Source organism: Bos indicus x Bos taurus, chromosome 18, assembly GCF_003369695.1.
Source record: "Bos indicus x Bos taurus breed Angus x Brahman F1 hybrid chromosome 18, Bos_hybrid_MaternalHap_v2.0, whole genome shotgun sequence".
Lineage (NCBI taxonomy): Eukaryota > Metazoa > Chordata > Mammalia > Artiodactyla > Bovidae > Bos > Bos indicus x Bos taurus.
Genome location: NC_040093.1, coordinates 61,037,925 through 61,319,505, shown reverse-complemented (window position 1 = coordinate 61,319,505; position 281,581 = coordinate 61,037,925). Strand labels below are relative to the sequence as shown.

The 281,581-nt window shown below is 43.8% G+C and overlaps 1 protein-coding gene across 1 annotated transcript; it reads right to left on the bottom strand.

Moving 5' to 3' along the window:
- Positions 1–68,595: 68,595 nt before the first annotated feature.
- ADAMTS18 (ADAM metallopeptidase with thrombospondin type 1 motif 18) lies at positions 68,596–217,607 on the bottom strand. The gene is made up of 25 exons (XM_027513673.1): positions 217,547–217,607; positions 214,538–214,835; positions 213,739–214,305; positions 213,470–213,651; positions 210,235–210,551; positions 144,063–144,345; positions 141,309–141,502; positions 140,969–141,052; positions 139,293–139,452; positions 138,336–138,441; positions 136,000–136,137; positions 133,762–133,915; positions 126,245–126,340; positions 123,120–123,268; positions 115,708–115,880; positions 112,643–112,773; positions 111,676–111,799; positions 109,385–109,629; positions 91,018–91,159; positions 88,451–88,577; positions 84,622–84,826; positions 82,976–83,161; positions 78,434–78,646; positions 73,748–73,895; positions 68,596–70,585 (listed from the first exon to the last, which is right to left on the bottom strand). The coding sequence occupies exons 1-25, from the start codon at positions 217,605–217,607 to the stop codon at positions 70,470–70,472; spliced, it is 4,599 nt and encodes a 1,532-aa protein (XP_027369474.1). The 3' UTR covers positions 68,596–70,469.
- Positions 217,608–281,581: the final 63,974 nt, after the last annotated feature.

The window sequence follows — 281,581 nt, the reverse complement described above, 5'->3', positions numbered from 1 at the left end:
TCCACCTGCCAACGCAGGATACATAGGAGATGTGGGTTCAATTCCTGGGTGAGGAAGCTCCCCTGGAGGAGGAAATGGCAACCCACTCCAGTATTCTTGCCTGGGAATTTCCATGAACAGTGGAGCCTGGTGGGCTACAGTCCATGGGGTCACAAAGAGTCCGACACAACTGAGCACCCATACTAACCTCGGGGTAGATGAATTTAATTTTCACTGTTTCTTCTCTAAGCTCACATCAGCTACAGGCAATTGGTTTGAGGATTCCCTTTATTAAATATTGTGATTGTATTTTGCTTACTCTGTTGGGAGGGCAGGTGGCTGTATATTGCAGTCACATACACTCAGGGGCACTGCAGATTTCTATTTCCCTTTTTGGAAGAATTTATTGTCTTCAGGATGTTTTATCTTGTTGTCAGAGTTTTCCCAGGTTAAACGTGTGTGAGTCATGTTTCTCTTGCCTTCACTGCGTCTTGGGCTCTTGGCTCCTTATTTATGAGAGCGTCCCAGCCTTTGCCGCCCCCTCCACACCATGGCCCCTGCCCATCATCTAACAGCGCAGGTGCTCTTGTCCTCCTCCTGCCCCCTAGGGTGAGTGCTGGCATCTGGAAGGACCCCCATGTCACCGCTGGATGGAGACATGGAAGTTCCAGCAGGCGGTCTCACCCCCCCACCCACCCCTGCCACAATGGAGCCCCTGAGGCTGATTCCTCCCGTCACTTCTGGGCACAAATGCAGTGCTGTGGTCCAGAGTGTGCCCTGTGGCTTCACCTGGGAACGTCTGAAATGCTCAGGGGACACCAGCTGGCACTGAGGAGTCAGATCCTACTGGGCCGGACTTTGACCAGTGAGACAGGAGATGAGCGGGAGCTGGGGGTCTGTGGCCCCTCTTGTCCTCTGATGCTGGACACAGTCCAGAGGCGGCCGCTGGCTGGGCCACCAGCTGTGTCTTTTTGTGAAGCAGTGGCCCTGAGTGATGCAAGACTTGCTCTCTGCTTCCAGACATTGCCTGCCTCTCTCCTCCCTCCCCTCACTTTTTCACCCAGGGAATTACATCTCCTCTTGAAACCTTAGCTTTATCTTACTTTTTTTTAAAAATTCTTGAGCCTTTGTTTGTGTATTATAAGGCATCTGAGCAAAGACAACAGAGGGTCATTGGCAAATAATCTTGCAGTTTTCCTTGTGAACATGGCACAAATGAAAAATAAGTCCATCCTCATGTGATTTCAGTTTGATTTATAATGTGTTGACATTAAGTAGGAATCCACATAAGCTAAAGCTAAAGCTAAGTCGCTTCAGTAGTGTCTGACTCTGTGCGACCCCATAGACGGCAGCCCACCAGGCTCCCCCGTCCCTGGGATTCTCCAGGCAAGAACACTGGAGTGGGTTGCCATTTCCTTCTCCAATGCATGAAAATGAAAAGTGAAAGTGAAGTCACTCAGTCGTGTCTGACTTCGCGACCCCGTGGACTGCAGCCCACCAGGCTCCTCCATCCATGGGATTTTCCAGGAATCTACATGGAAGAGCAGAAATAACAAGTCAGTGGTTCTTACCAAGGCCTCAGAGACCCTGCCACATACGGCCCCTTGCTACCTCCTGGACTCACTTTTCAACCCCTCTCCCTCTGTCCACTCAGCTCCAGTTTCCTCCTCAAGGCTGACAATACTTGTGCCTCAGTGCCTTTGCACTTGCTCTTCCCACTTCTTGATGACTAATGACCTCTGTGTCAGCTTTAACCCTTAAGTATTTCATATGTTTGATTTTATTATAAAGAATACTGTTTTTATGTTTAATTTTGATGTCATAGGTATGTGGGTTTATTTCTGGGCTCTCTGTTCTGTTCTTTTAACCATTGTGTTTGTTTTTGTACCAGAACTGTACTGTTTTGGTTACTTTGTAGTATAGTCTAAAGTCAGGGCACCTGATTCTCCCAGTTCAGTAGTTGCTTTATCAAGATTATTTTGGCTATTCAGGCTCTTTTGTGTTTCTTTACACATTTTAAAATTATTCAATCTCTATCTGTGAAAAAATGCCCTTAGTATTTTGATAGGGATTGCTTTGAATCTGTAAATTGCCTTAGGTAGCATTGTTAGTTCCTAGAGACAAAGAAATATAACTTATTTCAGTATATTGATCTTGTATCAACTTTGCCAAACAGAGTTCTCAGAGATTTGTGTGTGTGTGTGTATTTTGTAGAATTCTCTGTGTAGAAGTGAATTTGAGATAATGTGTATTGTGCTATTTTTGGTGCAATGTTCTATAATTGTCAGGGTGATTAATAACATTGCTTGTCTTTTACATTTTTCTGATTTTCTGTGTACTTTTTCTTTACTGAGAAAGGATTGTTTAAATATTTGACTAACTTGAGTTTGTTTCCTTTGTGGTTCTATTATCTTTGTGCATTTTCAAGGTCTTTTATCAAGTGAGATTTAGGGTTACTTACTCTCCGTGAGTTTTTCATTATGACTGCTTTTTGATTACAAAATGACCCTCTTTGTTCCCAGTGTATTCTTTTCTCTAAGACTTACATTGTCTGATATCTTCTTCTGTACTTTCAATTTCAAATTATCTCTGGCTTTATATTTACTGTGAGCTCCTTGTAGGCACCCTACAGGTGAATGTTGATTCTTTGTCCAGTTCCCTAGTCTGTCTTAAATAGCATGTTCAGACTGTCTCCATTTAGTGTTATTATTTTTATGGTTGGGTTTAAATTCACCATATTGCTCTTTTTAAAAATCAGTATCATTTGCTTATGTTTCCCTTTTTTTGTAATTTCTTTGGGAAATGGCATATTTCTTTATTCCTGGTTATCTTTATTAGTCACATGGTTTGTTTTGTTATTTTAAGGGTTGTTTAGGTAAATAATCCTAAACAAATCCTAAAAGATGATGCTGTGAAAGTGCTGCACTCAATATGCTAGCAGATTTGGAAAACTCAGCAGTGGCCACAGGACTGGAAAAGGTCAGTTTTCATTCCAATCCCAAAAAAAGGCAATGCCAAAGAATGCTCAAACTACTGCACAATTGCACTCATCTCACACACTAGTAAAGTAATGCTCAAAATTCTCCAAGCCAGGCTTCAGCAATATGTGAACCGTGAACTTCCTGATATTCAAGCTGGTTTTAGAAAAGGCAGAGGAACCAGAGATCAAATTGCCAACATCTGCTGGATCATAGAAAAAGCAAGAGAGTTCCAGAAAAGCATCCATTGCCAAAGCCTTTGACTGTGTGGATCACAATAAACTGTGGAGAGTTCTGAAAGAGATGGGAATACTAGACCACCTGACCTGCCTCTTAAGAAACCTGTATGCAGGTCAGGAAGCAACAGCTAGAACTGGACATGGAACAACAGACTGGTTCCAAATAGGAAAAGGAGTACATCAAGGCTGTATATTGTCACCCTGCTTATTTAACTTATATGCAGAGTACATCATGAGAAATGCTGGGCTGGATGAAGCACAAGCTGGAATCAAGAGTGCCAGGAGAAATATCAGTAACCTCAGATATGCAGATGACACCACCCTTATGGCAGAAAGTGAAGAGGAACTAAAGAGCCTCTTGGTGAAAGTGAAAGAGAAGAGTGAAAAAGTTGGCTTAAAGCCCAACATTCAGAAAACTAAGATCATGGCATCCGGTCCATCACTTCATAGGCTCCAAAATCACTGCATATGGTGACTGCAGCCATGAAATTAAAAGATGCTTGCTCCTTGGAAAGTCATGACCAACCTAGACAGCATGATAAAAAGCAGAGACATTACTTTGCCAACAAAGGTCCATCTAGTCAAGGCTGTGTTTTTCCAGTAATCGTGTATGGATGTGAGAGTTGGACTGTGAAGAAAGCTGAGTGCCGAAGAATTGATGCTTTTGAACTGTGGTGTTGGAGAAGACTCTCAAGAGTCCCTTGGACTGCAAGGAGATCCAACCATTAATTGTTCATTGGAAGGACTGATGTTGAAGCTGAAACTCCAATACTTTGTCTACCTGATGTGAAAAACTGACTCACTGGGAAAGACCCTGATGCTGGGAAAGATTGAAGGCAAGAGGAGAAGGGACGACAGGATGAGATGGTTGGATGGCATCACTGACTCAATTGATATGAGTTTGAGTAAACTCTGAGAGTTGCTGATGGACTGGGAGGCCTGGTGTGCTGCAGTCCATGGGGTCATAAAGAGTCAGACATGACTGAGAGATTGAACTGAACTAGGGTAAATAATAAAGCTTTTCAAGTTATCTCTATCCAAGTGATGTTATACTTCTTTGCATAACAGATGGTTATACTGGAGTTCTACCATTTTAGAGATAAAGCTGAAATTCCAGAGAAGTGATGTGATTTGACTGTGGCTAGAAACCTCAGTTAGGGGCTAAAATAGGAATTCTAGTTTACTGACTTCAGACTCGGTGCAACACTAGGGTGAGTGTTCGTGCATTTTCTTTGGAGAATACCAAGTCACCACAGTTACAAATTATACTCATAAGTACCAATGTGGAAAATTTGGGAATTATTCTTTATTAGGAAAATACATATTTTAAACATCCAATAGAAAAGCCCTAACATTTCCCTTCAGACCACTTGGATAGGTGTCACACAGAACCACTAGGTAAATACTTAGAGATAAAACAAGCCAGCTTTTAGTTGAGACCCTGGAGCAGAATTTGGTTCCCTTTGGCTCTTCACATTAGTCACTCTGGGAGAGTGATTCACATCCCATAAATCACGTTCTGACTGTGACTGGGAGGGTTGTCTGAAATTGTATTTACTCATCTTATTCTCTGTGCCAGGACTGAGGAACATCTGAGACTGTCATCATGATAGGTACCTCTCTCTAGGCCTGGTTATGTAAAAACTGAATTTCTCACATTTATAACATTAGAATTACACAGTTCATCTGTTAATATATTTGATTTGGGAAGATCAGATTTTACGTTCCATTGAGCCTCAAAGGAGCAAAGAAAGAGTCTATTAATAATACAAATGAGGCTTCCCTTGTGGTTCAGATGGTTAAGGATCCACCTACAATGAGGGAAACCTGGGTTCGATCCCTGGGTTGGGAAGATCCCCTGGAGGGGGGCATGGCAACCCACTCCAGTATTCTTGCCAGGAGAATCCTCATGAACAGAGGAGCCAGGCAGGCTATGGTCACAAAGAGTTGGTCATGGCTAAGCAACTAAACAGCACAACAATAATATGAATATGTCAATGTTACTTTTAAACACAAATGTGACATAAACAAGAACCAATATTTACTAAAATTCAAAATAAATTTTTGGATTCCCACAATTATGTCAGCTATGTTTTCCTTAGTATAATTGGATTTATGGGCAGCTTTATTCCAAGTGTTATATACTTAGACAAGATTCAAATGAATTCCTCTTTTGGTATTTATACACCATTATTTTTTGTTACTATTCATGAGCTCTAAATAGCAGATACTTACTTTTTGAAACTAGAAGACAGGTCATAAATATAATCCGTTGTTATAACTAGTTTGACTTCTGCTTTTTCTCTGGTTGAAGAAATAAAGAGTAGAATTCTTAGGATGAAACAAAGTTTATCAGACTAGGAATTTATGTAGGGGTGTGTGTGTGTGTACATGCATTTATTCATTTTCCAGAACTTGTTTTTTTAAAGAATATCAGTGATGCCAAATGCCTGGATCTCACACATATAAGAATTTATCTATATATTTCTTATATACATATGTCTATATATTTCTTAAAATAAAACTTTTAGACTAAATTTACATAACCAGAAGAATTCTTAGGCTTAGTAAGGCATTTGACAGTCTCCATTCAGCTTCTGCAGAGGTTCACACTGTACTGGGGGGAAGAAAGAGGAATAACCGGGGTCCAGTGGTTTCCCAAGCCCACAACAACAGCTGTGCATGCACAAGCAGATGATCATCACGAACACAGGCCTCTGAGGACAACGTAAAGAAGGGTTTCTGTGCTGGGGGTGTGAGAGCAGAGAGTGGAGAGGTGAACAGTGACAATTCGAGGACTGAAAACCAGAAGGCACTTAGCCTGTTCCAGTCACTCTTGTACAGCTGTGCCACTTGCAGACCAAATGCAGCTCTTTTCAGGCTTTCCCATATGATTTAATAAAAACAAGTTTCTCAGCATTCTGCGGTGCAGTCATCTATTGGAAGAGATGTTTAGCTGGCAGTTTCACTCTCTCATTTCTTTAAAAGAGACATGTTCTTAGTGCTCCTTTCATCTCAGTTACAGGAAATCACTTTATTTCCTACTCTCTACCACCCTCGACTTGGCGATGGCAGGTTATTGCCCTGCACGTCCACTGCACGTGACCATGATGAGTCCCATCCTGGACACGGCTTGACTTCATTTCCTAAAATGTGCTTGAGACAGGCTGATCACTGGGGTGAATAATAACACAAAAATTCTGTAAAGCTGAATTAAATGGTTTACTCAGGAGAATCAAGATTGTAGGATGAAGTTTTGTAAAGGATTAGTATAAAAAGATTGGGTTTGATTAATGAGATGTTCATTTATTTATTTGGAAATATTTCTGAATGCCCTCCTAGTCCCAGGCACTGTATTATGCTTGGTAAATTGAAAAACAAAAATGACACTGCCCTTGGAATTCAAAATTTAATCTGGGAGGGAATCAGTAAACAAATGGACAAATAAAAATTAAAATTCTGTGTCATAATACAATTATATTTGGTATGTGCTATGACAGAGAATAATTTAGTTTGGCTCCTATTTGGAAGTCCCTCAAGACTTAGTATTTAAACCAAGACTCAGTGATGGATATCCCTGGTGGTTCAGTGGTAAAGAATCCACCTGCCCATGCAGGAGGACCAGCTTTGCCCTCTGGGTTGGAAAGATATCCTGGAGAAGGAATTGGCAGCCCACTCCAGTATTCTCACCTGGAAAATCCCATGGATAGAGGAGCCTGGCAGGCTACAGCCGATGGGGTCTCATAGATACGCCCAGTCCACCCTGTGAAAATTTGGTGACGTCATTTTGGAGAAATGAAGTAACATGAGCAGAAGTCTGAAGACGGATAAAATGGAGCATATTTGAGAAAGGGCAAAGGGAGCCAATGTGCTGGGGAGAAGGCAGAACTGAAGTCAGGGAAAATGTACTGAGTTGACCAAACAGTTCACCTGCCTATTGGCTTTTCCATAATGTCTATGGAAAACCCAAATGAACTTTTTGGCCAGTCCAGTAGTTCGGGTTACTTAAGACCTTGTAAATCATATTAAGGTGTTCAGAGTTTAGATAAAAATAGTTCAATATTTTAGTTCCATTTCTTCTGTTAATTAGTATAAATTCTTGAAGAAACATAAATTACTTAAAAATATATGAACTACTTTATACCTACTTTAACCCTGAAAACAAATAATCTGAGATCATCCAATAGAAAAGTATGGGTATTGGGATAGGCTGATGTGCTAAAAGAAATGATAATGACTTTAAAATGACATAGACTAAGGTTAGCTGGTAGAAGCAGATTTAGAACCCAATTCATGTCCAATCTTTAACACGATTCTGTCAAGCATCAATGGACTGAAAAATGAATCCTGGATGTACAGATGTATCATGATAAAATGTGACAAAATGTACCGTATGACAAAGAGGATTCAGGAATGGATAATGTAATGGAGATGGAACAGTTTCTAGTTTGGATGTCTATACTTCCTAAAGAAGATAGAAATGAGTGGAAACTTAAAATATCATAAATGCTGTAACCTACTTATGTGTCAATAATGTTAAAATTAAGAGCTGGACCAAAACTCTCTGCCATTATGTGGAGCATCTTCCTTACAACCGTAGTTGGGAAAAGCAGGAAGGGCAGGTCGGTCTTGTGCACAGAGCTGTCATCTAAAGCATTTTTTCTGTAATATTTTGTCTGCCCTACTAACTCAAAATGTATTTTTTCTCTTTTTGAGCTGCCTTTTCATGTCTTCCAGTCCCTCGGGCCCTTCCGGCTTTTGAGTTCTTTCAGTAGGGTGCTGTATAATAAATCCTTCACACAGTAATTCACCATTTAAAAAATAATTGCTAGAATACCTGCCATGCAAGACATATAGTAAGATACTGCCTTTTCTCTACAAATGATGAAACTGGATCAGTAGAAAGAAGTATTTACATTAGTAACCAAATGCAGGAAGAGAGCTGTAGTTGGTGCTAGAGAAATTAAAAACATCTGAGGAGGGAATTCAGAAGAGAAAGTGACAACATTTAGCTGGGAGGGAGGATGAATACAACTACGAGGGCGGCAGAAGCTGAAATGATACTTTGAAGAGTGGGCGTTACCGCGCAGGTCCGGAAACGGGTCCTGGTGGAGGAGAGGCGCGCATGCGCACTTCCTGAAACCCGTGTGATGACGCCAACTAATGTTTTGGTCAAAGGCCTGTGTTTCCCAGCTTGATCACTTACTTTGGTTCATCCTATTGGCTTGGCCAAAAGGTTCATTTGAGTTATCCCATAACATCTTATGGAAACTTACTGGCCAATCCAAAACTTAGTACCAAATGACCATTGGTTATTATCGGAAATAAACCCACCTAGTAAGATAAAAGTATATATTCAGATAAGGCTCATTCGTGTTCGTTTTACTGTGGGAGCCAGGTTCCCTGTGATACCCTTGTGTAGTTCACTCCACGTTGCACCAAGGTTGGTCTCCAGGACAAACATGATGCAGAAGAGAGGATGGAAAGCAGCTTCTGAGATGAGGTTATGAGATACTGCTGCTTCTGGTCTGGTTGTTTTCTTGCTCCTTCTTGGGTCGCTCACTCAAGGTAAAGTCAGCTGCTATGTGATGAGTAGCCCTGTGGAGGGGCCTCCTAGTGAGGATCTGAGGCCTCCAGCCAGCAAGAGATGCTGAAACCCCAGGGAAGCTGAGCAGGGAGGGCCTGGTCGCCATCTTGATGGTGACCCCAAGGGAGTTAATACATCTGGTGGCTCAGATGGTAAAGAATCCACCTGCAGTGCAGGAGACCTGGGTTCAATCCCTGGGTTGGGAAGATTCCCCTGGAGAAGGGAATGGGAACCCACACCAGTATTCTTGCCTGGAGAATTCCATGGACAGGAGCCTGGCTGGCTACAGTCCAGGAGGTCCCAAAGAGTTGGAAACGACTGAGCGACTCACACTTTTACTTTGTTTCTTTCCATGGGAGACCCTGAACCAGAGCCAGCTAAAGTGCTTCTGGATTCTCAACTTCAGGAAATGTTAGTGAATGGTGTTAAGCTATTAGTGAATGGTTTTAATGGTTTCCCTCCTGGCTCAGTCCTTAAAGAATGTGCCTGCGAGGCAGAAGACCTGGGTTCCATCCCTGGGTCAGGAAGATCCTCTCAAGAAGTAATCGGGCTTCCCTGGTGACTCAAGTGGTAAAGAATCTTCCTGCAATGCAGGAGACCTGGGTTTGATCCTTGGATTGGGAAGATGCCCTGGAGAAGGGAATGGCTACATATTCCAGCATTCTTGCTGCAGAATTCCATGGACAGAGGAGCCTGGCGGGCTACAGTCCTTGGGGTTGCAAGAGTCGGACACTACTGAGCCAGTTCCACTTTACACTTTAAACTGCTGAGTTTGAAGGTAATTTGGCTAAGCATGACTAGGCAGCTAATACAATTCCCACCACATAGAATAATACCTGATATATATGAAAGATTTTCAATAAAGGAGACTTAATATATTTAATATATAAATAAATGGAGTGTTACTTTTTATACTAGGGACTTTAAAACTTAAACAAATATATAAGCCTTTATTTAGAACTCAAATTAGGGTTTTTTTATGTTTCAGCTAATTTTTAAAATTAATTTTTATTGGTATATGGCTGCATTACAATGTGTATTAGTTTCTACTGTTCAGCAAATTGAATCAGCTATGTGTATTCATATATCTGCTCTTTTTTGGATTTATTTCCCATTTCGGTCACTACAGAGACCTGAGTAGTGTTCTCTGTGCTATAAAGTATGGTCTCCTTTGTTGTCAATTTTATACATATTTTCAACAGTGTATACATGGCAATCGTGATCTCCCAATTCTTGTCCCCTGTCTGCCTTGATATCCATGTTTATTTTCCATGTCTGTGTCTGTCTTTGCAGATAAGTTCATTTATACCATGTTTTTAGAGTCCGCATTTATATGATCTTTGTTTTTTCTGACTCACATCGCTCTGTATGACAGTCTCTAGGTCCATCCACAGCTCTGCAGATGACCCAATTTCTTTTTATGGCTGAATAATAATCCGTTATATGCATGTACCACATCTTGTTTAGCCATTCCTCTGTTGAGAAATGGTTGCTTCCATGTCTATGTCCTGGCTAGTGTTAAGTAATGCTGCAGTGAACATTGGGGTGCATGTGTCTTTTTGATTATGGTTTTCTCTGGGTCTATGTCCATTAGTGGGGTTGCTAGGTTATATGGTAGTTCTATTTTTAGTTTTTTAAGGTACCTCTATACTGTTCTTCAAAGTGATTGTGTCAGTTTACATTCCTACCAACAGTGTGGAAGGGTTCCCTTTTCTCCAAACCCTGTCTGGCATTCTCTACAAACCCTACTTGTTTGTAGATTTTTTGATGACAGCCATTCTGGCTGGTGTGAGGTGATGCCTTATTATAGTTTTGATCTGAATTTGTCTAATAGTAATGTTGAGCATCTTTTCACGTGTTTGGCCATTGTATGTCTTCTTTGAGAAATGTCTATTAATCTTCCACCCATTTTTTGATTGAATTGTTTTGTTTTGTTTTTTTATTGAACTGCATGAGCTGTTTGTTTATTTGGAGTTTTGTCTGTTGCTTCATTTGCAAATATTTTCTCCATTTCCAAGGGTTGTCTTTTCATCTCGTTTATGGTTTCTTTTGCTGTGCAGAAGCTTTGAAGTTTAATTAGGTCCCATTTGTTTATTTTTGTTTTTATTTTCATTACCTAGGTCAGGAAGATCCCCTGAAGTAGGAAATATTGGCAACCCACTTCAGTATTCTTGCCTGGAAAATTCCATGGACAGAGGAACCTGGCAGGCTACAGTCCATGGGGTTGCAAAGAGTAAGACAAGGCTGAACATGCATGCACAGGCAAAAAGTTCTTGCTGTGATTTATGTCAGAGTGTCTTTTCCTATATTTTTCTCTTAAGTTTTATAGTGTCTGATCTTACATTTAGGTCTTTAATCCATTTTGAGTTTATTTTTGTGTATGGTGTTAGAGCGGAGAAGGCAATGGCACCCCACTCCAGTACTCTTGCCTGGAAAATCCCATGGATGAAGGAGCCTGGAAGGCTGCAGTCCATGGGGTCGCTGAGAGTCGGACATGACTGAGCGACTTCCCTTTCACTTTTCACTTTCATGCATTGGAGGAGGAAATGGCAACCACTCCAGTGTTCTTGTCTGGAGAATCCCAGGGACGGGGGAGCCTGGTGGGCTGCTGTCTCTGGGGTTGCACAGAGTCGGACATGACTGAAATAACTTAGTAGTAGTAGTATGGTGTTAGAGAGTATGTTTTAATTTTATTCTTTTACTTGTATTTGTCCAGTTTTCACAACACCAATTATTGAAGAGACTGTCTTTTCTCCATTGTTAGTTCTTGCCTCCTTTGTCATAGATGAGGTGACCATAGGTGCTTTGGTTTATCTCTAGGTTTTCTATCCTGTTTCATTGATCTGTATTTCTGTTTTTATGCCAATACTATACTGTCTTGTTTACTGTAGTTTTGTAGTTTAGCCCGAAGTCAAGGAGCCTGATTCCTCCATCCAGCTCCATTTTTCTTTCTGAAGATGGCTTTGACTATTCTGGGTCTTTTGTGTTTCCATACAAATGGTAGAATGTTTTGTTCTAAGTCTGTGAAAAGTGCCATTGGTAATTTGATAGGGATTGCATTGACTCTGTAGATTGCCATGGGTAATGTAGTCATTTTCACAATATTGATTCTTCCCATCCAATAATATGATATATCTCTCTGCTTGATTTCTTTCATCAATAGCTTATAGTTTTCTGAGTACAAGTTTTTTCCCTCCTTAGGTACCTTTATTCGTAGGTATTTTATTCTTTTTGTTGCTATGGTAAATGGGATATTTGTGTATCAATTTTGTATCCTGCAGCTTTACTAAATCCATTGATTAGCTACAGTAATTTTCTGGTGGCATCTTTAGGATTTTCTATATATCAAAGGAGGTTTAAATAATTTTAAAATATGAATTTGGCATTATCAGTACACTAGTTACTTACTCAGAAGTAAGTCCCTGACATATCAATGTTGGCTGCAGGTTAAGATTTAATTTTGGCAGTTGGTCCATTTTATATAAAGGCTATGATTTTTGTTTGTTCTATTCTCCAGAAACAAAATTAGGAAAAAGTACAGGAATGTAGATTTTTTAAAGCAAAATTCCTACATAAACATGTAAAAATAATCAGGAAACTTAATTTTTAAAAAGCTCTCTCTAAAGTTTTATTCATATGCAAAAGCTGCTTGTTATGAGGATATATAGGATTACAGTGGATAAGTATTGATGAACCCTTTAATTTTTTAAAAGGTATTATTTTCTTAGACCAGTTCAAGGCTCACAGTGAAACTGAGGAGAAAATATAGAAATGTTCCCTATAACTCCCACCCTCCCCCTGCATAGCATCCCCCATAGTCAACATCCCCCACTAGGATGGTCCACTTGATGGTTCATATGATGGTTCATCATATTCATGATGAAATCTATTGACATCATCATTGTTTAAAGCATATAGTTTACATTAGGGTTCATTCTTGGTATTGTACGTTCTATGGATTTGGTCAAATGTATGAAGACATGTGTCCATCATTATGGTAACGTGTAGAGTATTTTCACTGCCTGAGAATCTTCTGTGCTCTGCCTGTTCATTCCTCTCTGGTGCTCAACCCCTGCCCATCATTGATTTTTATACCATCTCCATAAGTTGTGCCTTTTCCAGAATGCCATCTAGTGGGAATCACATAGTAACTAAGTCTTTTCATACCAGCTTCTTTCACTTAGAAATATGCATTTAAGATTCCCCCATGTCAGATAGATATAAAGAATATCACGTTCATTGAACACATCAAATAAAGATGAATATATGTGGGATCTAAAAATAATACAAATGAATCTATATACGAAACAGAAACAGACTCACAGACATGGGAAACAAATTTAAGGTTACCAAAGGGTAGAGGGAGATGAGGAGGGACAAATAAGGGCTGTGGGAGTAACAGATACAAACTACTATACATAAAATAAACAATAAGGATCTACTATATAGCACAGCGGTGCTACAGGACTCAGCAGTGGCTACAGGACTGGAAAAGGTCAGTTTTCATTCCAGTCCCAAAGAAAGGCAATGCCAAAGAATGCTCAAACTACTGCACAATTGCACTCATCTCACACACTAGCAAAGTAATGCTCAAAATTCTGCAAGCCAGGCTTCAGCAATACATGAACCGTGAACTTCCAGATGTTCAAGCTGGTTTTAGAAAAGACAGAGGAACCAGAGATCAAATTGCCAACATCTGCTGGGATCATGGAAAAAGCAAGAGAGTTCCAGAAAAACATCTATTTCTGCTTTATTGACTATGCCAAAGCCTTTGACTGTGTGGATCACAATAAACTGTGGAAAATTCTTCAAGAGATGGGAATACTAGACCACCTGACCTGCCTCTTGAGAAACCTATATGCAGGTCAGGAAGCAACAGTTAGAACTGGACATGGAAAAACAGACTGGTTCCAAATAGGAAATAGAGTACATCAAGGCTGCATATTGTCACCCTGTTTATTTAATTTATATGCAGAGTACATCATGAGAAACCCTGAGCTGGAAGAACCACAAGCTGGAATCAAGATTGCCAGGAGAAATATCAATAACCTCAGATATGCAGATGACACCACCCTTATGGCAGAAAGTGAAGAGGAACTAAAGACCCTCTTGATGAAAGTGAAAGAGGAGAGTGAAAAAACTGGCTTAAAGCTCAACATTCAGAAAACGAAGATCATGGTATCTGGTCCCATCACTTCATGTCAAATAGATGGGGAAACAGTGGAAACCGTGTCAGACTATTTTTTTGGGCTCCAAAATCACTGCAGATGGTGACTGCAGCCATGAAATTAAAAGACTCTTACTCCTTGGGAGAAAAGTTGTGACCAACCTAGATGGTATATTCAAAAGCAGAGACATTACTTTGCCAACAAAGGTCCGTCTAGTCAAGGCTATGGTTTTTCCTGTGGTCATGTATGGATGTGATTTGGACTGTGAAGAAGGCTGAGTGCCGAAGAATTGATGCTTTTGAACTGTGGTGTTGGAGAAGACTCTTGAGAGTCCCTTGGACTGCAAGGAGATCCAACCAGTCCATCCTAAAGGAGACCAGTCCTGGGTGTTCTTCGTAAGGACTGATGCTGAAGCTGAAACTCCAATACTTTGGCTACCTCATGTGAAGAGTTGACTCACTAGAAAAGACCCTGATGCTGGGAGGGATTGGGGGCAGGAGGAGAAGGGAACGACAGAGGATGAGATGGCTGGATGGCGTCACCGACTCAATGAACATGACTTTGGGTAAACTCTGGGAGTTGGTGATGGACAGGGAGGCCTGGCGTGCTGCGATTCATGGGGTCGCAAAGAGTCGGACACGACTGAGTGACTGAACTGAATTTGCATAGCTTGATAGCTCATTTCTTTTTAGTGCTGAATAGTAGTTCATTGCTTATTTATCCACTATTAAAGGATGTCTTAGTTACTTCCAAGTTGATGTGGTTATGGATGAAGTTGTTGTAAACATCCATGTGAAAAGTTTTGAGTGAACATATGTTTTTACTTCCTTCAGGAAAATATCAAGAAGTGTGATTGCTGGATCATGTTTTAAGAGTATGTTTAGTTTTTTATTTAATTTTTATTTTATATTGGAATATAGATGGTTTACAATACTGTATTAATTTTAGGTGTACAGCAAGGTAACTTAGTTATGCATATGCATATATCCATTCTTTCAGTTTCTTTTTTCCCACATAGGTTATTATTGAATACTGAGTAGAATTCTCTATGCTATACAGTAGGTCCTTGTTGGTTATTTACTTTATATATAATAATGTATATATGTAAATTCCAAGCTCCTAATTTGTCCCTCCTTTCCCCTTTGGTAACCTAGTTTGGTTTCTAAGTCTGTGAGTCTATTTCTGTTTTTATAAATAAGTTCATTTGTATCAGGTTTTTTTAGATTCCATATATAAGTGGTGTCATATATGTCTTTCTCTGTATGACTTACTTCACTCAGTATGCCAGTCTTGAGGTTTGTCCATGTTGCTGCAAATGGCATTCTTTCACTCTTATATGGCTGAGTAATATTCTATTGTATATATCTACCACATCTTCTTTATCCATCCCTCTGTAGGTGGATATTTAGGTTGCTTCCACGTCTTGGCTACTGTAAATAGTGCTGCAATGAACACTGGAGTGCCTGTATCTTTTTGAAGTATGGTTTTCTCCAGATAAATGCCCAGGAGTGGGATTAATGGATCATTTGGTAGTTCTGTGCTTTTTGAAGGAGGCTCCATACTGTCCACAGTGGTTTTACCAATTTATATTCCCACCAACAGTATAGGAGGGTTCCCTTTTCTCCGCATCCTCTCCCTCATTTATTGTTAGTAATTTTTTTTTGTTGTTATCTTTTCCTTTTTTTTTTGTTAGTAGACTTTTTGATGTTGACATTCTGACTGGTGTGAAGTGGTATCTCACTGTAGTTTTGATTTGCATTTCTCTAATATTTGGTGATGTTGAGCATCTTTTCACGTGCTTCTTGGCCATCTGTATGTCTTCTCTGGAGAAACGCCTAGGTCTTCCCAGTTTTTGACTGTCTTTTTAGTGGGTTTTTTTTTTTTTTTTTTATTGAGCTGCTTGAGCTCTTTGTATAGTTTGGAGATTAATTCTTTGTCCACTGCTTTGTTTGCAAATATTTTCTTCCATTCTGAGGGTTGTCTTTTCATCTTGTTTATGGTTTCCTTTGCTATGCAAAAGCTTTCAAGTTTAATTAGGTCCCATTTATTTTTGTATTTATTTTCATTACTCTAGGAGGTGTGTTAAAAATGATCTTGCTGTCAAAGAATGTTTTTTTGATTTATGTCAAAGAATGTTTTTCCTGTGTTTTCCTCTTAAGAATTTTACAGTGTCTTTCATCTTACATTTAGGGCTTTAATCCATTTTGAGTTTATTTTCATGTATGGTGTTAGAGAGTGTGTTGTAATTTCATAGGTGCATTGGTTTCTGTCTGGGTTTTTCACCCTGTTCCATTGATCTATATTTCTGCTTTTGTGCCAATATTATACTGTCTTGTTTATGTAGCTTTGTAGTATAGCCTGAAGTTGGTGAGCCTGATTCCCCATTTCCATTTTTCTTTCCCAAGATTGCTTTGGCTATTTGAGATCTTTTGTATTTCTATATGAATTGTAAAATTTTTTGTTCTAATCCTGTGAAAAATGCCATTGGTAAATTGATACGGATTGCATTGAATCTGTGGGAGAAGGCAGTGGCACCCCACTCCAGTACTCTTGCCTGGAAAATCCCATGGACGGAGAAGCCTGGTGGGCTGCAGTCCATGGGGTCACTAAGAGTCGGACACGACTGAGCGACTTCACTTTCACTTTTCACTTTCATGCATTGGAGGAGGAAATGGCAACCCACTCCAGTGTTCTTGCCTGGAGAATCCCAGGGACGGGAGAGCCTGGTGGGCTGCCATCTATGGGGTCACACAGAGTCAGACACGACTGAAGCGACTTAGCAGCAGCAGCAGCATTGAATCTGTAGATTGCTTTGGGTTGTATAAGTCATTTTTAGGATACTGATTCCTCCCATCCAAGAACATGGTATATCTTCATCTGTTTGTATCATCTTTGATTTCTTTTGTTAATATTTTATAGTTTTCTGAGTTTAGTTTTTTGCCTCCTTAGATAGGTTTATTTGTAGTATTTTTTTTTTTTTTTTGCAACGGTAAATGGTCTTTTTTCCTTAATTTCTCTTTGTGATCTTTTGTTTTTCGTGTATAGGAATGTAAGAGATTCTGTGTATTGACTTTGTATCCTGCAAATTTACCAAATTCTGATTACTTTCTGATGAAACTAATAAGATTCTAATAGTTTCCTGGTGACATCTTTAGGATTTTCTGTGTATAGTATCATGTCATCTGCAAATAGTGACAGTTTCACTTCTTTTCCAATTAGTATTCCTTTTATTTCTTTTTCTTCCCTGATTGCCATGGCTAGGACTTCCAAAAACTTTGTTGATTAATAGTGATGAGAGTGAATATCCTTATCTTGCTCCTTATATTAGAGAAAATGCTTTCAGTTTTTTTGCCATTGAGAGTGATGTTTGCTCTGGGTTTTTCATGTATGGGCTTTATTATATTCAAGTAGGTTCCTCTATGCCCACTTTCTGGAGAGTTCTTTTTTGAAATTGTAAATGGATGTTGAATTTTGTCAAGAGCTTTTTTTGCATTATTGAGATGCTATGGTTTTTATTCTTTAATTAGCTAAAATGATACGTGATATTGACTTTGTAGATATTGAAGAATCCTGGTATCCCTGGGATAAATCCCTCTTGATTATGGTATAATCCTTTTAATGTGTTGTTGGATTCTAGTTGCTAGTATTTTGCTGAGAATTTTTGTGTCTATGTTTATCAGTGATATTAGCCTGTAATTTTTTTTTTTATATCTTTGTCTGGTTTTGGTATCAGGATGATGGTGGCCTCATAGAATGAGTGTGGGGTGTTTCTCCCTATGCAATTTTTTTGGAAGAGTTTGAGAAGGATGGGTGTTAGCTCTTCTTTAAATGTTTGATAGAATTCTCATGTGAAGCCATCTGTTCTTGGATCTTTGTTTGTTGGAAGACTTTTAATTACAGCTTCAATTTGATTAATTGTGATTGGCTTGTTTATATTTTCTAATTCTTCCTGATTCAGTCTTGAAAAGTATCTTTCTGAGAATTTGGCTGTTTCTTTCAGGCTGTCTATTGTCATATATTTGTTTGGAGTAGTCTCTTGTGATCCTTTGTATTTCTGCATTGTCAGCTGTAAATTCTCCTTTTTCATTTCTAATTTTACTTATTTCAGTCATCTCCCTTTTTTTCTTGATTATTCTGTCTAAAGGTTTATCAATTTTATCTTCTCAAAGAACCCACTTTTATTGATCTTTGCTATTTGCTTCATTTCAGTTCCAATGATTTCTGCTCTGATTTTTATGATTTCTTCCCTTCAACTAACTTTGTTTGTTCCTTTATTTAGTAGCTTTAGGTGTGAGGTTAGATTTTAAAAAATCTGTTTTAAATTATTTACCTGGCTGCACTGGGTCTTAGTTTGGCACACGGAGTCTTTGGTCTTCAGTTGTGGCATGCAGGGTCTTTAGTTGCGGTGTGCAGGGTCTTTGTGTGTGTGTGTGTGTTTACAGTTTTTTCCTTTTCAATTTTCTAATCTCATAGCATTGTGGTTGGCAAAGATGCTTGATACGATTTGAATTGTCTTGAATTTTCCAAGGCTCGATTTGTGACCCAAGATGTGATCTATCCTGGAGAATGTTCTGTGTGCACTTGAAGAAAGTATATTGTGCTGCTTCCAGGTGGCATGTCCTCTAAACACCAATTAAACCTAACTGGCCTATTGTGTCATTTAAAGCTTGTGTTCTCTTCTTTATTTTCTTTCCAGATGGTTTGTCCATTGGTAGAAGTGGGGCGTTAAATTCCCTATTATTGCGTTACTGTTGATTTCGCCTTTCATGGGTAGTGATTACCTTATGCATCAGGTGCATAAATATTTATAATTGTTACATCTTCTTCTTGGACTGATCCCTTGATCATTATATAGTGTCCATCCTTATCTCTTAATAACAGTTTTTTAAGTCTATTTCATCGGATATGAGTATTTGCTGTGCCTGTTTATGTTGGCATCTATTTATTTCCTTATTTGGTTGTGCCAAGCCTCAGTTGTGGCATGCAGGGTCTTTAGTTGCAACATGTGGGATCTAGTTCCCTTACCAGAGGTTGAACCCAAGCCCCATATATTGGAGTGTGGAGTCTTAGCCACCAGACCAGCAGGAAAGTCCTGGAAAATATTTTTGAAAACAGATAAACAAAAAGAAAATGAAATAGAAATTGTTTTTTAAGAGGAAGAGTAAAGACAGAAATACGATGACAGGAGAATTTTGAGGTGAAAATAATCAATGAACAAAACATGTTTAGGTCCCTGACTTATGCTCTGACGAGATTACAAAGCATGTGTTGATTAAAGAAGCACATTGCTTCCCCACATACCCCGTAATGACAGAATTGTGGACTGTGGGCAACAGTGCGAACGGCTGGACTCATAGAAAGAACAGCCTTTAACAGTGACAAGGTCACATGTTGAGCTTTGATAGGTTAGTATAATGTGTTAGCCACTCTGTCGTGTCTCTTTGCAACCCCATGGACTGTAGCCCACCAGGATCCTCTGTTCATGGGATTTTCCAGGCAAGGATACTGGAGTGGGTTGCCATTTCTTCTCCAGGGGATCTTCCCAACCCAGGGATTGAACCTGGATCTCCTGCATTGCAGGCAGATTCTTCACCATCTGAGCCACCAGAGAAGCCCAGGCTAGTATAATAATATCATATGTTTTTGACTAGGAGGAGAGTGAGAAAAAAATTCTTCTAGACAGGAAAACTGGATGACCAAGAGTGGGAAAATGAGAACATATATTGGGGCATATTTCAGAAATGTGAAACATTAAAATAAATGCAGCGGTGAAGGCAGAACAGAGGAGGCACTCCCTGTGCCCGCCTGTCTCTCCTCTTGAAAGTCAACAACATGACTCTAGTCTCCTGAAACCTCTGTCACACCAAGCAGGTTCATTTGCTTTAATTGTAGAGACAACTAAATAGCTGAGGTTAAGTACAGACTTCCTAACTGAGTGAGACCAAATCTGTAAAGTTCTTCTCATCCTTCCAGGACATTGTATTTTAGTGAGCTATATGGTTCATCTGGCTGCTAAATATCCAGGGAAGGGTTTATATTTGCACTTATCAAAGTGCTCAGCACAGACCACTTAGCACAGCAAAATCTTAGTAAGTCATGTTAAGAGTCCTGGGGCTGAGGTTGTGGGAGGGGATTTAGGTGGAAATGGCTGAATTGGTGGCTTGTTCTTAGAGGGAGCAGGATGGGCATTTGGAGCACGATTGGGAAGCACAGCACAGGAGTCCTGGTTGTGTGTCTTTTATCGCTTTGTCTCGAGCAGCCGCTGGAAGTGCTCTTGAGCAGTGCTGTGGTCATGAGTGGAACCACTCTTTGAAAAATTCAGCTGAATAGCTCAATAGGAGATTGAAGGAGGAAAAATGTATTGGAATCTAATCTAATAGTTCAGGAGGAATCAGAGGCCTAACCCAGGCAGCAGGAATAGCAAGAAAGAGATGTCAATGAAACATTAAGGTGTTTTTTCAGGGGCTCTGAAGAGCTCCTGGGCCATAGTCCTTTATGCCTCAGTGCAGAAAGAGCTCAGTGAGAGGCAAAGTGGTAGATAAGAAGTGACTCATTAGAATAGGACACTTGAGAGGCTTACGAGCAAGCCGGTAAGAAATGCCACACCCTGAGATCTTACTGGGGCTACACTTTTATAATCAAAGGAAAAGTAGAGAGTCGGGGGAGAACATCTTTGTCTTTCTTGAGTAGATGTCAAGCTTCCATCATGAGCTCCTCCTACAGGTTAAGCAGGGGAGTTTTCTTGTCCTGACATAGTCCAGCGAGGTCCACAGATTATTGTTTTTTTTTAATGTGTGCAGTGAGTGTGTCCTAGGGATAAGGAACTTACTGAGCTCACTGGGCAGGATGTGGGTCTCATGCCACCATTGTCTGGGGACATGTCTTGCGCCTCTGTGGCATGGTTTTGTTGCTAAGCAAGCTTGCTTGGTTTTGTGATTAAGCCAACCTGCTCTCTTGACTAATCATTAACGTAGAGGGGTTTCCCACATTTTTTCTACTTACAGTTTCCTAGTGGGATTAGCTATTTAATCATCTGCTTTGTCCCTTTTGTCTGTCTCTGTCATTGATACTGAGATCTAAAGAACAAGGGGCAGAAGTTCAATTCTAATTCCTTAATGCTCTGAAGTGTGAAAACCCAGTCCTTCCGTTCCTGTGATGGATTAATTTATCTGGCTGTGTCCGGTCTTAGTTGTGGCACGGGGGATCCTTCGTTGTGCACAGACTCTCTAGTTGTGGCACAGGCTCACTAGTTGTACTGAGTTGCTCCTAGGCATGTGGGATCTTAGTTCCCTGGCCAGGGGTCATACCCACGTCCCCTGCATTGCAAAGCAGATTCTTAACCACTGGACCACAAGGAGATCTCGGTTGTTGTGTTCTTTGCTTGGTGACTTCCCAAAGTAATGTCCTATTACTCTCTCTGGATGGAAGCCATGTTGAGTTGGCTGTTGGTGTCCTGCCATTGGCCTGGTGGAGCTTTCCCATCACCTGATCCCTGCCCATCTTAGGGAGAGGGTGGCACACACAGAGGGACATGCTGAAGTTCTGCTCGGACCACCTGGGCTCAGATCCTTGCCTTCCCACCTGTACCTGCGAGTTCATTGCTGACCCTCCCTGCTCCCCACTGATTTGGATGTTAGCAGGACTGTTGAGTGCAGTGTGGCCTCTGTGGGGATTAAGGGATTTCCATGATGCACAGTATCTGACCCACAGGAAGTATTAATGCTCACTCACTAGTGTGCAAATTTCTCAAGGCACATGATTCCTAAATGGATCATCGCATTTTGTAAACAAACCAAGGGGTGTGTGTCCCGCTTGATAGGGTCTGCCCATGTATATCACATTCTTAAATATTAGGCTCACAGTTATTTTTACAAAGGCACCTATTTAAACTTATTTTCTTAAGAACAAAATTGGTATGCATTGCTCCTTTTCAATGAACAAAATAGAAGATTCATTTTTGAACAGTCTTTTGAATAAAAGGAAAATCGCCACACAAAGGAACTATAAATTTAAGTGATAGAATACACTCTGGAATTTACAATAGACGGCAGGCATGTTCTTGCTCTTTCTGAATGTGTGAAATTTGTATTTAATTGCTTTGTTCTCAATTTTAAAGAGCAAAGAGTTCATAAGTAATGTGCTCAAGTGGCAGTTTGCAAAGGCTCTAAATCCTCCCAACATAGTTCGCATTGCCAAAGATGTAATTCTTCTGAATGTTGATTATTCCCATGAATTTTAAAATGTTTTAAAATACCTTACAGACACTAAACAGATGAAAATGATCTCTGAAATTTCCTTTTTCAGTGAGAAGTCTCCTATCTTTGGCTTCCTATGACACGTGCATCCTTTATCTAGACACATTTCTTTAAAATGTAGGGTTTTATAAAGAAATGTAAAATGTGAAATTACTACATCTTAACTGTAAGTAATCAGTACATTTTCAAAATTTGGGGGTTACACACTATATGTGTGTGTGTATGTTATTATGTATGCATGTGTATACACACTTAAGAGAGTATTTTCTTCCTATCTGGCAGCTATTTCTTCATTGGAAATATCGAGCATTATGTGACAACATGATCTACTTAGCATCTGAAATACTTCTGGATTACAAATTTCACCGACCATTAAAAAATGCTTACATGTGTGTTTAGTACTCTGTTGTCATTCAGGTAAAGATCCAATAAACATACATCACTTTGGGCCCCTTCCTATAACTGAGATCTAGCCTCTGTACCAAACTGAATCTTGGAGACGGTTTTTGGTGAAGTAGAAAAGAAGAGCATTGCTTCTTTGCCTGACACAAGGGGCCATATTGGGGTCAGTCAGTCAGTTCAGTCGCTCAGTCGTGTCTGATCCCATTAGACTGCAGCTTGCCAGGCTGCCTGTCCATCACCAGTTCCTGGAGCTTGCTCAAACTCATGTCCATCGAGTTGGTGATGCCATACAACCAGCTCATCCTCTATCGTCCCCTTCTCCTCCTGCCCTCAATCTTTCCCAGCGTCAGGGTCTTTTCAAATGAGTCAGCTCTTCGCATCAGGTGGCCAAAGTATTGGAGTTTCAGCTTCAACATCAGTCCTTCCAATGATATTCAGGACTAATTTCCTTTAGGAAACAGGACTGATTTCCTTTGACTGGTTGGATCTCCTTGCAGTCCAAGGGATTCTCAAGAGTCTTCTCCAACACCATAGTTCAAAAGCATCAATTCTTCAGCTCTCAGCTTTCTTTATAGTCCAACTCTCACATCCATACATGACTACTGGAAAAACCATAGCTTTGACTAGATAGACCTTTGTTGGTAAAGTAATGTCTCTGCTTTTTAACATACTGTCTAGGTTGGTCATAGCTTTTCTTCCAAGGAGCAAGCATCTTTTAATTTCATGGCTGCAGTCACCATCTGCAGTGATTTTGGAGCCCAAGAAAATAAAATCTGTCACTATTTCCATTGTTTCCCCATCTATTTGCCATGAAGTGATGGCACCAGATGCCATGATCTTAGTTTTATAAATGTTGAGCTTTAAGCCAACTTTTTCACTCTTCTCTTTCACTTTCGTCAAGAGGCTCTTTAGTTCTTCTTCACTTTCTGCCATAAGGGTGGTGTCATCTGCATATCTGAAGTTATTGATATTTTTCCCAGCAATCTTGATTCCAGCTTATGCTTCATTCAGCCTGGCATTTCTCATGATGTACTCTGCATATAAATTAAATAAGCAGGGTGACAATATACACCCTTGAAGTACTCCTTTCCCAATTTGGAACCAGTCTGTTGTTCCATGTCTGGTTCTAACTGTTTCTTCTTGACCTGCATACAGATTTCTCAGGAAACAGGTCAGATGGTCTGGTATTCCCGTCTCTTTAAGAATTTTCCACAGTTTGTTGTGGTCCACACAGTCAAAGGCTTTGGCATAGTCAACAAAGCAGAAGTAGATGTTTTTGTGGAACTCTCTTGCTTTTTTGATCATCCAGCAGATGTTGGCAATTTGATCTCTGGTTCCTCTGCCTTTCCTAAAACCAGCTTGAGCATCTGGAAGTTCACCAATCACATACTGTTGAAGCCTGGCTTGGAGGATTTTGAGCATTGCTTTGTTAGGATGTGAGATGAGTGCAATTGTGCAGTAGCTTGAACACTCTTTGGCATTGGACTTTCTTTGGGATTGGAATGAAAACTGACCTTTTCCAGTCCTGTGGCCACTGCTGAGTTTTCCAAATTTGCTGGCATATTGAGTGAAGCACTTTCACAGCATCATCTTTTAGGATTTGAAATAGCTTAATTGGAATTCCATCACCTCCACTAGCTTTGTCTGTAGTGATGCTTCTTAAGGCCCACTTGATTTCACATTCCAGGATGTCTGGCTCTAGGTGAGTGATCACACGATCGTGGTTATCTGGGTCATGATCTTTTTTCTATAGTTCTTCTGTGTATTCTTGCCACCTCTTCTTAATATCTTTTGCTTCTGTTAGGTCCATACCATTTCTGTCCTTTATCGAGCCCATCTTCACATGAAATGTTCCCTTGGTATCTCCAATTTTCTTGAAGAGATCTCTAGTCTTTCCCCTTCTTTTGTTTTCCTCTGTTTCTTTGCATTGATCACTGAGGAAGGCTTTCTTATCTCTCCTTGCTATTCTTTGGAACTTTGCTTTCAAATGGGTATATCTTTCCTTTTCTCCTTTGTCTTTTTCTTCTCCTTTTTTCACAGGTATTTGTAAGGCCTCCTCAGACAGCCATCTTGCCTTTTTGCATTTCTTTTTCTTGGGGACGGTCTTGATCACTGCCTCCTGTACAATGTCACAAACCTCCATCCATAGTTCTTCAGGCACTCTGAGTATCAGATCTAAACCCTTGAATCTATTTGTCACTTCCACTGTAAGGGATTTGATTTAGGTCATACCTGAATGGTCTAGTGTTTTTCCCTACTTACTTATTGGGGTAACGTCCTCACAACGGTGTGTCCTGCCCTAGAGAGGCTAGTGAGGAGTTTGATAGTAATGCCTGAAGGAGGAGCGTGTGATCGGCTCATGGACATTCTTCTGAGTGGTTGGTGGTGAGGCACTGGGAATCAGCATCATCAAACTTCTGGTTCCAACTGGTCTGCTGTGGGCAGCATATAGTTAACTTCTCCCACCTGGTGCGGGTTTTAATATCTGCAAAACAGCTCAAAGATACTGTGATGTCCCTTGAGGGGTAGCCAGTACCCCGCCCAAGGCTGCACTCTTGTTTCTCGACTCTCCTCCTTTGTTTCTGTATTTCCTCTCTTCCTTGATTAGCAACTGTTTGAATCTGACCTTTGGAACTCAGGGAAGGTCAAGGAGCTGAATCCTTTATCTGCAAATTAGAACCAGGGGACATAGAAAGGATTTGTACCAGGGAGGGCCCCACAGGGCCTGGCTCCATTTCAGTTCCCTTTATTTAACTTTTAGTAAACCTTGGTAGAATGAAAGTATCATATTTAATGCTGATAATTCTAAAGACATGCATGTTTTAATTAAATCAACAAACTTAAACTAGCTTTTATTTACTGAATATCATCCTGGATCATGTGAACTTCTGAAACATTTGGGTTAGTTTTGTATTTCTGAGCATATACTTGACTTACACAAATACTTTTTTGTCTTTCAGGCAATTAAATTGAGCTACTTACAAATTAATTTTAGTAATACCATCCAGAGGTACAAAAAAAAAAATCACACATTTTATAACATACATATAGAAACCAACAGATGAAAACAGATATTTTATAGATTTTGTCTTAAAATTTTAGCCATGAGACAGGTACAGTAATGCAAAATCCACTTGTTTATTTTTTAAAAGTTGATTCTAAATGGATTCTGGCAAAGAGAATGAGTTAAGGTTATCTGCTTAGGTGGCTAAATCTTTTTACTAGTATGTGTGGGACAGAAACTTTATTTTTCACTTTCTTAATTTCCAAATAGCCTCCTCCCACTTTTTCCTCTTAGAATTACCTTCCTGAAGTTTGCATTTCAGAGATGGCCTAGATCGGAGTGCTTGGAGACAATTGGTAGAACATTTCCAACTCTAAGGGGCATGGAGTAGTAATACAATTCTTCAAAGAAGGACTTTTCCTCCCTAAGGCCAGAATTTTTACAATATCTACAAGACTTTAGGGAGGACAGAGGAGCCTGGGGTGCTGCTGTCCATGGGTTCACAAAGAGTTGGGCATGATTTAGTGACTGAACAAGCCTTTGAGATGAATAGGGGAGATTGGCAGATTGTAGCGCTAGTGTTAAAGAACCCTCCTGCCAAGGCAGGAGACATAAGAGATGCTGGTTTGATCCCTGAGTCAGGAAGATCCCCCAGAGAAGGGCATGGCAACCCACTCCAGTATTCTTGGTTGGAGAATCCCATGGACAGAGGAGTCTGAAGGGCTACAGTCCATGGGGTCACTAAGAGTTGTTCATGGCTGAAGCAACTTAGCACGCACGCACAGACAACTGGATAGATGGACATTGAATTGCTTTCAGGGCTGCATTTCTTTTATTTTAAAGACTCAGTCTTTAAGACAAGGACAGTTGTTTTTAATTCCTCAAAGGACATGGAGGACTTCAAAAGCTCCCTCTCCTTCCCATTCTAACTACTTCAGGTTGCTTCTTTATATCAAGCAGAAGATCTTCAACTAAAATGGAAATCAAAAGATTGCCATGTTCTAGATTTAAAGTTTTGTCTTTGAAATGCTTTCCCTCCCCCTTCATACAGTTAGCTTAGGAGAAAAACTTAAAAAATTTCCTATCAGGCTCTCCTGCCGATTTCCCAGGATCATGTCTGCAGGCTCCAGAGTGAGTAGAGTTTAAAGTAGAAGATAGCTCTGATATCTTCTAGAATTTGGCAAGGTTTTCCATTAATTTTAATTTTAGTTTCCCCTCTGCCAGCAGTTTACCGGAGGATCCCTTGGTGTTCCATCATCTCTGAGCAGCCCTTTGGAGCTCTCCCATAAGGGTAGATAGGGGCTTGTCTGTAAGGCCACTAGCTTGGTGGATCTTTTTTAATGGTCTTGTAGTTTCTTCAAAGTGTAAAAGCAATTCAGGGAGAGGATTCATGGACTCTGAATATTCAGGTAAAGGAGACTAGAGGAGTATAATAGGAGTCCTGTAAATCTGAGTCTTTTAAATACCTCTTCTGTCTTCAGTTTTTTATTAGCATTTGCAATGAATCTTTCAATGAAGCTACTTTGGAATATTGAAGGCTTTTGCCTGCCAATTAAAATAGGTATCTCATGCTATTTGTTTGATTTGGGAGCCCTTACCTTTCAAGAGCACTTTTAAAATTGTCAACTTAAAAATATTCACAACCTAAAAGAAAGTTATGACCAACCTAGACAGCATATTGAAAAGCAGAGATATTACTTTGTCAACAAAGGTCCGTCTAGTCAGGGCTATGGTTTTTCCAGTGGTCATGTATGGATGTGAGAGTTGGACTATAAAGAAAGCTGAGAGCTGAAGAATTGATTCTTTTGAACTCTGGTGTTGGAGAAGACTCTTGAGAGTCCCTTGGACAGCAAGGAGATCCAACCAGTCCATCCTAAAGGAAATCAGTCCTGAATATTCACTGGAAGGACTGATGTTGAAGCTGAAACTCCAATACTTTGGCCATCTGATATGAAGAGCTGACTCACTTGAAAAGACCCTGACACTGGGAAAGATTGAAGGCAGGAGGAGAAGGGGACTACAGAGGATGAGATAGTTGGATGGCATCACAGATTCAATGGACATGAATTTAGGTGGACTCCAGAAGTTGGTGATGGACAGGGAGGCCTGGCGAGCTGCAGTCCTTGGAATCACAAAGAGTCAGATGTGACTGAGTGACTGAACTGAACTGAACTGAAAGGTTGAGAGTTATGTTTTATATGGTGGGGATTTTTAGAACTTTTTAGGATTTTTAGGACTTTTTAGGATTTTTAGCCCGAAAGTAGCAGGAGTAACCCTGAGAGAATTGCTCTGAGGAGGTGTAGTGGAGGGGAGACAGGTTATATAGAAGTTTACAACAAAGGGCAGGTAGTCTGAACATCAAAAGATTATTGCTAATTAATGGAAACCAGATATCTCAAGTTATGGAATTTAGCACTTTTCTCTATATGGAAAGATGCAAGAGTCTGGGCTCACTGAAGTCATCCCTTTGATAGGCACCTCACCAGCATCCTGTGTTTTCACATCCTGAGTTCCCTCAAGGCTCATCATAGGGAGTGGCTGCAATTTGGTGGCTGCTAGACAGCAGGAACTCTTTCCTCCCTGAGTTCCCTCAGGACTCACTGTAGGAGTGGCTGCAGTCTGGTGGCTGCTAGAGGACAGGAACTCTTTCCTCCCTGAGTTCCCCCAGGGCTCACCAGCTCACCATCTGTGGTGGCTGCAGTCTCTGATGACTCTGACGTCCTTTATTTACTGATAACTCACTGTAGTTCTAGGTTGTTTCAGTAAGATTTTGTCATTGTTATAGATATCTAAGCTTCTAGGGCCACAGTTCTTAGACATAAAAGAAGCAATTGTGCCAGATGAGGCCCTGCTCAATTCTTTGAAACTTGAGGATTCTGTTTCTGTAGGTAAGTTTTAAGTCTCTCCTAAGACAAACTGTTACCCAAGAGGGATGTGCCACTGAGCTGGGGATTGTTTTGGTGTTTTACACTGTAGCTCATGGCATGGATGTTTTCATGAGGCAGTAACCAAGTGTCAACCCAACCTATCCCATGACTGACTGACTCTAGCATGGGAGTAAGAGTCTGGTGGCAGGTGCTACAACAGCTTTTACCTGTTCAATCCACGCCCACCAATGTTGTGGCTTTGGCTTCTGAGACTTCTACTAACAATCAATGTGTTATTTATGCACCTCTTGTGCCCATGAACAGAAATCAAGAGTAACCAAGGAAATGGAACTGTGGACCCCAGAAGTAGCTGAGGAGATGGCACTGTGGACTGGTCAAGAGAAGCCCTTACGTGCTCACCACCAATAGTTCCCAAAGTGGGACTACGGACTGAACCAGCAGAACCCAACAAATGGGAGCTGTGGACCAGCCAAAGGTGGGGGACTCAGGTTCTGGGCGGAACAGTCTGCTAGCTCAAGCTGCCCCACTGAGCCCTGGACTAGGATGGTGACCTAACTCAGCACTAAAGACTGGTGCTGGATTGGAGCCGCCTGTCAGTCTAGACTGACTGGTTAACCCTGGACTGGAAAGCCAGGCCAGCCAGGAGCTCAATACACAGACAGCTGAGCTCAGCTCTAAGAGGAATTTACCCTCAGCCCTTAGAGACAGCAAAAATACAGGAAGCTCAGAAGGCCCACTGATACCAGTGCCTGCATTTCTTGTTGTCCTCAAAGCTATCGCAAGTGTCCAGATCCCATCACTGCCACTGAACTGTTAAAAAAAAAAAAAAAATCAGCCGATTACATTTGAAGATTAGCTTTATTCAATGATTCTTGAGTCAGGTAGCATCTGATCTAGCAGACAGAAAGGAACTTCAAGGAGCTATAAAAAATGAAAGACTTTCATGGGCAGAAGGGAGTGGGAACAAGAAAGTTCCACAAGATAAAATTGCTGGTTATCGGAGGGTCACTTTCCTTTGGTTACCTAACTAGTGCCTATCTATCAGGGTGGCCCCTAACAGACTGCTTTAGGAGTCCAATTCTGGGAGAGCCAAAACTGTAGTTAAGTCTCAGTTTGGTGCTGTGGGGCTTAGCACAAACAGCTGTGTTTGAGCTCGTCTTGTTGTCACAATCTTGTGAGTAAAGATCACAATCCAGTTGACTTAATTCTTCCAAGTTCAGTGGTTCAGCTTGTACTTGTTGAGTCTCTGCCACATCCCTGGCCCATTGTGAGTCATTGGGAAAACAACAGAACATGTATTAGTCACAAGTTCTGCTCTCAAGGAACTTACAGACTCACTGGAGGGAGCAAAGACTTATACAGTCAACAGTAGCAAACCCCTGTGGGGCAGAAAGGATTATTTTTCCTCTTCCCTTCTAGGTTCTTGGCTGAGACACCCCTTGAAAAAAAGATCAACAGGAGAGAAAGAAGAAGTTTAATAACACGTATGCCTCCTGTATACATGGGAGATAAACTGAGTAACTCCTGTAAATGGCCCATCACCACCATAGCATCTCCAACTAAAGACAAAGAAAGGAGACAAAGATTTTGTCTCTTATGAAAGGATAAGATCTACTCAGTTTTCAGAGCATCTCCTATTGATGATGAAGCTGGGTCTCTGGGTGCTGAATCAAATCTTAGAGTTTTGGGTGAAAGTAGAAAATAATAGCTTTATTGCTTTGCCAAGCAAAGGGCAACACAGCGGGCTTGTGCCCTCAAAAACTGTGTGTCCCAACCTGCAGGGGGCGATTTGGTGAGGAGTTTTATAGTAATGGTTCAAGGGTGGGGTTGCTGATAAACACCAGGGTGTGTGCAGGGCCTGTACTCCTTTAATCTGGCCTCAAGTGGTTTCTGATGAGCTTCTGTGGTTCTTGAGGTTATCAAACTGTGACTTTCTCTGGAATGAGGAGCAGACAGAAAGCAGATAAACAGTAACTCATCCTCAAATGGCAGGCTTGGCAGCATCATTTGTCCCACGTTCAGATCGGTTCAGTCGCTCAGTCGTGTCCGACTCTTTGCGGCCCCATGAATCGCAGCACGCCAGGCCTCCCTGTCCATCACCAACTCCCGGAGTTTACCCAGACTGACGTCCATCGAGTCAGTGATGCCATCCAGCCATCTCATCCTCTGTTGTCTCCTTCTCCTCCCACCCCCAATCCCTCCCACCATCAGAGTCTTTTCCAATGAGTCAACTCTTTGCATGAGGTGGCCAAAGTACTGGAGTTTCAGCTTTAGCATCAGTCCTTCCAAAGAAATCCCAGGGCTGATCTCCTTCAGAATGGACTGGTTGGATCTCCTTGCAGTCCAAGGGACTCAAGAGTCTTCTCCAACACCACAGTTCAAAAGCATCAATTCTTCAGTGCTCAGCCTTCTTCACAGTCCAACTCTCACATCCATACATGACCACAGGAAAAACCATAGCCCTGACTAGACAAACCTTTGTTGGCAAAGTAATGTCTCTGCTTTTGAATATGCTATCTAGGTTGGTCATAACTTTCCTTCCAAGGAGCAAGCGTCTTTTAATTTCATGGCTGCAGTCACCATCTGCAGTGATTTTGGAGCCCCAAAAAATAAAGCCTGACACTGTTTCCACTGTTTCCCCATCTATTTGCCATGAAGTGATGGGACCAGATGCCATGATCTTCGTTTTCTGAATGTTGAACTTTAAGCCAACTTTTTCACTCTCCACTTTCACTTTCATCAAGAGGCTTTTTAGTTCCTCTTCACTTTGTGCCATAAGGGTGGTGTCATCTGCATATCTGAGGTTATTGATATTTCTCCCGGCAATCTTGATTCCAGCTTGTGTTTCTCCCAGTTCAGCGTTTCTCATGATGTACTCTGCATAGAAGTTAAATAAGCAGGGTGACAATATACAGCCTTGACGTACTCCTTTTCCTATTTGGAACCAGTCTGTTGTTCCATGTCCAGTTCTAACTGTTGCTTCCTGACCTGCATATAGGTTTCTCAAGAGGCAGGTCACATGTAGGTCGACCTAAATTCATTTGGTGGTTGGAGTGACCCTCTGTGTTAGCTAACAGGATTTATCCAAAGGGAAATCAAGTGACCGTAGGTTGTTTTGGAACAAGGCGCCTGCTGAAGTCAGGCTTTAACCTTCTCACAGAAAACGGGAGCTAGAGGTGCTCTCTTCCTTAATGGTGACATTTCAAAGAGATGGTTCCTAGGTTCTTGAGAAAGACATTCCTGGGTCATAAAGGTGGTAAGAGTCTAATTTAGCTTTCAGTCAGATATATATGCATTGCAAAGAAACAGAGTTAGAATGGACAAGTTTGCTAAAGTAGATGCTGAAAGAAGAGGCAAGTGAAGTCTCTTTTATTCTCAACAGGAAGAACTGAGCCTCTTATTTATTTTTTTATAATGACTTTCATGTTTATTGTCTAGAAGGATTAAGAAATAAAAGCAAATATTAAAAATAGGCTTCTGGAGGCTGGTGCAGCCCAGAGAAAGTGGCTTGTTCCAACACCGCAGGAAGGCCATGTTCTCTTCGAGAAGCCCTTGTGTGTTATTGTCTGAAGCGTTTACCGTGAAAATTTACAGTCCAAACTGAACTGCGACGATGACTGGAATTCTGCAAATACGTTTGCTCTGAAATGGTTGGAGCTATGCATTTACTCATATGCTGACGGTATCAACTTAAATTTTTTAAAATTGTCGTCCTTCCTGAGTCATGTGTCTTCTCCAAGGCAGGAAAGGCCTAGGGGGAATAATAACTGAATCTGTCTCCGCCTTCGAGCTTCATACATTATTGACAGTGCCTCCTGATAGGGAACATCTGGATGAAAGTGGACAGTTAGGCATCGAGCTAGATTTGCAGTTACTTCCCTGTAGGTCTGACTTTCCTTTAACGGAGCCCTCCATTGGCAGACACGTGATTGGCTGTTGGCTTGAGCGACACACCCAGCTTCAGGCTCCCAGGTGTGGAGCTGCCGGGTCTCCTTCTATCTGCGCTGTGGGCCACCACGGGCTTAGCTATCTGGGTGACGAGCAAATACCCATCTCCTCTGTTAGAGCCTCTGGTTTTTAATGCATATTTTCCCTTACAACCTTTCATCAATCACTTCATTTTTGTCCACTTTTTCCTCCCATGTAGGAAAAAGGGAGGGATACATATCAGCCTCTATAAACCACTTGCCCACCAAGTTTGAGAACTAGTGTATTACCACAGAAAGAACTTCTGAATCCTTGTTGTTCATGTATGTTTTGTGGTAGAATTAATCATGATAATAATGATAGTGATATTAATAATGATGGCAGCCTTTGAAGGCAGAACATTTCAAGTCCCAACCTGGAATCCTCAAAACTAAAAATGTGACCCAGGAAAAAGTATTTTCCTAATTTCTGATGGCCTCACCTATAAATTGAGATAGTGGTTTGAATAAAGTTCTTGCAAGGATGAAGTAGTGTCAGTTAACCTCCCTTCCTTATGAAGCGGATCACTATTTCATGCAGGTAGATACGTAGTCTGTGTATTAATGGGAATGATAAGCATTTCTGCATTGCAGCTGTGAATGCTAAACACATTGGTTAGAATGTAATACATTTATTTTTTATGTTTTGGATAGCTCTTTTATTTTTGATTTTTAATTGAAGTATAGTTGATATACAATATTGTGTAAGTTTCAGGTGTACAGCACCTGAATATATACATATATATATATATTTTCAGTTATATTTATATATATTTCAAGTTGTCTTCCCTTATAGGTCAGAGTATAATACTCTTTATTCATGGCTGAGGTCGTGCTTCATCGACACGTGGGACTTATATTACCTGTGATCTGTATGGCCCAGGTGCCCCATTTAATAGCATTGAGTCACAGGGTGGGGATGTTATTCCTTGCTTAGAAGTGTTCAGAAGAGTTAAATACATTAAAAAAAAAAAAAAAAAAACACCTCTTACTTTGGTTTAAAATGCCTAAAATACATCTCTAAAATGTCTAATGCTCCCTTCTTCAATCAAGCCTTTGAAAGCAACTATACATTTTTCTAGAACTTAGTATTTGTTTAGTTTCCCCTCTATTTATTTTTGTACTTTGTTTCTAAAAACCAATAGTGCTAGGTTTTCATTCATGATAGTATTAAAAAAGAGGTTCTTTTAAAGAACATTTGGGCTTCAAATTATATTTTGAAGTATATTTAAGATGTATATATCAAGGTATATTTAAGTTAAAAAATGAATTAAAAATATTTAGAATAATTTGAGTGGGTTCTACACTCATTTTTATGAGTTATGACCAATGAAGCCATGCCTGAAAGTTGATATTTTCCATACTTCAGGGATGAGAAACGGAAACCACAGCCTTTAACTTACAATCACAGAAGAAGATGAGTAGATGGGAACTCTGAAAACAGAAGCCAGAATCAACCCCATTGTGGCATAATTGTGAATAATTTATATTCTGGCTGAAAGACCAGGATCAGAATATAGAAAATTTAGTAGAAGTTCCTATGAAAGAGATCTAGATTGCATAATAATGTTTATTAACCCTTTCAAGCCACACTTTTGCTTCTTGAAATACATTGATACAACTCTGGTGTACAGAAAAAGGAGATCGTGCTTATGCAGGTTTAGCCCTGCTCAGGGCAGTTTCTAAAATTCTGATAAACTCAGCCGGAGATGTTATTAACAAATAACAAAATTAAGCACATCCAAATAAGGAGAAGTATGATAAAGATTTGAAATCTATATCATGAGGGTTGAGACTGGAGATCTTAAGAAAATTTACTCTGAAGAACATGGAAATGGAAATCCTCTTTATACTTCTCAACACGTGATACATGAAAAAGGAGCCAGCTAGGCAAATGAGGACTTGATAACAAATCATGTCCAACGGTGATAAAGAACCCACTTGTCAATGCAGGAGTTATAAGAGATGCGGCTTTGATCCCTGGGTTGGGAAGATCCCCTGGAGGAGGGCATGACAAACCACTCCTGGAGTATCCTGGTATTCTTGCCTGGAGAATCCCCATGGACAGAGGAGCCTGGCAGCCTACAATCCATAGGGTTGCACAGAGTCGGACACAACTGAAGTGACTTAGCACCACCACACCAATGTCCAGCAGAAGAATCAACATACACCTTGGGTGTGAGAGCTCCATCGCAGAGGTAATGAAACAGGTTAGGCAGCAGCTGATGAGTTTGCAGTCACAGATGTGTGCAGTTGGGGGATGTTAAGGTAAAATGCCTGTTTGGGATATGTTGTGTTGAGGGTGGGGGCTAGAAAGGGAGTTTTTAAGTGAAAAAGAACAGCTATGTTACAAGTTACCAACCAGTATTTTGGATCATCTGTTTTAGTGTATGAAGAAGGTTTCAAATTTACTTTTACACATGTAGAACCCCTTAATTCCCACCCCCAACAGCAACAACAAAATATTCATGTAATATCAAAGCTTCAGAATCATGCCTCTTATACTGGGTCTTCAAAGATCAGTAGAAAAGCTAGGAGCCCCAGCCAGTTTGCAAAGTGAAAGGGCAGAGGTTTGGGAAGGGGTAGGTCAACAAAGATCCATCTAGTCAAGGCTATGGTTTTTCCAGTGGTCATGTATGGATATGAGAGTTGGACTATAAAGAAAGCTGAGTGCCAAAGAATTGATGCTTTTGAACTGTGGTGTCGGAGAAGACTCTTGAGAGTCCCTTGGACTGCAAGGAGAGCCAACCAGTCCATCGTAAAAGAGATCAGTCCTGAATATTCACTGGAAGGACTAATGCTGAAGCTGAAATGGCAATACTTTGGCCACCTGACGTGAAGAACTGACTCATTTGAAAAGACCCTGATGCAGGGAAAGATTGAGGGCAGGAGGAGAAGGGGACGACAGAGGATGAGACGGTTGGATGGCATCACCAACTCAATGGACATGAGTTTGGGTGAACTCTGGGAGTTGGTGATGGACAGGGAGGCCTGGCGAGCTGCGATTCATGGGGTCGCAAAGAGTCGGACACGACTGAGTGACGGAACTGAACTGAGATGGGCCCGGAGTATATTTGGAGGTAGTCCTGGGCCCTCTCAACAGCCAGCTTGCTTTTCCTTTGTGTTTTCACGCCTTCCAAAAGCCGACTTAGAGGCTTGAGATGAAACAGGCCCAGCCCTTGTCCTGATGGCCTCCAGCCTGACTTGAAACATTTGAGAGTTGCAAATTGTGATTTTAACCAGCAGATGGCAGCATCTGCATAGAGATGCACCATCCCGCGGGGCCCGCCTCACTACACCATGCAAGGCGTTTACGGAACACTAGAGGGCGCTGCGCCCCCACCTCTGGTCAGAGACTGGGCTGGTTCAGAGCATCTCCTGTAGGGAACAGTCTATACCCAAGTCTCTACCTTCCTGTCCTTTCCCCCACTTACACCTGTTCACAAAGAGGGCTCTGTGGCTGTCTGCTCAGGAGTGATTATTACACACACACACACACACACACACACACACTCACAATTTCCAACAGGACCAGAAAAGAAAAGAAAGAAAGAATGTGAAGTCACTCAGTCGTGTCCGACTCTGCTACTCCATGGACTGTAGCCTAGCACGCTCCTCCGTCCATGGGATTTTCCGGGCAAGAGTACTGTGGTGGGGTGCCATTGCCTTCTCCAGGGGATCTTCCTGACCCAGGGATCAAACCTGGGTCTCCCGCATTGTAAGCTTTACCGTCTGAGCCACCAGGGAAGTCCCAATAGGACCAGTGAGCCACCAAATCTGATCGTTCAGAGGAAGCTGGCTTATCTTCTTTTACATTCTGGCAATCACAGGAAGTTCTACATTAAATACCTGTTTCAGTGATAGGATTTATTAGAGTCCAAGGTCAATCAGGGCACCAGATGGGCAGAACTTGCACCCCAGTAGGAAATAACAGCAAATAAGGAGCTCGACTCACAGGTGCTTCCGTGTTGTGACGGTATATACATCTAAAGCGTCATTTAATACCTACAGTTTAATTCTGTGAGAGAGGTAACTCTATCCCCACTTTAAACCCTGGGCAGCTGGTTCTCAGTTACCTCTTAGTCCTCAGTTGTTTCTTAGTCACTTCTGCATTGTCATAAGCTCCCTAGTGGTGGAAAAGGGATTAAACCCCACATTTATCTGCCGGCAAACACTCCGTTCTTTCTGCAGCCTCTTTCTACAGTTTCCCCCTGCAACACAGGGACGGCAAGAAATATTCAGTTCCCTGAAAGGAATTTAGTATCACTTCATTTGTTTTCCCTTTTCCAAATAGAATGCAGGTGAATTAAACAAAGCCTTCTGCCAAGTGCTAAATAGAAACTTTTCTACCAGAGGCGTGTTCTCCTTCAATGGAATGTAATATAGGATTCTGCTTCGTTTGAATTCACAGGAACGTTGCATAATATGCAATTTTCTGTGATCACAGTAGCATCTGAAAAACCCAGTTACCAAACAAATGTTAAAACGGGGCTAAATGAAAATTGCTCTACTTGTGTCAAATGTTAATCAGTGAAATCAACTGTTTGCTCTCAAGTCAAGGTGAGATGTGAATGAAACCTCCTCCAACCGTCTTTTTCACACAGGCTGCTGAACGTGGCAGAGCTGCCATGATCTCCACAGTGCATCCACCCAGTAAGTCAGTAGGGGCCTAACCTGGCATTAACAACAGAATAAGGGTCTGAGGGACTTCCCTGGTGGTCCAGTGATTACGACACCGCACCTCCACTGCAGGGGGCACAGGTTGGATCCTTGGTGGGGGAATTAACATCCTGCATGCCTTTGAGTGGCATAAGGTTCTAAATAATAGATGTGGTAATTCTCTTCTATTCTGCCTTGGTCAGACCACTCCTGGTGGTGCTAAGTTCTTGTTGCAATATTTTGGCAAGAGGGAAAATGTCAAGGGAGGAGAGATGGAGTGGTCAGGTGCTACCCTGGCCGAGACCTTTGCAGGGCTCTCAGCTGTTTCTTAGTCTGTGGGCTGGAGAAAAGATGGTTAAAGAGAGCAGAGAACTCATATTCAAATATGCACACATGCAGGAGAAGGCAATGGCACCCCACTCCAGTACTCTTGCCTGGAAAATCCCATGGATGGAGGACCCTGGTGGGCCGCAGTCCATGGGGTCGCCCAGAGTCGGACACGACTGAAGCGACTTAGCAGCAGCAGCAGCAGGGGATGTTGGGGGCTCGAGCTCTCAGTGATCACAGGTAAGCCTGTAAACAGAAGACAGGCGTAGAGGCAGAGCGTGTCCCATTTAAAGAAAAACCTTATCACACAGACCGCTGTCCTGAGTGGAACGTGTGGCCGGGTGAGGGCCTCGGTAAACACTGGTGAGCTGACGAGACACACAAGCAGAAAATCCCACGCTTGGCACGCGCTAAACCGAAGCTGGTGGTGCAGTAGTGGCTGAGACAGGCTCTGCACTTGCCTCGTTGAGCCTTTAGCTGGGTGGGCAAACAGGCACTGCCACCTTAGGGTGTGAAAGGTACTCAGCAGGATGCCAAGGAGCCCAGCAGAGAAGCACCTGGCCCCATCTCAAGGGAGCTGGAAAGAATCCCCACAGAAGTGTTGTCTAATTTGAGACCTGAATAGTGAATAGGAGTTAGTTGGATAGAGAGAGTGGGAGAGAGAGAAACTTCCTATGAAATAACTCACCTTCCCCAAAACAAAGTTGCCTATGACTTCCTGTAGGTATGTGAACCTTTCCGAAACACCTAGAAAAAATATTTTATCTGTTATCTACTGCTGCCTAATAAACTACTGTAAAATGTTGTGTCTTGAAACCATGACTATTTTTTTTTCTTAACCTTTTAATTTTGTTTTGGGTTTTTGTTGATTAGCAAACAATGTTGTGATAGTTTCGGGTGAACAGCAAAGGGTCTCGGCCATATGTACACGTGTGTTCATTCTCCCCCAAAGCCCCCTCCCATCCAGGCTGCCACATAACTGAGCAGAGTCCCCTGGGCTGCACAGTAGGCCCTCGTTGGTTCCCCGTTTTAAATATAGCACTGTGTACATGCCCATCCCAAACTCCGTAACTATCCCTTCCCCCATTCTTCCCACCAGCAACCATAAGCTGGTTCTCAAAGTCTCTTTCTGTTTTGTAAGTTCATTGGTATCATTTCTTTTCAGATTCCACATATAAGGCATGTCATACGATGTCTCTCCTTCTCTGTCTGACTTCCTTCCTTCAGTATGGCACTCTCGAGGTCCATCATGTTGCTGCAAATGACATTATTTCACTCTTTCTAATGTCTAAGTAATGTTCCATTGTATGTAGGCACCATATCTTCTTCATCCACTTCTCTGTCGAGGGACACTTAGATTTCTTCCATGTCCTGGCTATTGTAAACAGTGCTGCAACGAATAAAAAAATGCATCTGTTGGGATTGTGTTTTTCTCTGGCTATATGTCCAGGAGTGGGCTTACAGGGTCACATGGTAGCTCTATTTCTAGTTTTTAAAGGAACCTCCATCCCGTTCTCCGTAGTGGCTGTACCAATCTGCATTCCCACCAACAGTGCAGGAGGGTTCCCTTCTCTCTACACCCTTTCCAGCACTTGTTGTTCATGGATTTTTTGGTGATAGCCTTACGTGAGGTGATATCTCACTGTCATTTTGATTTGCACTTCCCTAATAATTAGCAGTGTCTAACATCTTTTCATGTGCCTGCTGGTCACTGGTATGTCTTCTGCCCAGTTTTCAAGTGGGAAGCCTTGAGTGTTTACGCGCTCGTGTTTCTGCAGCCTAGGCTGGGTTCAGCTGGGTGGTTCTTCTCTCGTCTTCCCTGGGGTGCCTCGTGGGGCTTCTGTCGCTTGGTTCAGGTGGGGTGGGGGGGCCAGATGGCAGTTGATGTTAGCATTCTCTGGGCATACTTTGGATCTCCTCAACATCGATTTACAACCTCCAGTAGGAAAGACTGATTTTTTTTTTTTTTTTTGCTATGGTGAGCTCAGGCCAGTATTTCCAGAGACCAAGAGAGGACATTTCAAGGCATCTTGAGAACTGGGTGGCAGAATTTACATAGCGTCACTTCCACCACATCCTATTGTACAAAGCAAATTTGAGGCTAAAGCATGAGGAACTAGAATCCTACTTTTGATGCGAAGCATTGCAAGATACTGTGGCCATGCTTTCCCACTCACCGCTAACATGCTGGGCAGACCCAAAGTAGAGTGAGTTAAAAGTGAGTCCAGAAAGGTGAAGTTTGAGCTCAGTCTTTAAGGATAAGATTTTATTAAGCAGAGCAGAGGTGAGCAGTGCATGGCAGGGAGAGGCTGGAGCACATGCCTGGACTGTCTGGAGGAATTCACAGGATGGGGTGCCAGAGTCAGGGGGGCCACTGTGGGGAAGGCCCCTCAGGAGGGGAGCATCCTCAGGTCTCAGCAATGCCCCACAATGCACTGGGACGCCTGTGGAGTGATCCATCAATATCCATCCTATTTGGAGAAGCATCAGACCGTGAAGGACCTTGCATGATTCAGGTAGGAGCTCAGCAAGGTAACATTTTCACCAGGAGACTTAGACCATAATTCTTGTTTGGGCTTCGCTAGTGACTCAGTTTGTAAAGAATCTGCCTGCCATGCAGGAGACCCCAGTTCAATTTTCTGGGTCGGGAACATCTCCTGGAGAAGGGATAGGATACCCACTCCAGTATTCATGGGCTTCCCTGGTGGTTCAGAAGGTAAAGGATCTGCCTGCCATGTGGGAGACCTGGGTTCGATCCCTGGGTTGGGAAGATCCCCTGGAGGAGGGCATGGCAACCCACTCCAGTATTCTTGCCTGGAGAATCCCCAAGGACAGAGGAACCTGGCAGGCTACAGTCTACGGGGTCGGATGCAAAGTGTTGGACACAGCTGAGCGACTAAGTGTGAACCAGCCTCAGAATCATTTCATTCCTATCCATTTGGTCAGAACTGTAATTACTGGTACTAGCTGTGTCTCCTAGTTCAACTGTGTCTTTGACTTCTGTTTCCTTGTCTTGGTCATGTTATCTCGCCTGAAGTAGAGGACAGATGCTGTTTTCTTAGCTGGCTGTAAAAGCTCCATTTGGCTTTCTCGTGGACACTGACTCTGAGGGCCGTTGCGAGAGCACAGGGACTTTAGCACGTGAAGAGAGAAGCCATCTACAGCAACACATACCTACTTGCAGTTGTTTCTCCACAGGATCTGCCCCACCCCTCACCATTTTTCTTTAATCGGTGGGGAGAAAGCATTGCTGAACCGGCAGTGAGACAGGGAGAATGGAACAGCAATCAACTTTTTTAGCAAAGCCGAGAGAGGTGACTCAGATCACCGAAGGTCATATGATAGCCAGATGATCTAAACCACTGGGGGTGGATTGCAAACAATTCCCTCACATTTTTGGTTGCGCTGTGAGCAGGAACGAAAGCATGGTTTAAAATTAAAGCGCAAGCTCTTTGTTTTGAGTGAATCCTTCCGTCATTTGGAGGTGCGCTGGCAGTCAGCTAGCCTTTATGCTCAGAAAGCCTTGTGAAAATCAAGCAGAGACAAGTTCTAGAAGCAATGGCAGGCACAACAAATGTCTTCCGGTTCCTACACATCTGCCTTTGTTCTTTCCAACCCGAAAGGTGCATCTTTTGAAACAGAAACCAAGACTCCAGCCTAAACCAGGACTCCAGACTTTCTTAACAGTTATCAGTTGGAATTTAAGTTGTTCGGTCAACCTGCAGGCTGGCAAAAAACTTTTCCTTTGTTTTGCTTTGGGGAGAAACAGAGGCTCTTAGAGGTGGCAGGAATAAAAACTTGATGATTCAAGGCATTTTGTGTTGGATTAGCTAGACTCTATAAAGTGACGTGCCCTGAGCCTCGGGTTGCCTATGTTTTGCTAAGATAGGAAGGATTCCCTCAGGGACAGACAGGCCTGGGGTTAATTATGCTGCAGGGTGAATTCATCCTAAATCTTTTTTTTTTTTTTTTTCCTTTCTTTTTTAACCAACAAAGACAAATTGCCTCATATGTTTTAAAAGGCCCTAAAAAAATTAGGTGAGTGAATCTAACATCCAGCCAACACATGAACCCCGAGTCAGCACGTGGCAGCCTGCCAGCGAGACTCCTCGGTGTTGGTTTGTGTAGACGGGGGTGAGAAGGGGGCAGTCATCGCTGGGCATACTGCTCACATGAACTTCCACGTCCCCGTATCTGCGCTGCAGTCATGCAGGGGGGCTTGCACGTTACCCTCGTGTGTAAGCCAGGAAACTGTGGGCAACAGAATCACGGATGCAAAAGGGCTTGGGTCTTGGCAGCAATAGAGACTCAGACGTAAATAACAGACCGGTGGACACATGGGGGGAGGAGAGGGCGGGAAACTGAGAGAAGCTTGGAAACATACGCATTCAGTTCAGTTCAGTTCAGTCGCGTCTGACTCTTTGCGACCCCATGAATCGCAGCATGCCAGGCCTCCCTGTCCATCGCCATCTCCCATACGCATTACCATACGTGAAACAGACGGCCAGCGGGGATTACTGTATGATGCAGAGCGCTCAGCCTGGTGCTCTGTGACTACCTAGAGGGCTGGGAGAGGGTTGGGGGGAGGCTCAGGAGGGAGGGGACATGTGCATCCTTATGACTGATTCATGCTGATGTGTGGCAGAAACCAATACAACATTGTAAAGCAATTATCCTCCAGTTAGAAATAAATAAATAAAAAGAGCTTGGGTCTTGCCAGCCATACAGCTCCGAGCCCCAGTTCTGTTTCCACCAGTCATTTGCTGCAAGCTTGACATTGAACAGAGTTTAAAATCTCTCTGATCCTCAGTCTCCTCATCTTTATAATATAATGGAGACAATAATACTGACCTCCCAGGCTTGTGCCAGCAAAACATCATTCACCTTACACACTCAGACACAACACGTGCAACTCAAAGGTGTTTCCTCTGCCAAATGGTTGATAAGCAGTGGATCCTGGGATCAAATTCTTTGTGTTCAAACTCTAGATCTGCTGTCTACCAAAGGTCATAAATTGAAGAACTGGTTTAACCTTTCTGTGCTATGTTTTTCTATGTGGAAAATGTGGGCGACTCTAACAGCTGTCCCAGTGGTTTGCTGTTGACACCTAAAGCCCTTAATGGTAGGGAGAGCCTGGAATCAGCACTTAGCTGATGCAGATGATAGTAGCGATCATGATTCGGATGATCTGTCCAGGGTCACACAGCGTGTAAGGTCCAGAGCCTGGGTCCAATCGCAGGAATTCTAGCTTTAGCTGTAAGGTTTTGCTAATGAGAGACAGGAGCACAGAATTAAGGGCAAAGAAGGGAAACAATTTGAAATCCCACAGGATGAGGTTTCTGTGGTGGTAGAAAAGACTTGAGCAACTTTCAAGAGACAATGGAAGTGTGGGAGGGCTGGGCTAATGCCTTCCTTATGGGCAGAACGGGACCTCTTGGGCTTTGATTAGGGAGGCTCAGAAATGAGGTCATCCTGCAAGACCTATGCCACCTCTGTAGTCTGTGCACAAACTGTGTTATTGGTCATGGGCTGAGTTGTGGAGCTCTTGGATCTGGGATGTGATCTTCAGCTCAAGGTTGGGAGAGGGGTCTCTGCTACGGTCAGAGGGAAACGGTCTTTGCTTTATTTTTCCTCCCTTTGTCCCTATGACTTCCTTTTGCGGAAGAGTATCTGGGGGTGGTCATTTATAGCTGTGGTGAGAAAGCGTCTTACCCTGTATCACTCAGTCACTCACTCACTGTCTGTGCTACTTCATGTGTTACTCGCTCAGTCGTGTCCGCCTCTTTGCGACCTTGTGGACTGTAGCCTGCCAGGCTCCTCTGTCCATGGAATTCTCCCGGTAAAGATGCTGTCGTGGGTTGCCATTTCCTTCTCCAGGGGATCTTCCCAACCCAGGGACTGAACTCCAGTCGCTTGCATTGGAAGCAGATTCTTTGCTGTTTGAGCCACCAGGGAGCCCTCTGCCTGAAGTCAAATGGCCAATAGAGTAGGTTTCAATGTCGTTACCTGTAAAATTTGTATTAACAGTACTTTAAGATCATGTTCAAGACCATCCACATAAGATAATGTAGATAAAACATTTAGCTCTTATTGATTAGTCATTGACTTTCTACTAATTTTTTAAAATATATATATATTTTTTGGTGTGGATCATTTTAAAAGTCTTCATTGAATTGGCTACAAAATTGCTTCTGTTTTGTGTTTTGGTTTTTTGGCCACAAGGCACGTGGGAGCTTAGCTCCTCAACCAGGGGCCTGCACCTCCGGCTTTGGAAGGTAAAGTCTTAGCCACTAGACCACCAGGGAAGTTCCAGCTTACTACTCAGTGAAAACCCTGTTAAAATGCATTACGGATACAGCAGCAGGAACAGATTTGGTCTCTCTGGTTATCGTCTGAAGGTTCAGGTTTGAGTCCTGACTATTGTTGTTGCTGTTCAGTCGCTAAGTTGTGTCTGACTCTTTGTGGCCAAGGACTGCGGCACACCAGGCCTCCCTGTCCTTCACTGTCTCCCAGAGTTTACTCAAATTCATGTCCACTGAGTCGGTGATGCCATCCCACCATCTCATCCTCTGTTGTCCCGTTCACCTCCCGCCCTCAATCTTTCTCAGCATCAGGGTCCTTTCCAATGAGCTGGCTCTTGGCATCAGGTGGCCAAAGTATTAGAGTTTCAGCTTCAGCATGAGTCCTTCCAATGAATATTCAGGACTGATTTCCTTCAGGATTGACTGGTTGGATCTCCTTGCAGTCCAAGAGACTCTCAAGAGTCTTCTCTGGCACCACAGTTTGAAAGCATCAGTGCTCAGCCTTCTTTACGGTCCAACTCTCACATCCGTACATGACTACTGGAAAAACCATAGCTTTGACTAGGTGGACCTTTGTCAGCAAAGTGATGTCTCTGCTTTTTAATACACTGTCGAGGTTTGTCATAGCTTTTCTTCCAAGGAGCAAGCGCCTTTTAATTTCATGGCTGTAGTTACTGTCCTCATTGATTTTGAAGCCCAAGAAATAAAGTCTGTCACTATTTCCATCTTTCCCCATCTATTTGCTATGAAGTGATGGGACAAGATGCCATGATCTTAGTTTTTTGAATGTTGAGTTTTAAGCCAGCTTTTTCACTCTCTTCTTTTACCTTCATCAAGAGGCTCTTTAGTTCCTCTTTGCTTTCTGCCATTAGAGCTGTATCATCCGCCTCTCTGAGGTTATTGATACTTCTCTCGGCAATCTTGATCCCAGCTTGTGATTCTGACTAGTGTGACCTGTTCCAAGTCACTTTTCTTTTCTGTTTTTTTTTTTCTCATCTGTAAAATTACGATATTGGAAAAGGTCAACATTGAAAGGTTATTTTCTAAGAAACATTAGTCTCATGAGATTGTCCTTAGAATGAACAGGGGTTTGGTGGACATATAAGATTGAGGAGGTTTATTCTAAAACTTTTTGTTTTGTATTGGGATGTAGCTGATTAACACTGTTTTGATAGTTTCAGGTGAACGGTGCAGGGACTCAGCCATTCATATACATGTATCTCTCCTCGAGCATTTGGGGGAGTCTGTACCCCAAATGAAACCATCAGTATACACTGCCAGAGTAAAGCCCTTGCAGCGAAGGAGTCCTGTAATAAAGAATCCTGTCGGACTGGAAGCAAACTAAGGTTCCCCCGAGCCACGTGATCACAGGACCCCTCTATATAAAAGCAGATCACTTTCCTGTGGATTATTTTGGGACCTACTGAACTGGGTAGTCTCCTAAGAGCCTTATCAACTTTGACCATCTTTTCCCTCTACCAGCATCACTTACATCTGGTGTTTCTTTCTTGAGTTTCAGCATCAGGGACAAGGGAGATGCTCTCCTTGTTGCTAGAGGTCTCATCTGTCAATCCCAGACCATGTGGCATGGATGACTGACAGGTCTATATTCACACAGAGCTGCACAGGTAAAGCACGCACCCATCAGTGCGTGTACAAAGATGATGAAAATACGAGGAACCTAAAAATGTGTTTCACAGCATTCTATTGCTGCCAGCACTGTTTGGTTTTTATTTTAAAAAATTCTTTGCACTGTTCCTGGGGCAGCCTTTTCTTTTGAATTGTGTCTAGTTTTCTCACCCACATGGAAGGAAAAGCTTGGACCTGGGAGTCTTTCACTGCTTTCTGAATAGCTGAGACCAGACCAGTGATGGTCTGGAAACTGGAAGGCTCAGATTCCAATTCTACCATCCCATGAACTGGACCTTGCTTTGGAGCAAGTCACCTGTCCAGTCAAAGCTGGCAGCTCTCTGTTTACAAGACGGAGGGAGCTGAGCTTGACTGGTCCATGTGTTCTTGCATGAGATGGGGTTTCTTCTAGAGAAATGTCATCTGAAGGCAACTTTTGGGTCCAGTTTGTCCCATCTGATCCTGTGTGGGTTGCAATAACCTCCCTGCACCAATAAGGAATAGCAGGGAATAGGAGTGGCTCAAGTCCCTCTGGCCCTGTTATTTATTTTTTATTTTAGAGTTTTTATTGAAGAATAGTTGATCCACAATGTTGTGTTAGTTTCAGGCGTACAGCAAGGTGAATCAGTTAAAAGATACCTGCTGTGTGCTCTGTCACTTCAGTCGTGTCTGACTCTTTGTGATCCTGTGGACTGTAGCCCGTCAGGCTCCTCTGTCCATGGGATTTTTCTGGCAAGAATACTGGAGTGGGTTGTCACGCCCTTCTCCAGGGGATATTCCCAACCCAGGGATGGAACCCACGTCTCCTGTGTCTCCTGCACTGCAGGCAGATTCTTTACTGCTGAGCCACCAGGGATGCCCATACAGATATATATATCCACTTTTTAAAAGATTTTTTCCCCAATGTAGGTCATTCCTCCAGCTCTTTGAAAAGGGGCTTCACTTCACCCACTTGTGTCGATGCCAGCATGATGTCATCTTCATTCTTGGGGAAAATGTCCTTTCTATTAGGACAGCCTGTGTCCACTAGATCAATGGCCCAGATGGTAGTAGGGCTTTGGGTGGTTCTTCTGCCTTTTTATATTGTAACAAAAGAAATCCTAATGCAAACCCTAATTTAAGTTATGGGAAGGATTTTGTTTAATCCAGAAAAGCAATGAGAACCAGACCGGGGCCTGCAAGGAGGGCCAGACACAAAGGCTTAGGTTAAGGCAGGGAGATCAGCTTCAGTTCTGAGGTTAAAGATTGCTCTCTCTTTTGTGGCTCGGGCAGGCTCTTGACATCACTTAGGCATAGCGGACGTGGGGGTAACTGAATCCTGTGAATGTGCACGCTGGCTTCTGTTTCCCCTAAACTGTGCTTTCAAACAGTGGGCTCAAATTCCCTGCACTACAGCACAGAGCTCCTCTCCCCAGAAAAGGCCTGAAGTGTTGATTCTGAGGTTGATTGGTTGACACACTGGAAGAGACCCTGATGCTGGGGAAGACAGAAGGCAGGAGGAGAAGGGGGCAACAGACGGTGAGATGGCTGGATGGCATCACCAACTCCATGGACATGAATCTGAGCAAACCTCGGGAGATGGTGGCAGATGGGGGAGCCTGGCGTGCTGCAGTCCATGGGGTCGCAAGGAGTCGGACACTACTGAGCCACTGGATGACAGCAACAACTGTGTCCCTCTCTCTGCTCCACTGGCAATCAGCTAACTAAGCCCTCGTTGGGGCTTGTCTGGATCACCGCAGTAACTTCCGGTGGTGGTGGGGTCTTCATGCATTTGCCAGTGGAGGAGCATCAAAGATCTGGGCTGCCTCTGGGTGGTTGGTGACTTCACCACCCAGGGACCGTGGACCAGACACTTAACCCCTCCTGGCCCTGCTCACCATCCTTTCCTGGGCAGCGGGTACAGAACCCCTGCCGAGAGCCCCCACGGGTGGGACAGCTCTGCTGGGGCCTCCTCCTCCCCTCACCTGCTCTATAATATCTGCAGAGCCTTGTGACTCTGTCTCACTCCGCCTTGCTCTCTGGCATCTTGGAGACGTGGCAAGAGCCTCCCTCTCTTCTGACAACATCCTTCCTCTCTTGCTCCCTGAAATGTACTCTTTCTTCCAGGCTCAAATCAGGTATTTTCACCCTAGTAGTTTTTCTTGATGTTCCAGGCTAGATTTCCCTCCTCTGTGTCCCCCTTGGACACCCCGGATTTACATCTCTCATAGCACTTAGGAAACCCCAAGTTTCCACCCCCAAGATGCCCATAGACCTGTGATTTTTCTACAGTCATTTCCAGGATTCATTCTCCTTAGGATGGTTAATGTTAGTCTATGACATGGCAACCCACTCCAGGATGCTTGCCTGGAAAATTCCATGGACAGGGGAGCCTGGCTGGCTACAATCCATGGGGTCGCAAAGAGCTGGGCACGACTGAACTCTCACACATGCATATTATAGTTGGTGAATGGACAGGGTGAAGAATGCATCTTGTTTTTTAAATTTGATTATATTTAACACCAAAAACATTTTGTATTGGGGTAGAGCTGATGAACAATGTTGTGAGAGCTGCAGGGGAACAGTGAAGGGACTCAGCTGTAAAATAAGAATACGTCTTGTTTTTATACACCAGTGGTAGAGAAGTTCTTTCTAGTGAGAGAAGGAAAAAGTCTTGGTCTCTCATGAGCCAGGATAATTTACATATTCTACTTCATTTCACCTCTTCATTCTGATGATGTCTATGGTAACGATGTGATCTTTTGGTTTGATTATTGTTGGAGTATAGTTGCTTTACAATCTTGTGTTAGGTTCTGCTGTACAGCAAGTGAGCCAGCGACATGTGCACACACATCCCTTCCCCAGCAGCCCTCCGACGAGCACCGAGCTCGGCCCCCGGTTCTGCACTGCAGGCTCCGCCAGCGATCCATTTCACACATGCTGGTGCCGACAGGTCAAACCTGACCTCCCAACTGTGTAATCTGAAAGAGGGGAAAATGGAGTCGCAGAGAGCTTAACTGATGCTGTCAGTTGCATCCTTTGGGAAGGAGACACTGAGAGGGAATTAGCAGTGCAAGTGCTTTTGTGTGTGTGTTTGTTTATGTGTATGGTCTGGGGGGTGGGGCAGAGGCTTTGACAAAGCACGGCCCGATTCACCAGGGAGCCACACAGCAACGATTGCCCGTGAGGGATGTCCCACGTTGAGCAGAAACGGTCCTCCCCCCGCCTCCCTGCTGTGCTCAGAGGCTGATGTGAGGAATGAGGGTCATCCCACTGAACGTTCTCTCCCATCTGTGCTCCCACCATGTTGAACCCAGATGTCCGAACAAAGCCACAATTTGAAACTGGGTCATTCTGACTTTAAAGTCCATTTTTTTTTTTTTACTACACTATACTTCTGAAATTTAAGGGGCCTCTTAAATATTCTGAAACAAAGTTTCAAAAATCTATTGGTTGACCAACATCCGCAAAATACCAGCAACAAACACGACACTCGAGTTTAAGCACCCATGTAAAAGAGCAGGGTGACCTGCTTGCTCACAATCTTGCTCCCACTGCTTTGTTTCTTCTGTCTTGAAACTGTGTCTTGGCAGGACCTACAGGGATCATATAATACACTGAATGGTTAAAAGTTATTAAAACTCCAGATGACTGAACTTACTGATTAAGCAACTGTATGGACATCCAAAGCACTTAGCAGGCCTCTCTTGGTGGCCAAGTGTTGTAACCCGGGGCGGGGAAGCAGGGGACTGAACAAGAGCTGGGATGCTTCAAGTCCTGATTATCCATGACCTCATCTTCATCACAGGCATCCCGGGACTGAGGCCTTCCCGCCGCCTCTTTGCAGGCCCACGGGGGCCATCAGAGTGAGAGGCACGCGAACTGTTACAGCGTGAGCTCTCGGGAGCACTTAGAAAACCACACATCGATTCAAAGCCTCATCTTTCAATCCAGTGCTTCAAAACAACTGCAGTGAGATGTGGACTTAGAGTGAAATGGGTTCTGCTTTCCCTCAGAGGGTTCTATGGCTCAGTCTGGGGAAGTCAGGTCTAGAAAGGGTAGGCGTGGCCAAGTCTCCATCACTCTGCTTCTCAGACCCCAACCTAGAGTTACTGAGTCCCTCTGGGGTCGGAGGCCATTACTTTTATTACTCATCTGTTTCAGCTCATCTCAAGCTTCGCAGGTGGCCTTAGTGGTAAAGAACCTGCCTGCCAATGCAGGAGACATAAGAGATGTGGGTTCTATCCCTGGGTCAGGAAGATCCCCTGGAAGAGAGCATGGCACCCACTCCAGAATTCTTGCCTGGAGAATCCCCAGGGACAGTGGAGCCTGGCAGGCTACAGTCGCAAAGAGTCAGACATGGCTGAAGCGACTTAGCATGCACACACGCAAGAGAAGGAGCAGGCTGATGGCAGGTCCTAGAGTCTTGAACACCATCCAAGTCTACATTGATCTTAAGAGTTCTAGTCCCCAGGTCACCAGCTGTTCAGTGGGAGAGACAAGCCTAAATCCCAGCCCAGTAGTCCACTAGAACTGGACTCTTCAAGTAGGCGGTCAGAGCTCTTCAAAACATGTTGGCAGCTGACCCAACTGGTGGTGAGCTTCCCATCACTGGAGGTAATAAAACAGATACAAGAGGTTATCAACAAAGTAGGCTATAGATAAGAGTTGTGAAGAGGGAAGGAGGTGGGAATCTGTAAGTTTGCTTGCAACTCCTCTGGAAATCGAACTCTCATAAAGGTAGACACAGACAATCCAGTAGGAAAAAATCATCGCAATAATTCAAGACTAATATCATATGTGCTATCACATTTCTTCAGTTCATGCTCGGGTGCCTAAGCATTCATTTGTTTTCTTTTATTTTTATCATCTTTGGCTACACTGCAAAGCGTGTGAGATCTTAGTTCCTTAACCAGGGATGGAACCCACGTGCCCTGCATTAGAAGTGCAGTCTTTTTTTAAAAAACTTTATTGGGGTGTAGTTGATTTACAGTGTTGTAATAGTTTTCCTGGTGGCCCAGTTGGTGAAGAATCCGCCTGCAATGTGGGAGACCTGGGTTCAATCCCTGGGTTGGGAAGATCCCCTGGAGCAGGGCATGGCAACCCACTCCAGTATTCTTGCCCGGAGAACCCCATGGACAGAGGAGTCTGGCGGGCTGCAGTCCATGGGGTCGTAAAGAGTCGGACACGACTGAGCAAGCAAACAGAATGGTTTCAGGTGTACAGAAAAGTGATTCCGTTATGCACACACATATATCCACTCTTCTTAAGATTCTTTTCCCATTACAGAGTATGGAGTAGAGTTCTCTCTGCTATACAGTAGACACTTATTTATTTACTTATGGCTGTGCTGGGTCTTCATTGCTACACAAACTTTCCTCCAGTTGCGGTGCACGGGCTTCTCATTGCGGTGGCTCTCATGCTGTGGAACACAGGCTTAGTTGCCCGAGACATGTGAGATCTTCCCAGAGCAGGGGTCGAACTGGTGTCCCTTGCCTTGCAAGGGTGACTCTTAACCACTGGGCCACCAGGGAAGTCCCTAGGCATTTACTTTCTAACTCACAAATCCAGTTGCATCACTTCATTGCTAAAATCAACAACAGTCCCCTCTTAAATTTCCCTGTGCTCCACCCCGACTATAAAATCTTTCCAATCAGATCATCCCTTCACGTTTGGACTCCATCCCTCACCATTTTCCGTCTTATCTTAGAGGATGACATAAACTTGGATGCCACCTAAATGAACTATCTATTACAGTGAAGCAAATTACACCCAAATAAAGCGACTCTCAGCAATAAACACATATTATCTCATAGGAATTCAGAAGTGGTCAGCAGTGCGGTTCTGGTTTGAGATCTCTCATGAGGTTGTGGGAAAGAGGTCAGGCCGTCTCAGTAATCTGAAGGCTGGGCTGGGGAATCAGCCTCCCAGATGGCTCACTCACATGGTTTGGGTTATTAACAGGAAGCCTCAGGCTCTTCATATCTTCATGGGGTCTTCTCTACAGGCTGCTTGAGCATCCTTACAACATGGGTACAGACTTCCCTCAGAGTGGGATCTCCAGGAGGGACCAAGACAGACGAGACCATAGTTCACATGGTCTTGGAAATAGGGCTTCCCTGGTGGCTCAGCAGCAAAGAACCTGCCTGCTGCTTCAGGAGATGGAGGTTTGAACCCGGGGTCGGGAAGATCCCCTGGAGAAAGAAATGGCAACCCACTCCAGTATTCTTGCCTGGAGAACCCCATGGACAGAGGAATCTGGCAATTTACAGTCCATGGGGTTGCAAAAGAGTTGGATGTGACTTAGCCATTAAACAACAATAACAACAAGCCTTGGAAACACGCATCATTTTGGCAATAACTTATAGGCTACACAGGTTGCGTTTTCTCGATGGAGCGGGAACTATAGAAAAGCAGGGCACTGGGGGCTTTCCTGGAGGCGGCCACCTCGCCCACAGCACTGATTCGCTGGTCTTCTCAGCTTACTTCCTTTGCCTCTTCTCCACCTATTTCTCTTCCAGCCATCCTTCTGGAAAGATCTCAGCTCTCATCACCTTCGTGGACTCTCTTCTGAATCCATTAAACAAAACCCCCAGTTTTTCTTTTCTGTTTTCCCTTAACTGCTGTGTTACCTCTTATAAAAAGATGCAATTTACTGTAAAGTATTGTTTTCTCTCTCCACCAAGAGATATATAAAAGACAGAACCAAAAGGTATGTAAAAGAAAGGACCATTTCCTATCTAGTGTTTCTAATATTGAGTTACATTTTGGCAAGTAATGGATATTTATGGAATATGTCAATGAATTAGTAGTGTTTCCTTCATCTTATCATCTCTAACTTACTTTTGGGGGACCAAATCAATACTAATGAAGGAAAGTACAAAATAGCACCTAATACACAGTAAAAGGCACCAAGTATAATTTTTAAAATGTAAACCCTAAACCTAAGTGAAAGTAAGAGTCGCTCCGTCGTGTCCAACTCTGCGACCCCATGGACTACATAGTCCTTGGAATTCTCCAAACCAGAATGCTGGAGTGGGTAGCCCTTCCCTTCTCCAGGGGATCTTCCCAACCCAGGGATTGAACCCAGGTCTCCCACATTGCAGGCAGATTCTTTACCAGCTGAGCCCCAAGGGAAGCCCAAACCTAAGGGTAGTTTTAATAGGAAACAACTTTCTATAGGGAGAAGTTGAGGTAAAATGAAAACTAACTGTTACAGCAGGAAAAAGCCCTTTAAGTTATAGTGTCCAAGTTTGTCCTTTTGCATATGGGAAAAGTTGAGGCCAGATTTTTCATGGCAGGAACTAGAGAAGAGGGTTAACTAACCTCGATAAAAAGAGAATTAGATCACTTGAGTAGATTTTTATTCCTTCATTCTTTTCATATCCAAAAATCTCTAATTTCATCCCCATAAGTTATACTTAAAGAAGAGAAACATAGAGTGAATTAAACTGAGTGAGTCAAAAGGGACAGGTAAAACAGATATGAACTCCAAAGCATTAAGAGAAGACTCAAGGGTTTGGTACTCACCTTAGGTAGAGAAAAGCTCTTAAAAAAAAGAGAGGAAAAAAAGCTTGGAGTTGTCCTCATTTGCCTCTCCTTTGAGCCCCAGTGTTCTCTGTTCTCAATGCAAAATCCTAACTTCCAGAGTGGGGTGGTTTTTCTCTGGAGAAAGAAAAATAAATGCAATGGCAGAGGCTTGCTAACTAAGTACTGAAGATCCATATTCAACAGTAAAACTGACTTTTTGAAGTAGGGCATCAAGGGAATTGGAAAGAGGACAGAGAGAGAACACTAACTTTTCAAATTCAATCCTAAATTTAAGCTGTATTTCCCCCCCTCATTTATGCCCCTGTCTCATTCCTCTGCGATTTTCACTATCCAAGAGTGGTTTCAATAGTTCTCATTGTCAAAAGAGTTTTGCCAATATCGATGTGAGTTTTCAGATGTTCCTGAGTGAGAAGGGAAGTAGGTGTTTGTGGAGCTAGCGAACTCCAGTACTCTTGCCTGGCAAATTCCATGGATGGAGGAGCCTGGTGGGTTGCAGTCCATGGGGTCGCTAGGAGTCAGACACGACTGAGTGACTTCACTTTCACTTTTCACTTTCCTGCACTGGAGAAGGAAATGGCAACCCACTTCAGTGTTCTTGCCTGGAGAATCCCAGGGACGGGGGAGCCTGGTGGGCTGCCGTCTATGAGGTTGCACAGAGCTGGACATGACTGAAGTGACTTGGCAGCAGCAGCAGCAGCAGCAGCAAACTCTAGTGCCCTGTGATATCAAATGTACAAATGGTGTGCAGGCAGGGTGTTTGCTGCTGGCTTCCTAGCAACAGTGACATACCTCTGAAGAGGCTTTGACATTGTTTTCCAGCAAGCTCCCTGAGGACCTCTTTCTCCCATCCTCACTGTGTCCCATGTCACCACAGCGACTAATACTCAGCTCAGATGTTTCCAATCTTTGCTTGCTGAACCCACCCGGGGCAGATAAATAAATTTCTTCACCAGTTGCACTTTCAGGCCATTTACACAACAGGCTGAAGTCATTCTTAGATTTTCAGTGAGAATGGAAACCATCGTAAAATTAGGGAAGATTCAAGGGCTTGGAAGAGCCCTTAAATGACCCATCTACAGTGTTGTCGGAATTGCATCAATGGTTCCAAGTCCCACCAAATATAAAAATAACCTGGGGAACTTGCAGCTCTATCCCAAATCAGTGGAATCAGAATCTCTGGAGGTGAGGCATGGGCATCACCTTTTTTACATTCTCTCCACCTTACTGCAATGTACATCCAGGGTTGGGAATCATAAGAGCTAATGATATCCTGGGTTCCAGAGGGTATGAAAATAAGTTCATGGAGAGAATTAATGCAGAGTAAAACCTAAACCCTAGATTCTCTGGCTTCCAATGTGGTCTTCCTTTCAATGCACTATTGTAATATACTTAGTAATTAATGCATTTATTAATGTCTGTTTAATTCAGGGCATTGAGACAGTAAATATTAAGAACTCTTTCTTAAAGCAGTGAAACTCAGGGCTTCAGAATCCTCAGTCACTAGAATATTGGATTCCATTATTTATAGTTGAGAATTGGACTGAATTTATTATTTTTTCAGAGGCAGCAGAGCACTTAGGAAGCATGTTGGACTGCAAGTCGGGTAAACCAGTTTCTAGTGTTGGTCTTGCTATTCTCCGGTTTTCCGGTGACAATTGCTGCATGTGTAGATGTGCTTTTGATGTTTTTGTGTGGGGAGGTGGACTCTGTGTCCACCAACTTTGCCACCTTGATCTCTTTTCACAGGTCAAATTTGTTGTGTCTCTCTACTGTCAACAAACTATCTGAAAAAGAAATTAAAAAAAAATTCTATTCACAATACTGTCAAAAGCAATGAAATACTTCAGTCAGTTCAGTTCAATCACTCAGTCATGTCTGACTCTTTACAACCCCATGGACTACAGCATGCCAGGCCTCCCTGTCCATCACCAACTCCAGGAGCTTATCCACACTCATGTGCATTGAGTTGGTGATGCCATCCAACCATCTCATCCTCTGTCGTCCCCTTCGCCTCCTGCCTTCAATCTTTCTGAGCATCAAGGTCTTTTCTAATGAGTTAGTTCTTTACATCAGGTGGCCAAAGTATTGGAGTTTCAGCTTTAATATCAGTCCTTCCAATGAACACCCAGGACTGATTTCCTTTAGGATGGACTGGTTGGATCTCCTTGCAGTCCAAGGGACTCTCAAGAGTCTTCTCCAATACCGCAGTTCAAAAGAATTAATTCTTCTGTGTTCAGCTTTCTTTATAGTCCAACTCTCACATCCATACATGACTACTGGAAAAACCATAGCTTTGACTAGATAGACCTTTTTTGGCAAAGCAATGTCTCTGCTTTTTAATATGCTGTCTAGGTTGGTCATAACTTTTCTTCCAAGGAGCAAGGGTCTTTTGATTTCATTGCTGCAGTCACCATCTGCAGTGATTTTGGAGCCCCCTAAAATGAAGTCTGTCACTGTTTCCACTGTTTCCCCATCTATTTGCTATGAAGTGATGGGACCGGATGCCATGATCTTAGTTTTCTGAATGCTGAGTTTTAAGCCAACTTTTTCACTCTCCTCTTTCAGCTTCATCAAGAGGCTCTTTAGTTCACTTTCTGCCATAAGGGTGGTGTCATCTGCATATCTGAGATTATTGATATTTCTCCTGGCAATCTTGATTCCAGCTTGTGCTTCATCCAGTCCAGCATTTCTCATGATGTACTCTGCATATAAGTTAAATAAGCAGGGTGACAATATACAGCCTTGACATATTTCTTTCACAATTTGGAACCAGTCTGTTATTTCGTGTCCAGTTCTAACTGTTGCTTTTTGACCTGCATACAGTGATCAAGACCATCCACAAGGAAAAGAAATGCAAAAAGGCAAAATGGTTGTCTGAGGAGGTCTTACAAACAGCTGTGAAAAGAAGAGAAGTGACAGGCAAAGGAGAAAAGGAAAGATATACCCATTTGAAGGCAGAGTTCCAAAGACTAGCAGGAAGAGATAAGAAAGGCTTCCTCAGCGATCAGTGCAAAGAAAGAGGAAAACAATAGAATGGGAAATACTAGAGATCTCTTCAAGAAAATTAGAGATACCAAGGGAACTTTTCATGCAAAGATGGGCTCAGTAAAGGACAGAAATGGTATGGACCTAACAGAAGCAGAAGATATTAAGAAGAGGTAGCGAGAATACATGGAAGAACTATACAAAAAAAGATCTTCATGGCCCAGATAATCACGATGGTGTGATCACCATCCTAGAGCCAGACATCCTGGAATGTGAAGTCAAGTGGGCCTTAGAAAGCATCACTACGAACAAAGCTAGTGGAGGTGAATAAAATACTTAGGAATAAATTAAACCAAGGATGTAAAAGACCCATGTATTGAAAACTGTAAGACATTGATCAAAGAAATTGCAGATACAAATAGAAAGATATCCCATGTTCATGGATTAGAAGAATTAATATTGTTAAACATGTTTATTCTACACAGAGTAATCTATGGATTCATTGCAATCCCTATCCAAACTCCAATGGCATGTTTTCCCCTACAGAAATAGAAAAAAAATTTAATATTCATATGGAACCAAAACCCCCTAAAGAGTCAAACCAATCGAGGAAAAAAGCACAAAGCTGGAGTCATCAGTTTCTGACTTAAGTGTATCACAAACTACAGTCATCTCAATTGGTTCAAGTTTGTTGCTTCTTCCTTTTGCCTTCTCAGATTTGCTTCTTAGCCCCTCTAGTAAATTGCTTTTCATTTTGGTTAATGGACTATTAAAATTCCAGAATTTGATTCTTTTTTGGTAATTTCTATATCTTTATTGACAGTCTCTATTTGGAAATTGTTCTCTTAACCATCAGTCTTACGGTTTTCTTTAGTGCTTTCGGCATAATCTTCTTTGATTTTTAAAAACACTTGAAATAGCTAATTTATAGCTTTTGCTTACTAAAGTGAATATCTGCATTTCTTCACAGAAAGGAAAGGAAAGGAAGAGAAAAGAAACTTACGCCTTGGCTATTGGCTTCTTCGTGCTTATCTCTCCATGACACTGCCTGTGTGTGTTTACTCTCAAGATTGTCAGGCAACTGATTTTCCTATTTCATCCAAAATTTGTCTGATTGAGAGTTAGTCTTGAGGAGACAGATCATCATCTTATAAGTGGAAACCATAGGGCAATTTTAAAACAAGTATTATTGGCTTGTTTGTTTGTTTTTTTTAAACAACACTCCTTTCTTTTCTTCCCAGGTGGCACCAGTGGTAAAGAACCCACCTGCCAGTGCTCGAGACATGAGAGGCAGGTTCGATCCCTGGGTTGGGAAGACCCCCTGGTGGAGGGCATGGCAACCCACTCCAGTGTCCTTGACTGCAGAATCCCATGGACAGAGGAGCCTGGCGGGCTACAGTCCATAGGGTTGCAAGGAGTCAGACACGACTGAAGCGATTTAGCACACATGCACCTCTCTTTCCTAAGTGGAAAGATTTTTATTACCTGAGACAGACTTGTATTCTAAACCCAAGTAATATCATGTTTTGCTCTGTGACCTTAAGAGAATTATTTACCTTTATCAAACCTCAATTTCCTCATCCTTAAAAGGGAGGAAGTGATAATAAGGGATTTGCTGTGAGAATTAAAGGAGAGAATGCAGATACAGAGCCTGGGACAATATCTGGCACATGGTTGGGGCTTGGTAATTATCAACCCACTTTTCTCTGTGCAGCAGTAAAGGCTTTGGAAGGGAACTGAGCTGGTTGGTGATGATTATCTGGCTACTGCATTTGAAGGCTGTAAAACCAACATCTGAGTTGATAAGATTAACTTGATCACTGCTAAATCTCCCTGCCACTTGGTACCAGGGAAACTGAGACGCCTAACTCCTGAACACCATCTTCCAAAAAGCAGGTTTTCACAGGGTAACTCTGAGAGACGCTTTGTGCTGGGAAACAATACCTGGAGTGTGCCTTCCAGACAGAGAGTACAGTAAAGGAACACATTAATCTGCCCCCAAATCCTATTTCATGTCTTCCGGACCTTGCACAGGGGAGATGGGTGGAAACAATTGATCCATTGAGGATCGCAGGCTCACCTCCAACTCAGCTCTCTACCTGGGTGAGTGGATTTGGATGGGGAACAAGTGCTTTGGCCTCAGCCAAAGGTGGTTTCCTGCTCCTTGGCTAAGGCTGGCAGTTCAGTGACGAGATCTCGTTAGCAAGGCTGCCGCTGGAAAAGACGTTAGCAGTGCCCACCCGGTCAGGATTTAATTAATAATCACACAGGAACTGACTTCCTCCCACTCTGGGAGAAGGAGGAGTTGGGCAGCCGGCCATCCGCAGGCTGCCAGCTCTCAGCATTTGAGGGCCTCAGCTGTGCACTTGTGCCAGGAGGCGGGCAGCTGAGGGTCAAACGACCCTGGGCCTCACGAAATCTCAGTTACGAATAAACGTGGTTCTCAGGTTGTTTCCTGGAGAGCTTCAAAAACCATAAACCTGCCTTTTACCCTTCAAATCTCCTTTGCTCTGGCAAGAAGCATCTGTTGCCTTCTTTATACTGATTCTGTCTTCTTTTTCTTTTTTTAAGTTTTACTGAAATATAGTTGATTTATAATGTGTTAATTTCTGCAGTACAGCAAAGGGATTCAGATATATACATATATATTCTTTTCCTAAATGTTCCTTTCCATAATGGTTTATCACAGAATACTGAGTATAGTTCCCTGTGCTATACAGTTGCTGTTCAGCCGCTAAGTCGTGTCCGACTCTTTGTGACCCCACGGACTGTGTAGTCAGCGTGGCTCCTCTGTCCATGGGGTCTTCTGGCCTATCTGGCAAGGATACTGTGTGGGTTACCATGTCTTCTTTTTCTTGATTGTCATTTGTTTAGGTACCAATTTGTTGAGTATTAGGGTCCAGGCACTCCCATTTGTATTGTGGGAGTATTGAGGGCACAATGCTTAACTGAGCATTCAAACAATTCCAGTTGCTATAGTTACTCCTGATTAGGTCAGTCACCAATAAATGAATGACATGTGGGTTGAGAGTCTGTGTGGGGTTGAATTGGGGAGGAAATTTCCAGTGGTTTTCTGTACTTGCAGGCAAGGTGGGTGCAGACTGTGAGAGCATGACCTTAAAAGCAAGAATGCAGGTGCTGGCTTTGGGAACAAAATCCCACCACAGACTGGTGTGGGAAGAAGCGACTCAGGATTTCAAGCACGTGGCTAGAACAGCATGTCGTCTCTGCTGCAGCTCTATGCCTCTTTTGCTGAGCACTCATCCTGGTTGTAATTTTTTGGGTTGGTCTGTGGGATGTCTTGGTTAATAGCTGTCCTTATCCATGAATATAAACCCAAAGAGAGCAGAACACTGTTTCTCTTCAACCTTGCAGGATCCAGCGCAAGTGGTACCAACTTTCACTGAATACATGATTCAATGCCTATTCCTAGATATGGAAATGAAAGCACAAAAGAAATCAAGTGATGCTGCCTGTAAGCAGATGGGTACTCAGAGGGAATTTAAGATTTGAATCTGAGGTGTGTGTGAATGCAAATTCTTTGTTCTTAATCAACATAAGGGTGTCCTTGTGAATATAATGCTTCTGTACAAAATGTCTGTGAGCCTTGGCTCTTAAGAAAACCTAGAAGAGTTAATAATAATTATCTTACATTGTTGTTTTACGATTCAGATAACTACAGAAATTGAGATTAATATATGGAAAATACCGAGCACGCCCCTTGCACGTAGCAGCTGTGTGTTAATGTTCATTACCATCATCATCATCGCCGCTTCATCATTGCCTCTCCCTGCTGTTCCCACTTGATCATCTTATTACATTGTTGTTTTTGGTTTTCCAAGTAGGTCCTAGGAAAATTTTATGAAAATAAGCAAAACATTTACTTTTCATCAATCACTCTTAATACATTATGGACCAGAGATGTATTACAGCTATAGGCATTAACTTCTGCAAAAATCCTCCAGTCAGTAATATGTTAAAACATTTTCAAAGATCTGTTTCATGGAAAGCACATGATATGAAAGAATACTGTGTCCAAAATACCTTCCCTGGGGTATACCTCTTTTTCTCTTTTAATGTGTGGGACAGAAGGGAGTAACGTTAAATTCTTTTTTTGTCTTCCTTCCACTCTCTCCAACTCCAGCCTTATCATAATTTCGGGGGGAATGGCTGGAAGTGTCAGATGTAGCCACGCCTGCCAGACTCTTAGAGAGTTGATCGAATGAGTGAGGCAAAATGCCATGCGCAGCCTCCATCTCCCTGTTTCTACAACTAGATTTCATAACTTAAAAAAAAAATATGTATTTATTTGGTGGTGCCAGGTCTTAGTTGCTGCATGTGGGATCTAGTTCCCTGACCAGGGGTTGAAAACTGGGCCCTGCATTGGGAGCGTGGAGTCTCAGCCAGGGGACCACCAGGGAGCCCCAGACTTCAGAACTTCAGCAATGCTTCCCACCCTACTCTTGCCCAGCAGAAACAGACTAGCTCCTGATAGGCCCTTATCCTTGAGTGACATCCCACCAAAAATGAAGGGCTGACTTCCAGTCTGCTTAATTTCCTCACACAATCCAAGCAGGGACAGGGGGGTTTAACTATGGTTACTTCAGTTCTTTGTTTATCAACAGGTCAAACACTCTTTCAGCATATACGTCCATTTTAAACATATTGATTCATGATATTTCTTGGGTGCAAACATGCTTACTATCTGTGTTCTAAATATTGATACTGTGAATGTTTCTCCTTTTGGATAGAGCGTAGGGAATCCATTTAGAAAATGTTTAAAATAAACATTAACATTGAGCTTATCCTTTTCATCTCAGTCATCAAGGTAAACAATCACAAAAAAATTAGAAACAATCTGATTTAGTTCTCTTTTTCTGGCTCCACAGAGTTCTCAGTCATAGATTATTTCAATCCTATAGTAAAAGTCCTATTGAATTTTCTGAATCCCTAAAAAAAAAAAAAACAAAAAACCCTAGACTACAAGGGTGAAGAGGCAAGAGACTATGTCTGTCATGTTCCCCCATATATCATCCACTCAAGAAATGGTAGGTAAAGACAATACCACACTAAACAAGACAGAAAAATCCCCTACCCTCATGGACCTTCCATTCTAATTGTGAGTTCAGTACCAAGGACAGTGGCTGAAGATTCCCGTTCTCTGGTTGAGTGAAATAGCAGACGCGTGAATGAAGTTGCCCCTTGTGTACACAACATTTGTTTGGGGCACTCTTGAACCAGGGAAATGGGGGCGTGAACAGTACAGGAACAGTTAGTGCTACATAGCAAAGTTCCTAGGTGATCACAGGTGTGATCAAAGACAGTCCTCAATTCAAGCATATCATTATTCAAAGAGATTTTTATATCTCAACAAAGAGGTATAATCTACACGCCATAACACCCACCCATTTAAAGAGTTCTATATAAGGTATTTTAGTGTATTTATAATACAAGGTTTTGTCACATTCAACACCTTTCCTAATTTATGACTCAAAGCAAAGTCCCTGAAGATAGCAGCCTTTGGAAAGGAAAGTGGTCAGATATTTTAAAGAACTGGCTCTTTCATGAGGTCGCCTTTGCCCTGTGTGCAGAAAGCATGACAACATTTTTCTGTTGCTTATGGTCCCAGAGTATTTCTTTTGAGGAAGGGGAACTTAATATCATATGAACTTGGCAGTGTTTCTTATTAGGCTTCTATTTGAAACACTACTCATTAGAATTACTTCTTCCCAGGTGGCGCTAGTGGTAAAGAACCCACCTGCCAATGCAGGCAACATTAGAAACGCGGGTTCCATCCCTGGGTTGGGAAGATCCCCTGAGGAGGGCATGGCAACCCACTCCAGTATTCTTGCCTGGAGAATCCCCTGGACAGAGGAGCCTGGCAGGCTACAGTCCACGGGGTCGCAAAGAGTCAGACACGACTGAGTGACTGAGCACAGCACAGCACTCATTAAAATTCTCGGATGTCTCCAGAGTACTTGTTGATAAAAGCATTTGCTTACCAAGTGAAAAATCAAATATAATACAGTTAAGAGAATACTTGCCAGAAAATGATCATATCTGACTGTACACTTGGACTTACCATTAACTCTGGGTAATTTTAGGAAAGGCCCAGGACTATTTGGGTCTCAGTTTCTACATTTGTAAGGGAGAGAGAATGAAACGATAACTACTTTCTCTTCCAGGTCATAACTTTTATACATTTATTTGAAAGCAGAGTACTCTGCTTAATTAAAATTGGGCGATTTTATTATTTTAGGACCCCCCCTTCACATTCACATGATCCTGATTCGCATTATGTGATATTGGCAACAATACAGGGAAAACAAGCATTTTCAAAGGTTGAGTGGGGTGAATGTAAAAGTGAAGACGTTTTTAAAACAATCTTAGGACTCTATGACTTTGGACTATCGCCAGATTGCTTCATGAATGAACATCTCATATTTTTTAAGAATCAGTCCCTTTGGGGTAAAGAACAGGATCTGTTTCCATTCTCAGCCCTTGAAATGCAGTAAATGCTCAATAAATGCTTGTTGAAGAATGAATATATTTTAGATAGCAAAAATGCAGGAAATAATGTTAGTTTAGGCAGAGCGAACTATATAAGAGGGTCCATATGATTATATGTTAGAAACTTAGTGAGACCACAAATGCTAACTCCCACGACAGTGTGAAAAGTTTGCCTCCTCACCAGACTTCTCTGCTTGTAATAAAAACTCTGCACCGTGTGGGCATCATAACAAAGGGATTTACTGAATACAATTATTCCTTTACTGCTTTAAAAAATGCCGATATATAAATAGACATTCATTTTAAATATCTGGAACCAATCTTAAAAACCCTTAATTTAATAAAATTAGACATTGAACCAGAGAAATCAGAGGCCCAGAACAGCACAAACCATGGAATTAACCTGTTTATTCTCTAGCATAGCCCCAAAGCATCTTCTGGCGGGTCTTCCCTATATTACAAAAGATGTTTCTTTTGTCTTCTGTTGGACAAAGCTTAAGCTTCTCCTATTTTCACTCAGTCGAGTCAGCCAGTGGATTTCTGGCAAACTGTCAGGAAGTGACAGTTGGCCTAATTCATAAAAATGATTGATTTACCTTCTGGCACCTAATGACCGGGCAGGAAACCGGAGGAAAGGCTTCCTTCTGCCTTGACTCTGGCTCTCAGGAGTACCACTGTCTCCACTGCGGGTTTCTTCACTCACACACAAGAAGCCCGGGGAGTGATTCCCAGAAGACACTTTCCGTTGGGGATTCAATGGCTTCTGTCTTTTAGGCACCCTCCCACCCATTTTTAAGAAAATAGATGGCAGTACCCTAGCTCTTGCATAAGGGTGCTTGGCTGAGAGAAATGGCCGATTTCCCTCAATCCTGAGGTTCTATTGCCCTCTGAACCCCTCTGTAGACTACTGACATGCTCGGGAGCGGGAAGAGAGAGGAGGTGAGCATGGACCTTGTCCCTTCCTATAAATCCTTTTCTTTCTTTCTTCCTTTTTCTCTCTGTGCTGGGTCTTAGTCGAGGCATATGAACTTTTACTTGTGGCATGCTAACTCTGAGTTGTGGGCTTTCCTGGTGGCTCCGATGGTAAAGATTCTGCCTGCAATGCAGAAGACCTGGGTTCGATCCCTGGGAAGATCCCCTGCAGAAGGGAACAGCTACCCACTCCAGTATTCTGGCCTGGAGAATTGCATGGACAGAAGAGCCTGGTGGGCTACAATCCACGAGGTCACAGAGTAGGACACGACTGAGTGACGCACACACACACACACACAACACATGTCAGATCTAGTTCCCCGACCAGGGATCGAACCCATGGCCCCTGGATTGGGAGTGCCGAGTCTTAGCTACTGCACCATTAGGGAAGTCCCCCAAGATATCTTTGCTTGACCCAGCACTTACCAACACAAGAGTTTCCCAGTTGAAACATACACTCTGAGAATACACCAGAGCCCTTCATTCTGAGTTGACTGTGGGCCACACACTGCAGAGTTGCATTGGAGGGCGTGGTGCCCAGGGGCCTCCTTTGCCTGCACAGGGCAGACGGACCCAGGGCACCTCTTTATTTGCCCTAGACTTAAACTAGCTCTTTCTTGAAGAAACATGAATGCCTTTAAAAACATAAATGCCCAGGTCTTACCCCAAGCTTACTTAAGTTTCTGGAATGAGGCCTGGGAAGTTTCTGTATAAAACACATCCTTAGGTGATGGTAACATAGCTAGTTATTTAGAAATCCTTGTCCTGAGACTTATTTCTAGACACAACTTGACTTTCAAAGGAAGTGGGGTAGGGGAGAATGGACCATCTTTCCAAGAAATAGGAGACACTAGGCCCCGTGGTATATGAAATGGAAGTCTGCAAGAATGGGAGACTTCCTAGACCTTCTGCCAAGGGCTGGCGGTGGGGGCTGCTCCATCCTTCCTCTGCTCCAGCCACATGAAAGGAGAGGAGGGGTCAGAGACAGAAACGTGTCTGGGCCTTGTCTCCACCGGAGCAGCTCCTGGCCCTGTTTTATCTTCAAAGGCCATCTCCCCCAGGGCTCTGATCAGTAACAGAGAAAGGCCACTCTTTGTGCTGGATACCACACTTAGCAAGTCTGCTGGCCGAGAGGATGGAGGAGTCAGAGCACCGGGTGTTTATTTAGACCATTCTGAGCCAGGGTTTGGGCGCTGCGGTGCTAACACTTGGTAACGCCAGCTGATGTCCTAACCTGTTTGGGGCATAGGGAGCCGAAATTGGGAGGCCAAGGTGATAGAAGAAAAGAGAGCTAAAAAGAATCTGGGCTTCTGGGGAGAAATGACCTACAGGATTTCCTTTTCCTAGACCTTGATGCCTCTTTCTCATCCCAGTTAGCATGCTGGGAACAATTCTTGAACATCATTCATTTGTTCCACCAGTCAACAATTGTATAAATTACTAATTATGAACTCAACCGTCCCTTATGAAACAGAGATTAGGAAAACAAATAGTTTGCAAGTATCTCATCATAATGTTCAAAGAGGATGCTGGTTTTGTGCATGGGTAAGGCCTTTACTATGACCAGTGCGTTCTCTTGGCAAAACTCTATTAGTCTTTGCCCTGCTTCATTCCGTATTCTGAGGCCAAATTTGCCTGTTACTCCAGGTGTTTCTTGGCTTCCTATTTTTGCATTCCAGTCCCCTATAATGAAAAGGACATCTTTTTTTGGGTGTTAGTTCTAAAAGGTCTTGTAGGTCTTCATAGACCCGTTCAACTTAATTCACCCATTCCAGTCCATTTTAGTTCGCTGATTCCTAGAATGTCAACGTTCCCTCTTGCCATCTCCTGTTTGACCACTTCCAATTTGCCTTGATTCATGGACCTGACATTCCAGGTTCCTATGCAATATTGCTCTTTACAGCATCGGACCTTGCTTCTATCACCAGTCACATCCACAACTGGGTATTGTTTTTGCTTTAGCTCCATCCCTTCATTCTTTCTGGAGTTATTTCTCCACTGATCTCCAGTAGCATATTGGGCACCTACTGACCTTGGGAGTTCCTCTTTCAGTATCCTATCATTTTGCCTATTCATACTGTTCATGGGGTTCTCAAGGCAATAATACTGAAGTGGTTTGCCATTCCCTTCTCCAGTGGACCACATTCTGTCAGACCTCTCCACAACTGCAGATGGTGACTGCAGACATGAAATTAAAAGACGCTTACTCCTTGAAAGAAAAGTTATGACGAACCTAGATAGTACATTCAAAAGCACAGACATCACCTTGCCAACAAAGGTCTAGTCAAGGCTATGGTTTTTCCAGTGGTCACGTATGGATGTGAGCGTTGGACTGTGAAGAAAGCTGAGCGCCAAAGAATTGATGCTTTTGAACTGTGGTGTTGGAGAAGGAGAGTCCCTTGAGAGTCCCTTGGACTGCAAGGAGATCTAACCAGTCCATTCTGAAGGATATGAGCCCTGGGATTTCTTTGGAGGGAATGATGCTAAAGCTGAAACTCCAGTACTTTGGCCACCTCATTGGAAAAGACTCTGATGCTGGGAGGGATTGGGGGCAGGAGGAGAAGGGGATGACAGAGGATGAGATGGCTGGATGGCATCACTGACTCGATGGACGTGAGTCTGAGTGAACTCTGGGAGTTGGTGAGGGACAGGGAGGCCTGGCATGCTGTGATTCATGGGGTCGCAAAGAGTTGGATGCGACTGAACTGAACTGAACTGAACTGAACTGAAGGCCTTTACTGTTGCTTTGCAGAAACTAACAAATAACTGGATACATTTAGAAAAATGCATTCTGGATATTGCTCCTGATGGTCTCTCTGTGCACAAAAACTTGTTGAACAATTCTAAATGTCTAACTATCACCGTCAGTTCAGTTCAGTTCAGTCGCTTAGTCATGTCCGACTCTTTGCAACCCCATGAATCGCAGCACGCCAGGCCTCCCTGTTCATCACCAACCCCCGAAGTTCACTCAAACTCATGTCCATTGAGTCAGTGATGCCATCCAACCATCTCATCCTCTGTAGTCCCCTTCTCCTCCTGCCCCCAATCCCTCCCAGCATCAGAGTCTTTTCCAATGAGTCAATTCTGCATGAGGTGGCTAAAGTATTGGAGTTTCAGCTTTAGCATCAGTCCTTCCAATGAACAACAAGGACTGATCTCCTTTAGAATGGACTGGTTGGATTTCTTTGCAGTCCAAGGGACTCTAAAGAGTCTTCTCCAACACCACAGTTCAAAAGCATCAATTCTTTGGCGCTCAGCTTTCTTCACAGTCCAACTCTCACATCCATACATGATCACTGGAAAAACCATAGCCTTGACTATCACCATAGGTACAATCAAATGGGTATAATTTGCCTTTTCTATGTACAAATATGAATTGGTATTCAAGGCCAAAATCATCAGAATTTTATCTTAAGCCTACTGATACTAAACTGAATATTCCAGAGGGACTAGGTGCAGTTCACTTACTGAGAAATGTTTCTTAGGTATGAATTCTGTGCAGCAGTTATAGTGACTGTATTTTATTTTTAATTAAAATTAAATGTGAATACTATTCAATGGGCTTTTATTTGCCTTCTATTTATGGGAAATAATATGGATTTTCCATTTACAAGAATTATAAAAAGTTACTTTTTAAACCGTATTTTCTTTAGTTCACATCATTTTAAGTTAAATAGATACAGTTAAATAAAAAAATTTAGTAGAGGTATTTTGGGTTTCCAGGGAAATTCAGGATTATAGTAAATGGATGACAGTAGTTCATGAATCAATTTATTCTTGGTCCCTTCTGGAGGGGTAAGGTACAGCCACCCAGGTTGTACTGGTGACGTCACTTCAGATGTTCCGAGCCTCAGCATCAGTGGTGACCACGCAGGAATTGAGGACTTAAGATCGTCGGGAAAGGTAAGGTGAAACAGATGAAACATGGAATCTGCATACAGATTTTTATAGGTTCTAAAATAAACCCATGTGGGACATAAGTAAGTGGCCTCTCCTACATCGCATTACCATTCATGGGTTCTGTGCTGTTAATTCTATAAACTGTCTCCTGCATGATACACGCTGCTGTAAGATCAGCCTTCCCATGGCTGACATACAGAATCCACGCTGAGACCACTGTTCCTCTCTCTCTCCATTCTAACGGACTTCACGTTGCAGGCTCCCATACTCAGGTCCTGTTGCCCAGGAGATACTACCATCCCACAGAGAAACGGTTATTAGAGAACAGCAGTCATCTCTGTGTGTCCTTTATTGAGAATGCAGGCTAAGACGGAGCGTGTTGCCTCCATCCTCAACTCCCCACCTCGGGTCATCCCCGCTCTGCCCAGAATTCTTCTGCTCAGAATTGCTGGATCATTTTTTGTCACACCCTCTTCACGTGTGTCTCAGGGGCCATAATAGAATTCTAAGGCTCAAATGGCCTTCTCTGTCTTTTTAAAAAGGACACCATCCTGTGGTTGTTCCTGACTCCTTCTACTCCTGATGTGGGCATTAAATGAGATAACATGATTGCTTTTATTAATAATATGACCAAAAGGTAGAAGGTAGGAAGGTATACCTTTTTTGCCATCTATTCTACTTTTCATTATTAACAATAATTTTTATGTTTGTAAAATAGTGACCATTCACTTTAAAATCCTCTTAAATATATTTTTAAAATATGCATGCATTATACATATATATATAAAATCTCAGATATGCAGAAAAAAATAGTTTATTCAGGTCATTTGGACTTACTTTGCTGAGAGAGTTTTTTATTTCCCTCTGGTCTGAAGACGTGAAATTTAGAAAACTTGAATAACTTGCTTTTTAATTTATTACTTAGGTTTTTTTTCCCTTTCCTTGCTCCTTTCCCTCCCCCTTTCTTTCTGCAAAGATTTTCAAGTAGGGGGAAAAAAAAAAGATAGAAAACCCACTACATTTATGGTTTATCTAACTTGGATGATTTCCATAAATAAATGATTACATGACTAGTAAGAGTAGAAAAAAAATAATTTAGTATTTGCATGAGATGGTAAACGTCATGTGTTTCATCCCAGTATTTAATGGTTTCTAATTTCCTCAAGCACAAACAAACAAGAAAAATGATTAATGTCTTCCCTCCAACCTTTTCTCAGCTTTTCAAGAAATTACTGAGATTCTTAATCAACATTTATACACTTAAATCACCTTGGTAATGACCAGCTTCTTGCTAACTTATTCAAGAACTTAACGAGTTTCAAAGGCAAAGAAACAGAACACTTTATTATAAAACTTATAAAATAATTAAATATTACACATATATTTTGACTTTTCTCTATAACCCATGTTTATTTATTCAACACTTTTCCTCAGAATTAATTCACTTCCTCAAAGAAGCAAGTGAGAACACATAAGAATAGGCTATTAATAAATTAATTTTCCATAAAATAATAAAAATGATAATTATATAAAGAAACAAGTTGAAATTTTTTTCAGAGGGTAAGAGGGTAGTGATATGGAGGCCTATATTTATTTTTATGATAAAATGGCCACTATTCTAGGCCAAGTCCAGGAGACAGAATATTCTAATCATTATTTCTCTGAGATTTGAGAATGTATGATTTTAATTAGAATGGAATAAAGGACGCTCTAAATTTAACAAACCACTGTCTGGTTGGTTATGCTGAGCGGGCAAATCCCTGTTTGAATTGGGACTTTTAAAAGCAGTAAAATTGGGTTACATTCATCAAAGACATTGAGGAACAGAGTAGAATTATATAAATATGCCCTTTATAACCACATCTCAAAAAACTACAGAAGGACACTGTCTTGTAAGTTACTTTGGTTTTGGCAAAATGATGTGGTGTTTTTCCCATGGAGAACAGTTGTAAGCTCATTAGTGCCTACCAACAGCTGGCTTCTGAAGACTGAAAATATCATCTGAAAGATTACGAAACACTCGTTTGTTGAAGTGTCCTGGCATATTACAATTTATTAATATTCACATAGTGAGAAGATGGATGGATTTCTCAATTGCCACCGTGACTTTCCCCTTGTTAACCAAATCCTAGGGCAAATTTAAATATGTCAGTTGCTAAGGAAAAACCCACAAGTGGCCTCTAATCTTCCAAGCATCTCTGATAATACGTGGGGAGCACCATGAGTGGCGTTTTCCTGTCCTTCCAAACGGGACTGTTTTGCTCTTTGTCTCCTCTTAGGTTTCTACCAGAAACACACGTGCTGATTCCCCAAGAGCAGACCTGAGGCTCCCAAGGACTTGTTCGGCTAGCACCAAAAATGACGAGGTTGACAGAGTGTGTAGGGCAACAAGGTTTTGTGGTTATTTTTTTTTTCTTTTCTTTTTTTTTTTCCACAGTGTGAAGTCCAATTAAGTGGAAATCTTAACTTGTCCACGTTGCCCTGTTTTCAGAATATTCCTCAGAATACTTTTCAAGTTGTGAATTTTAGTCTTGGAGACTCTCTATATAAGCAGAATATACTTTAAACGAAATAAGAAACACCACCACACACACACACACACACACACACACCAGAGAAACAGGACATGAAGCTTGCTAGTCCAGCAGCAAGCACCATCGTGAGCACCATTCGGTGTTTGTACAACTCCTGGTCCAGGGCGTCCACAGTTCCGGTCAAACTCTGAGCTCTGAGCAACAGTTAGGCAGCGTGTTCCCCACATCGGATTACTCCAAGTCTCAGCCCGTGACTTGAAGTCCGAAAGGACATTTCCAAAACCCACCTTCTGAGGTTCCCTGGGGTGGGGTCTGTCCCCAAAGTTCACAAGCATCTCCCTTGGTCAAAATTCAAACCTGTTCTCTCTCATGGCAAGCCATCACCTCCTTCCTGTAACAGTGCAAAGCAAAGCCGGTCTGTTTTTGTTCTATGCTTCTGTGAGTCCGATTTGTCATTGCTTCCCATTTTCAAGTGCTTCTGAGTACCATGTGTGTTAGGGAAATGAACAAGCAGGCTATTCTCAAGAGCAACCCCTCCAACACGGCGGTCGGCTCACACGGGGTTTGCAGTGTTCAGCTTTCGATGGGAAGGGGGCAGGTCTCTCCGGAGGTTGCGAGGTAAGACCCTGGCCCTGCCAGGAGGGAGGGCGTCGAGATCAGCTCTTTCTGCTGCATGACCTGCAGCACTGCTTGCCATAGAATTTGTGGTTGCAGACGCCGTGCTGAGGAACAAGACGACACCAGCCGAAAAAGTCTACACAGGATGGATCCTCTACGGTGAGAAGAGACGTTCGGCACATTAGGACAGGTTCTCAGCCTTTTCCTTAAGGTGAGGGCTTACGGACAGAGACTTGGGGTCAACTTGCCTATGGCCCCCCGGGGTTCTTACATGAGACATGAGGACTTTGTTGGGGGAAAAGCAGGATGAAGGCACCCAGAGGCACTCTGAAAGTGAAAGTGTTATTCGCTCAGCAGGATCTGACTCTTTGCGAGCCCATGGACTGTAGCCTGCCGGGCTCCTAAGGCTCTGTAACCACTAACAAAATATAAACAGGTTAGTGTTACTGGCTTGCAAGTGGATGTTTTAAAAAAAAAAGTCATCTCCAGCCTGAGCTTAATGTCTGATCCCCCTAAATAAGCTGGAGACTACTGTTGTGCCTCCAAGGCATGTCCCCTAAAAACAACATCCCCGAGGATGTTGTTAAAACACTGGTTCTGTTTCAGAAGGCCTGGGGTGAGGACCCAGACGTTTTTTTTTATTTCTAACAAACACCCTAGGGTTTCTGCCACTACTCCAGGCTCACTACTTTGGGGAGCAACGAACCTCATATACTGGGGGTTCGAAACCTAGATTGAAGGCCCAACTGTGACATTCTGTGCAGGTTTAAATCAAATCTCATGGCCAATTTGTGAAGATGTGAACTGAAGCCAGCACCAGTCTTTTTCAACTTCCTTCCTTGTGTAGGATAACAGGTGTGATTATCTACTGGAAGCAGAACAGGGGCATCAGAGGCTTTGACCCCAAAGGCCCTCAGGAGTTACAGAACACACGTGGAAGTGTACATCCATTTTTCCTTCTGTAAGCATAAATGTGTGTTTTAGGAGTTAGGGCTCAGTCCTTTGACTGGATTTGCAAGGAATTTTTCTTTAACTTTAGAACTATTTAGGGTCTACCCCTATACGTGAGTAAATGCTGTCATTCAGAGCTGGAATTTCCTCCTCTATGCAAGTCTTAAAGTCACCCTCAAGTCCCCGCAAACTGCACACCACCCACGGGTATCCAGTCACATCCCTCCTGAATCCACCCTCACCATTCGCCTCTGAGCCCCGGGACATGGCTCACAAGGCTCTTTTTTTTTCTGTTGCTTTGCCTGTTGCCCTCAATTTGTATCTGGTCTTCCTATGAACTGCTGACAGCTCCTTCCTTAAGCCTTGGTTCTTCTGCCTAAAGCTCCCTTTCACGCAGACACTTCACTCCTCCCACCCCCAAAAGGATTAGCCTCGTAATCCTTTTGAAACGGGTGCACATCCCTGGCACATCCCTGCCCCTAACCCTCCCCCTGGATCCCGTTCACCTGGAGTCAGAGGTACAGTCTCTACAGTGACTCACAGGATCTGGTCCCCAGGACGGCAGAGCCACCTCATCCTTTCGTTTCCCTGAAGCCTCTGCTCAGAGGTGCCCGCTTGGTTCTGCCTTCTCTGACCTCCCTATGAGAACAGCACGCCCCGTGGCCCCCAGGAAGGACCACCTCTCCCAGCTTTGTTTCCCTACGTCCGATTTACTGGCATTTATCACATCACGTGTGTTTACCTATGGCCGCCTCCTCTCCAGAGCGCGGCAGCCTTGAGCAGACATCTGACTTTCTCTCACTGCTCTGCTCCCAACACCTGCCACAGCGCGGCTGCTCAAGAAGCACTTGTTGAAAAAAATAAATTCCTCCACCTGACGGCCAAAACAACCAGTTCAAGCCATACTGACTCTCCGCTTGGGTAGCAGGATGAGATGGAGTTGTTCTTTTCTTTCCTACTAGTAAGTCCTGGTTATATTCTGAAGGTGGAGTCTAGAGGATTAGCTGACAGGTGGGTAAAGAGTGTGAGAGAAAAAGGAGAATCAAGAATGACTACGGGATTTTGGCCTGGGCATCTAGAAGAACGGGGTCATGTTTACTGAGATGGGGGCGGGGTGGAGGCAGGCCCCAGGAGACTAGTTTAGGCTATATCAACAGAGATACAAGCGTGACATGAGAGGAAGACTTTGCCTATGTGTCTATATGTATATAATCTTCAAGTTCAGTTATTTTTTAATACAGTGTCTTATACCCCAGTGCATCAGCATATACCCTAATCAATCAGAATGTACATGTGGATCAGCTTCTATTTAGACTGGAGAGATGACCCTGTTGATGCAGTGGAAATACTGGAGGACAAAAAGCACTATCACCACTTGCCCCTCCTGAGATAAGCATGGAATTGCAACATAGCTTCTGCTGGAAGCTAGATACAAGTCAGGAGTCAGACGTGAGGTGTCTCACAACGCTGTCAAAGTATTGCATGGGGTTATAGTTGTAATAATGATTACTAATAGCTGATTACTGAGTGTAATAGAGGATGAGGTGGTTGGATGGCATCACCGACTCAATGGACATGAGTCTGAGTAAACTCCGGGAGTTGGTGATGGACAGAGAGGCTGGTGTGCTGCAGTCCGTGGGGTCGCAAAGAGTCGGACACAACTGAGCGATTGAACTGAACTGAATAGCTGATTATTTGCACCTCTGTTATGAGTCTGGTATTTTGTTTACACTATTAAGGACAACCCCAGAGCGAGCTTTACATCCTACATGCAAACAATTGGCAAGTATCATTGGCTGGATCTCAAACACATCCAGCGACTCCCACCGCCATTACCCTTGTGGGACCTCGTCCCCTCACTGGACGTGGGACCTGCCTCCTGCAGAGAGGAGATAAGTCCTCGTTCTGTTCTAGGCCCCCTCCTCAGTGTAACTTCCAGGGATCCTCCTGTGCGATGGGGATGGGAGAACTGGGAGGAATCCCCACCTGAGGAAAACTAGAGGCCCCGTATTTGGCCAGGAAGAAACGCCTGGGCTGTGTCCTGCGTGTCTGTCTTCTCATTTTACTCCTCTTGATACAAGGAGACCTGCCTCAGGCAGGAGGCCTGAGACAAGGCCCTCTCTTGGAAAGCCTTCCCGAGTCTCCCTCGCATCATCCCTGGCACCAGCTAGAGCTCACCACCATTGGGGACTGCCCTGGATGTATGTGCCTTGCACAACTCTCAGGAGGGCTCCTCTAATGTCGACTGTGATGTGAATGGCACCCCCGAGAGTTTGGGCAGGAGCTGCATAACTGAATATAGCAGGTGTTGGACAAATACTCCAGACAGGAGGAAAACCGACTTGTGCGAGGCGGGGTCCTTTACCTCTCTTGGCAGGAGCTGGACAGAAGTTGGTGTTACAGGCCCGCAGCACTGGAGGCTTCTGCCGCAGCAGACAGCTCGAGGAAGGCCGGCCCTGCTGGACACAGTGGACGGAGCGTGTCTGCACCCCTCCGCCACAGCTAACGGTGCACTGCAGGAGAGGGAGGAAGCGGTCAGGAACGGGCCATTCCCCATGCCACTCACAGCAGGGAAAGAAACCTCCGTGCCTCGTGACATTGCCAAGGCGCCTGTCGATGAAACAGGGACTGTCCAGAGCTGGGCACATGAATCCACTCTCCTAACACGTTTTGGGAGCCGTTTGATCTGATTAGAAGGCTCTGAAGCAAATGCCATCTGCTTCCCCCAAGACTCTGTGTCTCCCAGTCAAGTAACTCAGGCAGAAGAGAGGTTCCAGGCATACAGAAGCTGCCACAGGAATGCAGAAGCAAATACAGACACTTCCAGCCAGTTCATCACAGTATTTAAAGAATTCCAGGCAACCTCTGCAGATACAATAGTGGAGGGGATGGTTCAGAACTTGGACAGCCGAAGAAATATAACGCTCTGAGACAGCTTAGGAATTATGGCCTCCCCGCCCAGCCAAATTCTGAGATAGCGTGGTGGATATTGTGTTTTGAATTCAATTATCTCACTGTCCAACTGAAGGTAAAAAAAAAAGACTAAAAAGGACTGACCAGTAATTTTTTTTCCAGGCATACACACAAATATATTTCCTAACAAAAGAACAAATAAGAAAATATTATCAGAGAAAAGATAGCCCTTTAAATTAATGTTTACATGTATTTTGCTTTAAAAGAAGTCCGCTACCAGTTCATTATCCTTATTATTTTTTCCTATTTTATTGTGGACAGGTGAGGATGTCCACTTGGGACAAGCATCACTATGCAGATGGCTTTTGAGAGGGAAAAATATGTTGTGGTAAAAAGAGTATGAGTTTTGGAATTATCCCTAAATTCAAAGATAGCTGTATCCCCGTTACCAAATCATCTCAGTCAAGATGGCTAACTATTTTTGTGAAGAACAAGACAGTAACTATTTTAATTTGTTAATTGAGGTATAGTTGATGTACAATATTATGTTAGTCTCCGGTATACAACAGAGTGATTCAAAATTTGTATAGATAATATTCCATCTATGGTTATTATAAAATATTGGTTAATCCTATGCCTTTGTAGATTATATATACACACATACACAGATACACACATATACATATCATATATAATAGTGTGTACCCCTTAATGCCACTCCCCCTCCAGTAATCACTGGTTTGTTCGCTACATTTTTTCTATTCCACATAAGTGATAAACGGTATTTGATTTTCTCTGACTAATTTCACTAGGCATAAAACCCTCCTGGTCGATTGATGTTGTTGCAGATGACAAAATTTCATTCTTTCTTCTGGTTGAGTTCTTCATCCACTCATCTGCTGATGGGCACTTAGTCTGCTTCCATATCTTGGTCATCGTAAACAATGCTACTATGAACGCTGGGGTGCGTGTGTCTTTTTTAATTAGTGCTTCCGTTTTCTCTGGATACATACGACATAGGAGTTGAACTGCTGGGTCATAAGGCAGTTCTAGTTTTGTGAGGAACGTCCATACAGTTTTCCCCAGAGTACCAGTTCACACTCTCACCAGCAGTACACAGAGGCTGGCTTTCCCCCACATCCTCACCAACATGTGTCATGTTCTTTGCGACGATAAGCACACTGAGCAGTGTCCGGCGATGTTTCCCTGTGGGTGTGATTTCTCTGATGATTAGCAAGGCTGAGCATCTTTTTGTGTGCTTTTTGGCCATCTGCATCTCATTGGGAAAAATGTTTATTCAATTCTTCTGCCCACCTCCCTTTTGACTGGGTTGTTTTGTTTTTTTGACACCGAGTTGTTTATATGTTTTGGATATTATCCCCTTATTTTTCACAAACATTTGCAAATATGTTCTCCCAGTCAGTAGGTTGTCATTTCATTTTGTCCATAGATTTCTTTGCTGTGAACAAGCCTTTAAGTTTAGTTACACACCCTTTATTTAGTTTTGCTCTAGTTTCTCTTGCCAGAGGAGGCAGATCCAAAGAAAATATTGCTCCACTTTATATCCACGGATGTTCTGTTTTCTTCTAGGAGTTTTATAGTTTCTGGTCTGACAGCTCAGTCTTTAATCCGTTTCGAGTTTACGCCGTATATGGTGTGAGAAAATGCACTCATTTCTTTCCTTTACGGGCTGTGGTCGTTTCCCCAGTGCCACTAACTGCCGATACTATTTTCTCCACTGTCTACAACGGCCTCCTCTGTTGTGGATTAACCACCCCTAAGTGCATGGGTTTAATTGCGGTAGGGTCAGGGTCGGGGAGATGCCGCCTCCTGAAGCACTCAGCCAGGTCCTGGAGTGAGTGCCAGCCCGGGATAGGCAAGGCCGGGTCCTGGGGTCCGGCGGCAGAGCCCAGAGAAGGTGGCCGGCCCTGGAGGTGGTGGCCAGGGAGCTGTTTTCTGACACAGCCGCTGCGGGGTCCAGCATGTCTCGGAGCTTGTGCAGGGCTGGATCCCTGGGCGGCAGGAAGCCAAGGTGCCTCCAAGCTGGTGCGGGCCACGGTTGTCCTGAGGCTGGGGTCCGTCTGCTGGTGGGCAGGCTGTGTCCCACCGCGGAAGGCTGGGGTCCCTCTGCTGGCGGGAGAGGCTGGGTCTGCAGCTACAGCCGCTCACTGGGAGGCTGGGCTTGGCCTGGGGACTCCAGGCTAACAAGCTGGAGCGGGGATTACAGAATGGTGCTTGTGGCAGGACAGGCCCCCAGAGGGTCTGATGCCACTGTCTCTGCCCCAGGGTGTGTTCCAGCTGACATCTTCTCCAGAAGACTGCAGGATCGGCGGTAGGTCTGCACCTTTCTCAGCGTTGCTTTGCCCGAGACCTCAAAGCACATCCTGTAAGAGCGGTGTGTCTGTTTCCCACAGCACTCTGGGACGCCTGAACGTGAGCTCCACTGGCCTGCAAGCCCAAACCTTCTGAGGGCTCATCTTCCTCGTGCAGACCCCTGCTCTGCAACTGTGCTTTTTCTCTGAAATGTGCCCTGCGGCTTTGTCTCTCCCACCCATCTCATCGTGGTTCCTTCTTATATCTTTAGTTGTAGAAACTCTTTTCTGGTGAATGTGTTAAGTCACTACTCAGTCATGTCTGACTCTTTGCAACCCCACAGACTGTAGCCCGCCAGGCTCCTCTGTCCATGGGATTCTCCAGGCAAGAGTACTGGAGTAGGTTGCCATGCCCTCCCCCAGGGGACTTGTGTCTCCTGCATGGCAGGCAGATTCTTTACCATCTGAGCCACCAGGGTAGGTTCTGCTCTTGGTCCTCAATGGCTGTTCTGTAAATAGCCATTATTTCGGCATGCCCGCAAACCCCTACTCTGCCATGTGGGCAACTCTCATCTCACAGCGCTAAGTATTTTATGCTTTATGGGCCATACGACCTTTGTTGTAGTCACTCACCTCTGCACCAAAGCAGCCATGGACCACACACACAAATGAGGACGGCTGTTGTCTAATGAAAGTTTATCCACAAAAACGGGCGGCAGCAGGCGGGGGGTGGGGGGGGTAGATTTGCCACTGGTAATCATTTGCTTATATCTGATCTAAATAATTCTGCACGAATCAATTTCCAAGTCTGTTAAATGAGTAAAATAATGGTAGAAAATTTTTAAAGAAATCCAATTTCATGGTGAGGCTGGCAGCACCTCTCAAGCCAGAGTTGTTTTTTCTGAAGAGCTATGTAACACCTGTTAGCTATAACAATGCAAGGGCCAACCAAACCATAGCTTTGGATTCCTGAGGACACGTTGTTCTCTCAGACTCAGCATCCCAAACCAGTCCCAGCTCATAAGCATCAAACCAACGCATCTAAAGTTTCTTCCAAGTCTTCTGAGGAAAAGGACACCTGTAACATCTGAATTTAGAAGTTGTGTGTCCTTGGCTGATCAACTGCCTAACTCTGAGCTTTACCAGCCTCATCCACAAAACAGGGACAATAATACCCACAAATAAGACCACTTTCCCAATGTCTCAGCTGGTAAAGAATCCACCTGCAGTGCATGAGATACAAGACACGTGTGTTCCATCCCTGGGTCAAAAAGATCCCCTGGAGGAGGAAATGGCAAACACACTCCAGTATTCTTGCCTAAAAAATCCCTTGAACAGAGGAGCCTGGTGGGCTACAGTTCATGGGGTCACAAAGCACAACTGAGTGACTAAGCTCACAACATCACCTCCAGGATGAAGGCAGGAGATAGACAGGTGTACAGGATGTAACACAGTGCATAGAAATGGCTGGACAAATGCTAGCCATCATTGATATTACTCAGAAACACGAGAACCGAGTCAGTCAAGACTCATGAGCAGACTAAAACACAGAAGACTCTAGTGGTGGTTTTAATAGCAGCAACAACTATGAACATTAGCAATACCTTGGGACTAACTGCTTTGTATTACTTATTCATTGAAACAAAACAGAAAAGAAAAAACCTAACTCTGCACAATATTATCATCTCAGTTTTATAGATGTGAAAATGGAGGCTCACCGATGCTGGAACCTGCCCAGGGACTCAGGTCGTTCGGACAGGTCCCTAACAGCAGTTGTAAACGGAATCTTGCTTAACTTTAACCCCCCTCAGTCTCTGTGTGCTCACCTGTTGCCATGGCGATGAATACCACCCAGCGGCCAGACTGTACACTGGATGGGCGGGACACGCCCCCCGGCTGCAGGTTTCCTCCAAGTCCACGTTTGGTTTCTTAATATTGCGGCACCGTCGCTCGGGGAGAGTTATCAGCTTGCCTTGGAAGGCCTTCTCGCTGCATTTCATCTCCCTCTTCCTCACTCCCAGACCACAGCTCACGGAACACTATGGGGCAAGAAAGGAGGCGTCAGGGTGCGGGCTCCACCATCCACGTGTAATCAGAGGGATGGGGCTAGGGCAGGTCAGCCACAGCCCACCAGGCTCCTGAAGGCAGGGCCTCAAGTCCCGCAGGCTACAGAAGCCAGAGGACTGGAGTTACTTTCCCAAGGGCACAGCATGGCTCAGCACCACAAAATAAAGGCAGGCGCTGCCATGACACGGCACACAAGGTGAGCGAGACAGAGCCCGAGAGAAAGATGAGACCAGCAGAGGATGAGGTCAGGGTCACTGTGTCGTGGCCGGATGTCCAGGGCAGGAGGCAGGGCGCAGGGACTGGGCTTACAGGCAGTTCAGGGGAAGAACCACAGATAACAAGCAACTGTCCTTCATCTTTACCTGCCTCTCTCTTCAGCTGGGATATACACTGAGGCTGTGTTATGGCAGGAGAAAAACAAAAAGAGGATGGAGGCTGATGAAATAAGTCTGAGAAAACCTGTTTTTTTTTTAATGTGACTGACTGCTATTTTATTTAAATATTTCCTTACTCCCACTATACAAATTTTCTTTTTCAAAAACTTTAAATTTTGTATTGGGGTACAGCTGATAAGCAACGTTGTGATAGTTTCAGGTGAATAGCAAAGGGACTCAGCCATATAAACACGTGTATCCATATGTATACATGTATCCCGAACTCCCCTCCCACCCAGGCTGCCACGTAACACCGAGCAGAGTTCCCTGTGCTCTACAGTACGTTCTTGTTGGTCATCGGTTCTCAATACAGCAGTGTGTACAGGTCGGTCCCCAACCCCCTAACTATCACTTCTCCCTAGGCACCCATAAGCTCCTTCTCTAAGTCTGTGAGTCTGTTTCGTAAGTTCATTTGACTTTAGATTCCACATAGAAGGGATGTCACAGGATATTCTTCTCTGACTTACTCAGGACTACAGTCTCTCGGTTCATCCATGTGGCTGCAAATGCATTAGAGAAAACCTGTTTTTAAGTATTTTAAACAGTATAATGGAATACTGTACAGGGCCTTGATGAACTGCATAAAGCAGTAAGAAATGACATCAGCATAACCATCATCAATCATGAAGGCTGGGGATCAGATCAGGACGGCAGAGAGGCAGGACGTGGTGCTCCCCTTCTCCCCCGAGACGTCAAAACTAGAGTTATGTAGAGAACGAGTCTCACGGAGCATCTAGCAAATGCTGGCAAAAGACCTCAGACCTCCGAAAGGGTAAGAAAATCTGCACAAAACCAGGTGGGACAAAAGGGGGGGGAAAAAAGAGGAACTGGGCCAGGACCTGCTCCTGGGGAGGGCGCTGTGAAAGGGGAAAGCTTTCTGTACCCCGGTTCGCCCCACACCGGCAGGGAGGTCAACCAGGACCCAGGGGAGCTCTGAAGGGGGCCCAGCAAGCAGGGTGTAGAGGGCAGAGCGTAGAGAGACCTCCGGGTGCTGCCGGCCTCAGACGCTCCCCCGCGGGGCTGAGGCTCGGCTCCCGAGGGCAGACCCGGGGGAGGACGGGGGCTGGTGATGGGCAGCCGGTAAGGGGACCGCAGCCAAGGGAGAATGGAAGAAGTGTGGCTCACCGCCACCTTACACCAGAGAGGCGAGGCACCACCGCGGGCAAGCGCGGAAGGGGGCGGGCTGCCGTCGGAGAGTCCTCCGCCCCTGTGTTCTCAGGCCCCAAAGTCCTAGGATCCCACAAGGCTACCATTTCAAGTGGAAGGAGATAAAGAATTTCTCAGACAAGCAAAAAGCTAAAAGGATACTGCAATACTAACCCTCTCATAAAGGAAATTCTGAAAGGTCGACTCCAAACAGAAAAGCAGCAAGAAGATACAGGAAGAAAGAAATCACAAACGGAAAATAAATCCGCCTAAATTAGCCAGTACGCAGATCAAAAGGAAAAACTATCTGTGAGAGCAGCGACACATGCACGAGCAACAAAGGACACACAAGAAAATGGAAACAAAGGGACATCCAAATCATAACATGTGGGGAAGGAGAGGAAGAAGATGATTTTTTTTTTTTTTTGGAATGTGTTGGAGCCTATATGACTACCTGTCTAAAGCAAGCAGATATAGGGAGGGGTTAACATACTTGAAAAACAGGGCAACCACAAATCAAAACCATAGAATAATTCACAGAAACCAAAAAGAACACAAGCATAAACTAAAAGGAAATCATTAAACCACCAGAAGGAAAGGAAAGGAAAGGAACAAAGAAAGGATAAAGCAGATGTGGTCCATCTATATAATGGAATACCACCCAGCCATAAACAAGAATGAAATCATGCCATTGGGGGCAACATGGATGAACACAGAGATCACCCTACTAAGTGCAGTCAGTCAGAAAGACAGAAGCAACCACCATACAACATCATTCATGTGTGCAATCTAAAATGTGGCACAAAAGAATATCCACAAAGCAGAAACGGATTCACAGACACAGACCTGTGGTTGCAAAAGGAAGGGGGGGAGGAAGAGGGATGGATTGAGAGTTTGGGGTTCACAGATGCAACCTATTACATTTAGAATGGATGAACAAGGGCCTACTGTATACAGCACAGAAAACTAGACCAAATTCCTGGGATAATGGAGAAGAACACAGAAAAGAGTGTGTGTACGTGTTTATAGCCGAGTCACTTTGCTGTACAGCAGAACTTAGCACAACACTGTAAACCAACTATACTTCAATAAGAATAAATAAAGAAGGATAACACTGAGCTTCGCACTTGCAGCAGCGCTGTGAGGGAGCTGCAAGCATGTGCTCCACTGTGCAGACGAGGAAAGGGAGATTTAACTCGAGGTCGGATCTGTAGTCATCACTGAAGGCTGCCTGTGAGTGGGCTGCCTCTGACTCAAGCCCAGGCCTTTAGCCATTTGGTTATAACGTCTCAACGAAACTGAGAGAGGAGGGGAGAGACAGGCGCCCTGCTCTGCCCTTAACCACACAGAAGGGAAGGGCACTGATGGGAGAAACCAAAGCTGCCGGGACAGCAGCCCCTCCTCCCTGGACCCCCGCCCCTAGGCCCCACCAGTGATCTTTTCCTTCCTTGGCCACTGTCTTGCTCACTAGGCTGTGGACTCCGTAAGAGCAGAGACCTCGCCTTAGGGGTTACTGATGTGTACTTCCGGTTTGATCTCTGCTCAGGTTTCCTCTGCCTGAGAGCTCAAATGAGTGTCCCAAGTTGGGAGTCTAGGAGGCATCTTCAAGACTTCCTTCTCCCTGCCCAACAGATGCCTGAAGGTGCCCGCAGGCCTCTTTAAGAACTCTCAGAAAAGACAAACACTGTATATTAATGCATATATACGGAATAGAAAGGTGGTAATGACCATCCTACGTGCAGGGCAGCAAAGCAGACACAGACGTAAAGAACAGACTTCTGGACTCGGTGGGAGGAGGAGAGGGTGGATGATTTGAGAGAACAGCACTGAAACATGAATATTACCATATGTAAAAGATAACCAGTGCGAGTTTGACAGATGACGCAGGGCACCCAAAGCCGGTGCCGTGACAACCTGGAGGGGTCGGGTGGGCAGGGAGGCGGAAAGGGGTTTCAGGATGGAAGTGACACATGTAACCGATGGCAGATTCATATTGATGTATGGCAAAAACCATCACAATACTGTAATTATCCTTCAAAGAAGGAGAGAAAGAAAGCACTCTCCAGACCCTCCTTTCCTCCATCCCTGAAACATTTCATCTTTAGTTTGCATCCCTGCAATATCCATGCGGGCGCCTTTTCCCGGCTCTGGGCTTGGGATCCTCTCTCTCTGAAATGAAACCCTGATTGTTCCACTGCTTTATTTAAACTTTTAATTAGCTCCCCCAACGTTAACAGGATATATTTCTAGTCTGCCACCCCACACGATCACGATCTGTGCTTGATGAAGCTTCCACCTTCTACCCATCCCCATTCATTCCTCCTGTGTCATACTCCTCAGCTCTGCCCATATAGGGCGCACCCTCTGTCTGAACAGCCCCGACTCCATCTTTGCCGGATTCCTGCTCATCCCTCAGGCTCAGTATCCCTGGGAAATCTCTTCTGCCAAGCTTAAGCTCTCCGAGGCAATCACAGACCCCATCACAGCACTCCACTCGCCTTACCTGTATTTTTATACACAGGCTTTCTGCAGTTTGGTACCTCCACCGTCCATGCATCGCCTCATCACTGAGATGGGTGTTTTACAATCGGGATTTCACGGAGAAATCAGTGGGGAAGGATGAACAGTAAGTAGCTACCTGGTGTATATGTGCAAGCCTCCAGATGCTGGTGGATGAGCTGAGCATTTCAGAAACCCCCAGGAGTGCATCTGACCTCCTACCTCACTCCACGAAGAGATGAGCCACTGGAGCCGGCTGTTCTTGGGACAGCGTCCGAGCACGCAGCCCTCCTGCGAGTCCGGTCTCGGGGCGCCGGCGCATGCGCTCTCGGGCACGGCCTCTGCCACGGCAGCGCGTCTACACGTGACTTCACGCTTCCGCACTCCTCGCCCACAGGTCTTCGAACACTCGAGATTAAAAAGGAAAAAGCCATTAAATGCCAGTCTCCAGTGACCGTGTTGCAGGTGAATGCTTGGAAAAGCATTGATGCAGGGTTTACAAAGCTATTTTTAAGCACCAGGACCAAATGCCCAGTAAAATTCCTTGTAGTCAGCAGGAGAAATCTTTCCTCAATCCAGAGACTCTGAGTCCAGGTTAGATCTCCTTCAACAATCTGAACACTCAGGGGCTGCTGTGTTGTCCCAGGTCTGAACACATGTTTTAGTCTTCATGGAGAAGAAGAGAGGGTTTCTGTGCAGAGCACACGTAACAACCTGGAAAACGGCGCAAGGCCTATAACACAGTTTGTTGCTGTCACTGTGTCCCTCTCTGGCACAAAGCAGAGTCAGTTTGGGCATTTGGCTAAAGAGGATTTTCAGTGATTTGGAGAAGGGGAATCACAGAAGTATAATACGTCTGACAGCAATGGCCACAGACTATGGCACTCATAAAAATGGGTTGGGGGTGTCCAACTCTTGCCCTTCTGTCTGTCTTGTCTGTCTGTCTTGTCCTCTGCTATCTCTAGGCTGGGCACTGTGCTAACTCTCAGGGGAAATTAAGTCAACACTCATCAAATGTTTGGGAATAACTTTGCATGGCCAGCTAATGCTCTTCTATTCCTACCATCTTGACCTTCATAAGACCTGTGAAATAAGGAAGGCAGCAAATTATTCCCTGGTTTTCAGATTTGTGGTTCAAAAGTCTTCTAAGTGATCCCAACAGCTTTTGAACCACAGCTCTGAAAGCCAGGACAGAAATTATCTCATGGGGTGGTTAGAGGGTCATGTGATATAGGCTCTGGTATATACTTATGTGTAGCATCACGCAGAAGGCATTAAATGACTGTTTGTGGTTGCCTAAGTCTGATAATATCAGTGTCCTGTCTCCATCTCCCTTACAAATACGAAGGATGAGACTTCCCAGTGGTCCTCTTGCTATTACCCCATTTTTAAAGGGGAAGCGTCTGAGGGTCACGTGATGAGTCAGCCACCTGTCAAGTTGCGGAGATGAGCAAATATGTCTGACGTCAGACCATGGCTCCGCACCACGGAACATCATTCATTCATGGTGCTGACATCTAGGTGGTTAATTCTTATTCAATAGAATTCTTATTTATATTTGTGACTTTCTTTTTCCAGAATGGTAAAAATTTTCATCTGCTTCTGAAATGGGTTTCCAGGGCCATGGTCTCTAATGGCAGGTGGGTCCTTTACCACTAGCGCTGCCTATCCGGCTGCATGACCATCACCAAAAAGGCTAAAAATCACAAAAGATGCTAATTAAAATGCCCATTCACATGACTGTGTGATTCCCATGAAGGTATAAACAGCTGAGATCCTCTGAGGGGAAGCAGAGACACCACCTGTATTTTCGCCTCCCTCCTTTTTCCCGGGGAACGGGACTCACGACTCCAGTAATTCCCACTTACCTGAGACCAGGGCCCAGGGCTCCATTCCGGAGGGCAGGCATGGCTGTTGCAGGCTTGAACCTGAGTGGGTGTGCTCACCGGGCAGAGAGAGTGCAGGACCGCCTCCTCCTTCTGGAAGGGCTTCTTCTGGACGCACTGCACCTTCCGGCTCTGCTGGCCTCCCGCACACGACCTGCTGCAGGCGCTCCACTCGCCCGGCTTCCAGCTTTCAGGGAGAGATGGGATTACTTCCGGGGAAGCTAAGACTCTGCATCATCAATGCCAAAGCAGTTACTGTGAAAGATTAGCCACCTGCTGGAGGCCTTTGCTCCACTGCAGAACCAACAACCAATAACTGATTCTTCTTCTATAGATTTGCAAGCCTACACAGTCTGTTACCCCATAGTTCTGGGGAAAAATACATTCCTGCCATCTACAGGTGAAGAAATGTGTGCTGTTTGGAATTCTGAGTGATTCAGTCTAATTTCCTGGGATCTTAAACCCTGTGCCAGAGACTCTCCCAGGCTTTAGGGTTGGAAAAAATGAATGAAGCCAGGCTCTTCCCATGAAGTTGCCTGTGGAAGTGGTGGCTGTGTGAACACATCAAGGCAATACTCTCTGATCATTTCTATAATAGAAGTTAATACAAAGTAAATTAATGAGACTGTTGACACAAGATCAGTGAAGAAGGGAGAGGTGTGTGCGTGTGCGTTCACACATGCAAAAGAGAGACACATTGAGAGAGGGTCTCACGAAGAATGTTTCTAAATAGGCCGTTCCCCCAACCTCTTTTTCTGATTAGCCTTAAACTCTACAGTTGCATTGGAGGAATAACCTCAAGTTCCTTATTTTAAGATTTTGAGCTCACTTTTTTCACAGCTGTTGTATCTGAGACTTGGTGTACACTAAAGAGTAATCATCTGAAACCGTGAATCCTTTTCAACAACCACCTTGGATTAATTGAAATTGTCTGATTCGAAGGCCTAGCATTAAAAAGATCTACCAGATAAGATGGTGACACATTTCAAAGCAGCAGAGTCCAAAAACTGTTCACAAATGTTCCAAGTTTTATTTGAAAACATAAAACATCATGAAGACCAAATATGTTTTTGATATACCTCTGCGTTACTGCATTTGCCTAGTCCTGTGATTTTTGCTCTGGCTCCCCAACCCCCAAGCCCGAGTTGTGAGGTTAAACACCTTTCTGTTGGTCTAGAGAACTTGGAAAATCCCAAGGACGGCAGAGCCTTGTGGGCTGACGTCTATGGGGTTGCACAGAGTAGGACACGACTGAAGCGACTTAGCAGCAGCAGCAGCAGAGAACTTGCCTGGAGAAGGCAGTGGCACCCCACTCCAGTACTCTCGCCTGGAAAATCCCATGGACAGAGGAGCCTGGTGGGCTGCAGTCCATGGGGCCGCTAAGAGTCAGACATGACTAAGCGACTTCACTTTCACTTTTCCTTTCACACATTGGAGAAGGAAATGGCAACCCACTCCAGTGTTCTTGTCTGGAGAATCCCAGGGACAGGGGAGCCTGGTGGGCTGCCATCTATGGGGTCGCACAGAGTCGGACACAACTGAAGTGACTTAGCAGCAGCAGCAGCAGAGAACTTGCCATACAAGTTCTAGGATTACAGGTATTCTAAAACATTGCATAATCCATGTTATCTAATTCAGTGAAAGAAAGATGATAGCAAATGGTTCCTTATATTTGTACAACACTTTATCTTCCAGTAAGAGGCAAAGAAAAGATATCTATGATCATGAAAGTATGGGTTTTAACATTTGCCCATACGGGTGGCATTTTTGTCTGCCAGATTCAAGTTTCTTTTCTTACATGGCAAATATGATAAATTTGGAAAAGTACTAGAAAGAGCATAACAAACTTTTTTTGTGACACGCTTGGTTCTCCACACGCGGGCCCCAGGCTCACTCTCCATTTCAGGATCTTAGTTTCCCCAACCAGGGATCAAACTGTGATGCCTCCTGCCATGGAAGCATGGAGTCCTGACCGCTGGACCACCAGGGGAGCCCCCTTACTGCTTTTCTCATGTGTCGTTCTTACAGCACGTGTCTCACGGCATCTCAGTTATTTGTTTGCACATCCACCTCTTCCCTTAGATGGTGGGTTCACTGATGGCAGCAACTACTAATTACTCATCTTCCAGTCCTGAACTGAGGACCTGGCATGCTCTCAGGGCATAGCACATGGTTGTTACAGGGAAAATAATGGGCTTAGATCAGATGAACGCCTCTGTCCTTAGAATTCTAATGGTCTAAGGCCTGATACCTAGTATATCCCTGCTGAAGAACAGTCCCTAAAAGATCCCATTACTCGACAGGAAATACTGTGATAAGTAAGAGGTGTCAAAAAGGGAAACAGCGAAAGAGCCCGTCCACTCCACCACTCCAGCTCTGTAGTCATTGCAGGGGAAGCTTTGCTTTCAAATAGCCAGAGAACCTTGTCACTGCACAGAATACTGTTTCTGTTAATACATGGGGTCATCAGGAAAGTTCTAGGAGGTAAGCATTACCGATGCTGTCTCCCTCTTCATGGATGTACATATGAACGGGGTCCCTGTCTTTCCTTGGGCTTCCCTTGTGGCTCAGCTGATAAAGAATCTGCCTGCAATGTGGGAGACCTGGGTTCGATCCCTGGGTTGGGAAGATCCCCTGGAGAAGGGAACAGCTACCCACTCCAGTATCCTGGCCTGGAGAATTCCATGGACTGTGTAGTCCATGGGGTTGGTCAACAATGGTGGAAAGGAGGCTTTAAATAAGAAGACAGCAGCTTGCCATTCAAGTGTTTTGACAATCCCTACATGTACATAAACATATACAAACCCATCTAAAGGACAGATTATTCCACAAGGGTCGATAACACTGGTTATTAGGGCCACTGGATATGTTTAGAGCCAGACATTTCTTGGCAAGAGAGATAAATCCACAGAAGCCCCTCAAATTTCTTCTTTTTGTGTTCAGGATAGAGCTAGTTCCAAATTCTAAGAGAAAACCCAAGTTGACAGTTGGGTGTAGGGGATCGGTGGGTAGCTGAAGCCCCAAACAATTATGACATACACTCTTGACAAGGAAAAATAGATTACACAATATAACTTCATCACCACAAAGCAAACACTGCTTATTAAGATGATCAGGGAGATCAGGGAGTGCAGCTCTGCTTCTGAAGAAACTCTGTCAACTCTATATAAATACATTTGGCAGAAGGTAACTCAAACCAGAAGAGACTCCATTTGCCTTGGGAACATTACTTAAAATTAGTGTTCAAACAATAGCGTGGCTAAAATCAATCCCGCTGCAAACCCACTGAGATCCCCACAGAGTGTCCTCATCAAAAACGGGGTTACCACTCGGGCTGCAGTCCTGCCTTTTGACTTTATGTCTTGCTACTGTGTAATTTGCATGTGAGGTTTCACGGGTTGCACAGTAATACGATTTTTAAATTCTTGGATGACTCTATAAAAGTTGAGTGCACAACCGCAGGGAAATTTAGGTTTCTGTGTTATTTAAATATCTGTTTGATTTAGTTCAGAGAAGAGGGGTCTCTAAAGGTTAAAAAAAGATGCCTTTATGCCTTTTTTTTTTTAACCCCAGGATTACACTGGCATAGACAGGGTCTGAACATCTAAAGTAAATTTGTGTTTTTCAAGTTACATATTTTAATGCCAAATACCATCTCTTTCTTCTATTGACTTTTAGAGGGTGAGGGTTATACTTTCTATCTTTGAATCACTTTTGATCAGAGGCATTGACAGTGGCTTCAATCATCTCATATCAACAATAAAGTACCCAAGTACAAGTGCAACCAGAGAGACAGTCCCAGATGACTTACTAGGCAGGGCAGGAGAAGGCATTGCACATTTTGGGTTCAGTTGCTGGCCTGGCTCTTGCATTGCAGAACGAGGAATTGACTTGAGTGTTCTGATCTCGTAAGCAAACGGCCTTGACACTTATGTAACCTAATAAGACATCAAAAGTTACCAAGTGAAAACTACAGATAACCAATGCCATTTAGTTTCCAAGTTTAGCTTCCCATGTACCAGGGTTCTGATATTTTACTGAAGACAGAATCCAAATAGTGTGTGAAAACACTTTAAAAACATCTACAATACATGTGAATCCCACTTCTATCTCCACCTCCCCTGAGATAACTGCTTCCATAGTTTAATATTTTTAACATGCAGCTTCTTGGTATTCGAGACCACCATGGATTCTAGAATCATACAGTGATAAAAACGACCTTTTGAAAACAGGGCCGCTGTAAAGGGAAATGTCTCACAAGCTTTAATTTACATTGCACATATCTAATGAAAAAATGGTCTTCAAAGAACAGTCACGGGGGAATTAATTGTGGAAACTCTAAGATTCTGCGTTTTCATGAGGCAACTTTTATTTCCATAAGACTGTGGAGCATATATAAATGGAAACTTGCACTCACCGACCATGTATTCAAACCTGTTCACACAACTCTGTTTTTTGTTTCTGTCTGTTAACCCTACTGCCTGGCTTTCAATGTTCATTTTTGGACCTCTCATCGGAGATGTACAGTTTTCTGTGAATAACTGTATTTGACAGCTCCCCGTATAGGAAGCCTGCCTCCTCTTTTAATTGTTTTTATTCACATGGACTTTTCCTTAAAATGGAATCTGAGCATCAATGAAAAGTCACCCCTGCTAGAATGATTAGGTTGAAGTGGGTTTATATTCAGGGAAAGGAAAGTGAAGTCGCTCATCGTGTCCAACTCTTTGCAACGCTATGGACTGTAACCTACCAGGCTCCTCTGTCCAAGGGATTTTCCAGGCAAGAGCACTGGAGTGGGTTGCCATTTCCTTCTCCATTATGTTCAGGAGGAACTGATCAAAACATCAGGACTCTCTACAGTTAAGAGTTTGCTTCTGGATAATGTATTCATTTGGACTCCTCTTATGCCTCAGACCCACCATGGTCTGTGAGTCACAGGAAGGGGATGCTAATTCAAGGCAAGGCAGAACCCCACAGTGCATCTGCCCAACGTCATCCCTTTGATTGTCTTTATTCCCTGTAAGTGGAAAATGGACTCTCTCTCCTTTCCAAGAAAGTCTGCATTCCCTGGATACCAAAAAATTACTGAAAATGATCTTAAAGACCATTCAATGTATGAACAACCGATTACACTCAAACACTACATCAAAAAGAGCATAAAGATATGGCTATAGCATGGTTTCTGTTCCTTATAAAAAGATCAAATGATATGTGTGGCATGTGTCTGAGTATGTTAAAACACATGCATTTTTTATGTTTGCTTGAGGAAAAGAATAGAATGATACAGACCAAAGTATTAACATTGGCTACTGCTGATTAAAGGATTATGGGAGATTATTTTCTTCTTTATAGCATATTGCTTTTAAAATGTGTATTAATAAAAGTATATAATAATTAAAATATTAATCATTTATATTAAACATATTTATATAATATGCATATGAGATATATATTTATATTAAAATTATTCTATCTTTTTTAAAAAAGAAGTAATCCTCCTACTTTGTTAACTAGCACGGGCAGCCAAAGCCCAGGCCTCAGAGACATAAGAATTTCTTCATTTTCTCTATTTCTGCTGTCTCTGGTCCCAAGATGCCCCATTTCGCCCAGTGGAAAGGACACAGTAGGAAGCCCTGCTGTCACCAGGCACTCTGAGCATGAGGAAGTGAGAGACCAACCTTCACGCTTTGGTTTCATGTCATGGACGTATTTACGGACTTTCAGCCTTCTTCCCAAAGGGGCAAGTGCAACAAAGACTGACTTACCAACAAATATGTGATATTCTTAGGTCTAAATAAAATGCCTCCCTTCTACTCACTGAGGGGATGGCTGTGACTCTTCCTTCCTTACGAGGGTTATTTCTCAGATTGAATCCACTTGCCTGCAGAGATTCTGCTGACATCACCCCTGGGGGATAGACTACCCCTCCTTCACGTGTTAGCTCGCAGCCTTAAGCCCGTCTGGCGTGTGTTTTCACTGTCTATCGCTTACCTTCTCTAACTCCCCCTGGAAAGTTAACAACAGAAAAGCCAGGACAGAAAGAAAGAAAGCTCTCGGCAGACATATCAACCCATCAATCCTCATATTTATAATAAAGGGACACGTGTTTATATTTTTCCCCCCTGGAAGTTTCAGATGCATCACTTTCAAGTCCTGGTTGTAGTTGACTTGAGATTTGCTTGAGCTGGTTCCTTTCTATTAATACATAGGAAAATCCCCAAAGAGTACAAATAATATTTGATTTTTTCCCTCTAAATAGTGACAGTTCTCATAAAGATAGTTCTTTTGTTGCGTATTTCAACCAGACAATTGAAAGAGGTCTGGAGTGGGAGAACCTGTTTTAAGAAAAGACATGGAAGACAGAATTGGGAAACCTACCTCCCCCACAGGAGACGGAGCAATCTGTCTGCACTGTGCTCCAGGCGTAGCTGTGTCTTTTTGAGGCTGGCAGAGTTCCATTCGTGACCTTGGGAAGTGCATACTTCCAAGCTATTCCTGGGTTTTTGCCTTGCATGAGAATCTGGACAGTATAAGATACAAATCAGAGATCAAGACGCAGGTCAGATCCTGGAATTCCAGAAACCTCACTGAACATTTTAAAGCTATTTATACAACATTTTGGAATCAAGAGTGCTGGGAGAAATATCAATAATGTCAGATATGCCGATGACACCACCCTTAGGGCAGAAAGTGAAGAAGAACTAAAGAGCCTCTTCATGAAAGTGAAAGAGGAGAGTGAAAAAGTTGGCTTAAAACTCAACATTCAGGAAACCAAGATCATGACATCTTGTCCCATCACTTCATGGCAAATAGATGGGGAAACAATGGAAACAGTGAGAGACTTTATTTTCTTGGGCTCCAAAATCACTGCAGATGGTGACTAACAGCCATGAAATGAAAAGATGCTTGCTCCTTGGAAGAAAAGTTATGACCAACCTAGACAGCATATTAAAAAGCAGAGACATTACTTTGCCAACAAAGGTCTGTCTAGTCAAAGCCATGGTTTTTCCAGTAGTCATGTATGGATGTGAGAGTTGGACAATAAAGAAAGCTGAATGCCGAATAATTGATGGTTTTGAACTGTGGTGTTGGAGAAGACTCTTGAGAGTCTCTTGGACTGTAAGGAGATCCAATCAGTCCATCCTATGGGAAATCAGTCCTGAATAGTCATTGGAAGGACTGATGCTGAAGCTGAAACTCCGATGATTTGACCACCTGATGCAAAGAACTGACTCCCTGGAAAAGACCCTGATGCTGGGAATGATTGAAGGTGGGAGGAGAAGGGGACGACAGAGGATGAGATGGTTGGATGGCATCACCGCCTCGATGGACATGAGTTTGAGTAAGCTCCGGGAGTTGATGGTGGACAGGGAGGCCTGGAGTGCTGCAGTCCATGGGGTCGCAGAGTTGGACACGACTGAGAGACTGCACTGAATGACATTTTGATCCCAGAGCTGGTTCATGTCATTGTTCCCAAGTACATTTTATGTTGACTGGAAGTCTGCCCATGACACTTTAAATGTGTAGCTCCAGACAGTCAAAGCTGTGATGTGGAAAGCTAGTAGGGGACAAGGACATTTGCTATAAGCCCATGACCCTCAATTCTGGGTAAAACCAATTAAGAAAGCAAGAAAATAGATCTTTACATTATGTTGAAGGGAGGCCAAACTATAAAGTGTTAACCCTCACATTAAACTTGAAAGCCTAGCATGGTTCTCACACACACTGGTGCCCCACAAATAATGAAAGTGTTTTTCATTCAGTCACGTCTGACTCTTTGCGACCCCATGGACTGTAAGCCCACCAGGCTCCTTTGTCCATGGGGTTTTCCAGGCAAGAATACTAGAGTGTGTAACCAACCCTTTCTCCAGGGTATCTTCCCGGCCCAAGGATCAAACCTGGGTTTCCTGCACTGCAGCTAGATTATCATCTGAGCCACCAGGGGTTGAAACTCAATCTACATATATAAGTTTTTAGGATTGATTCTGGCCCACAACTTATAACCTGTCTCCAGGATGCCAGCAGGTGTTAGGCACAAAAGAAGCACACATAAAACCTAAGAATAAACACCCCACTTAGAATCACCTATCACTAACTCCAGAATCCAAGCAGATGGCCAATAGGACTTCCAAAGAGAATTTGCCCAAGAGTCTATGTCTGTTAACTGTACTGGGATGAGCAGATAAGACAAAAAGAAACATGATCAGAAGTAGGGGTTGGTACTGGAATGGATTTGACCTCAAAGGGGCAAGGACCCTGGATAAATCTGACCCTAACAGGTGTGGCCACTAAAAGAGCCATCATTTATAGGCACTTTGCGGATGTCAGACACTCTGTTGGGCTTTTGCACTGCATTATCTTAAAAGAGTCCTCTAACAACTCTGCTGCTGCTGCTAAGTCGCTTCAGTCATGTCCAACTCTGTGTGACCCCATAGACGGCAGCCCACCAGGCTCCCCCGTCCCTGGGATTCTCCAGGCAAGAACACTGGAGAGGGTTGCCATTTCCTTCTCCAGTGCATGACTCTTAGCGACCCCATAGACTCCTCTGTCCATGGGATTTTCCAGGCAAGAGTACTAGAATGGGGTGCCATTGCCTTCTCCAACTCTAGAATGTAGCTAATTTTTCACAGAAAAAAAAAAAAAACCTGAGAAGAAAGAAGTTGTGCAAGATCACACAGGTGACTGGTAAATGAGTTTAAAATAGAACTTAGACACTCCAACAAACTGTGCCTAAAGAATGCAAGATATCATCTTGTTTTGTATTTACTTTTCATTGAAGTATAGTTGAGTTACAATGTTGTATTCATTTCAGATGTACAGAAAAGTGATTTAGCCATACACATACAATACACACACACATATATATATCTATAACTCTCTCTGTCTATATATATATATATATATATATATATTCTTTTTCAGATTCTTTTCCATTATAGGTTATTATAAGATAATGCAGTTTCTGGTGCCATAAGTAGGTCCTTGTTGTTTATTTTATATATAGTAGTGTCTATGTATTAATCCCAAACTCCCAACTTATCCCTCCCCCCTTTCCCCTTTGGTAACCATAAATTTGTTCTCTGTGTCTGGAGATCACTTTCTTTTTGGTGTGGGCAAACACGTTATTGGCCTCCTTTGCTGATCCTCTCTTTTCCTAACTATGTCTCTTTTTTCCTTCAAATTCAAAGCATGGGTAAAAATAGCTGGTTCTCTCCATCCCATGAGTCTTGCGGAAAATCTGTTACCACCAGAGCTGGGCATTCATGCCCCCAAAGCAAAGCAGATTTCCAGTTAAAAATAGGAACCCCTGGCTCTATCTCTGTCTGGTGGGACCCCACCTCAATTAAAGCTGGGTGGGTGGCCACAGTTCAAGGACCTCCATCGTGCCAGACCACTCCTTGGGCTGCTATGAAATGGCTTCCACTCTACTATCAGCTTAAATGTCTCCAGAAGTATCATGGCTTACTCTGAAGATTCCATGGTGTAGTCATCCTTTGTCAGCTAACAAAACAAAATCTTGGTGCCTCCCAGAAAAAAACCAAACTGTTAACAGACGGGTCTTTGTTTCCCTCACCCCCATCCAAAGCAGAAACCAAACAAAACACAACAGGCAGAACCATTAAAATTGACAAATGCCAAATTCTCATTAGTCACCAAGGAAAACCTTCTCAGAATCAAGGTCTTAGGAGGATGCCAGCAGGTGTTAGGCATAAAAGAAGCACACATAAAACCTTAGAATAAATACCCCACTTAGAATCACCTATTACTAACACCAGAATCCAATACAGTGGAGTTGCGTCACACACGCATCTCAGACAGACATTTCAAGTCCAGGTGCTCTGGGTAAAGAAATCCGCTCACTTATCTCCACTTTCTAGGACCACCAATTCCCTGCTGCATTCAAACTGGTTCCTGGCTTCCACTCCCATAGGGAAAAGGATCCCCAATAGAAATGCAAAGAAAATGAAAAATAACAAATGTATTACTATTACAGTTTTACAGCCAATGGCCTATAGGACATACAGTTTATATTTGTTGGTGGGATGTGTTAATGCATTCATTGAATGCACAAGTGAATATGACTCTCAACTTTAAAAAAAAAATCAGGGACTTCCCTGGTGGTCCAGTGGTTAAGAATCTGCCTTGCAATACAAGGAACACAGGTTCGATTCCTGGTTGGGGAACTAAAATCCCGCATGCCTTGGAGCAACTTGGTCCTGGCGCTACAGCTACTAAAGCCCACACATCACAACTAGAGTCCATGTGCCGCATGAAAGGTCCCGGGTGCCACAGCCAAGACCCGAGACAGCCAAAAAAACCCAAATCCAGTGGCTCACAGCATCATTATAATGTCTCTGCATCTGGAAGGTCGGGCTTCTCAGGCGTAGTGGTGAAGAATCTGCCTGCCAAGCAGGAGACTCAGGTTCCATCTCTTCTTTGGGAAGATCCTCTCCTAGAAAAGGAAATGGCAATCCACTCCATCCCATGGACAGGAGAGCCTGGTGGGCTACAGTCCATAGCGTTGCAAAGAGTCAGACATGACCGAGCGACTAAACAATAATCTGGAAGGTCACAGGAGAACTGTGTGTGTAATCATGTAGGCTAAAAGACAATATTTGTATAAACCCGCAGAAAGCTGACTGTAGAATTTATTTTAACATCAGCTCATAAAGGCTTCTTAAAGAAAGTAATTATTTAAACAAATAAATGCCAAGATTAAATACATAAAAGATGAGTATTTGCCAATCACATTATTTGCTTCTCAACGATAGTTAAAGCATTCTCTGCCCTTTTCTTTATCCTGTATGAGGATCAAAGTAACCAAGAATGAAATACACAGCAGCCATCTTATCTTTTACCGTCTTATGCCTGTACTAGCCAATCCTTTAGAAACAGACTGTCTGGCTAAAACAATCTCTGTGAGTCTGTCCTTCACCCCATTCTAAAAAAAGACTAGACTTTGTTTTTAAAAAGTCAATTCCACCCTCAGGAATGGCTACATAATTTGTGTGTGTGTATGGTGGGGGGCGTGTGCCCAGGGCAAAATGGAAATGAAAGGCCCCTTGTTTAAAAAAGTGATTAAGGATTTCAAGTTGGTGACAACAGAGCATTAAACCAATCACAGGGCACTTCTGAGCCCAAGGTCCCAGTGACTGCGGAGTCCACATCCACGAAGCCACCTCAGCCCGACCTTAAGGCCGAGGTTTTCTCATCTGCATCAGTTTAAGACACAATTAAAAAGGTTCCAAGTTCTAAATGGCCCCGTGGTCTAATGCCGGCTTTGACCACTCTTCTCAGATGGAGAATGAATTTGGCAGGTCTGTCTACACCTGAGTGACCACGACCATCGCCTTGACCGCAGACAGCCTGTCCCACCCAAAGCTCTGCAGCAAGGGGACCTCAGGACGACGTGCAATAACCACACAGCCCAGATTCTAGGCGCCTCTGAAACAACACGTCATCTGGAATTGCTCATCCGCGTCACTGACATCTATTTTAAAATATTTTCAGCAGTCCTGTCAAGCGCCGTCAGTAACTTTCTTCAGCAGTACTGGAGAACACGGAGACCCCCCAGGTCCTGTGGACGCCACTCCCCAGCACCGCCGCCCCCCACACTGGCGGCCTCACAGCACACCATCCCAACGTGGCCCAGAGAACTGTGTGGCCCGGCTGTGAAGTGCACACATTCGGAAAGATCGCCAGCAATTCAGTCTACTTAACTGGACTCAGGCCACAGAATTTTTCAGCCAACTGGCATTGAGTCTCTTAATTTACAGCTGGCAAGCAACCTCCTTAAATGCTTCCAGGTCCACAGTAGAACTGTTTAATGTCTACCTTGAACACACAAACCACCTGACTTCAGACACAACACTCCGGCAGCTCTGACCACGGGGTGCGGAGTGATAAAATTTACAGCTTAAGCTGGAAAACCACAGACGGGGCTGGACTCGACCAGTTCCCCTCCAAAGGAGGGCATGCAGGTTCTGTTTGGGGTGCATACAGGTTAAAATAAAGGACACACTGAGTAATCTCGGGTAAATGGCTTGCTTTCACTCCCACTTTTAATTTTTAACATGCAAACTATAAAATGCCGTCAACCAGCTTCATCTCTGTTTCATCATTGAAGGCCTATGTTTTTCTTTTAAAGAAGTTGTCCTAATCCCATGAAATTAAAAGATGCTTGCTCCTTGGAAGAAAACCTGTGACAAACCTAGACAGCATATTAAAAAGCAGAGACATCACTTTGCTGACAAAGGTCCATCTAGTCAAAGCTATGGTTTTTCCAGTAGTCATGTATGGATGTGAGAGTTGGACCATAAAGAAGGCTGAGTGCCAAAGAATTGATGCTTTCAAACCATGGTGCTGGAGAAGATTCTTGAGAGTCCCTTGGACTACAAGGAGATCCAACCAGTCAATTCTAAAGGAGATCAGTCCTGAATATTCATTGGAAGGACTAATGCTGAAGCTGAAGCTCCATTACTTTGGCCAGCTGATGGAAAGAGCTGACTCACTGGAAAAGACCCCGACGCTGGGAAAGATCGAGGGCAGGAGGAGAAGGGGATGACAGAGGATGAGATGGTTTGATGGCATCACCAACTTGATGGACATGAGTTTGAGAAAACTCCAGGAGATAGTGAAACTCCTGTTGTGCTACAGTCCATGGGGTCGCAAAGAGTTGGACATGACTTAGTGACTGAACAACAAACCCTCCCGTGGAAACTAAAGAGTTATAATTAGGTTCTAAAGACCAGCTTTTTATTTAGTGCAGGCTTGGAAGCTTATTTCTCATCTTCAATAATGTAATAATGCACCTGATAGCTTTAAAAAATAATAATAGCCATACTATGGTGTTTATGCCAGGTAAAGCATTGTACAGCATTATCTCTTTTACAGTTAATAATGACACCATGAGGAAGGCACAGTGCTATTAATACCCTAGTCTTGTAGATGAACACAGCTAGTAAGTAGAAAGTGGAAAAGGCAATGGCAACCCACTCCAGTACTCTTGCCTGGAAAATCCCATGGATGGAGGAGCCTGGTAGGCTGCAGTCCATGGGGTCGCTAGAGGTTGGACGCGACTGAAGCGACTTAGCAGCAGCAGCAGCAAGTAGCAACACGGGGAACTCAAGTTTCTGATACTGCATGACTCGCAAACTTGACCTCTTAACTCTCAAGACACTGCACCTCCAGCTCTGAAATGTCATGTCTAGGATTCTAATTTAAAATTCTCAAGACTGAAGGAACACTGAAAAGATATTGTCACTGGGATCCAATAACATGCTCTAACATATACATTTCGCTATCGGGTTCCAACCTGAAAATGTCCCTTCTTGAACATGCTGCTGCTGCTGCTGCTAAGTCACTTCAGTCGTGTCTGACTCTGTACGACCCCATGACGGCAGCCCATCAGGCTCCCCCGTCCCTGGGATTCTCCAGGCAAGAACATTGGAGTGGGTTGCCATTTCCTTCTCCAATGCATGAAAGTGAAAAGTGAAAGTGAAGTCGCTCTGTCGTGTCTGACTCTTAGCGACCCCATGGACTGCAGCCTACCAGGCTCCTCTTGATTTAAGGATTTGTGATTTTTAATATCCTCAATCCATTTCCCCCTTCATTTACAGAAATGTTTGTTTTAAATACCATTTTAACAGCTGAAATTCAACCCACTTTACAGATGGACCCCTTCTGATAAAGGATGGATTTTACAGTACGTTACACGTTGACTAAGTCAGAGGAGGAATCGTTTTTGTGTTGTGAGTTCAATGATTCTGTATGATCCTGTGATTTTCTGGGAAGCCTCATGATGTGAAAAATCAGCCAGTTGTCCCCAGCTTCTTGTTTGCTTCAAAGCCCGAAGAACATGAGCAGGTATCATCTCTGGGATTAGGTGTGAGTGAGTCGGATTTGACAGGACGCAGCACCACAAAGACCCCGACTGGGGCCTTGGAAGTCCATCTACGAGGCGGCTTCAAAGGTGTGGGCTGACACATTGAACCGAGACTACAATTCTAATTCAACTCATCCACATTCCTAGGAGTTTAGGGGAGAGAAAGAGCGCGCTCCAACCTGTCACAGAAGTATTTGCCGCAAATTAACTGGAGGCCCACACTTCAAACAGCGAATGGCAACCTGGGGAGAAGTGATGCGGCATCTCGGGAGCACGTCTGACTCGTCCTCCAGAGCCTGGGGTTCCCCGTCATCTGGTCTCAATTAGTCCTCCACTGCTTCTTGGCCTCTTTCGTGAGCCGTGTCTTCACTCTGTCCCCGCTCCTTGGCTAATCTCTCTCCCCGACACTGATTCTATCCTGAGGCACATCTTTGCTCATCTCGGCCCCTGCCCCGTGGGGGAAGGGGTGCAGACAGCAGGGTCATGAGGAAGGAGCTTTATGAGAAGGGGACTGACCATGATGCCCCACACCGTCAACTCGGTGATCAATGAGTCCGTCCACCTGGTCTCCCCCCCAACCCACCCATCATCGCCTCTGGCCAAAGAGTGGAGGAAGTTGTTTATGATAGTAATTTTCTTGAGATGTCTTTTTCTGCCTTGAATCTGGCCTGTGGCTAACCTATTTCTCACTTGCTGTCGTTACAAGCGCTGCTGTAGGGGTCAGCGGCACTCTCCCTTGGTACATGATTAATTGGGAATGGGCTTTCAAAGAGTTAAACACTCCCTTCTGGCCTCTTAACAGAGAGGGGAATAAAAAACCTTTAACGTGAAGGAGAGCTGTTATTTTTAAGACTTTTTTTTCCTCAAAAAAAAGGAATGCTGTAAAAACACAGATGATCATATTTCAGTCTTAGACTAGCAACCTGTGTTATCATGTCAGCCTAAATCACTGTTTATCAGACGGGGATGAAGTTACTTTATAATGAAACACTCATGATGAATTTCCTCACCTACCCTCCAACTTCACGACAGTTTGATGGAGAATGTGACTCATTTGTTGTTGTGTGTGCTTGTGTGTGACTGCGTGTGAGAGAGAAGCAGAGACAGAGAAACAGAATAAAGGAGAGGAAGAAGAGAAGGGAGAGGCAGCTGGGAGGGGAGAGAGGGGGCAGAGGAGACGCAGGGGCAGGGTTGGGGGAGACAGCCAGCACGCAACAGCTAACGAAACAGCTGATGTTCAGTCGCTTCTACAGAGCGTTATCATCTCTAAGTAGACAGCTTCATTAATCATGAAAACAAAGAGAATGTATGTTTTAATTCTCATTGCCAAGGCCCTTTAAAATTATATACTAAATGGGCCTTTTGCATTGTACTTAAACAAAGGACAAAATTACTGACTTTATGTTACCTATATCTCAGTCTCGAAGCGGAAAAACATTAAGTTTTCAGCCATACTCCAAATGCCCAGCACACATATATATACATAAAATATATACATATACACACACATATATATAATATAAACATACATACATATACACAGATATATATATACACACACACACACATGCTGCTGCTGCTGCTAAGTCGCTTCAGTTGTGTCTGACTCTGTGCGACCCCATAGACGGCAGCCCACCAGGCTCCCCCGTCCCTGGGTTTCTCCAGGCAAGAACACTGGAGTGGGTTGCCATTTCCTTCTCCAATGCATGAAAGTGAAAAGTGAAAGTGAAGTCGCTCAGTCGTCTCCGACTCTTAGTGACCCCATGGATTGCAGCCTACCAGGCTCCTCCATCCATGGGATTTTCTGGGCAAGAGTACTGGAGTGGGGTGCCATGGCCTTCTTCAATATATATATAATATATACATACATACATATACACACACATATACATACAAATATATAAAAATATATATAATTTGTGTACATATGTATATATGGGCTTCCCTAGTGGCTCAGATGGTAAAGAATCTGCCTGCAATGCAGGAGATCTGGGTTCAATCCCTGAGTCAAGAATATCCCCTGGAGAAGGGGATGGCAATCCACTCCACTATTCTTGCCTAGAGAATCCCATGGACAGAAGACCCTGGTGGGCTACAGTCTGAGGGGTTGCAAAGAGTCAGACATGACTGAGCAACTAACATTTTCACTTTTCACATATATATGTATACACACACACACACACACACACTCTTCAGATTAAATGATTATTTTTCAACAAAGGGAGGAGTAAATTTCAACTCTGACCTTCGGTTTTCACATTTCTACCATGTCAGAAATGGTAAGGACCTAATAGAAGCAGAAGATATTAACAAGATGTGGCAAGAATACACAGAAGAACTATACAAAAAATATCTTCACGACCCAGATAATCACAATGGTGTGATTACCTAGAGCCAGACATCCTGGAATGTGAAGTCAAGTGGGCCTTAGGAAGCATCACTACGAACAAAGCTAGTGGAGGTGATGGAATTCCAGTTGAGCTAGCTCAAATCCTAAAAGATGATGCTGTGAAAGTGCTGCACTCAATATGCCAGCAAATTTGGAAAACTCAGCTGTGGCCACAGGACTGGAAAAGGTCTAATCCCAAAGAAAGGCAATGCCAAAGAATGCTCAAACTACCGCACAATTGCACTCATCTCACATGCTAGCAAAGTAATGCTCAAAATTCTCCAAGCCAGGCTTCAACAGTATGTGAACAGAGAACTCCAGATGTTCAAGCTGGATTTAGAAAAGGCAGAGGAACTTTTGCCAACATCTGTTGGATCATCAAAAAAGCAAGAGACTGTGTGGATCACAACAAATTGTGGAAAATTCTTAAAGAGATGGGAATAGCAGACCATCTGACGTGCCTGCTCAGAATACTCCTTTCTCAGATTACTCCTGAGAAATCTGTATGTAGGTCAGGAAGCAACAGTTAGAACTGGACATGAACAACACACTGGTTTCAAATTGAGAAAGGAGTACATCAAGGCTGCATATTGTCACCATTTAACTTATATGTACAGTACATGATGAGAAATGCTGGGCTGGATGAAGCACAAGCTGGAATCAAGATTGCCGGGAGAAATATCAATAACCTCAGATATGCAAATGACACCACCCTTATGGCAGAAGGCAAAACAGCCTCTTCATGAAAGTGAAATAGGAGAGTGAAAAAGTTGGCTTAAAACTCAACATTCAGAAAACTAGGATCATGGCATCTGGTCCTATCACTTCATGGTAAATAGATGGGGAAACAGTGGAAACAGTGACAGACTTTATTATTGGGGGCTCCAAAATCACTGTAGATGGTGACTGCAGCCATGAAATTAAAAGATACTTGCTCCTTGGAAGAAAAGTTATGACCAACCTAGACAGCATATTAGAAAGCAGAAACATTACTTTGCCAACAAAAGTCCGTCTAGTCAAACTATGGTTTTCCCAGTAGTCATGTGGATGTGAGAGTTGGACTATAAAGAAAGCTGAGTGCTGAAGAGTTGATGCTTTTGAACTGTGGTGTTGGAGAAGCCTCTTGAGAGTCCCTTGGACTGCAAGGAGATCCAACCAGTCCATGCTAAAGGAAATCAGTCCTGAATATTCATTGGAAGGACTCATGCTGAAACTGAAACTCCAATACTTTGGCCACCTGATGTGAAGAACTGACTCACTGTAAAAAACCCTGATGCTGGAAAAGATTGAAGGTGGGAGAAGAAGGGGACAACAGAGGATGAGATGGTTGGATGGCGTCACCGACTCAATGGACATGAGTTTGAGTAAACTCTGGGAGTTTATGAAGGACAGGGAGGCCTGGTGTGCTGCAGTCCATGGGGTCGCAAAAAGTGGGACATGACTGAGCGACTGAACTGAACTGAACCACTTCAAAATTTCATTCCTTATACAAGACACACACACACACAGAATTTAGCTGTGTGGGGTGCACAAGCAACAAAGATCCAGTTTTCCTTGTGTTCTCAAACCCAGTCAAAAAATATGGTAGGTCCATATATAATATACTGAAAACTACTGAAACATAAGCTGAGTTTTCTATCTTTGAGATGACTAATGAGTGCACTGGTTCAATAAGAAATTCCTTAGACTCTCTGCCAGACTCATGCTGTGGGGGACAAGCCGACACACAGAAAGACGTGGAAATTATCTAGTTTATAATAGCTGTGTCTGTAGTGATCTCAGAAAGCGTGCAGTTGCCAAATCAATATTGATTTCTTTCTGATCTGGGGTGTGCATGTGTATGAGCTGTCTTCCCCTGGCTGAGGCAGAAATAGGATACAGGATCATGAAAATGAACTCCGTTTCTCCAAGTCATTTACATGTAATACATGTATATTTGTACTTTGAAATAAAAATTTGATTGATGGACTTAAATAATGCCTAAAATATTTAAGAACTCAATCATATAAATCCTTAATTTCCCTTAGGAATCTCCTCTTGGCCACCGAGGAAATCAAGAAGGCCAGCACAGCCTAAACTGACATCCACCTGTTGCAAATTGTGGACCCTGTGGGATCCAGGTTCCAAGGAGAATGAAGATTCTTTCCAAGAGACCATCTGAAAACGGGGCAGGCACGTGATTCAATGAGAAAAGTGAAAGTCTGTTTTCCATTTAAACTGAGCTTCCCTATGAAAGCATTCCATAAAGTTCTGACATATAAAGATAACCAGAAGCAGAGGACACTTCTATTTGATGTCAGGCCATGCACTTATTTCTTGGGGTTCACTCTTTCCCAGGACTATATTATCCTGCTGTGTACCAGGTAACACCCAGAAATAAGTGAAAAGATCTGGTTAATCCCCTACCCTGAACGGACAAGCTGCTGTTCCCCCAGATCAAGGTGAGTCAACTGTGAGCTAACTGGTCAGCAAGTTCTTATGTGTAAATTATTCACTTTGGGAAAGGCAAGCCTTTTAGAAAGCAGACTGATTCCTCAAATGCAACTGAGGGGATCAAATTTCAATACTTTGAATGCCTTTCACTGTACTTACCTTTTAACGGTACAGTTCTAAGACTAGTCCTAAAAGATGAGGAAATCCAGTGGTTTTAAAATGTGTATTGCAGAAGCATTTCAGAGAACTTCAGATTATGATGGTGGTTTGGGACAGAAATAGGGAAGAGAGGCTGGCCCTGTCACTCTTGACTTGGGTCAGAGAAAGTCACTTGTCACTTGATTTATTTGTTGTCTCCATGGATGGTTTTTCAACTTGGAAAGAAGATTCTACTCTTTAAATGAATGAATGAATTTTCTCATCAGATGTCATTCATTCACTATTTTTTTTTTTGAGTGCCTATGATGTTCTAGATACTATGCTGACTATGGAAGCTACAACGATCTCTCAGCAATAGAGGGTTTCAGGCGCTTAGAAGTGCTTCAGGATAATGCTACAGGACACAGCAGAGGATATGAGTTTAGCCTGGGGAAGTTATTCCCCAAATTATCGTAAACTATCATCAGACAGTTTAAGTGCCTCATGCAGAGTGTCACAGTAGTGTTAGAGAGACCTGTATCACCAACAGTTTAAAGAGGTGCTTCCTGTTCAAACTCATGTTGCTTCAAAAAGAATGGGATCCACATACCAAAACTCACTCCACATTCCTTAAAGACCTGCAACTATAATGATTTGGTGACATGTTCCATTCAGTTCAGTCGCTCAGTCGTGTCCAACTCTGCGACCCCATGGACTGCAGCATGCCAGGCCTCCCTGTCCATGACCAACTCCCAGAGTTTACTCAAAGTCATGTCCATTGAGTCGGTGATGTCATCCAACCATCTCACCCTCTGTCGTCCCCTTCTCCTCCTGCCTTCAATCTTTCCCAGCATCAGGGTCTTTTCCAATGACTCAGCTCTTTGCATCATATGGCCAAAGTACTGGAGTTTCAGCTACAGCATCAGTCCTTCCAATGAATATTCAGGACTGATTTCCTTTAGGATGGACTGGTTGGATCTCCTTGCAGTCCAAGGGACTCTCAAGAGGCTTTGTCAACACCACAGTTCAAAAGCATCAATTCTTCAGCACTCAGCTTTCTTTATGGTCCAACTCTCACATCCACACATGACTACTGGAAAAACCATAGCTTTGACTAGACATGATTTATGTCTTAACCATTTATGTATCTCCAATGTCTATATAGGGCTGGGCAGTAAGTAGGCACTCAACAGAAAGTTTAGTTTTTTGTTTTTTGTTTTTAAGTCAGACATTGAGAGGAAATAAACAGAGGAATATTGCTTTGAAGGTAGCTACCTAAATCAATACATGTCAAGGTAGTTGAAGACAGGAGTTAGCTAAGATATTTGGAGGATCTGACTAACATAAATGAATGAGCTATAAAGAGGGACCTTATCCTTACACTGTCATCTTGTTTTTTGGCAAACACACCCTTCTGCTGAATTTTACACTAAGAGCTTAGTGAACATGCAGTCATTTTAAGAGGCCAAGAGAGAAAGCGCTTTCTTTCACAGACATGTACTTTCTGTGGGTAGAACAGCATTTTCCATTTTGTTAGGTTCCCACACTTCGATTTCAGCATCCCATGGGATTGTAAAACACATTCAACATTTCATATTGGAGTGAACATATTTTTGGCTCCAGAAGTATTCATTTTGATTCAATTCGTAGTTGCATGGAAAGGCATATGAACTTTAACTTCCTTTCTTTAAAGGAGATGGCCGTGGATGGATGACTTGGATACTGATACATAGTCTAGTTTTTAGAAAATGTAATTTATTGCTTATTGTGATTTTTCAGTTTTTAGAATCACTGTGTTCTATCAATTTTGGAAAGGCATGAGCATGTGATAAAAACTGACCTGAAATTTGATCATATTCTTCTGAGAGCAATAATGTACAATTTAAATATTAAAGTCATTAACCCAAATTCTTTTAAAAGATAAAATAGATATAATACTAGGTTACTGAGTTGGATTTTTAAAAATAGTTGCTAGTTTTGAATGAAACCATGCCTCCTTTAAAAAATACAAGCAAAGCATGACCAATTAATCATACAAGTTTCTCTGTGGATTATTTTCAGACAAGCCACATTCCAAGGACATCAACTGGATCTTTCATTGAATCTATGAGCAGAATGTGTACATAAAGCTGTTGCAAAAACAATAGCTAAGCAAATGTGACCTTACTGCATTGTGGTGAAACTACAATTTTGTGTTAATAGAGATCTGTAGTTTTAATCGCATTTATATAGTAATGAAATTTTAGAAAACCATACATACCCAATTGAGTCTGGGAAAAGCTTTATGTTTTTATAATTGTATTAGATCTACCCAATTTTTCCCCTTACATTTTGATTTCTGCCCACACCCAAGGATCTGTCTGTATTTGCGAGGACAATCCAGCTGTTTCTGTTGGTTTGTTTTTTAGCCATGCCCTGAGGCTTCTAGGATCTCAGTTCCCCAACCAGGGATTGAACGTGGGCTCTCAGCAGTGAGAACATGGAATTCTAACCCCTGGATGACCTGGAATTCTATGTATTTGCAAGGAGATAGATGATGTACCTGACTGATTTTGTAGAACTCCATCACCAATGAAGACCATTCTTTTCATTTCTCAAAAATAGCCAGTAATCATTAGGAAAATGTTTAGACCCGGTGAACAGTCCAAAGATTTAGTTTTAATCAGAATTAAATAACATAGATAAATGAGATAAGAAGGGATGCTTAAATTAAGCAAAGCACAAATAAAAATTCTCAGCTTGAGGCTGGCATAGTGTTCAGTGACAATGTGTCCATTATCTGTTTAATTTGATCAAGACAGACAATGACAGGGGACATTCAGGTTCTAAAGATGAAAGTCAGAAGGAGCTCTGTGATTCGGCTTTGCACTTTCCATCACTTCTTGTCTCATTCTTTGTTGTGGTTTTCCTGCAGATAACTTATGTTTAACAGCAAACCTTAAATTACAGACAGAACTGTGAAAACCTACCGGAAGGGCTTTGTAATTATGAAGAAAATTGGACAGAGAAACAACAACAAAAAATGGTTGCTTGTCATTAAGCAGGAAAACACGTGTTTCTCATGAGGAATCATCTGGACTCGGTTCCGGTCGCCGGTGGCAGAAGCTGTGAGAGGTACCCATCTTCTGATTCAGTAATTTTCTAGCCACAGAACTTGGTTTGTGTACATTTGCTTAGAGATGGATCAAAGGCCTCATGGTAAAACTTAGGAGGAAGCCATGTTTCTTGAAAACTGATTCCCTGCAAGCTAAATATATCTTTAAAGAAAATATACCTTTTCTAAAGAAAAGACATTTGCTGCTCAGATGCTTGATAGAAAAGAAAACAAACATATCCATCTAAAAAATTAGGACTGAAAAACAAGTCTCAAATTCTTTAACCAGAAAGTTCAATTCCTATGCCTTCCATGTAATTACAGGCTGATTTCAGGGGCTGGATTCATTGTTGAGCTCCAAACTACCCTAAGATAAAATCAGTTTGATTTGGGGTTCCTAATTTCATCTTCTGAAATAAAAGAGCTGAAAGCTCTATGTCAAAAACACCAAAAAACCCTATCAAAAAATGGAGAGATCTAAAGCGATGTTTCTCCATAGAAAACATACAGATCGTCAAAAGCACAAGAAAAAATGCTCAACATTTAATCATCAGAGAAATGCAAACCAAAAGTACAATGAGGTATCACATTACGCCAGTCAGAAAGGCCGTCATCAAAAAAATCTACAAAAAATAAATGCTGGAGAGTGTGTGGAGAAATGAGACTGCCCCTACACTGTTGGTGGGCACGGAAATTGGTACAACCACTGTGGAGAACAGCACGGACTTCACTTTAAACACTACAAACAGAGCTACCATCTGACGCAGCAGTCCCACTCCTGGGCATTTATCTGGAGAAAACCATTACTTCAAAAAGACACATGCACCCCAGCCTTCTCTGCAGCACTACTTACAATAGCAAGGCACGAAACAATCTCAATGTCCACTGACAGAGGAATGGTACATATAAACAATGGAATATTAGTCATAAAAAAAATGAAATAATGCCACTCGCAGCAACAGCAACATGGGTTGACCAAGAGATGATCATGTAAGTGAGGCAGGTCAGGCTGAGAAAGGCAAATATCGTATGATATCACTTTTATGTGGAACCTTTAAAAAATGATGTGAGTGAACTTATTTACATAACAGGAACAGATTTACAGATTTAGAGAATGAACTTACAGTCATCAGGGGGGAATGTGGTGGGGAAGGTTGGTCTGTATGTTTGGGAGTTTGGGATTAACATGTACATACTGCTATATTTAAAATATTCATAGATAACCAATAAGGACCTACTGTGTAGCACAGGGGCTTCCCTGATAGCTCAGCTGGTAAAGAATCTGCCTGCATTGCAGGAGATCCCAGTTTGATTCCTGGGTCGGGAGGATCCCCTGGAGAAGGGATAGGCTACCCACTTCAGTATTCTTGGGCTTCCCTTGTGGCTCAGCTGGTAAAGAAAATTATAGCACAGGGAACTCCACTCAATACTCTGTAATAACCTAAATGGGAACAGAATCCAAAAAAAACAACGATAGATACATGTATATGTATAACTGAATCGCTTTGCTGTACACCTCAAATTAACACATTGATAATCAACTATACTCCAATATAAAGTAAAGAAATTAAAAATGTATCACATAGCAAAAGCAATAAAAATAAGATAAAATAGGTCCTTCCGGGGGGTGGGGGGGGGGGAGTTACATGTAGTCATACTTTTAAACTCTTTTTTAAATTCATCTTTCTTAGTAAATGTTTGATTAGTACCTTAAATAATAATAGTAATAGTTGAATTAGACTTGTTTCTTTGATTTGAAAAGAGCAGAGCAATATGACTAGCCTGAGAGCAGATATCATACTCATAGATGGAAAAGATTTGGACTCCAATTCAACTCTGCTTTTTTCCTAGCTACGTGAGCTAGGCAAATCTTTTAACATTTCTTCATCACACTTCATTGCTTATTTTTCTGGCAAGTCAGTGAGGCAGGGTTTCTGTCCCAGTTTTGCAAGTGAGAGATTGAAGCTGAATGTGACTAACGGGAGTGCTTGGTTACCTAAGTCCTCGGTACGCGGTGGCCACAGGGACTTCTAACACCTGAGACATACCACATGCCTCTGAAAGCACACGATTGGCCCCATTTTATAAACTGGAGGAAGCAAACCCTGAGATGTGACGCGGACCAGAGACAAAGTCTCCGTGACAATTCTGTTACAGCGTCATTCGCAGATATGGTGGCTGTTTTCACTCTCCTCGTCGTTAACCATTTATTTTTTTCTCTTCTCACCTCTAAAGAAAACGGCAGCCAAAAAAGTGAGTTGGCTTGCTCTATAAAACTGTCTTGCTGCTGCTAAGTCGCTTCAGTTGTGTCCAACTGTGTGTGACCCCATAGATGGCAGCCCACCAGGCTCCTCTGTCCACAGGGTTCTCCAGGCAAGAACACCGGAGTGGGTTGCCATTTCCTTCTCCAAAACTGTCTAGCCATCAAGCAAGTGTTCTTTCCACTACGTCGCTCTGCCTCCAAGGCTGGCAAATCCCTGTAATGAATAACTATGAACAGACTATCCAAACGGCAGAGGCAGACAAACCGGAATCATGTAAAAAATGATCCCTGGGATCCCTCAGCAAACTGAACAGCCAGGTGGGCTGGTGGAAGGCTGGCATCTAAACGTGAAAGTTGGCACATTCTCCCGGGGACCCACTGGATCCCTCTTTCCCCCAGATGAAGGGGCTGTCTTTGCCCTTTGAGCTTTAGCCTGTTAGGACACAGGTATGAACTAGTGGCTCTTTAAGCTAGCTTAAATGGGGGTCGTCACTAGACACGCAGCAAGAGGCAGTGAGAGCTGAATAAAGAGAAGGGGCTTACTTCAAAGACCAGCGTCTCATTGATGGGGCCCGGGGCAGACAGGCATTCGGGGCGGTTGAAGGCACGCTGGTACTCAAACACGGTCCCCGCAAAGGCAAACTCCCCTGGCCAGTCGACGCTCCAGCCCCCTGTGAGGTAATACTTGTGACCGAGGCTTCGGACCGCGAGGTAGCTGGAGGATACCTGCAGCTCCTGGACCTCGACGCTGCGGGCGCCCGCCGGGATGGTGACCACCGGGTAATACTCTAAGTGGAGAGAGCAGAACATTTTTGTCACCCATGTCAGACACGGGGGACCCCGTCAGAGAGCCGCAGCGGCCCTCCTTACAGAGCGGGGCTCATTTCTACTCTTACGCAGTGAAAACACTCAGTTATTCCATTTTTCAAGTGGTAGGAACACCCGAGAGAGAAAATGATGTACTTTCCCCAAGTACATGCATGTGGACAGAAAACACGCTTCTCTTTTCCTTCATGGCTTTTCCCAAAAGCCATGAAACTCAAAGATGCTTTTTATTTTTAATCAATCTGGAAAAAAACTTGGAGCCACCTAGTCTCAACTGTGGTGTGCAGAAGACAGGGCTCAAAGCTCAATTCTACTCAAGACGGTGAGATAACTGCTTCAAGTACGCGTCTTATGTTTTAAGTGTGGACCATCTAAGTTCCATAATACAGGGACTTCCCTGTGGTCCAGTGGCTAACACTCTGCACTCCCAACGCAGGGGGCCCAAGTTTGATCCCTGGTCAGGGAACTAGATCTCACATGCCACAACTGAGACTGGTACAACCAAATAAATAAATACATATATTTTTAAAAAGTTCCACAATACGTTCTTTAACAAATACAGGTGGCACAGCATATTGAAATTGCTCAGCAGAAAGGCGTTTGTTGAACACACCTCTGGATGTTTGTGTTGCTAAAACTACTCATCCTCCTCTGCTCTTGCATAAGTAACAGTACGTGAACCAACAACTTCCAGATGTTCAAGACGGATTTAGAAAAGGCAGAGGAACCAGAGATCAAATTGCCAATATCCAATGGATCATAGAGAAAGCAAGAGAATTCCAGAAAAACATCTGCTTCATTGACTATGCTAAAGCCTCTGACTGTGTGGATCACAACAAACTGTGGAAAATTCTTAGAGAGATGGGAATAGCAGACCACCTGACCTGCCTCCTGAGAAATCTGTATGCAGGTCAAGAAACAACAGTTACAACTGGGCATGGAACCATGGACTGGTTCAAAATTGGGAAAGGAGTACATCAAGGCTGTATATTGTTACCCTGCTTATTTAACTTATATGCAGAGTACATAATGTGGAATGCTGGGCTGGATGAAGCACAAGCTGGAATCAAGACTGCCGGGAGAAATACCAATAACCTCAGATATGCAGATGACACCACCCTTATGGCAGAAAGTGAAGAGGAACTAAAGAGCTTCTTAATGAAGGTGAAAGAGGAGAGTGAAAAAGCTGGCTTAAAACTCAATATTCAAAAAACAAAGATCATGGCATCCGGTCCCATCACTTCATGGCAAATAGATGGGAAAAAATGGAAACAGTGACAGACTTTATTTTCTTGGGTTCCAAAATCACTGCAGATGGTGACTGAAGACATGAAATTAAAAGACACTTGCCTCTTGGAAGAAAAGTTATGGCCAACCTAGACAGCATATTAAAAAGCAGAGACATTGCCAACAAAGGTCCATCTAGTCAAAGCTATAGTTTTTCCAGTGGTCATGTATGGATGTGAGAGTTGGACTATAAAGAAAGCTGAGCGCTAAAGAATTGATTCTTTTAAACTGTGGTGTTGAAGAAGACTCTTGAGAGTCCCTTGGACTGCAAGGAGATCCAGCCAGTCCATCCTAAAGGAGATCAGTCCTGGGTGTTCATTGGAAGAACTGATGCTGAAGCTGAAGCTCCAATACTTTGGCCACCTGATGTGAAGAACTGACTCATTAGAAAAGACCCTGATGCTGGGAAAGATCGAAGGCCGGAGGAGAAGGGGACAACAGAGGATGAGATGGTTGGATGGCATCATTTACTCAATGGATATGAGTTTGAGCAATCTCCAGGAGATGGTGAAGGACAGGGAAGATCAGCGTGCTGCAGTCCATGGTGTCAAGAGTCGGACACGTCTGAGTGACTGAGCAATAACAAAGCATCAAAAGCCATCATCTTCCATGCCTCATATGAGCTAGTGAAAAGCTGGATCGAATTTAGCAAGTCTCAGATTCATTTGGCAGCAAAGGACATGTCCCACCACTCACAGCACCGAATCTGCAGCATTTCTTACCATTTGCTTTGTGCTGGTTGAGGTACAGGCCTTTGTAAAACTTGCAAGTTGAGTTATCACCTTTGCAAACACCACAGGCATCTGAAACTGCTTTAGAGCCAAGTTCATGATCACATCCCACTGGCTGTGACCAAAAAAAAAAAGAGTGAGAAAATCAAACATTTGAGAAGCCACTGGCTTAGAATAACCAAAAGGTATACATGGTTTTCTGTATTTACTGAATATTAGGAAGGTGGTGCAGCTTTAGGATTAAAAGCAGAGTCTCAAGTTTGACTAGGGATTTAAATCCTTCCTCTGCTATTACTGGACATATGATTAGGGAAGTCACAAAACTTCTCTAAGGCTTACAGCCTTCATCTGTAAAACTGTGAAAAGCCACTACTGCTGTTAATGGGAGGGGAATTTATTCAGGCCAGTTCTACCAGTGAAACATAAAAATGCTGGGACCCCCCCAACCCTGACACCAACCCAAGGACACTCACACTCCCTTAAAAGATCACGGAGCTCACAATCAAATTGAAAAGAGAAAGTAGATACCGGAAGAAAAAGAAAAACTAACCCACAATAAACAGAAATGCTATTTCCAAGCACATTTACGAGGTTCTAAGCATGTACTGCATGTTCTTAGTGAACACGCAAGAAAAGTCTCCTGCTACTGTTATCTCCATTCTTATTTAATTTTTACAACTTTCATGTAAAGTAGGATACACCAGCACCTCCGTATGTGGAAAGGGAGTGAAAGAGAAACTCAAATCACAGGACAGGGGTCATGAAAGAAAGGGGTCAAGAAAGTGAGCAGGGACTTGGAGATAAAAACTCACGTCCAGCTTGAAAATGTTACCCTTTTCCCTTCACCAGCTGCTCTTATCCAGACATAAGAATCTCCCGCAACACTTCTCCTGCTATGCATTTAATAGGAGGCAGCACAAGCATGACCACGTGTTCCAAAGCAGAAATGTTCTCTTACTTCACAGATCCCGTCAATGCAAACGTCGTTCTTGTTTGGGGAACAAGGAGTCCCGTCTTTCACCTTGCTGGACATGGCGAAAAAGAATTCAAAGTTCTCAGCCTTGCAGTACAGTTTACATCGGTCTTCCTCTAGAAGCAAAGACATCAAACGAGGTCACGGTCAAGAGGAAATCCTAGGACAATGATGTGATTACTGAAAAGATGAGTTAAATTTATTTAGAAAGCTACTATGGTCAAGGTGGAAAGTGTTACAGTTTTCCATGTCGGTGTGTGCATGCATGGATGCCTGAGAGCAGATGTGTGTGGCTTTTAAAAACATGAACTCCTTTTAGTAATCCATATAATACTTTAACATTAATACATGAGAACTTTATTTTCCTAATCCTAAGAGCCACAATACAAGTGATTGGTGGCTTGTGTCCCTACCCTCCTTGGATAGTAAATATTTAAGACTTCACAGACCCTGAGGTCAGCTATTAATAGCATGTAAATGAAAGAGCATTGCTGTGTCCCAATAAAACAATATTTAAAAAGACGGGTCAGGGACTTCCCTGGCGGTCCAGTGGTTGAGACTTTGCCTTCCAGTGCAGGGGGTATGGGTTGCTTCCCTGGTCGGGGAGCTAAGATCACATGTGCCTTGGAGCCAAAAAAATCAAGTCATAAAGCAGAAACAGTATTGTAACAAACTCAGTAAAGACTTCAAAAGTGGTCCACTTAAAAAAAAAAAAAATGCTTTAAAAAAGGGTCACAATTGACCCATAGGTCATAATTTTCTGATTGCGATTTAGGACAGGCACAATGATTTTAGATATTTATTCAGTCTCTTAAGAGGGAACGTTTTAGGCACTTTGGAAAAAAAGGCATATGGCCAATAATGTTTACAAAACATATAGAAGAGAGTCAAATCGTGAAAAGGCAGAGGAAGTAAACAAACTCAGCATTAAGACTAAAGCAATGTTAGGTCTCTGAGAAGTTTTTGGTATCACACGCAAAAATAAAGTATTATCTTTATAGAGCTCTTGTTATCAGAAAGGCATTTTCGTGCCAATTTCTCCCATAGAAAGAGCCCTTTCCGGCCAGGAATTCCACATGACGCTGTTCACATGAGACTTGATGTGGGCGATGTTGTGTGAAATCCTTGACAACAGTCTTACAACAAACGTGTGAGCAGTTCGCAACTGGACACATTTCCCAAACCACTCCATAAAAGACAGGGTCAAAGACAGGAGCGAAGGGAAGTTACTATGGCCCAAATGTGCAGCCATAGGGATGGATTCCATTTTTTTTCTCACCTAGGAATTTTTTCTAATAGCATTTTTATTTCACGAGTCCTCCTCAGTGCATGTGAGATTAGGGAGCTAGAAAACATAGATACCCTCTCTTTTCTCCATCATTGCCAAGAATTAACAAGTTATAGAAAGTTCAGTGTTTCCACACAGGTTCCTGAGAAAGTTTAGGAACTAGTCTATTAGAAACACAGAAATTGGGGTGGGGGATAAATTAAGATAAATTAATTTAATAAATTAAATTTGGGATTAACAGATATGCACTGATACATATAAAATAAACAGCAAGGTCCTACTGTATAGCATAGACAGCTATACTCAATATCTTGCAATAACCTATAAGCGGAAACAATCTGAAAAAGAATATATACTATATATAACTGAATCATTTTCCTGTACACTTAAAACTAACAGACATTGCAAATCAACTATACTTCAATTTAAAAAAAGGAATACAGAAGAAAAAGCTAATCAGTGTAAGACAAGGACTGTCTAGATTTATGAAAAGTCTTTCCCTGATTCTTCCCAAGCAGCATGAATGTCACAGACCTTCAAATCATGGTCTGTCTTCTATGATTTTAGGTAAGTATTAAAGAGAGAAGAGGAAAGGATGCGAAAGCCTTAACTTTTGTGTCTCCTGCGGTAGGATGAGACCCTATGCCTGGGGTCTCTGTTTTATTCAATGTCCTCGCCTCTGCACGGAGCAGAGAGTCTCCCAGGAGGAGGTCCTCAGTCAGTATTTGTTGAATGAATGAATGAAATGGCAAGTTCCCTACCTAGTAAAGCTGCAATAATATTAGTGACAGAAATTTGAAACCAGAAAATATTTTGTAACATTTGCTGATGTTGAGCAAAGCTGTAGTATCACCTGATTTGTACAAGCTACTTAATACTTATTATAATGAGGTCTGATTACATCAGTTCTTTTTGGTTATTGATAATATAGGTTCATTTTGAGCTTTTGTACAGAAGCAGCCTTCTGTCTTATTTCCAATGAATTATCATTAAATCTGGTCTCTTCCCATTCTGCATATGTCTGACTGGGATTCACATTTATCCTTTTCCAAGGGAGGGTAGATGAGTTTTGATAAAGCGAATGAATGGAAAAAAATTGATAGGAAACAGAATGGTCTCAGCTTATTTTGCACAGAATTATTCTGTTTCTGTAACAGAAAGTACATTAAATCTGGTACTTATACACATGGTAACTAAATTTTGATATTGAGCCAAAATCAAAACAAATCAATGTAAAAGTTCAAATACAAGCTATTACTTTGCTATAGTCCCAAGAATTTAATATAGAGATATTTCTTATTCATGATGTGTGCGTGTGTGTGAGTGTGCATACACTCTGAAAATAGGTCTTCCCATGTCTGTTATCATCTATCATGTCAGTTACTGAGAATGGTGTCTCCATGGGGCAGATATGGTTTCATGAGTTTTTGGTCTGGACAGTTCATACCAATTGCAATTAACATCCCCGGGAGACTTAATCGCTGAAATGTCAAAAGTAAGTTTAGAAACATAAGTACATTCCAAACACATGACCTCTTCAACTTGTACATGTGGGAGGCAAGGGATGTCTTGTGAAAAAAAAAAATGTGGAAAAATAAACAAACCCACAGAACTGAATGAAAACCTGGGCCAGGACGGGCCCGGGGAATGAAAGGTAAACACTGAAACTCTTTATACAGGCAGCAATTTTTTCTGTGCTGTTCATTCACATTACTGTTCACATGGAGATATGTTTGTTTGAGGTTCATAGAGACCAAATTACCTTCCACTTTCATATAGGGTTTCCACTGGTAGAACCATCCACGGAAAGGCTTGCTGTTATACTCTGCACACTGCTGGGCTCGGAAATCCAAGCTGTTTTTATCACAAGGGTTAATATTGCACAGCTGATAAACACGGCTAGAGCCAGGACAGAACTTGCCGCCATACTGAGGCCTGACAAGAAAATTACAGCTCTTTAAATACCAGCAAGCAAAGGGCTCACTATTAGTCACAGGCAATATTATAGGGAGGGGCCATCATTATGGTCATGGTCACAGTGATGGCAGTGGGAACAGTCTCTTACAACAGTGGAAATATGTAGCCCACAACCCTTCTTGTACCCACGGCAGACATAACTAATCAACCAACGATTTTTCTTTTTCTCTGATTTCTTTTCTCTGCATGGCCCTAGGGTAGATACAACCAGTGTTCATCAATTGCCATGTTAGGTGAAATGTATTTGCCACCTCTGAATCCAATCTGTACATTCTGGCGACTTCCATAAAGACTGACGGAGGCATATTCTTGACACTCATCCTATTACCTCGTGTGTTAGGGAAATCTGCAAACACACCTAAATGTTCGTGTTCAGTGTGTGACACACGCAAACACACGTGCCCCATTTGTTGGCACCAAAGCTCTTCCAGTGCAGATCCAGCCTCCTCCCCAGCTTCGCTCCCATCTCTGACCCCTCTCCTCTCCCTACAGTTTGCAGAGCACCTCCTGGGATGTAGAGATCACTGAGCTCCTTTGTAGAAGGTCACCAAAGCCCTTCCAGTGCAGATCCAGCCTCCTCCCAGCTTGGCTCCCATCTCTGACCCCTCTCCTCTCCCTACGGTTTGCAGAGCACCTCCTGGGATGTAGAAGGTCCATTAGGACACTGAGCGTATGACTTGCCATATCTTCCAGTCTAGGGTTGTCAGACTCATAAGTGCTTTATTCCTAGGATTCTAAACTCGGGGGTGGGGGAACATGCCCTTGTTTGTATCTGCGTAATTCCTTTTTAACATTGCAGGTGGCCTGCTCCTTTCCTGCCAAGCACAATGGGAAATGGGTTTCCAGAGTAAGGAATCCCGATCTTGCTAGGTAGACTGCAAAAACCAGAAAGCAAAATAAAAAAGGAGTGTCAACCCCACTGAAAAAAGTTACCAATAATGTCTTCTCCAGCATACTCCAGGCACAAAGAAATTACCTCTTTTCATTTCCATGAAATGGATTAAAAACCATCTATAGATCATCTCTTACAAAAGCTCAATGCAAACATGTAACACAGAAGAAGGATCCAAGTTAATAAATATATGTGATTAAAATTCCTTGTCTCTTTAGGAAGCACAGAAATGCTATAAAACACCTCTGGATTTGCTTCAGCACATTTGATCAAATCCTCCTATGCGAAAATGGATTCAACAGAACGGGGAAGTGTCACATCGCCAGAATGAGATTTTTAAGCTATTTCAAAACACTCTGGAACAGCTACTAAAGCATTTAGCAGTTATTGTGCTAGATCGAATCCCCCAAGAATTCTTAAACATTATCCAAAAAAGCATTTAGAAAAATCTTCAAGTGCCACATGAGAGCCTTCCTCTATTCCTGGTCATCTTTACAAGTCGTGCATAATTAAAATTGCCTCAGCGTAAGCCTTTCTAGTCTGAGATTTTACAAATAAGCTTCATTTAGACTATTCAAATTCAACAAAGTGAAAGAGGACCACCTGTGAATTCTTCAATTCAGAAAGTGGAAAAGACCTCATAACTCATACAGGGACTTCCCTGGTGGTCCAGGGGTTAAGAATCTGCCTGCCAATGCAGGGGTGTGGGTTGGATCCCTGGTCAGGGAACGAAGATCCCACATGCGTGGGGCAACCAAGCCCATGTACCACAACTACCGAGCCTGCGTGCCACAGCTAAGATCTCGCGTGCTGCAACTAAGGCCCAGGGTAGTCAAATAAAAACCCAGCAAAAAACCTCACATAGCCATCCCCTCAGTGTACAGATGAAGTGAAAGATGGCCGACAGCGCTTCTCAGATGTGCTGAATGGAGGTCACATGGCTAGAAAGAGCCAGAGCAGAGCTCCACCTCATGCCTTTGGGCTCCCCAGGATGCGGGTCCTGCTCAGCTGTGCCTGCACGGAACTGCGGTCAGCAGGCGGGGCCGGGCACAGGAAGACAAAGAGGGAGACGGGACGCCCAGCGCTTCGGGGGCGGGCTGCGGGCAGCGGAGCAGATCTGAAGGGAAGCACACTCTGCTCCTTGCCAGCTTTTCCGCAGGCAATTTCAGCCAGCCTCCCGATGTGTCGAGTGAGGACGGCTGTGATGATTACCTGAGAGACCGCCGGTAGAGCTTTGGGCAGAGGACCAATCAATTGTAACTATTTTAAAGTGCTTTCTACTTTTAATGACTAGCAAGAATTTGGAATTTGCCATCAAATCTTCAAATACGTTTTTTCCCTGCAACTTGGAACATGAGTATTAGGATAAATTAACAGAAAATTCTACCATGATGTCCCTTGGTACAATGAGTTCTGTATGATTAAAAACAAAAAACCCCCAAATATCTAGGTGCATGATTTTGTCTTTATATGAGACTACTATGAAGTATATCCATATTTGCTTCTGCATAATTTAGTCAGTCCTGACTACAAATGGTTATATTGTTGGTTGATCATTATATTTTGCAATGGCTGAGCATTACAAGCAGTTGGGAAGCTGTTTTTAAGAAGTATTTATATATGTAACTCTCCCTCCATATATACACATACACACATATACATTTATATAACATATATTTACATATGTGTATATATATACACATATACAGAGAAGGCAATGGCACCCCACTCCAGTACTCTTTTGCCTGGAAAATCCCATGGACGGAGGAGCCTGGTAGGCTGCAGTCCATGGGGTCGCTAAGAGTCAGACAGGACTGAGCAACTTCACTTTCACTTTTCACTTTCATGCACTGGAGAAGGAAATGGCAACCCACTCCAGTGTTCTTGCCTGGAGAATCCCAGGGACAGGGAAGCCTGGTGGGCTGCCGTCTATGGGGTCCCACAGAGTCGGACACGACTGAAGCGACTTAGCAGCAGCAGCATATGTATATTTATATACAATCAATCACACATGTGTAAATATACACAGACACAGATACACACACACATACATATAAATATTCCTGGACTTCTTCAAAGGCTTTCTCAATAAAAATACACGATGAGGAATATGAAGAAATCAGTGTTTTTTAAAAGCACAGTTGGTGATTCTGATAATCAGCTGAGTCTGGAATTTACTGGTTGGAAAATGGGCCAGAGATATGATTCAATGATTCTTCTGTTAGTCTTTCTCAAATGGATTCATAGTTTAGGAGTGTTCAAGAATGTTCTAGAGAGTTCTAGAATGCCTTCCCTGGTAGCTCAGCTGGTTAAGAATCTGCCTGCAATGGAGGAGACCCAGGTTTGATTCCTGGGTCAGGAAGATCCCCTGGAGGAGAGATAGGCTACTCATTTCAGTATTCATGGGCTTCCCTGATGGCTCAGATGGTAAAGAATACACCTGCAATGTGGGATACCTGGGTTGGATCCCTGGGTTGGAGAGATACCCTGGAAGAGGGCATGGCAAGCCCACTCCAGTATTCTGGCCTGGAGAATCCCATGGACAGAGGAGCCTGGGGGGCTACAGTCCATGGGGTGCAGTCAGACACAACTGAGCGACTAAGCACACACAGAATGCTTTAGCAAGTTTACTTATCAGGATTTGAATTGTTCCATTTGAATTTTCATTATTCATTTTCTTGAACAGAGTGTATAGGAATTTCACTAGGCTCTTTTCCAGGGAACCAGAAAAAAATGTTCCCAGTAAGGATGAAGACAGTGGGATCTTGGTTCGACTCCCCCACATCCAGCCTGGTGACCTGAACAAGGGCTGCCACTCTGAATGGGAGCCTCCGTCTCCTCTGGCTACCCATTTGCAAAATCATCAGATGAAACAACAGGTTTCAGCTCATGCATCTGTTCCACCCTGATTGACAGCAAATGCCTGGAAAAGTCTTTTGAGAAAGTTCCCGAGGCAGAGTAGAGATCAGCAAAACACAGGGGCTTTGGTGAATGGGTCTGTCACAGACATGGGGCAAAGACGAAGGGCCACATGTGCTGGGTCTGGCCATTCCAGGACCAGATAACCTTTCAGTCCTTTTGAAGCTGAAAAGTTTGATAAATCCATGAATCAACCAGAAATAATTCATTTTTTTATGAAACAAAATATGCTCTGGGAAAACCATCATTATGTGAAATAAAAAGCTCACATTGCTTTTCACATGAAGAAATGAAAGTACTCAAGCTGAGTGATCTGAACAGACCAAATGTTTCAACTGAATCAAGAAAGAAATCAGTAACTTGAAAGAGGAAAAAACCAGCCTTAGGACGACAACATGAACTAAGAATGGAGAACTGATTCAATTGTTTCCAAACAGCCAATCATTTACTTGCTTTATTTGTGACTTTGTGCATAATTAACCAAAATCCTGATTAGCCTCAATCTTGTTTGAGATGATAAAATTGCACCAAACTGAACCACTCGAATGATTAATTCTTGTATTAGGTGTTTCTAAAATTACAGTATGCTATTTCCAAGAACAATGTCTTGTTATAATAAGAGCTCTCAATCCCACAGATATGAGAGAGGCTTTAATTTAAATCTCAGGGGCGTCATTCATGCACTTCACCAGCAGAGCTATTGAATTAGGTAATCTCTTTCGTTCTTGGGAAAATATCGAGATTGTAAAATGTTGCGATGTATGAAAACCAGATCCACGAAATACGCTGCAAAAATGAAAAGTAATAGAATGATTCTAAAAATTCTATCCAAGACACGGGCTATACTCAGTGTATGTGGAGGGTGGTTTTAATGATCTGGTCTAAACTGTAAATGCATCACAAGTCTTCCTTTCATTATAGTGAGTTACTGGGTCTGATTAGAGCAGAATGACTTAACAAGGGAATGACTGTGCCCCCTCAGGATGCTGGGCCACGTCTGGAGATATTTTCATTGCCATGACTTGGAAGTTGAGTAGGGAGGGGGAGTCGTCTTACTGGCATGGAGTGGGTAGAGCTCAGAACTATTACTAAACACCTTGCCATGTATAGGACAAACCTTCACAACAGAAAAATTTTCAGCCTAAACGTTAAGAGTGCCGAAGCTTAGAGATCCTACATCAGCCTCTGAGATATTCCAAATGCCACCTAACAAACGCTGGTCAAAGAATCTCCAAACCCTCCCTTATATTAGGGAACAAACTGGCCTCTTGATCCAGCTCAGATGCTGACTCAGGTGACTATTTGTCTTTTCAAAAATTTCCCTTTGCTGTAGTTTCATTATTTATTTACATTCTCAACCTACTAAACATCAGTGCTTACAATGTGCCAGGCACTTTATAAATACCAGCACTTATAAACACCAGCTCATATGAGGTAGATCCTGTCATTATCTCATTTTTTACAAACGAGGGACGTAGGGCAGGGCAGGGAGAGTCAGTTGTCCAAGGCCACCCAGCTAGGCAGGGGCGGAGTAGGAGGCAAACTCAGGTACTGGGCCTAAGAGCCTCTGTTCTCAACATCCATACCAAGTCATGCTGGAAAATTAAATCCACTGTTTTCCAAGGTCCCATCACTTTCTTCTCACTCCATCGCCTTCTCTCATGTCTGATTTCATCAGGAAGCCCTCTCCCCACTGCTTCTGAGGGCTGACCCTCTGTTACCCGTATTCCTGGTGAGTTTAGGACATGTGTGTGTTTGTGCCTAATCATGTCCAACTCTTTGTGACCCCATGGACTGTAGCCCACCAGGTTTCTCTGTCCATAGGATTCTCAAGGCAAGAATACTGGAGTGGGTTGCCATTTCCTCCTCCAGGGGATCTTCCCAACCCAGGGATCGAACCCAGGTTTCTTATATCTCCTGCATTGGCAGGTAGGTTCTTTACCATAGTGCCATCTGGGAAGCCCACAGGTTTAGGATGAAGATAATTAAAAACCACGTGGACCTCCGAACTTTCGCTGAATGTCCCCTGGATGCTCCCCAGTGTACCAGAAACTCTACAGACACAATTTCCAATCTCCTCAAACCATCTGAAGTGGGTGTTCTCATCTCCATCTTATATGTCAACCCAACCTCCAAATTCAAGCAACCTTCCCAGAGCGACGCCATTAATACGTGGCGGACCCAGAATCTGGAGTCACATCTTTCTGTTTCCAAGTCCTGAGCTCTCTTGACATCACGCCACCCATCAGGAAACATATATCTCACACGCGCTGCATGGGGGAATTAGGGCGGAGGAAAGTAACATGACACCACCTTCTCTGCACAGAGACAGACAGCTCAGAATCTCAAGGCCACCAGATCAGAGGGTGCCCATGAGCCAGTTTCACCCCAGAGGTATTTGATGAGTCCTCCCAGCCTTTTATTTTTCTAAAGAAAATTGAATGTGTGGTCGATATTTTACAAATTAGGAAATTTCACAACATTTTTTTCAGATTTCTGGTTTCTCTTTAAAAATCAGGCATATCTGTCAACACGTGCTGATGTACATTCCTGCAGGGCAAAAATCCACATGCTTTCTCCAGGTCATCAGTTTCTCACACACACACGCATGCACTCACACACCGTCCACCAGCCAAGCTTCTATGTTCTACAGTATCCCAGGCACGCAGCTCTAATTTAGATGCCGAAAGTAATCCACCCCATTACTGGAATCTGTGATCAGCAGTCAGAGAATAAACTCCTTTGCTCTTTTCAGGTTTCTGCCCAGCTCACCTCCCCCAGCCCACTTGTTGCTGTTTAGTCGATAAGCTGTGTCCGACTCTTTTGCGACCCCATGGACTATAGCCCCCAGGTGGCTCAGTGGGTAAAGAATTCGCCTACAATGCAGGAGACACAAGAGCCATGGGTTTGATCCCTGGGTTGGGACGATCCCCTGGAATAGGAAATGGCAAGCCACTCCAGTATTCTTGCCTGGAGAATCCCATGGACAGGGAAGCCTGGCAGGCTGCAGTCCATGGGGCTGCAAAGAGTTGGACACAACTGAGCGACTAAGCAGCAGGGACTGTAGCCCAGCAGGCTCCTCTGTCCATGAGATTCTCCAGGCAGGAATACTGGAGTGGGTTGCCATTTCTTCCTCTAGGGGATCTCCCCAACCCAGGGATTGAACTTGAGTCTCCTGCAGGGGCAGGTGGGTTCTTTACCACTGAGCCACCAGGGAAGTGCACACAGTGTTTATATACAAACAGTAAAACCCTCGTTGATTGCTATTAACCAGACAGAAGAAAACCACCCTTAAAAACAGGCATAAGCAAGATAAACAAATAGGCAAGATGGAGCAGGCTGAAAGTTCGCGTCTTACAAACACGGACTTTCTGTTGGAGCCTTACTTGGGGTTGTTGCAATGTCTCTCCTGATACCTGACACCTCCGCCACACGTTCGGGAACACTCTGACCACTTCGACCAGGCGGACCACTGGCCGTGGATGGGCCGGGGCCCCAGGTCCCCCAGCTTGACACACTGGCCTTGCCGACACCACTGTGAAAACAATGTGTGACATTCAGAGACCAGCTGGGAAAGTGGGCAGAAGTTAGACACCTGCGGGACAACGGGAAAAACCCGTCTGGCAGCAAACAGGAGGCTGCAGATGCTCTCAAGGCATTGCTAGCCACACCTGCCGGTACCCCGTGTTCAGCGCGTGCATTCTGAACGGCTGACATCTACGGGAAAAGGCATCTGTCACCAGCGGGCTGAGTAGGGCAGGCTTTGTGAGCCATCCGGGTGACATGTGCAGATAAGGGTCCACCCAAGAGCCCAGGGAGGCAGCGCAGATGTGCCCATGGAGCCTGCCTTGACATTTGCAAACAATGGGGTGCAGAGAACCCCAGGCTCATGCCTTCCAAGGGAATCTGTTTTTCAGACAGGAACATAGAATTTATCATGATGATTATCACATGAGATAGACAGGTATAATTATGCATACATTTTTATTTCAAACCATCCCCATAAGAGCATTTCTGATGACACCGAGTAGCTTTCAGGCCACACAAACTGTGCCTCTAGGTAACCCTTTGCCCCCGTCTGCATGAAAGGTCCGGCTGATGACTTTGGGCAGAGTGTCCCTTCCAAACTAGCTCTGGGTCTCTCCTGGGCTGGTGATCTGCTCAAGTTCAAGAGCTGTTTTCTGTGCAGATCTTTCCATCTGTATTCTCCTTTGTCCTTCAGTCCAGTTATGCGGGTTCCCTCTGTCCCTTGGGGCCCCCAAGGAGTGGTTTTCTTCCCCCTGTGGTGCTTTTATTATGAGCAAGTTCTGCATGACTTAGCATGACTGCACACTTGCCTAAAAGCCGCTGCAATGAGATCCAAAGAGTTGGGGTTTGGATCATGCCAGGTTCTACCGAGGAGTGGGGGTTCAGTTACAGAATTAAGGGGAGGGGGTTTTCACTTTCAAATCTCCACTTTTCCCCTGTGACACCCTTGGCTTCGTGGCTGTTTGCTATTTGCAAGGCTTGGTTGCGAGTGTATTGGGACGAGGTCAAAAGAGGACTTCCTCTCAATTCCTTGCCATGTGCTTATGAGCTCCCCCAGTTCTCTTTCCCCAGATTCCTTGCCACTTCAGAGTTTACACGAAATCATACCGCATGCCTCAGAACTTTGAAGGGGGGATGATGGGTCATTTGAGGATTTTGTCAACCATAAGCATGAATCTGAACCTTCCCCACCAGGAATATGATTTTCCTGGGCTAAGCTCAGTGGTTGTGACAAAGTAACAACAGCCAACAACAATAACAGAAGCAGCTACAGTTTATGAAGTTGCTTATAGGTCCACAAGGATGCCACAGAAGGGTGGGGGAAACTTGATACAGTAACTAATACAACTCTCACAAAGCATGAAGCAGTGAATAACTGAGTGAGAGAAATTTAGCAAAGAAATACTAACTTGCTCAAACTACCCAACTAGCAACACAATTAGCAGAGACTGGGATTAAACTCAGTGGCCTAAGCTCCAATGGCAGAAAGTAAAGAGGAACTAAAGAGCCTCTTGATGAGTGTGAAGGAAGTAAGTGAAAAAGCTGGTTTAAAACTCAACATTCAAAAAACTAAGATCATGGCATCCAGTCCCATCACTTCATGGCAAATAAATACATGGGGAAAAAGTGGAATCAGTGACAGATTTTATTTTCTTGGGCTCCAAAATCACTGCAGACAGTGACTACAGCCATGAAGTTAAAAGACCACTTGCTCCTTGGAAGGAGTTATGACAAACCTAGACAGCATATTAAAAAGCTGAGACATCACTCTGCTGACAAAGGCCCATATAGTGAAAGCTATGGTTTTTCCAGTAGTCATGTACTGATGTGAGAGTTGGACCATTAAGAAGGCTGAGTGCCAAAGAATTGATGCTTTTGAATTGTGGTGCTCGAAGAGTCCCTTGGACAGCAAGGAGCTCAAACCAGCCAATCCTAAAGGAAATAAACTCTGAATATTCACCGGAAGGACTGATGCTGAAGCTCCAATACTTTGGTCACTTGATGGAAAGAGCCAGCTCAATAGAAAAGACCCTGATGCAGGGAAAGATTGAAGACAGGAAGGGAAGGGGATGACAGAGGATGAGATGGTTGGATGGCATCAACGACTCAATGCACATGAGTTTGACCAAGCTCTGGGAGATGGTGAAGGTCAGGGAGGCCTGGTGTGCTGCAGTCCATGTGGTCACAAAGAGTTGAACACAACTTAGTAACTGAACAACAACTATTAGAACATTTAGGTATTTCTAATCTAAGAGAATTTACTATAAGGGACAGAATGCCTCTATTGGGCATGTCAGAAGCTCATTGATGGCCCTGGGAGGGGAGTCTCAGATGTGCTGTATGGAGGGGCAGTCCTTTCTTTGTTACTGAAGGAAATACCTGCTTCCTGAGACTTGTCTATACTGAATCAAGTTTAAAAAGCAAACAGTCAAGGGGCTCCCCCAGCGGTCCAGTGGTTAAGAATCCGCCTTGCAATGCAGGGGGGCATGGGTTCAATCCTTGACTGGGGAACTAAGATCCCACATGCTGTGGAGCAACTAAGCCCATGTGTTGCAACTGCAGAGTCTGAGCACCACCACTAGAGAGTCCGTGTGCTGCGATGAAGAGCCCACACGGCCCAGAGGTGGTTCTGTGGGCCACAGCGAAGAGCTGACATAGCCAAATAAATATAAATTGTTAAAACAGCAAACAGACAATGAAACCCTCCAGCTCACTGAAAGAGAAACACTTAAGCCCAAGCCTCCATCTAAAAACGGAAAACAAAGGCAGAAGGAAAAAACCCTTCTTAAAAAAAAATGGAGCCAACTCGGCTATATTAGCTATGAGTTTTAGAAGAGCTGCTAAAGAATAGCTAGTTAATTGAAAGCGAAGTCAGAAAATAGATGCAGCCAAAGCATTCCGTTCTGAGGTCACGGTACACATAGTTTGGGTCCACTGCATTATTAAGTCTCTAGAACTAAAAACCAGCAAGTATGCAGTTTACCATACTTAAGCCACAAACGGTCCCTTCCGCGGCAGGCATGAACTTGGTCTCACACCTGTGGCCCACTCGGTGGCACCAAAGGGATTTGCAAATGTCCTGAAAGGAAAGAAGGAGCTGGTAAGTGTGATGATACAATAAAAATGAAAATATCCAAAGCTGTTGTACACCACATTCTGTTTTGAGGTGGCTGAAATGGGATGTTATCTGGAAAGGAGAGGCAAGTGAAGTTAGCGGTGGCAAAGTAACTGGTAAAACGTCCTAGCAAACGTAGAAGCAGGAAATTTCTACATTATCTGTATATTCGTATGTGTTTAGTAATGACTAGGAGGTAACGATAGTTAACTTAGACACTTTTAACTAAGAGATTCAGCATAGCACCATCACCACCACTATTATCATCAAAGTAGAATAGATCAAGACCGGATTAATGCAACTCTGATTCAAAGCCTTGTTCTGCATTTCCCAGGTTGCATGACCTATGGACAAACTATAGAAGCCCTTTAAATGGCAGTTTCCTCATCTATGAATAAGTGATAAAATCAGCACTTGCCTCAGAAGGGTTATTCCCAAGGATGAAAGTGTAATGACCATTGCCTTCTTGACCTTTATAACTTTCAAGCATCTGGACAACTTCATTCTTACACCAGACCGATGAAATAAATTAACTCTCAAGCTAATTTATTTGCTTGAGAAGGAAATGGCAGAAGATGGGAGAAGGACATGGCAACCCACTCCAGTATTCTTGGCTGGGAAATCCCATGGACCGAGGAGCCTGGCGGGCTACAGTTCATGCGGTCGCAGAGTCGGACACAACTGAGTGACTAAATAACAACAAGCTGGATTGTACTCGGCAGAATGATGCCCTCTCCCCATGCAAACAACCACATCCGAGCTCTAGGAACCTGTGACTGTCCTAGGTGATAACAGCAAAGGAGAATTAAAGTTGCAAATAAAATTGATGGTGTTAATCCATTGCCTTTGAGATGGAGATGGTCTTAGATTTTCCAGATGGACCCCAGGTAATCACATGGGTCCTTAAACAGAGAAGAGGGTGCCAGAAGAGAACCAGAGAGATGGCACTGTGGGGAGGACTCAGGGAGGTGTTGCTGGCTTTTGAAGAGGGAGGAGGCGGCCATGAATCAAGGGATACAAGCAGCTTTGGGAGGCTGGAGAAGGCAAGAAAATGCCAGCTCTTCTAGAGTTTCCAGAAGGAGCACAACCTCACCAACTCTTGACTGTAGACCAGTGTGATGCATTTCAGAAGTCTACCTCCAGAACTGCAAGAAAATACATTTGAGCTGTTTTAACTCAGTCAGTTCATGGAAACTGATTCCAGCAGCCACAGGTAATGAATACTGTCATTAACATCATTTAGTGGTGGACACTATTCCTTTACATTGGGATCCCCAAGCCCCAGGGCATGGACCAGTACAGGCCTGTTAGGAGCTGGGATGCACAGCAGGAGGTGAGCTGCAGGTGAGTGAGCGAAGCCTCATCTGTGTTTACAGCTGCTCCCATCGTGCTCATTACGGCTTGATCTCTGCCTCCCGTCAGGTCATTGGTGACATTAGATTCTCACAGGAGCACAATAAGTGCAATGTGCTTGAATTATCCTGAAACCACTCCGTTGCCGTTGCCATTGCCACTGCTCTGCTCCATGGAAAGATTGTCTTCCAAGAAACGAGTCCCTGGTGGCGTGAAAGACTGGGGGCCATTGCCTTATATCACCTCATTTAGATGAGGGAACTGAGCAAGATGCTGGCACTCCCAAGCTGTCAAGTCACCAAGCTGGTAAGTGCCAAAGGGGCCGGATTCCAGAGTCTGGGTCCTTGACCACAGCACTGGATCTGCTTTCATTACCAACGGTTATCAAAAAGCTCTCAACTTCTCTACCCCTTGACTGTCTATTTATAAAGTAAAGTGACTGAACCAGATTCCTTCCAGTTCAAAAGGTAAACTTGCTTTTCAGAATGACATCATAAATGGAAGGTCAAAATCACGAATCATCAGTCATTCTGTTTCATTTGCCACATTCTAGTGACCAAGGTCCATTTTGGGGAAAATTAACAATGAGGGAGAAAACAACATGATTTTTATGGTCACTTGTTGGAGCCCTGAAAATTCAATGAACCAGGCACCCAATTCTCCAAGCATTCCAGTTAACAGAGATTCCATGGTTAGAAACACATGGCAAGAACATACTTAGAAATCTTTGACAACAAAAGTGTTCCATTAGACAGAAAACATAGGGAAACAGGAGGTGCAGGCAGTGAGTCTTGTCTTGTGGGTTGTATAGTGTGTCTCTTAAAAAGAGAAGGGAAGGACCTCTTGATCCCTGGGTTGAGAAGATCTCCTGGAGGAGGGCATGGCAAACCATTCCAGTACTCTTGCCTGAAGAATCCCATGGACAGATGAGCCTGGCGGGCTACAGTCTGTGGGGTCACAAAGAGTCGGACACGACTGAAGTGATATAGCACGCTTGCACAAAGTATTTCCAAATCTCAACACAGCTCATAAGACACTACATGGAAACGTTTCCCATGGAAATGGACCTGTCACTGACATTAGTAGAAAGCGTGAGGCAGCCTTCCAACTAGACGAATGAAGTTTACCATCTCCGTGCATTCCCATCTGGGTCACCCTGAATCCAAGAGGGACCAGTTAAGGTGGAAAAAACCCGTCTCTATCAAAACGAAACAGAGGGATGGGAGGTCACCATGGAAACAAAGCTGCAGCGAGAAAGGCTTTCAGAATTAAACTGCTTTCTCTCTTACAGCCCAGGTCAAGCCATAACACACACCCAGAGCCAATGTGGCAGCCACCAAAATGGCCCCAGAGTGGACCAAAGCAACGGAGGCCCCAATCCGTGGCCAACGCCAAGCCACAGGGCCAAGGAAAAGGGGCAGCTGGAGGAGACCAGGAAAATCAAGCAAAACACAGAAACACAGGGATTCCAGAGTGAAATACGACTGGCTGTGCAAACATGTTATTTCTTTTGTGGTGGAGCACAGAAGTCAAGTGTAATTATAGCCAACGATGTGTTCTGACGACCCCAGAGCCTTCAGAGCAAGCTTTCTTTCAAAAGAAACAGAAATCAGAGTTTGCACTTTTTTCTTTCTTGTTCTTACCTCTTTTTATTTTTTCAGCCTATTCTTCTAACTTTTCCTTATCTATAATTCCTTAGTCTTAAGTCATAATTTAAGGGAAAAAGAAAATAAGCATGGAGACCCCAAAGGCCTTGTGTTGCCTGGATGTGATTTTTAAGGAGTCTCAGCGCTGTCCATTGTTCCATCTGGTCCCTGGGTGCCCACCTTCTCCTACTGTTTCTAATGATTGGATGCCCCTTTAAGGGAAGTATGAGATGCACAAAGGTTAAAGGTCTCTGCCAATCCAACTTTATCAAGCATCTCAAATTTAATACAACCAAAACACAATTCCCCAGCTGTCCCCCCAAATCTGTTCCATGTTCCACAGCTCACTTATGACACCCCCATCGTATCAGCTGCACAAGCCCCAAGCCCCAGAGTCATCTTTGGCTCCTCAAGAGAAGCTACTCCTGCTTCCTTGAGGAATGATGAGAAAGAGATAGAGGCAAAATTGTCCATGTTCTGAAAACGGGAGTGCTAACAGTATGTGGGCTTTGATCAGATGTCCTTGGTGGCCCAGGGGTTAAGACTTCGTGCTCCCAATAAAGAGGACACAGGTTCGATCCCTGTTCAGGGAACGAAGATCCCACATGCTATGTGGAACAGCCACAAGAAATATGTGGCCTTTGATTATCATTGTAAATCCAATAAGCAGTTACTGAGTATCTGTTAATACGTCAGGTATATGCCAGGCATTGCAGATACTCTATCTACTGAGGCAAGAGACATACACAGACAGTTAAAATATTAGTATCACAAGTCTGTGAAGGTGGCATAAAGGGTGAAAACAGAGCTCAGGGAAAGCGAAGTTTAAGTTTCCTTGGGGGGAAAACGGAGGTAATATTTGAGCTGAATCTTTAACAACAGTAATAATAAAAAAGAGAAATACTTGTCCTCATGGCCACGCAGCATTTCAGGATGGAAAGCACACAAAGACCTGTGGACACGGAACCAGGAAATGCCTGAAAAACTTACAAGCTCATCAACACAGCTGGACTCTAAGTCCCTGCGAGAGTTGCTAGAAATTGAAATGTGATGTAGTAAATTTAGCAGATTATAAAGTAGCTGTGATTTAGATACTAGAAAGTTTCTCTTTATTCCTCCCAATGTCAAATTCTTTTTAAAATAATTTTTACTGGGGGTATAACTTCATGGTATATACCACTTCATGGCAAGTAGATGGGGAAACAATGGAAACAGTGACAAATTTTATTTTCTTGGGTCCCCAAATCACTGCAGATGGTGACTGCAGCCATGAAATTAAAAGATGCTTGCTCCTTGGAAGAAAAGCTATGACAAACCCAGACCAGCATATTAAAAAGCAGAGACATTACTTTGCCAACAAAGGTCTGCCTAGTCAAATCTATGGTTTTTCCAGTAGTCATGTATGGATGTGAGAGTTGGACTATAAAGAAAGCTGAGTGCTGAAGAATTGATGCTTTTGAACTGTGGTGTTGGAGAAGACTCTTGAGAGTCCCTTGGACTGCAAGGAGATCAACCCAGTGAATCCTAAGGGAAGTAAATCCTGAATATTCATTAGAAGGACTGATGCTGAAGCTGAAGCTCCAGTACTTTGGCCACCTGATGCGAAGAGCTAACTCACCAGGAAAGACCCTGATGGTAGGAAAGACTGAAAGCAGGAGGAAAAGGGACGACAGAGGATGAGATGGTTAGATGGCATCACCAACTCAATGGACATGAGTTTGAGCAAACTCCAGGAGATGGTGAAGGACAGGGATGCCTGGCGTGCCGCAGTTCACGAGGTCACAAAGAGTCGGACAGGACTGAGTGACTGAACAACAACAAAATAACAGACATATGGGATTCCCAGGTAGAGCTAGTGATAAGGAATCTGCCTGCCATTGCAGGAGACACAAGAGACGTGGTATTTGATCCCTGGGTTGAGAAGATCCCCTGGAGAAGGCAATGGCACCCCACTCCAGTACTCTTGCCTGGAAAATTCCATGGATGGAGGAGCCTGGTAGGCTGCAGTCCATGGGGTCGTGAAGAGTCGGACACGACTGAGTGACTTCACTTTGACTTTTCACTTTCATGCATTGGCGAAGGAAATGGCAACCCACTCCAGTGTTCTTGCCTAGAGAATCCCAGGGATGGGGAAGCCTGGTGGGCCGCCATCTCTGGGGTCGCACAGAGTCGGACACGACTGAAGCGACTGAGCAGCAGTAGCAGCAATAAAAGTAGTTTTTAAGGACTGAGTGTGAATGCTGAAGTTTAGGAAACACTGGTATTACCTAACAAGGAGGAAGCACCCATGCTCATCAGTATGGGTGAGGAGATTTGTTTAACCTCTACTATTTAGAAGTTGGGTGGCTTTGGGCAAATGGAATTCTCTGAGCCCCAGTTAAAAAGCAGGTGATGATTCTCCCTTCAAAAGGCTTTTGTGAAGGTTGAGAAACAGTGAAATATGTCTCTAAGCAGAACGCAGTGTGTGGAGCAGAGGCTTGCTTAGCAGTTACTACAGGGTGATGGGCGGTGGTGGTGCTGCAATGGTGGGAATGGTGGTAGAGAAAAGGAAGAGACAGGAGAGAGGAGGGGAGGGAAGAGACACAGAGATGGGAAGAGCGGCTGCCAATCTCCATAATTTCCAGGTCTCCAGACACTCAGGATTCCCATATTTCTCTTTGGATACCAGGAAGCAACCAGCTTAAAAATGATTCTACTTTTTAGTGATGTTGAGATGATCAGTGGCATGGTTGTTGACCAATTAGAAGGATGTTTCTCCCATTTCTACCTCCTGGACTTTTGCTTTTTCCCATGTATCTTTTTCATAAAAAGATACGTCTTCCTTTTTTTAATTTTAAATTTTATATTGGTGTATAGTTGATTAACACCCTGATTCAATTCCTGGGTCAGGAAGGGCCCCTGGAGAAGGGATAGACGACCCACTCTAGTATTCTTGGGCTTCCCTGGTGGCTCAGCTGGTAAAGAATCCACCTGCAACATAGGAGACCTGGGTTCGATCTCTGGGTTGGGAAGATCCCCTGGAGAAGGGAACGGCTACCCACTCCAGTATTCTGGCCTGGAGAACTGCATGGACAGAGGTGCATCCCATTGACTGTATCGTCCATGGGGACGCAGAGTCGGACATGACCGAGCGACTTTCACTTTCGCAGTTGACTAACAATGTTGTGTTAGTTTCAGGTGTGCAGCAAAGATGAATGGATAAAGAAGATGTGGTATATGGATACACAATGGAATATTACTTAGCCATAAAAAAGAATGAAACAGTGCCATTTGCAACAACACAGACCGACCTAGAGATGATCATGTACTGTGCTGTGCTTAGCCACTAAGTCGTGTCTGGCTCTTTGTGGTCCCATGGACCGTAGCCTACCAGGCTCCTCTGTCCGTGGGGATTCTCCAGGCAAGAATACTAGAGTGGATTGCCATTTCCTACGCCAGGGGATCTTTCCAACCCAGGGATCGAATGCGTGTCTCTTGGGTCTCCTGCATTTGGTAGGCAGATTCTTTAACACTGTACCACCTGGGAAGTTTATCATACTAAGTGAAGTAAGTCAGAGAAAGACAAATATCATATCATATCACTTATATGCAGAATCTAAAAAAAATGATACAAACTTATTTACAAAACAGGTAAGTGTTCCTTGAAAGAAAGACTTCACACAAAAATCTTGTTAAAATTACTCAAGAGAGACCTTGAATTTTTACATACCAAAAGAAGTTAGCTGCCAAAGATTGTGTTCATATTACTGTAAAAGGTATATGTATGCATTTTGAAGGGGTGATGGTCTTATATGAATTACATTGAAGGTGAGGGTAGGATGATTTAAGAGAATAACACTGAAACATGTACATTACCATACATAAAATACATGACCAGAGCAAGTTCTGTGCGTGAAGTAAGGCAGCCAAAGCTGGTCCTCTGGGACAACCCAGAGGGATAGGGTAGGGAGGGAGGTGGGAGGAGGGGTTCAGGATGGGGGGACACATGTATACCTGTGGCTGATTCATGATGATGTATGGTAAAAACCATCACAATACTGTAAAGTAATTATCCTCCAATTAAATTAATTAATTTAAAAAAAAGAGTATGAAACACAATGAAATGAACAAAAACAGTTACGAGCATTAGGTGAAAGCCATTGTATCTAGATTTACTACTTGTGATAAAATCGTTGTCTACAGAGGAGGAATTTGGTATTTAAACCAGGCACGGTCTACGGGGGATAAGTCTGGATAATTCATCGACAGTAAAATTGCCACTTAATTATCACGTCAAACAAATGACATTTTAGAGGTAACCCAGACTCTAACCCTTGGCCTTAGCAAACCAAATGTTTATACTTCTGTTAGACTCTTAATGTAGGTTTGGAATCACAAGAAACATACCTTCACAAGACCAAGGCCGCATAACTTGGCTTTGGCCCCAAACTGCCACTTGCACTGCGTGTCGGCGTCGTACATCTGTCCTGGCAGTTTGTCTGGGTATTTATACTGTCCTGTTTGCTTGGGCTCATCCACCAGACACCCAGCCTGAGGTGTGCTGCAATAACACATCCTTATTAGTTCCCATGTTTATCTGTGATCTCGCCACACAGAACACTACACCTCTGAATGCATTCACGCAAAGGAAAATGTAACATGGCAAAGCAATAGGCACGTGCTTAAAATTAAGAGTGAGTCCTGTCCTGTCTAAGAAAACGAAATTTATAGGACCACAAAGTGTTTATGTGGGACCGGAAGTTACAGTTATCTGACTGGTTAAGCTTGGCCTGCGAGGAGATGGGGAACGTCAACTTTCCCCAACAGTCTCATTCAACAATATTCAACAAATTTTTACTGCGTGCCTGCTCTGTGGTGAGTACTAAATTCATAAAATAAACTAGAGACAATTACTTGTCTCCACAAAGTTGAAAGTCATGCTGTGTGTATGTTTGTTTTAAACAGATAATGGGGTGTGGTCAAAGATGTATTTTACCTCCAGTAATCTCTATGAGCAACAAATGAATAAGGTTTTTGAAAGAAATCAGGAGAAAGGATACAAGGGGAACAAAGCAGAACAATCTCCCCGAAGTATACTGAACTGGGATGTGTTGGAAAAAAGCACAGTCCAAATGGGGTGGATTTTCATGCACCTTATCTCCACTTACTTGAATTAATTAAACTAGGGCATCAGTGAGAGATAAAACAGCATGGTGGTTACACATGACTTTGGAGTCAGACAGATGGAGGTCTAGTCAACCAAGCCAATACAACCAACTCCTGTGTATCTGATTACTAACAGAATCTGACTTCTGTAAGAGCTGTTCACAGATCAAGCAAGACAAAGTAACACACTCAACAGAGCACAGGAAGCATTCAAAGTTAGCTTTTCTTGTTCTTATTGTCATCATCAGCCGAAAGAATTTAACTATATCATATTCAACTTATAGTAAGAAATTCAATTTATACTAAGTTGACCTTGATTTATCATATTTATTGATTTTATTCTCACATGAGATAGGAAAGGTAACTTTAGGCCCCAGACCGTAAATTGAAAATTAGTAAGAATTTCTCCTATGTGACAAAGTCACATAGCAAAAGCATTGTTAATATTTCACTGTCCTTTGAGGCATCATTTGGTTTGACATCCTTCCACTGAATCATCCTTGCCTGTGTGTATGGCTAATTCTGTAAACATCTGCAAATAATATGCAATGGTACAAGTTAAAGAAAAAGTATTAAGAGAATTAATTCCCAAAGAAACTTGGTTAGTTTCCCTAATACCTGGTCAAGAGGAGATGCCTTTAGAACCTGAGTGTTCTTGTGCGTCAACATAGATTAACAAGATACATCTGCACACATGTAAAAAATGAGATACATGCATACATGTCTAATGCCTCTAGTGTTGCATAATGTCCAAATGGTTAAATATGTATTATATTTAATAAAATCAAAGGAAACTTCAAATAGTGTCAAGCTGGTGCTCATTATTTAATACAAATCAAACAGTGCTACCTTCCTAACTCCCATTTTACTAATGTAATAAATCTAGGAGTTCTGAGTTACTGAAGGAATTTTACATAGCTATCATGCCCTTTGGATGTCTTTTGGACACCAAGTTAGCTCCTGGCCATTTCAAACAAAATAGCCAATCGCCACAATGCTCCATTCATTGTCAAACAAACACTCTATTTTAGTACTTTTAATACTCTTATGACCGAGTTGATTGACTAGATTAAAATAATCAGTCACAATAGAAAGATAATATACCCAGCAACCTCTGGATGTCTTAGAGGAGACAGTTCTAAGCACAGCTTTTGGAGTCATAACAGATCTAAGTGTGTGTCTTTTGTCCTCAACTGACCAGCTGTAGAACCTTCAGTAACACTATTAACCACCCGAAGACTCAATTTCCTCAACTCTAAAATGAGGATAATAACAGGATTGACGTGAGGACTGACTGAGGCATTACGTGGAGAACATGTAACACGGTATTAGGCCTTCCGTGTATTTTTTTCAGCCACAGTCATGACAATATCATCATCATCATCAACCCTCCAAGTATTTGTTTTCAGTCTACTGAGCACCATTCACAGTCACTCCTCCAAACCTGGGAATGCCCTTGGCCCCGGTTTGTCTTCTTACCTAAGGAATTTCTTGAGGTACTGCCGGCTGCATGAAGACCATGAAAACACACCATTGTTTCCGGTCAGCGTGGGTGACATGATATTGCCTTCCGTTTTCCTGCAGGGGTTGCCTTCTCCATCATGAACCATGCCGAAACTAAAACAGAAAGCAAACAGAAAGGCTTCTGTGAACCCATTTTCCAAACTATAAGCAGAGGACGAAAAAGATGTACTGAGAATCAGGGAACCCAAGGGAGGGACAGAGTTACTGAATTGTAAGAAAAGAGAAGTGAAGTGAAGTGAAGTTTCTCAGTCGTGTCCGACTCTTTGCAACCCCATGGACTGTAGCCTACCAGGCTCCTCTGTCCATGGGATTTTCCAGGCAATAGTACTGGAGTGGATTGCCATTTCCTTCTCCAAAGAAAAGAGAGCTGGACCATAAAGAAGACTGAGCGCTGAAGAAGTGATGCTTTTAAACTGTGGTGCTGGAGAAGACTCTTGAGAGTCCCTTGGACTGCAAGGAGATCCAACCAGTCCATCCTAAAGGAAATCAACCCTGAATATTCATTGGAAGGACTGATGCTGAAGCTGAAGCTCCAATACTTTTGGCTACCTGAAGCAAAGAGCCTCCTCTTTGGAAAAGACCCTGATGCTGGGAAAGATTGAAGGCGCGAGGAGAAGGAGCTGACAGAGGATGAGATGGTTGGATGGCATCACCGACTCAATAGACATGGGTTTGAGTAGACTCCAGGAGGTTAGTGAGGGACAGGGAAGCCTGATGTGCTGCAGTCCATGGGGTTGCAAAGAGTTGGATATGACTGAACAACAACAACGATTCTGTTGTGACTCTCGTCTACAAACCAGCCACTTACCCATTATTCCTCTCAATTTATCAGGTTAGTAATGGCAGGATGGCTGTATACTGTGAGCTGATCAGTGAGGGACCCGGGGATTAAAAAAAAATTTTTAATTAATTTTTACTGGTTGCTTCACAATACTGTGTTAGTATTTACTGTATAGCAAACTGAACCAGCTATATGTATACACATGTCCCCTCTTTTTCAGATTTCCTTCCCTTTTAGGTCACCATAGAGCACGGAGTAGAGGTCCCCTAGTTATGTTTTATCCACAGTGGTGTGTAAACATCAATTCAGTCTCCCAGTTCATCCCACTGCCTCCTCCCCCTTGGTGTCCACACATTTGTTCTCTACATCACCTATGTCTATTTCGGCTTTGTGAAAAATAAGATCTATGCTACTTTTCTAGATTCAACATACACGTGTGAATACACGGTATTAGAGGTGATGGATCCACACATAGGTATTTATTAACCTCAACATACACTCAGGGAAAGCATTTTCCCAAGCTCCACTCTGCCCAGTTCAGTTCTTTGTACCTAACCAAGAAGCTAAGGGGTTTGTTTGGGAGACAGTCTTTCTAAATATATTTGTGAAAGTCCAAAGCAGAGGGAAATTTATGTATAAAGCATCAAAGGAAAGAGTAAGAGTCACAGAAATGGGAATAAGGTGGGGAGAGAGCAAAGCCATTCCTCTAAGAGGAAAAGGTCATTAAACCAGCACCTTAGTGTAGTTTTCCGGATATAAGAAATCCAATTGAACTGGATTTTGAACTTAAATTTTTTTAATTTTCTAACTTTGATTTGACAGCCTATCAGAAGATAATATGCATTTTCTTTGGTACATGTCAAAAGTTTTATCAAAATCTTATGACTTGTCTCCTTCATAATTTAACTATTAGGCCATGTTACTTACAGTCTGAACAACAACAGCAAAGTCCACTTACACACACAATGGAATACTAAGGAGTTATCACATGTTGTTCACAAGAGCCTTGACAATGACTGGCCTCTGTTTGGGCCCTTCTTTCAGTCAAGTGTGATCTTCCCTGGTAGCTCAGCAGATAAAGAATCTGCCTGCATTGCAGGAGACCCTGGTTTGAATCCTGGGTTGGGAAGATCCCTGGAGAAGAGATAGGCTACTCACTCCAGTATTCATGGGCTTCCCTGGTGGCTCAGATGGTAAAGAATCCGCCTGCAATGTGGGAGACCTGGGTCTGGAAGATCCCAAGGAGAAGGGAATGGCTACCCACTCCAGTATTCTGGCCTGGAGAACTGCATGGACAGAGGAGCCTGATGGGCTACAGTCCAAGGGGTCTCAAAGAGTCAGGCACGACTGAACAACTTCCACAAATGAAACAAACAGTCAAGTACTATCGTAAACCTTATATAAGATGTGTCATATTTATTCTACCCAGATCGATAATAATCATTAGAGCAAAGCCAATGAACCACCCAGCTGGCTTTCATATAAAGCAGTGCATCGAGGGGTCACTTACTTGTGGCCTGACTCGTGAGCAATGGTGAAGGCCAGGCCAAGCCCTGTGTCCTCATTGATGGTACAGCTTCGGTACTTGCTGCACATCCCACTGATGGGGGCAAACCCTGTTGAGACAGCAATTTCAAACCCAAAGGAAACACTCCTGATCATTTCCGATGCCCAAATGCTGTGCACACTTTTAGTTTAAAAGATGATTGTACATATATGAAATGGGTCGCCAGTGCAGGTTCGATGCACGATACAGGATGCTTGGGGCTGGTGCACTGGGACAACCCAGAGGGATGGTATGGGGAAGGAGGAGGGAGGAGGGTTCAGGATGGGGAACACCTGTATACCTGTGGCAGATTCATTTTGATATATGGCAAAACTAATACAATATTGTAAAGTTAAATAAAATAAAATAAAAAAAAAAAGAGGAAAAAAAAAGATGATTGTATTTTTTTTTTTTTTTTTTTTGCAGAAAAACACTAAAGGTATACGTCTCTCTGTCCCCTCTAAATAGATAAGAGTAGAACTTAACACTTTCTTTTTAAAGATACTTTCAGCTGAGTCATTCAAAGTTCAAATAACTTTTTTAAAAAAGCATGCTTACTTAGGGGCACAGTTGAGTGCCACAGAGACTAGGCAGGCTCTTTTCAGCTATCCAGCTCTGCACTCAAGATGCTTAGGGAATAACCTACAACTTGCATAGTTAAACAATAATTGATCTCATGCCTGCAGGATCATCACAAAGTTTATTAAAGAAAAACACAACAGGAATAAAGCAAAGGGGCCCCCATTCCACACTGAGTTCAATTAAACAGAACAATATTCAGAGAGGGTACAATGAGGCTACTCCACAATTTAAAGATTGTTTCCTTAATAAGAATCCCAAGAGCCAGTCACCCAACAGAAAGTTTCCAGCCTGTGTTTTTAGCTGACATGGATGTGCATGAAGCATGTGTTCATATCATACCTAGAGTGTCACATGGTTCATTTTTCCAGGAACAGATATCAAATCCCGTGAGTAAGATAGCATGGTCATGCCTCTTGCCGTTCTTTCCAATGAGGGCAGACTGCCACTGACAGAAACTATTCAGAGACTGGTCCGCATGATGGTTGATCAGTAATCCTCCCTACGGGAAACCCGCATAAACCAAAGTGTGAATGTGTGACAGACGTGAGAATGTTGCGTCACTCCATTTGTATAGGCAAACACAGAAGCATCACGTTTCTGGGGGAAGGGTCAACAGGGGAAAACACTTGAGCTAAGGTTGGACATAACTGGTGTTTAAAACTGTTGCAGGTAAATGTTCACAATATCGGAAGTAACCACAGAGCACTGGTAGTGTGCTTTGTGGCCAGTTGTATTTCTATAACAAATACACTGGCGTCAGTTAGAAACACCTTTGTCCGTTTCACACTGGTACCATCTTTATAGAACTGTTACTACTTTTACAATATAATTATTACTTAGTGGGGTAAAGTTCAGTGGATCCTTCAGTTGAGCATGAGGACAGAACTGATCATGGCTTGCCTACTCCTATGTCCAAATTTCCAGGAAAGGGCTCAGCACATCATAGCTACAGTCCCTCAATCAATAAACTGAAAGCTTGCTGAATGGATGAAGAAACAAACAATTACAATATTCTAAAGGGTAAGCAAGGATCTACTTTTAAAATAATTTTTTAATCAAATTTTTCCTAAGAACTATTAACTTGGGTCAAGTTGAGAGTTTTTAGACAAAACCCTTAATCATCAGTGAATTAGGATGCTGCTGACTTTGAGTCCTTGGGGACAGTATAAGCGGTAAATTAGAAGTACCTCCCAAACAACATACACCTTTTCTTCTTTTCTAAAATTCTAAGAATAATTTGATACCTTGTTAACCTCAGGAGCACTAGAGACCTGGCAATTATATTCATTTTTGCCTCATCTCTGACTCTCTGCTTTGTCCATTCATTACAGATGAAGAGGAAAAGCCTTAGGGGACTTAAAAAATAGTCAGATTGGTAATGCCCACCTCAGAAAATACAGTTGTAACATCAAAACACCACAAAGCAGGAGGTGCTGTACAAGTTAACCCTTGATGATATGTTCTGCTTGCATCTCCCTGTAACTAAGCCAAGGCCAGTTAAATATCCCTTGTTTATTTTCTGTAGCTAAGGTGGTGCTGGAAGACAGTAAGCTTTTTACCAGAATTTTCGGATGACTTATTTTCAGTATATTTTCAAAATAGCCTTTTGTAATTACCCAGAATCTCCAACTTGCCAAATCCAGCTAACATTTAAATCTCCTACCAAATGTACTTTCCTTGTGAAGCCTGCATAATATTTTATAATATCTATCTTCTACTTTTTGTATTCATTTTACATTTTTGTAGTCATGTTACAGATGCACTTTTAATCATATTTTATATCACTGTGTATCTACACATATATTGTATGTTTAGATATAAATTATCATTTTGTGAGGTTTTAGTATTTAAATAGACAACCCTATTGGATTGTACTTTCCTTGAGGGTAATTAGAAATTTTCAAAGTTGAATTTTTAATGACAGTTCCATGGGGTGGCAACACAGCAGGTGTTCGCTAAGTGTATCCTGAATGGCAGAATGAATGAAGAAAAAAGAAACACAGTGTGGCACCTACCGGTTCTTGTTCCAGAAGAATGAGGCTAACCACGACAATGTTTATATCACTTCCAATGGTCCCATCTTTAAAGAGGCTGGAAACCTGTTGAAACAAATTGAAATCAGAGAAAAGCAAAAAAAAAAAAAAAAATTTTTAATTTCCAAAACTGCAAGGGAATATGAGCAAGTATGCATTGATTTGACCAAATATATTTATGTAGGAAGGCAATTTCCTTCCAACTTAATTTCTTTCAATACAATCACGTGGCTGCATCTGCTGTTTAACTCACGCACGGGAACTCCACGACTCTGAGCTGTCTCAGGGAGGCAGAGGGCTGGGGTCCTGACTGTCTCCGTACCATGTTCATGACCGTGAGAATGTACGTGGTGACATTGGCCTTGCCATGCTTCTCCACCATCTTCTTGTCTGCTACCACAAGGGTTTCCACGTTGAGGCCCTTCTGTGACTTGCCAGCTGACCTTCTGGGCCGTCCCGAGCTCCCATATTCATCAAACCTGAGATAGGTGTCCTCTGTGGGAGGCTTAGGGGCGTCTACAGGGAACAGAAGAGCATTTGGAAGGGCCGTCAGCAGAGCTCAGCGGGGAGACAGACAGACATCTCAACAAGGGGAGGAGGGAGACCACGCAACAAGCACTTCACTCATCTCCTGACAGATGATGCCACTGCACCTGTTCTGGGACTTTGGACCTAATCTGTGGTCAAGAGAGACTCTCAGTAGAAGGTGCAACGGATGGACAGACAAATGGATTGAGTAACTCAAAAGTGCTCTCCAAAGAGTCAAAGGAAAGAAGCTACAATTCTAGCTGGAAGAGTGGGTCAAGAAAAATCAGTATTGTGGGAAGAATCTTTAAAAACATAAAATGCTCATTTTATTTTATTGCTTAGAAACTGCAGACACAGACATTTTCCTTTGCTTCTGAATTCATTATCACACTTTGTATTGCTGCTGTTCTTGTTCAGTCGCTAAGTCATGTCTGACTCTTGGCAACTCCATAGGTTACAGCAGGCCAGGCTTCCCTGTCCTTCACTATCTCCCAGAATTTGCTCAATGTCATGCCCATTGAGTTGGTGATGCTATCCAACCATCTCATCCTCTGCTGCCCCCTTCTCCTTTTTTTCTATATACAGGTTGTATATTATTTTTTAACTAAAGTTTACAAATATGTATCCTGTAGAATGCTGCCCACGTTCCTGTTTCATCAACACCAACTTTAATATAGTACAAAATAAGTGGTCAATAGGACTCTTTGACCCAATATTAATTTAGTTGCTGTGGAAACAAAATAGTCAGAAGTGATATTTAAAATTCTATTAAATGCTTTGTAATAGATAAGTTGCTGGCATGGATATTGGCCAGTGTCTGAGCAGAGACCTCAAAGTACCTGTTAGATTAGGCACCATCCCTTTAGTTAATGGACAGTGACAGATTCAAGGGTTGCTGGGAAGGAAAAACACATTTGGAAAGCTCAGGACTGTATGTACTACAGATCCATTTAATACTATAACAACTGGTACAGTCATTATAGTGAAGTCAGCACTCCACAGAGAAAAATGAAATGATCAAATCATTTAGAGCTCAATTTAAAACCTCAATTGGCCATTTTGATAAATGACTCTGAGTTTCAGTTTCCTTATCCATGAAATGAGGATCATATCTAATCATAAAGCTGCTTTAAAGATTAGCTTTTATATTTCATATCAAGTATGTGTCATGGCCACTACGAATATCATCACTATCCTTAATACCACTAGTATTACAAATTCACGCCAAATAGATGTTCCTTAAAAAGGATATTTCAGTAATACCAAATCCCCGAAACCAATTCAAGTGCTAGACACTGTCTTTCACGACTGCTAGTGATCACCCACTTCCTCTGCTCCTGGGTACCACCCAGCTGCCCTGCCCAACTACGTAGTCACACGCTGCTCACGGCTCTGGAGACTGTGAAATGCGGCTGGTGCCACGGAAGGAATGGGATTTTTAATTTTGTTTCATTTTTATTAATTTTACTTTATATTTAAAAGACAGTATTTGATTCAGCTATTTAAAAACTTTATATAGGGAACAATTTGACTGTGTAAGTCTACTTCTCACCTTTAAGTTTTATAAAATCTAGATACAGATTAAGCATTTCTGGTGAGAATTTACTGTCTGATTTGGAATTGTTCTCTAAGTGTAAAATAAATGGATTTCTAAAATTTAATATGAAAAAATAATATAAAATACATCATTTAAATTGGTACTTCATTGGTTATATTGATGACATACTGAGATGATATTTTGTATATACTGGGTTAATAAAATATATCATTCATGCTAATTTACCTATTTAAGCATTTTTTAATGTGGCTACTAGAAAATTTTAAATTACATATGGGGCTGATGTTATATTTCTGTCGGACACTGCTGGTATGGAAAATGCAGTGTGCCCAGGTCACAAGCCAAGTCCAAGGCTTCTTATGTTCCATCACCACCTCCAATCAGGTGCCAGTGTTCTCATTAACTGGGAAGTCTGTTGAATTAGTTGCTCAGTCATGCCTGACTCTCTGCAACCCCATGGACTGTAGCCCACCAGGCTCCTCTGTCCATGGAATTCTCCAGGCAAGAATCCTGGAGTGGGCTGCCAATCCCTTCTCCAGGGGATCTTCCCGACCCAGGGACTGAACCTGTGTGTCTTGCATTGCAGGCAGATTCTTCACCATCTGAGCCACCAGGGAAGATTCAAATCTTCAAAAGGAATACCTAACCATACCTGGGAATTCACCTCTGATCTCTCTCATCATTTGGAAGACTAGGTCCTTTTCTCATACAGAAAAGATACAGAAACTAAAATAATATTGGGACATACAATTAAAAAGATATTAAAAGAGGGAAAAAAATCTTTCCAGTTTAACTGAAAAAAAAAAAAAAAACAGGATCCCCTAGTTTTTGTCTGACAGGGGTGATTTCTGGCTCATCTCCAAGATTAACTTCAGTGGGGGCTGAGCATAGCCCAGTTTTAACCTGCAAAGTCAGCACACCCAGTGATGCTTGGGAAAACCCATCGAGGGCCCAGAGAGGAAGAGAACAAGAAAAGGTTTCCTTACATACATTTCTTGCGTCGTCCACAAAAATGCTGCTTTTGCAACCTTCCATGATGCTGTTCTCTCTCTGGACTCCAAGAGGTGTGGGGAGTGTGACTTGGGGGGTGACCCGCGGGGTTCCGGCCAGAGCTCAGGTAGCCGTGGCAACGCCGGATCTTCTCCTCCGCAGTCCTTTTGTACAGCACGTGAGGATGGTGGCCTGCGGGGGAGCTGTAGTTGTGTTCCTGGGCCAGGAGTTGAGGTAATGGCGAGATGAGGAATTCATTTTTTTGTGTCCTTATGAGGCCTGACTAAAAAGCCAAACACAAAGGAAACATTAGGGATTCCTTGCATCCCTGTTTTGCGTGTGTAGATTTTCAGCAACTTCCTGTGTGCAGGCACCGCCCTAAGTACTGGGCACGGGCAGTATCATTTTATCTGCACCATGAGCAGCTGCCACTGTTATTACCCCCGTTTCACAGGTGTGAAAACTGAGGCTAAGACAGTAAGTAGGAAAGCTAGTATTGGTACCTAGAATTCTCTACTTAGTGGGGCAGTGCTGTTAACTTCTATTCTAGGCATCTAATCTCGATGTTTGGGACTGAAGGGCTGAGTCACGTGACATTCTGGGATTCTCCATACTTAGGACAGGGCAGATACCATAGTCAACACTGGACATGGTGGTGTATTTAAAAACAGCCCCACCCTCCAAGAGCTTATGGTATAGACAGTAAAAACAAAGACATTCCATCTTGACTTCATAAGTGCTCAATAAAAGAACTAGCAAGGATGGGAGAGAGAGGAGTGAGTAAATCTTGGTTATCTTCAAGTGAGGGTCTGGAGAATCCAAAGGGTTACACCAACATGAACAGACAGATGAGCTCAATCAGGAAGAAAGAGGAGACCAGGACAAGCCCATCCAATCACAATGTCACTTTCAAGTTCACGGCACAATATGTTTTTGTACCTGAAATTTCAGACACAATACACCCCTGCCTTCCCCCAACATGCATTGTACTCTCTCTTCTCTGCATTTGTTCAGGATTTCCCTGATCCCCAGGCACTCCTGCGAAAAGTGTGGTCTATGGACCAGCAGCCTCAGCCTCACCAGCATGCTGGTTAGAAATGTGGACTCGCAGGTCTCTCCCCAGACCTGCTGACTCAGAATGTATGTAGATCCCTGGGTGATTTGTCTGCCCATTGACACTTGAGAAGCACTGATACAGGCCAGCAGGGCTTCCCAGGTGGCACTAGCTGTAAAGAACCCGCCTGCCGATGCAGGAGACATAAGAGACGTGGGTTTGATCCCTGGGTGAGGAAGATCCCCTGGAGGAGGGCATGGCAACCCACTCCAGTACTCTTGCCTGGAGAATACCATGGACAGAGGAGCCTGGCAGGCTGCAGTCATGGGGTCGCAAAGAGTCAGACACGACTGAAGCGACTTAGCACGTATGCACACACGCATAACACAGGCCAGGAGCTCTTAAACTCTGTTGAATGTAGGAATGCCTGCAGATCTTAAATATGTGCACACACACACATACAGGGTCACTCACTCCCAGGCGGAATTCCATCCTATCCAAGAGTGACTCTTGTGATTCATGCGTCAGAATTTTTTCAACTGCCTCAATGGTTATCCCAACGTACAAATGAGTTTATGACCTAGGTCCTACCTTCCTCAGGTGCAAAACAGAGAGAAATTTTCCTCCCCAGACACCTAATAAGGAGAGATAAAGTAACCACTGCAGAAACCCTTTACACACTTTCAGTCCCAGTTTAGATGACTGACGATGACGCATGATTGAATCAACCCACATTCACTGAGCGCCAGCGAGGTGCTACGCTCTTGGGTAAGGGCTAACACACACCTGGGCAGGAAACACACACGCACACATACGCAGGGCATGCGGCCTACTGGGGAGCCAGACGTGAATAGTCAAGAATGTAAGGGGGTGAGGCCAGGTTACCAAGGGAACAGAGAGAGGTGTGGGGGCATCACCAGGGGTGTCCCTAGGCCTAACTGTAACCCTCTGTTAGGATTCAGCTTCTCCCTCCTAAAAGGAGCCCCGGGATGTATGTGTGATCCTGATTTTCCTTTCGGTTTAGGAGTCTGCTGCCTTCCTAAAGACTGTCTCGTGGGGACTTCCCTGGTGGTCCAGTGGCTAAGAGTCTGTACTTCCACTGCAGGGGGCACAGGCTCGATCCCCGGTCGGAGACTAAGATCCCACCTGCCATGCAGTGCTGCCAAAAAAAGAAAAAAATCCTCAAACAAAACAAAACAAAAAGCCCCACCAACAAACAAAGAAAGACTGCCTTGTGGTCTGTAGTGCCAGCATGACGCTTGCCTTTGTTCAGCAGATACACACTGAGTATCTAACTCATAGCCCAGATTCAGGCCTTGGCACAAAGAGAAGCAGAAAGTCAGGAGACAGTCCACATTCATGCTCTCGTGGAGATGATGGGACAAGTAATCGGCAACAAAAATTTGAGGAGGTAAAATCTCACAACCCCAGAAATCTTGCCCATCTGCTGTACCTTCACTCAGGCTGGATCTCAGCGCAGTTCGCCCTCTCTGCCCAGCCCAGTGCCAAGCTGCAGCCATGCTCATCCCTCGTTTGGGCACTCTACCACGTCTTCCAAATCCCCCTCGTCTTCTCCACTACAATCCCCCGACACCGGCCAGCATCCTCGGCCAAGAGCATCAGCTCACACGTGCTGACATCCCTCTCAGACCTGATTCCCTTTCCCCGGGTCACAGACCCCTCCATCATCTGCCCCCGCTGGAGCCTGGCAGCTGGGTCTGCCCTCCTCTCCTTCCTACCGTTCTGAACGGACACTTCTGTGGCTTCTTGAATCAACAAATCCTTCACCTGAAGGGGTGAAAGCAGCATTTGCCACCCCAAATGCACCTCCTGGGCATGAGGATTAGCCTGAGCTGGTTAAACAGCAGGCACCAGAGGAGCTCTGGGCAGCCAGCAGATGGGAGCCTTTTCTGAGAGCATTTCCCCTCAAAGGGAAATCTCCATGTGTCAGGCCAGGGGTGGGGGCTCCCTGTTCTACCAGCAAGGAGAGGTTGAGTGCGACTCCAGAAACTTTTATCTACTGAGAAGTTTCCACTTTAAATGTGTGTGACAACCGTACCCTTACTTACTGGGCTTTGCCTGACAGGCTCACGTAACTGCCACCTACTCGGTTCTTTCTTTGGTTTTTAGGTGTTTAAGGGGGGTGGCTTCGGTCTTCTGGGGGAATTATTCAGCTTTCCTGGGTCTCTCTCATGTACACAGGAGGTATGTGAAGTGTTGGTCGCTCAGTAGTGTCTGATGCTTTATGACCTCATGGACTGTAGCCTGCCAGACACCTCTGTCCATGGGATTCTCCAGGCAAATACTGGAGTGGGTTGCCATGCCCTTCTCCAGGGGATCTTCCCAACCCAGGGATCGAACCTGCGTCTCCTGCATTGCAGGCAGATTCTTTACTGTCTGAGCTACCAGGGAATAACATGTATATAATAATATACATGTTATTAAACATCTATCTGCTTTTTTCCTGTTAATCTGTCCTTTATTACAATGAGGACGGGGTCCAGGAGGAGGGGTTTGTTGGTCACAGCCAAGAACCTAGAGGGTAAAGGGAAAATTCTTTTCGTTGTCTACACACTCTTAATCAATTTTGCACATCCTTTTCCTATGCCCGGCCACCTTCTTCCCCCAGAGACTCACTGGTGTGGCCTTCTGGTGCTTTTTGCTTTTGTCTCAGATTAAACAACATCTTCCCAGACAGACAGGAGTCAGCACCCTATTGAAAACTACCCTTCCTCACTTCCAGCTACAGTTTATGTGCTGTGCATCCATCTTCAATGAAGGAAACAAAGAAGATGCAACCTTCCTATCACCTCTGACAGAGTTTGAACATCCACACTGTATATGGGCATCCCTGGCGTACGCCACACATCATCAGTCAATAAATAGATGGCTATCAGCCCACAGACATGTGTCGGATAAGCAAACAAGTCACCTGAAAAATCTCAGAATGGAGCGGATGCTGAAGCTGGGCATGCCAACATCCTCCTCCCTTTCCAGTCAGGGAAACCAGAGCTAGGAAGTGACATGCTCAAATGCATAAACACCATGAACTCTTTCTCTCTTACAGATGTTGTAAGCAGACTGATTACAGGTTTCCCAGAGAAATAGAACCAGGCGTGGCTTTCTTGGCATAAGAGAAGCCATTTTGGCCTAAGGCGTTCTGTGATCTAAGCCCAGTCACCGTGCTTGCCCTTGAACAGGTCTTGGGAGTCAGTGATCTTACAGGAATAAGGAAATGCAGGCGGTCAAACAACAGTGCAGTGACAAAGCAGGGTCTCAGTTCCTCCTCAAGGGGTTGTATAATTTTTATCTTTGAGGCCTACGGGATTGAAGGCCCCCACCCAGGTGCAGGATGGAATGATGACGTTGACCCTCTTGACTTCAATCAACTAAAGCATGGACCTTGGCCTCAGTTCTATACTGAATTCTTCTCTGCCCAAGCTCCCTAATGAATATGCATGTACTATTAGCTTCAAATTCTCCAGTTTTGCTGTTCAGGGAAAGATCCCTGCAGAGAAGGCAATGGCACTCCACTCCAGTACTCTTGCCTGGAAAATCCCATGGACAGAAGAGCCTGGTAGGCTGCAGTCCATGGGGTCGCACAGAGTCAGACATGACTGAAGCGACTTAGCAGCAGCAGCAGCAGAAAAATCCCTGATGCTTTGGGAAAGATCCCTAGTGCGCTGCTTACTTGCTGCAAATAATAATAAATCCTTTCTCCCCATCTTCTCCCAGCGTGGCTGGGACTATTGGCTCGATATCCACCAAGAGGCAAACCCAGTTTTGGGGGAACAGTGTGAAGCCAGGAGCCCCCCTGTAACCCCTATTTAAACCTCAGGGCCACCTATGGGGCTCTCAGCTGGAAGTCCAGGTAGAATTCAGGCCCCCCTGTTTCTGAGCAGGGCCCTCACACCTCAGCCCTGGGGCCCAGTGCCCTCACTTCTCCAAGCTGCGTGAAGACAAAAGACCCCATTTACAGCCCAGAGGACAGAGTGAACAGTTAAAGGGGAAAAAAAAAATAGTGAACTATCCATGAAGGCCCTCCAGCCTTACTAACTTCCTGACTTGGTTCAACTCATATCAAAGGCTTAAGCCACTCAACTGCCTTAACTGGAGGAACCGGTTTGGAAGCTTTCTCTTTACTCCTTATTTCTTGAGAACTATAGGCATCTGAAATGCAGAGTGACTTCTGCACTAAGAAAGCAATTTTTAAAAAATGGCCTCTTATGTTGGGACCAACGCACGAGGCCCAAACAGCCCTCCATATTTAATCCAGTTTTGGGCGACGAGGACAAAACTCCAGAACGATTCTTTATAACAAAACGAGGATTTTACAGAGCTGCATGTTAAGGAAGAAAAATGTTCCTTTTTGGGAGTTCAGTCTGATGGAAAATAATGGAGTCTAACCCAAAATACTTTTTATGGTTTAAAACATAAACCTAGCACCTCTAAGAGGAGCCAGCTATTAACTACAGAATGTGTGAAGCATTTTGAGTGACTGAACACATGCGATGTTTTAGACAAAATGTGGCCTGGAAGACAAGACCTCTGGTCCCAACAGGCTTCCAATTAAGTGGGCAAAGCAGGGCTGAAACAAGTGAGATCACGAGCAAACGTTCCGTTGTGTCCAGTGTGGAGGGAAAAAAGCAGGACTCTGTGAGCGAAAGTGAAGGTCGCTCAGTCGTGTCCGACTCTTTGCAACCCCGTGGACTATACAGTCCATGGAATTCTCCAGGCCAGAATACTGGAGTGGGGAGCCTTTCCCTTTTCCAGGGGATCTTCCCAACCCAGGGATCGAGCTCGGGTCTCCTGCATTGCAGGTGGATTCTTTACCAGCTGGGTGACAAGGGAAGCCCATGATTCTATGAGAGAGAGAAGATCAAAGAGTGAGAGGAGAGGAGAGACTGATTTTGGAAGTTTTTAAATATTTTTTAAATTGAAATACAGTTGATTTACAATGCTTTGGGTGCATAGCAAAGTGATTCAGTAATATACACATGCATACACACACATATATGCACATATGTATGTGTGTGTGTTCAGTTGCTCAGTCACGTCCAGCACTTTGTGACCCTATGGACTGTAGCCTGCCAGACTCCTCTGTCTATGGAATTTCCCAGGCAAGAATACTGCAGTGGCTGGATGTTCAGTCCTTGGAGGAGGCATGGCAACCCACTCCAGTACTTTTGCCTGGAGAATCCTGTGGACAGAGGAGCCTGGAGTACTACAGTCCTTGGGTTGCAAAGAGTCGGACAGGACTGAAGTGAAAGCATGCACCCACAGTAAATGTAAACATAAAATAATAGAGTCATGGCTTTTGAAAAAGAAAATTAGAGACTTGAGCATATATGAGGAATAGAGAGACAGACTCCAGGTGAAAAGCCGTGGAACTATTTCTGGTCTCATGGCCAGAGATGAGTCAAAGTCTGGTGACACTATGCTAGAGCATATGGCCCCTAATCACTTCCTCAGTTCTCTGTAAAGTGCGTCATGCTAAGAAACTGAAATAGAATTTTCTGCCATCTGCATCTACACACGCGGAGCTGGTTTAACAGACAACCGGGACAGGCCCTCACATGTGGACACATTTTGGAAAAAGAATGTGTGTTCAGGATTCCACAGTACTGTCAAAGGGGAAAAAAGTCTCCTATACTTTGGGACAAAAAAAAAAAACCCAAAATAGTTATGTCAACAAAAATCTAGCATTTCTCATCCATTCATTCATATTAATATGAACATCAGCATGACTCCAATACAAAAACAATGTGGAAGGGGATTTATGCTTTCCAGATTCATATACACAGCAATCTTTCTTAAAAATCTGTGAAGCCCAGTCCAGCAACATTTAATCAGATGCCATCAGTATGCTCACACTGCTCACAGCCTGGTGACTGGGGTATGAAGCTAACAAGAGCCACAACACACAGTATCTTCAACCCAGTGAAGTGCCCTTTCCAGCTTTTATCTCCTGAGGAAGTTTACATACCTCTCAAGAACAAACCTCTCATTTCCCGAGTCCCAGATTTATAGAAGGAGAGTAATAGCATCTCCCTTGGCAGGTTTTTAGAGAATTAAGTGAGTTAACACTTTTAAAGTGCTAAAAGCAGTGCCTGGCACAGAAAACACTCAAAGTGTGTTTATTGTTACAATGATTATATTTGATCAGATGAGGGACGAGAGCCTTTTTCTAAGTGTGTATTATAACTGTCCCCTTCAATGGGACCTGCAACCCTGGGAAGTGGTATCAGTGTTCCGTTATTGATAAAAACAATGAAAGGATTAAATGCACACATGCTCAAAAACGCACTCAGTTTGAGTAAGTAGCCACGATCTGTGTTTCAGCATTTATAAATTAATCCAAGTGGTTTAACCACGATCCCCGCCAACCTGTCTTCCTTTCTGGCCCCATCTGGAGGACTGTTTCACTGTTTCCTGCATACCAGACCCTCTGCAGAGCATTCTACCTGCAACATCTCATCGGACTCTCACAACAGTTCTGTCTGATGGGTGCTTTACCTCTCGTATTCCAGGGCCGTCTGAGCACTCAACCTTTCCTCAGCCTTAAACACTCTTCCTATTTGTTGTTCTTTAGTCGCTTCCGTCGTGTCCAACTCTTTGCAACTCTATGGACTGTAGGCCGCCAGGCTGCTCTGTCCATGGGGTTTTCCAGCAAGAGTACTGGACTGGGTTGCCGTGTGCTCCTCCAGGGGATCTTTAGGACCCAGGGGTTGAAGCCATGTCTCCTGCATTGGCAGGGGGTTTTATTTACCGCAGAGCCACCAAGGAAGCACACACATCCTATTAGGAGTCAGGAAAAGTTCCAGAAACACTGAATTGAAATGTACTAAGAGAGTACAACTTAAATGTTCACACACACACACACACACAGGTAAACAGGTAAAGTGACGGACATATAAACTAATGGGGGGAACAACTATGTCACAGCTGTGGATGTCAGGGTATGTAGTGCTCAACTCTTTGGGAGAGGTAGACACAGATTAATACGGAAGAGAAACCACATCTTCCCAGCCCTCAGACAGCTAATTATGCTCAGTCGTGTCTGACTCTTTGTGACCCTTTGGACTGTAGCCTGCCAGACTCCTCCATCGATGGGATTTTCAGGCAAGAATACTGGACTGGGTTGCCACTTCCTCCTCCAGAGGATCTTTCTGACCCAGGAATCAAGCCCACGTCTCCTTCATCTCCTGCACTGCAGGCAGATCCTCTACCCCTGAGCCATCGGGCAAGCCTATACGTTGACAACCGACAGGAAGGACAGATGACGAAGCCGCATAGCCCTTACAGGCAGTGCAATCATGAAGATCAAGGCAGGAGCCATCTGATAGCCTCGCATCATGGGATCCTCTGTTGTGGCCCGCCCTCAAGAATCAGATCATTTCAAAGGAAGCTTAAGGAAGGATGCCATTTGGCAAGCACGTGACTGCTGTAACGGCTGTTGGGTAATTGTGAGGGTCCAAGTGGAGAGAGCTGGCATGTCTGGGTTTCACAGAAACCAGACTGGCAGCAAACTTCACGTGGGACCATGCGGCCAGCCCTTCCCCCACATCACCAGAGGCTTTGGTGCAGTGTCTGTTAGTAACAGTCCTCCTCCTTCACACATCACGTCAGCATCCTCTGGAAGATGAGGGAGGAGCGTAGGCTAAATGTCTGGGATGAGATGCTCAGAACTAACATCCAAGTTGTGTTTTTAATGGCAATTTCAGAATCCAAATCTGTGTTCCCAAGCTCAATACTCCATCTTCTTCGAACAGCACCCTACTGGCATTCACATTTCGGTTGCATTACAATTTTCACAACATTGACCTTAGAGTTCCAGCTCAGTCCTGTTTCACCCCAGGTGGAGAGTTAAAGGAGTGGTCTCCTATTTCACCGCTCTGTTGGCAATCCCTATCCTCTGCTGCTCTGAAAACACTTTTCTCAAGCATCAGTTTGAAGAGGTTCACATTCAAGTTGTGTTATCACAAGATAAGTGCTGGAACAAGGAATGTGGGATTCACACCACTTTAGTCTAGGCCACTCTAAAGACCAAAGATGGATGGGTCATGGTGGAAAGCTCTGACAAAACGTGGTCCACTGGAGAAGGGAATGGCAAACCACTTCTGTATTCTTGCCTGGAGAACCCCATGAACAGTATGAAAAGGCCAAAAGATAGGACACTGAAAGATGAACTCCCCAGGTTGGTAGGTGCCCAATATGCTACTGGACATCAGTGGAGAAATAACTCCAGAAAGAATGAAGGGATGGAGCTAAAGCAAATCAACACCCAGTTGTGGATGTGACTGGTGATGGAAGTAAAGTCCAATGCTGTAAAGAGCAATATTGCATAATAACCTGGAATGTTAGGTCCATGAATCAAGGCAAATTGGAAGTGGCCAAATAGGAGATGGCAAGCGTAAACATCGACATTTTAGGAATCAGCAAACTAAAATGGACTGGAACGGGTGAATTTGACTCAGATGACCATTATATCTACTACTGTGGGCAGGAATCACTTAGAAGAAATGGAGTAGCCATCATGGTCAACAAAAGAGTTCGAAATGCAGTACTTGGATGCAAACTCAAAAACGACAGAATGATCTCTGTTTGTTTCCAAGGCAAACCATTCAATATCATGGTAATCCAAGTCTATGCCCTGACCAGTAATGCTGAAGAAGCTGAAGTTGAACAGTTCTATGAAGACCTAAAGACCTTCTAGAACTAACACCCAAAATATATGTCCTTTTCACTATAGGGGCCTGGAATGCAAAAGTGGGAAGTCAAGAGATACCTGGAGTAACAGGCAAATTTGGCCTTGGAATATGGAACGAAGCAGAGCAAAGGCTAATAAAGTTTCGCAAAGAGAAAGGACTGGTCAGAGCAAACATCATCTTCCAACAACACAAGAGAAGACTCTACACATGGACATTACCAGATGGCCAATACCAAAATCAGACTGATTATATTCTTTGCAGCCAAAGATGGAGAAGCTCTATACAGTCAGCAAAAACAAGACTGGGAGCTGACTGTGGCTCAAATCATGGATTCCTTATTGCCAAATACAGACTTAAAGAAAGAAGGGAAAAGCACTAGACCATTCAGGTATGACCTAAATCAAACAAACACCTTACAATTATACAGTGGAAGTGAGAAATAGATTCAAGGGATTAGATCTGATAGATAGAGTGCCTGAAGAACTATGGACAGAGATTCATGACATTGTACAGGAGACGGGGATCAAGACCATCCCCAAGAAAAAGAAATGCAAAAAGGCAAAATGGCTGTCTGAGGAGGCCTTACAAATAGCTGAGAAAAGAAGAGAAGTGAAAGGCAAAGAAGAAAGGAAAGATATACCCATTTGAATGCAGAGTTCCAAAGAATAGCAAGAAGAGACAAGAAAGCCTTCCTCAGTGATCAGTGCAAAGAAATAGAGGAAAACAATAGAATGGGAAAGACTAGAGATCTCTTCAAGAAAATTAGAGATACCAAGGGAATATTTCATGCAAAGATGGGCACAATAAAGGACAGAAGTGGTATGGACCTAACAGAAGCAGAAGATATTAAGAAGAGGCGGCAAGAATACACAGAAGAACTGTACAAAAAAGATCTTCATGACCCAGATAATCACGATGGTGTGATCATTCACGTAGAGCCAGACATCCTGGAATGTGAGGTCAAGTGGGTCTTATGAACAAAGCTAGTAGAGGTGATGGAATTCCAGGTAAGCTGTTTCAAATAAAAGATGATGCTGTGAAAGTGCTGCACTCAAGATGCCAACAAATTTGGAAAACTCAGCAGTGGCCACAGGACTGGAAAAGGTCCATTTTCATCCCAATTCCAAAGAAAGGCAATGCCAAAGAATGTTCAAACAATTGCACTCATCTCAAACACTAGCAAGGTAATGCTCAAAATTCTCCAAGCCAGGCTTCAACAGTATGTGAACCAAGAGCTTCCAGATGTTGAAGCTGGATTTAGAAAAGGCAGAGGAACCAGAGATGAAATTGCCAACATCCACTGGATCATCGAAAAAGCAGAGTTCCAGAAAAACATCTACTTCTGCTTTACTGACTACGCCAAAGCCTTTGACTGTGTGGATCACAAAAAACTGTGGAAAATTCTTAATAGATGGGAATACCAGACCACCTGACTTGCTTCCTGAGAAATCTGTATGCAGGTCAAGAAGCAACAGTTAGAACTGGACATGGAACAACAGACTGGTTCCAAATCAGGAAAGGAGTACGTGAAGGCTGTAAATTGTCACCATGCTTATTTAACTTATATGCACAGTACATCATGAGCAATACTGGGCTGGATGAAGCACAAGCTGGACTCAAGATTGCCGGGAGAAATATGAATAACCTCAGACACCACACTTACGGCAGAAAGCGAAGAAGAACTAAAGAGCCTCTTGATAAAAGTGAAAGAGGAGAGTGAAAAAGTTGGCTTAAAACTCAACATTCAGAAAACTAAGATGATGGCATCTGGTCCCATCATTTCATGGCAAATAAATGGGGAAACAATGGAAACAGTGAGAGACTTTATTTTCTTGGGCTCCAAAATCACTGCAGATGGTGACTGAAGACATGAAATTAAAAGAGTGTGCTCCTTGGAAGAAAAGTTATGACCAACCTAGACAGAATATTAAACAACAGAGACATTACTTTGCCAACAAAGGTCCATCTAGTCAAAGCTATGGTTTTTCCAGTAGTCACATATGGATGTGAGAGTTGGACCATAAAGAAAACTGAGCACTGAAGAATTAATGCTTTTCAACTGTGGTGTCTGAGAGTCCCTTGGACTGCAAGGAGATCCAACCAGTCCATCCTAAAGGAAATCAGTCCTGAATATTCATTGGAAGGACTGATGCTGAAGCTGAAACTCCAATACTTTGGCCACCTGATGCGAAGAACTGACTCATTAGAAAAGACTGATGCTGGGAAAGATTGAAGGTGGGAGGAGAAGGGGACGACAAAGGATGAGATGCTTGGATGGCATCACCTACTCAATGGACATGAGTTTGAGTAAGCTCCGGGAGTTGGTGATGGACAGGGAAGCCTGGAGTGCTACAGTTTATGGGGTTGTGAAGCTCAGTCCATGAGTGAGCAACTAAATTGAACTGAACTCTAAAGCCATCCCTCGGTAGCCTGTCTATTCATCGGCCACCCTCTTCTACTGAACGGCAGGTACGATGGCTCCGATGCTAGTCCATCAACAAGACAGCCAACCCTTCCCAGGGCTGTGGTGAGTGCTGTCTGGTTGTTTCAAATGATCTCTTCTCAGTTACTTCACTGTATTTAGTGTTTTTTGCCTAAGGGTGATCTCTTCAAACTATTCTATAAAAACAAAGCCGACCTTGTCATTCTTCATTTAGTTTCATTTTTTTGTACAGTTCTGATCCCTACTTGATGGTCTATCGTGTAGCTGTTTGGGTATCTGTTTATTGTCTGTTATTCTTATTAGCTTCCTAAAGCCTAAGTCTTGTCTCTCTTGCTAATTTTCATGTGACCAGTGTTTACCACACAATTGTAAAAGTGAAAGTGTTAGTCACTCAGTCGTGTCTGACTCTTTGTGACCCCATGAACTGTAGCCCACCAGGCCCCTCTGTCCGTGGGATTCTCCAGGCAAGAATACTGGAATGGGTTGCCATTTCCTTCCTCAGCGGATCTTCCTGACCCAGGGATCAAACTCGGTCTCCCACACTGCAGGCAGATTCTTTACCATCTGAGCCAGCAGTGCTCAGTAAATACTGGCCAAAAAGTTCATCTGGTTTTCCAGTCCAATGTTACCAAAATCTGAATGAACTTTTTGGACAAGCCAATGGTGGCATTAGTGGTATAGAACCCACCTGCCAGTGCTGCTGCTGCTGCTGCTGCTGCTAAGTCGCTTCAGTCGTGTCCGACTCTGTGGGACCCCGTAGACGGCAGCCCACCAGGCTCCCTCGTCCCTGGGATTCTCCAGGCAAGAACACTGGAGTGGGTTGCCATTTCCTTCTCCAACCTGCCGATGCAGGAGACATAAAAGACACAGCTTCTACTCCTCGGTCAGGAAAATCCTCCGGAGGAGGAAATGGCAACCTGCTCCTCTATTCTTGCCTGGAGAATTGCATTGACAGAGGAGCCTGGTGGGCTACAGTCCATGAGACAGCAAAAAGTGGGACAAGACTGAGTACACACACAATATGGAATTGTGGAATTAAGTAATGAGTTAGAAACAAGGCAACATGCTTGGTACTATGAGAGACAAAAAAAAAAAAAAAAACCCAAGCAAGACACTGATGCCTGCACTTCAGGATGCTGCTGTAACAGGAGACAAACATGTCACCAATTAACTAGATGTATCCTTTTCCTTATTTACCTTCTGGCTTGCCTCTCAAGTAGGCTTCTCACCATTCTGCAATGAATGAGATAACATAAAAAATTCTGTGGGAATAGAAAGTCTGGGGACACCACCTCTGAGGATAATATTCCAACTCTTGTATTGGACAGTGAGGGATGGTTGAAGATTCAGAAGGAAAAAGCTCTAAGGACTGATCGGTGGAATAGAAAACTGGTTGGACCCAAGATGTCAGGATTCTTGGCCTCCTGTAACAGTGGATAAACTGACTTGAACCTTTATATTCTGCCTGGCATTATTGTGAAATATCCCAAAAATTTAGACAAGAAAAGAAAATGACATAATGAGCCTACATTAGCTGACATCTATCTAGTTTGTCAATTCTTGTTATAAACCATCTTTGGCTTTGGATTTCTTTTTCATTTTTTAAAGAGCCTAAATATTATAGCTAGAGGTATTCCAGTATTGAAACCTAAACTCTCAGGATCAATTAATATGAATATTTTCATATAAGGTTAGTATCCCAGGCTATCAAAAATCTAATTCCTCACTATTTGAAAATAACAAATATATTATTGGTATCTTTTGCTACTTAAATTATTACTATCCAAATTTATTTGGTTTCTGAGTTTGTAGAGTAATGCATTTATGTGGTGGTGGTGGTGGTTTAGTCACTAAGTCGTGGCCGACTCTTGCAACCCCATGGATTGTAGCTTGCCAGGCTCCTCTGTCCATGGGATTCTCCAGGCAAGAATACTGGAGTGGGTTGCCATTTCCTTTCCCAGGGGATCATCCCGACCCAGGAATCAAACCCGGGTCTCCTGCATGGCAGGCAGATTCTTTACCAACTGGACTTAATACATGTTTGCTGTAAAACAGTGATTTTCCTACAAGGAACACTTGACAGGGGTCTCATGACTCAGCTGGAGCTGTATAAATAATGTCCACTGTATTGCAAGACAGCAGAGCAATCATTTCTGGAATAAGTGATGCTCCTCCATTCCCAAGGCTGCTGCCTATTGATGCACAGCATCAGGAAGACACATATTTTTACTTGTTTCTGTAGTGGTGATCATTACTGTCAAGCTCTCGGCCCCACCTTTCCTTGCCTCTGACAGCATCCTTTTGTTACAAAGACAGCTGGAACTGGAAGCCATGCCAGTAACCAGCTGTTAGCGACAGTGATGAAGTCTGCACGTGGCAGCATCCCATTGGACAGCTGCACAGAGGAGCCAGATGATTGACAGGACTTCCCAAGGTCTCCTGGCGGTGGGGTGTAAGAGCCAGGGATGGACACCATATTGGAAACGCCTGGTCCCAATTTTCCTCCACTATTTATTTTCTCCTTTCCCTCCTCACCCCCTACCTTAAGGTAAAACCAAAGAAAATAACCACAGGATTACGGGATGTTAGCGATCATGTACTTCATCCCCCTGGATTTACAGGGAAAGGAAATGAGATCAAGGGAGGACAAAGGGAATACCCCAAATCTCACCACTTAGGAGAAGCATGTTGTTCTGCTTCTCGTCACCTTCACGAAGAGATGAGACTTAAGGGCCCTTCCACATCTGAAAGTCTATTCTTTTGATCAGTTGGTATGACATGCAGGGGGCTTCCCTGGTGGCTCAGCAGTAAAGGATGAGCCTGCCAATGAAGGAGATGTGTGTTTGAAACCTGAGTCGGGAAGATCCCCTGGAGGAGGAAATGGCAACCCACTCCAGTACTCTTCCCTGGGAAATCCCATGGACAGAGAAGCCCGGCAGGATACTGTCCACAGGATCACAAAAGTGTCAGACATGACTGAGCAACTAAACAACATGAATGGCATGCGGTAACTTACTGTCTTGCTGAAAACAATTTCTGCGTAAGATCGCATAAGCTGGCTTGGGAGCCTGGCACACACATGACAATCAACGTGCTTACTGATAGTAGTAATAGTTGAGTCACTAAGTCATGTCCGACTCTTGTGACCCCATGGACAGTAGCCCACCAGGCTCCTCTGTCCATGGGATTCTCCAGGCAAGAATACTGGCGTGGATTGCCATTTCCTTCTCCAGGGGACCTTCCTGACCCAGGAAGTGAACCCAGGTCTCCTGCACTGCAGGCAGATTCTTTACCAACTGAGCTACAAGGGAAGCCCATTTACTGATGGCGCTGCCTAATATCAGAGCCCATTCACAGCCCTGAGATCTGATCTTCAACCTGGCTGAACACTCAGCTTAAAGATGCAGACACCTGTACCCAACTTGGCCCTTCTAGAGTCTAAATTTCTAGAGTTTGAAAAGCAATCTTCTAGAACACTTTTTCCAGTTTATTACAGTCTCCACCATCCCCACTGTCCCATGTCTCTCATGATACCAACAGTCTGGCTCCTGCGGGCATCTGGCTTTGTGACCTCTGCTCTAATTCAATTTACACTTGACGTGCAGCTTATGTAAAGAGTTGTGCCTTGTTTTCCAAGGCGCTTCTTTTTCCTTCTTTCATATCTGCCCAATCCCCTAGCACAATGCTAACTCCCCATACAAGCCTATTAAGGAAAACACCTGCTTATAAAGAGTCTGTGAGTAAAAGTCGGTCAGTCGTGTCTGACTCTTTGAGACCCCATGGTCTATACAGTCCATGGAATTCTCCAGGCCAGAATACTGGAGTGGGGAGCCTTTCCCTTCTCCAGGGGATCTTCCCAACCCAGGGATGGAACCCAGGTCTCCTGCATTGCAGGCGGATTCTTTACCAGCTGAGCCACAAGGAAAACCCAATACAGAGTCTATATCGAGGAGAAAAGAAAAAGATCTGGGATTCTGAGTCTGTGCTGGTTACAGAGTTCTGAATCTTATCTGGTTACAGATATTTCATCTGTGACCTTGGACCATTCGCATGACTTACCTTAGTCTTAGTCTCCTCATCTGTAAAATGCGAACCACAGAATTGTATTTTTCAGCATTACGTGGGGTGCTCCTAGGAAACGCCTGGAGAGCACGCTGCATGGTGACAGACATCCGTGAAGAGACCGACGCACGGTCCCTCTTCACACGAGGCCGGTAGGCAAACACAGCCTTCTTAGAAAACTGGAATAGAAGCCTCGTTTATTTACCCCGTGAGGTCTGGGAGTTTGCAAATACTTGGTGCCTTCATGCAGAAACAAACTACAGAAGCCGGCAACTGGGTAAACATTTCTGCTCTGTGAACCTAACTTGCCTTCCATAGCATCCAAATTCCTACTCTAAACACATGCTGGGGAATGGAGGAGGGAGCCTGGGGCAAAAATAGCAAAGGACTGTTTGCCTTCAATTAAACGAATACTCTCCATCCAGATTGAGCTTCAGAGAGACATAAACAAGACAGAATGGAAGGCAAACACATACGCCGTTAGCTCATTAATATAGCCCGGGGATTAACTGAGTGTGTGCTGTGACTCCCAAGCTTTCCTCATGCTCTTGCAGATCCCCTTGGCTCATCCAACCATTATGTAACTTCTCTTCCAGTTACAAGCACAAGAGTGGCAGGAAACCTGAAGGGGTTTTCTTGTCAAAGGTTGGGTCACTTCCATCTACTGTCAGGAGTCACAGATTAGTCTGTCATGGGGCAAGGATCAGTTTACAAAGTTATTCAAATTGTCAGGTGGCACAGGCCACCCTTGAACTAAGATAAGCTGTATTTCAATAAACCAAGTATGTACGGGCTTCCAGACACCTGATCAAAACAGGTAACTAGGTTAGCCGATGCAAACTATTATGTATAGAATGGACAACAATGCTATACAATCCTACTGTATAGCACAGGGAACTATATTCAATATCCTGTGATTAAACCACAGTGGAAAAGAACATGAAAAACAATGTACATGTATGCCTAACTGAGTCTCTTCACTGCATGGCAGAAATGAACACAGTGTCATTCAACCACGTGTGCGTGCTAAGTCACTTTAGTTGTGTCTGACTCTGTGTGACCCTGTGGACTGTAGCCCGCCAGGCTCCTTTGTCTCAGTTTCCCGCGGACAAATGAAGGACACAGACTCGCTCTGAGCATCAAAGACGACAAAATAGGGAAACCATTTAGGACAGTGGCTGACACAGGGAGGGCTGGCTGGCTCATTTCAGATGCCGCTTCACTGCCTCAAAGTCCTGGGCTTCCCAGTGGCTGGTTGGTTGTCTTTCCCACTAGCATGGGGGTAGCAAAGTCGAGGGGCCTTGTATGTTCTTGCTGGTTTTCATTCCCTAGGCTTCCCAGCACCGAGAGTATCTGATGTATAAAGGCAAGCTAGGTGTCCACCAACAGATGAATGGATTGAGACAATGTGGTGCACACGGATACTCAACAAACCCGTGACTGTAACAAAAGAGCAGACTCACAGATATCGAGAACAAATTAGCGCTTACCCATAGGGAGAGGGCTTCCCTAGTGGCTCGGATAGTAAAGAATCCGCCTGCAATGTGGGGGACCTGGGTTCCATCCCTGGGTTGGGAAGATCCCCTGAAGGGAATGGCTGCCCACTCCAGTATTCTGGCCTGGAGAATTCCAAGGACTGTATAGTCCGTGGGGTTGCAAAGAGTCGGACACAATTGAGCGACTTGCACTTTCACTTTCGGTAGGAGAAGAAAGGAGAGGGGAAATATAGGGATTTAGAGGTACAAACTGTGAAGTACAAAATAAGCTACAAGGATATATTGTATAATACAGGGAATATAGCCAACATTTTATAATAACCTTAAACAAAATATAACCTTTATACTGTATATCTATAACATAGAATACTGTACAGCAACCACGCTTCAATAAACCAAGAGCAGCGTTGGACACGTGGCAGATTATAAGTATTTGTTGACTGAATGAGTAACGTCCAAACGATGCTTCTGCGGCGTCCACTAAGGCAGCTGGCAGCAGTCAGCTGAGCAGGCATTAGGTGGGGAGCCAGGGCTGTGACTCGGTGATAAATAAAAACAAACGTATCCCAAACTTTGTATTAGCTAGTTCCCCAAAACGTATATGAGATTATAGCCTGTATGAGGAGCTGGGCTTTACTGTGCTACTTTTGTTGAGAGGTCACCGGGTGGGGTCTGGATAACTCCCCACAGGACAGCATGTGACGGTCAGATGAAGTCATTCAACATATACTGAGTTTTTACAATGGGTGCGATGCTGACCGAGGCCCTGGGGATAAGGAATGAAACAGTTCTGGCCTCTGACTCGGGTGCTCTTCACCAGGGAGACTAACAGCTAAAAAGACATCCCAAGACAATCTCCTTCTCCTCACCCGCTTTGTCCCCAAGGAGCTTGGAAACCACTGGAGGGGCACCAACAAATTCTTAAGAGAGGCTTCTAAGAAGGGATTTCTTAAGCTCAGCCTTTAATCTTGTCGGAGACCAGATGAACAAGGTGGGGGTGGGGGTGGGGTGGATATCCAGGTGAGGGAGCAAAGGTGGAGAGAGAGAGGGGAGAGAGACATTCGTTTGCCTGCAGCTATTTGACAGGTCATGCATAAAACGGCCCTGTGCTTCGGCAGGCCTATGCTTTTGGAAGTGGAAAGGGGCAGACTGTGTCAAGTCCCCAAATAGGAAAAAGCTGGTGTATACACACGTGTGATTCCAAACAAAAATAACACGATCAAGAAAACTTACATTCAGCTGACACAGAAAAAGCCAGAACTTTACAGCTTTCAAAGGGAAAATGTCATTCGGCTCATTAAAGCTAAGGTCTGTGAGCTTTATCCTGAGGAAAAAAATGGAGATTAATCGGGGACTTAATCCTGGGGGGAGTTAATGTGGCTCCGATGCGGAGGGTGGATGGAACGAAGATAGGAATGAAGACAAAGAAACCCAGCAGAGAGTACTGTCTGGGGTTCTGCAAGAGAAAATGGCAACAGAAATGAAGTCATGGTGGTAAAGATGGCATAGAACAGACAAGTTAACAAGAAGAACAAAAAAGAACGTGGACTTGCCAGGGTTTAATAATTGGGAATGGGTAGTTAAGAAGAGTACTCGTATCTCTTTTGCAGGCAACTGGGTAGATCAGCAGTATAAGGAGCCTTTGGTCTTGAGTTTTTAAGAGTCATTCAGCCCTGCTAACTTCCTACAGACCACCCCTAAAACCTGTCAAATCTATACTGCTCAATATGGGGACCATGGGCCACATGTGGCTATTTACAAGGTGGCCACCCTTAAAGTCTTTACTGAATTTGTTACAGTACTGTTTCTGCTTTATGTTTCTGGTTTTTTGGCCTCAAGGCATGTGGGATCCTAGCTCCCCAACCAGGGATCGAACCCGCATGCCCTGTGTTAGAAGGGGAAGTCCTAACCACTGGCCCACCAGGGAAGCCCGAGCTACTTAAATTGAATTCATTAACATGAAATATAAGCGCAGCTCCTCAGTCCCACCAGCCACACTCTAAGTGCTCACTGATTACACGCAGAAGCGGCTACCGTCTTGGACAGCACAGGAAGATGTTGGACACACCACGCCACCATCCTCAAATTAACATTATCCAGTAAATTTTCCTTAATCCCACGCATTGATATTTTGTTTTCCTTTTTAATCTAAAAGATGTCAAGCTACTTCTGAAGACAAGAATCTCTATCTACCTACCTGCATAAATTAAATGCCACCACATAAGTGCATTTGGAAGAGAATGGTGGCAGGATTAGACACCAACCCACAGAGAAGACTAGCACAGGCTTGCCCCAAACAAGCTGGGACCTGTAACATCAAATAGCAAGTCATTCTTTGGGTGTTCCTGATAAAGTACCAACAGCCAAGGGAAGGGAGAAGAGCAGGATCCAGCAAGAAGATTCTGTCAATATCCCTTTTAATACCTTCAAAGAGGCTTATGGACAACCTACAACCTGCTGGGGTTAGAAATAACACGAGTTACAGCATCTGAAAACAGTAACAAAAACGACGACAACTGTATTTGATTTCAAGTTCAACAGAAAGTAAAGGTACTGTTTTCCTCATGCAGAGGGACAGCCACAGGGACTCAGGACTTCATTTCAGATCAGCTGACAGCTCAACCCTCTTGGGCTTCCAAAGAGCCTCACGAAGAGATCAGTCCACATCGCTGGAGAAAGTGGCTTGGGGAACTGGACAAAGGGGGCTTCACTTTGAAAAATGTAAATTCACACTGCTGTTAACTAAGAAAATAGTTCAATTGACTACCTATGTTCATGGAGACTTTACTACCAGGAAAGCAGTCCCTTCTACATGAAGGACACTCAATCACGCTACAGTGCGTGCACACACGCTAAGTCACTTCAGTCGTATCCAACTTTTTGTGACCCTATGCACCATAGCCTGCCATGGGATTCTCCAGGCAAGAATACTGGAGTGGGTTGCATGCCATCCTCCAGGGAATCTTCCTGACCCAGGGATCAAACCCACATCTCTTGCATCTCCTGCACTGGCAGGCAGGCTCTTTACCACGAGCGGCACCTGGGAAGCCCATTGTGGAACAGCAAATCAAACAAAACTAATGAGAAGCATTCAGTCGAATTGCTGATCACATAACAAACGCCAGGCACAACTGGTAATGTTATAACTGGAAAGGAGAAAGGAGACAATCAAGGTCAAAACTTAAACATTTTCCACTCCGAGCACTTGGGTGGTTCCTGTTCGGCTCAGAGCAAAGGTCGGGGTACTCATCACAGCCTCCGTGGGGGTGTCATGTTAATTTCATGATTTTCGTGATCTGAACTCACCCATTCTTCTTTGACTTCATTTCCTAATGCTTGTCCTTCACTAACTGACCACCTGCCACTATACTGGCCTGATGGCTGACCCTGAAATATACAAAGTATAATGTTCCTGTCTAGGGCCTTTGTAAATCCTGTTTATTCTGCCGAAAACACTCTTCCCAACTTGGCGTACACCCTCATTTCCTTCCTGCTCACCTCAATGTCAGCAAGACCTTCCCTGACCCCCATGAATGAACTTCCTGCCCCACCTCATCCCTCACCTTTACTTTCCTTCCTAACACTTGACCTGCTGCTCGATTATCAGTGCATTTACTTAGGGTCCATTTCCTCCCACTAGAGTTTAGGCTCCAGCAGGGAGAAATCAGCACTGGGAAAGCCCTTAGGCATATTTAGAACCATTCTAGAGAAATGTCATGGACAGCATTATGATTCCTACCACTGTTACTACAAGTACCAAGGCCAGCAGAAGTTCTTTTTATATGGATGAAGCACTTATCACAATGCCCTAGGCAGGGTGCCAAGCTGCTTAATCTCATTTACTTCTCCTAATAGCACTCTTGGGTGGGAAGAATACCATTAATATTTTGTAGATGAGAAAGCCGAGCCTCAGAAAAAGTTGAGCCACTTGCCCAGGGCCACCCAGCTGGTAGAGTAAGGCAGGCTTTCACTAGCCATTGGACCCCCAAGCTTGAGCACTAAACCACAATAATCTAGAACTTTCCACCACACTCCGTCCAAGTTTTACATGGAATCAATGAGTTTTTAATCTCTAGACATCCTTTATTACATCGGGTAAATAAAGCTCCTGCCACTTGACAGCAAGAGAAGCCAAGAGGTTAATTGACATACTGTGTTTGCCATAAAGAGAAATTTGAAATATCAGCAGAAAAAAAACCCCATATCAATATGGCTTCAAACTGCTGCAAATTAAAAACAGATCACCGCCTTTCTACAAAAATATGACTACACTTCAGCATAAAGTCATTTAAAAATAACTATTTCCAGACACCATATGGATTATGGACCAGTTTCACATTATTAGTGTAATTTTTGAAGGAAGTTGTTATCAGAACCGCAGGGTTGAAAAATCATTTTCGACTAAAACCGCAGGAACTCTTCAAAGGGAAAAGTCTTAATGGGAAAACAAATGTTGAAGGTAAGGCAGCAGGTCGAGAGAAAGCCTGCAAAGTGCAAGTTCTAAATTCCAGTGCAAAGGGGAAAGCTGGATTCCGAGAAAGCATGTCAGAAGCGGGGACTGGTTTATTTTGTAAACCAAAGTCAAAGACCAGGTGAATTCCAAAACCATTATTGTGTTCAGAGAGTTCATATTAAAGGACACCCCGGCTTTGCTCGCTAAGCCTGTGCCGATCTGCACTGCTTTTAAAATGCTCACGTTATGCCAAATCTAATACTATTATTTCCATCAGCAGAGAAAAGAAGAGAAAGCCATTTTCAAATCTGTTGGGGGCTTGTGAAAGAAGAAAACTTATCTGTGTGGAAAGGAGGAACTCTGTGCACTTATCTATTCTGACACACTGTTGCTGCTTCATCGCCAAGTCCTGTCCAACTCTTTGTGACCCTGTGGACTGTAGCCCACCAGGCTCCTCCGTCCATGGGATTTCCCAGGCAAGAATACTGGAGTAGGTTGCCATTTCCTTCCCCAGGGGATCTTCCCGACCCAGGGATTGAACACAATTCTCCTGCATTGGCAGGAGGATCCTTTACTGCCGAGTCCCCAGGGAAGACCTATTACTGCATAAGTGAAATATAAATATATAGATAGATAAAGAGAAAGAGATATAAAGATATATGAAGGATGACAGGATCCTCATTTTTCCAACTTACCCTACCTAAGTACAATTATAAAAACACGTCCGAGTTCCCAAATGCTGTAGCTAGAATATTACTGTATCATAGGGTCTCTTCTTCTCTGTCATCATTTTCATCAACACCATCACCCAGCAGATTACATTCACAGAAATGCATAAGTATCTCTATTCCAAAGAGCCCCCTTTTGTTTGACAAGCTGAATGAAATCATCGTCATGAGACATACAGGCCTTGAAGAATTTGGAGTCATTAGTTTATCGATGATAACTGAGTCCAAGAAACTCAGTAAGTTTGTGACTGCACAGAATACGAGAAGAAAACAGAGCTCATTTATTTATTTGGCCACACGGTAGGATCTCAGTTCCTCGAACAGGGATCGAACCCATGTCCCCTGCAGAGGAAGCCCAGAGTCCTAACCAGCAGACTGCCAGGGAAGTCCCAACAGAGTTTAAAAAAAAAAACAACCAGGAAATTCTGATATTGAAGGCAGAGGAAGTTACATACTGATGATAGAGAATAAGTCGCCCATACTAAACACAGAAAGATTTCACACTATCCAGATGCATGGGTTGTCTGGGAAACCCAAGGAAGTTAGCAACACTGGGCCACCTTCCTGAGAAGCTCGAGATGACAAGGAGCTGCCTCTTTAACTGAGACCCGGGCCCCCTGTGCCTCAGTCTCCCGAGTGACTCCTCCGTGCACTGGTGCACCGAGCTAGCTTTATTTGTGCCTCCTGCCTGAGTCAGGATTTGCACGGGGCACACCTGATCTACAGAATGATAAGGGTGGGAAACTGGGGAGAAAGGGTCGAAAGAAGAGCAGGGAACCCAGGGGAGGGGTGTTACTAGCATTCAGTGGGAGGAGGCCAGGGATGCAGCTTAACGTCCCACAGCAGCGGCCCCACCCCCACGGCAACATCTCGCCTGGACTAAGCTCACGCAGAGGCTGAGAGCCCGAGCTCCGATCAGCGCCTTAGGACCATGTCGGAAAAACCGCCATGTCTAAAACATGTTTCCCACATCTCAAGCGGAGTTGAAAACTCTTTTTTCCCTTCTTTACTGGTGGAAATAATAGTATTAGATTTGGAATAAAGTACCTTAAAAAGCAACGTATATTGGCACACGTTGAGTCGACAGTCACATACTCAATGGAGGGTTTCCAGATGGTCATGGTCAGAACTGCCAAACATTTTGGAAAGGCTGGATAATCTCAGGGCTGAGAGGGAATGGGCCGGCTTTAGCAACAGGGAGGATGTGATCGCTTTGGTCATAAGTTTTTTTTTTTAATTTTACTTTAATATAGTTGATTTGCAATGTTGTGTCAATTTCTTCTGTACAGCAAGGTGACTCAGCTATATATATATATATATATATATATATATATATATATATAAGTGATAAGTACTTAGTTTTAGATAAATATATAGTATCATATATATATATATATACACACACACACACACACACACACACGTATATGTTCCTTTTCATATCTTTCCCATTATGGTTTGTGGCAGGATATTGAACGTAGTTCCCTATAGCAGGACTTTGCTGTTTCTCCATTCATATGTAATAGTTTGCCTCTGCTAATCCCAAACCCGCACTCCTTCCCTTCCCTGCCCCTCACCCGCTTGGCAACCACAGGTCTGTTCTCTGTCAGTCTGTCTGTCTTTGTCTTGTAGATATGTTGATGTGTATCATTATTTTATATTCCACATAGAAGTGATACATCTGGTATTTGTCTTTCTCTTTCTGATCTACTTCACTTAGTAAGATCATCTTAGTTCCGTCCTTGTTGCTGTCGCTGGCATTACGTCACTCTTTTCCACGACTGAGTAGTATTCCATTGTCTACACACACCACGCCTTCTTTACCCATCCATCTGTCGATGCACATTTAGGTTGTTTCCGTGTCTTGGCTACTGTAAACAGTGCTGCAATGAACACTGTGCTGCATGGATCTTCAAATTACAGTTTTGCCTGGGTGTTTTTATAAAAATTTAATTTTAGTTCATTTACAATGCTGAGTACAGCGAAGTGAAATCACTTATATGTGTACGTATTATATATGTATCATTATACACATATTCCTTTTCATATTCTTTCCCATCTTGTGTTTATTACAGGATACTGCACATAGTTCCCTGTGCTATACAGTAGATCCTTGTTGTTTATCTATTTAATATACAGCAGTGTCGCAACAGTTTTAAGGCACTGGCCTAGATCTTAGGTTCTCAGCCTCTGCCTTATTGATATTTTGGACCAGGTGAAACTTGCTGGGGACTGTGCTGTGCTCTAAGATGCTGAGCCCCACCTAGCCTCAGCCCACTAGATACTAATGGTAACCCCTTCCCCAGATGGGACAAGCCAGAATGTCTGGGTGTGTGTGTAAGTTGCTCAGTTGTGTCTGACTTTGCAGCCCCACAGAGTGTAGCCTGCCAGGCTCCTCTGTCCATGAAATCCTCCAGGCAAGAATATTGGAGTGGGTGGCCATTTCCTTCTCCAGAGAAGGTTCCTGACTCAGGGATCAAACTGGGGTCTCCTGCATCTGCAGGCAGATTCTGTACCATCTGAGCCACCAGGAAAGCCCCAAATGTCTCTAGATACTGTCAAATGTCTCCTGGGGGACAATTTTGCCCATGGTTGAAAACAGATGGAAGTGAGTTAAGGAGTAGAAATTCAAGCCTGAAGAGAAGGATGATTGAAAATATGTATCTAGAAGTTTGGATTTGATAAAGAAAAAGCAGGCATAGAGTGACAGCCACAGGGAGACAAGGGGTGCACAGAATGATTGCTTATTCATGTACGGATGCAAAGACAGCAGTGACAGGAACCTGAGCACCAGCCATCAGTGCTCTGACCTGCCTGGTGTCCCTCCATGTGGGCCAGAAGCCACACCTCCTGGGGGGCAAATGCCTTCCAAACCCTGCCATTCCATGTGATTCGGGTGCTAGGTGGCCCCACCACTCTCTTTGGGAGCTGCCACTTTACCTGGGTCCTGAGATGAACCCATCTTGATCCTGGCTGTGGACAGTCAGCCCGGGGTGTGGAGCTGGATCTTGTGGGAAAGAGGCTGTCTCTAGTCGGAGATCATTAAACTGGTAGGAAGTGAGACCAGGACTGTTCTGGCCAGACTGAGGGGGGTCCAAGCAAGAAGGCAACGTGGAAGGAAGGAAGTGGACCCAGGAGATGGAGAGAGACCAAGTCCTGATGACATTCTCTAGCACATGAATCCAGCAGAACCCCAAACCAGACGCTCCTTTGTTCACTCGAATCAGGGCAGTCAAGCTTCTCGCTCTTGGAAGCTGCAGGAGAGTTAAGAGTTCTAAAATTTTCAACTTTTTGTTTTCTCTAAAAAAAAAAAACCACACAAACAAACTAAGTGGGATCTGTTGTTTCTTCTCACTCTAAATAAGGTGTTACAACCCTGGAAAGTTAGTTCATTTCTCTGACCTTCGGTTGCTTCAGTTATCAAATGGGAAAGCTGACACTGCAGCTTTTTTTTTTACAGAGTTATCCTGGGCTGTAAGTAAGTTAACGCTGCCAGACACCATGCACAGTCCCCAGGGTGATACCAATGCTCAGTACAGAATACATGCCGATAGGTACCATGCAGCATTCAACCATGACTTAACTACTAACCCTGGATGGGCTTCCCTGATTGCTCAGTTGGTAGAGAATGTGCCTGCAATGCAGGGGACCCCAGTTCGGTTCCTGGGTTGGGAAGATCCGCTGGAGAAGGGATAGGCTACCCACTCCGGTATTCTTGGGCTTCCCTCGTGGCTCAGTTGGTAAAGAATCCACCTGAATGTGGGAGACCTGGATTTGATCCCTGGGTTGGGAAGATCCCCTGGAGAAGGGAAAGGCTACCCAATCCAGTATTCTGACCTGGAGAATTCCATGGACTGTATGGTCCATGGGGTCGCAAAGAGATGGACATGACTGAGCGACTTTCACTTTCACTTCAGCCCTGAATATTCACTGGAAGGACTGACGCTGAAGCTCCAACACTTTAGCCACCTGATGCCAAGAGCCTACTCACCAGAAAAGACTCAAAAGCTGGGAAAGATTGAAGGTAGGAGGAGAAGGGCTGACAGACGCTGAGATGGTTGGATGGCATCACCAACTCAATGGACATGAGTTTGAGCAAACTCTGGGAGTTGGTGAAGGACAGGGAAGCCTGGCGTGCTGCAGTGCGTGGGGTCATGAGGAGCTGGACATGACTCGGGGATGAACAACAGCAAAGGCACAACGATGCAAGACAGTCGGAGCCACTGTGTTTACTATGTTTCAGCTGCCAATGGCAGGGCTGTACTTGAATCGATTGACCAGTCCTTCAAAGCAGGTGATAATATTAACTCTGCTTTAGAGACGTGGACACTGAGACCCACGGCATTTAGGTCATTTGCCAGCACGTAGTGGAACTGGAGTTTGTACCTGGTTTGACTCCAGACCCTTAATAACTGTGTTACACTGTTCCCCTCAGACTCTAGAATTCACAAGTTCTGTCTCCTTCTAGAACAGTCAGAAAAAAACAGGTAGAAAAGGACTTCAGTTATTTAATGAGATGTTCAGTTTCTTAGGTTTCCTGTTACAGCACAAAGTATGACCCAACACTTGCTTCCCATCCAAAGAGAAGGCTATTGCACGGGAAGGAGCCTGCCCCTCCTCGTCTGATCACACTGGTCCTTTTCCTGGAGGCAGCCACAGGGACCAGCAGGGTTCACTACCCCGACAGTCCAGAGAACCCCTTTCTAAAGACATATTCTAGCAGAAAGGAGGCTCTTCTAGGTCCTGCAAACCCCTGGGTGTAGCTTGAAGCACTCAAGCATGGGGAGCAGAGAACACAGCCCACTTTTGAGTGCTGGCTGAGGTTCCTAATGGGGCTTTAAATTCTGAGAGTAAATTTTAAGTTTCAGATTTAAGCAGAATGTAAACAATGTTAAAAAGCAACCTTAAGTGGGAGAGTGCTTACATGCCTTCTTATCTTCTTGATATACGAACTGCATTTGAGCAACATGGATAATTAAACTAAAGACTGGATAGAAGATACATTTTTATGAAACAAAGAAATGAAGGCTGGATTAGCACTCTTGGCTCCGCCAAAACAGAGTTTGAGCTTTCCAGTTCATATTCTTACAAAATCATCCCAACTCTCTGTAGTTTTAAGAGATGCCTGGCTCAAGACCAAGGGCTCCAGCCATGGATGAATGCCCTGAATTCTTTACCTCTGCAGCTGGCTTCCTCCTGGGAAATGTCCCAGGATATCATAAAAACATAGTCTCTATCAAAGCACATGAAACAATCATTGGGCAGGAGTCACATGGTGATATATTATTAGTAATTATTTTTTATCATAATTACTATAAATTATAACAAAGAAATCTAATACCTTAACAGCTTCTTACGTGCCAAGCACTGTTTAAAACTCTCTACAAGCATTAACTCCATCTCACATTCAATATGACTATGAGATAGATAATAATAATCATCAGCTTTATAGTTAAGACAAATGAGGCATAAAGAAGCTAAGCGATTTGGACAAAATCACAGTGCTAAAGAGAGGAAAAGTAGAGGAATTTATCATTAAGAGGTGTTGATACCATTAAGAGGTAGAATGGTAGATAGAAGTCTGCTGCTGCTGCTAAGTCGCTTCAGTCATGTCTGACTCTGTGTGACCCCATGGACTGCAGCCCACCAGGCTTCTCCGTCCATGGGATTCTCCAGGCAAGAACACTGGAGTGGGTTGCCATTTCCTTCTCCAAGATACAAGTCTAGAGAGATTTTATCCCGGGGCTAAAATTTGACATTATTGGGGATAATAATGCAAGCACCTATTGAGTATGCTTTCTTTGACTCAGTTCGTTTAACCCACATAATATCTAGATGGAAGGAATATGTTATCCATATTTGGAGGTGGGCTGTGAGGAATTGAAGATTTAAGCCATTCTTCCAATGTCACAATTCTGTTAATATGCAGAGACAAGATTTGAACTTAAGATTGTCTAAAGTCAGAGTCGGTGCTTTAAACCCACTACATCACACTGCGTATGACATATGAGGAAATAGATTGGAGGTCTTGGGGACCCACAGGTGTTAGAAGTCAACATTTCTTTTGCTTCTGGGCATCTGGATACCACTGCCTGGAACACAGCCTTTTGCCTGTGTTCCAAGCAGGTCCTCTGAACCTAAATGGTCTTCATGTCTCAGCCAGTTTATTTTCTATTACAGGACACAGCCATTGTTTCATTCAAAATATATGTGTGGGTACTTGTATATGCCAGGTAATATGAGCAAACCAGACAGAGTCCTGCCTCACAGTTAATGAGGTCAAGTAGAACAGAGAAACAATAACCAAAGGATCACACAAAGAAGAATCTACTAATTACAAATGGAGATCAGAATTTTGGAAGGAAGAGACATGGAGGTGTGAAGGTGTAAAACAATGGGACTTGAACAAATCTAGTTTGGAAAGAAGGCTTTCCTAAGAGTATGTCCTGGAAAAGAGGAGGTCTGCAGGAGAACTGGAGTTAGGTTTGCAGCCAATTCTTCAGATGTTGGTTCTTGTGCCTTGAAAGTCTTGGCCTCTAAAAAGACTGTGCCTCCTTGTGGGGAAAAAGAGGAGGAAGTAGTGGATCAAAGAGCTAGGCAGGAATGAATCAAGAGCTTGAATTGAGTTCTGCATCACTGCAAAAGCCATCATAAAGCTCCGTAAGACAATGGATGCCTGTGGCCAGGGAGAAGGAAGTGCTTCTGAGGGACAAGAAGAGAAATTCGGAGGTTAACATTACCTCCATTAACATCAGGGTCACAAAATATCAGGTTTGAGAGAAAACAGATTTTGAGCGCAAACCTCAATTTCACCTGACTATATTATCAAATGGATCCAGGGCTTCTAAGTTAATAACAGAACCAGTAACAGCAACGTAATTATAAGAAGAGAAGAAACAAAGCCACAGAAAATGTACAGTAAACTCCAAGGCTAATGATTGTTTAAAAATCAATTTGGGAAACAATAGTAATCATGCTTTGACTCTCAAATACATGTAGATGGGGCAGTTAAGAATGCTGAAGTTTCCTCTTGGTTCTGTTTGTGTAATGAAAAGCTATAAACCCTCAAAGTTCAATTCAGGTCATTCTGTCCACCTACTTTTCTATTTATTTCTTACCCAGTTCATTCTGTGATCCTTTGCAGCTAATGTGACTGATACTATGCAAAGATTATAATCTGGCCTTTTTCCTCAAAGGGTTACCTATCAGGGAGTAAACAGGTAATTGCCATGCAGCATGGTGACCAAGGTAAGCCCTAAAAGCACAAATCTTGAGTCCTTAACTCAGCACAGGAGCATCAGAGATTTCGGGATGAAAAGGATGTTTGAACAAAACCTTAATGAAAGACAACACCAGAGCCTCCAGAAAAACAGTTTTAAACACAGCTGTTAATTGCCTGAGCCATGCGTGAGGACAAAATTCCCGCTGATTTTGGGCAGATCTGACTGAAATGGACGTTGAAATCCAGACATGGGCAATGCAAAAGAGAGACTTAATATAAGACTTTGTCTTGAAGCAGTATTTGGCCACCCCCGTGCTGAGACTGGGAGAGAGAATCTGGGCATTCCAATGGTGTGTTGACAGCTAAGTGGACCGAAATTCATGTCCAGACAAGGAGCTCTTGGAAAAACGTATCCAAAATTTTTCAGTCCTGAATGAAAATCAAACTGAAATAATGGAATTCTTTTCAATATCTTGAGCACCTCTCCAGTCCACTTGGGAGAACATCTTGCAATGCCCAATCCATCATTCAACGCAGCCCCAGTTCCAATCATCAATAGAACAGGTTCATTTATTTCCGTGCTCTCAATGAGCAGACAGGCTATAACCAGGTTTCAAATTCATTTAACATTGACGTATACTGCTTAGGAAATGAACTCTTCCAGTGTGTTATTAACAAGAAGCCAGTATTATTCCTAGGATGGCTATTCCTCTGCCTCAATAGTTGAGAGGCTTTAAGTGGTTAAGTCCTTACATTAGGCAACTAACGCTGCCATAACAAAATAAACAACTGAGTTGCTTCGACAACAGAAGTTTATCTTTTCACAATTTTGGAGGCTGGAAGTTTCCAGTCAAGATGTCAGCCAGTCCAGGGCCTGGTGAGAGTTCTCCCACTGGCTTGAAGACAACCACTTTCTGCTTGGTCCTCATATGGTAGAGAAAGAGCTCTGATGTCTCTTCCTCTTATAAAGGCAACATTTCTATCAGATTAGGGTCCCACTCTTATGACTTCATTCAATTTTCATTACTTCCTGTCTCCAAACATAATCGTTTATAGGGATAGACCTCCAACATATGGATCCTGGGATGCAGGGAGACACAAACATTCAGTTTCTAATGCCTAATGCTTCATTTCTTCTTCTGTAAGAAACTTAGACCAAGAAAAACACTCTTTAAATTACTAGCTATATATAGAAGTAATTTGGATAAGGAAATGAAATGTCCCACTGTCTTAAGTATAACTCTTCATTAGGAAAAAAAATAGCATTACATACCAAATAATTATACCTCTTTACAGTACTTGTGTGGCTTCTTTGTCTCTCAATTCCTCATAAAACCAGCCACAAAATAGGTATTAGGTAGAAATTTATGTTGGCTAGTCCCATCATACCCAAATTTTACTTCTCTTTCTTTTCTACAGTGTCTTCAATAATTCAATAGAAAAGTAATAAAGACATAAATTGAGTTAATCTTGTAGTAGACCATCCTTTCCATTAAGAACAACTAGAAAAGCATTTTAAGATGTCTTCAGTTCAGTCACTCAGTTGTGTCCAACTCTTTGCAACCCCATGACTGCAGTACTCCAGGCCTCCCTGTCCATCACCAACTCCTGGAGTTTACTCAAACTCATGTCCATTGAGTCAGTGATGTCATCCAACCATCTCATTCTCTGTTGACCCTCCTCCTCCCACCTTCAATCTTCCCCAGCATCAGGGTCTTTTCAAATGAGTCAGTTCCTCACATCAGCTGGCCAAAGTATTGGGGTTTCAGCTTTAGCATCAGTCCTTCCAATGAACACCCAGGACTGATTTCCTTTGGGATGGACTGGTTGGATCTCTTTGCAGTCCAAGGGACTCTCAAGAGTCTTCTCCAACACCACAGTTCAAAAGTATCAATTCTTCGGCACTCAGCTTTCTTTATAGTCCAACTCTCACATCCATACATGACCACTGAAAAAACGACAGCTTTAACTAGTCCAACCTTTGTTGGCAAGGTGATGTCTCTGCTTTTTAATATGCTGTCCAGGTTGGTCATAACTTTTCTTCCAAGGAGCATGCATCTTAATTTCATGGCTGCAGTCACCATCTGCAGTAATTTTGGAGCCCAAGAAAATAAAGTCTGCCATTGTTTCCATTGTTTTCCCATCTATTTGCCATTAAGTGATGGGACCAGATGTCATGATCTTAGTTTCCCGAATGTTGAGCTTTAAGCCAACTTTTTCACTCTCCTCTTTCAATTTCATCAAGAGGCTCTTTAGTTCTTCTGTGCTTTTTGCCATAAGTGTGGTGGCATCTGCATATCTGAGGTTGTTGATATTTCTCCCAACAATCTTGATTCCAGCTTGTGCTTTACCCAGTCCAGAATTTCTCATAATGTACTCTGCATATAAGTTAAATAAGCAGGGGGACAATATACAACCTTGATGTATTCATTTCCTGATTTAGAACCAGTCTGTTGTTCCATGTCCAGTTTTAACTGTTGCTTTTTGACCTGCATACAGATTTCTCAGGAGGCAAGTCAGGTGGTCTGGTATTCCCATCTCTTTCAGAACTTTCCAGTTTGTTGTGATCCACACAGTCAAAGGCTTTGGCATAGTCAATAAAGCAGAAGTAGATGTTTATCTGGAACTTTCACTTTTTTGATGATCCAATGGATGTTGGCAATTTGATCTCTGGTTCCTCTGCCTTTTCTAAATCCAGCTTGAACATCTGGAAGTTCACGGTTCATGTACTGTTGAACATGAAGTCTGGCTTGCAGAATTTTGAGCATTACTCTGCTAGCATATGAGATGAATGAAATTGTGTGGTGCATTCCTTGGCATTGCCTTTCTTTGGTATTGGAATGAAAACTGACCTTTTCCAGTCCTGTGTTTTCCAAATTTGCTAGCATGTTGAGTGCAAGCACTTTCACAACATCATCTTTTAGGATTTGAAAGAGCTCAACTGGAATTCCATCACCTCCACCAGCTTTGTTTGTAGTGATGCTTCCTAAGGCCCATTTGACTTCTCATTCCAGGATGTATGGCTCTAGGTGAGTGATCACACCATCGTGGTTATCTGGGTCATGAAGAATTTTTTTGTACAGTTTTTCTGTGTATTCTTGACACCTCTTCTTAATATCTTTGCTTCTGTTAGGTCCATACCACTTCTGTCCTTTATTGCGCCCATCTTTGCATGAAATGTTTCCTTGGTATCTCTAATTTTCTTGAAGAGATCTCTTGTCTTTCCCATTCTATTGTTTCCCTCTATTTCTTTGCACTGATCACAGAGGAAGGCTTTCTTATCTCTCCTTGCAATTCTTTGGAACTCTGCATTCAAATGGGTATATCCTTCCTTTTCTCCTTTGCCTTTTGCTTCTCTTTTTTTCTCAGCTATTTGTAAGGCCTCCTCAGACAATCATTTTGCCTTTTTGCACTTCTTTTTCTTTGGGATGGTCTTGATCCCTGTCTCCTGAACAATGTCATGAACCTCCATCCATAGTTCATCAGGCACTCTGTCTATCAGATATAATTCCTTGAATCTCTTTGTCACTTCCACTGTACAATCATAAGGGATTTGATTTAGGTCATACCTGAATAGTCTAGTGGTTTTCCCTACCTTCTTCAATGTATGTCTGAATTTGGCAATAAGTTCATGATCTGAGCCACAGTCAGCTCCCAGTCTTATTCTTGCCAACTGTATAGAGCTTCTCCATCTTTGGCTGCAAAGAATATAATCAATCTGATTTCGGTGTTGACCATCTGGTAATGTCCATGTGTAGTCTTTTATTGTGTTGTTGGAAGAGGGTGTTTGCTATGACCAGTGCATTCTCTTCACAAAAATCTATTAGCCTTTGCCCTGCTTCATTCTGTACTCCAAGGCCAAATTTGCCTGTTACTTCAGGCATTTCTTGACTTTCTACTTTTGCATTCCAGTCCACTATAATGAAAAGGACATCTTTTTTGGGTGTTAGTTCTAGAAGGTCTTTTAGGTCTTCATAGAACTGTTCAACTTCAGCTTCTTCAGCATTATTGGTCAGGGTATATACTTGGATTACCATGATATTCCCTTGAAAATGAACAGAGATCATTTTGTTATTTTTGAGATTGCATCCAAGTACTGCATTTCAGATTCTTTGTTGACCACGATGGCTACTTCATTTCTTCTAAGGGATTCTTGCCCACAGTAGTAGATATAATGGTCATCTTAGTTAAATTCACCCGTTCCAGTCCATTTTAGTTCACTGATTCTTAAAATGTCAGTGTTCACTCTTGACATCTCCTGTTTGACCACTTCCAATTTGCCTTGATTCATGGGCCTAATGTTCCAGGTTCCTATGCAATATTGCTCTTTACAGCATCGGACTTTACTTCCATCACCTGTCATATCCACAACTGGTTGTTGTTTTTGTGCTGGCTCTGTCTCTACATTCTTCCTGGAGTTATTTCCCCACTGATCTCCAGTAGCATAGCAGGCACCTACCGACCTGGGGAGTTCATCTTTCTGTGTCCTATCTTTTTGCCTTTCCATACTGTTCATGGGGTTCTCAAAGCAAGAATACTGAAGCGGTTTGCCATTCCCTTCTCCAGTGGACCACGTTTTGTCAGACCTCGGCACCATGACCCGTCTGTCTTGGGTGGCCCTACATGGCATGGATCATAGTTTCATTGAGTTAGACAAGGCTTTGGTCCATGTGAGCAGATTGGTTAGTTTTCTGTGACTGTGGTTTTCAGTCTGTCTGCCCTCTGATGGAGAAGAATAAGAGGCTTATAGAAGCTTCCTCATGGGAGAGAATGACTGAGGGGGAAACTGGCTACCTCCCCTTAAAATCTATTTGAAGATATTACAGAACTATAAAGATACTCAGAATCATAAGGACAAAGATTCCAGAGGAAGGAAAAGGCTGTTAAATGACCTCAGCATCCTACATTATTTTCCCCTCAAAACATTCAATGAATAGGCTAAAAACACAAAAGCAACTGGTAAGAGACAAAAACCATAGCCCAGTTTTCTGCTGCTTCAAGAAAGTAGGAGGACTAAAACTTGTGTTTGGAGCTTATAAACATATCTAGGACCTGAAGAGCCAAATCCCATAGAGAAGAAGAGCACAAAGGAGAGAGTGCAATGGTCTGAAATGCTGATCTCTTTCAGGGATTCGCTACGTCATAAATGGTGATGATTTAGAGAAACCAAAGGGAAAGTCAACAACTGAAAGTTTGGAGGAGCTAAACCAAGGTCTTGGTAGTTCCATGGGGAGATAAAAAGAAGGCTGAGCTGATTAATCACCGAAGAAGATGAAGACTAGTGAAAATTCCAGTCTTCAGTGGAGCACCTGGAGTTTTGCCTCCTAGGTATGGAGGAAAACTGGAAGCACAGCTGACTCTAAAAGACCGCAGTTCAGCCTCAAAACAGTTCATTGGATTAAATTAGTATACCCTCACCTAACTGTTTCATGAAGTTAAAGGTTCATCTAGCATCATTGCTCGTGTATACCATTCACTATTCACTTAAAATCATAAGGCATAAGAGGCAGGACCAAAGAGGGGGAAAACCCCAGAAACTTAGAAAGAGATCCACAAGTGTGGTAAATATTGGTGTTTTTAGCCACAGACTTTAAAGAACTACAGATAACATGTTCAAAAAAATATGCATCAAGTGAGAAAATTTCACTGGAAAACAAAAATTTATTTTAAAAATCAAATTTGAGAAGTTATGATTCAAATTAAGGACTTTGTTTTAAAGTTTAAAGTTTAAAATTGTTTTAAAAAGATTCAGACACAGCTGAAAGGAGGATTAACATTTTGGAAAACAGGCAAATGGAAAATGTTTAATATACACGTTATTGGTATATTTTAATGAAAAAATATATGTAATATATATGCAACTGAAGCCTCAGAAGAGGAGGTGAGACAATAAGTCAGATGAAACATGTGAAAAGATAATGATCAGAAACTTTTCAAAGCTGAACATGACTTCAAACCACATATCAAGATGCATTATAAGTCCCAAGAGTTTAAACAAAAAAAAAGTATCCAGGCACATCACAGTAATACTGCTGCATACGGAAGGTGTAAAAAATATTTTAAACAGCTAAAATTAAGACAGTAAGACATAGTACCTTAAAAAAGTAACAGTAAGAAAGACAGTAGTTGATAGGAACAATAGAAGTCAGGAGGTAATGGATTAACATCTTTAACGAGCTGAAGGAAAATACTGGCCACCCCAGAGTTCTAAATCCACCGGAAACAAACAAAAATCAAACACATTTCCAGACAAATCAAACACATTTCCAGACAAATCAACACTGAGAGAATTATTTGTCACCATCAGATGTATACTAAAATAAATATTAATGCAATTTCTTCAAGCATACTACAGAGGAATGAATACACACACTTACAACACAAATGCGCACACACACACACACACATATTTATTCCCAGATGGAAGAATGGAAATAAGAGAGAATGAATAACGAAGTGAAACGGGTACACATGGGTAAATCTAAATGAATATTAATGTTGCAAGCAATAATGATAATACCTTATTGGGTATAAAGTACATATAAAATTAAAATACTTAATAATAACCTAGCAGAGGGCAGATGGATTTCAAGCATTCTAAGTTTACTACAATATAACAGAAGTGCTAAAGGTGTTCATTTATGTTAGGCTCTGACAAATCAAAGATATATGTTGAAATCTCTAGGATAATACTATAAGAATTAAAAATAATTCACAACTAATAAGCTGAAAAAGGGAAAATAGAACAGTAGAGATAAAAATAATGATTAATCCAAAATAAGGTGAGAAAGAAGAAAAACCAAAGCAGAAAGAGTGGGACAATCTGAAAACAAATAACTAGTAACAAAATATCAGAATGAATTTTAAAAACTTTACTATGTAATGTTTATAAATGATTCATCTTAGAATAAAAGATACACATTTCTAGTTATAAAATAAATGTCATGTGCAATGAAATGTACAGCATAGAGAATATATTAAATAACAGTATGGTGACTCATGGTAACTAGATTTATCATAGTGGTCATTTTGTAAAGTATAAAAATATCAAGTCACTATGTCATATACCTGAAGGCAATGTAATATTGTAATCCAATTATACTTCAATTAAAAATTAATTAATAAATTAAGACCTCACCTCAAAACTAAGGACAAAAATATGTAGAAAGTGAAAGGATGGAACAAAGTTATACCACAAAAACATCAAACAAAATAAAACTGCTGCTGTACTAATCAAAAATAGACTAAGGCAAGAAGCATTACTTATAGATAAAAAGAGACATTTCATATTTTAAAACAGCTTATCAGGAAAAGATAAAAAATTTACATCTGTATTAGCCCATCCCAGAAATTCAAAATAAAGCAAATTTTGTGAAACTAACAAAAAACAGATAGCTTCACAACGACAATGAGAGACTTTAATATCCATCTATCAAAAGCTGACAGGTCAAGTAACCAGGAAAATCAGCAATGACAGAAACGATCTGACCAGCAGGTTACTATGAAAGTGAAAGTGACAGCCGCTCAGCCGCGTCCGACCCTTTGCAGCCCCACCGTCTAGACAGCCCACGGAGTTCTCAGGCCAGAACACTGGAGTGGGTACCCTTCCCCTCCTGCAGGGGATCTTCCCAACCCAGGGATAGAACCCAGGTCTCCCATACTGCAGGCAGATTCTTTACCAGTTGAACTACAAGGGAAGCCCAAGAATACTAGAGTGGGTAGCCTATCCCTTCTCCAGCAGATCTTCCTGACCCAAGAATCGAACCAGGGTCTCCTGCATTGCAGGTAATTCTTTACCAACTGAGCTATGAGGGAAGCCATGGTTAATATACTCGACAGAATTGGTGTACACATAATAAGTGAACACATAAGTGTACACATAAAAAGTGAATTCACATTCATTCCAAATACAAAGGCATCAGTTATCTTGAACCCAAAAAGTGACCACATCCTAGACCATAAAGCAAGATTCAATAAATTTCAAAGAGTGGACAAGTGGATGGATGTTCTAAAAATCGCTGTGAAACTAAACTAGCAATCAAAAGCAAAAAGGACTTGAATACCTTGAAATGTCTGCAAGTAATCAATTCATTTCTAAATTATCCTTGAGTTAAAAATGATATCCAAAGGGGATTATAAAATATTTTTAATAAATGACAATAAAGATTTAATATATTAAAATTTGTGATGTATAGATAAAGTAATATTTATGTTAAATGTTTAGTTGTAAAAGCATAGATTAGATTAGTTGTAAAAGCATAGATTAGAAAAGGAAAAAGTTAAAAAGCAATGACCTAAGATTCCCCGTTACAAAAAAAGTAGCAAATTAAACCCAAGGACGGTAGTAGCAAAGTTTTTTTTCAATTCGTTTTATGAAAACAGCCTCACTTCATTACCCAAGGATGTAATAAGAAAAGTTACAGACTAATTTTGCTCACAAACATCCATAAGAAAATTAAATACTTCGAGATCATAGTCAACAATGATCGAAAGTGATAGTACATCATGGCCAAGTATAAGTTTATTTCAGGAAAGCAAGGTTGAAATAATACTTGAAGAAACCAGTATGCTTAATTAAAAAAAGATTCATATGATCTCAACAGATGCTAACATTTTTAAAAAATAAAATTAGCAAACTACAAATAAAAGGGACATTATCAATCTACTGAAGTATATGGACAAAGACGCCGACAGTTAACATCATGCTAATGAAAAAGTAGAAATATTCAAGATCAGGACTGAACCACTTATATTCTACATCATTTATAAGGTCCTTGATGTTGCAAGAGGCAAAATAATAATAAAATAATAACAATAATAATAAATTCAAAAAGATAGGGAGAAACTGTCAAAGACGATTTCATATAAAGAAGTAAAAAAAGTATAAGTAAATTTCTAAAATTGAGACGTGAAGGATTTCCAGACAAAACTCTGTAGGCAAAAATCGATTTCACTTCTACTTATCAACAGCAAAAGTTTAGAAAATGAAATAAGTGCAAATATTCCATTTTAGGCAGCATGGAAAACATCAGTCAAGAAAAATAATCTAACAACCTCTATAATGAAAACTACAAACCATTATTGAAAGAACTTAGAGTTAAACAAAGGAGATACACCATATTTATGCACTGAAAAAGAGCATTGTCAAGATTAACCTATAAACTCAACAAAATCCAAGTAAATATCCCAGTGGCATTCTAATGGGAATTGGCAAACTGATCCTAAAATGCATAGCAAGGTGCAGACAGTCCAAGCTGGTCCTGAAGGATAAAGATGTAGGACTTACATTACTATCGATAGATATCAAGACAAGTTAGGGAGCTGTGATAACTAATGAAGTGTGGTATTAGAAACAGACTTTTAAAAATAGAATAAAGTAGAGAAGGAACAGAACAGCACATACTCTGTCACATGATTCATAAGAAAGGTCCCCCTTCCACACAGTACACTTAGAAGATTCATCTTTGAAAGGAACAGCGCTTGCTGATATCTCCAACTGGGAAGAAAAGGTATCTTGTCCCACTCCCCATACCATTCACAAAAATAAATTCCAAGTAGAGTAGAGACTAACTGTGAAGGTAAGTAAAGCTTCTAGAATTTTACATTGGAAAACATCTTGATGATCTTGGGTATAGGAAAGGGGTCTACCTAATACAGCATGCCAAAGAACGATCAATTGGGAGACATTAACATTAAGAATGTTATTTGTCAAAAGAAACCATTAATGGGATGAAAAGATGACCCAGAAAGGTGGAGGAAATACATTTATCCAAGAGATCCCATCTCCAGATAAACCAATAGAAAAATGGCAAAAAGAAAAAAACCAACCCCAATGGAGATATTTGATAAAAGGATATCTAAAGGTCTAAGGGAAATGCAAAATTGCAGTACGATATACTCCACACACTCCAGATTTGTTCAAATGAAAAAAGACAGGAAAACAAAAACAAACGCCAAGTGCTGGCAAAGATGAGGATCAAGGGGACACATATACAGCTCGCGGGAATAACGTCAATCGGTAGGCTCACTGCAAAAACGGACAGTTCCTAATGATGCTGAATTTGCACCTGCTCTATATTATGACCCAGAAATTCCATTTTTCTAGATGTCCAGCAGAAATGACTACATGTTTAAACCATAAGACCTACAAAAGAATTCTGACAGCAGCATTCCTTGTATAGCCCCAAACCAGAAACAAGCCAAATGTCCATCAACAATAAAGTGTGGCAATTAATATAATGGCATCACATATTGGAACAAAGCAAGTGAATAATTGACAGCTGTGTACAACCAGATGGATGGCAATCACAACAGACTGCTGAACAAAAGGAAGCTAGTCAACGAAGAACATTCCATGGAGTGTGTTTAAACAAGGTTCAAAATCAGGCAAAAGGAATCTTCTGTGATAGAAATCATGATAAGGATAGTGTTTGAGGAGTGAGGCAATTAGGTACAGAGGGGACAGATAAAGGCTTCAGGGGTGCTGGTGACCCTCTAAATTCCATTTATTTAATAGCTGACAGCTACATGAGTGTCCACTTTGCAAAATTTAACTAAACTACAGATTCATGATTCCTACTAATCTTTCTAATTTATGCTATTTCCCCCCACCCCTCTCTCTTTTTTTTTTTTTCATAAAGCAAAAAATGGAAACATTCTCTCAAGGAGAGAAGAGGCATGCAGGATTTCAGAATCACCTTGTAAACCGAATGGCAATATTTTAGTAAAAAGCTACATGGCCTGAAGCCCTGTTGCTACTGACACAGACAACAGCAGAAAGCAGAGATAAGAACCACATTAGAGTCAAAAGGAGCATTTAACGGGGGGCTGGCTTAACTCTGCAGAGAGTAACACAAAACTGTTCACCTAAGCTGATATGACAGGATAAACAGCCCCACAGACACTCTGCCCTCAGTAGCTGACTCAACAGCCGAGGCTGACAGATTTACAATAGACCTGAATCCTCAGATCAAAAACTGTGCTCTGTTTGGGGCTTGATGACCTACAGTATACACTGAAACTCTTAAATCAACACGTTTATGGCATTTACGGCAAGGCACTCCGACGGGTCTTGCTTGGTCAAACAAGCCTCGTCTTGAATCTGAGTTCAGCTAAAAGCTGGGCTATGAAAGGCAAGCTTTTGCTAACAGGAGAAGACGAGTGCTCTATTTCTGTTCAGCTGCTTAATGGAAATCTTGCTTGCATCATGGGAGTAAAGAAAAAAAATTGGCATAAATGTACAGAGATGTACTTAATTTTTCAGACCTATCATATCAGTGCTAGAAAAGACATTTACCCAGTGACCCCATAGCTGCTGCTACTGTGGTGGTGCTCAGTCGTGTCTGACTCTCTTAGAACCCCATGGACTGTAGCCCGCCAAGTTCCTCTATTTATGGGATTTCCCAGGCAAGAATACTAGAGTGGGCTGCCATTTCCTTCTCCAGGGATCTCCCCGACCCAGGGATCAAACCGGCATCTCTTGTGTCTATAGCTTGCCAGGCAGACTTTTACCACCGTGCCACCTGGGCAGCACCTCTGTGAATGTTACCAGAGCACAATTCAGTGTCTGTCTGGGTTGGATCTAAGTGGCACCCACAATACTGCTTTCTTGAGGGACAATGACACACTATATCATAGCCATTAAATATGAATGTTCCGTAACAGTGTTTTTTAAACCATTTTGACTAAAAGCCATATTAAAAAATTAGCATACACAACCCATGCATTTTATAACCTGCCTCAGTGTATGCACACATACATATCCACACTGCAAAATTTTATGAACCATACTTCCTAGATATCAGTAGTCTGGTATTGTCTCTTTATGCTAGTTTTATGCTACTCTGTAATATTTCCTTTCTCACTAGTGTTTGTTATAATAATTAAATTGATTCATGACCCACTAATTGATCACAACTCGGAAGTCTGAAAAAGGTATTTTCTCTAGGAAACCAGAATTTTTTTTCTCAAGTTGGTGAGCCAGGCAATGTTTTTCTAAACTAGCATATATAACTAACATATAACATTATGTTAGTTTCAGGTATACAACATAATGATGTGATATATGTATATATTGCAAAATGCTCAGCACCATACATCTGGTTAATGTCCATCGCCACATGCAGCTACGTTTTCTCTCTTGTGATGACATCTTTTAAGATTTACTCTGGGATTTCCCTGGTGGTCCGGTGGCTAAGACACTGCGCTCCCAATGCATGGGGCCTGGGTTTGATCCCTGGTCAGGGAACTAGATCCCACGTACAGCAACTAAGATACAAACACTGCAAGTAAAGATCCTGCAGCTGTAACCAAATGATCCTACATGCTGCAACTAAGACCTGGCACAGCCAAATAAATGATTTTTTTTTTTAAAAAGATTTACTCTGTTAGCAACATTCAAAGACATGATATATATTATTAACTATAGTCAACCATGCTGTACAATCCTATCTCAGGCTTTTTTTTTTTTTTTTTCCATTTCACTGATTCTGCAAATGTGGTGAGCACGAGAATTTTGAAACTGTAGATGTCAAGGATTCCAGTCTCAGAGGTTCTAATTCAGTAGATCTAAAGTGGGGAATATGGAATTTTAGCCAACCAGTCAATAAAAAAGGAATCCTTTTGGTTTGCTCTCATTGTGAGGAAGCTTCAAGATAGGAGACGAATAGACCTGTCTTGTTCAATACAATAGCTGTTACCGGCACTTGTAAAGTAGCCGGTCTGAACTGAACATGCAGTAACTGTAAAATGCAAACTTGATTTTGAAGACTTGTGTGTAAAATAAAAATAAAGTATCTCATTAATCATTTTGGTATTGGTTATATTTTGCAATAACATTTTTGATATACTGGATTAAATAAAATAGACTACCAACACAAATCTCACCCATTTCTTTTGCTTCCTTTTTAACATGAGTACTAGAAAATTTGAAATGACACATGTTGACTTGCATTATATTCTACCAAACAGCACTGTGCCAGAGCAGAGATGGAATTCCACGCATCAAAAAAAGAAAGAAATAGAAGATTTCATGGGGGAGAAAAACCCACTTCTGCTGTCATCAACTCAAAATAAAAAATCCACTGCAGACTAAAATTAGATTCATCAAAATAAATATCTTCAAAGACACAAATGAACGGCATATGAATGTGGAACCATATAATCCATCAATAAGCAGTCCTGGTTTACAACATCGTCCCACATGTCATCGTCCCAACAAATCACTGAGAAGTGGTTTCACAGTGTGAAGTCATCCTCTAAGCCAGCTGTGGAGGCTCTGTCTCCCTCCCACTGCTCACTGACAGGCATTTAATGCGCTCACTTGTACTGGCTGCTTGAAAGCCATGTGCAGTCACGGTTGGCAGACACGGAAAGGTGTGTAGCAACAAGACAGCTGAAGATAAAGTAGTGAATCAACAAGCTAGATGATGCACCCAACACGCACTGTAAAGAACACATACTGGCAGCTCTAGAGACAATCAGACTCTGTGCATCGGGCATTGCACACAATGAACGCTGACCACGAAGGGTGTAGGGCAAGCTGCCCAGTGCCCTGGCCTGTCAGCTACTGCACGCTGAATGCCTGGTTGCCTTACACTTGTTTTCTCCGGGAGTCTATGAGCTCTTCATAGAAAGTGTCCAGAATTTGTTCATCCCTATCGTAGTTAAGACTTTCAGTTCAAAGTGAGAAGTTAAATTAGATTAACTGAAAAAAAGAAAAAAAAGGGGGTGGGGAGTTATGGCTCATGGAAAGGCCAAGATACTTTCATTTCAGGCATAACTGGACGTCAAGGCTGTGATGACCTTATTCTAGGTGTCAAGACGGCTGCCACTCCAGAGTTAGAGGGCATCCTCTTCGCTTTCCCCAGGTGTCCCAGAATTAATTTTATTGGCTCTGATGCTGTTAGATGCCCCTGAGCCAATCATTGCAGTCAAGGACAGCTGATGTTCTGATTGGAAAACAGAGTCACCTCCATCCAGTTCCAAGGTGCAGGTAAGGAAGGTTCATCCCCAGGGAAAACTTCAGCGTTCTTACCAAAAGACTGGGGAAAGGGATGCTGGGCAGATAAAAAAGTACAGGTGGCCAGTGCTGTTATCTGTATCTCTAATCTGATATATAAAGGATAAAAAGATATATAAGTTATGAGTGTTATCAATGAATGCACACATGCGTAATATCTAATTCATGATGTATGTCAAACATGGAAATGATGTATGTATTTCTAAATCACCAGGATATTAAGTACACACATTCATGTAATGAGTGGTCATCGAGTGTCTACTATTCGCCAGAGACTATTCCAGCCACTGGAGACACAGCTGTGCAGCAGCAGAGATGAAGCTACAGGCTTATGGAACCCAGATTTAAGAGGGGAAGGCAGAAATGCACAGTAATAAACAAGTCAGTCAGGTAGTGATAAAGAGGAGGAATGAAAATAAAGCAAGGTCAGGGGATGTCGCGTGATGGAGTGTCAGGGAGGAGCTTTCTGCAATAATGGCCTCTGCACAGAGAACCGATGTGCCAGGAAGTGGTAAAAGCAACTGGGTGACTGTCTGGGTGAAGAACATACAAAGTGCAGGCACAGGAGAGGGGGCCTCTGGGAATGCTGAAAGGGCCTGGACATCAGAAGGGCTGGGGAACAGACAATGGGAGGAGAGACTGGACCTCAGCCCAAGGGTGCCAGACTACACAGGGCCTTGCAGACCATGGTAAGACATTTGGATTACAACCGATGGGTCGTGGAAAGCCACTTGCTGGTGGGGAAAAGGAAGGTGAAATCACCTGGCTACTTGAGAAAAACAGCTTCTAGGAACAGGCGTTAAAAGAGCATCAGCAGATGGAAGCTGCTGCAGGAATTCAGATGACAGTGGCCCAGGTCACAGTGGTGATGATGAAGGTGATAAGTGGCTGGAATTGCATACTGAATTGACCTGTGGGCAATGACACTTACATGGACATTTGTATAAGATCACTGTTGTTTACATATCCTCACAAACTAGTGTGTGTGGAAGTCTCTCAGTCATGTCCGACTCTTTGCCATGGACTGTTAAAGAGCCTGCCCATCACACTAAAAATGAGTCTCATCCCACTCCTGCGAATACACCTGGGGAAAACCATAATTCAAAAAGACACCCCCCCCCCACTTAATGTTCACTGCAGCACTATTTACAATGGCCAGAAATGGAAGCAACCTAAATGTCCATCAACAGAAGAATGGATAAAAAAGATGTGGTACATATATACAATGAAATATTACCCAGCCATACAACAGAACAAAATTTGGTAGACAAGAATGGACCTAGGGACTGTCATACAGAATGAAGTAAGTCAGGAAGAGAAAAATATGGTCTATTAACACATATGTGGAATCTAGAAAAATGGTATAGATTATCTTGTTTGGGAAAGACCCTGATGCTGGGAAAGACTGAGGGCAGGAGGAGAAGGGGAAGACAGAGGATGACATGGCTGGATGGCATCACCGACTTGAGGGATGTGAGTATGAACAAGCTCCAGGAGTTGGTGATGGACGGGGAAGCCTGGTGTGCTGCAGTCCGTGGGGTCGCAAAGAGTCAGACGCACCTGAGTGACTGAACTTAACTGATCTTATTTAGTGGAAACAGAGATACAGACATAAAAAACAAATGTATGGTTACCAACGGGGAGAGGGAAAGGGGTGAGATGAATTGGGAGATTGGCACTGACATATATACACTACCATCAGTTCTGTTCAGTTCAGTTGCTCAGTCACACCTGACTCTTTGTGACCCCATGGACTGCAGCACACCAGGCCTCCCTGCCCATCACCAACTCCTGGACTTTACTCCAACTCATGTCCATTGAGTCGGTGATGCCATCCAACCATCTCATCCTCTGTCATCCCCTCCAATCTTTCCCAGCATCAGGGTCTTTTCAAATGAGTCAGTTCTTCACATCAGGTGGCCCAAGTATTGGAATTTCAGCTTCAACATCAGTCCTTCCAATGAATATATCAGGACTGATTTCCTTGGGGATGGACTGGTTGGATCTCCTTGCAGTCCAAGGGACTCTCAAGAGTCTTCTCCAACACCACAGTTCAAAAGCATCAATTCTTTGGCACTTAGCCACAGGGCTTCCCTTGTGGCTCAGATGGTAAAGCGTCTGCCTACAACATGGGAGACTGGGGTTCGATCCCTGGGTCGGGAAGATCCTCTGGAGAAGGAAATGGCAACCCACTCCAGTACTCTTGCCTGGAAAATCCCATGGACTGAGGAGCCTGGTAGGCTATAGTCCAAGGGGTCGCAAAGGGTTGGACATGACTGAGCGGCTTCACTTCACTTCCTTTATATTCCAACTCTCACATCCATAACATGACTACTGGAAAAATAGCTTTGACTAGACAGACTTTGTTGGCAAAGTCATGTCTCTGCTTTTTAATATGCTGTCTAGGTTGGTCATAACTTTTTTTCCAAGGAGCAAGTGTCTTTTAATTTCATGGCTGCAATCACCATCTGCAGTGATTTTGGAGCCCAGAAAAATAAAGTCAACCACTGTTTCCCCATGTATTTGCCATGAAGTGATGGGACCGGATGCCATGATCTTAGTTTTCTGAATGTTGAGTTTTAAGCCAACTTTTTCACTCTCCTCTCTAACTTTCATCAAGAGGCTCTTTACATTTTCTTTGCTTTCTGCCATAAGGGTGGTGTCATTTGCATATCCAAAGTTATTGATATTTCTCCCGGCAATCTTGATTCCAGCTTGTGCTTCATCCAATACAGCGTTTCTCATGATGTACTCTGCATAGAAGTTAAATAAGCAGGGTGACAATATACAGCCTTGATGTACTCCTTTCCCAATTTGGAACCAGTCTGTTGTTCCATGTCCAGTTCTAACTGTTGCTTCTTGACCTGCATACAGATTTCTCAGGAGGCAGGTCAGGTGGTCTGGTATTCCCATCTCTTTCAGAATTTTCCACAGTTTGTAGTGATCCACACAGGCAAAGGCTTTGGTGTAGTCAAGAAAGCAGATGTTTTTCTGGAACTCTCTTGCTTTTTCAAAGATCCAGTGGATGTGGCAATTTCATCTCTGGTTCCTCTGCCTTTTCTAAATTTAGTTTGAACGTCTGGAAATTTATGGTTCACATACTGTTGAAGCCTGGCTTGGAGAATTTTGAGCATTACTTGGCTAGCGTGTGAGATGAGGGCAATTGTGGAGTAGTTTGAGCATTCTTTGGCGTTGCTTTTCTTTGGGATTGGAATAAAAATTGACTTTTTCCAGTCCTGTGGCCACTGCTGAGTTCTCCAAATTTGCTGGCATATTGAGTGCAGCATTTTCACAGCATCATCTTTCAGGATTTGAAATAGCTCACCTGGAATTCCATCACGTCCACTAGCTTTGTTCGTAGTGATGCTTCCTAAGGCCCACTTTGCATTCTGGGATGTCTGGCTCTACGTGAGTGATCACATCATGTGGTTATCTGGGTCATGAAGATCTTTTTTGTACAGTTCTGGGTATTCTTGCCACCTCTTCTTAATATCTTCTGCTTCTATTAGGTCCATACCACTTCTGTCCTTTATTGTGCCCATCTTTGCATGAACTCTTCCCTTGGTATCTCTAATTTTCTTGAAGAGATCTCTAGTCTTTCCCATTCTATTGTTTTCCTCTGTTTCTTTGCACTGATCACTGAGGAAGGTTTCTTATCTCTCCTTGCTATTCTTTGGAACTCTGCATTCAAATGGGTAGATCTTTCCTTTTCTCCTTTGCTTTTCACTTCTCTTCTTTTCTCAGCTATTTGTAAGGCCTCCTCAGACAACCATTTTGCCTTTTTTCATTTCTTTTTCTTGGGGATAGTCTTGATCCCTGCTCCTGTACAATGTCAGGAACCTCCATCCATAGTTCATCAGGTATTCTGTCTATCAGATCTAATCCCTTGAATCTATTTCTCACTTCTACTGTACAATCATAAGGGATTTGATTTAGGTCATACCTGAATGGTCTAGTGGTTTTCCCTACTTTCTTCAATTTCAGTCTGAATTTGGCAATAAGAAGTTCATGATCTGAGCCACAGTCAGCTCCCTGTCTTGTTTTTGCTGACTCTATAGAGCTTCTCCATCTTTGGCTGCAAAGAATATAATCAATCTGATTTCGGTGTTGACCATCTGGTGATGTCCATGTGTGGAGTTTTCTCTTGTGGTGTTGGAAGAGGGTGTTTGCTATGGCCAGCACTTTCTCTTGGCAAAACTCTGTTAGAATTTGCCCTGCTTCATTTTGTACTCCAAAGCCAAATTTGCCTGTTACTCCGGGTATTTCTTGACTTCCTAAGAAGACCTACAAGACCTTCTAGAGCAAACATCCAAAAAAGATGTCCTTTTCATTATAGCAATGAAATTCTGGAATGCAAAAGGAGGAAGTCAAGAGATACACTATGCTACTGTGTGTAAAACAGATAACCAATGAGAACCTAGTGTATGGCACAGGGAACTCTACTCAGTGTTCTGTGCTGGTCTAAATGGGAAGGAAATCCAAGGAAGAGGAACTATATGCATATGTGTGGCTCATTCACTTTGCTGTACAGCTGAAACACAGCATTGTAAAGCAACTATACTCAAATTTTAAAGAAAAATGTCTTACCTTATTTGCACTCTCATGGTTCTTTAAACACACCTTAGCAATTACATTAACTTTGTTACCCTGTCCTTATATGTCTATATATCCCTGCCACCAAACCTCCCCACAAGGACAACAGAATATCCTAGGATTAAAGGTCCACATTATCATTTTTGTATTTCTAAAATCTAGGATAGGACTTAGGCACACAAAACATTTATTTGGAATAAATGTTTTGGGTCAGAAGGATGGGTTGATGGGTGGAAAAGAGGAAGGGAGAGAGAGAGAGAAGAAATACTAGCAATTCATTATTGAGAGCTAAGAATATAGGCCCTGAAGTGACCTTGGCTTTGCTTACCTGGTATATTTATAAAGAGACTGAGTAATTTAAAGAATGTTGCAAATTATATAGGACCATTGTACTATTCACTCTTGGATGAAGGGTCTATTCAAAGAAGGGATGACAGGAATAGATTCAACGATCAGGTAAGCCGGTAAATCTAAGCGTATGAGAAACTTAGGGTCCTCATCTAGCATTCCAATTAAAACAGAGTTCCAGAGCACTGGCTTTGCCTGCCCTGCTTCATGCATCAAACTTGCACTGGCCACCTATTTTACATATGGTGATATAGATGTTTCAATGCTATTCTCTCAAATCATCCCACCCTCACCTTCTCCCACATAGTCCAAAAGTCTGTTCTTTACGTCTGTGTCTCTTTCAATATATGGCAACATGGCAAAAATCACCACAACATTGTAAAGCTATTATCCCCCAATTAAAATAAATTAATTAAAAACAAACAGAGCTCCAAAATTCCCTGAGTACCTTGCCTCTCCAAGTACTAAGAAATTAATGCATAATAAATCACCCAATTTCATGCAGGTGATAGAGAGATCTAATATATCTTTACAAGGTTCCTAGGTTGAATGTTATCGCTCAGTCACAAACTTACGTCTGGCTCTTTGAACTGCAGCATGCCAGGCTTCCCTGTCCTTCACTATCTCCTGGAGCTTGCTCAAACTCCGGTCCACTGAGTCAGTAATGCCATCCAACCATCTCATCCTCTGTCGCCCCCTTCTTGTGCCCTCAATCTTTCTCAGCATACGGGTTGAACACACAATCACAAAACACAGAGAATATTCCCACTTCATCCCCAGAATTGCCCACTGCCCCCAACCTTATAGATGAAGAGAATACGCACGATATTTAACTTCTGTCTAAGCTCAGATGCAAATTCAGAAACAGAATCCACATTTCTAACCTACATCCTCCATGGTTAGGTTCCCTCCTGCATAAGGATGCAAGAGTCAATCTTCTTATAAAGATATCTTTGTGCCAACAGAGATCCAGCTATTTTCAGCAGGGTAGGCTGGCATTCTGTGAAATTCAAAACAAATACATATTTTTAAATGTATTTCCAGACAGTTTTTCTGCTTCCAGTCAATTCACTCTCCAGCCCCCATATATCACTCATCTTGGTCTCCCTAGCTCAATTCCTCCAAAGTAGGTGAAGTACCTAACATCGTTATTCTTTATGGCATTGAGATCAACAAGTATACCCTGAAAAAAATTAGGCTTACACAAATGCATTCTGTTAAAGAGGCTAGTTTGGGATAGTTTTGTATCACTGGTTCTTCCTGGTTGTCCCCAGGGAATACCTGGCCATGTCTGGAAACAGTTTTGGACACAGCCAGGGGGGTACTACCGACATCTCATGGGCAGAGGCCTGGGATGCTTCTGAGAACCCTACAATGCCCCGGACTGGCCCCTCCCCACCCCTGCAGTGAGCCCCAGAAGTCCATCCACACCCTCAATGGTGCGCCGAGAAGCCTTGGGCTAAATATCACAATTACTGCACAACTGTGAACAGTGAATATCGAAGGACGCTTGCTTCTTCTCCTCAACCGCACTATCCCACCTGCTCCATGAGGAGCTGATGGATAATCTCAGACATCCAGATTCTGCAATGGGAAGGGACTCATCACGTGTTCACACCAGCTGCAGAGGAAGCCCTCTAGACATTTTCTGCCTTTGTTTTTCTTTCTTTCTTTCTTTTTTTACTGCTCTAGAAGAAATTACCACATATTTAGCAGGTTAAAAATAATCCCAATTTATTAGCTCACAGTTCTGCAAGTCAGAAGTCTGGGCACAGTGTGACTGGGTTCTAGGCTAGGGCTCCTGCCTGAGCCAGGCTGTGTTCCTTTCTCTGGGAAAAGTTCACTTTCAAGTTCATTCAGGTGGTTGGCAGCATTCAGTCCCTTCTATTTGTACAACTGAGGTCTCATTTCCTGGCTGGTCATCAGCTAGACGCCACATGGTCCCCTCCGCCTCCAAAACCAGCCATGGAGAATTTTTCACATGTCAAATCCCTCTAGTTATGATGCTCTCTGACTTTCCTGACTCTGTGTGATCATAGGATAGCTCACACGTACCTGGACAATATCCCCATTGTAAGGTCAAGTGATTTGATGTCTTCATTACATCTGCAAAATCCCTTTCCAGCAGCACCTAAATTAGCACCAGTGAGCAAATCACTGGAGGGTGTGCACACAGCAGGGGCTGGGAAGCTCGGGAGCTCACTTAGAACTCTATCTCCCACAGGTTTTACACTTTATCATTATCTCATTTAATTCTTACAGTAACCCTTTTCAAACGGGAGTAAAGGGGGCAGGGAACAATCTCTACAAGAATGACACAGCCCTTGAGGATACAACGTAACCCGATTAGAACCAGCGAGGGCCAAGATGGCGGAAGATTCGACTTCCAGTGGAGCCTGAGCCTCATCATGGGCTCATTGTAATATACTAGCACGAGCTGAACAACACACCCACCGGCGCCGTGACGGCTCACAGGCCACCATAAAAGACCAAAAAATGGGCACTGGTCCAACTGCTTAAGGGAAATCTCTGCCCCTTTCTCCAGACAGTTGGAACAATCCTCCCACTATTAGCCTATGAACTTACCCAACTCATAAATACTAACCGCTCTGTATCTCGGGGCCTCTCGCCTTCTGCAATGGCCCACACGCTGTCTGTGGAGTGTGTGTCCCCAGGGTCACTCACGCCTTTTGAGATGGTCTACATTTTGTCTATGAGGTATCTCTCTAAATCAATCCACTTCTTACCTATCACTCTGTCTCTCACTGAATTCCTTCTGCGATGAGAGAAAGAACTCAAGCTTCATCAAGTCCTAAGGCCAGGTGTGTGACCTCAATGAAAAGACAGTGGGTTCAAGTCCCAACCCCTGGGTTCCAGTCTGAACCTGAGGTGTACAGTTTCACTTTGAAGCTGTTGTTTTTTTCATCTCTGCTTTACAGACAAAGAAACTAGATTCTCCGATAATTTGATGATGTCCCAAAGCTGGGGGAAGGATACATGGGAACTCTCTATTATCTCTGCAACTGCTTGTGAATCTGAAACTATTTCAAAATAAAGTGTATTCACAAAGGATAATTTCACCAAGATCACGTTAACTCTTAAGTGAAAGAGAGAAACTTCTCAAATCCCATGCATTTTAACATACCATCCTGCCTTCTTAAACTACTGCACAAAGCATTTCTAAGGTGATAGCATCTCTAAAGCCTCTGGGGACATTTATCTAGAGCAGGGGTCCTCAAACTTGACTGCACATTAGAATCAACTGGGGAGTCTTTGAAAAACTGGGGAGTATTTTAAAAACATAGGTATCTGGCCCCCATTCGCAGCCATTCTGCTTTCCCTTGGATCTAGGCATTTGTATTTTTTAAAGCTCTATATGCTGAGACTCATTGATCTTGATATTATTTTAACACAAAAGACAGTGTTAAATATATACCATTAAACAGAAATTAGCATTTGCTTCACACAGGAGTAAAGGATCTTTTAAAGGGATTGGCATTCATCTTACTTCAATGCCTTTTACTGGAAAACAATGACTGTAAAACCCCGAGATAAGACTAAGCCTTAGGGAAATACATTAGCGTATTTAAAGAGTGAGAATGCATTTCAGCAATATTTTCTTTTGGCCGCATCTCTGTGCTGCCTAAAATAGACCTAAACTCGACAATCGAGGGGGAAATAAAAACTGTGCCTTATTCATCCACGGAGAAATTCATCTGGGGTAACTCTTCATTCGCCTCCTGCAAGTGACAGAGTAAAATACGAAAGGGGGTTGAACTGTGAAGTCGCAGAATGAACCCACAGACACTGCAACAGCAGGGCACTGTGGGAGAACTCGGTAAATCATCAGAGATAATCTCCTTTGACGAGCTTATCTCAATCCCTTTCAAGTGCTGGTTCTAAAGAAGGGTGTGCGCATAGCTGACTTCCAGTAAATTAGTGATGTGCACTTTATAATTTATACTGGAAAGCATGCCCCCTTGACTTGCGGTGGTAATAAGGGCAGATAAGATATTCCAAAGCTCAGTGGTATGAATAAGCAATCAAAAGAATTCAGCTGAACTTGAAATCCTCCCATACATCAAAGGCATCCCTTCAGGAGAGGTGAGCATGTAGTCCAGACAGAACACGCTCTCCAGACTTGCATTATGGTATTTGAATGAACGCGGCCCTATAATTGGATAGGAAAACCGTGGGAACCGACTTCCACGGGAACGACTTGATCTAATCGAGGAGGAGCTCCCGGGTTTGTGGACAGAGATGTGTAGGAAGTCCAGGCAAATATTTTGGGTCCTGAGAGCCTTCATGTGCACTGTTAACATTAGTCCTGTTTATACTTGGACTTCAGGAATTAATCAGTACCATTTTCTCTTAAATTGTTTACTGTTGACGGTGGGAAACCATGCAGTTTTACCAGCACGCATGCTCTGCTGGAGAGAACTGGTTTACTAAGTGACTGTCTTAGGCTCACGGAAGACAAAATGAAATGAGTTCTCAGTAACCCTGCATGCTATACAACCAAGGTGAGCGTGGTACTGGGTGGATAATGTCAATATCAGTAAGTCCATCTCTGGCCATAGCTAATATCCCGCCTGTGTTTGGCATCCCAGCTTCTCACAAGGTGGGTCTTTCTGTCTCTCTCATAAAATATAGAATTGGATACAGCTAAGAAGACCCATACACATGCATACTTTTTCAGCAACAGCAAACAAACTAGAAACAAACATTAATTATAAGGGTGTGATTAAATATACAGGAATTAAAAGAATAACAAGGAACTTCAAGACACACATTATTTTTAGGTACTCCTTCTTCATCAAAAAAAAAAAAAACAAGTTCAGAAGAAGTATGGACTAACACAATGTGTGTGTGTTTTAAGGCCACACACAACAGAAAGAATCAACTCCGGTTTCAAAAAGAGCTTCAAACTGACAGGTAACTGTGAAGCCCTTGGCTTGCTGTGCCTCCCAGACCGCCTTCTATCCACTAATTCACATGCCAATATACAATCCAAAAGCTGATTTAGTCTTGCTTGGACACAGAGGGTTTGAGTGGGGCCCTCTGAGGCTTACAGACAGGTGAGAGAGCAAATAAAGCCCAGAGCTCCACGTGCTTGTTCCCACGTATGATGTCAGTTCAACCGCAGAGTCACTGCAAGTCACGTGTGACACCAGACACCCAGGGCAGCATCTGAATCATGTCTGGAATTTGGGGGTCCTGCACGTGGAGGTGCAACAAGCAGGAGGAGAAAGAGCCGAAAGGCTGACAGAAAGAGGACCGTGATGATGGGATTCGGTAGCTTGGGTCCAGCCTTGGTGGAAGTACAGGTGGGGAGGGGAAGAGGCGGGCGGAGGAAGCGGGTCGGCGGTGGGCGGAAGGGGTGAGCGGGGAGAAACAGGGAGGCAGAGAAACAGAGAGACAGACAGGAGGAGGAATGAGAAAGACTGCTCCAGAGCCAAAAATACACATTTTCTTATGCCTAACTGAGTTCAAGATGGAGTTTTTGTACTTGCCACTGAAGAGTTTTATGATACAGAAACAAGAACCCTCTGTACATCTGGATTCACCCCAGCGACCCCCGCCTGCCCCCTCGAGAGCACACACACAGGCTCACGCTAGACAGAGCCCCGATGACCACACTTGGAAGGTGTGACACGTTCCAAGAGCAAAAACAATTCCCAGAGGATGTCCCACTAGTCTTCCATTTCCTGCAGGCAAGCTTCTTTGCAGACTCCTTTAGGATAAGGATTCACAGTCTCCAGTGCCCCCGGAACAACATGTGAAGCTTTTCTTGCCTTTATTTAAGTGGACACCCAGGCTCCACCCAGGACCTACTGAATTTTCAGAGGTGGAGCATAAACATATATAGGGCTTTTTTTTTTTTTTTTTCTCCTGAAGTGCCCAGGTCTTTCTGAAGTACATGAAGTAAACTGCTACTTCAGACTTTGAATAGCAATATGCCAACTGACAGTTAAATATCATAAAGGTCTCGGTCTGTGTCTTAGCTGAATCTTCTACTCCACGACTCCAGTTTTTAAAAATTCGATATGTGCTCAATCAATATAAACTTTTTATTACCTAGGCTAAAACTTCCTAACCTGTGGGTGGTCAGGAGGACTGGCACTAGCCAATTCTGCTGCTAATAATACCAATTACTGCTTGATATGTTATCGCCACTGCCCATGTTATTACTATGTGCCTGCCACTGTTTCTAGCATTGTACACAGAGCATTTTTTCTTTTGATTAAGCATCCATAACCCCCTGAGGAAGGAACTACCATTATCCTCATTTCGCCAGTGAAAAATCAAGCCCAGAGAGGGTAAACAGTTTGACCTGGGTCACATAGAAAAGGCCAGCACTGGGATTTCAAGGTCTGAGCTCAAAGCCATTCCCCACTGCCCTGATTTATCATATGTGCCTTGATCCCAATCTTTATTGATTTCTTAGCTCCTTCCTCTTTGATTCTTTATCTCCCTCTCATTTTCTGATTTTATGTCTTCATCACTGATCAAGTGGTGGCTACCTTCCCCCATAACATCCCCAGGATTCTCACCGGTATGACTGCCAACATCCAAGGGCTCATTTCCTGTTCTCAGGAGCCTGAAAAGGCCTCGGGCCAGGAGTTTCAATGACCATTTCCTTCCTAGATCCTCTCCTAGACCAAAGTCAAGAATCTTCAAGGAACTACCATGTGACCCAGCAATTCTACTCCTGGGTCTATATCCGAGAGAAACAAGCACACTAGTGCAAAAAGATACATGCAGCCCAGTGTTTACAGCAGCAGTATTTACAAAGACGTGGAAGCAACCTAAGTGTCCGTCGGCAGATGACTGGATAAAGAAGATGCGTGTGTATGTACGTGTGTGTATATACATACATATAAACACACAACGGAATGCTTTCCAAAAAGAACGAAGTCTGCTCCTTGTAGCAACATGGATGAACTTAAGAGGGTTTTATGCTTAGTGAAGTAAGACAAAGACAGACAAATACTATATGATATCACACAGGGAATCTGAAAAATACAAGAAACTAGTGAATATCAAAAAAGCAGCAGGCTCCCAGACATAGGGAACAAGCTAGTGGTTATCAGTGGTGGGGGGTAATAATGGGGAAGGGGTGTGAGAGGTACAAGCGTTTATGTTTAAAGTAGCTGCAAGGACATATTGCACGACATAGGGGATGGCGCCTAGAGCCTTTTAAAATTGTGAGTCACTGTCTTATACACCTGTAACTTCATAATACTGTTCACCAGTGTGTGTCAGTCGCTCCGTTATGTCTGACTCTTCACGATCCCACGGATTGTAGCCTGCCAAGGCTCCCATGAAGACAAAGGGAGAAGACAGCCATCAACAAGCCAAGGACAGAGGCCTCAAGAAAAATCAACCTGTTGACACCTTGATCTCAGATTTCCGCCGTCCAAACTTTATTAAGCCCCTCAGTCCTGTGGTTGTTTGTTATGATAGCCTGTGTTGTTTAGTCTCTAAGTCGTGTCTGACTCTCTTGCAGCCCCATGGACTGTTTGTAGCCCACCAGGCTCCTCTGTCCATAGGATTCTCAAGCCCAGAATACTGGAGTGGGTTGCCTCTCCCTTCTCCAGGGGATCTTCCCGATCCAGGGATTGAACCCAGATTTCTCACATTGCAGGCATATTCTTCACCATCTGAGCCACAGGGAAGCCCCGCTGTATACCAACTACAATTCAATTAAAAAAGCAAGCTACAACTAACAGAAGAGTAACTGAGGAAGGAATTCATCATAGATCACCACAATCCTGAGAGAGAGAGAGAGACAGTCACCACTGCCCACTTTACAGATGAGAAAACTGAGGTGCAGCACCCAAGATTCACAATTCTGGTGCTTGGGAGACTGATCTCAGCAGCCATGCTTTAACAGGCTGAGCACACAGGGAGGAAGGATCAGCATTTTGCCTTCCCATGAGAGCACCCTTCATATCAGCCTGGGGATCCTGCTCTCTGGCAAGAAGCTTAGCAGTTTAAAAAAAGGAGACTGGCTGGCATTTTGCAAAATGTGTTGTTCTGAGCAAATTATCATCTTCACAAACCATGTCTGAAGAGGGCCTATAGAAAAGAGGCAAAAAAAAAAAAAAAAAAAATCTTTTCGCCATTGATGAAACAAGTCAAAATCTAAGAAAACATCTCTGACTTGGGTCAGCCTATGTTCAAAAACTTGTAAATAGAATCCAGTCTAATCCTTAAATTCACGTGATGCTCTCAAGTGACTGAAAAGTTGCAAGGGGGTGTGTGTCAGGCAGCAAACCTCTGCTAGTTAACAAGGCCTCCCAAAGCAGAAGAGCCTCTGCTTTCTTTCTGCCTGTCTGGACTAAGGTCATTTAACTTCAGCCCTTTGATGAATGGAAATCAGCTTTCTAAAGACTACCGGCCAGCCAGCAACAGCAACTCAATGGCGGAACTTTCTGAGTCATAAAACACTTCTGAAAAAGAGCGAGATCAAAGCATCCCTACTGAAATCCAACTGCTTCCAAAGCTCCTTGCAGGCACCCAGGCTCTCCAAAGAATGGTCCCTTCAGTCATAGTCCAAAAAGACCACCACCAGGAAGGAGACAATGGGGACAAGAGGGCAGCCAGCCATGGAGGAGAAACGCCACTTATGGTTTAATGGCTGGGGACAAAGCAACAAGAAACGAAAACCAAGTGACGAAATCGCAACAAAGGCTGGAGGGACCTTGTGGTACCCACTCCACTCCGAGCCCCTGATGTGATGCTGAGGCTAGAGCCTAATCCAAGACTGGATAGAAGACGCCAGAGGAACAGCACAGCTCTCTACCATTCTTGCCAGCCAGATCCGCTGAGGAGGTGACTAATCAGAGGTAAAGAATAGATCTGGGTGGAAACGCAACACAGGGAGCATCTTTGTATGCCTCTTCCCTGGATCTTCATGTTGTGAATGGAGCTGAGTCTCCAGACTCCTCAATCAAGAGGTACATTTTCCCAACTGGTGGGCATAGTAACTGGATTCATCAGGTACTATTAAAGTGAAAATCATCTTGCTGCTGCTAAGTCGCTTCAGCCATGTCCGACTCTGTACGACCCCAGAGACGGCAGCCCACCAGGCTCCCCCGTCCCTGGGATTCTCCAGGCAAGAACACTGGAGTGGGTTGCCATTTCCTTCTCCAATGCATGAAAGTGAAAAGTGAAAGTCAAGTCGCTCAGTTGTGTCTGACTCTTAGCAACCCCATTGACTGCAGCCTACCAGCCTCCTCTGCCCATGGGATTTTCCAGGCAAGAGTACTGGAGTGGGGTGCCATTGCCTTCTCCGGAAAATCATCTTAGACCTAATGATTACTCTTCCATGGTGAAGCCTGGAACCCTGGCAAGTTGTTGATGGAAGTGTGGCTTAAAAGGGAGGTGGGCGGGGAAGTCATCAAGTTCGTCAAAATTCAACCTCTTGGAGCTGCACCATGCATGTGAGCATTAAAAGGTGAGAAATGTATGAGAGCAAGGACATTTGCTTAAAGTTTCCCAAACCTTATGGGAATATATGACCATGAAACCACCCTTTGATGTCTCAACACCTCTTAAGAGTCAGACATCAATACATAATATTACAGTATCTCTTTGGGGAATCATTGCTTTGGTGATTTTCTTGCCTCTGAGTGTTAGTTGTTTAGTCCTGCCCGACTTTTTGTGACCCCATGGACTGTAACCAGCCAGGCTCCTCCATCCATGAACTTCTCCAGGCAAGAATACTGGAGTGGGTTGCCATTCCCTTCTCCAGGGGATCTACCTGACCCAGTGTCTCCTGTGTTACGGGCACATTCTTTACCATCTGTTACCAGAGAAGTCTACTAGACTATGAAGAGAGGTTCCCTGAAAAACAGGTTCCATGATCAAATTAGTTAGGGAAACTTTTAAACAGAGTTAGGCAAAACCTATAACATAGGGCGTTTCTGACTTGTTAACATGCTAATCTAAAACCATCCTCCATGAACCATTTGTTCCAGGGCTCTGTTGAATAATAGCTTAATTCAAAATCAAATAGTAATTTCTGGGTCTCACATCTCCACTCCATTTCTCCCTTGGAAAGAAATGCTATGAAGCAGAATACAGCATCCACCTTTTCTCCCCCCATGGCATGCAGGTTCTTAGTTCCCTGACCAGGGATCAAACCCATGACCCCTGCAGGGGAAGTATGGAGTCTTAACCACTGGACCATCAGGGAAGTTCCTACAGCATTCCCTTTGCTTGCAGCTTTCTCCACCCTGTGCTCCAAACAGTGCCTGACATAACAGAACTTCATCAATATTGAATGACATAATCTTTCCAGTCAGTTCTCCAAATATGACATTTCTACTAAGTTTCAGAAACAGGCTCACTCTGTAAGACCAACAGCAAATGTAAAAAAAAAAAAAAAAAAAAAATTGCCTACATGTTCAATGTCCTAATCCAATGGTTCTCTCATGTTAGTATGTACTAGAATCATTTGGAAAATTAAAAAACACATATTCCTGGGCCCAGTCTCATTGACCTTCTGTTGTACATAAAGACATTGAAAATTTCAATACTTGAAGTGAAGCTGGGGCTTCCCTGATGGCTTAATGGTAAAGAATCTGCCTGCAGTGCAAGAGAGGCAGAAGACATGGGTTTGAGTCCTGGGTCGGGAAAATCCCCTGGAGGAGGAAATGGCAACTCACTCTAGTATTCTTGCCTGGGAAATTCCATGGACAGAAGAACCTGGTGGGCTACAGTCCACAGGGTTGCAAAGAGTCAGACACGACTGAGCACATACACATGCAAGTGAAGCCAATGTGGCTGATCACACTCTGAAAATTATTGTCTTCCTGAGAAAAGAGCACGAAAGTTCCACTCTTGGGGGCAGATGCATATCTTAGATCTCCTCATATGCAGGAAGAAAGACACAGGTTTCTCCTACCATCCCAGAAAACAAAACTGAGAAATACAGATGAAAGGCATAAGAGGATAGGTTGTATGTAGTTCAACATTAAGATGAAGGGTCTCCTGACAACGCATGGGCTTCCTGGATGTGATAAGCATTTCATCTAAGTGGTACTCAGGGGAAGCTGGGTATAGTGTAAAGTATGCGCATGGCAGAGAGTGATGAGATCCAGTTCATCTGCAACCCTGAGATTCTGGGACACAGTTTTGCAAACTCAGATGATGTTCACAGGCTGTAGGGCCACCAGGTGTAGGGGGTGGTGCTGGGCTGGAGAGAGTTAGATCCTGCTGAAATTCAATATTTAAAAAACCACCACCTCCAGAAATAATGGTAGGCAGGATTCATAAATAAAAGTTTGCAACTCCTGTTTGATGGGTTATTCCAAGTAAATAAGAATGGATACTTTCGAATTGTGGTGCTGGAAAAGACTCTTGAGAGTCCCTTGGACCGCAAGGAGATTAAATCAGTCAATCCTAAAGGAAATCAACCCTGAATATTCATTGGAAGGACTGATGCTGAAGCTCCAATACTTTGGCCACTTGATGCGAAGAGCCAACTCATTGGAAAAGACCCTGATGCTGGGAAAGATTGACAGTGGGAGGGGAAGGGGGCAACAGAGGATGAGATGTTTATATGGCATCATGGACTCAATGGACATGAGTTTGAGCAAACTCTGGGAGATAGTGAATGACAGGGAGATCTGGTGTGCTGCAGTTCATGAGGTCACAAAGAGTTGGACATGACAGCAACTGAGCAACAACAACAAACCACCTATTTAACTTATGAATAAAATGAGATCTATCATGGGGGGAAATGGCAACCCATTCCAGTAGCCTTGCCTGGAAAATTCCATGGATGGAGGAACCTCGTAGGCTACAGCCCATGGGGTCTCAAAGAGTCTGACACGACTGAGCGACTTCACTCACTATCATGGGGGGTAGGTACATTTTAAGAGAATATTTTGAACAGAATTTAATTGTAAATTATTAAATTCCCTGCTTGAGAAATCATAACTGGAATAGGTGTACATGCATATATATTCATACATATTTCAGTGTTAAAACCCTTGGGCTTCCCTGGTGGCTCAGTAGTAAAGAATCCACCTGCCAATGCAGGCTCAATCCTTGGGTTGGGAAGATCCCCTGAAGGAGGAAATGGCAATCCACTCCAGTATTCTTGCCGGGAAAATTCCACGGACAGAGGAGCCTTGTGGGCTACAGTCCACGGGGTCGCACAAGAGTTGGACAGGACTGAGCGAGTGTGTGCACACGTGTGTGTGCATGCATACACACACACACACACACACACTTTAACCCTTCCACCCTTTCTAAGCCACTCCCAGGATTCCCTAGCCATCAAGAGAATGGCTAGCTTTCCTGTCGGTATTCTGTTCTCTAAAGGTGACTTCTTACTTTTTAACACACACTGATGCAGACTAGGAAGTTGCCAGCACCTTGAAAGTCATTCTGTTGCCAGTTGTCCAGCCCCACTCTCAGTGAAACTCTCATGTAGACATTTCAGGGGGAAGAAGAGTCATCTCTCTGTCCCCTTAGTGAAGTGATTCCTCAGTTGGAGCCTCAAGTCATCTGCCAGTGCTATTGCCCCTCAACAGTGTTTCATATGCAGATCAGCACTGTGAGAGGTGTATAGCCATGCTATCCAAGATAAGTTGGCAAAGGTGTTTTTGCTCAGAATTCTTGCTTCTATTCACAAAGGGAAAAGCGCCACCATTACACCACTTTGCTTTTACAAAAGACGTTAACAAACAAAAACCCCAAAGCAAAAATGGCGATGAGTGTTCATCTGTTGGTTTTCCAGTAAGCCCTTACAGAGGCAGCACTCACCCCCCAGCAGGGAAGGGGCACCACCAAGCCCCCTCCAGGAACCGCACTCAGCACCTGTGCATCAAGCTACTGCAGCTCTGAACCGCGACTGTGGGCCGCTGTGCTCCAGGCCAGTTTATTCTGTGCACTCACTGCCAAGACGTGTCCTGAGGGAACTGCTTCTTTGCTTTTGTCATTCTGGCTCACAGAAGGCTTCATAGAAGACTCTACTTTCCGATAACAGAGAAAACTTATATACTATTGCTTGTCCATATATGATCTATTAATAGAGCATAAAAGAGGGTACAGAAGTGGCCAGTAGGCATAAGAAAGGATTTGACTTCATTAACCACCAGAACAATTCAAACGAAACCCATAATGTGGTACTGCTTCACATCCACCAATGGGAGTGTCTAAAATGGAAAAGAGAGATCATAGCAAGTGTTGATAAGGATCTGAAGCAACTGGAACTCTCACACACTGCTGATGGCAGCGTCAGCTGGTTCAACCACTCTGAAAAGCTGTTTGGCAGACTCTAGCAAAGGAGAACATATATATTTTACCCTATGACCCAGAAACTTCAGTCTTCGGTATGTTTCCAACAGAATGTGTCTGTAAGTTTACCAAAAGGCAGAGACAAGAGTGTTTGGTAGTACTTCTCACAACAGCACCAAACTGGAAACAATTTCAACAGCCATTAACAGTGAGAAACAACATAGATCATTCATACAGAGGAATATTGTATGACCCTCCCTCAAGTAAAATTGTTTTAAATGGATGAAATCAAGCTATGTTATAAATTAGGTTAGTGGTTACTTCTGGCGGGCAGTGACTGGAAGGGGATGAGGGATGGGGAGTGGTCTTTCCAGGCACTGGTAATGTCCTATTTGATCTGGCTGTTGGTTACAGGGATGTGAACTTTGTGAAAATTCATTAGGCTGTACACCATGATTTTTGCATATATATATGCAAATATATATATCTTTCTGTATATACACTATACTTCAATAGAAGTTACAAAAATTAATACAGAGCAGTGTCTCAGCTTTTTCATTTGGGGTTTAATCCTCTTCCCTGTTTTATTTTTCTTTTTGTTTGATTAAGGATGGCTGTATGGGTTTATATTTTGCAGTTCTTGGCAGGACATGGGGAGGTGTATGATGCAAGAGAGATAAGCTTGATACCTTCCCCACCCCATACCTAGTGGGCCCTGATGGGGTAAACCAACTGATAATTAGACTCAGATGCCTAGAGATGGCAGTAGTCTTAGAAATCATTTCACATGGTTCAGGAGAGGAAACTGAGGTCTAGAGAAATAAAGTTAATTAAGTATATGTGGCTGGTTTGTTGAAAGAAACAATGTGAATTCCGTGGTTTCAACTTACATTGGCATTATAAAAAAAGAATGAAATACCACTTGTAGCCACATGGATGGACCTGGAGATGATCATATTAAGTGAAGTAAGTCGGAAGGAAAAGGGCAAATATCACGTGATATCACTTATATGTGGAATCTAAAATGATACAGGCTTATTTCCAAGACTCACAGACTTGGAAAACAAATTTATGATTACCACAGGGGAAAGGTGTGGAGGGGGGCGGGGGTAAATTAGGAGTTTGGGATTAACATGTATATACTGCTATGTATAAAAGAGATAATCACAAGGACCTACTGTATAACACGGGCAACTCTACTCAATATTCTGTGATAACCTATATGGGAAGAAATCTGAAAAAGAATGGATTATACATATACATATAACTCAATCACTTTTCTGTACACCTGAAATACAACATCGTAAATCAAATTATAGTCCAAGGGGACGACAGAGGATGAGATGGTTGGACGGCATCACTGACTCGATGAACATGAGTCTGAGTAAGCTCAGGGAGTTGATGATGGACAGGGAAGCCTGGCGTGCTGCAGTCCATGGGGTCACAAAGAGTTGGAGACGACTTAGTGACTGAACTGAACATATAAGAATTGAATTACAAAGTAAAAACAAACAGAAATCAGATTGGTGTGCAAAGGAAAAACGTATGCGGTTCCCAGATAGTGCAGTGGTAAAGATTAGGAGTTTGTGATTAACATACATGCACTTCTATGCATAAAACAGATAATCGAAAAGGACCTACTGTATAGCATAGGCAACTCTACTCAATATTCTGTGATAACCTATATGGGAAAAAATCTGAAAAAGAGTGTGTGTGTGTGTGTGTGTGTGTGTGCGTGTAAACTCAATCACTTTGCTCTACTCAATATTCTGTGATAACCTATATGGGAAAAAATCTGAAAAAGAGTGTGTGTGTGTGTGTGTGTGCGTGTAAACTCAATCACTTTGCTCTACTCAATATTCTGTGATAACCTATATGGGAAAAAATCTGAAAAAGAGTGTGTGTGTGTGTGTGTGTGTATGTGTGTGTGTAAACTCAATCACTTTGCTATATACCTGAAACTGACACATTGGTAAATCAAACTATTGTCCAACATAAAATAAAAATAAAATTGAAAACATAAAAACAAAATCAGACTGGCATGAAAAAAAAAATGTATATTGGCCTTATACACAGGCAGACGTGGTTGCCGATGACTCCTTTCACTTCCATCCCGAAGATGAAACCGTGTAGCCCGCCTCATTCTACATATGAAGTAGCTCTTTTTTCCCTCTTCTAAAGTGAATTTCCTTCTTAGGAGAAACAACCCAACATCTATGCATATGGGATCAGATGATCAGGGTCAGACTTCCTATCACTCATAGAGAGTGGAATCCTGAGCTCATCCCACGTGAGGCGCCTAAGTGCCTTCCTAGAACTGCTGTAGCTCTTTGCATGTAGGAAGTCACGTCACCCCCACAGCCCTGCAGTGTAAACCCTCTTGCTATTCCCACTGCAGAGATGAAGACGCTAAGGGAGGTTCATAGCTTGCTCAAGGCCCTTCTAGTAAGGGCTAGTGTGAAAATGACCTTGGACAGACTGCTCCTAACCGCTGGGTTATGTGGAATGGGGTGGTGTAAGCCACTGTGATGGAGGGCCTAACCTTCTGAAGATGTCAGGATACTGAAACAGAAGAGAGGAGGATGCTTCCAAAAGGTCAGGAGACTCATCATCACCCAACCAACCAACACAAGATATATTCATAGGTGTGGGTGCTGCCTGTGTGTGTGTAACCAGGTTAGAATATGTAGTCACCAGTAAGCCATATTGTTCATTTAAACAGATGCAGCTTAGTTGAGAACTGTTAAATCTTTGCTTCACTCTATAAAGACCATACCAAAACATTGTAACTCTGATTCGATGAACCATTTTAGTTATGTGTCAAGCCACAACATGGGGGGGAGGGGGGGGGGAAGTTAACGTAATAAAGTTTCAGCTAGCCAAGAATAGGGAAGTCGTCATAACCAGCGCCTAAGATCCGCCCTCTTGCTCGGTCAGAGTGTATCATGTATATTATTAACTACATGCTGAATTGAGCGTTCCTCCCGTTTTCCTTCTTCTAGCCACACCAGAGCGAGACCACTGTGTGTCTCAACACACACACACACAAACTGTTCTGTCAGTTATAGACACTTCCCAACTGTAACACAAGATGGCATCAACCCAGATCGCCATTTACTGATGCACAGATGCCTGAATCCTGAGACAAGTATCATTTATACTAATATTACAGGTCTCGAGCTCAACAGAGAGGATCACACAGGAGGCAATAAAGCTTGTCCCGAACGCTTTTAAATGCCCTGCCTTCCTGGATGTCACACTTCACCCCACCAGCCCCCAAACACACCACATCACATTCTAAAAGGATGTCTCGCTTGCAGGACAACACTAACGGATTAGTGGAAAGAAAACAAGAGGCCTCTCTTCCACAGGGAAGGTTGGGCTTCTCAGGGCTGTGAATGTACTCCTGCATTAAATAACAGTTTACCCGGTGTCAGAGCACTGTAGAGGCACGCAGCTTGCTAGATTTATATAAAGCCTGGTCTCTCAAGACTTTCCAAAGCGAATGGCATCCATCAAATTAATTTCCTCAGGGATTGTCTCAAACATGGAGAATGAAGAGGCCCAGACCAATAAACATCAAAAGAACGTTCTTAAATGGTAACTGAAGTTCTATTAGGTTTTCTTTATCTGGGAGCAGCTTAGATTAATTCAGCTGAAAAGATTCTATGTATCAGAGCTGACAGTGTGAATATGTAGAGCTGGCTGAGAGAGCGCTCGGTATTATAGACATCTGTTCATTCCAGTTACACAAAACGCAGGCGAGAGGGAGTCGGGGTGCTTACCAAGCCGGCGCACGTAGACACAGCGACGGAGGACGAGCTGTCGTTTCTGATAAATCCCTGATAGAAACATCTCGGCACCGCGGGTTCCCGAGTCTCTGAGGCACCATCTTTCCCAAGTACCTGGACAATAAAGTGACTGCTCAAGATCGCCGAGGGCTTAAGTTCTAAGTGTAGTTCCTGTCCAAATGCTGAAAATCGGTAATGCAGGGAGCTGCTGGCACTCTGCGCCGACCGCTTTTTCCTGCCGTTGTGCAAAATGTCGTGGGAAATATATGACCCGCCCGAGTCCACTTCTACTGGCGTGACAAAGACGTAATCTGCAATGGGAAAGGTTTGGCTGTCAGCACCCGAGCCCAGGACGCCCCGGGGGCCCCTTTCCCACAGGCTGGCAGTGAGCAATGCACAGCTGAAAGATATTTGTCTCCACTGCCATGCACCTAGATGATATATCACTCAGAGCAGCTCATGACAGGGAAAATTTTGTGATCTTGACAGTTAGCTCCGCCACAGTCATTCCTCCAGAAACTAAAAGTCAAGCACCGTCTTGCTGAACGTCAAGAATGTTCGTGGAAAATACCACGATGTTTATGGTAGGCAGAGAGATGGACTTTTTATATATCCGTCATGGAGTCATTCACACATCAAAGTCGACTTGGAGGAGACAATATTATAACCATGGAGCCATAAAGTCAAAGAAAGGAACTTTCCCCAAGATGATACCTCTGTTTAAACTACATTGGGAGCATTTGTGTGTGTGGGGGGGGGGGGGGGGAGAGGGGGAGGGGAGGAAGATGGACAGAGCTTAAATTTCAAATATAACTCATGGCGCTGAGTAACTTGAGATGAATCTCAAGTAATTAACAAGTAACTGCCGTTTTATGCTTCCAATATTAATTATACATGATAATAAAAACTCCAGCACTCGCATCACCAAATGTTTTACAGCAAGCTTTCCCTGTGACAATTCCATTTAATTGTAAGCATAAAATAAAGTGGATACATAAAAATGCCTCCGAATTGTCAGGACTTCCTTCTACAGTCTGATGTTGAAAACTGCTCAGACATGTTGGTGGGGGCGTGTCAGATCAGGGGACACCTGGAAAGACGTGTTTAAAAATACCTTCCCCATTGCTCCCTAGAGCAGCACTAATTGCTGCTTGTCCCGGAGAGCAGAAGTTAAACAACAATTTGCTGCTTGAAAAAAAAATGAGGCTAGCACACTGTTTCTATCACAGGACATTGAAACTGAAAAGTATCGTCCGCAAAGTGACTTGGAATATGCCCTCCGTGCATTAAAAAACACTCTGGGTTTCCACTTTCTAGGCACAGAATGGGAAACTAATTTGGATAGTGTTTAGAAAGATTCCAAATAACTAAGAGGCATGTTTGAGTCACTTGGGTCCTTGGTTACTGGAGGAGGAAAAGCAAGAGGAATTTCCCTTTTCCCAAAATAGTCAACAACTGAAAAAGAAAGAAAGAAAGCTAAAGAATGAACAGAAGCCCTGTAGCTAGCAGGGATCAATGAGTGATATTCTATTTGGTCCTACATTTGAATTAAAAAAAAAAAAAAATCCCAATACAGCAATTTTCAATGGTGTTCTTCTGTATACGAATCATCGGAGACACAAACTGCTTGAGAAACTCATTCTTACAATGTTCTTGCCATCCTTCCCATTTTTTCTTCACTTCTTTAACTGGAAATACTATCTAATTGACATGCGTATTAAAAAGCAATTGAAAAACATGTTTTTTCTCTTAACCTTAAAAAGTTGAGCAGCACACATACCATTTCCCTTCAAAACTTCTACTATGGTGTTTTCCGTGTACAAGGCTTTTTGATGAAACACAGCAAGAAAACACCTCCTCCCTCCCCCAGGCTAAAACCTAATTGTCAAAATCACACATGCTCCTGACAGTCTCTACGCTAAGTTGATTCTTACCTCCTTGTGCAAAGCCACCTGAAGCTCTGCCTGCTCTTAGCTGGGAGAACACGCAGGAGCCTTATCCAGCCAGCCTTCCTCGGATCAGCCTGCAAAGCCCCCTACCAGCAGAGACACCTGCTGCTGGTTTGTTTGCAAAGGGAGGGTGAACCAGTGGGCTGATGTAATATTCAGTGCCTCATGGGAAGAGGGGCACTCAGAGCCCCTGCAGTGAGTGATCTGATTAATCAGCCCAGGGGCTGCCTAACATGAGGTGCTTACAGGTGGAGACTGGAATGGAGGGGATCTCAAGCCATTTGGCCCTGATGAAACAATGAGGGGTTGTTTTAGAAACTGCAGCCAGCTTTTCTGGTTGGACAAATGGTGAATTTCTCAAGGGCAAATTCCTGGCTCTCCTGGGTCCCCTCACTCACCCACTCCTGGGTGGCACGGCCTTTTCCATGACTCTGCCATCCTCTCCTCCCCATAAGGATCCCTGATTGCCCGAGAGGAGGAGATAAGGCCGCGGAAGGCTGAAAAAGTGATAGAACCCCAGCTGGACATCAAGGTCTTGCTGTAGAAACCTTGGGTCAGGAATTAGCTGTTCCCCAGCAGCTGATGGGAACAATGGAAACAAGGATTTTCCTTCCAGGTGCCAGGGAGAAGTTAATAAATAACAGAAGTAAAGCGTGTTCTGGATGTTTGCAGCCAGGAAACCTCAGAAGAGGCACCCCCCTCCCCCACCCCTCGCCCCCCAGAGAAGCTACCTGCTTTCCTCTGGTGATCTTTGGGAATCAATGATACAAGAGAAGAGAAAAGGGAGTAAGAAGATGGGAAAAGGATAAAAGGAACAGGAGTGGAGAGGTGAGGGAGGGAAGGTGGGGGAGAGGGGAGTTGGGGGGGTGGTGAAGATGGAGGAAGAAGGGGACATGTTCTTTCTCGAAAGAAGAAGGAAATGGAGAAAGTGCCTTTTGATAGCAGCCACCTGGTCAATGTCCATTCACTTTCTAATTTCTCACCGCAGCACAGATTTTTTTTTTTTTTTTAAACCACCCGTCTGTGAACGAGGGAAAGGGGGAAAGGACTGTTTTCTCCTTAACGCGACTTGCAGCTTGAGGCCCTGATTCCCATGATAAATTCAAAGTCCTGGCCACATTCCCCCTCTCCAAATAGGACCCGTGTATCCAGGACACGCGCACACCTGCCACGTGGGGGAGAGGTGGGGAGTTGTTCTACCTTGTCTTTCTTTGGAAGGAAAGAAGGGACAAAGTGCCTGGAAAAGCTCTTCTCGGGGCGGGGAGGGGGCGAATACGAACCGTGGTTTAATCCGCTGCCTTCCCCGCCGCGGCTGTCACTGGCTAAGGCTGCGGCGACCGACGCGCAGCAGAGGCAGCACAGCTGGAGCGCCTGCAAAGGAAAAGGTGACCCGGCGCGTGAGGGCGCGGCGGGGCCGGCGTCCCGGGCCCCCCCAGCCGGCGGCGCGCCCCTCGCCCAGCACCTGCCTTAGCCACGCGCCCGCGCGCCGCCGGCCCCCACGGCGGGCCCGAGCGGGCGGCGGGGAGGGCGCACGCGAGCAGGAGGGCGCACTCCATGGTCAGGGGCGGGCGCGGCGGCTGCGGGCGGCGCGCATTCTCCCCGCCGCCCCGGAGCGCGGCGCTCCAGGTGCGGCGTCAGGTGGGAGCTGCCGTCGCCGCTCACATCGCGGGCCGGGCGCCTCGGGACTCCCCAGCTCCGGCTCCCGGCGCCCGCCCGCCCGCCGATGCCGGCTAGCGCCGAGCCGCCTGCTCCTCCCGGGACGCCCCGGGGCCGGGGCGGGCGCGCGCCTCGGAGCGCAGACGGCTGGGGCACTGTGTCCGCGCCCGCCCTGCGGTCCGCGCGTCGCTCTGTGTCGGGGTGAGCGTCTGAGGCTCCCGGGTCCAGCAGCGCCAGCTGGCTCCCCCGGCGCGCCGGAGCCGAGCGCCCGCCTCTCCACCGCACGGTGATTGGCGACCAGCGGCTCCCGGGCCCGTCCGAGCCCCCGGGCTGGTGCGAGGGCGTGGGATTCCCCGCTCCGGCTCCGAGGGAGGGGGCGCAGGGGGAGGAGAGGTTGTGGGGGAGGGAGGGGAAGGAGGGACCGGCCGCCCAGGGAGGGAGGGGAGCGCCCTGGGCCAAGCTGGGAAAGCGTCACCGGAGCGCGAGGACTGACGAGCCGAGCGCGGGGAGGGGGCCGTTCAGGTGAGGGGCGCCACTCCTCCGGCTGCCTGTGCAGACGTTACTTTTGCAAGTCTCCTGGCTAGACAGCCTAGGTACGGAGCGTTCTCAGAGCCTCCAAAGGGCCAGGGACTCTCCCCTGCTTCAACTCGCTTCCCGCGGGCCCTCTCCTTGCACAGGTGAGACTTACTAACCCCTTGATGGGGACGAGGAACTGCCCGGCTAGGTGCACAAAGGCCTCGCTCACCCAACGAGTAGTCCCGGTAACTCGCACATCTCCGGCGGCCTGGGGGGCTGCAAGCAAGAGCGTGTGAAAACCCAGGCTGGCCGGAGGTGGCCTCGCCTCTACCAGTGACCGCGTTTCCAGCTCCTCAACCTGGCCCCGGACCCCACAGCCTACGAAGTGAGCCGCCGCCTTCACCATGGACGTGAAGCCCGTCTGCGCTGTGCCTGTCGCGTACTCACCACACTTATCTGATCTTTTGATCCCCACTGTTGGCAGGGATAACAAAATATATCCTCCTCACAGGCTAATGGAAAAGACCCTCAAAGGGTAACTCAACCATCCGAGAACAAAAATGACCACAGAGACCCTACAGGAAAAGAATGGGCCCCTCAATTAGAAAGACTAGCAGAATCTAACGTAGTTAGGGGATGGAAGAGAGCTCAAACTGTGTATGTGACTGTAAGATGTCTGTGTGGAGCTGACATTTCAAGTAAGACCAAAGATCAGTTTTATAAAGAAAGAGACGAGTGCTGTCTTGCGTGTCAGCTTAAGAGAAGGTCCCCAAGTAGGAAATGTACCTGCCATGGCTTGCCAGGTGGTGCTAGTGGTAAAGAACTCGCCTGCCAATGCTGGAGACATAAGAGACCAGGGTTCCATCCCGGGGTCCGGAAGAACCCCTGGAGGCAGAAATGGCAACCCACTCCAGTATTCTTGCCTGGAGAAGCCCCACGGACAGAGGAGACTGGTGTCCTACAGTCCATGGCGTTGCAAAGACTCAGCACGGCAGCAACTTAGCACATAGCACCTGCCTTGATGGGAGGCTTACAGGCCAGATGCAGGAACAGTAGACTGTCAGATCAATAGAATCTTGTTGGCCTGGGGGTGGTGGGGTGATGCACAGAGGAAACTTAGATTTAAGAGCAGTGTGTGTGTATCTGTGTGTGTGTGTTTTCGGAGTCCTGAAATGCGTCAGTAAAAATCAACCTGGGGCTAGAAAAGCGGAGAAAGTGATACACCTTCTGCAGGGGGTGGGGTGGGGACACTTTGGAAAGGGTTTCCCACCTTTCTCACTTTCCCGCCTTCCCACCTTCCCACCACTGACTGGCTCAGTGGTTAAAAAAAAAAAAAAAAAAAATCCACCTGCCAATGCAGGAGACACAGGTTCGATTCCTGGGTTGGAAAGATCTCCCAGAGGAGGAAATGGCAACCCATTCCAGTATTCTTGCCTGGGAAATCCCATGGACAGAGGAGCCTGGCAGCATACAGTCCATGGGGTTGCAAAGAATCAAACATGGCTGAGCACAGTGAGACAAATCCAGGTTAAACAAATCACTTGTGTTTCACAACAATCTGTTAAAGATCTTGTGGCCTACATTTTATAATCTGCAAAACAGGAGTAAACATTAATACAGCCAAAGGGTCTCCCAAGGATTCAGTTCAGTTCAGTCCAGTGGCTCAGTCGTATCCAACTCTTTGCGACACCATGGACTGCAGGACGCCAGGCTTCCCTGTCCATCACCAACTCCTGGAGCTTGCTCAGACTCATGTCCATCGAGTCAGTGATGCCACCCAACCATCTCATCCTCTGCCGTCCCCTTCTCCTCCTGCCTTCAATCTTTCCCAGCATCAGGGGTCTTTTCCAGTGAGTCAGATCTTCACATCAGGTGGCCAAAGTGTGGCTGCATTGGGTGGCCAATGCCAAGGATTAAGTGAATGTTTTTTCCTGAGCCCTTTCTAAGTGAGCTTTAAAAATATGATTAAGGAATTCCCTGGCTGTTCAGTGGTTATGGCAACCCACTCCATTAGTCTTGCCTGGAGAATTCCATGGACAGAGGAGCTTGGCAAGCTACAGTCCATGAACTCGCAAAGTGTCGAACATGACTGAATGACTACACTTTCACTTTCTTTCGTTTCCAGTGATTAAGACTCCACGCTACCCAATCTAAATGTCCATGGACAGAGGAATGGATAAAGAGGATGTGACACATATACTATGGAATATTACTCAGCCATTTAAAAGAAGGAAATAATACCATTTGCAGCAAAATGGGTGGACCCAGAGAGTGTTATACTGAGTGCAGTTAAGTCAGACCGAGAAGGAGAAATAGTGTATGACATCCCTTATGTGTGGAATCTAAAAAGAAATGACATAAATGAACTTACCTACCAAACAGAAACAGACTTCAAGAATGAGCTTATGGTTGCTGGGCGAAGGACGGGAGGAAGGGATAGTTAGGGAGCTTGGGATGGACATGTACACAATGTTATACTTAAAATGGATAACCAACAAGGTCCTCCTGTATCGCACACGGAACTGTGCTCAGTGTTATGTGACATCCTGGATGAGAGGGGAATTTGGGGGAGAATGGATACATGTGTGGCTGAGTCCCTTTGCTCTTCACCTAGCACAACGTTGTTTGTTAATCAACTATACCCCAATACAAAATAGAAAGTTAAAAAGACTCTGTGCTTTCACTGCAGGGGGTGCATCTTCAATCCCTGCTCAGGAAACGAACATCCTACAGCCTGTGCAGCACAACTAAAAAAATAAAAATAACAGTTAAAACAAAATAGATGATACTCTGTATTCCTGTTACTTCATCCATCCTATGTCAAACTGGAACATGCATGAAATCACCCCTGATGTTGGCTGGAAATGGAGATGCCTGGGGCACCGGCCATGGACATTCTGATTGGGTAGACTTGGCCTTGGGCCCACATATGTATTTGCAGCCAGCAGGTGCATGTGATTCTGACAGAGGTGACTTCAGTGCTTCTAAAAGTTGGAGGGGTATGTGGCTTGTCCACACTCGGCCCAATAAAACCGTGTCCCTCATCAGCATTTCTCCAGTGAGACATCTTTGTGCGAAGTCATACACACCCTCTTTGGTCTTGCTTCTTTGCAGCCAAGAATATAAGTTCTTTTCCATGGTCAGGGCTTGAGTCTCAGAGAACACTTTTTACCTGTGCTTCTCACCCGTAGAACCTTTGACCCTGGGGGCTGGATAATCTTCTGGGGTGGGGGCTGTCCCACACATTGTAGGACACTGAGCAGCACCTGTGGCCTCTACTCACTGGATACCAGTAGCACTCCCGCACTTACGACAAAGTGTCTGTGCGTTTGCAGAAGACCGGGTCCACTTTCTTCTGCAGGGCCAATACACAGACTGCAAAGCCACCACTTCTGGGATGATTTTCCATGTTCTAGGAACTAGCCCTGCAATATGTATAAATTGCCTCTAGATGGTGACAGAGAGTCAGAAGCGCATGGTCCTTTAGGTTCTGAATAGCAAAGGAGCATTTAACTTCTATGCAGAGTACATCATGGGAAATGCTGGGCTGGATGAAGCTCAAGCTGCAATCAAGATTGCTGGGAGAAATATCAATAACCTCAGATATGCAGATGACTCCACCCTTATGGCAGAAAGTGAAGGGGAACTAAAGAACCTCTTGATGAAGGTGAAAGAGAAGAGTGAAAAAGCTGGCTTAGAACCCAATATTCTAAAAACTAAGATCCTGGCATCCAGTCCCATAACTTCATGGCAAATAGATGGGAAAAAATGGAAACAGTGGGTGACTTTATTTTCTTGGGCTCCAAAATCACTTAGACAATGATTGCAGCTATGAAATTAAAAGATACTTGCTTCTTAGAAGAAAAGCTATGACCAACCTAGACAGCGTATTAAAAAGGAAAGACATCACTTTACCAACAAAGGTCCATCTAGTCAAAGCTATGGTTTTTCCAGTAGTGATGTGTGGATGTGAGAGTTGGACCATAAAGAAGGCTGAGTGTCAAAGAATTGATGCTTTTGAACTCTGGTGCTGGAGAAGACTCTTGAGAGTCCCTTGGGCTGCAAGGAGATCTAACCAGGCCATCCTAAAGGAAATCAACCCTGAATATTCCTTGGAAGGACTGATGCTGAAGCTCCAATACTTTGGCCACCTGATGCGAAGAGCCGACTCATTGAAAAAGACCCTGATGCTGGGAAAGATTGAGGGCAGGAGGAGAAGGGTCGACAGAGGATGAGATGGTTGGATGGCATCATTGGCATCATTGGACATGAGTTTAAGCAAGGTCTGGGAGATACTGAAGGACAGGGAAGCCTGGTGTGTTGTAGTCCATGGGGTCACAAGGAGTCGGACACCACCGAGTGATTGAAAAACAACAATCAGCTTCTGAAATATTCAGATTTATCTGAATTGACTTTAAAACTGTAAGAGACCATAAAGAGTGTCTAAAGTTCATACTAATCCATCTCAGTCCATCTGAGCTGTTGTAACAGAATACCACGGCCGCAGTGGCTTAGAAACAACAGAATGTATTTCTTACAGTTCTGGAGTTTAGGGAGTTCAAGATTAAGGTTCCAGCAGGTTTGTTTGCTGTCTGGTGAGATCCTGCTTCATAGACTGCCATTGTTTTGCTGTGTCCTCATGTGGTTGTAGGGGCCAGGGAGCTCTCTGCAGTCTCTTTTCTAAGGGCACTAATCCCTTTCATGGGGGCTCAGCCCTCAAGACCCAGTCAGCTCCCAAAGTTCTCACTTCCCAGTGCCTTCACGTTGGGTGTTAGATTTCACTATGTGAGTGTGGGGCAGGGGCACGAACGTTGCAGAAACCAGTGGGGAAAAGAGAAAGTAATTGCTGTCTTGGTGTATTCTGTCAAACTAAGCCCAGAGCCATGCACATAGCCGGCATTCAGTAAATATTTGTAAGAAGGAGGGAAAGACATGGCAGGGAAGTGGACGTGAAGAGGCACACCTAAGAACATCCCCCCCGCCTTCCATCCTTTAAAATCAACAGCACACTTCTAGGCATTGATTTCTCATCTTTTTACATGGACATCAGTTTAACCTTTTTTCCCCAAGATAATATGCTTCAAGTCAAGTACCTCCTTCTGGCCAGAGCAAGAAATAAACAGTGATCCCTGTTGTTGATTCACTTTTCCCTTGGTCTCTGCTGTAGGAGGAGACAAGGGTCTCCCCCACAGAAAGAAAGAAACATTTAGTCTCCAGCACCCCAGCCCCCATCAACTGACTTCCAAGGAGGAACGCTGTCTCTCCTCCGGAGTTTTACAGCTGCCCTGAATGGCCTGTCAGGTTTTACTGAACAGATTTCTACAGTTTCCTGTAGAAAGTAAGATGTCCAAAGCCATGTGTCCAACCTAGAGCAGGAAAAACGAGAAACAGAGGACAGGACTTGACTTATTTCAACACAGTAGCCAAAAAGAAAAATAAAGAGGTGGACGTGGATTTCAAGCCTTGAGCCCTGAGAGGCAAGGGGGCGTCCTTCTGGCCAGTGTCTCGGAAAACAAGGTACAGTTAACCACACTGCCCTCAGAGCGGGGAGACGGGGAGAAGCCCAGAAAGATGGGCTTCCCTGGGGGCTCAGACGGTAAAGAATCCACCTGGGTTCAATCCCTGGGTTGGGAAGATCCCCTGGAGAAGGGAATCCCCACTCCAGTATGCTTGCCTGAGAAATCCATGGACAGAAGAATCTGGTGAGCTACGGTCTATGGGGTTGCAAACAGCTGGACATGACTGAGCAGCTAACACACACATCCAGATAGGTAATGTGTTTCCTTTACTGCACGAAATAAAAAGTGAAATTCGAACAAATGACATGCATAGGCTGATTTTTGTTGGCAACAGGAGATTATCCACAAGCACAATTTAGAAATTACCAACTGCTCCCTCAGCTCGAATTATGTTCAGTCTTTCATGGCGCTTTCCTGGGACATGGGCACTGATTTCTTCTCTTTGCCATGTATGCCTGTCCCTCTGATGAGGGTTCTTCTATTCATCTCAGCTTCCCTTGCTCTGCCTACACCAGTTGCTCCCCAGCTCTATTTTCAGCCTTTTCCCAAGCCCTACAATTAAAAGTAGCTTGTCTGCCCCAGGCTGAAGAGGCATCGTTTCAACTAGACTCCCTGTTCCCACAGGCGAACTCGAGGCCAAGTTCTGCACTCTCTGCGCAGCGAAGGGTGGAACATGTACTTTGCAAAAGCTCTGGAAAAGCTCAGGCTGCATGAGAAAGGGAAATGACTTTGGTCAACATGAAGTATTCGCTCCTGTCCGCCATCAGATCTCATCACACGCAGGCTTAGACACCTGCCCCCGTGACTCCCGAACTCACGTCTTTAACACCAGCCCATCTGCCCGAAGCCTGGGACAGCCAAGACGGGAAACGACCCCTGCTAATCAGAATCATCTGGGCAGCTGTTAGAACTGACATTCCCGGGCATCGCCATGCATATTCCAATTACGCGGGTCTGGGACGCGGCCCAGACGTCTGTCGTTGAACTAACACCTGGGTGTTTCTGATGTAACTAAATAGATTACAAGCCCGTAGCTGCGGCCCACTGTACTTACACCTCCATGTGAATGCCAGTGCCGCTGCCTAGCCGACAGCACTGAAAGCTTCTGGAATGCCTGTGACTCATTTCTTATTCACGGAGGAAGTAAAGAATAACAGAGAGAATCAAGGACGGGCTTGAGATTGGATCCTTGACGGAGTGATGAGCCAGAAGGATTTGCTGTTTGATTTGATTTTTGAATTTTGGAGACAGTGCTTTGCTTTCTAAACATCTCTATCTCTTTTCTTCTGGTTTAATCCATGATTTGTTGTTCAGTGGCTGAGTCATGCCTGACACTTTTGCGACTCCAGGGACTATCGCCTGTCAGGCTTCTCTGTCCATGATATTTTCCAGGCAAGAAGACTGGGGTGGGTTGCCATTTCCTTCTCCAGGAGATCTTCCTGACCCTGGGATTGAACTCGTGTCTCTCACACTGGCCGGCAAGTTCTTTACCACCGAACGACCAGGGAAGCCCCTGATCCATGATTTAGACAGGCCTGAACACTGTAACACTTTCTTTTAGGCAAAAAATCATTGGCCAAAAAGGTAGAGTCTGGACTCATGTGACCTGCTATCACTGCTGTTGATCCCCACAGTGTGGGAGAATGAACCCATCTTCCAGCTGGGGTTGTCACAATATGTGATTAAGCCTGGGTTTGTCAACAGCCATCCTCCTGAGCTGTAAAAATTAAATCCATCAAGTAAGAAGAGGAAAATAAACATGCTCCAGTTTAAGATCAGGATTCTTGTACCTGCTCCTTTCATCCCTGAGTTCAGTTCACTTCAGTCACTCAGTTGTGTCTGACTCTGTGCAACCCCATGGCCTGCAGCACGCCAGGCCACCCTGTCCATCACCAACTCCCAGAGCTTGCTCAAACTCATGTCCATTGAGTCGGTGATGCCATCCAACCATCTCATCCTCTGTCATACTCGTTTACTCCCGCCTTCAATCTTTCCCATCATCAGGGTCTTTTCTAACGAGTCAGTTCTTCTCATTAGGTGGTCAAAGTATTGGAGTTTCAGCTTCAGCATCAGTCCTTCCAATGAACATTCAGGACTGATCTCCTTTAGGATGGACTTGAATCTCCTTGCTGTCCAAAGGACTCTCAAGAGTCTTCTCCAACACCACAGTTCAAAAGCATCAATTCTTCAGTGCTCAGCTTTCTTTATGGTCCAACTCTCACATCCATACATGACCACTGGAGAAACCACAGCTTTCACTAGACCAACCTTTGTTGGCAAGGTGATGTCTCTGCTTTTTAATATGCTGTCTAGGTTGGTCATAACTTTCTTTCCAAGCAGCAAGCATCTTTTAATTTCATGGCTGCAGTCACCAACTGCAGTGATTTTGGAGCCCAAAAAAATAAAGTCTGTCACTGTTTCCATTGTTTCTCCATCTATTTGCCATGAAGTGATGGGACCAGATGCCACGATCTTAGTTTTCTCAATGTTGAGTTTTAAGCCGACTTTTTCACTCTCCTCTTGTACTTTCATCAAGAGGCTCTTTAGCTCTTCTTCACTTTCCGCCATAAGGGTGGTGTCATCTGCATATCTGAGGTTATTGATATTTCTCCCGGCAATCTTGATTCCAGCTTGTGCTTCATCCAGCCCGGCGTTTCTCATGATGTACTCTGCATATAAGTGAAATAAGCAGAGTGACAATATACAGCTTTGATGTATTCCTTTCCCGATTTGGAACCAGTCTGTTGTTCCATGTCCAATTCTAAATGTTGCTTCTTGACCTGCATACAGATTTCTTAGGAGGCAGGTCAGGTGGTCTGGTATTCCCATCTCTTGAAGGGTTTTCCACAGTTTGTTGTGATCCATACAATCAAAGTCTTTGGTGTAGTCAAGAAAGCAGAAATAGATGTTTTTCTGGAACTCTCTTGCTTTTTTGATGATCCAATGGATGTGGCAAATTGATCTCTGGTTCCTCTGCCTTTTCCAAATCCAGTTTGAACATCTGGAGTTCTCCGTTCACATACTGTTGAAGCCTGGTTTGGAGAATTTTGAGCATTACTTTGCTAGCGTGTGAGATGAATGCAATTGTGCAGTAGTTTGAACATTCTTTGGTATTACCTCTCTTTGGGATTGGAATGAAAACTGACCTTTTCCAGTCCTGTGGCCACTGCTGAGTTTTCCAATTGCTGGCATATTGAGTGCAGCACTTTCGCAGCATCATCTTTTAGGATTTGAAATAGCTCACCTGGAATTCCCATCACCTCTACTAGCTTTGTTCGTAGTGATGCTTCCTAAGGCCCACTTGATGTTCCATTCCAGGATGTCTGGCTCTAGGTGAGTGATCACACCATCGTGATTATCTGGGACATAAAGATCTTTTCGTACAGTTCTTCTGTGTATTCTTGCCACCTCTTCTTAATATCTTCTGCTTCTGTTAGGTCAGTACCACTTCTGTCCTTTATTGAGCCCATCTTTGCATGAAATGTTCCTTGGTATCTCTAATTTTCTTGAAGAGCTCTCTAGTCTTTCCCATTCTATTGTTTTTCTCTATTTCTTTGCACTGATCACTGAGGAAGGCTTTCTTATCTCTCCTCGCTATTCTTTGGAACTCTACATTCAAATGGGTATATCTTTCCTTTTCTCCTTTGCTTTTCACTCTCTTCTTTTCTCAGCTATTTTTAAGACCTTTTGATTTTGCCTTTTTGCATTTCTTTTTTTGGGGATGGTCTTTTTTTTTCAATTATTTTAACTGGAGGCTATTTACTTTACAATATTGTGGTGGTTTTGCCATACATTGACATGAATCAGCCATGGGTGTACATGTGCCCCATCCTGAACCCCCCTCCCCCACCTCCCTCCACATCCCATCCCCCTGGGTTTTCTCAGATCACCGGCTTTGAGTGCCCTGTTTCATGCATCGAACCTGGACTGGGAATCTATTTCACATCCATATGTGAAATACATGTTTCAATGCTATTCTCTCAAATCGTTTCACCCTCACCTTCTCCCACAGAGTCCAAAAGTCTGTTCTATACATCTGTGTCTCTTTTGCTGTCTCACATATAGGGTCATTGTTATCATCTTTCTAAATTCCATATATATGTGTTCATATACTGTATTGGTGTTTTTCTTTCTAGGCTCCAGTTTCATCCACCTCATTCATTAGAACTGATTCAAATCCTTTCTTTTTAATAGCTGAGTAATATTCCATTGTGTATATATAGCACAACTTTTTTATCTGTTCGTCTACTGGTGGACATCTAGGTTTTTGGGTATGGTCTTGATCACTGCCTCCTGTACAATGTCACGAACGTCCATCCATAGTTCATCAGGCACTCTATCAGTTCTAATCCCTTGAATCTATTTGTCATGCATGCTCTATAATTGTAAGGGATTTGATTTAGGTCATACCTGAATGGTCTAGTGGTTTTCCCTACTTTCTTCAATTTAAGTCTGAATTTGGCAATAAGGAGTTCATGATCTGAGCCAGAGTTAGCTACTGCTCTTGTTTTTGCTGACTGTATAGAGTTTCTCCATCTTTGGCTGCAAAGAATATAATCAATCTGATTTCGGTGTTGACCATCTGGTGATGTCCATGTGTAGAGTCTTCTCTTGAGCTGTTGGAAGAGGGTATTTGCTATAATTGTGCATTCTCTTAGCAAAACTCTGTTAGAATTTGCCCTGCTTCATTTTGTACTCCAAGGCCAAATTTGCTTGTTACTCCAGGTATCTCTTGTCTTCCTACTTTTGTATTCCAGGCCCCTATAATGAAAAGGACATCCTTTTGGGGTATTAGTTCTAGAAGGTCTTGTAGGTCTTCATAGAACTGTTCAACTTCAGCTTCTTCAGTATTACTGGTCGGGGCATAGACTTGGATTACCGAGGTATTGAATGGTTTGCCTTGGAAACAAACAGAGATCATTCTGTCATTTTTGAGATTGCATCCAAGTACTGCATTTTGTACTCTTGTTGACTATAAGGGCTACTCCATTTCTTCTAAGGGATTCTTGTCCACAGTAGTAGATATAATGGTCATCTGAGTTAAACCACCACCATTTCAGCCAAGAAAACACTTTCCAATTTCTTTCCCCTTTATGTTGGTCTGTATTGGGTTTCAAAGTAGTCCTGTATTTTTGTTATGTGACCTTGAATGCAAAGTCTTTACATTCTCTTCTCTCACAAAAGGTGAACTATCCTTATTTTACATGTTTTTTTCTTCATCATGGTCAAAATAAAAGGTATAAAATGCCTGAGACAGAACCCCAAACCTCCTGTGCTTGATAAATGATAGCTGTTCTCCCCCACCCCCTTTTTTTTTACTTCTCTGAACTTTATTGCTGTAGCCACTTCACTTCCTGGGCTTCCCTTGTGGCTCAGCTGGTAAAGAATCCACCTGCAATGCGGGAAACCTGGGTTCGATCCCTGGGTTGGGAAGATCCCCTGGAGAAAGGAAAGGCTACCCACTCCAGTATTCTGGCCTGGAGAAATCCATGGGCTATATAGTTCATGGGGTTGCAAAGAGTCGGACACAACTGAGTAACTTTCACTCACTCACATGCCACTTTCTGAGGCTGTGAACTGTGGCTCAGAGACGGATGCCATCTGAATATTCTTTCATCCAAACTCCAGGCTGGATCCCAATATCTTCCATTCAATTTCAGGACTGCAGCTCCCAGACACAGTGCCTGGGTGTGCATTCAAAAAGAATGCATCCATAGGTTTGTTTTCAAAGTCTGTGCGTCTGTCTCGGTTTTGTAAATTCATTTGTATCATCTTTTCAGATTCTACCATGTAAGCGATATTATATGATCTGTCTTTCTCTGCATATGTACCCTTCTGCACCAGCATTCAAAGCAGCCAAAAATTGGAAGCTATGCAAATTAGGGCAAGAGCACCCCTCTGGGCTATTGAATCCTTTGGGGACAGGATTAAGAAGTCTATAACCTACTGGATTTCATTTCAACTCAAGCCCAGACAGGACATGACCATCCACACTGCCAGGCTGGGTTGCAATCTTTTCCTAGGTCTTCTCTTCTCTCGGCTTGGGAAAGTGACAGAAATTGATTCATTCATTCATTCCACTGCTGTATACTGCATTTCAATTTCTCAACGACTGATTTCATCATCCCCCCATCCATTTCCTCAGCATCCTTCCCATGTGTTCCCATCTCTCAAGGTGCTCTGTCAAAAGGCTGGAGCCTGCAGGTGAAGGTACTCGTATGACATCCTTGGTCATCCACCCTTCACTGCTTCTGCCTCCAGTCTCCTGAAACTGTCCCCACCAAGGCCAGCCTCCAAGGGGTCGTCTCAAAATCATGAGATGACAAAAGCTGTTTAAGAATACAGAGACATGAAACGTGTGGGCCCGCTCCTTTCACTCAAAGAGAAAGAGAACCCAAACCCTTGGCAGTGTGTCTTCTTTAAACTGTTGTAGCATCTGAAATTCACAATCACCGTCTCCTTCTCAAAAAAATCTCTCACCTGCTCAGCTTCGAGGTTGTTACCTTGTCCTGTTTTTCCCTTTCTTACTTAATTTCCATCAAATAATCCCCCTGCCCTTTTTAATGCCCTTCAGTGTTGACAGCTCAGTTGGTGAAGAATCCGCCTGCAATGCAGGAGACCCCAGTTCAATTCCTGGGTCAGGAAGATCCCCTGGAGAAGGGATAGGCTACCCACTCCAGTATTCTTGGGTTTCCCTGGTGGCTCAGTTGGTAAAGAATCCGCCTGCAATGTGGGAGAACTGGGTTCAATCTCTGGGTTGGGAAGATCTGGAGGAGGGCATGGCAACCCACTTTACTATTCTTGCCTGGAGAATCCCCATGGACAGAGTAGCCTGGTGGGCTACAGTCCATGGGGTCACAAAGAGTCTGACACAACTGAGCGACTTTCACTTTTTCACTTTCTCTTCAATGTTGGTGTCCACAGGCTTTCATTCCTCCATTTGTCTTTTCTCTCAAGAGAACTGCCTCCATTCCTGGATGTACAAATCCCACCTGATGTGCTGGTGGCTCCCAGATCTCATTTTCCAGCCCAAATCTCTATTCCTAGCTCTAAACATATGCTCTCAGCCACTTAATGGACATTTTAAAGTGTATGTATCAGAGGCACCTAAACTCAGCAATGTGCCAGGCATAAACCATCAGTCACTCTCCGTGTGAGACCATCTGCCCAGAATCCCAAGTTGGGGAGTTTGGGTGCCTCCCTCAGATGTGGGAGGCAAACCGAGGAGGGGGAGATTTTTTTTCCCACTGATCAACTTTTTAAACTTTTTAAATACAGTTTTAGAAGCTCACTTTTCATTTATGCTAAGTTGCTTCAGTCGTGTCCGACTCTGTGCGACCCCATAGATGGCAGCCCACCAGGCTCCCCATCCCTGGGATTTTCCAGGCAAGAACACTGGAGTGGGTTGCCATTTCCTTTTCCAATGCATGAAAGTGAAAAATGAAAGTGAAGTCGCTCAGTCTTGTCTGATTCTTAGCGACCCCATGGACTGTAGCCCGCCAGGCTCCTCCATCCATCGGATTTTCCAGGCAAGAGTACTGGAGTGGGGTGCCATTGCCTTCTCTGCTTTTCATTTATAGTTATGACGAAATGTTGGCTCTGTTCTCCACGTTGTACAATCCACCCTTGTAGCCTGTCTCACACCCAGTGCCTCCCTCTCTCCAACCCCTATACCGCCCTCCTCCCCACTGGAGACCACTAGCTTGTTCTCTGTATCTGTGATTCTGCTTCTGTTTTGTTATATCCACAAATTTGTTGGGTTTTTCAGATGGGAATGGGGACATACTGGTCACCAAACCTGCTTTAGAAATGCCTCTCAGTCAGTCCTTCATCCTCATCATGACTGCCTTAACTCAGGCCCTCAGCATGTCACCCCGAGACTTGGAGAAGGAGGTGTCTCATCCAGGACACACTCCCCTGATCACCCCTGCTAGGCTGGGCTGGGCTGGGCTGGGTGAGACCCACCTCCCTGTGTTCCCTCAGCCTCTGATTGGTCAGTGAGACAAGCATGGAGGCTGTGACCCCACCCCGACCCCCACCGCCTCTTCTGCTGCTTAGAGCAGAGACGACACTCCTGTAATCTTTGTTTCCAGTACCAAGAACAGGGTAAACTCATGGTGTGTGTGTGTGTGTGTGTGTTAGTCAACCAGTCGTGTCCAACTCTTTGTTACCCTGTGGACTATAGCCCACCAGGCTCCTCTGTCCAAGGAAATCTCCAGGCAAGAATACTGGAGTGAGGTACCATTTGCTTCTCCAGGGGATCTTTCCAACCCAGGGATCTAACCCGGGTCTCCTGCACTGCAGGTGGAATCTGTACTGTCCAAGCTACCAGGAAAGCCCCAAACTCACAATAACATTGTTGGATTGAAATCTCCTTTCCTGGAAGGAAAACAACCTGGCCTGCTGAGGCAGACTCTCTATCCCACCTCCTGGGCCAGCCTGGACCAGGGAACATTATCAACCCTGCCTCCTGCGAGGAACAAAATCCACCACCCAATAGGTGCCATACCTGCCTGCCAACCAGTGCCAGCTGTTTTGACTGATTTCACCCCCTCCTTTACTCCCCAGCTTGGCCTCATTTTTATTCCTTTCCTCACCCTCCAACACACAATGGTCTTTCTTTTATCTCCCTCCCTTCCTAATCAGACCTGACGTTTTTGTTGCTGTTTGAGTAAGTCTAAAGGCCTTGGGGCTCACCCTGATCTTTTTAACTGTGCTCAACCCTGGCTGCCCCCTGCCCCCCAACCCCTGCAAGAGATTCTGGGTCTGAATGTACATTGGGAGTATTTTTAAAGGTCCCTGGCTCCAGGTGAATCTAAAATGCAGCCAGTTAAGACTGTTGTCTGTTCCCTGCATACTCAGAGTGCAGTTCCCAGACCAGCAGCATCTCAGACCCAGCTTCGGACCTGAATCTCATCCTGAACCAGTTGATAACCTGCGTGAGATCAAGTGGCTGTACGCACATGAACTTTTCAGAAGAATCAAATGGATACGACACTGACACCTACTGGGTGAACTTAGGTAGTCCCCTGCCTCTGTTTCCCCATCTACATGATGGCACTAAAAATAGCGCTGTCTCCCAGGGATGGAGGAAGGAGTAAAAGGGGTCACCGTGGTCATCAGGGGAGGGGCTGGATGAAGCACTTGATAAGTGGCAGCCTCGTTATCATTCATTTCTCCCTGTCTCACTCCATGTCTTTTCCTGCTTCGTGGTTGGAGGAGGCCAAAGCAGGTCCACTCTTTACTTCTAGGATCCTTCTCTGTTATGCTGGGAAGCAGAGCCAACAGAAGGCTGACAGATGACGTAATCACATCCAAATTAAACATTTCCCATCTGAAGCCCACAAAGAGGTCGCGGCTCCCTTGGTTCACCTGCATCACCCAAAGCCACCATAACCTGGGCTTCTTGAGGCCCTGCTGCCCGATGACACACTCACCCACCTGCCGAGAGCGCTCCGTGACGCCTGTACCCCATTACACAGGCGTGCTGTTTCCAGAAGCTGTGTGGTGACTGGGCCCCACCACGCCTGAGGCTGGCGTGTCCACAAGGCTGGATCATTTAAAACCAGCAATTGGAACTCCGCTGGCTTTTGCAAGGAATTAATTGAAGGAATCCAAGATTCCAGAGGGATCATTGTAAAAAGGACGGGGAGGGGGAGATTTTGAATGTTTAAAGCCGCCTGGGATCTATTTAGGGAGGTTCCAAACATCGGGATTGTGTCCAGTCTGCAGCCCAGTATTTTCTAGTGCTCTCTTTGGGAGAGGTCAGGCCTCCCCCACGATTGGATGGAGTCTCTTTGAAAAGCTGACATTGAACTGGGACATAATAACAGCCTCGGGACATCAGAGCCCTGGTGCCTGGCCTGCAGTCCTAGACGTTTTTATGTGCATCACATTAAGAGCCTCCATCTCCCTGGACAAAGCAGGGAAGCTCCTCCATGGTGGGTGGCCCCAATTAAACCCTGTGCCTAGTGAGTTTCCGCCAAGGCTGACTGGAAGGCGGCCAGGGCTGATTAGAAAGCAGGCACCTCAAATGGCCCAGTGCGGCCGTAATGAAAAGCCCTGGAAAACTGCTAAATGACACAGAGGAAAATCATTACAGTTGAGCCTCCTCCACCCCACCCCCATGCTCCCTAATGCCTTAAAAAAAAAAAAAAAAAAAAAAAACTTCTTCAGAATTGCCTAAATATTGCTTTGCCCAATGAGTTAGCTGTACAGTAAATGAAAGATCTCTCACAGACATACAGCTTTGAACACACTGCTCTCATTAGCAAACAGTTCTCTGGTCTAAAAAGCACAGAAAGGGAATGCAGACAAAAACAAAACAAAAACAAACCCCCTCTTAAAAAAAAAAAAGGAGATAAATTGCCACATACACCATAGAGCTGACAAGCAGACTTAGAATGTTTGCAAATCTTGATTTAATTTAAGAACAGTAATAAGTGTTTTTTTTGAATAGTGACAAAACCAATACGAACTCTTTTTGAAAACCTTGGAAAAGAAAGTATGATGAGAGAATGAAAGTAATTTATCACCCGCCCCTCAAAGATGACTACAAATAACATAGTATCTTCCTTCTGAAAGCCCATTTTGCGTAGCTGAGATTGCATCTGATATAGTGAACGGCTTTGTGTAACTACTGTTATATGTGGCATACGCTGCAGGTATTAAAATGCTCTGGACCATCACTGTCAATAGCTGGGACAAAATCCATCAGAGGAGTGTGACATAGCACACTTAGCAAAACTTTGGAAGCTCTCTTGCTGTGGGGCAGCTGAGCTGTAATAATCGTAGCAGTGGTGGGGATACTGACACCATCACGCCCAGAATGGGGAAGGGAGGCAGGGACTCATATTCCTGAGTTACACTGGGCCAAACATTATGCCAGGGAATGTTCTGTAGGGTTCCTCATTTAATCCTCCAACAACACTTCGAGGGGTTATTCCAATCTCCTCTGACATAGAAGGAAACGTGTTCATCGATAGGTGAGGTCACTGGCCAAAGTTCCTGAGCTAGTGAGACAGCTGGGAAGACAACGTAAATGCATCAGGTTCTCCCTTCGTCCTCCCGCCTCGTCCACTGGCAGATGAAAAGCAGTATCTCCTCAGAAGAGCATGAGTTTGGCGTCTACTCCTTGCTTGTGAGTACCATGCAAAAGATAAGCACCCACTGAACACATGTCCCACAGATAGCCTTCATCCTACTTTGAATCTCGCTCACAAGCCTAGTGATTCAACCCACAAAACACGACGTTCACGAGGCCATCTCTTTTCCCAATGAAAATTTTAATTTTACATATGAAAGGTATCATATGTTGTTAATAATGTACAACTAGGAAAACAGGAGAACAAAGGCAGACGCGTGTCTCAGAAAGTTCCACTGCGATATACAGAGACTCGAGTTTGGTTGATAAAGAAATAGCAGAGACGACAATGGTAATCAAAGTTACTCTCACTAACGGGCTGCTTACAGTAGGGCAGCACCATTTCAAGAACAGAAACATCAGAGTGTTCTGTAGCATAGTATCCTAATCTAGAAGATGAAAGTGAGAATGTCTAATGCACAAAGAAATAAGTAATCCCCTACTGGTAAAACGGCAACCCAATCCAGTACTCGTGCCTGGGAAATCCCATGGCCAGAGGGGCCTGGCGGGCTACAGTCCGTGGGGTCTCAAGAGAGTCAGACAACCACCCCCCCCCCAGCACTGACAAAATCTGGGCGAGTGGCAGTGGCAGAATTTGAAAGTGGGTCTGTTTTCCAGAAACACATGTAAGGTCCATCTCAGCATCTTTTACTGGGTAGCATGAAGCATGGAGGGCTTCCCCGGGGCCCAAACGGTAAAGAATCTGCCTGCAATGCAGAAGACCTGGGTTTATCCCTGGATTGGGAAGATCCTAGAGAAGGAAATGGCAACCCACCCCAGCGTTCTTGCCTGGTGAATTCCATGAACAGGGGAGTCTGGCATCCTACAGTCCACGGGGTCGAAAAGAGTCAGGCGTGACTGAGTGACTAGAAAGGAAGCCTTGGACCAGTGGTACAATATCCCCCCATCCCCATCATGCCAGTAGGAGTTTCAGGTTCCAGGGGGGACTTAGTGGAGGAAAGAGCCATATTCCTGGGGTCTAGCAGTAGATGTCTATAGACCCATCCCTGAATGCTTAGCCAGACAAGATCGCAGCTGGGAATGGACAGCATTTCAAATTCATCTTGAACTTTCAGCAGCACATTGTAAGACACACTCATAATTCACCCGGATTATCTCTGGGTGCCAGAATACTCACCCAGGCAAGTCACGGGCCTGAGGCAAGATAGCGTAGCTATGCTCAAATGAACGGGGAAAGCCGTTGAGAGAAGCGAAACTTTGAGGCCTGCTAGAGGATGGAGGAAATTGAGGACAAAAACACAAGAGAGCAAAACCTGAAGACAATATCTGTTGAATGGATGCAGTATAATGTAAAGACAAGGAAACCTGAACAGGTGCAAAGAGAGGAAACTGTGTGAAAAGGTAACCTCAGATATTAAAATTAGTAGGTATTAGATTTTTATAGCTCTTTAACTTTGACCCTTACAACAGCTCTGTGAGGATGGTAATATAAATAGCAGTTGATAAACTCTAAGCTAGCACATAGATTATAGTCTGTGTGAATCTTTGTTTTTTTTTTTTGGCTGCACTGCCTAGCATGCGGGATCTTAGTTCCCTGACCAGGGATTGAACCTGAGCCCCCTGCATTGGAATGCAGAGTCTTAACCACTGGACCACCAGGAAATCTTTTTAACTCCATCATTATGTTAAGCCAGATGTTTAGACTTACCCTGTCCCCTAGAATGTGACCACAGTGATGTGACCCGTGAACCCTCTGTATCGAATGCTATTGGAAGTCGAGTGGTCTTGCCAGAACTGGAGAGACTTCTAGACATCTGCTCCACACGTTTCTTCGGACTCCTCCTGAACTCTCCACACACTCTCCCCTCATCCACTGTCCTCTCCCCTGTCCTGAATCAATCCAGACAGGGAACCCAGCACCTCTTGTTTGCCCAAAACTGCTCAAGAAAGGCATTTGTGTGTGAAGCAGTTGTCATTGAAATTTGGAGACCCAAATGCTTTTTATTTTTGATTGTGGAAAAATGCTGTCTTGGTCAGGGTTCTCCAGAGAAACAGAAGCAATAGGACACAAATAGAAACGCAGAAGGAGAGTTAGTACAAGGGATTGGCTAACCCAGTTATAGAGGCTGAGAAGCCCCACCATCTGCCATCTGCAAGCTGGAGGCTCGGGAAAGCTGTTGCCACAGTTACAGTTCAAGCCTGAAGGCCTAGGAACCTGCTGGGGGTGGGTAGGCGGGCAGGGTCTCAGTCCTGGTGCGAAGGCCTGAGAACCAGGAGGGCTGATGTCCAAGTGCAGGGGAAGGTGTGTGTCCCAGCTCAAGCACAGAGAAGGAATTTACCCTTCCTCCCACTTGGGGGCTTTTTCTTCTTTTTAGGCCCTTGGTGGCTTCGACAATGCCTACACGTATTGGTGGGAGCTGATCTCTGAACCCAGGCTACCCAGGCAGATGATAATCTCTTCCAGAAACAGCGTCACAGACACACCCAGAAATAATGTCTTATGGCTTATCAGGGCATCCTTAGCCCAGTCAAGCTGACACATAAAATTAAGCATCGCGAGTCCACACAACATATAATTTGCATTTCAGCCACTTGAAATTGTGCAATTCAGTGGCATGCAGGACGTCCACAACGTGGTTCAGCCATCGCCAGCATCAGAGGGGTTTACATCATGGAGGCCTAAGCTGATTTAAAGCAGATATTGTTTTTTTACAAGTCACCAGGTCACCCACCCAGTGATGTGAGATCTCCCTAAATCCAAAGACTTCTCTCCTGGCCTCTCCTTTTCTCCTGTCTCTTGTTTGAAATAATTCAGCCTCCACCGCAGGCCTGGCCTATCCCAGCAGATCAATAACTCATGAATGGATCCTGCAGAAACAGAAGGTCCTTCATTCCCTGCTTCACTCTTCAGCAGAACAGAATAACCAAAGTGCTGAGGATTCAGACGCCTTCTCTGCTCAAAAAGAAGCTGGAAAGAGGTGGATTTCCTCGGGGCTCTGAAGGGTGCCGTCTCACTCAGAAGGAAGAAAGATTAATCATCGGTTTGAGCTTAAGATTAAAAAATTATTGTTGTTGTAAACTTTTAAAATATAAAAGCTGGAATCCATTCTCTCAACCATGGAGCTAGGAGTGAAACCAAGCCAGATCTTCTCATTTTTAGTTCAGACTGACCGAAAGGGTCCATTTATAAAGGTTGACCCAAGAGACCATGATTGACAGGAGCCTGAGCTCTGATTTCTCAATGGGAAGCCTTCTACGCTATTCCCCACCCTCCACAATGGACTGATGACCCTGCTCTTTGATCTTTAAACACTCAAGATTTTTATCAAACCAAACTTGGGTCTACTTGCCCATACACAATGAAGCCAATCTACTGATATTGGATTGTGGCGAAGGAAAGTGCAGAGTTTATTGCAAGGAGAGTTGGACCATAAAGAAAACTGAGCACCAAAGAATTGATGCTTTCAAACTGTGGTGCTGGAGAAGACTCTTGACAGTCCCTTGGACAGTAAGGAGATCAAACCAGTCAATCCTAAAGGAAGTCAATCCTGAATATTCATTGGAAGGGCTGATGCTGAAGCTCCAATACTTTGGCCACCTGATGCAAAGAACTGACTCATTGGAAAAGACCCTAATGCTGGGAAAGACTGAAAGCAGGAGAAGGGGACGACAGAGGATGAGATGGTTGGATGGCAGCACCAACTCGATGGACATGAGTTTGCGTAAACTCCAGGAGTGGTGATGGACAGGGAGGCCTGGCGTGCTGCGGTCCACGGGGTCACAAAGAGCTGGACATGACTTAGTGACTGAACAACAACAAACAAGGAGGATGGGTAGCCTGTGCCCTAAAACCCTGAACTCTCTGATGGATTTCAGCAAAAGTGTTTTTAAAGGCCAGGTGAGGGAGGGGTATCCCAAGGTATCTGATCAGCTTGTGCACAATTCTCTGATTGGTTGATAGTGAGAAAACAGGGTAGTGTCCCTGGGGTTAATCTTTAGGTGCCAGTAGGTTTGGGGGCTACTGATCTGATCAGTCTCAGATCGTGATCTGGGTGTTCATGATTATCAAGTACCTAAACCTTCCACTTGGTGGTGGTTTTAGCATCTATAAAACAACTTAGGAAGGCGACATCAGATACTATTGTCTCGGTGCTTCAGAGAGGAGCTAAAGCGGAGGACCTGGGAGAGGGGGCTCCCCAAGGAAGGCCCCAGGGGGTCATGCTGGGTTACAGCATTTCACTGTGTCATGGCACGGAAAGTTAAACCAAAAGCTAAAAGAAAATGGGACTGTTAACCTACTGGAGTTCAAGCCTCTGAGATCTAGGGGCTATGCTAATTCTATCTTAAATGGTGGTTTTCAACTGAGGACATTCCCTCTACCCAGGGGACATTTGGCAATGTCTAGAGACATCGGGGGTTGTCATCACTGGGCTAGGGGTTGCTACTGGCATTTATTGTTCAGAGGCCAAGGTGTTGCTAAACGTCCCACAGTGCACAGAACAGAACCTCCACAACAAAGACTCATCCAGTCCAAAATGTCAATCATGCCCAAGTTGAGAAACCTTGATCTCAAAGTTTATTCATCCAGCAAATATTTACTAAGCGCTGTCTACATATCACACCTTGTGCTGAGGGTGAGAAAACCCGTGCCTGTTTTCTTACCATAATTATTTGTGTAATAATAGTCAACACCCAGGGAACGTTAAAGGATATAGGGTCCCATGTTAAGTCTTCACATATCTAGTCTTATCTCCTACAATCTCCACGATAGCTCTGTAATGTCATCATCTCAAATGACAGAGTAGAAGACCATAGAGGTTAGGCCACATAATTTTCCTAAGGCAGCACAGTATCTGGCTCAGGTTTTAGGATTCCTAACAATCACATACAATCGCTACCAGAGAAAAAGCAATTAGGAATCATAGTATATACTTCATAGGGGTGTTGTAAAGATTATTTATGTTACCTTTTTTATTTAGTGACTCCACAAATATCGTGGGTTTTCAAGGCTAGAATCTTTAGAATGACTTTTGCTATGGTGGGTGGTTTGAGAGGAGCTAGACCTGAGGGAAGAGAGAAGACAGGGCGTCTAAAAAGGGACTGTGATCACAGGAAATCCTGAATACCAGATGATTCCCCAGGGATGATAAACCTCTGCTGAAGATCCTTTTTAGGAGAATGAGCGTGTGTGTGTGTGTGTGTGTGTGTGTGTGTTGGGGAGGGGAGACTTAGTGGACGGCAGAAGACAAAGAATTCCGACAGACACTATTGATGAGGAGAGTGTGGACCAACCGACAAAAGAAGCATCTCTATTTCTCAGAATCTCAATCCACCCCTTTCCAGTAAGTGTTTATCCCTCTCCACACGCGTGAAGAGTTCTCTGCACCCTCTCCTTTCACCGGGATCCTCTGAGAAGGAGGAAGTGTGCAAATATATTAACGGTCATTTTGTAAAAAGAAACGGGGAGGAGCCAGGAAGTCTGGAAAACCCCTCAGCCCCTGATGTGGGTCTGACACCCAGGGAAGAACAGAGGGAAGGATGCGGCGGTGGGGGCGGGGGAGAGGGGAGCAGCTTAGACCTCTGTGCAGTCTAAAGAAAGGAAAGCGAAGTCGCTCAGTCGTGTCTGACTCTGCAACCCCATGGACTGTAGCCCATCAGGCTCCTCCATCCATGGAATTTTCCAGGCAAGAGTACTGGAGTGGGTTGCCATTTCCTTCTCTAGGAGATCTTCCCAACCCAGGGATCAAACCTGGGCCTCCCACACTGCAGGCAGACTCCTTACCATCTGAGCCACTTGGGAAGCCCACTGTGCAGTCTAAGAAAGCTTCTAAGGAAGTCTCCAAAAGACCCTGGAAGAGGACTTGGGCCAAAGCCAGCCGTCAGAGGTGTGTCCTGTGCTTCCTAGGGATGAGCCTGCTTTAGTGTCATGCACTGACTGCTGGCTAACGGCCGCCCACCGGGAGTGTGGCCTTGGCAGGAAGGCAGCAAGGGGTTCAGGGCATGGCAGCTGGGCCCTCGGTTAGCTGGTTCTCTTCCCTGCTGTGCAATGTTTGTGAGAGGTATTCCCACGGCCACCACACTGATGTCTAATAAATGTCTCACGGAACACCCATGGGACGTCCCTAATGGTCCTGTGGTTAACAATCTGCTTTCAAATGCAGGGAATGCAGGTTCAAGCCCTGGATGGGGAGTGGAGACCCCACACTCTGTGGGGCAGCTGAGCCCCCGGGCTACGGCTAGATAAGCTCGAGTCCCACAACCACTGAGCCCACGTGCTCTCAAGCTGTGCTCCACAACAAGAGACACTCCAGCACAGCCTCCCTCTCCCCCTAAAACACCCACAAATGCTCTTTCGATTCAACTAGACATGCGTGTCCTCAAACACACGCCCTTCGGGCAAGCAGTGTGCCACCTGCCTGTCCTGGGAACTGAATTGGAGCCTCTGTTTACCTTCCCGTCTTAGAACCAGTGAGCTCACCTGCTTGCAGGACACGTGACACCTGCCCCTCTCCGTGCACACACCCTCTCACTCCACCCACCTCGCCCCTGAATGGCCTCGTCTGCGGTTTTGTTTCCTGTTAAAATCTGTATCTCCACTTCGATTGTCTGGCCCTTCTGTTTCTTTATGAAGCCACGAGGCCCAGGATAAGAAGCTATAAACACCATAATCATGTGTAAACAACACCTCTCTCAGATGAGCTCCTAGCAAAGGAGGTGGTCCTGTCGTCACTCCTCTCCTGCGGGCCATGCCCACCCTCCTGGGGCATCAGGTACGATGGGAGGGGTGTGTCTGAGCTGCTGGACCCTGGCCAGCCTGCTGAGAGTCCTTTGGTGGGATCTGAAACGGGGGTCAAGTGGGGCAGATGGAGGTTAGGGGCTTTCAGGATCCTCCCTGAGTGCTCTGTAGGTGGCCGCAGGGCGCTTGACTCAGATCCAGGAGAGGCACCTGGCTCCAGGCTGGCAGGGAGCCAGAGGCAGAGGGTATAAGCTTGCTGTGAACGATGGTGTCTGGACTCAGAGCATGCTTTATTGTTGTGTGTCTCTTTAAAACTAATTCCTCAGTGAAAGATGTTTGAAACCTAAGCCTTCCCAACCTCCCTCTCCATTTTATTGTCAGTTGCAGACACTTGTCCCTGTTGAGAGTGAGGAGTCCTGCTAATAAGCAAATCCCTGCTGGATGCTGAAGGCCTGAGCAACACCAGGCACAGCTGCTGAAAACTGGGGAAGCTTCTCCCAGGTCTAGGAAACAGCAAACCTGTGCATCCCCCAAAGCATCCCAGGCTGTGCTGCGTAGAGCAGTAAATGAAGAAAGGGGGTTTGCTCAAAAATGTTTGGACTACATGCGTGTGAAAACTGTCTTCCAAAAATGTATATGGGGTAGCACAGTGGCCTCAAAGCATGGTCCCCAGACCACCAGCAGCAGCAGCAGAATCACCAGGAAATGCATTAGAAATGCAAGTTCTGGGGCTTCCCTGGTGATACAATGGGTAAGAATCTGCCTCCCAGTGCAGGGGACACGGCTTCCATCACTGGTCCAGGAAGATCCTACATGCTGTGGGACAACTAAGCCCATGGGCCACAGCTACTGAGTCCACATGCTGTAAGTACTGAAGCCCCTGATCTAGAGCCCGTGAGACACAGCTACTGAGTCCACATGCTGTAACTACCAAAGCCCCTGATCTAGAGCCCATGAGACACAGCTACTGAGTCCACATACTGTAACTACCAAAGCCCCTGATCTAGAGCCCGTGAGACCCAACTACTGAGCCATGTGCCACAGGCACTGGAGACGGGAGCCGTGGAGCCCATGCTCCACAACAAGAGAAGTTACCGCAATGAGAAGCCCACACTCTGCAATGAAGAGTAGCCCCGCTTGCCGCAGCTAAAGAAAGCCCATGTGCAGCAATGAAGGCCCAGCACAGCCAAAAATAAATAAATAAAACAAATCTTAAAAATAAAAAAGAAAGAAATGCAAAGTTTGGACACACCCGACCTACTGAATCCGAAACTCTGGGGATAGGCCCCGGCACTCTGTTTTATCAAGATTTGCAGGTGGTCCTGATCATCGCTCAAGAGTGAGCATCCCTGCTCTGGAAACAGTGAGTGTGTTTTCACCAATAACTAAAACACCCGACAGTTTCATCTGTAAGAATTGCTTCATCACAGCGTGCTGGTTCAAATATTTACTGAGCTACTACTATGTTCTAGGCTCTGGACTTGGCATGGGAAGATGTCACGGTAATTCAAGACGCACAGTCTTGTTCTCACATGTTCATATTCTAAGCAAGAGAGTGGATGTCAATCAAATACACAAGTGAGTATATAAGAACCAGTTACTTAATTTCCTATAAATAAAACTGACACACCTGATTCGGCATGGGAGATGAAGAAAAGCTTCAGGAGGGAGCTCTGCTTAGAAATAAAAAGGAAACACAGATATTAGGTTGGTAAACTTCGAATGCAGGTGGCTTTATGGGCAAAGGAAGCAGCATGAAGGCATTGGGATGAAGGAGGGTCATTTAAGGCACTGACAGAATATCAGGGCAACTGACATGCAGAGGTCAAAGCGCAGAGGATGAGAACACGGGATGCACAGAAGAGGCTTGAAGCTGTGCTGAGAAGCTGTTCTTTATTAGGAGATCCATGGCATCCACCGAAAAGTTGGAAGACGGGCGGGGCAACGTGAGAAGATCGACAGTGATCGAGACGCGGAGGATGGGTGGGGAGGGCCTGGGGGTGGGGGTCCACTTAGGATGGCAGTGCAGTTGTCAAGGCCCCAGATGAGGGCCAGGGGGTGACAGTGGAGATTTAGAGACAGGGAAGGAGCTGAAAGGCATTGGCAAGAGCCGATCCCAGGGGGACGGGAGATAAAGGTGTTTACAAAGAGTCCCAGCAATCCCACTACCAGGCATATAGCCAGAGGAAACTGTAATTCCAAAAGACACATGCAGCCCGGTGCTGCCTGCAGCACTGTTCACAACAGCCAGGACATGGAAGCAACTTGAATGCCCATCCACAAGCGAATGGATAAAGAAGACGTCGTGGAGATTTAAAATAGAATATTACTTAGTCATGGAAAGGAATGAAATTGGGTCCTTTGTAGAGATGTGGATGGACCTAAAGACTGTCACACAGAGTGAAGTAAGTCAGAAAGAGAAAACCAAGTATCGTATATTAATGCACATATGTGGAACCTAGCAAAATGATACAGATGATATTTGCAAAGCAAATAGACGAAGAGAACAAACTATGGACACCAGGGGTAAGAGGGGAGGTGGGATGAATTGGGAGACTGGAACGGACACATACACAGTACTGTGTATAAAATAGATACCTGATGAGCGCCCACTGTGTAACACAGCGAACTGCTCCGTGCTCTGCGGTGACCTAAATGGGAAGGAAATCCAACACAGAGGGGGCTGGCTCCCTTTGCCGTATAGCAGAAACTAACACAACATTGCGGGCTTGTGCGTGGGTGGGGCGGGCAGAGGCCCGGGCTGCGCGCGCAGGGGGAGGTCGCCCGGCCCGCACGGTCCACGCTAAAAAAAAAAATAAATAAAATAAATAAATAAATAAATAACTCTACTTCAATAAAAATTGATTTTAAAAAGTAAAGTTTAAAAAAATCCATCAGTGATTTGGGTGGTGGGGGGAAGAGTTCTGTTTCTGGCCTCACAGCTAGAGGAACGGGGATGTCATTCAATGAGGTGACGACCCTGAGGAGCATCGGGTTTCAGACAAGGTGAGCTGAGAGGTGAGACACAAAGAAGGGGGTTTTTCGCGTGTTGAGTCTGGGCTGTCCTTGAGACTGACAGGTACACGCCTGGAGTAGAGTCTCAGAGGAAAGATCGGGGCTGGAAATATCAAAATGTGAAGTGACTCACACGTGTGTGTCCCGGTGGGAAGCCGCGGAGTCTGCAGTGAGAAGACAGTAGGTCTCGGGACCCATCCTGCAGGGACTCCAAAGGTTTGTATGACGACATGAAGAAGGAAGAAGAGGAGGGGGACATGGGGGAAGGATGCAGGTAGGGCAGATTGCACCGCTGATAAAGCTCGGGTTCTGCCATCTGAGCCAGCTACTGTTTCCTTTCAAGCCTTAGTTCCTCTATCTGTAAAACGCTGGGGAAAGCAGCCCAAAAATCAAGCACTCTATCGCGAGAATTACTGATATAATGTTTCATAGCAATGAGCAGCAACCATAGTGACCCTTGCCCTGAGCAATGTACAGAAGACTCTTAATATTATTTTTGGAATTATTAACAGGAGTCAATCCATCCCTTTTCTCAAAGGATTATTTTGCTGATATCCACTTTACAGTAATAGAATTGGGGGGGGAGGGTGTGTTTGAGTTTTTCATTCCGATCAGTAACCTTGGGCATTCATTTTGAGCCTCTAATCCTCTTTGAAGAAATTGGGAGGGAAAAAAAAAACAACAACCAAGGCTTGATTTCAACATAGCAAGTATTTTTTTAAAGAGAGATTAGACTATCTTCTATGAAACTATTCTCTTAAGGAAGTATTGCTCTGCAATTCGTATGTCAGAAGGGATTATGCCAAGTTCTGTGCACAAGCTCATCACTTGAAAAGAAAAATCTGTACAGAGAAAGAAATTGAGGCACAGAAAGGTCAAAGAACTACTCAAGGCCACTTGACTAGTGAATGATGAGGCTGGGGTTCAGAAAAAGGCTTATCAGACTCCAGACTAAGCTCTTTTTTTTAAACATGAACCAGGAGTCAGTTTTTTAGGTCTCTCTCTCTCTCCCTCCAGTCAACAAATAATAATTCTTCATCCTTGTTGGAAAAAAAAAAAAGTCAAGCACGATCATACGATTACACAGATAGATACTGATAGATATGAAACTTTTTGTGAATTTGAAGGAAAATAAAGTGTTAGTTATCATCATTGTTAAAGACTAAGAAAAATGAGCTAATTACAATGATCCACTTTAAAGTGATTTTATCTAGTGTGAATATCTTACTAGTTTAAAGCACAAAGCTGTACAATTAAGAAATAATTCTGTGTGTCCCTGAGAACCTTCTGGAGCATGAGTGATGGGGTGCATTCCCCACGATACACTCAGGTAGAATGACAGCGGGTTCGGGGAGAAAGACAAAAGGAAGCAAACAATGGCTTCGAGACGGGGTGGCTCCAGACCCCTCATCTCCAACTTCTTTTTTCAGCTTCCCAAGGAATCCCCATGGGGCTTGACTCGGTTGCCTGGGAAACCCTGGTCTGCATAACCTGATCACATGGCATCCCGTGACATATGGAAGGGCCCGCCAGCCACACCAAGGACCCATCACAGACATGTCATCACAGACATGTCATCACAGACATGTCATCCTAAGTCTGAACATTTCATGTGCTGTGAGCTCGGAATTTAAAATTCAACAAGTTATCCATCAGGAAGAGAAGGTATCACAAATAAACCCCACAGTGCTCTCAATTCAACAGTGGATTTAGGAACATGTAACACTGTGGTCTCATGTATACAGGCAAAAAAAATGCAGCAAAGCCAAATGTTTAGTTTCAAAAAAAAGGAAACTTCTAGTCAGTTCTGCTCCAGTGTCTTCTCTGTGGTCCAATTAATCAAATCAGAATGGATCTAAATTTGGTAGCCACTTGCCAAGCCCGCAAAAAAAAGTCTGATTCTGATTATTAAATAAACAACTCCCAAAAAAGGAGGTGTTATGGAGAAAGACAAATATTTTCTTCCCCTGAATTGCAGTGTTTTGAACCCCTCCCATGAGTTGGTGGTAGGAAAAGACTGAACTACTAGAAATTGAGGATCTATCACATCACATTTTATTCCAAACATAGCATATCCAAATATCTAAATCACCCCTTTAAAAACTTTGTGTTATTCTTTGTCTTACATTTTAAAGAAAATAGTTATGACACATTCTTGGATGATCTAGCCTTTGGCTATACACTTCTTTACGGAGCTCTATAAATTAGTTGTCTCTTCAATGTAAAAGTTTCAAAGCAAATACTAATGAATTCAATTTTGCTAACAATCTTTTTGATGATTCTTTATGGTATAAGCCAGAAGTCTTGTTTCAACAACCTTAAGGCTGCCTTTGTTGGGATACGAATCAGCCAATTTAGAGCAGAGTTCCAACCCTAATGGCTACTAACTGTCTTTGGGAGAATAGCCTGCTCTGGTCTTTATAGTCATCATATGTAAAGGGGCAATGCTTTATGACTGTTGAACATATAAATGAAATAGGAAATGGGGAACCTTGTGGTTGAACAGGGAAAAAAATTTGGATGGATAACACATCACATTCTCAACCAAACTCTCCTACTGGGGATGTGCACGTGTGTGGAGGTGGGCATTGGGGAATGGGGTGGGTCAGTACACGGAGGACGGGGGCTCCCACTCTGTATGTTACACACTTCCAAACCAGCTGAGCATGTTAAGATGAACATGCTTCACACATACATGTCAGTGATCAAAAAGACACAAGAGCAAAGATAGCAAGAAGATACAAAGTGCCTGTGGAGGGAGATGCTGGTTCTTGACTTCTGTTCTGAAACACAGTGGAATTAAATGTCTGGATCCATGTCCAGAACTGTTGACCCTCTGCCGGCTGGAGGCTGGCTCGATTCTAAGATGAACTGTGCAGTGGAGTAAGGAAAGGCAGAGTCTCGGATACTCTGGCCCATCTGAGCCTCAAACTGCCTCCCTGAGCAGTTTGATATCCTCACTGGATGAAATAAAAGATAGAAAAGAGAGAGAAAAGAACAAGAAAACATAAGCTCTGTTGATCACAGCTACGGTCACCAAGCTGTTACTATCTATTATTAACATTGACTGAGATTTTGCTAGGATCTGGGGGTGGTGGCTTAGCAATTTTTAGAAATAAATGTCTCGCTTGATGGTTGCACAACTGTTTGAAGAAGGCAGTATGCTCCTCCCCAGCTGCATGTGGGGAAAATGATCCTGAAAAGGTTAGGTAACTTGATCTGTAGTCACAGGGCTAGCGAGTTGTAGGGCTGGAAATAAAATGCCAGCAATCTGGAATGTTACATGGGATTAAACAGCAGGAGCTCAAAAGTACTAAAGCAGAGAAGTTGGCAAATTGGTCCTTTCTGAGTATAGCTGCATTTCTTGTGGGCTTGGCTTATTCACTCATTGAATTTTTCGTGCTGGAAAGGATGGTGCAAGACTTTGAGCTCAGAAAGAGAGTCAGGAATCTTTTCCACATATCCATGACAGATGACCTTCTGTTCTTTGCTTCAAGAGCTCCAGTGAAAGGAAATTCAAGTTTTATGTGGATGGGTCTTTGCATGGTGGGATACCTCTTGGTCATACTTCCTTAAAGACAGCAGAAATTAGGGACTTCCCTGCTGATCCAGTGGCTAAGACTCTGAGCTCCCAACGCAGGGTCCTCGGTTCGATCCCTGATCAGGGAATTAGATCCCACATGTCACAAGCAAAACATCCCACGTGCTGTGACTATGACTCAGCACAGCCAAATAAATAAATATTAAAAAAAATTATGCAGGAATTAGTGGCTCCACAAAATGCATCAAATACCTTAGTTCTTATAACTGGAAACCCACATTGTTCAGTCTGTTTCCTCTTCCATATGCTGAGGCTTAAAATGTAAGTAGACAATGCTTGTGTCCTCAATGAATTTGGATGGCTTCTCTGGGGCAGAAAATAGTTATGGTTAGGCAACTTATTAGCCCTAGATTCGAATCTCAGTTTGGCCTTTTGCTACTCTTTAATCTCTAAATAACTTCCTTAAATTGACCCTCAGTCTCCTCATCTGTAAATTGATGAACACAGAACACACATCGTAGGGCTTTGGGGGAAGAAAACATATTAAGTTTCCAGCATATTACAGAATAGCAAGCTAGTGCTGTTGGCTTCCTGCTCCCTTTCACCTTCCTCTGATTTCTCTCTAGTTTCTTTAATGAACCCCTTGAAATGAGAGGCGCCCATCTGTACACACAACTCCAGGGATGATGCTGACGCAGAGGTAGAACCATCAGACCCCACAACATAAACATCCCTGACCATTTTCAATTTAAACTCTCATGTCTCCCATGGTAAACTTACTGATTTGACGAATGGCCCCCAAAGCAAGATGCCCTTTTCTCCCAGTCTGCATTCCGTTTTTGAACAGCGTTCCCGCCTGTTGATTTCACCGTGCCTTGCTTCTGTCATCTGTGCTGTTAGCAATCCCTCCCTGTTTTGTGGCAGCTGAAAATGTGATAAGCATACTTTGGACCCAAGTAACTGATAAAAAAATGACAAACAAGACGGAGCCAAGGGAGTGATCCCGCGTCGCCCTGCTGCAGACCTCCTACCAAGTTGACAAGCAGTCGTTAATCAACCTCCTCAGTCATCGGTGATTCTATTCAGAGGTCCCACCATCTAGTTCCCATGTCATAATCCTGCACACACAACCACCAGGGCAACTTTATCAAGTCCTTCTCTGACACCAAGATGCATTTGTCCCCTGAGCCACCAGCCTCATAGGAAAACCACCGATATGTATGTAGAGTTATTTTGGTACAAAAACAGGCTGCTATAGAATCAACATATATTTGTAAATACTCATCGGTCTAAAGAGAGGCACCTGGTTCTTTAGAGATTACTTCCCTTTAAAAAGATTGAGCCACTTCTTCACTTTTGGGACATGACTTCAATAGATAGTCTCCCCTTTAGAACACATGGATATTTCTAGTCTAGTGGCATCTTTCCTAGTTTCTATGAAAATTCAAAGGTTGTAGAAAAGTACACTAATGAATTTTCAGATCTCAGCATTGTTTTCACAAGCCCTGAAGGAAGATACCTGCTTTTCTCTATGTGATCATTATCTTCTTCCCTATCAAGGAAAGTTTCCACTTTTCAAAAATATGTTTGATCTTTTCTTTGCTGTGAGAAGACAGATCCATGAAGCTTCATTTCAGACCAGCATATTTTGTAATCACTGATACACTTTTACATTTTGCATTTTTAAACTAGTATCAGAATATATCCCTGTTTGTGCTGTTTCATGCCCTAGTGGTAGAATTAAGCAAAGTTGGCTACATCAGCTACCTGGATCATAATGCAGATCTTAAAACACTGAAAGACTAGCAATTATAATGTTTAAATTCAATTTTTGTATGACTATGAAAAAGTCTTATCTGTACTAGTTAAGAATTACCTTATATCTACTTGAATTAATTATTTCCTTGATTTTAATTCCCTTGAGACAGAGAATTGGGTCTAATTCATGAGTATCTTCATTCCTCTTAAGGTACTGATGTATTACTGCATGCATGCATGCTAAGTCGCTTCAATCATGTCTGATTCTGCGACTCTATTGACCATAGCACTCCAGGCTCCTCCGTCCATGGAATTCTCCAGGCAAGAATTACTGGAGTGGGTTGCCATGCCCTTCTCCAGGGAATCCTCGCAACCCAATCAAACCCATGTCTCCTGTGTCTCCTGCATTGGCAGGCAGGTTTCTTACCACTAGCACTAGCTGGGAAGCCCTGATGTATTACTATTTATATTTAAAATAACGTACAGTGCTCATGCAAATATATTGTTGAAAACTACTCTTGCATTAAACATACTGTTCATTTTTCAAATGCTTAATTCTAATAGAGACCCTTCTCTTTGTATAATATTTGTCCCATCAAGCCTTAGATTTGTGGCTTGCAGATGGCTAGACAGAAGACATTTCTTACATCAATTTCCCCAGTGGGTAAATTTAAAAAAATTGTTTCACTTAGCTTTGTTCTTCTCATTTTGATATAGGGCAATTAGATTTTCTGATGTGGCAACCTTACATCATTTTTTCTACAGTATCCACTTTATACATTTATCAGACAGTTGGTTTATGAGAGTTATGCAGAAACCCATAAAGGCAGCTCTCAATTTTTTAAATGCAAACTGTGAAACAGCTTTAAAATTCACTGAATTTGTCTTCCACTAAAAAAAAACAACAACAAACCAAAGACAAATTATGGAGAATGCGTTTGTTCCTAGCATGATAGATGCAGTGGTAGAGGCAAAGATGAGTAAGACATGGCCCTTATGTTCGGAGACATGTAATTGCGGAGGACAAGGGGGGAAAAAAACCCACAGAAAAAGGAGGCAGAATATGGGAAAATATCCTGAGTATACAAAATGCTATGTGCAAAAGCTGGAGGAATGAATTTGGGATTAAAACACTCTGCATGGGGCAGGAAGGCAAGGTGGTGGAGTTCATGGTGATCAAGATTTAGCAAAAATCCCAAAGAGACATTGTCTCTCCTGCTCAAGTTAGAAAATGGTACAAATAAGATGGATTGCTAGGGAATCAAAAATAAACTCTCTCTCCCTCCCTCTCTCTCTCTCTCGAAGGACCTACTCCTACTCTTTGTTATTTGCTGTTTTTTTTTTAATCTTTTTAAATTTGATGTTGGCTTATACTTGATCTAGTTTTGTGTTAGTTTCAGGTGGACAGAAATGTGACTCAGTTATATACATACATAAATGTATTCATTTTCAGATTTTTTTCCCATATAGGTTATCAGAGAGTACTGAGCAGAGTTCCCTGTGCTCTGCAGTAGGTCCTTGCTGCTTGTCTGTTTTGTACACAGCAGTGTGCTGAGACTGTGCTGGGAAGCGCAGTGACTTGGGAGTTGAGCTGGGGGAGCAGGCAGCATGTTGCACAGATCTGCTTTGGGTGGTGCTTTCCCAAGGAGGAGAGTGTGGTCTGGTCTCAGAAGGATGCTGAGAACTGGGCTGGGGTTCTCGCAGTCCTGCAGGAGTGCAGTGCGGTTTCTACCCTGAGCTGCGGCCATGTTTTGTGTCGGGCACTGGGGACTAGAGGATCTACTTGTCCTTTTGGTGATCGTCAGGCGAGTTCACCAAGGACCACGCATTCGCATCTTCTTGTTTCTCCTCGGCCACCCAGAAATCCCACTGTGGCCAGCCCTCGGTCTGGAGCGTGGAATGTATGCATTGCTTTCCTTTCCAGGATAGCTGATCAGCGTGCCTGCCACCTTCCCCAGCAAGGAATGTTGTTTATTGATTTTAAGTCATTCTGGGAACCTACATTCCACGGCAGCTTGTCAAAATACTGTTCAAGTTAATATGTCATTTGATTACCCCCTCATGGCTGCCAAAGATTCCTTAAATTTGATCCATAAATAAATAGAAATCGCATCCCTTTTTACCCTTTACCTTTTCTCCCTCTAGTGATAAACTACCCAATCGTTCAAACTTGAGTGATTAATCTTGAAATGCATAATACAAGGAAGTCGGGAGATGTGAGTACAAATCTTGCTTCTGCTACTATGGGCAAGTGGCATGGATATGAGTGTGGTTTTCAAGGGAGTAAGAATTAATTTTCTCCTAGGGCTTGCAATCACGGGTCCTGTCTAATCATTCAGGTGTGTGTGTGTGTGTGTGTGTGTGTGTGTGTTTGTGTGTGTGTGTGCACGTGCACTAAGTCACTTCAGTCGCGTCCAACTCTTTTGCGACCCCATGGACTGTAGCCCACCAGGCTCCTCCATCCATGGGATTCTCCAGGCCAGAATACTGGAGTGGGTTGCCACGCAGGTGCCAGAGGCATTATCAGCTCCTCAGGGTTGACACCTGATCATTCAGTTTAACTAGCTTCTCTCTTCTCCAGTCACTCTCTATCCTCTTATATTCTGGCATTTATTTTTTTTAAATGTATGTTTATTTTATTTTCATCATACAACTTGTTGCTGTCTACTGTTATTTATTTCCTGTTTCCTTTAACAGATAAGTAAACTTCATGTGGGCAGGAGCCTTTCTGTGTATCTAGTATCTGGCACATTATCTCCCATAAGCTAAGCAATGTCTGTTGAAAGTAAAATTCAACGAATGGGATTTGGCAATGGATTCTTAGTGACGGCTCTGTCATGGGATGGCTTGTGTCTACCTCAAATTAAACACTGATGCTCTAACTTCCGATACCTCAAAATCTGACTCTGTTTAGAGACAGAATCTGTAAAGTGGTAATAGAGGCTAAATGAGGTTGTACAGGTGGGCCCTCATTCAATATGACCAGCATCTCTCCAAGAGAAGAAATTTGGGCACACAGAGACATCAGGATGTGCGTGTGCAGAGAAAAGCCAGGTAAAGAGGGGGCAAGTGGGCAGCCATCTGCAAGCCAAAGAGAGAGATCTCAGAGAAAACCAAATGTGTTTTCATTATGGCAAAACAAAAAGCCAGAGGTGCTTTGTTGCAGCAGCCCTAGCGAACTAATACAGACTCTCAAAGCATGGGCAACACCCACAAATAGATAAATAGGACTTCCTCAGAATTAAGAACTTCTGGGTGCCAAAGGATATTGTTAAGAAATGGAGAGGACAATCTAAAAAATGGGGATTCAATATATATTAATATACATATTAATATATAAATAAAATATATTACATATATTAAAATAAATATATAAAATATATAAATATATAAAATATATAAAAATTCCTGGAGGAGGGCATGGCAACCCATTCCAGAATTCTTGCCTGGAGAATCCCATGGACAGAGGAGCCCGGAGGGCTATAGTCTATAGGGTTGCAAAGAGTCAGACATGACTGAAGCAACTTAGCACTCACCGTAAAGAATTTCTAAAACTCAGCAACAAGAAGACTGGCCAGGTCATGCTTAGTCAGTCATGTCCAACTCTGCAGTCCTATGGACTACAGCCGTCAGGCCTCTGTCTGTGGGAGAGACAAGTATTCTTTCCCAGGCAAGAATACTGGGGTGGGTTGCCATTTCCTTCTTCAGGGGATCCCTTCCCGACTCAGGGATTGAACCCATGTCTCCTGTGTCTCCTGCATTCCAGGCAGATTCTTTACCTGCTGAGCCATCAGGGAAAGGCAAGAAGACTAACAGCCTAATTAAACAGTTGGTGAAATACCTGAGTAGAGGTTTCTCAAAAGAAGATATATACATGGCTAATAAGCACATGGAGAGAAGTTCAACAGAGTCACTAGGGAAATGCACATCAGAAACAAAGACATGAATGACTTCATGTCTACCAGAATGGCTATAATCAAAAAATGGAAAATAGGAAGTGTTGGTGAGGGTATGGAGAAATTAGAACCTGCATACATCATTTATGGGATCATAAAATACTGAGGCTACTGTGAAGAACAGTGGTGCTTCCCCAAAAAGCTGAACATAGAATTAAGATTCAGAGGTTCCAGGGAATATATCCAGGGATACATTATGGCTTTGGGACTCTCTCTCTCTCTCTCTCTCACACTCACACACACACACACACACACACACACTATCTATCCATATCTATATAAAATAATCAACAAAGACCCACTGCACAGCACAGGGAACTCTACTCAATAATCTGTAATAGCCTATGTGGGGAAAGAATATGAAAAAGGATGGATATGTGTTTAGAATAACTGAATCACTTTGTCTGTACACTTGAAACTAACAACATTATGAATTGACTATTCTCAGTCGCTCAGTCATGTTCGACCCTTTGTGACCCCATGGATGTAACCTGCCAAGCTGCTCTGTCCATGGAATTTTCCAACTGAGAACACTGGAGTGGCTTGCCACTCTAGAGGATCTTCTTGACCCAGAGATCCAACCAGCGTCTCTTGCATCTCCTGCATTGGTAGGCAGATTCTTTACCAATGTGCCACCTGGGAGGCCCCAACTCAACTCTAATATAAAATAAAAATTAAATTTAAAGAAGCAACATACCTACAGGAATTGAAATAGGTTTGTTTCATGGTCTGTGGTTTGGTCTATTTTCATATATGTTCCATAGACACTTGAAAAGAATGTGTATTTTTCTGTTATTGGGTAAAATACTCTAAAAATGTTGATTAGACTAGGGGAAAAAAAGAAAGATCCAGAGATTCCAAAAAGAATTGAAAAGATAGCAGCCACAGTCCTGAAGACCCACATCCTTGCATTCCTGTTCACTTGAAGTTCATTACCCATCAGCAGTATTTCCTGCCGTTATCAACAAAACATTTCACAGTATCATCCTCCTCAAGGGCCCACCAACACTCTGATATTAAAGCGTACTATTTAGAAAGAATAACAGGGATTTTTCTATCAAACCTCTCTGCCTCTAAGTTTCACTGCTGCGTATAGTATTTTGACAATTTGTGGACTTTCTCACGTATGTTTTGTGTGACTAGGAAGGGCCTGACTTCAGCAGGTATGTAGGAATATCAGCTCTGCCAGTTCCCAAGAAGCTTGATGAGTTTCCAAAATGGCTCAGAGGGATGGCTTGTCCAAAGCTTGGTCCTAGCGACCGAGGCTTCTCTTCTGTCACGCTCCAGGAAGCATTGAACAAGACCAGAATTGTCTGAGATAAACTAATTTCTATGGAAGACCTGTATAAAAACCAAAGCAAATGGTGATAAGATGGCATCCTGCCCTTTGCAAGGAAATCCTTCTAATGGCCAGGACTGATTTCACCCAGCAAGGCTTAAACTGTTGAACTGGACTTCTGGTTAGGCACGGGGGAACCTGCAGTCTCCATTCCCTAATGTGGAGAATGCTTACTAGGCAGCACTGGCAGTGATTTTCAGAATCAGATGATTTTCAGAAGTACATGAACAAAGTAACAGTGAAATCTCAGGGGCTGCACAGAGCTGAAGAGGGACTCCTTTTCTCTCTTGCTGGTTACATCAACGGGAAGTGTTTTGGCTCAGAACTAGTAGAGTTTAATACCTCTCCATTAAAAAGAGAGATTAGCAAGCATTAAAGAAAGAACAAGCCTGAGGCTAGAGCCTTTGGCAGGCAACATGGTCTCATCAGAAGGTAATGGTGGGGGGTGGAAAAAAAATACAATGAAAATAATACAATGTTTAAAATTTTATTATAGCAAATGATGTAAGTATTACTTTGTAAGTACTTCTATTGTGGAAAAAAAAGTGAAGTGGTTTAAAGACAAATAGTAAGTAAATATTAGTACACAGGGTCTTCTAGACATATCCTGAGGGACTCTCTTGTTTCCCTCTCATCTACTTTTTGCTCCTGTACTTCCAACCCGAGGGCAGAGAACAAATGTGGGGAATTTTGAATCTTCAGAACATTCTACACACAATAGAACAATGGTCTCTTGGCAGTTCCTTTCTTTCTTTCTTTCTTTTTTTTTTTTTTTTAGAATCATGGCTTGTTTTAATTAGAGGATCTCAAAGGTTTTTCTTCAGGAGGTACTTTCTCATTTTTCAGATGAGATTCCTGGGGCTCAGAGAGGTCATCAAATTTGCCCAGATTCACATAATCAGCAGTGGAGCCAACACAAGGACTCATGGCTCCCTGTTCACCATCGGCCCAGTAAAGCTGCCCAAGCAGGTTTGGGGCACTCTGCCACTCTGCTCAGTTCCAAGTGCACTCTCTTCCTGCGAACTCTAGCCTGTAGGTACTGGCCAACTGGGAGAGGAGGAGCCCCAGCTTGCCAGCTCCGAGGCAGAGACCATCTGGTGTGTGAGAAAGACGCGTGATGATGCACTCAGGGAGGAGGGGCACCCGAAGCCACAGGAGACCCTGCAGTTCCGTTCTTCCCAAGTGCCTGGTGATGGGCTCTTCCTCCCGAGGACACGGGAGTCTCCACTGTGTTTACTGTTCCCACAGCCCAGACCCAGGGTGGGCCTTCTGTGACTGTTCCCAGCCCCACCCCGTCTAAACACGCAGCCCCTACTGAGTTCTCCTCAGCTGGCCCAGCAAGACTTTTCTGAACCCTACTGCTGATAAAAGCCAAAGCCATCGCAACAAATGCCGGAGGGGTCTGTGTCCTTTTGTTTATTAGATTTGGTCCTACTGACTGTTAAAAGTCCACTTACGTTTTCACCTCCCCCCAACTCCAATTTTTTTTTTTTTTCAGATGAGAAATGACCCTAAGGAAAATTGCTTCCCAGTCTCACTTGTCCAAACAGGCATCGTTCCACTGAGAGTGACATGTATATGATTGACTCATGGATGCTGTGTATGTATTCAGATACGGAACACTGCAAAGATTGCACTGACCTCAGTGTTTTCCCTTTGGGCTTTTCTTTTCTCAGACGGTAATCAGGGCAACTGAGGATTTTGTAAAAATAAGTGCTTTGGTGTCATTGAAGAAAAAGCACATTGATTTGTTTCCAATTCGTTAGATCAGCAGGAATCGCATGTAAAGTCTGCCAGAATGACACCTGAGATGGGCTAATGCATCTTTCTGGAAGGGTATGTTATGAATATTCCCTTGGGTACCAGAGCTCGCTCTCAGCCATCTTGACCAGCACTCTCTTACATGTAGCCAACATGAAATGAGGAATCATTTGGCTGAAGAGCTACGAAAAGAGGGGAGCAATCCTGTGTCTCTCTCCTCTTCTGCTCTGATGTGAGACTTCCTCTTTCATTCTTCAAGGAGGCAATCTGGATGAAAGTGCCTGATATGGAAAGAAAATTCCTACTAGACTGTTGGCGACGGGCCAGAGATCACTTCCTGACATCACCTGGTACTCCAGCAGAAGGCTGCAGATACACAGGCTCAGGGGCAAGACAGTGCAGCTCCCAAGAGCAGGGCTGGGAAGTCAGGCTGCCCTCACTCGAGAATCCTGGCTCTGATACCGACCGGCTCTGGACTTGAGGCCCTTCACCTCTTCAAGCCTCTGCTTCTTCATCTTCAAAGGGAGACTATAACAAGATCTTCCCCACAGGTTGTGCAAGGAATCTTCCATGCCCTTAGTATGAGCTGGTACTAAGCTGTTATGGTTCTGACATACACATGCCAACAACAATAAAAACCATCAGTTTGTTTGCATGGGACAGCCTTTGCTCACCCTGTCATAAAAAAAAACAACAGGTCCTAAAGTCTCTCTCTTGCCTAGTGTATTTGAAACAGCAGCATTCTCGTCCCAGCTCCCCTACTAATTCACAGTCTTTGAATGGAGTAAATTCTCCTTTGTATGCACAAAGACTCTCTTGGTCATAAGTGAATCCTAGGGATAGGGGAGCCTGGTGGGCTGCCGTTTATGGGGTTGCACAGAATCGGACACGATTGAAGTGACTTAGCAGCAGCAGCAGCACAAACCAATTTAAAAAGAATAGGATTTATCAGATCATGCAACTGGGAGGTCCAAGTACTGGCTGCAGGCACTGTGGGACCTGGAGCTGATGAATGGTTAAACTCTGAGGACCTACATTTTCTGATGTCTTGCCCCCAACCCCGCTGTACTCAAAACCTTGGCTGTGCTTCTCTTGAGTGTCGTCAGATCCTCTCTACTGCACACAAGTTTTTTTTGCATGGTTTAAGAGATGGCTCCTAGATAACTCAGATTCATGTCTTCTAATTCTGTATCCCCAAAGATAAAACCCTTTTCTTCCAGCCCTAGATGAACAAAGTCCTAGGGAAGAACTTGGAATGTCTCAGCTTGGGGCATGGAACTAAAAGCCAGTTGCCACAGTTGGAGGAAGGCGGTTCTCATGCTCAGCTGGGTCTGAAGGATATGCCTGATCGTGTCTCAGCTGACCCACAGTGAGGGAGGGGAGCACATCCAAGGAAGAAAAGAGAGTGTTGAAAGTAAAATTAACCGTACACTTTCACTCATACTCAAGTGTGCTTAGTCGCTCAGTCATGTCTGCCTCTTTGTGACCCTTTGGGCTGTAGTCCACCAGACTTCTCTGTCCATGGGACTGTCCGGGCAAAAATACTGGAGTGGGTTGCCATTTGTTCCCCCAGGAGATCTTTCTGACTCAGGAATCGAACCTGCGTCTCTTGTGTCTCCTGCATTGCAGGCAGATTCTTTACCTGCTGAGCTATTCATTGGATAATTTCACTCAGAGTATGAAATTCTCCACGTTGAAGAATTAATTTCTAAATGCTGGTGGTTCTTATTGAAAGCACATGCCAGAATCAAGTATTTTAATTTTCAGTCTTTTCTTTATTTTCTCAATTTTTTCTTTGTAACTCAAGATTTTGCATATTGTCTCCAGTCAAGAGTTCATTTGTTTGTTTGCAACTTTGAGACCCACTGAGCTAGAAGACTTCACTGAGAAAGGAAGAGATGACAGTCAGTGGTATGGTCCCTGTGTCTGGACCATGTGTTCAAATGTCCCTCCTGACTTAATGTCCAGGTCCTAAAGGAGCAGGGAACTGGCCTCTGGGGTTCCAAAGAGTACCCTGGAGCCTATTTTCAAGCCCAATTCCTCTCCTTTCACCCCAGAGCATTTTAAGTGATGGGAATACACAGCACATGGACTTGTATAAACAACTCTTTCCGAGAGACAAATGGGATGAAATCTGGGCTGTATTGCTTACAAACGGTATAACACAGGTTATGCTTCCTGTCTGAACCTCGTATTCTTCTGTAAATGGGGGTGGGGTTAGCGCTTTCAAAGGCTCATTGATAAGATTAAATAAGATCTTGGGAAGCATATCTTTTACTTCCAGACAAGATGGATGAACAAGATTTACCCACCCACCGAAAAAAAAAAAAAAAAAAAAAAAACTGACAAACAAAAAGACAAAATACACGGAAAAACTATTTTCAAGGCATTATACACCAAGTGACCAAAGAGAGTGATGCCTGAGAAGTGGGAGATAGATGAAGCTCATGCTATTATTGCCCCAGTTTGCTTCTGATGAGGGGGAACCCTGGAGAAACCTTCAACTCTTTAGTTGACCACTGAGCTGAGAGTCCAGGGAGACCAAGGCAGCTGGAGCATGCAGACCACCAGGACTAGTATCTGCAGGGAACAGTTTTGGAGGGGGAAGAGCTGCACTTAGAGAGAACCCCCAAAGAGACAGTCACTCCTGTGTGTTCCGTAGAGTAGAACTCAGTACAGCCTGTAAGGAAACTGGCAAAGAACAAGACAAAGAACCACTGAAAGAACTAAAGGGAGCATTGCCGGGTACTTACACGGAGCCAGGAATAATGACCTTTTCCCCAGTGAGAACTTGTATTTCATGGGGCGTGGGGGAGAGGAAGATCTTGCTTTAATAGGGGGAAATAATTAGCTCTAGACTGAGCACTGCTCCAGACCTGCCTAGGAAACCATCCACGCCAAGTTCCAAAGTGATCGAGTTGTTCCCAAGTAACTTCACAGCATCCTATAAAACTTTCAAAAACACTTAAGAGAAGGACAAAAATATCCATCACCGAAGAAGGTGAAATTCACAATGGCTAGCTTCCAAACATTCCCAGGCCCACGATGAAACCAGAAAATAGGGCCGGAACTGAGACTAATCAATATGCTGAAATGGATCAAGAACCAACACAGATGTTTAACACTGGCAGACACAGACACTATAGCAGTTATAACTATATTCCAGATGTTCAGAAGTTAGGTTTTAATCGATGATGACTCTGACTGACAAAGACATTTTATATACATAGATAAATGACCCGCAGTGAACTTGTAGAGATGCAATCTATAGTATATAAGAAGAAATAAACCCTGGATGAGATTGACTTCAGTAATCTGAAATTAGACGTAACAGGAGAAAAGATTAGTGATCATGGAACTCTAGCAATACAAACTCTTCAAAATAAAACTCAGAGGGAAAAAAAAGAGAAAAAGAAAAGATTATCAATGAACTGAAGGACAATTTCAAGCAGCCTATTTGATATGTGACTGTATTCTGTAAAATTAACAGGATAGGTGGGAGAAGAAGATATTTGAAGCGATCAAGGCCACTTGTGTTTTTATCCCAACTTAATGAAAACTATGTTCCACAGATCTGAGAAACTCAGTGTTGCCCTAGCACAAGAGAGATGAGAATTATACAAGGGCACATCTCAATCAAAACTTGCTTAAACTCATCAAAATCATAAACAAAGTGTGCTTATATCAGAGATAAACAGAAACTCTTAAAAGCAGCCACAGAGGAAATGAACTCTGTATGGACAGAAAAACTAAGATAAGGATGTAAGCAGATTTCTCATCAGAAATAATACAAGACAAGGAGGCTTCCCAGACTGGTAAGTAGGTCATGCTGCCATCTTGGTGTTCTGCCATCTACAAAGTTCACAAGGTTGGAGCTGTTTTCCCATCCACAGGGAGAGTAGAAAAGGAAGCAGAGCCTGCTCTAAGGGGCATGACGTGAAAACATGTCCACATGACCTCTGTTCACACATCATTGGCCAGAACTGAGTCCCAGGGCCAAAATCGGCTGATGACAAAGCCTGTAAGCCTCTAGCCTCAGGGAGGACCACTGCTCAAAGGAGAGGTACGTGTTTATTGTGGGGTGATTTCCAGTAGCTACAGTAGAATCATGGCCCTATTCCCATTTTTTCTTTTTAAAAAATTTATTCTATTGAAGCATAGTTGATTTACACTCATTTATTCTCTATCCAGCCCCCTCCTTATGTGGCCAGTTAGCAAATGTGTGGCTGCTCCTTAAGGCGTGATTCTCCATAGGGATAGGAACCAAGCCAATTTGGTATATTCCTGCCCAATGCTTGTTTTTGGTTGGTTGTTTTGTTCTTGTTTCTTTTAGCTTTATCCTCTTTCTCTACATTACTTTTGAATATCATTATTGAGATATACTCCACATACCATCCTGTGCACCCACTCAAAGTGTACATTTCAGTGTATTTAATTATATTTGGAGGATTATGCAACCCATACCATCACCTAATTTTAGACTTTTTTTGCTACCCTCAAAGAAACCTCCCACCCATTAGTAGTCACCCTCTATTTTCCCCTCCACTGTTTCAACCTAGGAAACAAGTAATTTGCTTCTTATGCTTTATGATGCATGAAATAGCAAGAAATCTTAGTCCCCAGGACCTTGTATATATCTAGTGGAAACTCAGTAACTATGTACTTGGTTTATACTTATAATCTTTTTGCTGTTATTATACCTTCTAAGGATACCATATGTAAAATAGATAGCCAATGGGAATTTGCTGTATGACTCAGGGAACTCAAACAGGGGCTCTGTGGCAATCTAGAAGGGTGGGATGGGGAGGGGATGGGAGGGAGGTTCAGCAGGGAGGGGACACGGGTGTGCCTGTGGCTGATTCTGGATGATGTATGACAGAAAACCACAGCATTCTGTAAAGCAATTATTCTTCAATTAAAAAATAAGGAGGCAAAAAAAAAGGCCAAATAATAAAAAAAAAGATTCCTTCCAAAGATTTTTTCAAACACATAATGTTACCTAGTGGACTTTATCACTTTTTCTAGAAGCCCTGAATAAACAAACAAAATCCCACTGCCATATGCGCCAGCAACCCCACTACTAGGCATATACTCAGAGAAAACCATAATTCAAAAACATGCACGCACCCAATGTTCATAGCAGCACTGTTTACAATAGCCAGAACGTGGACGCAACCTGAATGTCCATCAACAGAGACATGGATAAAGATGCGGCACATGAATATACAATAGAATATTACTCAGCCACAAAAAGGAATGAAGGTTCATTTGCAGAGACATCGATGGGCCTAGAGACTGTCAGATGGAGTGAAGTAAGTCAGAAAGAGAAAAACAAATGTCATATGCGAGCACATATATGTGGAATCTAGAGAAATGGTGTAGATGATCTTATGAACAAAGCAGAAATAGAGATACAGATGTGGAGAAAAAACGTATGGATAACCAAGGGCAGCAGGGGTGGGTAAGAGGAATTGGGAGATCAGGGCTGACACGCATATACTGTTGGTACTGGGTATAAATAGAAGATACTGCACAGCCACTCTGTTTAGTGCTCCGTGGTGACCTGGATGGGAAGGAAGCCCCAAAAGGAGGGGATACATGTGCACGGACGGCTGGTTCATTTCGTGGCACAGTAGAAACTAATACAACACTGTAAAGCAACTGTGCTCCAATACATTTTTTTTTAACTTTACATAATTGTATTAGTTTTGCCAAATATCAAAATGAATCCACCACAGGTATACATGTGTTCCCCATCCTGAACCCTCCTCCCTCCTCCCTCCCCATACCATTCCTCTGGGTCGTCCCAGTGCACCAGCCCCAAGCATCCAGTATCGTGCATCGAACCTGGACTGGCTTAAATCCCACGATTGGGCAGCTATTTGTGAGGCCTCCCCAGACAGCCATTTTGCTTTTTTGCATTTCTTTCCCATGGGGATGGTCTTGATCCCTGTCTCCTGTACAATGTCACGAACCTCATTCCATAGTTCATCAGGCACTCTATCTATCAGATCTAGGCCCTTAAATCTATTTCTCACTTCCACTGTATAATCATAAGGGATTTGATTTAGGTCATACCTGAATGGTCTTGTGGTTTTCCCTACTTTCTTCAATTTCCATCTGAATTTGTCAATAAGGAGTTCATGGTCTGAGCCACAGTCAGCTCCTGGTCTTGTTTTTGCTGACTGTATAGAGCGTCTCTATCTTTGGCTGCAAAGAATACAATCAATCTGATTTTGGTGTTGACCATCTGGTGATGTCCATGTATAGAGTCTTCTCTTTTGTTGTTGGAAGAGGGTGTTTGTTATGACCAGTGCATTTTCTTGGCAAAACTCTATTAGTATTTGCCCTGCTTCATTCCATATTCCAAGGCCAAATTTGCCTGTTACTCCAGGTGTTTCTTGACTTCCTACTTTTGCATTCCAGTGGTTTTTCCTGTGGTCATGTATGGATGTGAGAGTTGGACTGTGAAGAAGGCTGAGCGCCGAAGAATTGATGCTTTTGAACTGTGGTGTTAGAGAAGATTCTTGAGAGTCCCTTGGACTGCAAGGAGATCCAACCAGTCCATTCTCAAGGAGATCAGCCCTGGGTGTTCTTTGGAAGCAATGATGCTAAAGCTGAAACTCCAGTACTTTGGCCACCTCATGCGAAGAGTTGACTCATTGGAAAATACTCTGATGCTGGGAGGGATGGGGGCAGGAGGAGAAGGGGACGACAGAGGATGAGATGGCTGGATGGCATCACTGACTCAATGGACGTGAGTCTGAGTGAACTCCGGTAGTTGGTGATGGACAGGGAGGCCTGGCGTGCTGCGATTCATGGGGTCGCAAAGAGTCAGACACGAATGAGCGACTGATCTGATCTGATCTGATTGGGCAGCTGGTAATTATCTCATTTTGTCTCCACCCCACACCTCTGTGAAGGGAAAAAGGATAGCTCCCATTTGACAGATGAAAACACTTGAGTCTGGCTTTTCTCTAGAACTGGCTGATTTTGAGAATCATTAACCCAACTTGCTCAACACAGGTCTGTCTGAATCCTCAGCTTGAAAGTGAAAGTCGCTCAGCCATATCTGACTCTTTGCGACCCCATGGGCTATACAGTCCATGGAATTTTCCAGGCCAGAATACTGGAGTGGGTAGCCTTTCCCTTCTCCAGGGGATCTTCCCAACCCAGGGATCAAACCCAGGTCTCCCGCATTGCAGGTGGATTCTTTACCAGCTGAGCCCCAAGGGAAGCCCAAGAATACTAGCGAAGAATGCAAAAACTGTTAAAATGTACATCTTAGCAAACATTGTCCTAACAAGGCTCTTTTGGCCTGGGTGCACGACCTGTTACATAAACAGTGTTTGTTTTTCAGTTGAACCGTTACAACCTGCTGTCTGATGCACCCGCCAACCACCTTCCTATCAGGGCTTCGATCTGTGCCATCAATTTCCCCAAAGTGACATAAATATCCACACCAACACTCAGAAAAACTGGACATCGTCACAGACAAGAATTTTTCTGTTCCTTAAGCGGTTTCCCAGCTTGCTCTCACAGCTGGCAAGCTGCCTCTGTTCAGTCACTTGATATTCTTCGACTTTTCTTACAGTAAACTCCGCAAACAACCAGAAGCACAGACGCCCTGCCCTTCCTAACTGTGTCCGGCTCTGGGCACATGCAAGTGGGAGGGCGTTCAAGGTTCTGTTTCCTCACAGGTCTCCACAGTTCGGACCTATTTGCATTGTTGTACTATAGCCACTTAACATACCAAAATGAAAAGAAAACTTGTTTTCAAGTATCTATTTCGTAGCTTCTGGTTCTCTCCCTGAGCCAGAGAACTGCCAAATGCTGGTGTCTGCACCGCACCTCCTTTCCAGCTCCTCCCTTTTCTGGGGGAACAATGGTCTTTCTTTCCAGACACCTTGTGGAAAGGATGGGTGAAGCGAAGCTGTGGCTGGTGACGGCAGAAGCTGCCTCAGAGGTTTGGGATGAGTGACAGACAGGATGGTGAGAAGGGCTGGGAGGAGGGCCCCGCAGACCTGCTCCTGGAGACTTTGAAGTTTGGAAGGCACGGGGAAGGCAGCCAGGGAAAACTCAGATACACTCACCCAGTAATTGATTATTCAGCTGCATCTCAGAAACACACAGCGTGGTGGGGCTGACAGCTATTGTTTCCTTTTGCTGCCTTTGGGGGGCGGGGCGGTGGAAGCCAAGGAAATTCGGGGCAAAGATGAGGACTCAGGGGACTGGAGGTAAGAAGCCATCCAGCTCACAAAGCCTATTGTTCAGGTATTTGCAAGCCTCCTTTTTTTTTTTTAAATCCAGTCTGAGATGGGCAGTGGTGTAAAGTAGATCCTGATAAGAAGGAAAAGATGCAGCCATTGATGAATGTGTGGAGAAGAAGGAAAAATGAGTGCAGACATTACGGACAAGTGGAATTTTTGTGGGCTAATGATTTTTCAATTCTTTGTGGGGTGGATGATATGAATACACCATAATACGTTGCGTGCACAGGCTCTGTAAGATAATGAGTATCGATCGTGACCCACCATGCTTTTATTCCACTGTTAGTTGACTTTCACTTATTTGTAAATATACTACAAAAACAGCTTATGAAATTTTGCACCACTGTTCCCACCAATGTAATTTTCTTGTAATTTTTTTAAACAGAGGAACACATGTCCACAATAATTTTTGAATAACAACTTCCATTGGTTGTTTTTCATGAGCATAATGGGGTGAACCTTTCTAGCCTGGAAAAGAAAATTCAGAGCTTCTAGGACAGTGATTTTTTTTTTAATTGGAGGATAAGAGGTATTACTTTGCCAACAAAGGTCTGTCTAGTCAAGGCTATGGTTTTTCCAGTAGTCATGTATGGATGTGAGAGTTGGACTATAAAGAAAACTGAGGGCCAAAGAACTGATGCTTTTGAACTGTGGTGTTGGAGAAGACTCTTGAGAGTCCCTTGGACTGCAGGGAGATCCAACCAGTCCATCCTAAAGTAGATCAGTCCTGGGTGTTCATTGGAAGGACTGATGCTGAAGCTGAAACTCCAGTACTTTGGCCATCTCATGTGAATAGCTGACTCATTGGAAAAGACCCTGATGCTGGGAAAGATTGAAGGTAGGAGGAGAAGGGGACGAGAGAGGATGAGATGGTTGGATGGCATCACTGACTCGATGGACATGAGTTTGAGAAAGCTCCGGGAGTTGGTCAAGGACATGGAAGCCTGGTGTGCTGTAGGGGTCAGAAAGATTCGGACATGACTGAGTGACTGAACTGATAATTGCTCTACAATGTTGGCTGAGTCATGCCATACAACAACATGAATCAGCCGTAAGTATACATGCAGCCCCTGTACGTATACTTTTGAACCTCCCTCCCACCCCTTTGGGTTGTCACAGGGGCTGGGTTGAGCTCCCTGTATCATACAGCAACCTCTCCCTCGCTATCTGCTTCCCATACGGTTAGGTACACGTTTCAGTGCTGCTCTCGCAATTCCTCCCAGTCTCTCCTTCCCTCTCTGTGTGCACAAGTCTGTCCTCTGTTTCAGTACCCTTATTCCTGCCCTGCAGATTGGTTCCTCAGTACCATTTTTTTAGATTCCACATGTATGCATCAATACACAAGCTTTGTTCTTCTCTTCCTGACGTGCTTCACTCTGTATAACAGGCTCTAGGTCCATCTTCCTCGCTGGCACTGACTCTCAGGACAGTGACTTTAGCTTGCGGTACATGAGTATTGTGGGGAGGATGGAAAATGGGAACGTGTAGACCAGATTTTCTCAGAGGAAATGCACACACACACTTGGAATGATTTTTAAATCATCTTACTGCTTAGATTTAATGTTGTTCAAAGAACTTATTCTATATGGAAAGTTCAAGGTTCAAGCTGTTCAAGCCTGTTACAAAATGGATAACACTGACCCAGTAACAAGTTCAGTTCAATAACTAGAAGCTCTGAGTTTTCTTTTCCAGCCTAGAAAGTTTCACCCATTATGATCGTGGAAAACAACCAATGGAAGTTATTATTCAAAAATTATCATAGACATGTGTTCATCTGTTTAAAAAATTTTCAAGAAAATTACATTTACAGGTAGACTGATACCCAGAATGACTGATGAAGGGCAACCCAGACACTGGGAGAGCTGAGACTTGGAACCAATTACTCTGATTCCAAATGCAACCCCCATTTCACAGTCTTTATGCATTTGATGGCTATATATTTTGGTGTTTGTCTTAATCGGCTGAAAAAAGAAACATGAAGAGCCTCTGGATGGCAGTTGATGTGCTACAGAAGTAGTATGTCTTCAGTGAGTGTCATTGGTTTATGCTAATCATTGCCTATGCACTTTGTATGTATCATCTCTTTTAAACCTCATATCTGTACTACAAATCACCCCCACTTTGCATGTGGCTCACTCAGCATTAGTGCTCATGGCAATTAGCTGCAGAACACACGCTTGTAACTGCTGGAGCATATGAGTATCTAAGATCACAGTTGTTTTCTCTCTCCAACAATGTGGGCTCCAGTTTTGGGAGAACTGGAGTAAAATTTGACCATCATTCCTTTCCAGTGTTTCAACAACTGCATGGACTGCCTCAGCGTGTAATGAGCTGAACATTGCAGAGGGGAGCCAAGTAGGTACACAGTGTCCGTGGGGGAAAGATGTCCATTCCAGGGTGAAGCCATCAACCTTAGGTCTTTTCCAATAGTGGATGTATATGAGTCTCAAGACTTGCTTTCCATGCCTTGCCTCTTGGCTTTTGATCCACTCATTTTGGCTTTCCCACTTGTGTTTCTCAGATTTTGGTGTCTGTTGGCATCACCAAGGTATATATGGTGCTGACCATACTGCTGAGCTGCCTTCACAAGATATGTGAATTCTAAGGAGAAGGATTTCTGAGAGTTTAATACTTCTTTTTCTCATCCCAGTGAATCAGGCAATAAACATACATCATTGAAAGAGCCAGGTATTTTCTTGGGTGCTTGTTGAAGGATGCTAAGCCCATACGAAAGTAAGGAATCTTTGTTTGGAAGCTACCTGACTCATAGAAATTTAGTAGCATGCTGGAAGTACAGATTATTTGAACTGGAAAGAACTTGCCTATCAACTAAAAGTCACCTTCATTTTGACATATGAGAAAAACCAGAGAAAGCAAGCAAATTGCTCAGTGTCACACAGCAAGTTGGTGGTAAAGTCAGCCTTAGAACTTTGACTGGCTGAGATCATCACAGCTCCTTCCTTCCAGACATCTGTCCATTCAACAAACTTTTGTGAAAGATCTTGCTGTTGTCTGTGCTAGATGATGGCGATTCAAAGATGAAGACTCCCCATCGCCTCTTTGCAGAGTTTATAGTATAGAAGGGAGAGAAACACAAACCTGGTAATTACACTCATCTGCAAAGAACTATAATAGAGGCATATGTAGATTCTATGGAAACACAGAGAAGACAGTGGCTGGATTTCTAGGGAAGGCATCCTGGCAGGAGTTACACTTTGTGGGATGAGTAAGAGTTTGTTAGGCAGCCTTGTAGGAAAGACAGAGGCAATTTAGGAAAATGGCCCAGACATGGGAGAGGCCGTGTGCAGATGAGAGAGAAAATCTTCCCTGGTTCACATGTGTGCTGAAAAGAGATGGAAATAGCTGAAAAGGTAGGAACGCTGGCTACACCAGAAGAACATTTGGGATGTGGGATCTGTGGGAGACCTCCCACACAGCGGAATATATGGAAATGTGGTCAATCTGGAATAATGTCTTACAGCAACCAAAACTATCGAAAGACCTGTCTGTTGAACTTGCCCTGTCTCATTCCACATCAGTCGCATCTTCCAAGATGGTTGTTGGCATCAAGAAGAGCCTGAAAATCCCTAAGAAGGGGGAGGGCCAGGGAAGAAGAGCATTTCCTTCAACATATCTCTTTATGGAAGCAGCTCAAGGGTGTGGTCAAAGACATATAATTTAGTGACACCAAGAGACACCATAATCTGAGACAGACAAGCGAGGAAGCCAAGATGAACGTCTCAAAAGCCAAGAGGCACGTTATAGAGATTAAGACCCACAATACACAATGGCTTGGCTGTGTTTGCGACTCTATCAGAAGGTGTGAGAATCTTTTTGACTGAGCCAATTGTTATATATGTAAAAGGCTCATTTCAAGGGGGTCTAAAGACCACCATGATAGGAAAACACACTCCACATGGTCAGGGTGGTAATAGAGTGGACAGCTCACTATCCACTCTGAGAAGTCCCATAGACCTCAAGGAACCAGCAAGCTACTTGGTCTCTCCATCAAAGCCATGGCCTGATGCCAACAAAGCCAAAATGAGGAGTTTACAGTTCCAGAACGATCACATGTCTCTTTGAGGAAAGAGTGGCTGGGTTTACTTTCTCTTCAGCATCTATCTCTGCCTAGACATGCTTCATTTTTCTGTTTTTTCTCCAAAAAAATTTGCTTCAGGTCAGCAGGAGAGAGGAGATTTTGCTTAACTCAAGAGTTGGCATGGACAAGCCAGACAACCAGAGTGGAATAAATTTTGAAAGATCCAAAATGTGGGGTCAAATGACCAGCCAGAGTTACTGAAAACAAATTTTTTTTTTTTCCCACACAAAGTCAGTGACTACTCTAAAGCTATTAGGAAGTCTAATAGCTGCCTATAAGTATCTGATTTGATGCATTTAAGGAGCCCTACATGTCCTAATTTTAAATACATGTGCATTGTGATGGTTAACTTTGTTTGTTAATGTGGCTGTGCTATGGTGCCCAGATATTTGATCAAACGTTATTCAGGATGTTTTTGCAAAGGTGTTTATTGGGCGAAATTAACAATTTAAAGTGATGGACTTTAAAGCAGATGACTTTCCACGATGTGATTGGGTGTTGAAGGCCCATCAGTTGAAGGCCTTCATAGAACAAAGGCTGTCTTCCCCCAAGTAAGAAGGAACTCTGCCAGAAGGTCTGTGTTTGGACCCAAAGTGCAGCTCTTCCTGGGTTTTCAGCCTGCCAGCTTACCATGCAGGCTTTTCATTTACCAAGCCTCCACAATTGTATAAGCCATCTCCTTTAAAAAATACCTTGATAGATAGATGATAGTTTAGACTGACAGAGGATAGATTAGGTAATTAGGTGACAGATTGGATAGATGATGAAAGGAAAAGAAAGAAAGAAAGAAATGTCAACTACAAATTGGCACTGGCCATCTACCTCTGCAAGGATTAAAGATTAAATCATGTGCTACTGCAGCTGTTGACCTTCAACTACCCCTGAAAGGAGTTCAGGGTGGAAAGCAGAAACGAGGCACTCTGTGGATGTGGAAAAAACTGGCAGGACAGGTCTTCAGATAGATATTTTCAGGAGCTGATTTTATGAGCCCAATTCTTGTATCTCCCTGTATCTAGAAAAGCACTGAAATCCTTTACGGTAACAACTGTTCCTCTTGACTAGCAAAGCCTCACAAGACTAGTAGAAACTGTCTGGAAAAATATATGCTTGATTGTATGTATTGCCCCTTCACCAAAATCACATGTATGCTGACCTTTCCCCCCTGCCTCTTTGGGACAGTTTTCAGCGATACCTGAGGTGCTATCATCTCACGGGCTGCAGTCCTCATTTTGCCCCAAATAAAACTTAACTCTCAGCTCTCACGTTGTGCATTTTTTTCCAGTTGACAGAAGGAAGATACTCACATCCCATTGGTTCTGTTTTTCTGGAGAACCCTGACTGATGCACACACACACATGCGCACGCACACACACAGAGTCATACTACATACCTACTGAATGTTGGGCCACACACCAGATTGTTTGTATCTGCTGAATTCTTGTAAGTACATTGCTGCTGCTGCTAAGTTGCTTCAGTCGTGTCCAACTCTGTGCGACCCCATAGATGGCAGCCCATCAGGCTCCCCTGTCCCTGGGATTCTCCAGGCAAGAACCCTGGAGTGGGTTGCCATATCCTCCAATGCATGGAAGTGAAAAGTGAAAGTGAAGTCGCTCAGTCCTGTCTGACTCTTAGCGACCCCATGGACTACAGCCCACCAGGCTCCTCCGTCCATGGGATTTTCTAGGCAAAAGTACTGGAGTGGGGTGCCATTGCACAAACTAGCTATTATGATCTCCATTTTACAGGTGAGAGAATTGAGACTCGGAATTATTAGCTAACGTGATCATAGCTCCCAAGAGACAGAGCTAGGACTTGAACTCATCTGACCAAGACATTCTGCTCAGCTTCTGAAGTGATGACAAGTAACCAGGCAAAATGAAACAAATTAAGAGGCAGAATTTGTGAAGGGAGAAGACCCACAAGTGTGGAGTCATCTCCCAATAACCATCACCAGTGAAATCATTCACAATTGGAAACGACAGGCTGCTTGAAGAGACGGGGCTGCCCTGGCAAAGGCAAGCGCACCCAGATGCCTCCCTCTCTGTGCCTCTGCCCATCTCCTGAGCTGCTGTGATGGGTTTTGGTGGGTGCCAGACGTGCCCTGGAGAGAAGGAAAATTCATGGCAACCCAAAAGGAGGACAGTTAGGTTTCCCATTAGCTCCCTTCATGACTTCATCATTGACTGTTTCTCTTTGTTGCAGTATTTTAGAAAATTACCCCAGACAGATTTCTGGAATAGATGAGACTTGGAGATTTTATTTTAATGAAGTACATTCCACTGGAGAGCAAGCCTCAAGACTGACTCATCAGAGGAAATGGGTTCTTGGGGCAATGCTGATGGATGCTGGAAGCTGAATCCCAGCTCTGCAATTTTAATCTGGGTGGACATGGATATGGGGCAGTTCTCCCAGTTCGTCCTCAGCTCTCCAGGCCTAGCTTAGAAAAGGGTGGAGGAAGACTATTGGTCAGCTTCACTTCCTCTAGCCCACTTCCTTCCTCTTAGCTTTCTCCCAACAAGCTTTGCCGCCAAAGGGAAGCCTTCACCCAGTGCTGATTGGGAGCTAATCTTGACTGTTCCCTGGCTTAGAAAGGGCTAACGCAGAGTGCCCCAGGACGAAGTCATGGGGGACATCTTTGTACCTAGAGATGAGCATTCGATTATCTCAGCACTGGTGTGAACCCCTTCGTTCTCCATTAGCTTAGATAACCCAGTGTTGACCAAAGGATTGCCCTCCTTGCTCTCTGCAACGTGCATATTTATTTCCAGCCTCCCCCAGATTTTCCACTCCTGTGTTTTTGCATCCCATACTTGTCTCAGAGCTCTCCAACTTTGACTGGGTTTTGTTTTTAGTTCTCCCTCTGTATAGTGTTTAAGTGGTCCCCGATGGTGTTCGGATGTGATTTCATATCATGAGAATGGTGTGGCCATATCAATGAAGCATTAGGGTGTATCATAAATCAACTAGAGTTTGGGGAAACGATGACAAGTGTGATTTATAGGCTGTTTCAGCTCTGATTTCCATATAGTTATTCTCTGATTCACAATTATTCCTTGGAGGAATAGAAAGTAAAAGAAAGTACAGCGTGGGTGGTAGATTCCCACCCCAAAAATCCATGATAGTCATGATCTCCATATAGAAAAGCAGATATTCATGCTTTTCAAAGGATGAATGCTGTCCACGGCAACTGGGAAGCAGTCCGAGTTGGAAGAAGTGAGCCAACTAAATAGCAGTTTCCCTTGACCTAGGTAAACCAAGACTAATTTTACATATTGGTCAAGAGTTAGAAAATCGTCAATAATAGGTGGCAGGGTAAGACCCCTTAGAATTTAACCTAAGCTATCAATATGTAAAGTATATAAATGCTGATGATCAACTTTTGTTTACATTAAATGGAAGCAGAAAACATGATTGATTTTACTAAAAGCCACTTGCTCACATGGTAAAGAATCCACCTGTAGTGCAGGAGATCCAGGTTTGATCCTTGGGTCTCAAAGATCCCCTGGAGAAGGGAATAACTACTCACTCTAGTATTCTGGCCTGGAGAATTCCATGGACAGAGGAGCCTGGTGGGCTACAGTCCATGGGGTTGCAAAGAGTCAGATGCAACTGAGCTACTAACAGTATACAGTAAGCACTCAATAAATTACATTAATAAGTATACTTTAAATATTAAGTTAAGTATACTCCATCATGGTATAAAGGACCCGCACCTTTTGCAGATGCTCAAAATCAGTGGTTTGGGGAGCATTTTAAATTTTATTATTATTCTTGTCTCACTATAAGTCTTTTTGCATTTTTCAAATGTTATCTTACCTGGGACCCTAATATATAAAAGTGATCAAAGCAATTACGTATATGCTATTTGGGGAAAAGCTCCCCAGCACGTGCTCCCAAACACAGCTTCAGAGCCAAATACTTCACTTGGAGCGAAATGCAAACTCTATGACTCTAAATAAACTCCAACTAAAATGTTAAGGTATCAACTAGACATGATTTGGATAGAGAAACTCAGCCTTTTAGGCAAGTTCAGAAGTGCATTAAGGGCGAATCAGGAAGAAATACTTGGCATCCACCAGGTTTTTTATTTTCTTTCAAGTTCAGGTCATACTATACAGTAAGCTGAGTCCTGAGTGATCCCTTCCACTGAACTTTAGAGACAGAACAGAAGAGAAAGAGGAAAAGACCTCTGCTATTTGCATTTACGTTCAGACTCTTTCAGACCCAAGAAAAGAGTCATTGGAAAACTGAGTTTCTGTATGAGTTCTATGATATTTTTCTTAAACTTCTTCTGTCCGGTCTTGCCAAGTTCTTGCTTCAACCCTCTAGGCTGGGTTGACAGCAGTTGCTCTTTTGTCATGTTGGCTAAATGTAAGCAGGTGCTTCCAATCCAGTGTGATGCTAAAAGATCCCACAAGACATCCTTATTAGAGATCATGAGAGTTGGAGCAAAGATTTGGAGTGGTTGACTCATTCTAGAAGCTTCTTTCCCAAGTTCCACAAAGCCAGCGCTGTCTGCAGTAGGTCTATGCTAACATCACAACAGGGTCACACCCAGAAATTTGCCAGGCCCAGAGCTCCTGGAAGCAGCTGATGAATGGCTAGGCCACCCTGAAGCTTGCATCTCATCCCATAAACTCCCTTCTGTCTCAGTGGACCTTGAAACATCACTGTGTGAAAGTCATCTATTGCTACATAACAAATGACTACAGACTTAGTGACTTAAAACAACAGTTTGTATAGATCAAGAATCCAGGCACAGCATAGCTGGGCCTTCTGTCCTATAAGCCTGCAGTCAAGGAACCAACCAGGGCTGGGATCTCATCTGAAAGCTCAACTGGAGAAGGACTGGCTTTCAAGCTCACGTGGTTGTTGACAGAATTTAGTTCTGGAGGACGGTGGATTGATGGCCTTTAGTTCCTATCTGGCTGTCGGCAAGAGGTCATCCTCAGGACCTTGCCATAAGGCCTCACATGAGGGCAACTCACAATAGAGCAGGCTGCTTCACAAAAGCAAGGCAGCAGGTCAGAGAGTGTGAGAAAGCAATCACAATCTACTTGTAACGTCACCTTGGTAGAGACCTACCACCTCCTCTGCCATATTCTGTTGGTTGGAATAAAGTCACTAGTCCTGCCCACACTCAGTGGAAGAATATCATCCAAGGATGTGAGTACCAGGAACTGGGGACCCGAGGGGGCCATCTACAAGGCCACCTGCCACAGTCACTATTTGCTGTAGGAATGCATTCGAAGCAAAGGAAGAATTTGAGATCAATGCATTTCCATATAAGGCATTCAAGCCCCGTATCTCCAGCCTTCCCATAGGCCACTCCCCTTCTATAAGCCCTCTCTGTCTTCAAACACATTATGTCTACAAACTTGATGGCCATCATGCCTGCTTGTCTCACTGCCTCCAAAGCTCTCCTCTCAGCTCTATCCAGGACCCTGTCGAGATGTCACCTCTCCTCCAAGTCCTGACATGAATATCTATTGGATACTTATTTATTGAACTCCTACCAGGCAGCACTAGTATCAGAGAATCTGCCTGCCAATGTAGGAGACATAGAGATGCGAGATCGATCCCTGGGTTGGGAAGATCCCCTGGAGGAGGCATGGCAACCCATTCCAGTATATTTGCCTAGAAAAATTCCATGGACAGAGGAGCCTGGTGGGCTACAGTCCACGGGGTCACAAAGAGTCGAACACAACTGAACATGCACGCAGAACAACAGGACTAGATGTTAGGCTTTGCCTGGAACCCCACCACCCCCCAAGGAAAAGAAAAATAGAATCCGTGATCTCAAGAGCTCTCTATTCAGTGGAAGAGACAGATGAATAAGCTGTCCTCAGCTCACCCTGTCGCAATTACTATGAGAAAGGTAGGCGTAGGTGCAGAAGAGTAAACTAGGGTGTGACATGGTTGGATGAAATCCACTAATCTGCCCGTAAGTCAAAGTCATATTCCTCGGGTCAGCACAGAAACTCTCCACAATTGGTACCATTTCACCCCTCTTTTCTTTTTCTCACCATATCATCCAGTCACAAAGAGGATAAAGAGTTAGATGTGATGTCCATGCTGTGCTTATCCCCACTCCCTTACATGTGTTTTCCTCTCTGTTAAACATATTCCTTCTTGCTTGTTAAACTTGTCTGCATCTTTAAAAGACTGAAATCAAAAGCTAAGCCTGCTTTGGCCTGCTGAGGGCCTACAGCACAGTACCGTAGACTGGGTGGCCTAATCAACAGACATTCATTCCTCGTGGTTCCCGAGGTTGGGAAGCCCAAGCTCAAGGTGGCAATGGATTTGATCGTGGTGGGGCTCCTTTTCCTGGCCTGCAGACAGCAGTATTCTTGCTGTACTTCCTCTGGCAGAGAGAGGGAATTCTGGTGTCTATTCCTCTTCTCGCTGCTGCTGTTTTGCTGCTAAGTCCTGTCCGACTCGTTACAACCCCGTGGACTGTAGCCTGCCAGGCTCCTGTGTCCATGGGATTTCCCAGGCAAGAGTAGTGGAGTGGGTTGCCATTTCCTTTTCCACTTCCTCTTCTTAGAAGGACACTAATATCATCATGAGGACTCCACCCTCATGACCTCATCTAAGCCTAATTACCTCCCAAAGTCCCTATCATCGAATATCATCGCACTGGGAGTGGAGGTAGGGCTTCAGCATATGTTTGGTGGGGGAACACAGGCATTCAGTCCATAACAACTCTTCCTTTTAAGAGCCTTCTCTGAATCCTTAGAAACTTAAGCAGCTACGTACACTGTGCTTCTGTAGCCTTTGGTGCTTAGCTGCGTTTTCCTCTTCTGTGGGCACAGGGCAACAGGGCCCTCCAGCAGTGCTCAGTGAACACTCGGGAAGAGCACATGAAAGGGCAGAGAAGCCTTTCCCCAGCGCTCAAGCTATTCTTGATTCACCTTGACCTTTCTTTTCAGCTCATGTAAATGCCAACTGAACTTCCGGCTGCCTGAATCTTAGCAGGAATGTTTGCAGTACCCAGCCATCCTATAGTTGGTGAGAAGTTCCAACATATTCACCCAGAAATTAGAAACCTGAACACCCTTGACTCTTCAGAGTGTTTCATGTGTTAGAGTCTTTGAATCCCAGTCTGAATTGGATACATCTGTCTTCAAAAGAACTTCAATTCCAACATGCGAAGCAAAGAGAAAAACGGCATCCTTGCAATCGGAAGGTGGGTTCCCAGAGTGTGAACTTCTCTGTCTGATTAGGATGGCTTCCCTATGTTTAGGGAAGCTAACACTTCCCTAAGCTAAACACTCAGGCCAGTGGTGTTTCGATCCATTATCAGTGTGCTTTAAAGAATTGCTTTCTTGCCAAGTTTCTCTGTAATCGTTAAAGTACAAACTTACAGTACAATGAATCATCTTGGAATCTCCAATGTATTTCAGTGTATATTTCACCTCATCCACTATTAGAAAATGACCCAGACAACTAAGCTTTATTAGACTGAAGATGAAAGCAAATCAATAACTGGGAACTTCTCCTATAGTTCTGGTCCTGTTATGCATTCCTTCAGCAAGTACTGCTGTGACTGTCCATTGTACAGCATTAGATAAAACGCCTAACGTAAAAAAAAAAAAAAAAAAAACCACCCCTGGACATCTCATATGGATATTTCCCAGAAATGAAGTGTTTCGATAAGTCACCAGTAACCTATTCTGTTTCTACACTCATGGCTTAAAATCTGTCTTGATATTGTTCAAAAAACAACAATGAACCCATGTAAACAATTCTTAATTTTACAGTGCCCAAGGGCAGATCCTCGGCCTCACACCTGTAAACCTCATACCCCTTCTCTTTGTGTGACCGGGTCACTTGAGCTACCTGGGTTCTTGCGCTGCTCCAGAACCACTGAAACCAGGATTTCAGGCAGCTTTAGTTCAGCACTTGAGATGTGACTCTGCTCAGAAAGTGAGCCTTCTGCCCTGTCCTGCCCTGTGACCCAGCACTCCTCCCTAGTACTGCTCTGATAAAGGCACGGCCCCTTCACAACAGCTGTCATTCCCTTTGCTTTTCCTATTCTGCTCTGCAGTGGCTTCTCCTACTTGTTGCTACCCACCCCTAGTATGTCTTAATTCTGCCTCTTCTCACGAGAACTGCAGTGATGCCAGATCCTTCACCCCATCTCTTGCTTTCACTGACAAAAGAATGGAGAAATACCCTGACCCCAGAACTACTTTGTACCTTTCTCCGTAAGCAAAAATGAACCTTCCTTCTTGAAGTGGAAAAGAAAAGCTTCCAGTTAATAGAAGGTTCTGAATGAGACGCCTAAGATTCTAATACCAAAACTCTCCTAAGATTTTAATACCAAAACCCTGAATGGCCAATGACTATTTGTTAATGTTGATCTGAAACCCACAGAATTCCATGTTTGGCAAAATAGCAAATGCCATGAATGCCAGGAATTTCTAGAAGCTGGAAATTAATGAATGTCTATAAAACTTTGAACCATACACATCTCCTCACAAGAAATAAAAGAACAGAGTATACAAACATTCATCCTCAATGCCATTGTTTCAATCGGTAATATTTAGGTCATCTGAAATAGAATGTCCAATACAGAGATACGATAAAGGCACACAAAAGACAGAAATGATATGGACCTAACAGAAACAGAAGAGATTAATAAAAGGTGGCAAGAATACACAGAAGAACTATACAAAAAAGATTTCCATGACCCAGATAAACACAATGGTGTGATCACTCACCTAGAGCCAGAAACCCCAGAGTCTGAAGTCAAGTGGGCCTTAGGAAGGATCACTACGAACAAAGTTAGTGGAGGTGATGGAATTCCAGCTGAGCTATTTCAAATCCTGAAAGATGATGCTGTGAAAGTGCTGCACTCAATATGCCAGCAAATTTGGAAAACTCAGCAGTGGCCACAGGACTGGAAAAGGTCAGCTTTCATTTCAGCCCCAAAGAATGTTCAAACTACTGCACAATTGCACTCATCTCACATGCTAGCAAAGTAATACTCAAAATTCTCCAAGCCAGGCTTCAAGAGTACATAAACCAAGAACTTCCAGATGTTCAAGCTGGATTTAGGAAAGGCAGAGGAACCAGAGGTCAAATTGCCAACATCCATTGGATCATCGAAAAAGCAAGAGTTCCAGAAAAACATCTACTTCTGCTTTATTGACTACGCCAAAACCTTTGACTGGGGATCACAACAAATTGTGGAAAATTCTTAAAGAGATGGGAATACCAGACCACCTGACCTGCCTCCTGAGAAATCTTTATGCAGGTCAAGAAGCAACAGTTAGAACCGGACATGAAACAATGGACTGGTTCCAAATTGGGAAAGGAGTATGTCAAGGCTGTATATTGTCACCCTGCTTATTTAACTTATATGCAGAGTACATCATGCGAAATGCTAGCCTGGATGAAGCACAAGCTGGAATTAAGATTGCCGGGAGAAATATCAATAACCTCAGATATGCAGATAACACTACCCTTATGGCAGAAAGTGAAGAACAACTAAAGAGCCTCTTGATGAAAGTGAAAGAGGAGAGTAAAAATGTTGGCTTAAAACTCAACATTCAGAAAACTAAGATCATGGCATCCGGTCCCATCACTTCAAGGCAAACAGAAGGGGAAACAATGGAAACAGTGACAGACTTTCTTTTCTTGGGCTCCAAATCACTGCAGATGGTGATTGCGGTCATGAAATTAAAAGATGCTTGCTCCTTGGAAGAAAAGCTATGACCAACCTAGACAGCACATTAAAAAGCAGAGACATTACTTTGCCAACAAAGGTACATCTAGTCAAAGCTATGGTTTTTCAGTAGTCATGTATGGATGTGAGAGTTGGACCATAAAGAAGATTAAGTGCCAAAGAATTGATGCTTTTGAACTGTGGTGTTGGAGAAGACTCTTGGGAGTCCCTTGGACTGCAAGGAGATCCAAACAGTCCATCCTAAAAGAAATCAGTCCTGAGTATTCATTGGAAGGACTGATGCTGAAGCTGAAATGCCAGTACTTTGGTACCTGATGTGAAGAACTGATTCATTGGAAAAGACCCTGATGCTGGGAAAGATTGAAGGCAGGAGAAGGTGATGACAGAGGATGAGATGATTGGATGATATAACCGACTTGATGGACATGAATTTAAGCAAGCTCCAGGAGTTGGTGATGGACAGGGAGGCCTGGCGTGCTGCAGTCCATGGGGTCACAAAGAGTCAGATATGACTAAGTGACTGAACTGAACTGAATACAGAGACAGACAGATAAATAGATTGATAGACAAATAGGTAGATAAATATATAAAATGTAGATGGATGGATAGATAGAGATGATGAATGAATGGATGGGCAGGTAGATAAATAGGTAGTGAGATATATAAATTGAGAGATGGAGAGACAGATAAACTGGAGATCAGTTTTGTTGAATAAACTAACACTTTCCCTTTCCATCACTACCAATACTCATAAGTTATCAGAAAAAGGGATCTGACACGACTGACCAGCTAAACATTAAAAAGGAGATTTCAGGCTGAGGAGCTGTGTCATTTTTCTCCTTGTGCAGTCCCAGCCAGAATGGTAACATGGAACCTGAGGAAACAGATGCTAAACTCATGCAGCAGGTCCACTTCTCATCAAGGTGAGGGTAGGGCCAGAGCCCTGGTCAACAGCAGCCCTCTAAGTCTTCCTGACTCTGGACCCTTCAAAGGAGCCAAAGATTCAATCTTCTTGCCCTGCCTGAGAAATCAAAGACAATAGGGATCGGCAAAGCAGAAACAGGCCAGTGGAGTAGAGTTCAGCAATCTCCATTCTGAGAGCCAGGCATGGAGCAGAATGTCCGATTTCTCCGCCTCCCGCTCTGCCCAGCCCTCCAAAGGCTGGCCTCGGCCCATCCGGAGCGAAGAAAGACAAGGCATCTCTGGGAAGGAAGGCAGGGGAGGCACTGACAGTGACTGATAAGTTGCGGACTCAGTAAAGCTGGCAGCAAGTGGGAGCCATCTGAGGGGCAGGCCCCAGGGAGGCGCAGACACGGGGAAAGTAAGCGAGGAGGAGCAGGCTGGGAGTGCGGAGTGCGTTCTGCATGAGATTAATCGAGGCCCAGTGCAAAAGAGAAAGGAATACCCAGGTCAGAGAATAAGCGCTCCACATAAAAATCAAAGAAATTACTTGACTTCGGGAAGAGGAGAGGTTGGCCAGCTACAAGCCTCCCACCAAGATGACATGTGAGCTTTCTTCCTTAAGGAGCCCAGAGGGAAGCTTGGGGAAAGCCAGCTTCTGTTTGTGCAACTTTGCTCAACATATTACATGTCACTCATTCTCAGGCCAGCCTTTACCCTGATGCTCTCTGAAGAGACGCGGGCCACACGAGAAAACGTCTGGTCCTCTTTTGACTGACCCAGGGCCAGAGTGCAATCACACGCCAAGGCAGGTGATAAATACAGGCAGGATTCTCTCAGCACCTATTAGATGCCAGACATCTATACCCTGTGAGGTAGGCACTCTTAGCCCCATTTCACGGATGAAAACATTGAGTCTCGGGGATAATAAGCCACCTGCTCTTGGGAATTGCCTGGCGGTCTGTGCTCCAAATGCAGGGGGTCCAGGTTTGATCCTGGACAGGGAACCAGATCCCACATGCCAGAAATGAGAGTCCTCATGCCACCGCTGAAGATCCTGTGTGCCTCAACTAAGACCCGGCACAGCTGAATAAACAAATAAAATAAATAAATATGAAAACATAAGCCCCTCGCCTGAGTTTGCAGCATGAATCACAGGCAGATCAAAGTGTGAACACCAGCAATCTCAGCTGCACTAAGTTCCAAGGACTGTGTTCTTCCCACCATAATCTTGTCTCTGAATTAAAAGCAGGACAGGGGCTGGGCGAAAGGGAGGAGAGCAGAGTAGTTTGGTGGTCTCTAAACTACGTCTGTAGTGCTTTATGGCTTCCCTGGTGGCTCAGACTGTAAAGCGTCTGCCTACAATGCAGAAGACCTGGGTTCGATCCATGGGTCGGGAAGGTCCCCTTAAGAAGGAAATGGCAGCCCACTCCAGTACCCTTGCCTGGAAAATCCCATGGATGGAGGAGCCTGGTAGGCTACAGTCCATGGGGTCACAGAGAGTCAGACACAACTGAGCAACTTCACTTTCACTTTCATAGTGCTTTATAACCTGAACACAGAACAGGAGCAGGCAGTCCGTTAGGAGACAGTTTTCCACGAGTCTTACATCTTGTGAGCAAGGGCACTGACTGCCTTTGTTATGCAGCATCTCCTAAAGGATGTCCAGCAGACAGATTCAGAAGACACAGATAATACCTCCCGTGGCAGCAAGGGGCAGCTTGCTTACTATCCAGCAGAAAAGGTCAGCTTCTGTGACAAGCCCTACAACTGGGGCACGTGTCACCTGGCCCTCTCGCACTGCCCTGTGAGTGCCAGGGTGAGGGAAGTGGACACAAACACAGGGCTCAGACAGCTTGCTACGCCGGGAGTCGTGAAGTCCTCGGTCACTGACCCAGGAATACCACGTTTGCTGCCAACATCCATGAAACCTTGACAGACTAACTGGCAAGTAGGGTAACATCTCAGCCCCCGCAACACTGAATAGAGGAGGCTAGATGAACATCTTCCTTCTTGTCTCCTGGCACCAAAGCGAAGTCGAGATGCTCCCATGTGGTACATCAGAACGTGTTCTGGTACCTCATGCATCCTCAGGCAATGCAACCTGGGAGACATCTCGAGTGCTCAAATGCTAATAAGCCATTCCCACCAGGTCCCAGTTACTGAGGCAACACCTTCAATTCCCTGCGTGAGTGAAAGTCGCTCAGTCGTGTCCGACTGTCCGACTCTTTGCAACCCCATGGACTATACAGTCCATGGAATTCTCCAGGCCAGAATACTGGAGTGGGTAGCCTTTCCCTTCTCCAGGGGATCTTCCCAACCCAGGGATCGAATCCAGGTCTCCTGCCTTGTAGGCGGATACTTTACCAGCTGAGCCAAAAGGGAAACCTAGACTGCCATATATCTATAATACAGTGAGGTACTTGACCAAGTGCTTAAGGATGGCAGACACTTCTGAGAGACTTAGGAACATCACTTCACTGAGTCTTGAAAAGGCCTCTATGAATTAGGAGTTATGGCTCTCAGAAAGGACACTAACTCATTCGGATCACATAGCTGGTGCCCACATCTGCCAGAGCCCATGCCTGCATCCTGGATGACTCTCTTCTTCTGCTAACAGTGAATTCACCATTATTCTTGAAACATATTCCCTTTCAATTCTTAAAACACTTCTTTAGATGAGGAAGTCTGGGCTAGTATGAAGAGTCAGTTGCCATTCAGGGTGAAAAAAGCTTCCTTAGTTAATGAGGAACACTTGTTCAAGCAGAGAAGAACACCAGGGCAAATGAAACTTTATTTTTTCTCCTTAATTATCTGAAGTCCATGTTAGGGTAATCCAAACCTCCCCACAGAGAGGATGCAGTCTGCATAACCACCCCTCCTTTTTTTTACCCTTTTGGAGGGAAAGAAGTGGTGAGGCCAACAATCTTAGGCAGTGAGAAGGCCTTTTGCTGGGCCAAGAGATATAACCACCTCCTCAAGCTCATGCTGGAGTCAGGACTGAGGCCAGGCTGCAAAGACGGGCCTTCCTGCTGCTTACGTGGCCGAGAGGATAGGTGTCTGACGAAGAAGAAGCGTGGGGATGAAGCAGGCGGGTGTTCACTGGGGGGACACGGAACCCCTACGACATGCCTGCCATGTTCTGGGGTAACCCTTCTGTCGCCTATGCCACACGATCTGCATGTCCACTCTTGGGGTCGGGCATCAACACCCCCACTTTGCAGATACAGAAAAGGGATGCTGTGAGATCAGTGAGAATTCCCAAGGACGATCAGCCACTAAAGTAGAGCAGGGGGTGGAGCTAACCTCTGTCCGGATTCCTTCTTCTTCCAATACTCCACAGCCCTCCTATATCCAAGATTCCTGGGTGGGGAGCTTTACAACCAGAAACAGGCCAAAGTTCTCATCGGGTTGTTCAGTGTGTAAATGTCTACATGGCCAGTTTTCACTCCATCCCGTCATAGAGTCATTTGAGTTTATTGGTGCAGAGGACTTTCTGAAATGGTGCTGCCCTCTTACATGACCGCACGCGGTCCGAGTCACGCTAATGAAATGTCATTTTATCTCTGGGGGCCAAGAAGGGAAGCTTTAACGCAGTGAAACCAGACCGGGGTTTCTGGAGCTTGGGGCTGGACAATTCTGTGGGTGGGGGAGGGCTGTCACACGCATTGCAGGATGTTTAGCCACATCCCCAGCGGCGCCCCCTCCCCCAGTCTGTGATAAAGAAAAGTGCCTGCCGGTATTGCCACAGCTCCCTTAGGAGGGGCTGCTGAAAACCACTGGATTGTGAAACAGTAAACTAGACAGACACAGGTCCAGATGCTTAAGTCTACAACTTTCGTAGCTTTGGGAAAGTTGCATACTCTCCTTGAGACACTTTCTCGTGTATAGGATGGAGATATTAATTCCTAACTTGCAAAGTGATTGTGCCAAGATAATGCATATGAGGGGCTTCCCTGGTAGCTCAGCGGTAAAGAACCCACCTGCCAATGCAGGAGACACAGGTTCGATCCCTGGGTCGGGAAGATCCCCTGGAGGAGGAAATGGCAACCCACTCCAGTGTTCTTGCCTGGAGAATCCCATGGACAGAGGAGCCTGGTGGGCTACAGACCATGGGGCTGCAAAAGAGTCAGACGCAACTAAAAAACATGGGCTACCCTAACAAACAACCACAGACTGAGGGGCTTAATACAGTTTGGATGGCGGAAATCTGAGAGCGAGGTGTCAACAGGGTTGATTTTTCTTGAGGCCTCTGTCCTTGGCTTGTTGATGGCTGTCTTCTCCCTTTGTCTTCATGGGAGCCTGGCAGGCTACAGTCTGTGGGGTCCCCAAAGAGTCATATACAACTTAGGGGCTAAACAACAGCAACAAATGCATTCGAAGCACATTGTATATGGGTCCTCAGAAGATGCTCAGTAAATATAAAAATAATTACTTATTTTGAAGACTTCTGATTAACTTTTATAATACCTACCTTTGAGGATCTTGTTTCCTTTATCCCTGTAGAAGATGAGGTACAGTCTTTAAAATTGTTGCTGCCCATTCCATACAAATGGATCTATCCATTATATTATGTCCGCTATCTCCTTTTACTATTTTAAAACCTCTTTATTGAGGTATGATTGACATACAAAAAGCTGTAGGTATTGAATTTTTTGTTCAATTTGATGAGTTTGGAGATAAGTATACACCCAAGAAAACCATCACTGCAATCTATGCCATTAACATATCCATTGCATCTTAAAGTTTTCCTTTAATATTGACAATAGTCCTACAAGGATGGCGGTGCCATCACCATTTTAAAAACAGGGAAGCAGTTTTAGAGACATGAAGTAATATACCCAAGCTCACACAGCAAGAAAACAGGGTTCAAATACTGACTCTATATCACAAGATATCTTCCAGTATCTTATCTTACTTCCATACATACCCAAGAGGCACTTATTGAATTCTGCACTAAAAACTGCTGAGTTTACAAGGAAAAATAAGCAATTGCCTTAAGTGGGATGAAGACATTTTCTATCAGGGGAAAAACAAAGGGTTACAAGAGCACAGAAAAAGCATATTTATCTCATCTGAAGGGTTCAAGAAGGTCTGCAGAAAACATACAAGGAGAATCACGAGTTAGCCAAACAGGAAGAAGACAACAGTGCAGATGAAGCTGTACACGTGCAAAGTCCTAGCACTGAGAGAACAAGACGGGCACACAGTCGGCCCTCAATCTGCCTTCTGCACAAGGGGTCCAACTGACTGTGGATCAGAAAATATTTTAAGAAAAATTCCAGGACAATCCAAAAAACAAAACTCGAATTTTCCATGTGCCAGCAACTGTCTGCCTTGTAGTTATAAGTACTTATATAGATGTGCATGTATTAGGTATTATAGGTAATCGAAAGATGATTTGTAGTATACAAGAGGATGTGTATAAGTTATATGAAAATACTATACCATTCACACAAGGGACCTAAGTGTCTGTGGATTTTTGTATCCATGGGTGGAGGGGGAGCGACTCCTGGAACAAATCCCCC

Coding starts and splice junctions, on each gene's coding strand:
- ADAMTS18 (XM_027513673.1), bottom strand. CDS start 217,607: ATGTGTGGGACAGCCCCCACCCCAGAAGATTATCCAGCCCCCAGGGTC. Junction 214,306..214,537: donor TTCCTCGTCCCCATCAAGGG/GTTAGTAAGTCT, acceptor ACGCTTTCCCAG/CTTGGCCCAGGGCGCTCCCC. Junction 109,630..111,675: donor CAACCAGCACAAAGCAAATG/GTAAGAAATGCT, acceptor CTCTCCACTTAG/AGTATTACCCGGTGGTCACC.